The following is a 288,358-nucleotide window of genomic DNA, read 5'->3' on the forward strand; positions in this document are numbered from 1 at the left end:
CACTATCAGTCATGGATTGGCCTCCCCAGACCCCAGATCATTAAAGCAGTTTGGGATCATCTTGACAGAAAACAGAACAAAAGGCAGAAACATCGAAAGAAGAGCTTTGAATGTCCTTCAAGAAGCCTGGAGAAATATTCCTGAAGACTATTTAAAGAAATGACATGAAAGCTGAGTAAGAGATTTGAGACTGTATTGGACAATAAAGGTGGTCATACCAAATATTGACTTTCAAGCTTGCTGGAATTGTAAGAGCTTTGTTTTTGATTTATATACCATATCTCCAGTTATGTTTCTACACATTTCAACTAATAAACTATTTCGAATTTTCCTAGCAAATATTTAAAAAATGAAGGAAGACTAAAGAATTCTGCACAGCACTGTCCATCCATCCATCCATCCATCCACTTTCTTCTACTTATCTGGGGCCAGGTAACAATGGCACCAGCCTAAGAAGAGAAACCCAGACCTCTTTCTCCTCAACCAGTTCGTCCACATCTGGGGGAACACCAAGGCATTTCAAAGGCACAATACTATGCATTATATTATTAGGTTATAATTAACAATTCATTAATGGGTATTGTGTAAATAACACAACATGTAATAATATAGCATAATATATTTCTATAGCTTTAAAAATCAGCAAAATAATAATGAATCTCTTCAGTTTCCTCAGCCTATGTAGAGAGAGGGCTGTATGTTCTTGATTTCATGTGTTCAGATTTGTGTGATGTGGGTGAAAGGAATTGAGCTACACCAGATGTGAAGTCCTTGAAGGCAGCTAAATAGATATAAAACTCCAGTGGGATATTTGGTTTAAATACATCCAATTATTTATTTAGCTTGTACGAGAATGAAAGGGGATGAAACAATGAAAGAGAATGAAAGAATGAAAAACAGTGGTATAAAGAAAATGACATTAGCCCAAAAGGTGAGCCCTGGGGCGCACCATGCCAGAAAAAAGGTGTCATTAATTGAAAGTGAAAACGTTATATATGACAGTTAAAATGAGATGTTCAGGGAAACGACACCAAACAAAAAGAAGCTCTCGCGCTCTCGTGCCCAGAGGGAGAAATGCTCATGATTAATATGTCATGGATTACTCATACCAGTGGGGGGAGCTGTTCCATGTGTCTGAGTGAAAGACTGTCTGGATGATACAGCAGTGTTGGGATGCCATCGGTTTCCAAAGAGGGCACCCTTCCTTTTTTGTTCCTCCCTAAAGCATAGTCACAAGCTGAAGGAGAATACAGCACTTGTTTTTGATTTCATAATTCTGCTCCATTTACTGCAAACAAGCAGTCACTTTTTATGCAGAGAAGAGCCTTCCTCAAAAAGGAAAGCGGTGTAAATGTCAGACTTTTCACCTTGATATAATACTCTTTTAATTCCCCATCTTTTTTTTAAAGCAAGGACGTGCACTTTCCCCGCTTCCTTGTCCTCTAACGATGCATACAGTCACAGAGTTTATTTTAAGCAACTTGATTTAGGGCTTTAATCCTATCTTCTGATTCCCGGCCACAAAGTGACATCATCTGTCCGTATCAGGTTACAGATGTTGGGCTCTGAGAGTGCTTGGATTTTAGCAGACGTTATTCCAAACAGGAAAAAATGTTACAGAGACAGCTTCAATAGGCATGGATATAACACTGCTACTTGCTCTCTGCAACCTGAAAGTACAGGATTAAGAAAGAGGTAAAAATATCAAAATATCACCTATGATTTGGAAAATGTATGGCTAACAAATCCACAACTGATGTGAATTATAATTAGGGTGTTCTTCTTCTCACTGTCGCCAAAGTGCTTGCTCATGGGAGGTCATATGACTGTTTTGATTTGATTGTAGGGTCTACCTTACAATATTAAGCGGACTGCTGTTGTGATTTGACGCTTTATAAATAATTGAATTGATTGAATAGATTAATCTACCCCCCCCCCCCCACACACACACACACACATGAAAACTCTATAAAACTCTCTCTCTCCCTTTAGTCATATATATGTATATGCCTAAAGCTGTTTAATGGGCTAAAATGTGATTTTAACCTGTAAAGTTTAGTGAGTTGAGGATTGTTTAATTATTCTCTTTGCTTGTCACATACTACTACTCAATATACACTCATTACCAGTTTGATTAACTTTAGTGAGTGTATATATCTGCAGCTTCCGGTGGCCATCCTTATTGTATGGAAATTAGCCTAGCCACCTCTGCTAAACAACAACAACAACAACAAAAAACTGTTATTCTGAAGTCTTCCATATCTGTCCTTGCAGTTTTGTTGAACAGTATATTGAGGATTTGAAAATGAGGCGTAAGTATGGCCAACAGAGATGGGCAGTAACGCGTTATTTGTAACGCGTTACTGTAATCCGATTTTTTTCAAGTAACGAGTAAAGTAAGGGATTACTATTGCAAAAACGGTAATTAGATTACCTTTACTTTCCCGTAGGAACGCTGCGTTACTGCGTTACTAAAACCGTGAATCTTTTGCGAGAATGTCTCACGACAGTGACGTAAGCGAGTGCGCCGTTGGTGACAACAGCTGTGTGCAGATCAACAATGGATCACATATCGAGTGCAGCGTTTAAAGTGTGGAAGTACTGACCTTACTTTGAGTTTGATTCCATAAAAAGTGACAAAAACATTAGTGTCCGCTGTGCGTGGGAAGAAAACTTCTTTTTACAGCGAAAAAAACCCTAAACTTCCAAGGAAGCACCGAGTAGCTACGACGTAATGGGAAACTCACAGAGCTGCCATATCCTTCCACTGACCGCAGCACACCTGCACCAGGGTAAACCTCCGCCTACCCAACTCCTGCTTTACAGGTGAAAATAGAGCAACAGGACCGCTGAGTCTTTGACTTTATTTATTTTCTGCTGTGTTTTACTTGCATCTATTTGAAAGACTGAGTGTAAACACACAAAATATTTTATTTTATGTGGTGGAATGTGCAGAAAATAGGTTTAAATGTTAAACTAATTTCTTCCAGTCAGAGAATGTTGCATATAATTAAATTTTTGCTTGATGCATAAAGTTAAAAGATTAAAACTAATAAAACAAGTTAAAAAGAGACTTTTCCATTTGATTACATTTTGTATGATGGATTATGCAGAAAAAGTAGAATTGGGCTGAAAGATCTATCGCTTTATCACCTCTTCAGGTTGTAAATCGTGTTTTTAAAAAGTAACTAAGTAACTAAGTAATTAATTACTTTTGAAAATAAGTAATCAGTAAAGTAACGGGATTACTTTTTGGGGGAGGTAATCAGTAATTAGTTACTGATTACTTTTTTCAAGTAACTTGACCAACACTGATGGCCAAACTATTTAAAATGCTTTTCGGTTTGCCTTTTTATTTATATTTCATGAAGTTATTGGCTTTTCAAGTTTTTTCCAAGATGGCGCCTGTCTAATGGGAGTCTGTTGCTAATTAGCCACCAGTGCAAACCTCATAGATAAAAATAGGATGTTGTGAGGGGCACAGATTAATGAGCTGCGAGTCTCATGTATTATATCTTTATGTGATAGTGGGTCGTGATATTTAACAGCTTGTGTGTGGTGCTAATTAGTGAGACAGAGTAACACAACTGAATATTGATGTGAAGTATATCACTAAAATCTTAAGGAGATGAAGACTTCATTGATGATGTGAATTTGCTCAATATTTTTGGCAGATATTAGAGGAGGGTGGATCGATCCAGATATCGGTAGTACTAGTGCGGACTGATACTTTGCTTCTATTCTGGAAGTTCAGTATGTATCCCACTGAATTTCGTGAAATGCCTACATTTGAAAAATATATACTTCCAACATTAAAAACATCATGATCCTCTGTGTTGACTGTCAGGTCTATTTTATTTATTGCCTATAAAACATTTAAACAACAGAAGTTGTGCTTTTAGGAACAGAAACCTTAACACTCCTGGTCTCCAAAAGTTTTAAAATGCATGAAAAACGGAAAGGTGTGTTAACTAGTCAGTGTGGAAAGTAAAAACACAGTGATTTAATGGTATTTAAAATGTGTTCAGCATTAATTATATTTGCAAATCGATGATGATTTGTGTCATAAATCATGGCACACTGCTCTCCTTCTAACTTTATAGATTAAAAGTATCAGTAAGGGTCAATACTGGCGCTGCGTTTACTTGGTATGGCACACCACTAGCGGAAATGAGGTGCTGTCGCTGCTTTGCACTCCCACTCCATATTTTAGCTTTCGCCTGAGCGCAAAGAAGCGGCCCATGATCCAAACCTCTGTGAGACTCCACGCCCTGTTTTCCGGGGAGCCCGTGGAGATCCAGCCCTACAACACGCTGCTCCTCTTACGTCCCGTCCGCGATCAGTGAGCTGGCCGCGGCAGAGATTTCTCCTTCGGCTTGGATCTTATCGTTTACTCCAACGGAGCTCTTTCTAGTCTTTTGCGCGCTCGGCAAATGTCGGGAGCGGTATAGTGGACGCGTCTGTGCCGAGTCGTGCGCAAATCTTTCTGAGACTGCGCCTCCGTGGCAATGGATTGATTTCAGTGGTTTTTTCCCTTCCCCAACCTCTGCCTCGATCAAGTTGAGAAAACAGTGTGTAACCTGCGGCTCTCTCCTTCCAGCTACATGTTTCATCCGGCCAGTTTTAAAAGTAGCCTACCTGGCTCCGGATGTTCCTGCACATTTTAGGACGTTGAACTTTTTTTTCCTTCTTCTCTTTGTGCATTCACAGGAGGTGGACGGGGATTTTAAGGATTTATATATATTTATTTATTTAAAAAACAAAAACAGCTTCTCCGGGGTTCTTAAAGCCTGCAAAGATTTATTCGTGAAAAGTGATGGCCGAGCGGGGAGCTCTGTCGCTCCTCTCTCTCCTCTGTCTCACCTTTCTCTACACGGAGACCACCGCTGCAAAGCATGTTGACAAAGGTAAATGCCCGCAACCCACTAATAGTTGTGCTGTGTGTCTGCTTCTTCGTGCCTCGGTTGGAGGAACTTGCCTGGGTTGTCTTAGAGGAGTTGGAATGGAAAAACGCACGGAATGTCTCGGGAAGGGGGGAAATCAGACAGGGGGTTAGGTAGCTAATTCTGCGGCGTTCGGGTCAGACACACTTCCATATTTAGATAACTTTAAAAGTCGGCTACTTTCCACTACAGGCACACTGTTTAATCCGAGACCAGCCCCTCTTCCGAGCAGCAAAAGCAACACGCTTTCACACTCCGTCCTTTTGTCTGCGTGGAGGCTGTTGAGGCAGAACTGCTGATAGGTTTCTCCGGTTGTCTTTCAAGCCATTGCCAGACATGCGGTGTAGTTGTGTTCATGAGCGTGTCTCTGAATTATGTGCAATAAACCTGCAAAGGCCAAGCAACAGATTCTGCTTGGTGTGTTGGAGTCTATCCATCAATCTGTGTGAGACAAGGTGTGTGTGTGTGTGTGGTCATGGAATTTCCGGGGGGGGGGGGCGCACACTTACACTATGCAAAGGGTCATTAGTGTTCACTGTCAGGTAATAAGCTGGCATCATCAGTCCAGCAGACATCTCATTACTGGGCGTCAATACATGTTTTGCTGATGGATAAACAGACCCGATTCATTTGCTTCTGTTAATTGTTTTGAAGTGCGGCCACTGCACTGCAGTGTGTGCGTGTCGGTAATATATGTTCTTTCAACTAGTAGTATTGTCTCACACACACAATTTCACCGATACTGGGCGTGATTTCTTGTTCTTAGAATAATGAGAGTGAGTGTGTGTGTAAGGGGGTGGGGGGTTCAGAAAAACCCAGCACACAGTCTGTTATTGGCACTTGGAGCCAGCGGTGCCTGAGATAAATTGGAGAGTCATGAGGAAAAATGTTTTTCCAGCAGTCATTGGAGTGCACAGCTCCAGCCCTTATCGCATACCCCATCGTGACAAAGTCATATCTTTATCATTTAAGATGGCAGACCTTATCAAACACAGCAGCATGAGGTCTGGACCAAAAGAAAATGTGGCAGTAACTGACTCTTGTGCAACATGGCCCAATTTTCTCCGTTAATTCTCAGGATATGCAAATAAAAATACTTTTGTGTGTCAAAACAGAAGGTCCGTGCACCTTGTTTTTTTCTTTTTTTTGAAAGCACGCTGTGTGGTTTGTCACTTAAAAAGAATGAATGTGCAAAGAAAGAGAGAAGAGACGGGCCTCTGCTAGCTGTTGGGCTCTCTTGCGTGTGGAGCCTGATGAAAGACCCTTTCCTGCATGAAAAGAGCTCTGCAGTAGTGGAAGGGGAGATAGAGAGGGGAAAAAAGCCCCTCCTTGGCTTTGCTGGAGATCAGTACAAAAGAGAAATGGGGGTAGGGTGAAACAGGCCGACTGTCTGGAAAGTAATAAAACCAGGAGATTAAGGGGTCCAGGGAGTTCCTTTGGGAGCTTTGATTGATTCCAGAGAATTGGACTGGGACCCACACGCAGGGAGAGTTTCAAATTACTAATTGTGGGGTCCCCTTCTCCGAAAATATCTGTTTATCCAAAACACATTTCTTTGAGGTCCTGAATGTGGCCACAACTTTTATCTTTATCAAGGATGGCGGAGTTGTGGTCTTAACTTAAAAAAAAAAAAAGAGTTTTGAGTCTGTCTCGTTGGGTTTCGGGACTCGCTGTGTAACGTTGGAAAAACCTGTAAAGGTTCAGACAAACTGCTGCTATTGTTAGCCCTTTCTCCTCTGAAGCTCTTATGATGGAACTTTGAAAATGTCTCAAGAAGTTTTAAGGGATTTTTTTGGTAAACAAGTCCCAGTTAGAGGAGATCCATTTAGGCTCTTCTTTATCTCGGGGTTATCTCTGTAATCCTGCTGGGAGGGAGCTGAGTGCTGATTGTCTCCCACAGGACAAGGCAAATAACTTGCTGAAATGTGTAAACATTTGGCAACCCTCTGCGCTCGCATTGCTCTCTCCAGGGTTTTATCCTCACATACCATCTTACCTGCAACGCTGCTCAAGCCTTCTAAACAACCTTTCTTTTCTTTTGCGCGTTTAAGTTCTTCTCTCTGGACTCTGCTGCTAAGAACATAATTTACCACCTTTGTTTTGTTGTTTGGGAACGCCCTGGTGGTCCTAAATGACATTTTAGGGAGTGGGGGGGAGAGAAGGAAGGCTTAAAGGTGGATCATCATCCATGAATTTTCAAGAATAATTCAAGCATGACCCTCCGTCTGCTCTTTAATCTGTTCACAAAATGTGCAAAAATGTCCTCTTTTATCCATTTACACAAACTTCACCTCAAAAATGGACTGAGTCTTTTCCACAGGTCCACATGCTATTGTGATGATTTGAGAGGGGCCATGATGCAGAGTCATCTGCTGTCTCTGCTGCATAGAGTGTGCTGTTTACTGATCATTTATTTATGGGCTCCAATAGCTCATACTAAGTCCTAATGACCTCCATCCGCAGAGATACGGATAATTGCACATTTGGCCAAGTATTTGATTCATCTGCTTCACTAATGAAACCACCCCATTAGGCTATGCTACTGATCTGCAATTGCCACTGATGTGAGGGCTCAGTTTGTTGCTGCTCTTATGGCATAGTTGAAAACATCAGGCAGGTTGTGCCTTATTCCTTTTGTTCAAGGTTTGCAGGGGCAATAAAACAAAAAGCTGTTAATGAAATGATTTTTGCTAAGAACGGCGACAGCAGTTTATCACATGTAATTGGCAGCGTGAACGGGTGGATCAATATTCTCTGAATGCATGGCTTAACAGCTGCTGTTGCTTCTTTTAGGTAGTTGGGCTAAGTGTAATCACCCCCTTTCAGCTGTCCGGAGGCCGATTTATGATCCAGTGTTGGTATTTGTTTGCGTTTCTTTGCTCCTTTGCAGAGAGAAGCATTACGTGAAAAGTTTTGGAAGGGTTAGGGAGGCAGAATTTCACGCAGCCCTCTGAGCTAACAGTGCCCGCTCATAAGCGATGGGTGTGTTTAAATCAAATGCCGATTGGTTGAATGGGTTGAAGCTGGAGAGGACAATCTAAATTTTAAACACCCAACCCGGCTACCACAGAAGTCCTCATTTCTCTCTCTAGAGAGAAACTACAAGGATCAGTCAAAGCTGAAATACCAACAAAAGTAGTCGTCGTTTCTAGCAAACCGTATAAATGATGGGTGTAGTCACTGTAATGTCACCATAGCTAGTGAAGTACCATCATAACACATCTATAACAGGATTTTCTCCGTTGAAAATGTGGTGTTTCGTGAAACAAAAGAGCCCTCATTGACTAACGCCTTATAAATCACAAATATTACTTAAATATTACAAATATTATAAAATTATTATTTACAAGACAAACTTGATGCCCTTTTCATGAACCTGTGTACTGAGGTCACAAAGCAAGTGGATGTTTTCCAAATAAACTTCTGTACGAACACAAGCTGTCGCCCCCTGCTGGCCTTCGAAATTAATGCAGGTCAAATATACACACTTTACTTTTCAGGTCACGAACCTGCAACAATCTTTTATACTGTCTATACTCTATAGTTGTTCCACAGGCAGGCATACACATGCTCAAGCCTTCTGTGGCTAACCAATAGTTATTGTCTTTTATATCATCACATACGGTTCCCAAGTTTGTTAATTAGCTCATAAATTGCTCATATTTAAACACTGCCTACAGCGTAGACCGAAGTTACAAGATTGAGAATCAGAAGAATGTAGAATAAGTAGAGCATCCTTATCACATTTGATCCAGTTTCTTGCCATATAAAACTCGGTGTCAGTTGTGAGTTTGAAAGATTTCTCCATCAGACTAAGACTCTATTAAATTTGAAAATTTCCCCCTCCTTGTTAATTGTTCATAAGAGCTGTTGCTCTGGCATTGTTGGTCTCCGTTTGGGGCATAGACTAGACTGACTTGCTGGTTGCTGTGTTGCTGAAGCAGAGCTGCTTTGAGCGAAGCGAATCCAAACTTGCATCATGGTCTAAAACCCCGAGCAGATCATAGGCAAGCATATAGCTGTAGCTGCCCCCCTGCTAAGATGAAATGCTGCTTGTGTTGATGTGTTGCAGAGAAACACTAGTTTCTCCTACTCCTAGACATTCAGTGGCCTGTATCAGGGTTCTGAGTTTTCCTCTATACTACGTTACATGTAGTGTATGTAGTTTCTTGTTTTTTGAGTTTAGTAGGCAGATAAAAATGAGGTTTTACCTTGAGGAGTGCAGAAATAAACATTAGCATTTTGGGGGGGAAGTGATGTGTAGCAATGTTGAAGGTATTAAAAGCCAATTTTTCTATCAATATGAGGCATAGCAGCTGTCGTTCAAGTTAACTTTATTCGTCATGCTGTTTGAATGTTAAAGAGACCCATGTTCATAGAAGCTGGTTGAATGATGATGTTAATGCTGTCACTGTACTCTAGAGTCGTTTCATATATAAAGGGCTTAAAATGAAGATTTTCCTTTTCTTTATAAAGTCTCTGGTGCTGTCTTCAACCATCATGTTTCTCAGTTCTTTGAAAGCCAGTCTATTGTGTATTACGATTGGTCAGTTCACAGAAAGGCGCTCACATCAAGTGCGTCCTTCTTAGAGCTGAACTTCTCAGCTCAAGAGATGCTCCTGCTGTGCCTAAAAATATGTCAGACGGTGCACCTTTCCACTTCGACTACCGTCTGCCGTCTTTGTGTCTGCTCACCCTTTCATGTCAAAACAAAGAAAGCTGGGGGAAAAAAATGCTTGGACTTTAAAGAGGCTGACGAGTGTCTAGAGACCATAAAGCTGTCCATACTGCCCTGTGTGAAGACTCTTTTGAGACTTGGTAACCTGAGGGACATTACATCAACAGCATTTATATCCTTTACTGGAGACTTCCTGGAAACATATTTGCCTCACTCATTTTCATGCTTCCTTTTACGTCTATTTTAAAAATAGAACAGAATGCAAAATTTCTACTTCACTGTGCTGCAGCCAGGCTCTCCAGGCTTCCCCGTTCCTCTGTGATTGAGTGATGCTCCGGCTTAATGACCTTTGGGAGAGTGGAGGGTTTTTGTTTTTTTTTTCATTTTCCTCAGGCTGCCTCAAATAGCAGCAGTATGAGCGAAGCATACGAAGAGGAGACTGAAATTATGGCTATGTGTCAATAAGAGCCCGGTTTCCCATCTTGGTCAGTGTGCTTCAGTGCACTTAAGGCAACTGTGTGTGCTGTGGGGTTTGTGCAAGCGAGTATCACTGGCTCAAGACCAAAAGCTGGAAAGAGCTGCGTTGTTGCGATGGGCCACGATCTTGACGATGTTTTCAGCTCAGCAGGACGTCTGTTTTTGGAGAGTTGCAGATTGTGTTTAGCCTACCTTGAAAATAATCTAATAAATAAGAATCAAAGAAAAATCATCATAGCGATCTTAAAGGCGTCTTTTCAGAAGATCCTGCAGAAATTAACCTTTTGATAGAATTTACCACCCCCTTTTTTTTTCTTTACCCTGTGATCATTTATTTTTCTTGTTTGACTGCAGATATTTAGAATATTATTGTTGTGTGTAAAGAGTTTATGTTCATTCAAAAAATAAACTGCATACAAATAAGAATCATTTTGGCCCTTTTTATATATTGAAGTGTTTATCCGAGCAGCACTTAGGCCTGTAAGTGAAAGTTGTCTCACTAACGTGCTGTAGTCTTGCGTTTGGATGTTTTGTAATATTTATGACCTGCTCGACTGCAGTTCCAGCCGGTTGTGTTCTTCGGGACAGAGTGGCATTGTCCAGTCGTTCACTGCATGCAGTAAAATCACAGGAGCCAAGCTCTTGCGATGCAGTGCACGTCTTTTATAACTGCAGCGTGACAGCAGCAAATGGAAGGACGTGTGTACTGATGTTAGATTTAAGTAGTGAACGGCAAGCAAAGGAGTAGTTTCCCCTGGTTTGGTGTTCAGGCAAAACCTTGAAGGATTCCGGGGGAATCTTTTTACAAGCACAGCAGGCCAGCGAGAAGTTTTCTTTTTTAACCTAAAAATTTTTCCTCCAACTTTTGCTATTTTGGTTCCCCTGAGCTCCTGTCGTGGTGTCTCCTGTCGGTAGTGGCAGCTGCATAGGATTATGACACATGCAAGCTGTGCTTGTCAGATGAGCCTCAGCTAATGAGTGCAAGGCTCTTATACACAAAACTGTTTTTACAGCCCCGGGGAGCATATTACAGGCATTTCCTATTAAAATAAGATCTCTTAAACCTTTTTTTTTTTCTTTTTTTTTTCTTTTTTACAGTGCTTAAATTTCCCTGTCCCTAAAACTTTTGTAAATCCTTTAAGGTTGTATTTATTGTATTTTTATGTAAATACTGGAAAAATGTAATAAAGCTGAAAGAACTGGAATAGCAGTTGTGGTTTAAATCTTTAAAAGCAGATCTGAGTGTTCCTGTCCAGGCTTTTCTAGTCACTGTTAGAAGAGTTTGCGAGAACTATGGCAAGATGTCTCTGTATTCAGAGACTTTCACTTGAAGCAGTCTCACGGTTGCATCTCTTAACAACTACATGTGAAGGACATTTAAAAAAATAGTCTTTTCAGAAGGAAGCACATAGGATGGAAAAATAGCAGATATCTGAAGTATAAGTGGAACGCAAAACAAGCAGACGAGACTCGAACATCCACGTGGGTTGTGCTTATTACTACATAGGGTTAAATGTTAGATGGCATCACCTTCTTGCAGAGGTTGGATTAACCCACTCTCGTACTGTCAGTCGTTGTTTCTAAGAATCTTGAATTTGATTTGGTGTCATTTATATTTTTAATCTAACTGTGTGGTGTCGAGTTTCATTCTTGGCAGCAGTCCTGGTTGTAAATTAAGAGAGACTAATACTCTTTCTTGAAAGATGGATTAATAACCTTCATTTGGGTGCACTCTACCTGCTGGAGTCCCAACATCCCGCAGTCCTCAGACATGAATTTATTCTCTGCTGTCCTTTTGGAGGACATCCAGGGTGTGATGAATTAACCTGAAAGTCTTCTCGGTGGTGTAGTTCATGGTGTAGTGCAGTAGTTAAGTAGCTCGTGCTTCAGAGCGACTACAGGCAAACAAGAATCGATGCAGCTCCTCCAATATAATGATTTTTGTTCATCATAAACGTGCAGTATGGCTGATGCAATTTGAATCATTAATCCCAACATGAGATTGCTCTAATGGATTGTGTTTGATTGGGGCTGAACTACAGTGTTGTGTTTAACATAATCAATGTTCCTCTGCTCATATCACTGGTGCCCAGTTCAGCAGATCTTGTATGTTGGAGAGGTTTCATATACCCTTATAAGGTATCAGTCACCCATGTACACAGAGAGGCTCTCAGCCTTCATTCAGTCAAAGGAACATTGACTGAATGAAGGCATTTGTTGAAAGGGTGTGGGGGCAGTCAGTCACAGAGAGAGGATTGTGAGCTGTGCTCAGTGGAGCTTTCTGCCTTCGTCTTGTGCACGGCCGTGGTTCTTGGCAGCTTTAGACTTGGTGGGATGTGTGTGTATGTTTTGGTGGGTATTTGTATATAGGCGTATGCCACCCATCTGGGGTTGAACAGCTGTTTTATCAACAAGCTTCAGAGAGCTTTCCCGGCTTGACAAAAACTAGCAGATATTTGCATCTACTTTCACAGAGAATGAATAAATGGGACTGCTTTCACATAACTTTGCCACTGTGGCGTCACTGATCGGTGAGATTGACACTTAATTCGAGAAACATAATCATGGACGGATGCATTGATCGCCACACTCTTTTTATTTTTTCTTTATTGTGAAAGTTTAGTTTAGAACAAAATTACAGATTTGCTCGTGGCGGTGAATTGTAAAGACATTGGTAGATGTGTGGTTTGGTTTGTGAGAGAACATTGATTTCTAAAAATGAGTTTGGGAAAAGATTTATTTTTAGTCTTTTTTTTTTTTTTTTTTTTTGAAGATTGAAAATGTTGCGCTATTCTGGAAAACCAGATTACTGTCACATTGTGATTGAGTCGATTATTATTATGTTAGCTCTTGTAATCCAGTTCAGTATTGGTGCACAGCTCCCGCTGAAAGTTTTTCTTCTGTCGTTAATGAGCTGTGCCAAATATAGTAAATATGTGCCAGAACAATTCTGTTTGAAGTTGTATTTTCTCCTTCCTGGTGGGTTTTTTGCAAGCAGGGAACTGGTTTGTCTTCTTTCTCTCTAAGAAATCTATTGAAACCACTTAAGTTTGAAGCGGAGTTGGTGTGTTAGTGTGCTACTGCTTCTGCGAGAACAGAAGACGGTGTCATTTTTCCTTTTTTTTTTTTTTTCCCCTTTTGTCCTGCACTGTACTTTTCCATGGAACTGTCTTGGCATGTAAAGCACATCAGCTTCCTGGATTGTTGAGTCTCAGTCATTAAGTTTAAACAGTTTAGGCTTTAGAGGTAGATCCAGGAGAGGGTTATGTACTTGTCGTGTATGTATCAACCAGTGTCCCTCTTCTTCTTGAAATCCCTCCAGTCAACCTCCCTGGTTTTATTTTGATTTTTACCTGCTGCTATGGTGATCCCTGAAAAAATTCTGGTGGTATGAACCAATGTTTCTGCTGCCAGAGTGAGCTGAAACGATTCTTTGAACAGTTCAGCATTAGATAGAGGCTCCTTTGTGCCACTGGGAGCTCCCCTTTGGCGTGGAGCTCTACCGACTGCAGTGGCTTCTCACCATGTTATTGGAGCCAGTTCCTTCTCAACTCTGAGCTCATCTGAAGCTAACAGAGGTCAAGAGTGACAGCTGAAATGGTGAAATTGCTGCTTTAAGCCTTTTTAATACGCTGCCATGATGTAATGGAATTGGCTGTCTCTTTTCTGCTTTTTTGGCCTTTCACAGTTGAATAAATGTGTCTCTCTGCGGCACTTATTTGAAACATGATGGCATTTCTACTGTATGTTAGAAACGCAGAGCTCTAAGTAACACAGAGCTTGAGCTTTCCAATCAAAATGCTAATTACATCCTGAAATTTGATTTAGAGTACAGGGGAGATGAATACATTTGATCAAAATGTCTGCCCCAAAATGTGACGTGCTCCTTTTAAAAAAAAAAATAGAGAACAGGAACTCTTAAAAAGGTATTCATTATTTGTGATTTTTGTAGCAAGACAAATTTGAGTAATTATAAGGGAATTTTTAAAATAAATGACTGGTTGTGATATAAAAGATGGAGTATGTTATTTTACTGAGAGGAAATGAAGTAACTGCACATTTCTACAGAAGCATTTTTTCCACTGCAGGAACTGGAGGCAGACTTGTGGTGCTGTGTCACTGCTATAGCAACGCCATTTGTTTACCTTCTCTAGAGCTCAAGAGACGAGCCCAGGCATGTCTGAGAGGAAGAGCCCTGTCAGCCTCCAATAAAAATCAATAATGATTTTAGTAAAAGTTGGAAACCGCAAATGTCTTTAACCCTTTAAAGCCGGTCGGAGCGGGCACGCCGGAGGACTTGTACTTACATCTTATGCCATCAGCTTGTCCTAGGTCACAGTTTCCTTCCACATATAGCTTTGCAAAAACTGCATAAAAAGCACTTGCAGCAACAAAAACATAATATTCCAGAAACACGCTTTGCCAATCCGATCAGCTGTTTGTAACTCTTAAATTTCTCTAACTAGAAATATATGTTAAAAAAACAAAATGATTTTCAAATTTTTTTGTAGTTTATTGCACTTTTTTGCAATTTATGTAATTACTATGCACTTAATGCATACATATTATTAAAATTTGGGCTATAATGGTTGTATTGATGTATATAAACTTGAAATGCTCACAGAAATGGCACTACAGTATGTAAAAATATAATATAAGCTCTGGCGGACTTGGTTCTACAGTAGGTCTTAAAGGGTTAATGACTTCAAGCAAAAGCTCACCTTTCAGTACAGCCAGCCGACTAAAAAGGAGATGCTAGCAGCATGTGTTGCTGGAGTACTTGCTAGTTGTGCTCCATATGACGGGAAGACCAAATAGTGGATGGAAATTACTCGCGTGTCTTTCATCCTTTCTTCCTCCCCTCAACCCCAACCGGTCATGGGAGATGGCTCCCCCTCCCTGAGCCTGGTTCTGCAACAGGTTTCTTCCAGTTAAAAGGGAGTTTCTCCTCCTCACCGTCACCAAATGCTTGCTCATAGGGAGTTGTATAACTGTTGGGGTTTTCTCCATATTATTGTAGGTTCTTTATCTTAACATATAAAGTGCCTTGAGGCGGCTGTTGTTGTAATTTATTTTATTTTATTTATTTATTTTTTTCAGTTTTATTGCGTAACATTGTTAATTTAGAAGGTTAAATTACTTTGGTTAATGTTAAATTATGGTGTTAAGCATTTATTTAAAATTTCCAGGGAAATTTCTTGAAATATCACTGTATAATTTTGAGGCTATATCGCCCACATCTAACTCCTATGGTCAGAGCATTTAGCCTCTATTTGGCCTAATGCTAGAATGACTCCGCTCATCCTCACATACAGCACAACAGGGCTTCATTCACTGTTGGATTAAGCCATGTAGAACCTGAGAGCAGCATCTGGGGCGACACAGTCTCTTGAGCTGTCTAAATACAGATGTGACCTTCCTCTGTCTGAAATGGTGGAGAAGGAGGAGGATGAGCTTTGTCAGGACGAGCGGGGAGGTGAGGATTTCTGCCCAGCTTCAAGTGTACCCAAAGAGCAGTGATGGAAAGCAGCTGCATCAGTTTTTCCTTAAACACTGTCCCTTGAACTTTGAACCCACCCCATACCCCCCCCCCCCCCCTTTTTTTTATTCTTCAGCCTGTGGCAGGTCACAGCACGCAGCACCAGTGTGGCTGCATAGTGGAGAGCAGCCAGCAGGGAGCACCTGCAGAGGAATAGCAGGCGAGCAGCATTCCATCACAGGACCCCGAGACACAGATGTCATACGAGACACGAGGGAGGTGGTTGGAGTGGGGGGATGAGCGGAAGGGCCGATGGCAGAGGTTTTGGCATGGTGGGGCAGTAATGGGGTGGGATAGCAAGCCAGATGCTACCAACAGATTCTTAATGAGGTTTCCCATCAAGAACACAGGGAGATGAACATTAATGACTACGGTTAAACTTGTCTGTTCATTTACTCCCCCCTTTTCAATCATGCTAGGATGAGGTGCCCGACATGTTTTGGGCGCATGATAATTGTTTTTTCCCCCCCTCTTTCAACCCATATTCAACTGTTTTTGGGCTACAAAGAGTGCAGCAGTTATTGGGATGAAATTTAAAAAAAGGATACTTTTTTTTTTTTCTTTTAGGGCAATAATGTGAATTGTCAGTATGGTGTAGAGTGGATGCATAAAGATGCAGTTTTAATAGTAATGAGGTGGTGTTAATGCAGAGAATTATATTTGACTGTTATGAACAAATACAGGCACTGCATTGATGAGTGAAGTCACAGCCAGCAAAACACGAAGCTCCCTTTGTTAGTCATTGTCTTTACACAACAAAAGGATTCAAAGTATGTAACAACCTTAATTAAGGGCGGAGATGTTTGTATTTCTCCTGTGAAGGACAGCATGTTCTTGTATAACCTTTCCCTAGCTACCAACAACCCAAGTGCTTGAATTGATTATTAGTCGCTTGGGAGAAAGCAGAAATGCTTTTTCTGCTTGCATACTTCATTTACCTGGAGTAGTCTAAATTAGTCCTGAGTGCATAAGCATGTCACTCAAGCTTTCTGGACACCTGCTCAACAAATTTGCTCAAAGAGCACACATACACACAAATGCACTCGGAGCAAGATCCTAAAATATGTCCTGCAGTCTGTTTCTGCCATATGGCTTATAATATTGTAGTGAAGTGTAGCAAGTCTAAATGAAAATTCACCCAAGATTATCTAATTAAGCAGGTGTGAAAGGAGCTTAATTCAAGATGGCTTTGGCATCTCTCACCAGTCTACAGTGGGGCAAAAAAGTATTTAGTCAGCCACCGATTGTGCAAGTTTCCCCACTTAAAATGATGACAGAGGTCAGTAATTTGCACCAGAGGTACACTTCAACTGTGAGAGACAGAATGTGAAAAAAAAATCCATGAATCCACATGGTAGGATTTGTAAAGAATTTATTCGTAAATCAGGGTGGAAAATAAGTATTTGGTCAATAACAAAAATACAACTCAATACTTTGTAACATAACCTTTGTTGGCAATAACAGAGGTCAAATGTTTACTATAGGTCTTTACCAGGTTTGCACACACAGTAGCTGGTATTTTGGCCCATTCCTCCATGCAGATCTTCTCGAGAGCAGTGATGTTTTGGGGCTGTCGCCGAGCAACACGGACTTTCAACTCCCGCCACAGATTTTCTATGGGGTTGAGGTCTGGAGACTGGCTAGGCCACTCCAGGACTTTCAAATGCTTCTTACGGAGCCACTCCTTTGTTGCCCGGGCGGTGTGTTTTGGATCATTGTCATGTTGGAAGACCCAGCCTCGTTTCATCTTCAAAGTTCTCACTGATGGAAGGAGGTTTTGGCTCAAAATCTCACGATACATGGCCCCATTCATTCTGTCCTTAACACGGATCAGTCGTCCTGTCCCCTTGGCAGAAAAACAGCCCCATAGCATGATGTTTCCACCCCCATGCTTCACAGTAGGTATGGTGTTCTTGGCATGCAACTCAGTATTCTTCTTCCTCCAAACACAACGAGTTGAGTTTATACCAAAAAGTTCTACTTTGGTTTCATCTGACCACATGACATTCTCCCAATCCTCTGCTGTATCATCCATGTGCTCTCTGGCAAACTTCAGACGGGCCTGGACATGCACTGGCTTCAGCAGCGGTACACGTCTGGCACTGTGGGATTTGATTCCCTGCCGTTGTAGTGTGTTACTGATGGTGACCTTTGTTACTTTGGTCCCAGCTCTCTGCAGGTCATTCACCAGGTCCCCCCGTGTGGTTCTGGGATCTTTGCTCACCGTTCTCATGATCATTTTGACCCCACGGGATGAGATCTTGCGTGGAGCCCCAGATTGAGGGAGATTATCAGTGGTCTTGTATGTCTTCCATTTTCTGATGATTGCTCCCACAGTTGATTTTTTTCACACCAAGCTGCTTGCCTATTATAGATTCACTCTTCCCAGTCTGGTGCAGGTCTACAATACTTTTCCTGGTGTCCTTCGAAAGCTCTTTGGTCTTGGCCATGGCGGAGTTTGGAGTCTGACTGTTTGAGGCTGTGGACAGGTGTCTTTTATACAGATGATGAGTTCAAACAGGTGCCATTCATACAGGTAACGAGTGGGGGACAGAAAAGCTTCTTACAGAAGACGTTACAGGTCTGTGGGAGCCAGAGATTTTCCATGTTTGAGGTGACCAAATACTTATTTTCCACCCTAATTTACGAATAAATTCTTTACAAATCCTACCATGTGAATTCATGGATTTTTTTTTCACATTCTGTCTCTCACAGTTGAAGTGTACCTCTGGTGCAAATTACTGACCTCTGTCATCATTTTAAGTGGGGGAACTTGCACAATCGGTGGCTGACTAAATACTTTTTTGCCCCACTGTATGTTCAGTGCTATGAAGCCAACAGTTCATTCAGCTGGAAGATGTGAATTTTTTTTTATTTTTTTTTTAAGCTGGGGACAAAGTGGCACGTTTCCATTTCTCTTCAAAAGAAGATGTCAGAAGTGGTCTCGAGTTATAAAAGGTAGTGGTTTTATTAGCCACTGCTAGCCTGTGGGGAGCTTTTTGTTGCAGAGTGACAGGGGACTTAATAATGAAGCTCTCTAACCCAATCAACCCTGAATCAATGGAGGCCCTCTTTCCCTTCTTTGTCCCTCTCCTGTTCCCCCTACAGTGCCACTGCATTCCCAGCCTGGCGGGGCAGTGTCTCCGGGCCAGGGCCATGTCACGCACCCCTTCTGGCCCCAAACTGGCTGCATGCCAAATATCCTTGGGCAAGATACTAACCCCATGTTTGCCTACTGGTGGTGGTCAGAGGGCCCGGTGGCGCCAGTGTCCGGCAGCCTCGCCTCTGTCAGTGCGCCCCAAGGCAGCTGTGGCTACAATGTAGCTTGCCATCGCCAGTGTGTGAATGTGTGTGTGAATGGGTGAATGACTGAATGTAGTGTGAAGCGCTTTGGGGTCCTTAGGGACTAGAAAAGCGCTATACAAATGCAGGCCATTTACCATTTACCATTTCAAACAACCATGGTGGGGGGGTCAGGGGTTCAAGTGCTCCCCATGGGGCAGTGCATTGGATGCCTAGTGACTCTCGGCCCCAACCACTGTCAACACTGGCAATTAATATCTAATGAGAACAAAAGTAGCTCACCTCATATCTAGTCGTTTGGTTCACTGTTACTGCCCCATTCCCATTTTCCCGTTCTTCCACATCGGCTTTAAAGCAGGGGCGAGGATAGTCTCTGTTGGCTCAGCGCTGATAGTGAAGCGCTCAGAGAACATTCCTTGCGTGCTGCACAGAGGTTGAGTGTAGATTTTATGGGCTGTGTTTCTGCTAGTTCCACAAATACCTGTGGTTCATGTGCATGCTGTAGAAGCTTAACCCCTTCTCATGTGTGACATCTGAAATACAGCTGCTGGTTATATGATGGTATTACAAAGGCCTCTCTGCTACTGTATATCCCAATAACTGGGAAATCTTGAACAAATCTGCAGCTGGGTCTTCTTTTGTTTTCGTCTTGCGCTTGTGTTTCATCAAATTAGCTAGGTATTTAATTTGCCTTTAAAAGCACATACTGACATTTTGGAAAATTCATTTATTGGTTTCTATCAAGAGTTCAAGTTAGCAGATCGATGTAAATTTCATTTGTATGCACCTAATATGGAAATAAGACTTGGATGGATTTTCCATAGGTTATCACTGAGGCTAGAAACGGAGGGAACAGCTAGTCTCGCTGAAAAGTAAAATGATTAGCTACATGGTACAATTTATCACGTGACTAATTTGTCTTACTAAGCAGCACAGATTGCATATTTTTGGCTAGAAAGATCATTTCCTTCAGGATTTTTCTTTTTAAAACTGCCTTACTTTATATATACTTACAACTTGGTATATAACACCTTCCGAGTCTACTAACAGGCACCTGTTAGTAGACTGTGCGGGATTTATTTCAGGACTTGGGTTTGCTGGTCTAGATGCATATTTCCTAACATCATGTAAGAAATAAGCATCTGTGTTTATAATGCTTTAAAACAGCGGTCCCCAATCCCTGGGCCTTGGACCGGTACCGGTCCGTGAGTCGTTTGGTACCGGGCCGCGAGAGTAGAGGCTCAGGTGTGAAATGTATGGTTTTCAGGGTTTTTTGTTATCGTTTTTATCGTTAACTCTGTTTTCCTGGGTCTTTTCATGTGTGTTATGAATAAATCTTCTTTTTTTCGGTACCGGTACTAGTTTTATTTTGTTGTATCTATCCGCGACACCTTAAAGGCCGGTCCGTGAAAATATTGTCGGGCATAAACCGGTCCGTGGCGCAAAAAAGGTTGGGGACCGCTGCTTTAAAACACCCATTTTCTATACTTTTATATTGAGGATATGCTATGAGTGTTGTGCTTTTGTTGCCATCCTGCAAAATGTATTTATTTAAACATAACAGAAGACTTGTGCTTTTGCATGCCTTTAATGCTTACTCTCTTCACAGAGCTGTTTTAAAGTTAAATTCATATAGATTCTTTAACATGTTGTAGTTAAAGGAAACCAAACAGTCGTCCTACCCATTCAAAGGTACTTAAAGCGCAGTATCCATGTGTTGTGGTTGTGGCTGGTCAGTGCATCTGCGATCTGTATTGATAAGATTTCCTGAGGGGAAACAATTGTGTGAAATGCAGGAAGCCATTAGGAAGCCAGGGACTCATGACTCTCCCTGCTGAGTAAATAGTGCCTGGGCCTCCCCGATTTCATCCACTTTTGAATGAGCCCAGCACTTGTAACAATAAAGGCAGGAAATGAACTGTACTCACACAGAAGCGTGCAGGATGCTCATTGTGTTCCTAATTGACCAAACTAGGTTGGGTGATGAAAGCAGACTTCCCCCCCCCCCCCCCCCCCCCCCCCCCCCTTTGTTGGACAAAAATAACTCAAAGGTAGCATACAGTAGGTGTGGTCGAACAAGCAGCTAATGAGGCGGTATTTCATTTCAGCATAGTTTCATTTATTTATTTATTATCTTTAGATCATTTTGGGCTGTTGTGGTCACGTCCTAACTGACCCAGTTTGTGTGAAATGGGACCTCACAGCTCGGACCCATGACTGCCTAATGTTGCCTGGTATTGCTTACATGTGCACATACACGAGCAATGGAGAAAAAATAATAAAAAGTAGTGCATAGGAGAGAGCAGACGTGTCAGCACTTGGTACCTCATGTGCTGTGTGAAAACAATCACTCCCCACTTTCAGCTTGCTTATGATTTCCTAAGCTCATCTGGCTGCAACATCCTTGTTTTTTCTCTGTGGAAGGCAGCCATGACTCTCACCCAGACAGCATTACTTAAGTTGTCACCTGAGAAGCCCTCCTGGGGAAAGTTGTTTTGTCCTTGAGTGTAGACCATAAGCGTATTTAGGCTGATCTGTATTCAGGGGAGATTGGTAATGTAGTAGGGATTGAGGTTATGCCTCCTACCAGTCCTGCCGCTCAAGAGACAAAATTCAGCGTGTGTGTGTCTGTGTTGTGTGTGTGTCAGCACGCGCACTTTTAGCCATTAGCCTTTTCTTTCCGTGAACATTGGCTATGCACTAAGGTAATTGTAAACCAAGAATCAAATAAACCAGTTTCTAAATGGCCATTTTGGTTTCATTGTTGGGTAAAGAATGTGCGGCTCTCTGGCCCACTTTTTGTGCTCGGCATAATTGATATTTGCTTTACCCCTAGATTAAGTGACAGCTAAGCAGGTTAGTATTGAGGATTTTCCCCGATTAATTCCAAGAGTCCAATCTGAGCAGGCTGGCCACGCTCCCTGTATCATCCCGAACGTCTGCCTTACCTGGGATTTACTAGCATATGAAAGGGAAATGAGATCAGAGGTGATAAATCCTGCAGCAAAGCCTCCCTCAGTGAAAATGAGATGCCCACATGGTATTGTCTGTCAGCAGGTGCCCCTGCTCTCATTTCTGATAAATAGATTTTGAACATTCAGGTGATGGGAAGTGGGGTAGCCCTACTGAGTGCAGGCTTTTTTTCCCCTTTGTATTGTGCCTTGTAAAGCTATATGCTCCGGTCTGGCTGTCTTCCTTTTGTTGCAGTAGAGCCCCATTGTAGTGGTTACTCATTCACACCATGTCCACACACTGTTAGGTTCCCCCTATCCCAGCAGATTTGCAAGCAAGTAATTTAGGGGTTGTTAAGTGATTTTAGCATCTGTCTTTGATAGGACCCTAGTGAGCCACAACTGCCACCCCCCTTTCCGCCCATCGCTGTCTGTGCCTGTGGTGTCAAGGCCTGCGTTTGAATTTCAATCAGCCCTGGATACATTGTTGTGTTTATTTGAGGGGGATGGGTTGGATGGGGTGTCAGTAGTAGTAGTAACTGACTGTGTGTGTGTGTGTCAATCAAATATTCAGCGTGACCAATGGGCAGCTCAATGGAGGCTAGTCGGTGTGTTCTCTGGGGGGCACACGTCTTTAACCGATGCCCGTAGGGCGAACTCTGCCCCTCACTTCTTTAGTTGACTGGCGCCACCCTCCCTTCCTCGTCATCCTCCTTCCACAACACAAACGCAGGCGGTGCAATCAATAACGGCCTCACCCTCCTCCTCCTTCTAGCACCCTACCTCCCCCCTGCTCCAACCTCTCTTCTCTGCTTTCTATCTATCAGCACAGTGTTTGATGTTGCTTCATCATTCTCTGTCATCCCCCCCGACACCTTGATGTGTGTAATTGTGTTAGATTTGTCATGGTGGCATAGTTATTTGGCCCAGCTGGTATTAAGCCAGAGGGCGTTATTCCACGTACCTGCAACCCAGGCATTAGTTGTAAAATATCCGTGGCGTCTCATTTTATTTCAATGTGGCATTTTGCAGTTGTGGTTCACTTGGTTCTCCCAGTACCCCAAGGTACGTTCCGTCCTTTATTAAGGACCATTTTGCATTTTCTGATTTCCATTGTTCCCAACTCGCTCTGCTTCTTCCCTCTCACCAGGCAGTGAGGCATAAGCGATCTCGCATTAAAAATCAAACCCCACAGCAGATTGGTTGTAGGAAATGAGAGGAATTGATGGGGGGGGGTGGAGAGAAAGAAGTCTCACACATAAACAGTCAGACAGATGCCAGCATCATAGTAAGGCTGTGAAAAATTGCTTGGAAAAAATGTATCATTGGACATTTCTGGCACTGATTTTTCATTAGCACCTTATTTCTTAAAGACTGCGCTCAGTGTGAAAATATTTGACAGTAACCGTTCTTATTTCCCCCCCAGAGGAAAACTGGCATTGCTTTCCAAATATCTGTTTGGAAAGGAATGCAGTTTCATTTGTGTCGGATGTAAAGATCACTGTGTTAATGTGGAGGCTGCGTGAGTAGACGCACAATGGAATCAGATGTTTATTTGAAAAAAATGGGGGTTTTTTTTATTGGAAACCTTACCAGTGACGCTCCCAATTCATTATCTTCATCTTCGTTTCATCAAATCGCTTCATCAAACAATCCTCGTCTCCTAATGTAACACTGGCTAATTTCGTTTTGCGAGGCTTTTCTGTGCAACCTGTTGTGCGAGGAAAATCTAATCAATACATTTGTTTCGTGAGAAACAGTGGGAGGATGTAGTGCGAGAGGGGGAAAGATGGTGCGCACAGGAGACTGTGCAATGAGGAAGACGTAAGAGGCACTCTGAGAGAATCCGTCCTTGTCGATTATGCACGCGCTACAACCTTGACAGCCACATTAGATCTCTTTCTCCGTACACCAAACTACCATTAATAATGGATACATCTTTCTAGTTCTTTTTGCTTTCTTCTTCCCCTCCCCCCAGTATTGGCCCTTAAGGCGTCTACCCCTCTTTCCCTACCTCCATCCTGTCCTACTCTCCCCTTCCCCCCTGTCCCCCCACCGTTTCGGCTGCAAGCCCGCTACCCAGGAGCCACGGCAGGTGTGCACACATCTTACATGGTGCTGGCCACACAGCCTGCAGCACCCAAACAGTCATAATCAGACAGGCACACCCACCTGCTTGAGAAAGACCACTGTTGAATAGTTGCGTGTCTTTGCTTTCCCCTTTTTGTAGCGGTTCATGTTATTGGGGTTTAGATGAGGACATTAGCCTGGTTTTGTTTCTCCTGACAGAAGCCCACAGACGGTGACAAATGAATATCACACAAATTCTGCAAAGACACTGAGGATGAAACGGCACATACAAGCTATTGTTAACACTCATCTGCAAGCACAGTGGTAAAAGGCGTGTTTTATTAATATTATTTGCTGTTTGATTGTCACTTTTCGCATCGCACTTATCATCCGATCCAAGATAACAGCCTCTAAAACACAAGCCTGATGCTTATCATCAGTTTTATCTGAATCTAGAATTGTAGGAGTCGCACAAAAGAGGAAAAAAAAAGGAAAAAACAGCACACAATAGCCCAAACCGTAATACACAATCAGTAGATGATCAGCAGTCAGCAGCCTGGAGTGAATCAGGATCTGCTTCATTGTCAGGTATGTTTAATAGTGTGTCAATCAGCTCATTTATTTGTCCTCTTCATTGTTAGGCCAAAACTGACATCTCACCAAATAATCATTCATTGTGTTTCCCCATTTTACCAGGTATTACAGAAGCTTTTCTAAAACATTTATTATGCATACTACATTTTATTCTGATGGGATTTGTTTTTTAAATTTAGACTATAGAGTCAGCAAGTTCTTTTTTTTTTTTTTTTTCTTTTTTTTTTTTTTTTTAATGGTTGTTTTTTTAAAAAACAGAGCCACGGTAGGGGATGGTTAAGATTTATGGGTTAAATAATAAATAAATTGTTAGCTACAGGAGTATTTGTGTGTGTAATTCAACTTTTCACAGTTTGCGAACCACCATTAAAAAAAAAAAAAAAAAAACTAAACTAGAAGAACCAATGTTGCTAACTACCTTGTGTTGAATTGGTAAAATGTTTATGGCACAGTGAGATTAGATGCTGCTGTACAACTGCAGCTTTCATTTTGGCTGCATTCCCTCTAATAAATGGACAATAATTAAACTTAAGGGCAAAGTGTATACCAGCTTAACCGATGTATGTGCAGAGTGGGTTGAGAGCGGGTAGGGTGTGTATTGCTTCTGCTAGAAACGCCGCTCATTACACACTAGAGTTTTGTGCAAGCTAATCTGGCTGAATCTTAGTTTTTTAGCATGAGCTGATGGCGCATATGAACCCTAAGACTTGTCAATGCATTTAATTCAGTGTGTGATGTGCATGGCTGCCACATTGCATAGATCTCTCATGCACATAACTCCTCATGTAATTGCTTTCATGGGATGATAGGGGATAATAACATGCATTCAATGCATTTTTGCATTTAAAAGGCACTAATGCAAAAACAAATCCTCCCACCGTGAAAAAATAAGAAAATGGGACTTGTGTGTTTAGTGCAGTAGCTTTATGTCGTAACATTAATTCCTGTGGAGGCAGTACTGGCCTCCCAAAAACTCTTCTCTAGTGGTTATCTCAATTTGTTTGGCATATTGAAGAGGATAAACCTGTCCATACCTAAGCTAAAAGAGGCATGAGAAGAGATGATGCTGCGCAAGGAATGTAAATCTCTTTTAGCTTAAAATTTTATTGTTATGGCCCAACAGTAAACGGATAACGTGGTATTGGTGTTTCCTTGGTTTACGCATGCTCTGATGGGCTCTATCCTTGCGATGACTGGTGAATGGTCTGCTATTTAGCGTACTGTGACAGCAGCATCCCCGCATTTAGTGGCTGCATTTATGGGTTTCTGAAATTGTCACTCAGACATGATGTGTATTGAGTGTCTCTGTTGACAGGTGCTATATTTCCTTTCAAAGATGTAACCAAACACAACACCATAAACTGGGCTTGTTTGGATCCTATTGTCATGGATTGTCACGGTCAAACCACAATACAATAATAAAAAAAATCAATGAAAAAGTTGAGCGGAGGGTGGCGTTACACCCACTTGACAGATTAAGGGCAGGTTTACAATCCTCACATGGCAGGAATCCTCTTCCCTTCCCACTTCTCTGGGATTATCCTCTTCTTCTTTAACTCTGTATGTCTTCTACTGTATTTGGGAAGCCATTTGTGTAGTTTAAGCACTGTAGGCTGTTATGTTGCTGAGTAGGATAGTAAGAGTTCCCACTGAAGTGGTGACTTATGGCCTTATTGGTTTAGGTTTACTCAGAGGTCTCACACTCTGCTAACCATATGATCAACCCTCACTGTGTCTGTGAGAAACGCTGTCAGTCGAGCCTTCTACGAAGAAACAGCTTCTCAATTGCCGCTGAATAATTGGTGACCTTTTTCTCTACTGAGGTTCACAGCAGCACACTGTGGAGACCAATCTGTGTGTGTCTGTCAGATTAACACAGTTGTGTATGTGCCTTTGTGCTGAAGCGAGAGGATGCCATAAAGACGGCCGTTGAGGGTTTTGGTCTAGAAGCTGGGAGTGTTGTCTGTTGGAATTTGCTTTCCTTTTCCTCATGGGAGCATCTTCCACTTCCCACCCGAGGTGATCTGTCTTCCTGTCATCTTATTGATCCCCTCCAATCCTCATTAATATGGGGAAAAGGCCACCGAGCCTGAGATGTGGGGCTAGTAGCTTCTGTTTGACATTGAGAAGGTGCATGAGTGAAATGGAAGAAATGATTCATCTAGCAAAGAATTATATTCTTTGAGCCAGACTACCTTCCATCTCTCCTCTTGCAAAAATGTCTGCCTCCCAGGGAAGGCTTTTACGAAAAGCCCTGCACTTAGGCACGGTGTAAATAAAACTGCAATATCATGTCAGCACAGCCAGCCACGCAGGTGTGCTGGAGATTTTTGACCTTGTGAGCATGGATGACAAAACCCTTTTGAAGCAAAGGGTTCGCAGAAACAAGGGATTTTAATCTTTTAGCATCAGGTGGCCTTGCTGAGCTCAAGTCTGCTCAGAATCACTCCAGTGAATGTCAGCTCTGTATCTAGCTGCATACACTCTCCCTCTGTAATTTGTTTAGAAAACGGGGATCGGGAAGCAGTTTCAGGTGCATTTTGATTTGTTGAGCTGGCTGAAAATTGAACATATTTCAAATCCACTCAAGATGCTGCATGTGGTTTTTCTTTTCTTTTTTTCTCCCCCGTCCGTCATTTTATTTTAATTTGCACTTCATTTACATTCATATTGAATTTGTTGTGTGCCATATGCTCCCTGACGTTGTCATGGGATACAAGCCAGACTGATCATTTCCTTTTCGGAGGCAGCTGAGCACATTCATTTGTATTTGTTTAAAGTGATGAGATAAGGAGAGGAAAAGTCTCCCCTCAAGCAATGGGTAAATGTTGGCTAGAATTAAAATGTTAACATTGTGCACTATTACATTTCTGCTTGACACATGCGGGCTGCCAACAGGTATCCTTCAATATAATATCATGCCAACATGCAAAAGATTGTAGTCTGTGGAGAAGGAATGGACAGTTTGCTTGGATCCCATGTCAAACGAGCAGCTGGAGCTTTTGCAGTGTTCCTCTGGCTCGATCCAGGCTTGTTTGAAAATCTCTGCATGTGTTCACTGTAAACCAGAAGTGAAAATGATTGTTTTTGATACACAATAAAATGCCCTTGGAGGCCATGTCCAAAACACTTGCCAGGCAGCGCTGGCACAATCAAGAGACTTCTGCTCAGTAATTTACAGCAAAGCTTTTTTCCTTCAACCTGGGACGGCCTGGCAACATTTCTTTATTCATCCCCCTCCTGAACTTGTTAGTAAATCATGGCCATTGTGAGGTGCCAGAGAAATTGTCCATTAATAAGCACTATGCCTAGTCAAGTGGCACAAGAAGCGCAAGGGTCAGGCCCGCCTTCCAATCATTATACCTCATCCACTTCCTAGTAAAAGGCCCTTAGCTGCTCAGCTACAGGTCGCCATGGAGACCCAGGACGGGGAGTGGAGTGTGGGGTGGGGGTTGCTGGGTTGGAGAGCACCGCAGACGACCATTAGCAGCCCATTCTATGGTAATTAATGATCATCCCACTGGCTCCAAATCAGGGCCTGCAGAAAAACAGACAAGTCTGCTCTCTGAGAGCAAATGTCACAGTGGAAAGAACTGTGTCAGTGGACTGGAGAGGGCAGCCGAGGGTTTTTTTTTTCTCTCTTTTTAAAATAAATTGATGGAAAATGGTGACATGATGATGACTGCACAAGTGGAATGGAAAAGTAATGGATGTGTAAGTGACTTATATGTTAGATGGTTGGGTGGGTCGGGGGGGGGGGGGGGGGGCGTGGCTGTGGAAAGATATAATCATTCGGTTTTACATAAGCATCCTTCAAAACATCCCATTTCACAAGAACAGAAGAATTAACAAGAAGATTGCCGTTTCCACTCTTTCACTTACTTGACACATTTGACTGGTGTCTATCCCCTTCTGCTAAAATAATCACTTGTCTAATCGAATTATGAGCACTGTTAACATTGCAAATATGAAGCCCACGTTATTGGTTTTCTAATCAAATCTGAGGTCTGCTTGCCCTTAGGGGATTCTCAGTCAGCAGACAAGCAAGGTAGCCAATCAACCAGGCGCAGCGGCTTTGAAGTGCCGGCAGACCAAAACTACCCATCTCCCCCTCGTCCTTTCCTCGAGTAAATAGCCCCTCTCCACAACTGAATTCGCATATACTCAGACACAAAAGCAATTCTGTGGGCGACTGGAAATGCAAAACAAATGCCACACAGATGCCCATGTTTGACGATGCTGCTGGAAGTGGACAAGAACATGGGGGAGCACGCTTAACACACAGCGCACACAACAGAACAATTGGTGGCACGCAAGCAAACACCGGCGCCACATTCACGGGCCAGTGCTGCTCTCCCTGACAAGCGTGATGTGTGTGTGCTCAGAAAGTCTGGGCACATAACCCACGCTGACACTACACCTTTATCACACAGACACACTGGGCGGATTAAAAGACGTTGTGCCAGATTCATATGCAGGTCGAAGGCAGGAGTGTGATTGCATCAGTGCATAATTTCCTGGTGTTTCTGAAGTACACTGATTCTTACAAGACAAGCATTCAGCAACTTAAGGTGACAGGTTTATCCTTCTCTTACAAGTTTTAAGGACGAGAAGGGAAAAAAAAAAGTTCTGACAGCTTTGTGGTGCATTTAGTGTGGGGCTTGTGAGCTGGCCTGCTCACATGCCAACTGTGTTCTCACACATGCTTGATGTTTGCAGACATGTCCGTGTGTTCCATGCAAATGATGGGTGACCAAAGTAGACACACGGAGGTTTTTTGGGGCAGCTGCCATGTATGTTTTTGCGACCAACATAGCAACGATCAGCAGCCTGTAGCAACCAATTGCCATCTGTTGGGAGCTGGCGGTTGCCATGGGGTTGCCGACTTGTCTTTGGGCCTTTGTGAGTGAAGCCTAACAATTATTGCCTTCCCCAAGTGGAACTGCATGTGAAAATGCAGTTGTCTGACATGCATTAAACGGTCTTTACCCTGCCTGTTCCTCAGTATAAAGTTCATGCGATGTTTAATTGCACCCATGTAAAAGTTGTGCGGGTAACCAATGACCCCCCCCCCCCCCCCCCCAAAAAAAAATTAAATAAATAAATAAAATTAAAGCGTATTTTTAGCTGTAAGTGTGTGTGAAGGAAACTGCCTCCTGTTTCGTGTGTGTGCACTGACTCCATATAAGGAAGGGCAACTGTGGACAGTATCCTGGTGTAATTCACTGATTCCACGCTGTCTTGCAGTTCCTTATGGCCTCATACAGGAAGTCCAGTTAATGTCACAAGCTTTGGTTGTTGTTATTCTAGACATTCCTTCTAAGGGATGCTGCATCCTCGTCTGTGCCATGGCAGCGAATTCTAGCATGTCTGTCACCCACCGACTCATCCCAGGGGCGCTATCAGTGCTCAGCCTCTCACAGGCATGCATGTACACACTGCGTCCCACTCTCCTAATCCTTCTTTCTCCCCTCGCTCTCTCTCTCTCCCCCTCCTCCTCTTCTGCCTGCAATTCCTGTTTATCTCCCTTGCTCTGCCTTTGCTTTACCTTCCCTGTCCTCACTCCTCTCTTCTCCGCCTTCTTTGCTATCAAAGGCGGTGGAGAGTATTATCACCTCGAACCATCCTCTCTGTCGCTGGGCTAATGCAGTCCAAACCACACACGCGCAAAGGCACAGAAATGGAAATAAAGTATATACAGAGGAAAAAGAGAGAAGCCTTATCAGCACCCACTGGCTTCAGACCCTCAATTAATTTTGCCATTAACCGAATCCCATTACTCCCACTGCTATTACACAGCCATGACGTCTCACCCTCACTGGTGGAAGACGCTGCCAACACACATGTATTATGCTCTGCCTTACACACCGATGCCAGTTCTGTCTTTTCCAACTGACATCCATTTACATCCTAATGATGGAAGCAAATCCCAGTGCGGTCATGTGACCTGTCGCCCTTCCTTGCGAGTCACTGAGCATGTACAGCTCTGCACAGCCCCATCTGCCACCAAATATGAGAGCAGAGGTGTGATGGATAGGGATGCAGACAGGGAACGGCGGTGAAGTACAGGTGAGCAATAAGAAAAGGAAAGCAACGGGGTTATTAAGTGATAAGAGAGTGCATACCGCAGAGATGACGTGAAAGAAACGGAGAATTGGGATTCTACCCACATTTCTACTTTTCTTTTTTTGACCCGCTCACAATCTGATGTGTTACTGTGGCCCCTGGGCTACACAGGGACCAGTGGTGAAGCTGTTTACTAGACTCAACGGCTCATTTCCTTTTGAGGGAATCGCTTGTAGCCCAGCCCCTCACATGCCTGATACCGATTTCTCTCCTGCCGTTCACCCTTGCCTGTGTCTGCAGCTCTCTCCCCATCTCACCACAATGTTCTCTGCCACAGCAGGCTGTGGTGCAGAGTAACTCGACTCCATTTTGAAACCCAAGTGCTCTTGTTTTGACTTTCTGACTCGCGGAGAAAGTGATCTTGGCTGCAGGGCAGAGAGGGACGGAGTCGCTTTCAGAGGGAATTTAAACTTCCTGGGTTTGAATTTCAAATACTGCTGATTTTGTTATTGTTTCTGAGTTACTAATTTATCTTCTGTGCCTTTCTGTTTGGCTTTTTTTCCCACCCATCTGGTATAAAAATTTCTTTTCTGTATTTGCAGATAAACCTGCTTGCAAAGCACTCTGCGGTTTTCAGTGAGCTGCGTGCGTTGCTGTGTACTCGTAGCTTACGGGTTCGAGTCTGGTTCAGAGCTTACACTGCGCAGTAGATCATCCCCGCATCACACTGGAAATAGTACAAAGCCAGGGTGCCCTGATGGTGCATTTGGCTCAGCTGTGTCCATATTTTTCTGAGACCTCTGGTGATTGAATCCAACCCAGGATGTTGGCTTTTAGACATGTGTAATTATAGTGAAATTGGTGTTTTGATGTTTGTATTACAACAAGAATGAATATTTATATTTAAAAAAACAAAACAAAACTGAATAAAGCTTTTAAGGAAGCATTGCAGATAAAAGCTGCCTTCAGACCAAACAGTTGTGGGGACTACCTGGGGGTAAGTACCCCCTGAGGAGGATCCCTGGGAACCGTATAGCTTCCAAGCCTTTTGTTTTCCCACTGATAATAGAAACTCTAAAGTGATGTAATAGGAAGCCAGTGGTAATGCAATGTCACCTCTTTATATTCTCTTTTGTTTTCCTGTAATCCTACTTCAACTTCTTGATTTTCTACATTGCTTAGCGACGGGTTTCCTGCTTAACAGCAAAAAAACCAGAACAGCTAGCGAGAGATGTGCATATGTCGCTCTCATGAGTCAATATTGAGTTCAATTTCCTCCCTTTTACTGGCTAACATTAAGACATGTTGGCATGCTTCTGCTGTACCAGGTGCTGATTCTGTATTCAAGTGTTTGACCAGTCGATGTTAACTTCATTTTGGACACAGCTGATCTACGTCGCTTTAGCCTTGCTCTAAAAACAGAGTTCCCGGCAACAAAAGCAAACGTCAGCAGCTGCTTTAACTGTGGAAAAACCTCCTAAATATGTAGCACTCTGCTCAATCTGACAAAGTTGGGAAAACACACAAATCTCTAATCCATCCTGCTAATATCATATCCCACTCTATCGTACCATCCCATTGCCTCTGTTCTCCTCAGTCACGTACGCTATGTAGTACACGCTGTATATATACATGTGTGTTTTTTAGTACCTTCACCCCTCCTTCCCCTACCCTGACCCCTAATTCTGTGTCTCTCTGTCCTCCCCACCCTTGCCCAGGGGGCTCCATAAATATCATTTCATCCTGTGGAGCCGCTGACACGCTGCAAAGGGCCTACGATAAATAATTCACTCCCTCGGTGCAGCGCAGGCAGACTCCCCCTGCTTAGGAATTAAGCATGAGCGTGTGTACATTAGGGTGGAAGGGCTTGTGTTGGTGGTGATAGTACACACAGCTATACCGGGTCAACGTATGCTACATACTAACACAGAGCTATATAAAGGATTCAGATGATTTAGCATAGGGTGCAGACTACATTAGTCCTTCACATTGATCTTCTCTCACTGACTGCTGGTCAAGCACACCAAAATGTCTTGCCTCATTGAAATGCCGATGTTTCCTATACATGTGGTATTTTTTTCTAACCAGCATCAGGCCAGCACACTTTTTTCTTCCTCTGTGGTTCACAGCATGCTGAATTAGGTTGATCTAGACCTGCCCTCTTTTAGTACTAGCGCACTGATTTATTGATGATGCTCAGGATTATTAATGCCAGTAGCCTGCTCTTTGCTTACTGAGCTGGCATGAGAGTTAGTACGTTCTTGTCCACAGCCCATTCGCTTTGAACTTAAAAGGCTTTGGTTCAGTTCAAGTCTTTTCAAATATTTCCGAGTCGTGTCTGTCTTGAGATCTGTGCGTCTTTATCGACTGAACTGCAGGTAAGCTCGGTTGCTGGTACTTCCACCTAGATAGATTTTTTGTTTTTTGTAACTACTGTACATAATCTGAGTCTTATTAGTGTGTTTCAGCAGCCCCCGTTTGCTCAAGCTCTTCGCCACTCTCTGGTGTAGCTCTTTGCGCTAACAACAGTGTTTTCTTGTTTGTCAGAAGCTTGAATGAACGCTACTCCAATAACACATAAACACACACTTTACTGGCCCACTCGAGCTCCTAATAAACGTGGCAACAAGAAGAAGTGACGAGCACAGTGGCTGGAGGAGGGCAGAGGGCACTATTGTTTGTCTCCTCCTCACCCTCCAACCCTCCACCCGTTCTAATGGATGCCAAGGAAGGAGAGAGAGGCTGGGATTTGATTAGCCTCAAGCTGGAGCGTCTAATTGCCCCTTCCACCAAAGCTCTTCCATATTGAAATGATTTATTCATCATCAAGCTCCAAACGGTCCCTTGAAATGGGCTGCCAGAAAGCAGGATGCTCGATCCTTTGCTCCCCTGCCTTACACTATTGTCTCTGTCATCGGAGAGCATAATGGGCGGGATGTTGCCATTGCTAGTAGGATGTAGGTTGGATGTTTACGGCTATGGTAATGGCAGGCAGTACCATTGTTAAACATTCATTATGTGAAGACTGTCTTGGCAAAGTGGAGAAATAATGCCCCGTGTGCTGCTGCTGTGCCTGCCCTATGCCGCTGTATCATCTGTAGTAGTCGTGGCAGTCCCCCGGACCATAATGGAACAACTGTTTAAAACACAAGTGTGTTTTCTCTGTATTTAATTTACATGGCAAATGTGCTTTTTGTCAACCCCAAGGGTTTATTTAAAGAAACCATACATCTTCAGCTTTAATAGACTGCTGGAGCTGTTCCCCCTTTCATCCCTAAGCTAAGCAAGTTTGTTAAAATACTTGCATCTAAAAATGCTCGGGGAAACTTTTAATCTTAGTGCTTTGCATCTACAAATCAGCCTGCTCTTATCCCTTATCCAAGAACACATTTCAGCACCAGTGGGGCTAAAATCACTGTCAATCCCGAGCCGAAGAGCCTCTTACATAGTTAAATATGCTCTTTAAGGAAGCCTTTCAGCTTAGCTTTTGATATTTAAGCACAAGCAGGCAGTTGCATCGATTCTGAGTTATGAGCGGTGGACATTAGTTGGTTTCACTGGGCGGCCTGAGAGAAATGCGCTAAGGTTCTTACACACAGTTCATGTTTAACTGTTTTTATTTAACCCTCTTCCAACCACCCTGAACATCAGTATCCAACCTTAATGTCACTCCGAATGAGCAGCCCCTCAGAGGATCACTTTAACACCTAAGCAAATTGGCTTTCAACAGAGTTATATTAATATGTTATTGGCCACCGGCGAGCAGTAGGTTAAATATAGGATGCTGGTGGTGTGGGCCTATCGAGGTGACCCTGTTACTATTCAAAGGGAAACAAGAACCCTGAGTACTTTGGCCCCGTAGACTTGCTCTTCTGGCTTGCATGTAGGCCAGTTGTGCTTCTGTGGTGCACAAAGACTGACCATATGTAGTGTCAAAGTTCTGCCTGCCGTGCAGTTTTTTTTTCTCATCCCGATTGCAGCATAACCTAAAGTCTGGGTCAGCCAACAGGCGCAAGTGTGGAATGAAGGAAAAGCATGTGTTTGTCCCTTGTATTTTCATCAAGTGTTGTTTCTCTCTGACCCGCTCGGTCCCTCGGCTGTGTGTAGCCCTGCTCCCGTTGACCAGATTAATGCTATTCCACAGGCATTGACTTAATCTCCAAACAGGATTGCTCTAAGCCTTGACGAGGTAATATGGGCTAAACAGATTGCACCGGTGCACAATCAGAGTTACTGTAATGTGACGCTACAAATCTGGGTGCTGTCGCATTAGCACGTTATACCGTAACCTTCGCAGGTTTACAGATTGCGCTATGCTGTTCAGACGAATTTACTTGTTTACTTTTAATTCATAGGAAATTATTATCTGCCGTTGTTTTTTAATCATGCTACGTGTCCCGTGCCATTCAGTGAATGCGATGAGAAGGAGCTGAGAGTATCGGAGAGATGATAAATGCTCATCAAATTGGAATTGTCTCCCACCATCACATTACTGCCTGGAGAGGCTCCATCATCGCAGCCGTAGCTGCCAAGTGGTCACAGAGGATGGAGTGGAGGCTGGAGGGTGGTATTAGGAGGTAGACTGTCCTTTACCTTGAAGTAATGAATTGTGTTACCTTTGAGTTTCTCAGTAAACCCTGTGTGTGATTTAAGTGCAATAACATGTGACCAGCCTCCTGGTTTAAACGGCCTGTGACAGCAGTAATATTGTTATAAATACTTTTGGAAAATTCTCTGAAATCACAGAAAAACCGATAACTGGGACATTCAGGGTCTGTGCAGGCTTGTTCTTGTGAGTGTTGTGATTTTTTTTTTTTACCTTAACTACCTAACTTAACTACTGTCTTATATGTAAAACTTTTGTTTCACCATCAGGCTTTTTCTGACAGAACTAATTACCGTCACCTGCCAGTGACAACTACAGCTTCTTGCCTAAAGTTGGCTTGCAGACTTGAGGCCGAGAAGGCCGACTGGAAAATGGGAAACTGAATGGCTATGTGTGCAATTTATTTATGTGTGATTAGTGTCAGCTTTTTTTTTCTTTCCTTTTTTTACATGCTGGTTTACTTGGCTTGAAACAGGCACAGAGAGATGAGGGCTAAATTGATTCTGAACGAGACATAGTGGCTGGCTAATGAATCTGGTTAATTGACTGTGTAAGGGGCTGCCGTAACAGTCAGACAGTTAAGAGCAGCAGCAGCAGCAGCCTGCAGAATCCAGCCAGCTCATCTGTGGTTGCGTCACTCTGCCCGTATTGATTTTGGTCTTGAAGTCATGACACCTTTGAAATTATTGTAAGCAGAAAAGTATTATTACTGTGATCATGGCAATTATTACTGCTCCATCAGAGGCTGTTGGGTGTCTTGACACTCTTGTAAAGTGATTAGCCTCTTCCCTGAGAATGTAGAAGGGTCCCGCTGGGGATTGCAGACCCCCTTCTCCCTCTTGGGACTTGAACTGACAGTCTTGTGTGATGGCTGGAGACAAAGACCCCCCCCCCCCCCCCCCCAAAAAGAAATTTACAGGCAGCATTACCTAGCGGGCTCTTCCGTTTTGTAGCTACACCCTTGTTCCCCTTCTTTCAGGTGAGACTAGAAGAGTATTTAAAGAGATTGCAGCTTTCATTTCACAGGAAATGAAATGTAGAGCTTCCGACTGCGCAATGACAAAGAAATCCATGGTCCCTGTTCTTAAGCACATGGACGCCCACTCATGCACAGACAGCTTGTACAAACACTGTCTGAGGCATCTCCCTTGGTACTGGCAGGGCTCTCCAGGAGCTGCCGCCTCCTCACAGCTCCTCTTCAGATCATCAACACCTCACAGTGGAGATTTTATTACTCTCTCGATTGTCTGGATCTCAAGCTAGCCTCTGAGTTGCAAAGCACCCCTCCCTGGACTCTCCCAAATCCTCTTTGTTCTTTGTTTGTCAGTTACTACATTTATTCACTTAAGATGTGATACTCCTCGGCTACTGCCCCGTTTCTTGTTTTTTGGGTTTTTTTGTTTGTTTTTTTAAATTCCCCCCCCCCCTCCCCCCATGCTTTCCTTCTTCTTGCTCCCGTTCACACGTTTCCTCCCACCTTGCTTGCTCAAGTTCAATAAGCAAACAATCCCATTTCCTCTCAACACCCAGCTTCGTCGCGGTGATTTGCCGTGCTTGTCAGGTCGAATATTGAGCGACACTATGGCCCCTGTCAACAAAAGGAAGGCCCCGGAAGCCAGAGGGCCGGCGTTATTTGTGTGTAGGGTGGATTATCTCCCCCACACGCCATTCTGCCTTTTCTCATTGTCTGGCGTGTAACGGGCATGCAGCATGCCGATGCCAGGATGGCTCCCTTGTGGAATACACAAGGCCCGGTGCCTGCCATGCTTTGGTAAAACTCACTTTGGCAAAACAGAATAATTCATGGGGTATTTTTGCACAGACAGCCGAGTTCTACACAGATTCACTGGCATCCTTGTCCACTGACCCTCTGGACAGTGTCCAGCACCATTTTCTTGATTAAACTCTGGGTGAGGAGGGAGAATAGCAAGCGGTGTATGTCACTGTGAGTGTTTCATAAGATGACCTTGTTGGGAGTGCTGTCAGTGATGTTAAACCATTGAACATATGTTCCGAGTTTTCGAGCCCCCTTTTATATCCAGCTCTCATTACTCCATGATGCGCGTCTGTAGCTGCCCGTGTTTTGAATTCAGCACACGCCGTTTATTGTGTCTGATTGTCTGCGTGTCTGCGTTTGTATGCGTAGGGCTCTCTCTCAATCGGACCTACAGTTTTCAAAGAGTGCGTTCCAGCTGTGCAGAGACAAAGAACACTCAGATAAAAGGCAGATTTCAAAATGAAGGAGGGCTTTTGGCTAAAAGCAAGCGGCGACCACCGGCATACCCGTCCTCCCAACGCCGTGATTGCGCCATGCTGAGCTGCAGTTGGCCATTGTAATCAATGGCGCAGCAGGTGTCTCGGCCCTCATTGACACAGGTAGTGACGCCTGTACACACATTGCTATATGCAATTTGTCTCAGACGTAACACCTTTGGACACAGAAATTAGGCGTGCGCACCATACACACTGTTTGTTTTACCCTTGGTAATGAGATGCAAATCATCATGCATGGGGAATTGGGGACCTCAGGAGAGGGCAGAGAGGGAGGGGCTGCAACACATGTGTTTTGGCGGTGGGGTATTCTTAGCCAGTAAACCCAGCGCACAAACTGATTTCACGGCAGGGAGTCACATGAGGTGTCAAAGGTGTCATGCTAAAATGGGATATCACACCGGCCTGCTGCTGGAAAAATGGGGAGGCATGGCACGGTACTTCCGACACCTCCCGGTATTGGACTGGGGATAGCTGGGGTCCTGCTTTCTTTGGTGGTAGTGCACTGGCCTTGTCAGCTTCTTTGCTTTTAAGACAGTAACTGAAAGCTAACAGGCTGCTTCAGATAGGATAATGAGTTGTTTCTGTGCCAGTTTCCTCATATTAAGACATGAGTGATGGATGACAAGAGCGAAAAGGGCTGCGAGGTGGGGGGAAACCCACAGAATATCAAAATGCCAGTTGCGGATGTAAAGTGTTTGAGTACTGATTCCCACAAATGCAGTTTTGAATGTGTAGACCTTGTATTTGCATGTGTAGCATATTCATGCAAACACGGATAACAGTCTAAGCCAGGGAGGATTTTCATCCCTCCTGAGGGAGTGAAAACCAACATGACTCCATCACAGTGGAAAGGTTTCAAACCAAACCAGTGAAGTTCCTTTTATCATTTCATACATTTGTTTTAATAGCTCCTCTACTTCTTCCTTCACATGTGTAGTCTTCTGTTTCAGCAGTCACTGTGACAAAGGCCTGAGCGCTGACATGTAGAAAGCCCTCTTTGTTGTTGTTGTCTTTTTCTGGGTCCCCCCCCCCCCAGTTTATACAATGTGACAGTGTCAGTTGTGTGGATTCAAAAGTTAACTAATCTCCCAGACAGTAGCTGTAAATGGTGTGACAGGGCCTCCCTTCTTTCAGTGTCACCCATCTTCCTGCATGCGTAGAAACTGGCATCTTGGTGCTTTGGGACCAACTGCAGTGGCAGACGGTGCATTCAAGGGATGGACTGTGGCATGCTGTTTCTACCATAATCCTGTAAAGGACTCCAAAATACCCCCCACCAGCTCAGCAGATATGCGCCATAATTTTGCATCCAAACCAGTGAACAGCTTGTCTGATATCTTGACTACAGTATCAGAGGATCTGATTAAAAAGGCTGCTGATTTTTTTTCATACTTTGCTCACTAACAGTTTACACTTACACCCTCAGAAGAAACGCTTAATAATATAAAAATGATAAAACTGGATTTCTTTTGCTATTTGGATGATGATTTCGGTGCACATTATTTTTATAGTATTGCACAGCAATTTGGAAATTAAGCAAATGTGCTTCAGGTACTAACCCCAAAGGAGTTCTGTAAAGTTGGGTCAGTTTATCATTCAGTCCCCTTCTCACACAAGCCTCATGAAATTCATGTTCTCCTTTCCTATTAAAACCGCTTTTCCATATTGACCTTAATATCAGCCCGATTTATGCGCAGAAGATGTCACGGGACACGTGTAATAGAGGAAATTGTTAAACCACACCGGGGAGTCCAAGGAAATTGGAAATCTTCAGTGTCACTTTATTGCGCAACCATCAGTTGTCGAAACATAAACCCTGCACCATATGGCTATTGTTATTCATTTTGCAGCCTTATTTGATGAAGGGCAGAGCACACAGGGACACGTGAGGAAAATGTTACACAGGGGTCTGGACATTTGTCTTGACTCTCAGTTGGATGTTGTGTTTTTGCTACTACAAGAGTTTGCGCTTTAATTAATGATGATGATGGGTACATGTAGTCGTGTGGGTGGGCGAAGGCTTGAAGTAAGCAGTGGACGATGCATACTGGTTTTGTAGCCAGTGCAGCTCTCATGTTCGCATTCTGCCATATCCTGTTACGTTCCGTGTGTTCTTTGCATTTACGAGTCACCGTGTTTCAAGCCACCGTGTATGTCTGCATGCTTTGGCTTGTTGCATGTTTGTGAGGTGAAAAGTGAAAGAGACTCGAAGACTGGGAAAAGAGTTGCTCAGTCTCCATTCCAACCACCTCCCTCCAATTTATAGCTCTTGGAGGGAGATCTGTCTGACAAGAGGCCTGTAATTAAAGTTGAGAAAAAAAGCCATGTCCAAATGCCCTACAGAGTTTTTTTTTTCCTTCTAGTTTTTTTTTGAAGACTTAAGGGAAGAAAAAGCTTTTCCATCATCGTATTGAAATCTTTCTCTCCCGCTGTAACTCTTACAACTCGAAACTTTACCTCCAGGGACCATTGTCAGTGCATAATATATCACAATGAGCTTGAAAAGTTATTACTTGTTGGTGACATGTTGTTTACCAAAAGACAATTTTACTATTTGACTGCATTACCAACTGCAGCCTTAAACATTGCACATTCTTACATTGCAATTTTATGACCTACTGTGTTGGCCGCATACCATTACACATTACGGACCGACGCTGACCTTGTTGATTACTTTGAAAATATAGTCCAAGTGCCTTTTACGTTTAAATTTGACAGCTAGTCAATTAGATTCTGTATAAAAACCCAGAGGCTACAGCTACAGCTCACAGGTCTTTGGGTTCAAGACTAAATCAATGATAAATTCCTTAGACGCCCATTTATATTTATCAAAAATTTTTTTTTTTTTTAGTTTATTTATTATCCGTGATTGATGTCAACAAGCATTTGTGCACACTTTCAAATTCCGCATTTGCACTTTTAAAAATTAGATTCTGCATAAGGTATAAATACAGTATGTATGTAGTAAAAGTTTATCAAAACTATTCAATGAAATATTAAATGTCTTTTTGACTTTAACAATAATAGATGTTTTTGCTAAAAACTGATTTCAGATTTGAACTTTTAGTTCAAATCTTGAATCTTAAAAAGCATTCATAGGGCTCTTTTCTAGCTGTTAGAGTAGCTTTGCATGATTCACAGCTCAAAGTAATCCTTATGTGCCGTGTGGTGGGCTGTCTTGGTGCAAGCCATAGTTGCTGTGGAAACCAAAGTAGCCATGTCCTCGGTGAACCCATACGATCACATGAAGGTCTGCATCATTTGCTGTGCCTCTGCTATGCTAATGTTATCTTATACAATCCTCTCTTATTCTTATCCCGCATGCTGTTTGCAAAAATTGTGCTCCGCTATTTATCGAAATGGGTCAATCAGTCGTATGTTTTCTTTCTTTTTCTATTTCAAAAGCGCCTTGTATCGTATATTTGAAACAGTAGCTAGCTGGCACATGGTAATGGGTTAATTAGTGACCTTTTTTTATTAACACCCCTGCACCCCCGTTGGCATTTTTGTTGTTGTTTTTTTTACACTGACTGACATTGCCACAAAGGAACAAAGGGCACTGAATATACTTTTCACAGAGTTCTTTCTACAGTCGGTAGAACTCCTTTGGAAGCATGAAGGGCTGCCCAGGAAACCGTTGGGAGCACAGTTTTGGGCAGAGGAGGGGACAAAGAAAACCAGTTGCAGAATTTATTTAGATTTAGATTTGTCATTACTTTAAGAAATGCGTAGAAGACACTGTTTCTTTCCAACATGGACTTGTTTTTCCTTTCCTAACTCTGACCTGGGTGCAGGTATTCAAGTTGAGCTTTAAGGTGGTTTCCTGCGAAGCACTGATGGATATGAAATGGTTAAAAGCTGCTTATGGAGTGAGCATTTAGTTTGCCATGGTGGACCTGCAGAGCCAGTCGACTGAAGCAGGACTAGCCCAGCGCCTGAGCTGATCTGGCCAGCTGCCAGGAGCGCCCCATGCTGCAGACAATACCCACCTGTGTTAGGAAGGGGAGGGGGTTGGTGGGGAGAGTGTGAGAGTCAATGTACACACACACAGACACACACACACACACAGACGGCAAGGTTTTTTTCTCTCTTTCAAACAGAGTGGTGCTCCTCCTCCCTTTCTGTTCTGTAGCTCTCCAAATGTCTATCAACAGGCTCCAGCTCTGATTTTGGCTCATTGTGTTGGACGCTGACGTTTGAAAGCAAACTCGGAGATGAAAATCAAAAGTGGGTTTTGAGATGACGAGAACATATAAGTGGGCAGAGGAACCGTTGGTCGCTTTTGCTCAACGGTTACCCCCTTCATCCGTGCCAGACACCCCCAATCGGATCCCTGCAACCCCTCCACAAACGTGCCTGGGGCTAGAAGGTTGAGGGGAAGGAGGGGAGGGCGGTGAGGGGTTCCCTAGGGGTCTCTACTCTCTGGTTACAGCAAAGAGGCTGCCACTGCCAGAGGGTTGCCATGGCAACGCTATTTGATTCCTACAACAATGCCAGAGCACCACTTCCCTCCCCATCCTCCTCCTCATCTCCTGAGCTACACTGAACACACACACTTGCGCGCACACACACACTTGCACACGAGCCCTGTGTGATTGGACGATTATGTCGGGGATCATGACACAGTCGCCACTTTGGGGGCTGACAATGCCCACGCGGATTAAAAGCTGGTTCTTTTGAAAATAAATTGCTGCCTGCAAATTAATTTAAATCTAATAATTAGCATTGTTCCAAATCTGGAATATCACATTGGAAATAATCTGATAACATTAGCAACAAAACAACCCAGACAGATCTCAGCCTGACTGAATACTGGCTGTTCCAGAAAGAAGTTTGGTAATCAGAAGTGCACTGACAGTTTTTAAAAATGTATTCATTTATTTATTTATTTTTGTCACCGAATGAAACTTAATGAGCCACAAGTAACTGAGACCAGACTGGGACAAGTCTGATCTCTCAGACGAGAGGGTGACTATGGTGAACAAGAATCTTTTTTGCAGTGTTACATTTACAACACATGTAAATGTGACATCTGACATCTAACAGAAGCTGACCATAGCTGGTACGCTCCCAGTATTTTGTACTTGTCAGTTTTATTGCATAGCAATGGGGCAAATCCCCAGGCACGTTTTTAGCTAAATTAGAGCCATAAAATAAAGCTTACAATGAGTTTATGGGCAACCGACTAAATAATAATGTCATAAATAATTAAATCTGCTCTGTAGTTGTGGTAGATAAATACTCCTGTCTCCTAGTAATATTAAATCTTGGTCGTTTCAGATAGAACAGAAGGGATATTTTTAGCAGCTCTGCTCTGATGCTGATTGGAGTGTAAAGCTAGATTCTTGTTTCTACACCAACCCCTTGAACAGTAAGAAAACATAGTAACATATTAGCCTACATGGGATCTGAGAGAGGGAGAGAGACGGAGAGAGTAAGCTCTTGGGTCTATTACACCAGACTCTGACAGTGATTCAGCTGACAATATAAATGTTTATTGGTGTATAGTGCAGCTTGGAGAAAGATGTCAGGGCAAGAAGTCTGTACTTTTAGGAAGGCTGTAATGTGTCTCACAGTAAAGAACATTGAGGAAAAGCAGAGTCTGTTGCTTGATGGTCTTGGACAGCATGTTTATGTGGTTTGGAGCAATAACTCTTCACTGTAAGAGTGCATTGTGTGGTAGTTTATGTCGGTGTGTAGTTATAATTTACATCCTTTGCTGTTGGGGGGGCATGCTGGGACGCTGAGGGATTAATACTGCTGGACCTGAGACCTCTACAGTAGTATTCCTCATATACATGCACACAACAGTTTATGCATCCTGTTTTTTTTTTCAGCATTTTCGTTTCTTCACAGGTATTTGGTTATGTTTCTAAATAGCTCCGTCTCTAAATGGCTGACAAAGCATTGTTTGCAATGTCTAAATCCCTACCAGGTGTTCAAATGTATTCACGTGACATGTCTGCTAACTACTTGAATCAATTCTTTTCGATGTTTGGCTCTCTTGTGAGCTGATGAAACATAATTGCAAGTGGTAATTTGGTCTTGGAAAATGGGATGAACCACTAATTTGAAAAGAAAAATGCTGCTGTGAAAATCAATAGGAAAATCCTTAGCATGCTAAAGAGAGAGCGCTGCTGCCATATGCCCATAACACGTCCTATGGTGTGCCCAGTGCTTAGCACCAGGGTGCCGGCAGGAAATGCCATATTGGCCTCCCAGGCCAGTGAGATCATTGGCTAAGCCCCCAGGGTGTGGACACATGGTCCCAGGCTGTCTCATTCTCTCGTCTCTGTCCTTCGTCCCCCTGCTGACATGACAAGCTGTATGCTCTAAGAACTCGTTTAAGCCTTTTCATCAAGGCTTTCACCTTTGATGGGCTTTTCGTGTTTGAGTACAAAGACAAATGCTGGAAAGGTGACGCTGAGATGATGTCATGCATGAATATAGGGACACCTGTGGGTAATTTAGATATTAAAAGTAAACAAGAGCTAGAATAGAGAGTAATTTTCTTAATCACCGCTATTTGAAAGGACAGCATGTTGCTTTTTACTGCGTGTTCAGATTAACGGCAAAAGACATTACCTATATCTTAGCTATAGCTAGATGGCCCTTGCTGGCTAAGCAGGGTCCCCTTAATATGATTAAGACGGATTATGGCGTTGTCTTCACATCAAAAGAGCCAAGACCAATTATCACCCCTGCCTTTCAGCATGACAGCCCTCCTGCTCTCTTCCCGCAATTGCAGAAAGGAAAGGAGAAAACAGAACCCGGGCTCTTGTAACACTCCAGAAGCCTCACGCTAATGGATGGATTCATCATTCATTCAGGCCTTTCATGTACAGTGTTAGGCTGTGATGGTGCACAGTTGCCAGTGCTTTGGCTAGACCCTAAAATAGATTGAGCGTCAAAGCCTATTATCCCGCTCCCAGAGGCATGTACAAACAGGTTCATGTGACAGAAAATGTGTTCTAAGGCAGTTAAAGAGTGAGGAACTGAAAACAAGCTTTTCATGCCTTCAGGTGTTTGTGAATATTTGTAGGGGGTTTTTTTAGCAAGTTTTTAATTATTTGTGCATATTTTCGTAACAAGTTGTGCGTTCAGTGCAACAGGGACGACAGCTTTGCTTCGTTTTGCTTTGGTGCCCATTACCATAATCCCCCGTCAGGACGGGTCTTCCATTACCCCTTTGTGCTGTCTGTGGTCATGACAGGAAATCAAATGGATATGGATAAAAGTAGTCCCCGTGCCTCAACCCTTCCCAGCTTATAACACTTGCACACAACACACACGCTGCTCTGCTAAATTACTCTCATAGTTTCACTTTTCTCTAAAGTGCCAGAGCCTACGAGCTTGAACAAAGGTGCCCCCTGCATCCGTACCACCCATCAAAAGTGGAGCTGGAGTCGGCCCAGAGTGCTGTCAGGAGTTAAATAAAGTCATTAAAATCCTCTTTTTTTCCCCCCTAGTGGCCCAGTGTTCACTTCTTTATGAACATGGAGCTCTTGGCTTCACACAGAAGGTGACACATAGCTATAACCTTGTTTTTCTTTGTAAAAATTGTGTGCCTTTGCCTTCACTGGAACACAGATATTTCTAAGCTTTTCATTTCTCCACAGTAATTTTGTGAAGTCAGTTACTCTTTTTGCTTTCATATGCGCGTCACCTTTTATGGGAATTCAGCAAGAAAAGAATAACAAGAGAAGCTAAAGGTAAAGGTTCTTCTGAGTGTCGTCATCAGAACCTAGATGTTAACAAAGCTCTTTGACAGCTTTTTAAATTTTGGTCTGAGTAACCAGCAGCACAAAGCAGAGCCTGTTACATGTGCAGGAAGATAATTAGGGTCTATGTTGTGAGCTAATACCAAGGGGCAGACCAGCTCCTCGTATCGCTTGACCACAGCCACTCTCGGCATGTGCACTTCCAGCTTTCCCGCTGTGCTCGTTTTTCATCACAGAACCTGTGCCTTAAATTTCACATCCTCCGCGTGTGGATTTACACCTCTATTGTGTCCACATTACAGGACACGCATGTATATTAAATGCCCTGGGTACACAAGTAAATCCACAGCCACCGTGTCAGCACAGCTGGCATCACTGGGCGATTAGCAGGTGAACACTCAATCACAATCCCCACAAGCATGTAAACGAGGTCTGAAGTGGCCCCGGCGCACTACATCCTACCGCCCTACCTATTTTTTTTCTTTCTTTCTTGCTAACCTGCAGCCTGTAAGGCCAGCATTAATAATTTAAGCAAACACCCAGGCATGATAGAGCAGACAAGGGAACGTGTCGAGAAGCACTCTGGTCGAGGGAAGCTATTAAATATGAAAACTATTTGTGCTGGCTAATAGTGTCTTTGTTTTCTTAGCGCTTAGAGTCTCGTGCGTCGTCCCAGCTGACGATCGAGGTAAATTGTTTGATGAGGAATGGTTACGTTGGACGTGACTGCGTTCGGCCCATTTGTTACTAATGGCCAATCTGCATGGCTGAAACAACTCTTTCCCAGCAGATGTGTTGTCCTAACCTCAGTCAGCCTGCCTTCCATATACTCGTGCACACATACGCAGAGCTGATCGGCTACAGCAACTACTTGTATATTTATAAATTCATGGGGTGCTGCTATGCGCTTCTTGAAAAAACACACGCTCTCACACGCCCACACACACTCTCATAGGGGCCCTAGTCTTGTGTTGAGGATTAGATGGGTTCAGGGCCAGAGATTGCCCCATCTGGTTGCAGCTCCTGCTTCAGTGTGGTGTTTGGGTGGGTTTGCTGGGGGTGGTGTGCATGAAGCCCTCCGGGGGAAAGATTGCACTGCACACAAATCATTACTGCTCATCAGTTACTGCCACTCAGCCACTTATTTACTCAGCAGCTTTGCTTAACAGAGACATGGATATGCAGCCAGACCTCAGCGCTCGCCGGAGCGTAGTGGCTCGTTATGCGCCGGGATCTTAAGGATGAAATCATTGAGAAACGCTGTTGTTTGGGTAGCAATGCAGCACGATGCAGTTTGTGAGCACAGAGTGGGTCAATACCTTTAAAGCTCGATGCACTCAATTCATCATAACTTTAAAGTCCGTTCCCAATAAGAATTTCACAGTTGATGTTGTGTGCAGGTCGCGTTTGACAGAAGGCCGTCAACTGAGCCTCAACATGAGGAAAAGTGTTGCTTCAGCGATATACAGGACACTATCTAGACAGTGAATTATTTATGGCTGCAATACCACGTAAGCTATATGTAGCATATTAAATACATAATCCTCTCATCTTTTATTGATGGTCCTTTGATACCAGCCTCCCTGGTAAGATTGATAAGAGAGCTTAAGGTGCAAGCAGTTTTGACTGCCACATTTGAGCCAGTAGTGAGGAAACTTCACCCAAGCCTTATTGGGAATGTTTTTGTTTTGTTTTTTTCCTTTTTTGCTTCTTTAATGAGGACTGGTGGTGGAGGTGGGCGGTAACTCAAACCCAGATTGCTCAGGGAGAGATTACGTCTGCTTATGATATAGTGTAAACAGTTGGGCACAAGCTGGTTATGCTCGGTGGCTGACTGTTTACACACCGTTACTGACAGATAAGAGGGAATTTCAGCTGTACTCTGATCAGATCTGCAACAGGACAAGCCTGTGTCAAGTGTTCACGGTCTCCACTTCCTGTGTTTTTTTTTTATTGTGAGAGCTACCTGATAGATGCAGAAAGAAAGGTGGGTGGGCGGTGGGAGGGGTCTCTCTTTGATGGGTTAAATGTGTTGCTTTGTAGGCAGTACAATCGTGCACTCACGTTATCACGTCACACAATAGAGGCGAGATGCAGTCCGTCAGTGTGCAGGAAATGGGATTCATTTATCTAACCTGATGACGGAGACGCACCAGCAGCTGCACAGATAGGACTCTTTTACGGCTCGAGCGGTGCCGTAGTTGATTTGGGAATTAGATGGCGTAATTGGCACAGACAAACGAGCCATCGCTACGGAAACGAGTTCCGTCTTTTTGTTGTTTTCAATCAGAAGTATTCAAACACGCATCGACATCTGTTACGTGTGGTTTGGTGAAGCCGGGTTCCTTTTGGTTTAACTGTGGCAAAACTGCTATGCACACCATGCCCGTGGATATTTTTGCACAGGGAAACAAAAACTGCTAGTAAATCTGTTTGGCCTTTACTAAGATACACAGTCAGCTTTTGTTAGATCAAGCCAACCGAGTGACATTTTCCCGTCTAAATTCAGCTACTGTTTCATCTTTTCATATCATGGTAACGCAAGCATTCGTGTTTCAGGAATAAACCACATAGTTTGCACCGTGATACTGTCGTGGAAGGGATTGGATAGTGAGGAATGATAGCCACTGAGATTGAATCACAGTCCTTTTTGTGGCTGCTGGGACACGAGCACCTTTCTCATTCAGCTCTTATCTAAACCAGACCGATTGAGGCCATGTAGCCATAATTCTTTTTGTAAACAAATGAGTGCGCCCTACCCCCCTCCCCTCGCCTTTTCTGTCTGAGATGTTCGCACAAATGCGCCATGAGTGACATTCACCTTGCTGTGTCCTCCCGTTTTTATTTTATTTTTTTCCCCTCCCTTGAAGTCTTGACTCCCCAACAAAAAGACCCATTACTCTGTCTTGTTGTCACATCAGTTTGCCTCTTCCTCACCTGCAATATGATCCACATTAGCATCCACATCAAGCCTGGGAAGCTCCCGCTGTCTGAGCCGACAGGACTGAGAGCAGAGATAAGCTCACTCGGTAATGAGCGATCAGCCTCCGGTGGGCAGGAGAAAGAAAGAAGGGCCCTTCAGAGCTGCGGTATGGAATGGGCAGCAATGCAGGTCACATGCATGTGTTATTGAGAAACTCAGTCTCCGTGACCAGGAATGCAGTTTTTTTTGTCAGCATGTGTGGTGATGCGATGCCTTGTTTATGATATTCATGCTATACTTCACCTCCCATTCGTGCCACTGGTGCCACATCCTCCAACTGCTTTTGTTGTACTTACATCCTTAGAGACTGGCACGGGCTTCACACTCGGCGGCAGAGCATAAAGGAGAGGAAAGCTGGTTACAGTGGAACAAAGGTGCAAACAATAAAGTGTAATGGTTGAACAGAAGTGGGCAAGTTGTATGGAAATGAATGCATGAAAAGCCAGTCCTGCCGACTGAAAGAAACAGCAGGTGGTCCCTAAGGAATGAGAGGATCAACAGATAGCTTCATTCCGCCCACTAAGCCTGACTTTTACACACTTACCAAGCACCAGTCTCCTCCGATTTGCCTGTCTGCTAAAGAGCATGGAATAAAACGATTCACTTTCAAAAGTTTCTTTCTGAACATGCTGCTATTATTGCTCTTGATGCAGTGATTAGAATATATATTGAATTCTAATATCTATTTTGCTGTGGACATTGACAAGAACTATGAGCAGAAAACCCATTTTGCGAGGATTAAACCTGAAGTGGAGGAGTTTTATATGTCAGGGGTGGGCGTGGACTTTGTTCATGAGTGAGGGGAGAGTGACTGATGGGTTGGAGCGGCTGATTTATCCTACCTTCAACCACGGCATCAAGCTCTGGGTAGTGACCCAAAGAATGAGATCAGGGATACGAGTGGTGAAAAGTCTCCTCTGAAGGGTGGCTGGACTTTTTCTTATTCATAGGATGAGGAGTTTGGTTATTTGGGAGGGACTTAGAGTAGAGCCACTACTACTCCACCATATTATGGTGGTTTGGACTTCTGAATAGGATGCCTCCTGGGGGTCTCCTAGGGGAGGTATTCTACCAGGAGTAGACCCTGCGGTAGGTCCAGGACATGCTGGACAGATTATATTTCTAGTTATCTTTCATCTCAATCCTTGGCCCACTGGCATTGTCTGGCTCAGTAGTTACTGTGGTCGGTGGTTCAGTTCCCAGTTTCTTTGGGCAAAATATTGAACCCCAATCCACTAGATTGTGATTGCATGTGTAATAGAAAGCAGCACAGAATACACTGCTGTATGAATGGGTGTAAAGCACTATAATAAGTTCTGGCCCATTTACACTAGTCACCTGTAAAGTAGAAATTCCACTGAAAAAGACTCATAGCTGCTGATGATAGATTTAGTAAGTAAATGTGAGTAAAGCACATCCCATCCCTTTATTCTATGTCCCCTGAAAGGCAGCATGTTAATCCCAGTAAATAAGGGTCAGATCAGTAATGTGTGTCGTGGTTCAGATTGGCTATAGGATGATATCTGCAGTGACTGGGGAGTTGTCCTAAATATATCTGTATTTGACACATGAACTGCATGTGAGAAGGCAGATGTCTGAATCGGTCAGGCAGGACGTTAGACCGGCTTCATCGGTTTGAATAAAGCCCAGCACATCTGACAGAAAATCTCCTGTCGTCTGCTGCACGTCTTTCAGGGCAACTTCGAACAATATCTCAGGCTGTTGTCTGGAGTTCATGTGTGAAAATGGTTTATGATTGCAGGCCAGAAGTGTAAGGTGAAAAAAAATTGCTACTCTCCCAAAAGGGGGAAAAAGGTGCTTTCATCATTTAAAAGGCAGCTTTGCTATCTCGTACACGACAGTAATAATATCTAGGAGACCTTCATGCCTCACGCAGCATCTTCATTTTGTAATCTAACTATGCCCCTGGTGCAAACACTTAACCCCTGTAACCGCACTTAACTCCAACGTTATTACAGCACTGTCTTCAGATAGCATTCCCTCCCGAGTCCCCACTTCTCCGAGCTGCCATGGATATTTTTTTCCAGAGTTATTTTAAGGGTCTCTTCCAGAGGGGTAGCATCCGGTTTCAAGTAAAATAGTAATTGAGTCTCCCTCCCAGTGTTGGCTCGAAGGCTTTGATCTTTCCCGTACTCCAGTGTTAAATGGTTTCCTCCAAATCGCTGTGAACACGCAGCGACTGGCTTCCCTTTTATCAACAGCCCACTAACTGCACCTCTCTGTCAACTACTTTGAAGCCAGTCTGAAAAGAACAAAAAAAAGAGTCGTCCCGCATATATGCACACTCCTCATAAATGCATGTTTTTAGTTGTAAGGATCTTGTTCTATGTTAAAGGCAGAGCTGTGGGATTATTGCATAGAAGAAAAACTTCAAGTTCTTTTGTGAGAAGAAACTGACAACCATGTTAATGCTAGTGTCCCCCCCCCCCCCCTTTCTTATGGGAAAATAATTCTTATCTTTTATCTATATGTGACAGCAATAGGCCAGTGTAATAAGTCTCAAAGGGAGCTTTGAAAGTGGGGGGGACTATGACTCAGCTCCGTTGTAATTAGCAGAATTTGCATGCTGATGCTTATCTCGACAAGAGGAGAAACTGGGGTAGTTTGAAATGTTTTTGTGTCTGGGCTGGTAATTGGCATCTGACTTATCAGAGGAAGATTAGCCACACTTGACCACTCAAAGGAGCCAGATCCAAACACTGTGATCAAGTGAATTGCTGGATGTGACCTCTGGCAGAGTTGTTCAGTGTGCCCTGCACTTTTATCTCTAGCTCTTTGTACCAACCGCTCTACTTAACTGTAGAGTGTGTGGAAATTGTACTGTAAGCAAGCCCCCCCCCCTACACCTCCCAAACACCCCCCCACACCCCTACACACCCCGTCTCCTTCTCTACTTCTTCCTGTTGTGCTCAAGAAAAAATAAGAGCAAATAAATGACAGGAGTCAAGGACGAAATAGGCAAAGACCCAGACTTTGAAATCCAATGCTGATAAATTGCCGGGTGTTTGACTGTGCAAGGCATAGAGGATTATATCGATTTTCTTCTCTGTGTGTATATGTTTGTGTGAGTGAGTGTGATAGCTGAGGAAAGAGAAAAAACAGGCACAAGAGAATATAATATTGTGTTTCATTAAAAAATCTCTAGGATATCTCATTACGGCCACATGATTTTCTTCAGTATGGGGGTTGGTGGGGACAGGGTGGAGCTAGCTGGTGGCAAAATGAATGTGCTTTCCTGTCTCAGATGACTATCTCATGTGTTGCTGCTCAGAACTTGGCCCCAATCTGCCTGGTGTGTCGACTACTTCCTGGCTACGTTTTGCCCAGTGCTTGCTGGTTTTACAGCCTCATCAGATAACTTATCGCCACAAGGCATCTGGAAGACATTTCCACTTTTTTTCTTTCTTCCCCCCCCTATGTATTATTGTTACTCCAGCTTTATTACTGTACAATGCTATCTCACATGAGATCTTCACAATTCTTTCTTTGTCGCGCTCACAGCAGCACTCGACAATGTTGTCAGATTTTGAGTCACTTGTCTCATGCTACCAGATTATTTGAATGACATCGCGATGTTTTATGGGTCAAAAGACGATATGGATTTCCCCTCCTGTTCGTCTTTTCTGACTACAGTTCAACGGTTCATACTGATTGGTACTATGTGCTGATTTCTGGTGGTATTTTAAGCGCGTCGTTTGTCTCTGCAGTTGTTAGTTTGTTTGAGAGTGCAATTTAAAGGGCATTTTACTTAAAAAATAGCAGATAATGGCATCTGCTGCCATGGTGAGTTTTTTTTTTTCTTTTTTTTTTTTTCTCTCAAAGCACTTTTTTTTCAGCAGCTAGAAAAGGTTAGTCCAATTCTCAAACGCAAACATTAAGTGATGGTTGTAACCTTTAGTCCAACTGCTCTGTGGGTGTCCATCTAGCCTGAGAAACATGCTCGTTCTTGCCATTTTGCGTTCCAATTACTTTGCGTGAGGCAAAGTGGGTTTTTTCATCATTGTCTTGCACTATCTCAAGACCAGCTCTCAAAGAATGCCTGTCTGGGCTGCTCTCGTCTCTGTGGGCCAATCCTTCATTGTGAGCCCACGGGGGAGGTTGATAAGCGAGGGAATTTGAGCCTCAATCAGTACTGGTTAATTATCGCTACCAGATGAGGTGAGGGGGTTCCCCATCCAACCAATCCCTCCTGGGTCTCCCTCATCACACTCGGCTGTTGAAAGCTCTGTCCAGCATTTCATTTAAATGTCTTTTTTCCCCTCCTATTTTCAGTATTTGTGTCCAGTTTTACTGAAAGAAATATACCTGCCTCTATCATTTTGCCAAAGAAGAGTTTTATTAATTGTTTAAACCATTTATTTGTACCAGAGTTCATAATACAGTCTACAGCGGTGGATATATAATTCAATAACCAGTAAGTTTAATATAAAATTATGTATGTAATGTAGCCGAATGCACAGTCAAGAACATATTTTGTTTACAGGCATGCCACAGGGATATAAATATGCATATTTTGGAAACACAGGTTCCAAATGTAATTGTTGTAAACATCTATGAAAAATGTATGCTACACTAATGAGTGCAAAACATGAATTAGTGTGCATTTAAGAGATTTTCCCCTGCAGACTATTTCTCCTGATCACCACTTGGCATTTTCATTGAACTGTGACATAAAAGGTGTGTATTTGTAGGACTAATGAGAAAAGAAAAAAAGCCAGATACTGCCTCAAAACCTAATTTCCAGCATTCTCTTTTGATGTTTGGAAAATACACAAACACACTTTTTTTTCTCTCTTTTTTTTTTTTTATAGGCCACTGCATGGATACTAAGACGTTTAGGCTTCAGATGTTGGCGCTTACTTTAAATCAAATGCTCCTGCAAACAGCTGCTCTTAAAATGCTTTATTAAATGATGAAAAATCAGTTTCAAATGTTCTAATTCTTTAAATCACTCAGTCCATATAATCTGTGAACCAAAGAGTAATGTTTACCACTGACTTTCAGAATGGTAAATGTTGGTCTAAGCGTCGCTCGATATGGCCTCCTCGTAGCTTGTACATTATCCAGTTTCTTGCTAACACTTGGTGTTGAGCCTGGTTTTAAGGCCTCTCATTAGGCAGTGCATTGAAATAAGGCTCCAAGGTGGTCTTGGACTGAGCTCCTTTGCTACTAAGCAGGAAGTTGGGGTCAGTTGTGCCTGTGTGGGATTAGGTAGTCATTAATCACTGGTATACTATACCCTGACACCATTACATTCAGTACTGTAAAGAGTAAAAAGGTCTGAATAAAAATCCTTCACTTAATGTCTTCACGTTGGCCGTGGCGGTCCACATTTGAAGTTTTGCCGGCGTCTTGCACTCAGACTATTTGCTAATCCTATTAAGCAGTGAATCATTTCACTAAGATCTTTTTTTTCTCTCCACCTGATTAAAAAAGAGACTGACGTTTTTTTTTAGAATACCATTTTCTGGCAGTTTGCAGCGCAACCAGAGCTGATGCCGTTGCGGTGACCCTCCTTCACTGGTGACCCTGTCATGTTGCCTCCGGGCCTCTGGAGCTTTACCATGGCAGCCAGTATACAGGATGATGGAGAACTCTGAGCTGAAGAAATTGGATCCTTTTCTCTTTTAATCTGCCAGTTGAGTTGGTGCCAGCGCAGGACAGCCAGTGTGTGAGCTAGGCACCCCAGTCATTTTGTCCATCCCTGTATGGCTTGGCCTTAACTCCTCATTTCATGAAGTGCTGCGGGGAATGCTTTGAATACCAGAATCAGTGGGTTGTGGTATCCGTGATCAGGCTCATCAGGCATTGTTGAGTGCTTGGGTTGTAACACCAACTCTCTTTTCCTTTAGCTTGACATTGTAAAAGATAGTAGAAGATGGTAAAAGTCATATAGTCAGATTATTTGGGCTAATCTCTAGAAAGCACGAACACAGAGTCTCTACATAAATCTTAATTTCTTTAATTTAATATAAGTAAAGCCCAGCACATTAATTCGAGCGGGAGGCTGTGTTTTCTTAATTTGAAAAGGACACCTTTTCCACTAAATAGATACATGCCTCAAATAAGCTTTTTCTCCATTTCTACATTGCAGACACCTAGTCCCACCACGCTCGATCTTAGGTTCATGGTTATTTCCCAGAGGTCCTCGACGGTGACAGATGGGCTTTAGAGCAAAGTTTTGGGAGAAGGCTGGATGAAAGACTGCACAGAAAGAGACACGGACTCAGGGTGCAAAAATGAAGGAAAAGCACAGGAGAGTGTGGGAGGGAAGAAGAGACAACCATTTCCATTAGTGTCATTTAAGCAGCCTGATGTTCTGCCTGGAAGAACAAACGGTGAAGATATGGAAATAGCACAGAGACAGGAGCCTGAAGTGCTCAGGTAAATTACAAAAGGCCCTCATCCTGTATCTATCTTTACCTGCACTGAAGGCCTCCATTTATCTCCGATGCGCTACTAACGATTTTCCTGGCTTGTTTTCTTACAAAGGGCTTACAGCTCAGAGATCCAGTGACATATTATAAAGATCAGGCCACAGAAGAGCCTCGGTTGTTGAAAACGCGACTGGCTTCCAGAGTGCTCTGTTCTGTCTCAAGAGTGGCTCAATAAGGAAGGCAGTCACTATGACTGCTGTCAGGCGGTGGGTCAATGAGGGAGGAGGCTTCCTGCTGGGCCAAGTGCAGAATAGGAGAGAACAGGGGGTCTTTGTGCAGAGAGCAGACCCTCGCCAACCCACTCTTTACTGCCTTCAGTGGGATTTCTTTTTTTTAACACACCCAATGTTGCCGAAATTGTTAACCAGTATCTGGGGTCAGTGCAGATGACCTCGCACAGTTGATGCAGACACCTTTTTCTACTTTTCTAAACTCTCACGGGAAGAGAGCTAGAAGTTGTGGCTTACTAGTTATCACACACACACACACCCCTCACCTAGATAGTAATCTCCGTAATGTCTGAAATCGTGCTTTTAACATTGTCAGGACGTGGGGGAAATCCATCACTAGCCCCACATCTCCATTCTGTCTTCCTCATATCCGAGTGGGGGGGAGCACTGCAGCATATCGCAGCACCACCTTAAGCTGGGCTCCCAAACCTTTTATAACTGCGGAGAAAAGTGGATTTGGGACAGAGGTAACAGCCCATGCTTATCAAGCAGACAAGCCCATTTTCTAGCCCCTTGCTCTCCGCTCGACTTATTCTCACTGGTTGCCTGGTGTGGAGGTTTCTATTTATCAAACACAAACGGATGGGGGCCCGAATAGATTAGACTCCTCACACTGTAATGTGGTTTCTGACCCCTCTCTCCTCCTCTAACTCTACAGCTGTGCTGTTAAAAGCCCGCTGTGTTTCAGTGCTATTGTAAGAAACATTTAAAGGTGCACTTTGCATTTCTCTGGGAAACATATAGCCATCATCTGGCTGTGTGAGCGAAAGACAAAAAACAAATGTATACAAGAGACAGAAATTCCTGTCATTGCAAATTTAACTGATCTCCCTTCTTCTCATTATGTTCTGTTTCAGCAGGTTTTGGTTTTTCTGCACTTTGATGTATGAGAACATGAGTTCTGTTGAGTTTTCTGTCAGCGAGCACTTCACAGTGCATCGGCACGCCACTGCTCGTTCTATTTGTGTTCATTACAATTTTTTTTTCCAGGCTTATAACTCGGAACCTTGTTAGCTGCCAAAAGTAAACTTTTTTCCCTCAGCTCTGGCATAAAGGTTGAAGCTTGTCTTTACTCTAAGATACTGATGTTTGTGCATTTTCTTCTGTTTTTTTTAATCACATGTTGCAGATAGAGATCCTTGCTTCCTGCTGAGGTGCTGGCTGCTTGTCCTCTCTTTTTAACAAGGAGCGACAATTCAGGCTAGTGAACCTTTAAATATCGGTCACGGGTGTGGTTTTTCCAGCTTCTCCTTACGTCACTGGAATTGCTTTAGGTTAGCGTTCAGAAGCCTGTTTATTGATACGGGGACTTTGTTGTTATTCCTAAGGGACCCATTAAATTGGTGAAATATGGATTTTGCTCTGTGTGCTTTCATACATTTTCCCTCATTTTCTATAAATAATCTGAGGGAGTTTGAAAGAGATAAATTTGCCTTGAGTTGGTTATTTTTAGTTGCTTTCTAGAGGAGAGAAATTATACGCTGGCTACACTGCGCTTTATGTGAAACTTCTTTTATGATTGTGTTTCTCTACATGCTACAAAGACGGAAACATGAAATATAGTCATCGGTTTGGAATGCTGCTTTCGCCTTTTGTCAAAATATTTGTTCAGTCTGCAGATGAGTCCAGGGTGTTCGGCATTGATTTACACAATCCCACCTTTACGTGAAACGCACGCGTTTGAACTTTGGCCACTAACGTTGGCATCCTTGTTTTGGAATCTGTTTGCAGTTTTATTGGATTTAGTTTTGTTTATATAGCACCAAATGACAAAAATAGTTGCCTCAAGGTGCTTTGTATTATTAGGTAAAGACACTACAATAATAGAATGAAACCCCAACAATCAGACGACTTCAAATGAGCAAGCACTTGGCGATAGATAAGGAACTACTCGCTTCAAACAGGAAGAAACCTTCAGTAGAACCAGGCTCAGGGAGGGGCAGCCATCTGCCAGGAGCGGTTGAAGGTAATGTGAGGGAGAAATTGAGATTAGTAGCAGAAATGGTGTTAATGAGTCGAAGATTCTAACAGAAGATTAGTTAGATGCTGCCAAAAAGCCGATTGCCTGCCATCAAACTCCTTACACCCCTGGTTCATCCCAGTGCACAGACGTTGGTTGTTGTGTCTGCAGCTGAATGCAGATGGTTTGCCATTTTCTCAAAAGTAGAGCCGAAGCTAAGCCCTCCCCTACTGTTTCTGCGATTGGGATGAAAAGCTGCTAAAGCCAGCTGCTTTGACTCTGATAGGATGCTTGTAGGACCTTCAAGCCCATTCAGTTTTTTCCCTCAGATAGAGAGCAGCTGAAGATGGTCTTTTGACTGGAGGGGAGCCAAACCTGGGCACAGACGAGCTGCCCAGCCCCACACACCCAACTGTTCCAGCAGTGTAATGCAGAGATGATTAAGCATGTCATGGTGCTTTTGGTCCGCTGGAGTGACGAATTCCTCCCTCAAGTCTCTCTCCATCTGTCCTATACACCATGAGTCAAACACATTTGCTAGTGTTGTCACATTCTGCCCAATATGTAAGCAGGCTCGCTGTGAATTTATTGATTTCCTGAAATTAGCTACTTGCTTCAGTCTAATTAGAAGCCACTCACTTGCCTCCTAAGAGCTGCAGTTAGAAATGTTTTGGGCTAGTTTAGAACATTGTATATTTTATTCATTACTGCTGTTTATTCACTTGAATTTCACTTCCACTTCTGCCTGGAGGGATTTTCAAAATGTTTTGAGCTCTTGCGCACTCTGTGCATTACCCAGCCTAATAAAGTTTTCTTTGCTTGAATTTACTCCGCAACTGCAGTGAAATGGCGCCAGAGCAGTCATAGGAGGATATCTGTAAAGTAACTGCTAACACAGATCTTTCTAAAGGGACTGTGCTCGTATATCAGGCCTCAATTCAGTTGTTCAAGGTCCCTGCTGTACACTGAGACAGAATGCAGGCACACTTCCTCTTCAGTATTCTGGTCCACTCATCAGTGAATTAGTGTGGGGTCTGACTGCTCAGTTTAGTGGGAAAACGGCTTACATTTATTTGCATCTGTTTCTATTTAGTTCAGTCACTTTCCAACAGTATTTTCTCTGTAATTGTTTGTGCTTTCAAGACAACTAAGTGCACAGAGGGCAAGCATTCATATTGCCACCATAATGGACCATGCATTATATTACTTCAATCTTGGATCTCTCGCTAGGGCGCCACAAGGTAGAGAAATTATCTTCTAGTAGTTAAATAGCTGAACTATTGGCACAGGATCCCTCGTTCGCTCTCACACTACTCTCTCATTTTCTGTCTTCATCTCTTTTTATCGCATTCTGCTCTCCCCTCTCCCCCGGAGACATGCCATTTCCTTGGAAGAGAGCAGGCATATTTTAAACTGCATTTAACACTCAGCCACTTATTTCACTCCATTCGTTGAATTATTAAAATACCTTCATACCCCTGTAATTATTTTTCAAGCTCTGCCCCATCCCTGCAGAACTGATAATTGGTGTTATTTATCTAAACAATACCACAGTGTGACTCTTACAGTGGGAGTGCTTGAATAATGGATGAGGTGAATGCAAAGCAATTTTACTTACTCTCACTTTGGCACTGTTCATGTCAATGTGATGTTACCATTTCTGCTCGAGGAAAGGAAATGGCAGCCGCGTTCCTGCGTGTTTACTCCTTCCCCGCACGCTGTACTTATGATAACGCAAGACGTGATATTAACTTGCCAGGGAGGCTAGACTTGGTTAAATTTGTCAGTTCCTCTTGCCCAATTCCAGCGAGGCTTGTGGTTTCATAATAAAAAGCCTCTTTGAGGCTCTGGAATAAGGCCGAGGCACTTTGGCTGAAAGATAGAATGAACAAAAAGATGTTTTGGTTCGGGAACACTTCATTCAGTGTTTGGGGCACTTGGAGTCCTGCAGTGTTCTGTCATTTTTAGAGTGAGCATTGAAACACGCCATTGATGTCAGCGACTTCTTAGGATATGCTGTGACCGAACTGAAAAAGCAGATAGTAGTGTTGTGCAATTTAGAGTGATTGCAAGCATTTCGCACCTTTCATCAACCCTCTGCTGCAGCCTAACCGCAAGCATGTTTCTTTACTGATCTTTGATAGTAGTTACACTCGATTACTGATTAGTAATCCGATAAAGAAGCTGAAGCTTACGGAAAGAAGATCCATGCTGGAATCAGTGAAATCAAAACGGATACACTGGTATGATCTGACCGTGTTAAATTGTGATTGGTTTTTACCACCTGCTACATACAGGTGCTTTATTTTGAAGAGACTGGACTTTCAGAATAAAATTCTTAGAGTAACTTGTATAGAAATATCAGCACTGTTCACATTTCAACTAACAAGAAGTGTGAATAGCTGTGGCGTAGTTTGGTGGATAAAGAATGGAGGCGACCTGGCAACCAGCCAGAAGAAGCATCAGTGTTATATCAGTGTTATATATTACCACTTCCTGCAGGAACTTTCAGAATAAAATCAATGTAAAAACGAGAAATAGAGCACTAACTCAAATTGTCAGACTTTTTAATCCACTGTATACACAGCTAATCAGGTGTTTAGAATGATAGAGAATGATCATCTGGGGAAACTTGAGCAATGCATCCTTGATAATGAATCTGCCCCCATAATTGTGGTGTGATCTTCAAGCCACATCGCCCACTGATAAGCTGCTGGAGAACAGCAAGAATTTCGCTAATTTTCATTAGCGCTCAGAGAAAAGTGGACCTGACGTAACTTTCTGTGTTGACATCTCACTTCTCCCCTCTGTTGCTCCTCAGCTTCAGCAGTGCAGCCCTTCAGCCCCTTCTGGTTCACCGTGGAGCCCCAGGACACGCTGGCCATCCGGGGGAACTCCGCTTTCCTCAACTGTTCTGCACACAGCGACGCAGCCACGCCGGCACACATCGAATGGAAGAAAGACGGCACCTTCATGAGCCTGGTTTCAGACGAGAGGAGAAAAATACTGCCCGACGGCACGCTGTTCTTCAGCCATGTGGTCCACTCTAAACATAACAAGCCAGACGAAGGAACCTATCAGTGTGTTGCCACCATTGAGAACCTGGGATCCATTTCCAGCCGCACGGCACGCCTCTCTGTAGCAGGTAAGGACTGCGAGATTAATCAGCATAGCCAGCATGTGATACAGTCCAAACTCAACTCTGGTTTATGCTTTCAAATGTGTTGTAGTTACTGTTGAGCTGTTGATCACTCAAAAGCCACTGTGAGATTATGGATGGAGCCGAAAAGCATTGACTAGACTACGTGTTTACCAGCAAGTGCTTTATAGACCTGCTGAACTCCCAACACGTGTTTGCACTTGTGCTGGCTGTCACATCAGAGTGAGTGTGCACATTCAAAAGCTGATTGACAAATGAGGCGATAAGGTTTAGATAATCCCAGCTTTAACTTTTTGTCAGGGCTAATGAGACGTCATAAGAAACAAAAGCTGTTTGTGCAGTGACTTAAAACCTGTCAGTCTTTGCTATGCTCCCCCCTTCACCACTGCATGCTATATGTGCACAGACATGTGGCGTCCGTATACATGAAAGGGTTTTGTGGTTTATTTTTCTTATTCTGTTGGGGGTTTTTTGTCCTTCAGGTGCTCGGCCATTTGTGCTTTCTTTTCTTTAAATTTCTTCACCTCGCCGGAGCCTGAATGCATTTGGATAAATGCTTGTAAAAAGGGTCTTTTTTTCATTACTCGCTGTACAGTGTGACCTTGTTCAGCTCGGGAACAGCAAGTGACGTGGGATTATTAGGTGTTTTGAGTCAAGTCATGCCCCAAAATTCAATTTGCAGCTGCAGGAGCCACAGAATGCATTTACTGTGTGCTTTCTGCTCAGCCGTGGTCCGCCACATTTTAAAGACACTCGACAGAGACCTCTTGTTGACAATGGTATAGCGAGCCTCTCAGACAGCGAGCGCCTGTGTAAAGTTACTGTCCGCCTGCCGTTCTGTTACTTTTCATTGGTTTTTGAATTGCAAAGTAATGAAGCAGTATGTTAGCATTGCAGAGATCGAAAAGATTTTTTTTCTCCTTCACTCAAAAAGCTCGCGGTCTAACTGTGTGTGAGACGAGATCTCGCAGATACGACTTCCCTTGGGAAAAGGATATAATACTATTAGAGTGCAGCAGGGTTTAAAATAAAACATCGGATGGTCAAATAAAAGATATCAGCATTAAAATGATTCTGTGGAGTTTCCTTGTGAACAGACAAATTAGATCTATATTTATTTTCATGAAGACAAATGTGCTGAATGCACTTTGTCCTCCAATTTCATCTACACTGTGTGCACATTTACTAGGATACAGTCTTTGCTGGCACATTACAGTGTTTCCACGCGAATTATCACCCGTCCCTGTTGCATGCACGCCCGTCTTTGTGTTTTGAAAACAGGGATTTGTGCTACTATAAGTCAAAAACTCCACGGGGTAGCTTTAACTATGCAATGTTTGGCATCAGTGGCACAGATTTGATGAAACTTTGGAAGATGACATATTTACAGAAATGTCATTTTAATTGGAATCATTTTTACAGCTGCCATTTACTTCTACTCCAGCAGCGACAGGGGTGGGAGACAGGTGCTCCTGGAGTACAAATAATATCTCCCCCTGCGCTCGCCTATAATGCAAAAGGGACGTGTTTAGTTCTTGTTCCAAGATGTGTTTCCGCTTTGAGACAGCATCACAGCCAGTGGGATCTGTCTGGGTCAAACATGATGGGATGTTAGATTCAATCAATTTCTATTTGACGAGAGTAGCAGGTGAAATCTGTCAGCTTTTATAGGCCCACGTGCACATGCGTGCTCTGGGGCTCGCTGCTCACATGGTAATTTATAGACTTAAAAGCTTCAGCCACTGTGCATGTGCATATAAACACAGACGCATTTATGGTCGCGCTTACATAAGCCCATACGCGCGCGCACACTGCTGTATCTCCAGCTGTCTGGCAGGTGGCCAATAAAAAGGTTAATTGCAGTGTAGAGAGAGCAGGCCATTAGGCCGCCATCAGACCCTGGAACGATGGCGCAGGCAGGGGTGGAGTGGGCGTGACGTCTCCGATGTAATGACGGAATGAGTCACGGATGGCTGGCGTGGCAGGGAGCATATCTGACAAATACCGGGGTAATATCTGGGATTGATTGCAAGGGGACGTGCTGCTCATTCTTCTCGAGCAAACGCGTCTACTTCCACACAGCGACGCAATCACGACAGCGCCGCGCTCTCCCGCTTTACCTCTTTGCCCTGATGGGCTCCGCTACCTGACTTTTTTCAGTTCTGTTTGTTTATATGCACAAAGTGAAGGTGGAAACAGTATTTAGATTCAGTGAAAGACAAAACACGGTTAGAAGAACACACGGGAATGTAACCAATCTGAAGGAAATCACTGTTTAAAATGCAGTGAAGTAATTCAGACTGTTTCGTATCATTCAGCTGACGTGGGAATTATTTAAAAATGACTGTATGTAAAGAAATAAAACAATTAAAAGTCCTGTTTCATATATTTATATAGAGAGATGTTTAAAGGATTTTTTTCAGTTTCAACATTTGTTATTTTTCATAGCCTAGCTCTGAGCTCTCATTCATGTACACACGGTAAGATCTCTCTGCCTTGTGTTCCCTCTTTGCTCTCGCTTTGTCATCCAGTCTGTCTGTGTGTGTTTTAGCCTCTGTGTGTGCACAGTCAGATAGTGTGGAAACACAAGCAGGGCTCAGATGAAAGAGAAGGGGAATGTGGCCTAGTGGGGCGCAATCTTATGCATTCAGTTTGAGTCTATGCGAGAGAGAAAAGGAGGGGGGGGGGAGTGAGAGAAATTATAGGGCAGAGAAGGAGTGAGCGGTATACAGCAGTGTTAGCCAGGACACAGAGCGAGACGCGCGTAATGAGAAATCCCATCTTAACTGTCTGCTGTTCTCCCACGCAGCCGTCTCTCCTCCCACCGGCACGCTTTGAACTCAGCCCTCTTTAAGAATCGCTTGAGGTGAGCCCCACCTCACTGCCGCTTAACAGGGAAACCCCCAAATGAGAAAATGGAGAATTTATTTTGCCCTCTCACTGTCTTGGAGCCTATTTGGTTTGTTTTTCCTATCTGACGTCTGTGTATGTACATGAGGCAGCCAAATCAAGTGCTTCACCTCTGTTCTGCTGTGCACTCTCTCTCTTTCTGTCACCTATAGGTTACTCCGGCATATAAAGATGGCAAAAGCCACTTATTGCTTTGCTTTGATATCATGCTTCACTGAAATCTCATTTTTCCCCTCCCCACAGTGGCAGAAATTATAAACTGAACACCGGCACCCTTCACGTGTCACATGTGTCGCCTCATATTTAATAGTACTCATCCTTTGATAGAGTCGGACGCCTTTTGAAGGATTTAGGAGTGTCGGCAGATTCTTTAATCCCCTTTTTTTGATGTATTTTAATCTGTTTTTTGACGAGGGGGGTAGGGGAGGGGGTGCGTCACACCCCCGGAGAAATGACGGCTTGAAAATGTGGAAAAGGATGATTGCATCACCGTTGCAGGGGGAGCGCTTTGTGCTGTTGTCGGAGGCACTTTGTTGTACTTGCAGTTAAGTTGACATCTTTACATATTGTGAATAATCACAAGTCAGCTGTGTTTTCACAACATAAAATGGATGTCAGCCAAACACGGATCAAGACGTTCAATTGGGATGAAACATAATAGGGCACTGAGGTTGCCATGGTTCGCAAGATTTCCTTTGAATGACTCTTTTGTGTGTAGTACATTTTCTTCGTTCAGTGGCTCGGGTAAATAAAATGGTAAAAGGTTGCAAGGGAATGAATGGATACATGGTTTTATATGCCCGCTTTGAAAAGGATTTTATCTGAGTTGAGTGATTTTGTTTTGTTTCTGTTTTTTTATAAGCGGCATATCATTACTTTTCACTTAAGGACAGGCAGACATTTTTTTTTTAGCCTTTTAAGGCGCGATTGCGTCAAGTTTTGACAAACTCGCACATTCACCAGGTGGCTCGAGTAATATGCTTTGGCAGCTCGGTTTAATCTTTGTTAAAACTACCTTGGTGCATTCAGCTCATCACATAAAGCCTTTCCTCCAGCCATGACAGGGACCGCTGCAGTTCAAGTTTCTGTTGAAATATTAAACTCAACACGGATTGTATTTATAAAATGTTCGTCAGAGATGGACGTGGCTGCTTTAAGGCAAGAGTACCTAGAAATACATGTATCAGGATGGTTTTATTGGCCTCTTAAAGCTTAAGAATGACCATTTTTAGGTTTACATGCAGCTTGGATACATACCCATCTGCACTCACCTGATTTCTGGAACACTGTATAAATGATTTCTACTTTCTATGTGTTTTATTTTGCTGTGAAAGCTACTTTTGGCTGGTCCCTTATTCACAAGTTGGTCACCACAGTGAGTGGCTCTGCATGTTTGATTTAGCAGATTTCTTTAGGTAACTCCGGCTGCCTCTGGGACTCAACCACAAAGGGATTTGTCTTTCCTCCGGGGGATCAGACTTACTTGTGCTCTCTGCTTGTTAGGTGAATGTATAAACCACTACGCTATAATTGTGTTCATTCTGTGAAACATTAATTATACTTAATGTGAGAATTAAAAAAGATATTTTCTTACCAATTGTGTGTCTCTGTTGGCTAAAGTCTAATTAGGTCACTGGAGAGCATGCGAGTCCTCCTTAGATATTCTGAACTTTGTTTTCTCCCCTTTTTAGGATCAATATATAAACCTCACCCTGTTTATAATAAACACACAAAGCAAATAAAATCAAGGACAAACAAACACCGGTCTTTTCCCTGCTATGTGCGCCGATACAGCCCAATCAGCTCACGTCTAACCACTCACGCCCACGAGCTTCTCAGCTGTTCGCTGAGGGTTATGTGTTCACTTCATTCATTCATCCTCTACTTCCCTTTCTTTCCTTTACCTCTCTCACCTTTGTCTTGCTTTCTTTGTCAGTTCTCTGAGTCACTAAATCACCCTCCCGTCCTTTCTTTTTACTCCCTTTACTACCCCTCACAGTCTTCCATTTTCTCTTTATTATCCTTTCAGTCCTCCACCTTTCAACTGCTTCTACACACTCACCGGTATTCACAGGCTCTAGCACTCACCCATTTTGCAGGCCCACAGTGGCCACGGCAGTTACATAGCTCCATCTAAAATATAGAATAATAAATCTCCAAAACAAAAAATCTCAGAGGAGCTCCAAAAAAGAAACAAACCATCCACATCTGTTTTTCCTCATGAATTTTTTATTGTTTTTGAGAGTGTCTACATTGCAAATCTTGAGTATGTCAACACTAAAATGAATTTTTTTAAAAAATACTGAGTTGGAATTCAAAGACACCAATGCCTGAAAGCAGTTGGTTCGGTCCCACCAATTAAATTCCTGCAGTCTCTACGTATTGCATATATTAAATGATTGTGGACTGATATGAATCAAAACTTGACTGGTTGACAGAGACGTGCAACCCCAGGGTGGTGATTTTTACTCATGTCCTGTTTACACTTGACACCTACAACAGTTGCAGATGGATCCAGGCTTTAATCTGCACCCTGCAGTCAATTTGTTGTGATTTGGAGCGACTGTTTTTAAAAATTCATGTCTCTTCAAACGCAGTTAAGTGCTGCGTAGGAATAATATTACCTCAAATATGCAGTAGTGTATTTTAAATTTCTATATAGCTTGTCAGGCATTACAGTTACCTTTGATCTGCATGCTGACAGATGTCTTCACAGGCATGAGCTTGCTCACTGCAAGAACCATAAGCAGGCTAACAAGTCCCTGTCCTCAGATGAATGAATCATTACCCCACACGTTTTCAGATGCATGACAAGCGAAACAACTGTAATGCACAGTTTGCGTGACTGTGGAAAGCGGGATAAGATCGACTTGGCTTTCCTTTATAATTTTGGCATTCCAGTGTAAGCCGATAAAGTTGGATGACCATCCAGACACCCATCTTCATTCGCTTATCCAATTCAGGGTTGCCATTGGGCTGGAGACTATCCCAGCAACCTCTGTGTGAGAGGCAGGGTACGCCCTGGGTGGGTCGCCAGTCTGTCGAGTTGTAAATTTGATTGATGGAATTTTGTTCTTCTTTTGGATGGACAGAAGAATCCAAAAATCCAAGCATAGATTCTGGTTGCTCCCAATGCAAAAAGGCGTTTCCCACTGATACCCAATTATGTGCCTCTTTCCTGCTGAGTTGAGGGTTGTTGCAGTGATGAATTGTTCTGTCCCGGAAGCAGTGTCAGGATCACAGTGGATTCCATTACCCTGATTTTCATCTCTCTCTGGCACATGTCAGGAAGGAGTGAAGTCAGCTCGAGATAAAGGCGAAGAAAGAGACACTTAGGCGCTTTCATCATATGTTAAGATGAAATTGAAAACATGTAGCTATCTTTGGGACAAAAGTCATGAAATTTGGAAATACAAAGACAATAAAAAACAAAACAGAAATTGGTATATGAGTAGTTGGATCTAACTGTAAAGATGAGACTAAACAGGACAAAGAGAAAGAGGACGGAGAAACTCGGCAGCTGAGAAAATATGATGCATGATGTAGGATATCTTGGTTGAGGATGGAGCTTTTGGGAAAGATCCATCTTTTTTTTTGCTCTCTAGAGGCTGGCAGTGGGAGAAAAGTGTCGGCGGGGAGTCTGTTGGGCTGGAGGTAGATGACAGCCTCCATTTTACGTGTATTCACTGACTGATTAGGTCCTCTGGGTAGGTGGAGAGGCTGATGGAGACAGCCCTATCTCTACTCTCCAGACACCGCAGTGTCTAGTGTGTGGTTTTGTGTGTGTGCATAGAAATTTACACCTACGCACTTAATTGTCTTTATGCTTTCAGAATTTTTCCAGTTGAACACCGGTGCAACAGAAGTTTGTTGCTACACACGTTAGCTGCTTCAACACAGGCTTGTTTCAAGCTTTTTCTGTTTTTGCAACGACTTAATCTTGCTCCTATAAATTGTCTCCCAAAAAAGTCCTCATCACACAAGTCACTGCTAAATCAAGTTTTTTGTATAAAGAGTTTTTTGTGTTTGTTTCTTTGAAGAGGATCGTCTTCTCAGTCACATATGCTGCTCAAATGTTAGATTAAATATGGCATAAAATTGTAATTGTAAAGGTAATAGCTGTAAGTCAGAAGCTCAGGCTTCACAATGTTCGCTTTCCCACATTTTTGTATCCTCAGGCACACAGCTCTCTCTGTGAGCATGTAAGCCCGCCCACCTGCACTTCCAACCTCCTGTTACAGAGGGGCAGCCAATCAAAAGAAAACTCAAAGAAGCGTGGCCTTAAAGGAGGGAACTCTAAAACAGATTGATTCAAACAGAGGATGGACTCAGGAGTTATGTTATATAAGACGAATGGACTGTGATTTCTGAGAGATTTTATAATCTCCCTTTCTACATGAAACGATGATGTGCTATGATCCTGTCCCATTATCTTTATTTCCTTTTGAGTTCATCACCTTAAACACCACAAATACTCAGTGTTCGCTGGATGTGCACAACCAGCAACTGGGCAATTAAAAATTACTGGCACTGTTTTTACTTCGGATTCTATTTCTCATGTAACCCTGTCCATTTATCTGGGCTTGGGACCAGCACTGGGAGGAGACTAGCTTGCACCTGCCTGAGGCTGTGGTCTGTGACTCCTCCCCGTCTTGAACCCAGGATCATTCCTGTGTACTGTGACTGTAGGGTGAGCACTAGACCATAAAAATTAAATGTTTAAGTATGAGTTAGAGCTCAAATATGACCATTTATACTAGTTACTGGTTGACTTTTTTTCTTTCTAAACCCCATATAAGACCTGGCGCTGCAGACTTACTTGTGGGTACATGGATATATAGAGAAAACACACCAACTCCTCTGTGAAATAAATTCCACAACAGTGCTAAAAGTAGCACAAACATACCCTCAGAGATAATTTCGGTGTCTGTGCCAGATTATACCCTACTACACGGAGAGTGTTTGAAAAAACAAAATACCTGGGGACATTTTCTTCGCTACAATGAAGCCGCAGTTAGAATTTCAAATTAAAGTGAAGTGTCCAATTGAGCTGAGAACATTTCCAGCCTGTTTCTACACTACGCTGGTACAATTACGATGTTCTAATGACAGTGATAATTGACTGCTGCCGTCAGCGGGTGAAGATAAACTCTTAATGACTTCCCAAACTCGCTCTCTTCTCCTCTGTGTTTTTCGGGGCCTCTGCTCCCCACCGTGCACCTCGACTCCCCTGCCAGCTGAACTTCAATTCACAACTGTACATAGTGCATCTCCCAGTATGTGGGAGGCATCTGCACATCAGTGAAGAAACTTCACTGCTCAAGGCTTTCCACACAACCTTAGAGATTTCCCTTAAATGTTCTCATTTTGTCTTTGGACCCAAAGGATAAAATCCCAGCATTGGTTACAATTTGGCTGGTTGCACATCATGTTAATCAGCTTGAGTGTTTTTGTCTTTTATAGACATCTTGCTACCATCTGCCCTAATATATCTACTAGTACTTGAACAGCATCATTTCAGGATCTCATGCAATTTTGAATTGGGCATCAGCGGCTATAGTTGTATGTGGGATTTCCTTGAAATGTGTTAACACCCTCGTAGGATGAATTTAACACATTTACCACATTTCACTAAAGCGATACACTAAATAAGACTATTCAAAATCTGAATTTGTCACATTAAAAGGAACATCACAGGATATGCTTTTACACCAAAAAGCATATTGGATAAACAACCAGAAATTAACATTAATGCTGCAAGATGTTGGGGAGATAAGTGAATTTAAAATATCAAAATTGAGCTGTGGTGTCTGGCACCAAAATGTTAACAGCAGATCCTAAAATCCCTGTAAGTTGTGAGGTGGGACCTCTGTGGATCTCACAGATGCTGGATTGTATTGAGATCTGGGGAATCCAGAGGCCAGGTCAACACCTCAAACTCGTTTTGCACCTGAATCCTATTGCTTTGTGTCAATGTTTCCATAAAAGGGTGCAGGTAACTCAACAGACCAGGCCACTTTCGTTGATCCGTGGTCCAGTTCTGATGCTCACGTGTGCATTGTGGGTGTTTTTAGCAGTGGACAGGGGTCAGCATGGACACTCTAACTAGTCTGCAGCTATGCAGGCACATACACCACAAACTACGATGCATTGTATATTCTGACACCTTTCTTTCAGAAATAGCATTACATTTTTGGGCTATTTGATCTACAGCAGCTTGTCTATTGCATCAGACCACACGGGTCAGCCTTCCATGTGCATCAGTGAGCCTTGGCCTGTCGCTGGTTTACCACTGTTCCTTCCTTGGGCCACAGTTAATAGACACCGATCATTGCAGACAGGGAACACCGCACAAGAGCTGCAGTTTTGGAGACGCTCTGACTCTGTCGTCCAACCATCACAACATAGCCCTCGTCAGACTCGCCCAGATCTTTACACTTGCCTGTTTTTCCTGCTGCTAACACGTCAGCTTCGAGGGCAAAGTGTTCACTTTGGGCCTAACACATCCCACCCTGTAACAGGTACCATGATGAAGAGATAATCGCTGTTATTCACTTCACCTGTCAGTGCTCATAGTGTTATGCCTGATCGGTGTAGTTGTGTATAGAGGTTAGAGACTGATTTAGAATAAATTCTTCACTTCTCTCACCTACCTGGATTCTTGTTGAGCAAAACCGACTGCAAAGAATCTTTCATCAAGTATTTAAAAAGACAACTTCAATCTAAAATTGTTAGTTTGTGTAGTTACTTTTGAACCTTTGAAAATGGTAGACTGTGTAAAAAAAAAGGCTGTAATTGATGAAAGTCTGCACTCACATCTTCATTGTGTCTTTTCAAAACCACTGTGAAGGTGTACATAAGCATAATTACAAAAATGATGTCGTTGCCATTACAAATATTGTGTTCTGAGTGGAACTGTGTTAAAATACGAAGCTCAGAGTTAATGGAGAGTGACGTCTGTGGTAGGAGGCAGATCTTACCAACCAAGTTACTTACAAATGACTTCAAATGACAAATTTGACTTTTAACTGTGGTTTGGCAGGATGATGGAATGGTCGCGTTGACAGGTCTCACAGTATGAAGGGACACGTAGACCTCCTCAGGTGACTGCACAGCAGGGTTCACTCCTAAATCTAAAAAAGAAAAGGTTGCCCGAGGAGAGCGTTATTTAAAGCTTCTCTGAATCCACATTAAAAAAAAGAAGAAGACACCTGGCTACACTTGAGAGCATTTTGTTTATCCTTCCCTCCCTCATTGACATTCACTGGTTATGTCTCCTACCTTGTGGTTCTTCAGATAGAGACACGTACGCTGTTAGGGACCAGTGTGCTCATCCACGTTTCCCTTTCATCTCGCAATCCCCGTCCAAGTGAGCATACATGAGGCAGTTTTGGGTTTTCATACTAAAGCGTCCCCATGTTTCAAAGCCAAATTGGTCTTCATAAGGCTTTTGAACCCTGAAAGAGAGTTCACTCTCAGTTTTTTTTTTTTTGATGGCTCCCCACGCCTCTAGGAAGTCTTTTGAAATACACCTCGGCATTCATCAGGCAGCTGCGGTGGACAGCAAAAGTGAGATTGGGGGGGAGAAGTTTTTATGCCACGTTGATGGGGACCAGCCAGCCTGGAGTTTTCATATTCAAGGTCACTTGTTTTGACAGCTGTTCATTTAGTTTATAGGGAGTAGTTTCATAAAAACTCATCCCAATATCAATGCTTTTATGAGCCTCTTCACTCAGTCACTCCTGTCTTGGCAGAAATCGGACTAAATAATGACAGCATATATCTTTTATCTTTTATAGGACAGCTTATGTATGATGGTCTATTGTGAGTAAATGTGCAGTTCCAGGGTGACGGAGATGGGATTTGATTTTGTTGCTCTAGATGTAAATAAAATATGGTTGAAATGCATATTTTAACCCGGCTTATGCTGAAGATGCAAAAAGAAAAAGAAAAAAGCCTGTGTGTGTGTGTGTGTGTGTGTGTGTGTGTGTGTGTGTGTGTGTGTGTGTGTGTGTGCGTGTGCGTGCGTGCGTGCGTGCGTGCGTGCGCAGTTGTGTTTCATTGCTTATTTTAAACTGAAAACCTCCTCGCTTTGGGCATAGATGGAATATAGTGAAGAAACTAAAGTGTGAAGTACCCAGAGCATCTCTGCTTTCTGTGCTTCAGAGATCAACATTATTTATGGGTTTCCATGAGCACTTATGGATATTACGACGGCAGTAGGAGAGGTGGGGCTTGCATGGAGAGTGCTACGTTTAAGGTGTGAGAGGTGACGCCTTGAAAACGTATTTCTCTCCACTTCCGCTCAGTTCACATCCCACGCTTTCCCTTCCAGCTGACTGGATTTAATCTTCTCCAAAAATGCCTTTTTAGTCCTCGGTTCTCCTGCCTCACTTAAGGTACATTCATTGATATTTTTTTTCCCTTCAGTGACAAAGAGGCTTTGTCTCTCCCCAAAATGGCCACATTCTGCTTGACGACCCTTAATGGAAACTTCATTTGCATTTATTTAGTTGCTTTTACGCAAAACGCACACATTCCTCTCTTGGTGTCACTCAGAGCTAACACAAGGGATGGGGGAAGAAGGGCGTTTTGAAGGTAGCAGGCTGGATGGGTGGTACTCATCACGTATTCTCATGTGTTCTACAGAGCGACGGTGACAAACATAAAGGGCTGAATGACAAACCGTACGTGCTCTTCATCTAGAATAAGGACTGTTTGGGGAGCCTTTGGAGCCTGTTCAGACCTGCTTGAACACTGGAGTCTGTCTTAATGCACAGGGGCATGGCATGTGGGATGCAGGCAAGAGCTGTGTGAGCGAGAGCGACGTGTGAAAAAGGAGAGTGCGATAAACAAGGGGAGATGGAAAGCAAGGGAGTGATGAGCTGTTTCGTTGAGCGCTTCGGCTACGTGACGGAAAGTGTTTGAGTGCGTATGTGTAGATCCTCCTTTCACCGAGTTGCCCTGAACTCTGTGTGTGAGGGCCCAGGGGAGGGTGTTCAGGCTTTCCCCACCGTCCCCACACCATGCTGTCACTTCATGACTTTTTGATTAGTGGATGGTGAACTGTGGAGGTGTTGAATTAAGGAAGGTGTGTGTGTGTGTGTGTGTGTGTGTGTGTGTGTGTGTGTGTGTGTGTGTGTGTGTGTGTGTGTGTGTGCACCCGAGCATGATTGCAGGGCAGCATGGAGGCGTTTGACTCGCTGAGTTGAGTCTGATGAGACTTGATTGATGATTTTTAAAAAAAATAAAAGTAGAGGCTTCCTGCTGTTAGTGTTGAACTGTGTTGTTACGGGATTGTGTCATACAACTGTTTGCGTGCTTTCTTGAAGATTGTGGAATATCTTGTGCTCCAAGGTCAATATCACGTCTTTTTGCTTTCTTTCTCTCACACGTTGACAGGTCAGATGAGGCAAAACAGCACCACAACAGCACGCCTTCCATTCTACACGTCTATCCATCTCACCTTTTAGATGTCTTGCGCGTTTAATGCTTACCTATCAATACCTTTTACATTTACAGCCAGGTAACGGAAAACTAGCCTGCATGTAGCGGTTTCATATGAGCACATGGCTTTCATTGCTGTGGATACGTGCGGTCGTGTGGTTAAAGGACAGTAATGCTTTCAGCTTGTATCATTGTAATGTGACATTTAGTTTGCTGGACAACACAATGTGCCGGCAAACAAATCGTCAAATCTATATAGTTAACACTGATCGGCACAGCATCTGCTGCGTTTGAAGGCAATGCGCTACAGATGGACTAAAGTAATTGCTATTAATGCCAAACTGTCAGGCCGACCAGGTGTTCTACAGATCTGTTGCGTCCTTTTCCATTAGGCATCAGCGACTGATTAGACTGCCTTCATGTTGCTTTGCATTATTCCTGATATGATTATTTTTTTCAATCAGAGTGCATTGTTTTCTTCTATGTATGAAAAGGCACAGCTGCACATTTGCCCTCAGTAAATAATATATCCGTTTCATATTTCCACATTTAATTAACAATAATAAAGCCGGCGAGTGAAGAGACGTACTCTGGGGCTATGGATGCTTCACACTCTGTGATCCTCATTCAAATACTAATCTTGTCCTCCTGCAGCCTTTTCAATATGTGCATTATGCTTTTGCAATGTTTGATGTCTGTGTTTGCGTTAGTTTGTTTAGTCGGCGCTTACGCGTGGCATCTGCAGCTCACCAGACGTGGCTAATGAACTTTGAAAGTGTGTTGTGTTTTATGCATGTCTACATGGAGAGATTGGTCTTCTCCGTTTGTCAGATTCCTTGTCGAAATATGAGCGGCTGTGCTCGGGCTGTTATTGACGCTCACTGGAGCATTTCGGAAAGATGTTTACATGAATGCGGAAAAGAGAGGAAAAACAATCATAACTGTTTTCTGATCTCTCAGCACTTGACAGGCACAAGCAGCCGGCTCCTTTCACTAATAATAAATTCATGGCTGTAAACTTTGACTGGAAAATCCCAAACTAATATAGTTACTAGTTGAATAAATTTTGCTTAAGACTTGAGATTTAGACAATCTCTAATGGCCTGTCACTTGGCAATGAGAGGTGTTGAAAATTTGCACTAAAACCCTTTTTTATCCGAACATAAAGTAACGCAATGTTCTGATTTGAAATTCAAAATGATGCTAGAGTTATTTATAGGATGGATCCAGTATTTGGATCAGATATCAGTCCAGAGCTAGCTCAGGAAGTGTGATCGGGTGGAGGTGATGATGTTCTGTCTCTTATACAACAATACAGAAAAGAATACAGTACTATGAGTTTGTGTTAGTAGTTTTGCGTACAAAGTAGTACTTTTGTAATGTTATTTACATTACATTAGCTCAATCATTCATTTATTAGCCATTTTAGCCTATGATAAATAGTTGATTTCCCATTGGCAACGGCAGCTCAAGCGAAATAGTAATGCGTCCCAAACTAAATGGCAATGTGTATTTAAGGATGATACAAGAAGGGAACATGATTTGAAACTCACTCACTTTTGAGTCTTTTGAGGTGCTTCACTAAACAGGAGGTATTTCCTCCACTGGTCTTACAAACCACGATGGTACTACTTGCATATTACCTTTTGTGGCTCACTCATCACCCCTTGGCTGTCTAAAGTACTTCCAGAGCTTACTTAACTGTCTTTGTTATGAACAACTTAGGTTAGCGCTGTCGCGGCAGCTGCTCTAGTCACCAAGTCATCGTCTTCCATTTGTAGTTTTTGCTGCGTGTGGGAGCAGCTGGGTGAGGGCCCCCTCTTCAGCTGTAGAAGATCTGTAGTGTCCCTGTACTTATGGTACTTAAAAAAGAAAGAAAGAAAAGAAAATGGTGTATGGCATGTATATCTATAGTACCTTGCCACATCCTCACAATATAAAGCATACGTGGCTATGGGAAGGTTTGCTCAAACTTGCAACGTACACCTGGTAGTTTGTTCGGATCAACCATAAACAAACCGCTCTGGGACTCATTTGGAGCCACACTATGACCACCTCTTCCAAAAGGTCTTGGCGCGGTTGTTTTGGTCCACACCGACCGAGTGAGGTCATTGTATTCACACTTGCACCAAGGGGGAAAAGAGCCAGATTTCACTTAAATGGACTAAACAGCGCAGGTGTGCAAACACCTTAAGAATGATAATTGACAATTTGCCACTGCATCACACCTCTTGACCAAGTAAAGGATGATGAATGCTCCTGGTCATGTGCAGCGACATCATCACCTTGCATCCGTGCGAGCCTGCATCTGTGTGTTTGCAAACATCTGCTGCTTAAACAGTGCCAGCCCCATACTCGCAGGCATATAGTCACACAAATGCATGCATAGCCACTACTGTTTCTTCCAGTGATAAAAACTAAACAAGTGGCGCTTCAAAAATTGTCAGCGGCCACTCTGTCTGTCTGTGTACCCTACACTTTGAAAGGCAATTCCCTTTAAGTTAAGGAGTGAAGCTGTCTGCAGCACGTTTCGTGCTGTAATAGCAACTCACTTCTAATCCTAGTTATGCAGGAAACATTTTTTGTTCTACCTTAGCTTCATTGGGGTATAATTTGAAGCAGACACCCACACATGGATTTTTAAATGAGTACTAAATCATGCTGAAGAATAAGTTAGCTGTGTGCTTGTATGTGGTGGTTGGCACATTTACATTTACTTCCCTCAGATCAGTGGAAATGATGAGAGCTTTGTAGAAAATTGTCATCATTTCTTGAACATAAACTACAAGCTAACAAAAAGCCATGTCATTAGTAACTGTAGTGATGCTTGATTGCACAAAAATGACTACTGCACTACTAAAGTCCTAGTTTTTCTTGTGTTTACAATGGCCTTCCTTTGCTCCATTGCCCCCCAAAACAAACACACACACACACTCCATCATTTCTACTGAGCAAGACGCTCAATTTTCACCCGACCCCATCCTCCATCCATCTCATTTCCCTGCTAGCTGCACTTGCAGAGCTGGAGCATAAACAGAGCAACAGGGCTGCTGATAGCATCTGCAGATGTGCCGGCAACATCCCCAGATAAGAACCAGCAGCAGCATGCCCCCTCTCTAGCAAACAATAGAGCTCCTACTGAAATGTGTGGTAGGAGAATGGAGAGGAAAAAGAGGAGGGGTGATAGGAGTGGGTGGAGGTGAATCTGAGTGTAATGGAGGGAGTGGGAAAGAGACAGCGCAGTGGCAGAGAAGAGTCTGAAGGAGAGAGCTGAATGTGGAGAAGCTCTCCGTGTGCCCATCGAGAGCCGGACAAGGGTGTGTTTACTCGGTTTATCTGGATGGCCTGTCAAGCTACGGGAGGGTGGAGGGGCTCTTCATTCCAGTGGAGGGGTTGGGCGTTGCTCGAGGCCTTAAGGAAATAAGCACTTGAAGAAAGATGTGAGGGCAGGCCAGCGGTAGCCGCTCTTTGTTCCTCACGTGTTGGGCTTGATTGACAACTCCTTTATAATCCCACAGGTGACTCCTCTGACATTGGAGGCCGCTCTGTGGAGCTTCTCTCTGCAGCCTGTCTTACCTGCCACCCCCCTCCACCCGCTTTCCCCTGATAAGGAAGCCAGGGGAAAGCAGGGAGGTTAGACGGGAAGCGCAAAGGGATTTATGGTTGTAGTGCCAACACATTTATCTGTGCTTGGGTAATGGGAGCATCCGCTCCTATGGCAACGACCTCTGCAGAAGGTCAACCCCAAAATGGGCTGACAATGAGCTAAACTCCCAGTAAAAAAGCAAGACACCTTAACATGATTAAAGGGCCTAATGCAATCTGTATTGTTTTGGCTACAACTCAATTATCTTTAATGAAAGAGAGCTTTTCCACTAGAAACAACATTCAGAAGCTCTGTTTAAGAAACCCCCTCCCCCACATGTTTCTGTAGTTGGCTAGGGGGAGTTTGTGCCCTACCAGATAGCAGATAGTGGCATCCCCCTGAAAGCCCCAACCATTGTCCCCAGAGGGTAAGTCATCAGACGAGCCACGCTTGAGAGACCATACCTGAACACGAGGAAATTGCGCACAGGAAGGTGACCGTTCACACACACGTACAACTCATCCAGCAGCACAGAAAATAGTGTTAAATATGATCTTTCAAATTATAATCAGCAGGCATTTGCATGAGTCAGCCATTCTCAATCCAAAAAATACAAGCGTGAACCCGGTCCCATTATCTTACGTGGTGTAATTTGCTGCTTTTGATTGCCCGTGTCACAGAAAACAGATCATAAGAGGGTTTCACTGTTGGTCAGACACAATAAGCAATTTAATAACAATGTACTGAACAAAGGAAAAATGTCTCTGAATTTAGAGTTATTCTGCAGATTAATCAGTAATGAAAATAATCATTAGTCACTGCACTGGGTTATAGTTACTCATTAACTTTAAAAAAACAAACAAAAAAAACAACCTTTTTGTAGATGAGACGGTGTTTTGCAGACCTGCAACAAAAACTGACAAATGACCCCTGCTGGCTGGGGTGCAGTTAATGGTTGAATGGCTCCTGTGAAGAGTGGAGAGGCTCACATTAGAGGTATGATGAAGCCAGCCGGGTTAACATTTATGTGTTTAGCTGTTTAATATTTCAAGGTTGTTGAAACGGGAGCTTTACCCACCTCTCGAAATTCCTCCTGAAGTGTTCCACCTAAACATCAGCCACTCCAGCTGCCAGTGAGGGGAGGGTTGTGTGCCTGCCCGTCTGCAGGTGCTGTGGGAAGCTGTGAGTCAACTGGAGGAGGACAGAATGGCACAGTTAGTATTGATACTGCTGCAAATAAGTATTTAGTCTTTTTCTTGTTTCTCTTTTTATTGTGACAACCCTCGTTCACTCAGAGGCTTATACTGTGAACACGTCCTTTTGAAAACAGGGGATTGGGTAGATATTTCAGTATGTGTTATGCTGTTACATTATGTAAACAGCACTGATAAAACTAACTGCTTTGCGAGATTTGACATACATGCACATACAAATGGGTTTAATTTTAAAGCAACAGTCTTGAATTTAACTCTACTTTTTTTTTTCTTCAAGTACATCTCATCCCTCTAACTAATGTATTGTTCCTATGGCAACTGACCTAGCCCTGTCATGCCGTCTCCATCCATCACCATCAGGGAGGCTCCTCGTAGCCCCGCTGTCTCTTCCCCACATCAGGCTATCAGAAGCTGTCAGAGTGCCAACTGTACCAGCAGCCTCATCCCGATGTGTCATTATTCATGTAGACACAATTGAGTGTGTGTATTTTCATTGTAGGCAGGTCTTTTATGTTTTTTTTCCTCCCTCTGTCTTTCACAAGCATGCGCAAGTAGAAATGAAAGCCGGAAATCAAACTTGTCACAGTGGTAGCAAGCATCCTGATCGAGACAGAGAGACGGGTTACTGACATTTATTTTGCAGCGACTGTCCTCTAAAGTGCATGCTATATTGTGTGTTACCAAGAGCGTAGTAGTAAAAAAAAAGAAAGAAAAGAAATAGTCCCCGTTACGAGTGAGAGTTGTCACAACTAGGTTCTGCAGCTGCGCCGCGGGGCCAATCTGCTGCTTGTCATAAATGTTTAGAAAGCTGTTCTTTACTCAAAATCTGGTCTTCATCCAGCGCGGTACCAGTTCCAAATGCCCCTCCCCTAGCTAAGAGCTGTTTAGCCTTGCTGAGTTAGCTTAACATACATAAGGAAGTTGGGAGGATCAGTGTCCCGAATACACCAGCACTACACATATAGGCGTCTGTTTTCATTCTTGTTCGCAACAATAAAACTATGCATCTATTTCGCGACTGCCTTCTGCTGTGCCATATTTCAAATATAACAACAGGCTGATGCGTCTTTCCTGGGTACCACCTGCCTAATGTTTTCACTGTACTACTCTGTTCAAGCTGTGGCTGGATGCAAGGTCAGGAAATGCTTGTTCTGTCATCTTTACACAGCTCAAAAGATAAAATAAGGACCCCAGTCTGAGGCTGACTTTTGTGGCACACCACCCACACACCCGTCTTCTGTCTGCTCCTCTGATGTGTGTACACAACACAAGCTTTTCTCTGTGTATGCACTTGCGGTTACCATTGTACTGCACACATTATGTAGTGTAGAAGTACTGATTTATTGTTAGGTTTTTTCCACTGATGAGCTCATTGTTTGTTACATGTTTCCAACTGTCTCATTGGAGTAAGCAGTTTGAATTTTTGTTTTAGTTCAGTTGTTAACCAATGTCATCATTAGCCATGTGTTCTAACTGGTAGCTGTTTGGATGAAAATTTAACAAAGATTAAAAAAATAAAAAAGCCAGTCTATTTATTGCACTGTATCACATCATTGTCACTCCACCCTGTTGATGAAAAAGATGAGCATGTTGCGATGACACAGCCAGACGTTCACGTTTCATCATTTCCTCAGCATGCCATGCTCGTGTCTGGCTTTATACGCGATGGATAATCCCAGTAACTTTTGTGTTAGCTTCCAGTACACGTTCGTTAATTAATTCTGTTTGCATTCTTGTCAATCTCGCCGAGGCCTCCCACCTCTCACCCCCTGATGGGATGAAAGTTGTTGTTACCTTTTACTGCCTAGCGGGTAAAGAGCGCGAGCAAACATCTCCCAGAATTTGTGATTCCAAAACGTCTATTTGCTTAAATGTACAAGTTTGCATGCATTTTTAAGAAGGACAACCGCAGTGGCTGTGCAGCCGTAATATCTTCCCCTATGTGGGCCATGCAAACTTTGTAATTAAACATCAAGGTTTTCTTTGAAAAACCAGCTTGATTCTTGACCACTTCTGATATTAAATCTAAAAAAGCCCAAACTAACTCCCTCTTGGCACGGCATTATAAAGAATTCATGTTGTGCTTTTCATGCATGCAGAGCCACTTAAGGACACAGGCAAAGCACCACCCCTCAACGTTTAATTTCATCACAATCTAGGCTGCATTAGTGCGAGAAAGAAATATTTTTCTTGTACAATAAATGCTGAAGTGCCTTTATGAAGAGTGATGGTGGGTGGGCGGGAGAGGGTGGTGGGGGTAGCGTTGTGGTTTTATTGTTTGGAGGGAATGTCTTTGAGTGTTTGAGTGGGTTCTGCAATACAATCCAATTAAAGTTTGATAACAGATAGAGCAAAGAAGAAATATAAACGCCTCTCTCTAAGAGCAGTTATCCTTGTTATTGTTTGCTTATGGGCGTCCATGGTGCTGTCTGAGCTTATTCATATACAGAATACATTAATGTATTAATGCACTATTATTAGGGGGTGGAAGGATTTTGTGTGCTAGATCCTGTGGAGAATCTTGGGGAAAGTGTTGTTTTTTTTACTTCTTATTTTGTTTGTTCAGGGTTTTTTTTCTTTTCTGTTTTTAAGAAACCCAGAAGGAGTTGGTCCACTGGTAGGTTAAATATAAACCCTAAAATTAGATGCATGACACTTTGATCGGATGTAGAATATTATAATGGGACTCGTGGCTGCTAAAAAAATAAGTCTAGTTTTTAAGGTTTTTAGAGTTTTAGTAGCATACGAGACAGTCTTGATTAAAATAGCATCTACAACAAATGAACAATATCTGAAAGTCATGTTCTTAAGAAATGGGGGGGGGGGAAAAATCCAGCAAAGACCTGACCTGAGAAATGCCTCTGCCTCTTCAGTTGATCCCGTTGAGCTACTGAACACTCGGTCTTAGTGGATACCTTTCCACTGAGATCATTTCTCATTTGAAGGTTGGTTGTTAAGAAGCTATTCTTAAGGAAAGGAAACGGGGAGAAAAAATGGAGGAATGCCAAAGTAAACAAAGAACAAGACTGAAAGTCAGTGGCTATAGTTCTTATGGCGTGAACAATCCAAATTTGAAGTTTTTGATTTAAATTGGCATCAAAATGTACAGAGGAGGTCAGCAGAGAAGTACAAAAGTGAGTGTCTGCAGCCATCTGTAAAAAATGGTCAAGGTTGCAAAAGAAGAGCTCTGAACGTCCTTCAAAAATCCTGGAGAACTATTCCTGAAGGCTGTTTAGAGAAATTACAAGAAAGCTGAGTAAGAGAGTTCAGGCTGTGTTGAACTATAAAGGTGAACATGCCAAATAGTGGCTTTTAAGCTTGCTGGAATTGTTCAGACTCTACTTTTGCATCATATACTGCATTTCCATCTATGTGCTGCAAATGTTTCCCACTCTCCTAGAAAAAGATAAAGAAATGTGGGGGCGTTCAAGACCTTTGCACAGAATTGCACTAAAGAGCTCAGGTCTGCATGATAAACCAGTGATTTACAAATCCTCTGAATATATATTGAGTTTGACTTTGTGTTTGACAGATATATATATATATAGTGCACAGTGTGAATTAATTCTGCTCTTAAGACTGTATGTGGGCTAAATGGCTTGATTTGATGTAATGGAGGAAGCCCTTAGTAAAATATTCTTGCCTGAAGCTTGGAAACCTTTAATTAGAAAAATTAATTATCACTTACGCTGCAGCTTTAAAGGGAGCATGAGCAGAAAGAGACGCTGAACTGAACAAAGCAAACCTGATATTGTTCATGGAGATTTAATACCAAGGAATTACATTCAGACCTTCTCCTCACAGTCACTCGCAGCAGAAATGACTGTGTTTTTTGGACTACTTGATTACCCTGCCACTCCTGCATTCACCTGACATCTTCGATTTACGTTTCCATTAATTGGATGTCTTCACATTCTGTCTAATTTACTCTTCAGCTGGCGTCAGATCTGTCGCTTCACTGAAAGCGGTGGGGGTTTTGTTTTTGTTTTTATTTTTTTTTAGGCTCTGCAAATTTGATTTGGGCCCGTCTCATCTTTTGAATTTCATAAAAAAACACCAAGAATAGAAATTGCGGTTGTTTGTGTACTTGGGTTGCAAAACCGAAAGAGACATGTTGATAATGGAGGACAAAAAGGATGTTATTATTGCGCCCTTTGCATGGTCAGACACACTCACGCACATTTGTAACAGTCGGTGCATTCTAGGAATTATTCTGACACAACGGGTTTTAATTTACGTCTCTAGTGTATCCACTTTCCTAAAGCCTGACTTGTGGGCCTCAGTTTCACGTATTGATTTCTCCACATTTCCCAGAATGACTTTCAGCAGTCTCCAACGAATGGCAGTGAACTTGTTGAATTCAGAAAGGGAGAAAGAAGTAGTGGAATGATGCCGTAGTCTACTCTTTGCTGTGATGAGAAGATGAGTTGTGTCTCTTTTGTTATATATTTCTTCCTCCTGTTCGTGGTTGCTACATTTAGAGAATTTCCTCTTTGCTTTTAAACTTTTTAAAGGTTTAGCTCATGGATGTGTACATTTAATATTACCTCTGGCTGCTGTCAATAATAGTACTATCCGAAACATTAAACAACAGCGTAGAATTTATATTAGGTTATATTTCAAAAACTGCATGCTCTTGGCTAGTGAGCTTGATCCAGTGTAGGATTGTCATTAAAAATCCTACTCTGACACTAATCAGTGCTAAAAATTGCTATTGGATTAGATCATCATCTGCTACAGTATCAATACCAACGTGCCTTCTTTGCACACTCCATCTGACACAACTTCACACAGCACATAGCCTCTCCCATCACTAACACATGAACATGATGTTAACATTATTGAACAACTCTTTGTAGGTAATTTTGAGAGGCCAGCAAAGCTCCCTTTTAAACAACATTAAAGCCATACACATTAATGTTACCTGTTTTACTCATAGACAGCATAAAAGCTGGACAGAGCTGCCGGGACGTCACCCATTGGTTTGACAACTTGTCATTCACGAGTTGTTAGCCAATGAGCATAGCACTGATATTCCTCTGTTTTGAAACATACGTCCTACTTTGCAAATCTTGTTCATAATATGACCAAGATTTGCAAAATTCAGTATGATCTGGAATGAGTCACAGAGCCCATAAACTTAACAGGAAAGTGTTTAAAGAGGTCAAGTATGAAAACAGTTTTCTTATAGATTTCTATGGGACTGGAAGTCTTTTAGCAACCACAGCTATCGACATCCAGTGGCCTTCTGATAGAATGTGGCTTTTAGCATGGTCTTCATATTTCTATCCTGGAAGTTATGTCAACCTTTCAGATCGTCTCTGATTTAATTATTAGTGAGTATCTGATATTAGCCATCTGTTAGGGTCTTATTGGGGATATGGCTAGTGGACCAATAACATAAATTTTAGAGTTAGGTAGCAGACAATATCATACTACTATTCTAATCTTAATTTTCTTGTTTTATTTTTTGGCTGTGCTGGTATCATTCATATAAAAAATGGAGTATTTTCCTGGATTTGAAAGTTTGAAATTCTAGTATTATGCCCACCCCACACTGGTGTCTCAGAGTTGAGCTGATTGCAACATGAAGCTAGTTAAGCTTGTAAGCGTAACTTGTCTGGCGTAGCTATCATATCTTTGTGTTTGTGTCCTGAGTCTTACTGTCCTGGTCTTATGTTTAGCCGTAGCAAGTGGAGAAATTGTTGTTATATGTATCAATAAATTACATCGTGTTAGAATATATTGTTGTTTTATTGCCCTGTCATTAGTCTAATGACATCATTATTATGCTAATTGAAAGTGAAGAAGTAAAGGTTGCACTGTGAAAAATCCCTCTGCTAGTTACCCGTTTAGACTATGTAATTATGCTAGATCCTGTCTTTTCGGTAACCTTTGGTGTTTCTGTGGGCTTAAAAATATGAGCTCCCTCCAAAGCATAAACCATGTGACTTGATTTTTTTACATTCCATATTTTCTCCATGGAAAATTAGGTATTTCATGTTAGCAATCCAAACTCAGCATCTGGCCACGACGCATAGGGAGACATTTCCCCCCGGGCCCTGGCACAAAATGTAAGCCAGTTTCAGTTTTCGCCAATTACTGTAACTGACACTGCTTGAAAATATGTAACATCAAACACAGTTGTGTTTTTGATCCAAGGTGAAAGACAGCCATTCTGCAGTCAGTCACTAATTCGCTTGAATCTCAAGGGAGATCCTTAAAGCCTTCTGTGAATTCTATTAAGCTGCTCATTATTATTCTATACCTTATTTTAATTAAGAATAGTGAGAACCCAACAGTGTGATTTAAGGGTACGCCTGTGTATGCGTGTACATAATTGCGCTTGGTTTTTCTCTGAGGTGGGGCAGGCAGTCGTTATGCTCATTTGTTGTGGCGCACTAGTTTTCGGCTAATCTCCATCCAGTGAGGGACGTGTTCTTTCATTAGCATTCTGATTATTATCAGCTCTACTGGTAGAGCCGAGCAGATAATGCAGGGTTTGATGAATCTAGCTAACCACCTTCCACAAAGGAGGCATTTGGTGCAAGTGCTGGGTGTATGAAAATGTTTTTGGGAGGATCAATGAGATCAGACGAGGCACATTTTGCTCCGTTTAAAATGAAGAATGAAACCGCTTTCTGTTAGAATAAACCCTCCAGTCTTTGGATTTTGGCCGCTGAAATACCATTGCTCTCCTGGACTCATTTGGCTCCATCACACTCCAATAATAAGTGCAGATTGGCAGCCCAGCACTTCAGTTCAATAGATGGTGCTGAGCAAGGCTCTGGAAAATGAAGCGTCCACCAAGTTGATTTAAATGGAGAATTGTGATTAATTAGAATCGATAGTGTTAGCATCGACACTCACCGCTTCCCATCTACAATGCCCCTTGCCTTGACCCACACTTAATGTGCTTATGTACACTTTAGCACCTAACACGCAAGCATAAGCACGCGCATACATATTCATGTCATCGTAAGCAGTCCACTTCATTATAACTGGCTGTTACACAACGGCTGTCATGCTCTTGTGAGTTAGGCTCCCCACATACACCCACTCTCACACGAACACACACCCAGAAACGCACTCCCTGAAGACACGGCAAGCTGATGAACAGCCTGCGGAGATGTGATGAGGCAAGAGGAACAAAGGATTAGTCGATTGAGAGCTGGAGACTGACTAACTGCAGACCGAGTCAGAAAGTGCTCACTACAGTCTGAACTGAAGTTGTACAGACACAATGTTCTCCCCCTGCCCTGCATGTCTGCAGATGACTTGTGGAGCCCTCTGCCGTGTCTTCCTTGGCCCACAGTGTAAAGGCTTAAGCTTTTCCACTAAGTCTCTAGTCACTTTTTAGACCTCAGATGCATTAAGTGAGGGTCATTTTCATCTTTAGAAATGTCATGGGCTAAAGGATTTACTTACTATCTGGAGAGCACTGTATAAAGTTAAAGGCTGTCTGGTATTTCTATTAATTAATAAATTTTTTGGTCTTTATCAGATAAGCACATTGAGGCCACAGCACACGGTTTGGCCTGATGTCATTGTGCACATGTCCATTTGCAGAAAGTAAGATTAGAATTATTAGGGGTGTAAATGTGTCTTAAATATATTTTAAGACACACACTAACTCATAAACCATTGCTTTTCTCCTCACTATTATATATAATTTTTATCCCTTTAATCTATCAGTCCAGTGTTTTGTTTTGTTTTTCAATGAGTGTAACCCATGATTATCAATCATCATGCAGTTAATGAGCTTATTTTTTCCCTCTTAATACATTTTAGTTTCTGTTTACCTCTACTTAACATTTTTTTTGAAAGAACAACAAAAAAAATGTGGAGGAGACTAGGGCTGCCACGATTAGTCGACTAGTCACGATTATGTCGATTATTAAAATCGTCGACGACTAATTTAATAGTCGACGCATCGTTTGAAGCTTTGTAAGATCACAAAGGACGCAGGAATGAGTAGTAGCATTTAAGAGTGTAATAACGGACTGAAACAGAAGATGGCAGCACTGCATGTACAAGGATGCCAGCTGCCATTAAACCCCGAAGAAGAAGAAGCTGTGTCCCAGAATTCATAGCGCAGCTGTCAACAATGGCGGCAGCTAGTTAGTTTTAACTTTACTCTTATTATTCTTTCTGGGTCACAAAATAAACCTTTAACATATTTTCAGGCGAGAATGTAGCTGTGTAAACCTCAAATATCTGCTCAGTTTATCAAGACACCACGTATTTTCAAAAGCGCTCCGACGTTTTCGGAGACGTCTGTTACCCACTAGCTCGTTAGCTAGGCGGGGGCAAGGCTAACTAGAGCCGTGAGAACACCGGACTCCCGGCAAATCGTTTTCAAACCCACCGCCGTCTTTCGCTAGTCAGGTTAAACATATATATATATAAGTCACTTAGATAACTTAAAAATGTTATTGTTTGGCTTTCTTTAGTATTTTATTTGTTCCTGAGTAAATCGGTTTGGCTGAGATTAAAGTTATAGTTTTTGCACAGCTAAAACTGTCAAGCAGACAGCTGATTATCAGAAGCTGGAGAATATACTCCGGTGTCCTGTTATATTTTAGAAAGCAAGGAGTTTATTAAACTTCACCGAAACAATCTGCAAATTTCATTAAAAATTAATAAACTACCATCTTGTCTTTATTTTTAGTTAGCACAAACACTTCAAGCTGTAAGCTAATGATAGTTATATAAGACCAGATGCTGCTGGTGCAATAAGCTGTACGCTGTACCTCCAATGGATGATGATCTGATTAGTCGACTAATCGCAAAAATAATCGGTGACTAGTCGACTATCAAAATAATCGTTTGTGGCAGCCCTAGAGGAGACATCGTTAGGCCCCGACTGAGGGGTCATTTTTGACCTCTAGATAGATATCTGATGATTGAAGGCGCTCTTTCAGTTGTGGCTTGTCTTGAGCAGCACCAAGCAGTGAGTAAGTCTGAGCTTGTAGGGAGGGGCGAAAGTATCTTTTAATCCCTCAATAAGTCAGCTCATTATTTTTTTCCTACCCTGCCATGATTATATATTAAGTGATTGGCAGCTCAGTTACAAAAATATCAGCTAAGCCAATATTAACCGAACTGTGCTGAGATATACTCAGAGAAGCTGTGCACGTTGGCCCAGGCCGGGAGGGGAGTCTGTCACTGTTGGGCCCTTATCTTAAAGTGTGATTTACCCTGGAGCCATTCCTGGCAGGGGATTTGAAGAGATGTCTGTAGGTGAGGACGGGGCGGACGCCAAGTCATCGCTTAGCAAGTCTTCAGCGGAGTTACAGCAGCTAAACTTGCTCTCATAAACAGAAAAACAGACACTCAAACAAGACTCTTTGTTTCATCTGCACAAATTTCCAAGGAGACGATCACAGTTGGCCCAAAACCTCGAGAGGCCCTCCATGATAATAACACAGCATGTTGCACTTTTCATTGGAGATGGAGTGGCCTTCTTACTTTGGAAAACAACAAACTCTTCCCTCTGCCTCACTAATAAACCCAAGAATAACATTTGCAGTTTACACATTGTAAGTTCTTTTTAATTGAAGTCATTGTGCGCGATTGTTTCGGAAGCGGCCCGGGAGTGTTGGTTTCAGATCAATGACTACAAACCCAGGAAATAATTATTTTGCATCAAGATGAAAGTCGGGCTACAGCAGCGCAAACAGCCTGTGGATCCAGCTTTTTTTTTTTTTTAATTAGTGCCGTGTGTCTCCTGCTCTGCGTGGCAAATTAACATCCACCATCAAGGATAAACGATTGTACGACACGGGTGTGCAGGAGAAGGGTGGTGTTTTGTTTGTCTGTTTGCAAGAGGTCGGGACAGGTGGGTGCTGAAGATTTTGGCCTGTTTCGCTCCTAAGAATATAACCAGAAATTGGATGGATGTGCAAGAGAACGCTTCCAATATTTTTCAGTTCTAAAGATGAGACGAAATATGCAGCTTCAAAGTCAAAGTTCAAAACCGATATACCACATTCTTTTTTATAGCTTCATTAGCTGCTGTGGTAATCAATTTGCCTTTCCAATCTGCCTTAGCAAAAATTTACATCCAATTGCAGCTTAAAGTTAAATTTAATGAAATGAAACAGTCAAATTTGTCAGCATGCCTTTGCTTTCAAGTTTACTAAAAACCTGAAGCCCTGCTTTTTTCATTCAGGTTTCATAAACCCCTTAAACTGCTACCATAAAATTTTGCTATGAGTGTTCCTCATCTGCCTTATCGCTGTCTTGCAGGGATGCCCAGGTTTGCCAACCAACCGTTGCCAGCCACTGCGCGACTTGGGGACAGTCAGGTGATGGCATGTGAGGTCAACTCGGATCTGGTGGCCTTCATCCGGTGGGAGAAAGACCGACAGCCCCTGGAGCTGAGTACCAGGTTGATCCAGCTACCGAGTGGAGCCCTGGTTATAAGCAATGCCTCGGAGACGGACGCTGGCACGTACCGCTGCCTTGTGGAAAACGTTGGCTCTTCCAAGTTGAGTGATGAGGCCGAGCTCCAAACTGTACCAGGTAATTTGAGAGAACACCAGGTGAAATGTTGTCCATTATGAATCTACATCTGTTACTATAGGAACTTCTCGCTGTAAACTCAGTTATGCAATATAATGAATACACTAGTATTGTTTTCTAATATTAAAATATTTTACCCTGCTTGTCATCAGTTGTCACCTGTTAAAACGTCACCACATCTTTAGAGCTTTTAGACCCTCATAGGTCCTCTTGTGAGGTAAATTGAAATTTGTATATAGTCCAGTGCATCATTTAATTACAGCAGTACATTGAGTTCTCTCTCGGTTGCTCATTACCTTTAGTGTGAAGAGACCCGGCTACCTGTGGTGAGAGATTTTTGAATGCTAGCAGGAGCGGTAAAATTCCCACTGGGGTTATCAGTGACGCAACAGTAACTCAGCTGCAGCTCAAAAGGAACCCGAATTCCATTGTGGCAGGGTCTTGTCTCACCCCCCTGGAAGTTTTATTTACTAAGTTGTTAAGCACCAGGCTCCTGCCAGCACAGGGAAGATATTAGAGGCTGTAAATCAGACTTCAACAAGGCCCCAGTGGGGGTCTTCATCTCTGTTTGCCTCCTTTACAGATGTGTGGTAGAGTGGCAGGAAGTTGGAGCCACACAAAGGGGAAGATTTTAAAGCTTTGTGACGAAATGGAAATACATTTTTGCGTGGACACCATCAGATATTGGAGGGACATGAATAAATGTATTAGGTGTAGTTATTATCATGTGTAGTTGTGTCTTTTTTTTGTTTTCTTGTGAAGGCACAACCAAATACAGCTCTGGTATTTTCGCCGTGAATTGCTGAGTGGGAGTTTCACACATTCCTGTGAACTCGCAGCAGTTCATTATTAAAAAAATAAGAAGTCTGGCTGACCATGACCCTCGTGGTTATTACTCGATGCTATTCCAGCATTAAGTTGCAGCTGGAATCATACACAGCAGTTTGAACTCATACACAGCTTTATCTGTGCTAGATATCATTATCATTATTCAGTCTGACTCTTTGTGGCTTGAGTGTCAGGCTGTCAGTCAGTCTTAAGTGTAAGATGGATGGACATGGAGGTTAGCTTACTCAACCTCAGCCTTAACGGTCACCCCCCTCCCGGTCAATTAAGAAACTGCAGGGGAAGCTGGAATTCCTGTTGCAGGCTGCAATTTACTGTTTGTTTGTCCTTTTTTTCTGATCAATAAAACAAATAATACACTTGATAAGAGTTCAAGATGAAAGCGGCTTTGGAAAATAAAGACAATACCCACTCTTGAGTTTTTAATTCTTCCCAGAAATTCTTTGCTTAACCTCAGTCTTAACCCTGACCCCCTTTTTTTCCCCCTTCACATCTAAGAAACTGGCGAGGAGAGGAAGCTGGAATTCCTGGTGCAGCCTGTGTCTGTGACCAAGACGACTGATGCCAGCGTGCTGCTGCCCTGTGTGGCCACGGGTTACCCTGCACCACGCATCAGCTGGATGTTTGGAGACAAGCTGCTGGAAGAGAGGTACGTGTAGGGCAGCTCTGTGATCTATTGTTTGATGCATTTATCTATTCTGATCGAAAAAGCAGAGATTGTTAAACAAAAAAGAAAAAACAACAGGTTTGGATTATCACCTGAAAGTTGCCAGTAATTGGCGATAGTTACAGTAAAGCCACAAGCAGTTGTGCTCAGCTTCCCTGGGCTCTCGCACATTCCTAGGTTTATAAAAGCAGCAGAGTACTGTAATGTACTGCTCCTTTGTACCCGGTGCCTCTGGCCTCCAGAAGCTAAACTGTTAGTCCTGGCGCCTGCTCCCCAAGGTGTTAATGCCGTTCTGCCACAGCTACCCAGAGAGCCCCGGGGGGAGACCTGGACGTGCCAACGGAGCCACTTCATCTGGGAGAGCAGGCTGTGGGGTTGCCAGCTGAGGGGAAGTTCACAAATTAAGAGCCAAGACAGAGTGTCACAGTGCCTGTGCTCTCACTTCTCTGGCTCTCATTAGCTCAGGCAGTGCAGCTCAAATCCCTCAGAGAGAATTGCATTGGACATGTGAAGTTTGGTTCTCACCAATTAAGAAAGCACTTTGTTTACCTAACCCCTGTGTGCTGCTCCTGTGGAATAATAACTCTTCAACTCAACGTGGCTAAAATGTGGCTCATTCATCTAAATCTAGCTCAGAATGGATTTGGGCGTTCAGTGAAATTAAATGTAAGGTCGTCACATTGGTAATCGCGAGGCCCCGGTGCGGTGTGAACGAGAATATCATTAGACCTTCCAACCTCTGGTTCCAAGCATAGCTCCACACCTCAAGTTTTTAATGCCTGTGGAATTGTCTGAATGTTCTGACCTCCAAAGGGAGCTGGGTAAAAAGGTACTTATTAATCTACCTTCTATTAAATACAAGACAATATCCAGCTCGCATAGCCACCCCCCTAGGGTGTCTCCGTTGGTAATTAGCAAGCATAGTGAAAAAGCAGGGATGTCTGGGTCATATAGAAGAAGACCCCGATGCTCCTGCCTTCAGCGCAAAAAAAAATTGAGCGGTGAATACATCTCCAAGGTTGTTCCTTTGATTTTTTTTTCTTTTCATTAACGACGACATTGACAATTAAAAAGAATAGCAGTGGAATTTTCCCCTTTTTTCCTGTTGAGAGTCTCTTGTTCCTTCCAGGCATTACATGAAAGATAGAGGAGCTCCTGTCAATTAAAAATTGGTGTGGCATGTAGTGTAAGGGAGAGAGTAAGGGGAATCTGTATCTAATTGGTCTTTGGTGCGCAACACAAACAGGGCCTTGAAAGCAGCGACGCTGGAGCTGTAGACATGAGATGAGAGTTGATGAAGACGTGTCAAAGCTACCAATCGAAAGCGGAGCAGCTCAGCGATGGTGGGGAGTATCGCTGCCGATCCTTCAGCTCGGTCACATCTCTTGTTTTCTTTTTCTCTACGTCTGAATTCACAATGGCTTACAGCCACTATTATCCCGAGCAACAAATAACAAAGATAACGCGATAAGAGTGCAAGATGAAAGAGGCTTTGGACAATGCAGACTCTTGAATTTCTAATTCTTCCCTGTAATTCTTTGCTAGTCCTTCCACTTTCTGCCCGACTTCACTGAAGTTCTTTAAGATACTTTGAAAGACGCAGAGGAAATCTTCAAAAGTCTTTTCACAATGTGCTGCATAAAGGATTTCTGCCTTAGGTCTTTGAAGAGTCTCATTAGCATGTTATTCATAACCTGTCAGGAGACATTTCATTGGGATCACTTGCCCGTATTGGCATGTAGGCCTTACTGGCTGTTTAAAAATGTCTCTATGTTGACAGACAAGGACAGAGCAGAGGGCTGAAACTAAACAGGTGGTTGCCCCACTCTCAGTCGATCAGTAGCTGATTTCTCTTTGTTGTGTCCGGCTCACGGGGCCACTGTGTCAGATCTGGGAATAATATTCATAGATTCTTCTTGTGACCAAGAAAAAGCGTGTTGGATCTCGGTCAGTCACAGTCTGCAGTCTTTTACAAATCTGTAAGCGATAGAAGAGAATGACCTAACCTAACTACCGACACCACCACCACCCTTTTGTCATGAGTGAAAATTAAGTCCTGGACCTGTTGATTGTGGCTCACCTGGGACAGAAACTTGTCCTCTCCTGCATGTGTCTGAGTGTGATTATAAAGAATCATGCGGTGAGATGCTGCCTCACTTCACACAGGACAAAATGATCCGTTTTTACGTGTGAAGCTCTTGTTTGTTTGATCAACTCATTAAATGATTTATGTTGTTTTTTGCAACCCACCAACTTTTATTGGTAGACATATTTTTCTCTACTTGCAAAGTAATTTTTGGATAATATCTCCTTTGTTATATATAAACATACACTTACTGGACACTTGATTAGGTATGTCTTGCTTGTACTCCCTTTGATCCTCAGAGCTATCTTAATTCTTCATGGCACAGATTCAACAAAGAGCTGGAAACACTCCTCAGAGGAAGACGGGACAAAGACATGCTGTGGATGAGAGCCAGAGATTAATAATAACTAATAATTTTACACAGAGAGGTGTATAAACACAGAGTCACATAGTGTACGGCAAATTCTGACCCTACCATCTTAAAGTATTCTTTTGGATGGAGATCTGGTGACTTAAGTACAGGGAAGTCTCTGTCATGTTTGATATTATGTGAGCGTTGTAACAATGATGAGTTATCTTACTGGAAGCAGGAAATGGTACACTGTGGTCATGGTGAGCAACAATATTGAGGTAGTGCTCGGGGCTTTAAACAGTGCTCAGTTTGTGCTAATGGGCCCAACATCATTACACCAGCAGCAGCCTGAATTCTTAATACAGGGCTGCAAGGATGGATCCAAACTTTCATGTTGTTCACACCAAATTCTGACCCAACCATCTGAATGTGGCAGCAGAAATCGAGACTCAGCGGACCAGCCAATGTTTCCAATCTTCTGTTGTTCAGTTTTGGTGAGCTAATATTAATCGTACTTTGTTTTCAGCTGACAGTAGTGGCTCACCATGTGATCTTCTAAACTGCTATAGCCCATCTGCTTCAAGATGCACTGTGCATGGTTCTTCTGCATACCTTGGTCATAACGAGAAGTTATTTCAGTTACTATTGTCTTCCTGTCAATTTGTAAGCATTCTGGCCGTTTCCCTCTGACCGCTAGAGACAGTTGTGTAGGAGAGCCCCAGTAGTTCAGCAGTTTCTCAAATACTCAGGCGAGCCCATCTAGCACCAACAACCTTGCCATGTTCAAAATCACTTAAATGATCTTTCTTTCCCATTCTGATGCTCATCTTGAACTTCAGCACGACTAAATGCATTAAGGTGCCGATTAGATGATCAGAAATGTGCACTTTCAAGATGCTGAACAGGTGTACATAACAAAGTGACCGCAAGTGTAGTTGTCTGTAGAAAAGCAGGGCCTATCTGTTCCGATGCTACGTTTTCCAATGCACTCAGTATCGATCATACGATGGATTATTCTGCTGTAACGCGCTGTGTGTGTGTATTCGCCGGCGTCCTGAATGTTGCCTCAATTCAATTTAGGCTCTGAGCAATTCTATTGCCAAGGACACCGGGCTCAACATTTATTTTGATTAATATCAGCAACACTGCGACAGCATATGTAGCACTTTAAGCTGTTCCTTCAACACACTGAAAATGCAGTCTTTGTAAATATGCCTTGTGTCATCCGTTATACAGAGAAACAGGCCTTTGGATCTCTCAGACATACTGGTCCTGATGACACTTATGAAAAGGACAGTCATCTTTTGTTCTCGGGAGTATCTCTGTCACCTAACAGAATTCCTCAGCAGTCAATAAAATGGATGAATTATGCATGTCGGCCAGCAACAGGGAATTGACTGAATATGTAAATCACCGCCCCCCTTTCCAAAGCCTCAAAGTCATCTGTCTCCTCGCCTCCTTGTGCTCCTGTGTTTGCTTAAATATTACTCTGTGTATTGCGTTTAGTTGTGCATGAAGACGGGAATTTAGCTCAGCATATTTGTTAGCTATCATATCGTTTCATGTATTTATAGCTGTCGCGTAAGACACCGTGTCACTGTTGTGCCCGCTTTTCAGCAGAATGACTTGTAGCGATGTGGAATCCAAACCACTAGTACCTTAATAATAATTTGAAGATTCACACCAAAGAATTGATTCCACGGCTCTTGAAAAGACGGCATGACCGAGCAAATGCCACTGCCATTTAAATCCCCACTCTTTCAGATGCAATCATAGATAATTGCCTCTTTTTTTCCTTTTTTTTTAAAGTGAAGTCATAGTGAAACTCAAAATTTGAACCTTCTTTGTTCATCACATCTTTTTTTAATGTGTTTGCAGCGTTAAAACTCACACATTCAACCATTGTCGTTGTTTTGGGGTTTTTTTGTGAATTCCCACACCAATTTTCCATGTGCCATCATGAGCTTTGCAGGTTTTCAAACATTAAAGAGAAAAGACATTAAAATAAAAAACACAGGCAGTGAAACTGAACCAAAAAATTAGCCTAGCCTGATTTTCACTTGTTTCTTTCGTCACACCGGCAATTAGCGTGTCGTCCACCTAGCACTGAGGTCCTCCTCTTGCAGCGAATGATAGAGGTGTCAGTGATGTTTCGTGTGCATCTGGCTGACAGATATGATTACACAGACCACAGAACACAGTTTCTGCAGCCTAAGGAGGAAAAATGGAGAAACCTCTGTTGTCATCCGAGTGTCAGAATGTGAGTAATCTAATCATACGTAACTCTGTACAGCCCCTCCACCACAAAACCGTCTTCATAAAAGGGCTTTTACTGTGTTCATTACCGAGGTCATAGGTAAACGTTTCTGTTGTTTTCATCCCCCTCGAATATAAATGTAAATGTAGTTGCAAAACATCACTGCTAGCTACAGTACAGCAATGCAATACAGCAAATATGTACCTGATAAAGTGCATACATTAAAGCAGCATTCAAGATTCTTCTGGGTTTTCTCTTAGTCAGAAAACAAAACACATTAAGGAATTAAGATCAGTGTGAGTGTGAATGGAAAGTGTTCTGCTCCACATGTTTTCCCTCATTCAGAGAGGTTGGCATGCACGGTGGATATCCAGCACACCACGTACTCCCAGAGAGGCAGGAGGGTCCGTGTGCTTAGAATTCTGCATAGGAACTCAGATTTCTCCAGCATTGGTAAAATGATAGATGGCAGCAGCGGAGAGTGGGGTTAAGGTAATGGAGGGATTTTGCTGGCATGTGCAGGCTGAGAAAACAAGACAAACAACACAGGCTTTCTCTGAGTGGAGCAAGAGAAGTCTCTCTTTAGGCTGTCTCTCTCTGTCTCCAGCACATCAGTGTCTGTAGCTCTCCTAAAAGCATGCTTCCTGTCATAGCATTCATTTTTTTCTTTGCATCCTCATCACAATGTTGTTTTTCTTGCCAAGTAAAGATCCGTCAGTTGTTGGGCAGGGGCAGGATCCACAATCGGCTGCGTTTTTAGTCCTAAAAGGAATCTGCTTTTTTTGCGCACTGTGTAATTTACCTCATTAGTCAATGTAGGACTGAGAATATGGGGATTTATTCACTGATAGTGGAAACAGCTCACTTCCTCTCATTTGCTTTGCCTCTTCACCAGGTGTTATGTGGATATATGTCCCCCTGAGGCAGTACTGTGGCTTTGTAAATGTGACACAGCAAGGACCACACAGAGTTCAGGTGGCCTTGAGCACCTGGAGGCACACCAGCCATCCAAAAGTCTATTATGCGAGGCTTCATTGCAGTATGCACTAATCAAACCATCAGTTTATTCTTGGGGACCTTTTGTAGGGGGGGAAAGCAAATAAGGTAAGGAATGTGGGAGTTTTTTATTTTTTCCTCTCGAGGGTCCCGCAGCTTTCCGTTATGAACCAGAGGAAAACAAAAATGTTTTCATGACTGAGTCAGTTGAGAAACTTGAGCCTGTGCTGCTGGCACTAGGTTGTTTCTCATTAATCTTGCACATTAATTTTTAGTTATTTCTCCTTCAGTTTGTTTCTAAGGCCGGTCGGGCTTCCTTCTTTATCTTGTTTGTCTCTCCTGGTAGTTTCTTTAGCGTCATGTCTCATATTGGAGCAGGTATACATTAAAAAAACAGGGCGGTGGAGGGAGAAACCATTCCAACCCGCTGCCTGCCCTTTTCTCTAAGACGAGATCTGTTTTTGGCACACCTAGAACATGATTCAAATTCATGGAACTGTTATGATTTTGTTCTGGTCAAAATGGGAGAAGTTCAATTTGCGTTCACTTTGAACCACAAAGCCTAGAAGAGCAGAGTGGTTTGGATTCATAGTGCACCACAGTGCAGAGAGCCAGAGAGTGAAAAGAACATGAGATCAAACTGAGAAAAACTTAGGAGTTTCCACTCTATCCATTAATAATGAATCCCCCCTTTTTTTCTATTCTTTGTTGTTGTTGTGACAGTTGTGACAAGATTCCACCCGTTTTCCCCTCATGCTGCAGATAGCATGACCCGTGCCCAACTACTGTCACAACACCACTGATTGCTCTGTGACAGCGGTACTGCTCTGCCTCCACCTGCACAGCTCTTCAGTGATGTGCAGCTTCCCCTCACCCAGGTGTACTGACCTTGCTGCCGGTGTGTGATACGGAAGGCTGAGCCACCAGTCACACATACCAAATGTGTCCACGTCCTTCTCTGAAGCCTCTGTGGCTGTCGCTGCCGTCAAAGCTGAATAGCAGAACGGGGGACAAGTTTATGTTAGAGGCCCATACGCATTGACGGACGTACTCAACAAGTTTTCTGGATGTTGGAACTGTTGGAAAGGAGCTGAGGGACGAAAGGGTTGTTGTGCTTTCCAGTAGTTTGAAACTGAAATAGGGTCTTGGGGTTGTGGTTACTCAGGAGGTCGAGCAGGTCATCTACTAATTGGAACGTTGGTGATTCGATCACAGTCTCCTCCAGTGTGCATGCCAAATATTCCAAGATATTAACCCCAAGTTGCTCTCCAGTGCATCCTTCGGCATATGATTGTTAGATAGAAAGCACTCACGTGTTGCACAAATTTTAGCCATATATGATGTCTTTGTATATGGTGTTGTTTCTGCTGGGACAAACAATGTGGAAAGTTGTAGTTGTCAGAAGGGGAGCTACTGTAGCATGAACGCTGGCACGAAATCTGAGAAGACAGCAAGCCTAATTAGCATCGCCGTTCAGAACACCGCCCTGTAGCCTTCGCTTTGCTTGGATTGTATGCATGCGTGCATCTGCCGTTTTTGTAACAAGAAGAAAAGTGACGGTGGGAAAACAGCGAGCCAGTTTAACATCTCTTTGTAGGTAAATCCAGTTTTAATTAGAGTCTCACTTACCGCCGAGGACCTTCAGCTTACTGCACGAGACATCCTTCACATTCTTCCAGCAGGCACCGCGTCTTAATTTAAACGACCACAAGTGGAGCGAGCTCCCTCACAACAGTTTGAGGTGTCTCCGGCTCATTCAGCTCAAGCCAATTTACTTTGTCTCCCTCCCTCATGGTCTCAGTAATGCATTCCTTGTTCAGCGGAGCACTTTAGCCACTGCAGTTAGAGCCGAGATTGACTCGCTCTAAACGGAATGAGAAATTGCGCGGTGGTTTGACGTGTACTGTATGTTCCTCTTTCAACTACAAGAGGAAGCTTTCAATGCCTTTTACGGAGCATGCGGCATTAAAGGCCAAGAGTCTGAAAAGCTGTCCTGGTGAGACTCGGAGCACAACCAGCCACATTCGCCCTCACGCGCAGAGAGGTAATCAATGTACAGCAGGACGTTTGGCATTTTCTGTTTTCCTTACTGCAGTCTCGGGACTAAAAGGAGAGGCAGCCGCCTTCTTTGTGTTTCCCCCACTTTCCCACCTTGAACACTGAGGCCATCCTCTGTCAAGCCTTCTGCTGAGTGTACTATTTTTGCACCTGTTTCTTTTTTATACAATCTGGCCCCGTGTGTTGTTTGTTCTTCTCCGATTGCAGCACTCTTGAGTTTCAGTATGGCTCTTTTGACCTGAGTACATATACCTGCTCCTGGATTGGATTAAAGAGCAAGCCTTACACTGCTCACATATCTAATGAGAGGTTGGTTACAGGAACTGTTAATGTGATTCCTCTAGAATTTTTTCCTAGAATATGTCAGCTAGTGTTGCCAACTCTGTGATAGGATAGCTGTGTAGGAAACTATGGCTGATGAAACTGCTTAAAGTTAGCTCTTGACATAAACATGACATTTGACAACCTTCCCTGTACCCTTAATGATGACTTCTGACACCTCACGATATATCAATAAAGGTTGATGACCATTAGAATATGCTCTGGGTTTTGGCAAGAGTAACCTTATGCCCCTTTTCCATTAGTAGCTACTTGGGTCACCATGGTTTAGTGAACTCTGTACAGGTAGAGATCAATTGCTGATGCACCTCAAATATGACTGCTCTGTTCAAAAAAGAGAAACCAGGGTTACCCTTGCAGGCGTACAAGGGGGAAAGAGTTTAAGCTAACAATCTACAGAGGAGTAAATGTAGAGGCTATTTGTCGAATTCAGAGATTTGTAGCAATGACAGGCCAAGTGGGTAGATGCAAGTTAAACTCACTGAAATGCTTTAGGGTTTAAGAACCTTTGAGGAATTCCATTGGAAGTAAAGGATAACACTGATTTACACATGAGCTTCGAAAGTCCATTTTCTCGACCAGCTGTCAACTACAAAATGATGAGATCAAACTATTTTTTTTTCTCTGGATGAGGCTTGATGAAGTAGAAATGAAACGGCAAAGTCTTTTTGGTGACAGCAGGTTGAGTGCCACTTGAATGCTTCTCTCCAGCACAGACAGATGGCCTCAACGGCCAGCACTGCTGAACCCAGGTGCAGTCGAGAAAGGAGGTGCGGGAGCTTACGTGGAGTATCTTTGCCACTCAGCAGTTGGTTTAAAACAAAACCAGCTTTCAGCATATAGTTGTTTTCTTCAGTATCCTCCTCTTTTCTGCAGATATCCACTGTGCAGAAACCATTATGCGCTGATCTACTGTTCCTCAGTTGCATCTCGCTTGCTGTGGCTGTCTTTTGGATTTTTATCTTCTTCTGCCGACCCGCTGATCCCGCTTTTCTCCCTGCATCCCATTTTCTCTCTCTCTCTCTCGCTGTCTGAATGCAGAGTTCTCTCTGCGAGCTATTGATTACCATTTTTCTTTCCTCTCAGCATCCTCCTCCTCTCATGCTCCAGTGCTTGTTGAATCAAGCCGGAGCTTGGCCACAGACTGCATCCCCCGTGGGCTTGTTGGGGAAATCAAAGTTGGGACTGTTTAAAACGGAGAGGGGTCACTGGTTCAAAACGAGGCTGTACAAATACTTGTGTTTGGATCTTTGGGTTAGGCATAGATTCTTTAGGATAATAAGCAGCTGAATGAAACAGGTTTTCAGTCTGCTAGTCGGGCCCGCTTCACAGCACTCCAGTTAATTAACGGCTAATGAAAGAAAAGGAAAACGTTTGTTAAGGTGGAGAAAGGGCTGCAGTAGCGTGGCTGTGCAAACTGTAAATCCCAGCTGCTCTGGTAAAAGCTGGACTAATCTCAAGGCATTGCTAGAGGCCAGGGGTGTCCTGATATACTGCTATTGACAATCTCCATAATAATTAAAACTGAAAAAAATCCTATATATATTATAGGACAATAACATATGATAATATTACAAACACATTATTACAGTCACACTTATTGTTTATTGCGCCTTTAGTACTACTACTCTGCAGGCTCAGCTTATCTACGCACTTTATGGCTTTCAGCTTTTCTTCGCTGTCACACCAGGAGAGGCTCGCTTCCCACAGCAAGCCTGCTAAGTTAGACTGACTTGCTCACACAGGCGCAATTATGCTGTTAGGTTGCTGAGCGAAGAATCGGAGACGGGAGAATTGCTGAAAACTCAACTTGGAGTTTAATTGCTGATCCTCCTGCTTTCTGATCATTTGCGCTACAACTTTGCCCCGTGCTTTGACTCAAAGGTGTGCCTGCAATTTGTAGCTTTTAGTCACTGTTTGGTGCTGGTTTCAGCTGTACAGAGGACTGTGTATATCAGTGACATTTGTTCAAGCTGGTTTATCAGTGATTTTTTTTCTTTCTTTTTTTTTGGCAGGAGATTATGGTGAATACACCAGTCTTTTTTCCATCCTAGTATTTTTACATCGAGAATCCTGTTTCTATCCCACTCTAGTTATAGTTCCAGGTTTCCAAATCCAGTAAACTGTTGGGAAGAAATGCAAATTGCTTTTCTTTCTTGGGGCGGTTGACTCTGCTTTTAGCATCTTTTATTTATTCAGAGAGTTGATATGAGGTGACAGAGCAAAAAGAAACGAGGATGAGATGTGGAGTCAAACCCAGGTCAGCAGAGGAGCTCGGGGCTCCGGAGGATGCATCCATTACCGTTCAGCGAATACATTTCATGTAAATGGGCTGCCATGACTTTCTACATATTTTACAAGTCTGTTTTAAAAAAAGATGTCGCTGCTGATGTTCAGCTGTGTCCACATGCTGTTTAGAGGGTCAGCAGCCTGATGGCTCCCGAGTGTGACGCCGACTGTGTTACATGTAGCAAGGGCCCAAGTAAAGGTCATTAATGTATGGCTATGATAAAAGAAAATACTGCTTACATGTTTAGGTGGAGCTAATTTTCTTTTTTGCTTTTCCACAACCTTCCTACTTTCTCTCCTCAGTGATGGTCGGGTGGAGGTGCTGGGAGGGGGCAGTCTACAAATTTCCAACCTCACGGAGGCAGACGCTGGGCTCTACACCTGTGTTGCAGACAATTCCAACACCACCATTGAAGCCCAGGCCCAACTCACAGTACAAGGTACCTTTATCAGCCTGTATTGTCCGCTTCCTGGTTTAAAACCAAAGGTCCGAACTGGATATCAAACCATACGGGAATATCACAAATGACCCATTTATTCTGAATGTCACTACAAGGATTAAAACATCCTAGTGTGGTTACAAGTCAAAGCGGCAACACAAGCTAAATTAATTCACAGATTAGAAATTAGTGTGAAGCAGCAGCACGCGAGGTTGCTTTAGTTACTAAGGAGAGTGCAGTGGAGAGAAGCTGAGCCTCTCCAGCTTCGACTGAACTCTCAGACCATCCTTCATCACCGAAAACAGCCTCATCTCATCTGATTATGTTTGGGAATGAGCTTATTAAAAGCTCTTCGGACTCATATCCCAGAAGCGAAACAAAGCCACTGAGAGCTCAGGATGAAATGAAATGAAACAAAGTGGATTTCTTGCATGCAAGCTATGCAGAGGTAGCGGTTTCCCAAGCACGTGGCTCAGTCCTGTTGAAAAAGGATATGCTCTTGCAGACACACATAGGCAGTGTTGGCAGTGAATATTTGCCACGGAAGCGTTCGTATCCGTCGATATCTGCTGTGTTTTTTTCTTTCTCCTCATGTCATTCATCTCGTCAGAGGAATAACAGAAGTATTTGAGGTGCGTACCAGACACTAGAATTAGGAAGGACTAGCTGGAATAGAACACAGAAGCAGTATGTAATACAATTTATCTTTATCTGTGTCTTTATGTTATTATTTTTCAGAGGATCGCATCCGTTGTTGAAACTACCCGAGAATCCGCTCTGTAATCAGAGTTTATGTTGGTTAGAATAATGCACGTGAATCCCACATAGCCCATGTGTATTTGTATGCTTTTCCCCGACGAGGCGAGTCAACAGGATTTGGTGTGAAATAACTTTAAAATGGGGGAAACAGCCCGAGGCTCGTTCTGAAGGTTCATTGCATTTCACACACAGCCCCAATCGTGCCACGACTCCCAACCCTTTCTTCCCCAAATCCCTTCATCTCTTCATCACCCCCACCATCCACCACTCTTTCATCACTTCCCGTCGCTTACTGTGATTAAAGGAGACAGTAATGGAAAATCGGATCAGGTCACAGGAGGACATCTGACTTCACTCGTTTTTCTGTCCTCAAGTCTGTCCAGCGAATTCCCTCTGAAATCCTTCATGTTTTCAGCTCAACTCCCGCCCCCCCCCACCGCTGGCCTCCACTTCCACGGTGACAGGACTGGAGAAGATTGATCAGCCGGCTTGAAATATTGTTGAAAAACATGCGTCACTATAATAGAATAAAGCAGTTGGATTAGTTCCAGTGCTGTTGACTCACGGGGCTAATTGCGTTTGCTTCGTCCAGATTCATAAAGAAACCAGATTGTGGCATTGATTTGCTTCCTTGACAACAGAAGTGACCCCGGAAAGGTCAATTGTTTCCCTCAATAAGTAGTCGCGCTTGTAAAAGACACTCGGATCAATGTGCTATGAATCTATACTAACAACAAAACAATTTTTCCTATGACTGACTCCTTCTAAATTACCTTAGGGCCTCTTCAGCTGCAGTAACAAGAGGAAATTGTGTGTTTACGCGGCCAGTGGCTTTTCATAAACACTGGACAGTTTGTGCTGGAGAGGGGATCCAGACAGCCAGACGGGGATTTGATATGGTAAAGGACTGTTGGGTTTCGCCTGCAGAATGCTTCAGGGTTTGCAGTGCAGCTGGCACTCATCTGTGAAACTAGAGATGCATACAGATTCATGCACAACATTTTTTTGCATAGTGGTGCCAAAGAAAAGATTAGGTATGCACTTGCTCCACACACCTGTGTGCATTGTCTAGCTAATGCATAGCAGGTTCAGAAATTATTTGAGAGTCGGGGACTGTTAAATTTAATTTAACCCTCTTTGAATGTGATTGCCCATCCAGTATTTTTAGTCCTTAGATGTTTATTTTCTGCAGTGTTCAGCGAGGTTATCGTTAACACTAATTCACTGGGCCATATGAATATGCTTTCATGTGAGACTCTCCTATACACAGTGGATGCAATTTGAAATGGGGCACAAGCTTTATTTCGTAGTTTGGAGGAAACAGAAATGGCACAATTTAAATTCAGCTTTATATGACAATTAAAAGGAGCATGAGGTTAAAAAAAACTAAGCAAAACTGTGGGATCTGCTGGTAAAATATACTGCAAATGAAAGTCACTGCGTGGATTTAAATAAGCAATTACTGCAGTGGTTAATATGTTTTGGCTGGTAACTGGTTATTTAATCTTTGCTGATGCAGTGAGTAGCTTTTCATTTTTTTCTAAACAACCACATTGGAAGACACATCCAGTGTTCATGGAAAAGATGCCATTTCACCAAATTCTCTGCCTACATCAAGCAAACAGAGCAACTAAGAAGAATGCTGAAGCTGCTAAAATTAGGTGAAGAACTGTCTAATGCATTACTAAGACCTGGAACAGTGGATGGTGGTCAGCCGTCATTTCTGAGGAAGAAATGTGATTCTAAAAAAAACATTTGATTGGATAGCACTTAAGTATGCTGGAAACAAATCATACAAAATCTATAGCAGAACTCAGAGCTATGTTATAACAATAAAAGTGAGACTATTTACATACTTGCAATGTGAAGATGAGTGTAGCCTATGTAGCCTTATCAGTGAGGTAATCTGGGAAAGAAAGGAGCAGACAGATTGGACTTTGCAATGGAAGGATAATCTGGTCATGTGATGTGATGACTCCACAGTTCCCCTGTTTCAGAGTGGTGGGCGTATCAGGTAAGAAGAAAGGTGGATGGACTGATGCAGCCATCATGCCTCATATCTACTGTACAAGCCTGTAGGGGCAGTGTTATAATCTGGAGTTGCTGCAGGTTTACTTTCTGCAAGAGTAAGTGCCCAAAAAATGAAGTCAGCTGACTACCTGAATAAACTCAATAGTTTTTCTGTCAATGGATTCTTTTTCCTCCCTGATGGCTATATTCCAACACCATAATGCCAGGATTCACTGGGCTCAGACTGTGAAAGAGCAGTTAAGGGAGCACGTGTACTGGCCACCACAGAATCCAAACCGTGTCCCCACTGAGAATCTTTGAGTGCTGGAGAAGACTTTATGTTGTTAGTGTTAATTGATTTTTAGGTTTTGATTGCACTTTGGAAAGATATGGTTTTCCCATCGGTTGTTAGTGAAGAATATATGGGTTGCAAAAAGGCCCATAAACACTTACTTGGTTTGAGCATGCCATTACGCAGAAATGATATTGTATTTACATGCTGCCTCGTCTGGCCTCATTCTGTTTCTAGTTAATCCAAGTACTGTCTGTGTAGCCAAAGCCTGTAATAGCTTATACCTCTGTGCCATAAAGCTCCAATGTTCACTGTTAACACCATGTAACTGAGAGACATCGGTGGCTGGATGATATCTGGGTTTCACTGTAATTTTACACTGTATTTCACTCCATCCTGCTGCGGGTAAAGCTCATCAGTGTACCAAAGGAGTGTGTGAAAAAAGTGTTTTCATGTAGTGTTTTGTTTCTAATACATGTATGTGTACGTCTCAGCATGGGATTACACTGAGAAATAGTAGCCTCTACCTGCGATACTTTTACAGTAGAGGTCCAACAAATGTAAAAAGTGTACATTGCACTGTGCGCTGTTTGCTTCTTGAGACAAAATTTCACCAGCTTGTACCAAGCAGTAGTCCATTTATGATTCAACAGACGGTACTCTATACTAAGAAAACTGTAAAAAAAAAAAACACTATCTATTGCATATCCTGCAAATCTTACAGCTGTGGACAAAGCAAGGAAATAAACAAATATATGTCTTTTCAATTTGTCACCACATACAAAAAGAAGCTTTCAAAGCGATACTGTCAGCAGCCGTCACACATAAGCAATGGCTGTCTGAGAGCAGTGTGCTCCCTATCTGTCTTTTTATGAAATATAATCAAAGTGTCAGTGAGTTAAAGGGGATTCGAGTTAGAGAACTTTTACAGCAGTACAACTCCCAGCAAGACAGGAAGTTTTAAAAAATGCGAGCCTCTAAACAAGTGTTTACAGTAACGTTTAGCTCAGCTTTCCACTTGAATCACATCATTGGACCCTTCACAGAAACAAGTGTCAGCACCCTTGTATGTGTTTGTGGGATAACTGCGAGTTTGTTTGAGTGTGTGCTCTGCTCAGTATGATTTTGTTTGACATCTCAGCCTCTGTTAGAACTGGCAAGAGGATAAATGAAGCCAAAGGAGGCAGTAGCTTTTCATTATGGTCTTGCATTGCAGGGGGCACCACCCAGACCTGGACTTTCTATATGGGTGTGTGTTTTGTGCAGGACAAAAATAGTTTCCCCACAAACGTACAGTATATGTTACCAGTTTTATGAGGCTTCTTGTCAGTGGCCCTTATTTATGGTATCATCATGCTATCAAGTTAATTGGTCTGGCCTGTAAAAGACTCTTTCCCAAAGGCTGAGCACTCTGGAATGTTTTTACCATGTTACAGAAATGGATAAAAATAGCAACGAACATACAGACGTGCTCAATTTACTCCTTTTATTATAAAAAGGAATTTTTTTTTTTTTTAAGTAAGTCACTGAAGGTAATGTGAAAAAAGCTTCACAAGACTTAATTTTTATGGGCAGGGCTAAATAAAGAGGTTTGTAGCAGCCAGATCTGCTAATCAAATACATGTGATTAATTCATTGTCTGCAGTTGTGAGCACCTTTATAAAAGCAGAAGTCTGGGCAGGTTGGATCATTCAGGTGTGTTTACACAGTGCCACAATCTTCCCAGAACTGGATGTCCCAGGAAATTCACCCCAAGGTAAGACTGTGCAGGAAAAAAAAGAGAGCAAGAGAGTGAAAGAGAGACAGCTCCATCTCAGACTCTACAGGCCTCAGTTAGAATGTTAAATATTAAATTTCCTGAGACTACTGTTAGAGTTGTTAGCAGAAAGCCTTTTCTCTCCAAAAAGAGTATAGTTACATGTGAACAAACCACAAGACTTCTGTAATAATGTTTTTTGAACAGATGAGACCAAAGTGAAGATGTTATGCACAGTGCCGTGTTCATCTCGGCACAAATGCCTCCTATAAACCGTCAGCACGGTGGGGGAGGGGTGATGATTTGGGCTTCTTTTGCAGCAACAGGGCCTGGGTACCTTGCAGTCAATGAGTCAACCATGACCTCTGTATACCAAAGTATTCAAACGTGAGGCCAGCTGTAAAACTTCCACCCAAATCGGGTCATGCAAAAGCACGATGATCCCAAACACAGCAGTAAATCTGCGACAGAATTGCTGAAAAAGAAAGAGTGGAGATGTTGCAATGGCCCAGAGTTCAGCATGCTGTGATGCAATCTGTGCATAAACAAATTACCTCAACCCTCAATGAGCTGAAGCAGCCTTGTAACGGTGAGCGAGCCAAAATTCCTCCACGATGATGTGAAAGTCTGATAAAGTCATACGTACAGAAACCGTTAGGGGACATAGTGAATCATGGAGTGGACTTGGTTATGAAAACTTTAATGTTCATATGACTGTATGTCACAACTGTAAATGCTCGGCAGAAAACACAGTTCCATTGAGCCCTTCTACTCCCCACCAGCAAAGGCAACGTATGCTCAAAGTATTTTTTTTTTTTTTCAAGGAATAGCTTTCTCTAAATGATGCATTGAACGTTATAAATGTGATCAAATCTGCTGGGTGCTTTGGCACACAGTCATCCTGCTGCCCCTGCAGCCACTTGCAGTTACAACTCGTCCAAAATAAAACAGAAACTTTCCATTTAGCTATTTAAAGAATGCTAATCTAATAAAGGGAAACACCCCTAACACAAACGCGTTTTCCTTTTTTCTTTTTTTCATAGCAGCTGTTATCTTATCCTCTTTCTGACTCCATTGTACGCCTTCCAGTTTAACCATTGTGTTAGCTTCTCATGTGTGGATACAGGAGCCACTTCTCTGACCCTTGGAGGGCGTATGGAGGAAGCATAGCCATAGCTAGGTGTGGCTTTTGTAGTCTAACTTGTTGCTTATTTGGCTCTTAAAATAGAAATGTATTAACCAGCTTAAAAAAATGCATCTATTCAAGTCGTCCCAACCAAAAATGTAGTCATATTGACCTCCCTTCATTGAGAAATGAGCTCGACACAAATATTTTCCGTAATAAATTTGTTTCCTTTTGCTCTTCTACTGAGATCATTGCCATGACAGTAATGAAATTTACATAAAACATAGCAGACCAAGGTTGATGCACCCAATTGCCAGAGATTCTCCTGTAACAGCTGACAACAATAGCCCAGTTTAAAGCAAAGCGTGCATATGCATTGCGAGTAAATCATCAAATTAGTTCTCTATTTTGTTTTCCATGCGCTCGGAGCACTTCCAATTGAAGGTTGAGTAGCAACAGCAATCTGTTTGAGCTCTACTGAGAATTGCTCTGAAATGAAGGCAGAGCAGACTCCTTCCTCTATGCACCACGTTTGCAAGCCCCGCTTTAGCATTTCATTGACGCACTCGTACCTGCGCTTTCGCTCAGTTGTTGTTATATCAGAAAAATCCACAGATTGAAGTCCTACTCTATGACTCTTCCTCTAACAAGACATTATTATCTGCTCGCTGACTTGGAATGCAAGCACCAAGCATCCCTCTTTCAGCCTTATTGCTGAAGCTGTTTGTTTTGGCCAGGATTAAGAGTAAAGCTGTTATCTTTGGAAGAGCAAGAGGGGTAATTAGTGCAGTCCAAGCTTGACTTGCCCTCAGAGTAAACCCAGACTGCCCAACACTGTTTTTTCACTTCAGGAAGCTAACTGGACTCTGGCCAAGGTATCAGAGTGGTAAAGTGTCTTGAATTTTTGTATCCTTTCGCTTTAAGACATAATATATTTACTGCTGTGGCTTACATTTTATGGGATATATGCTGAAAAGTGATTTATTTCACCTTTTGCGTCATCTCGGGAAGCAGCTACAGTACTTTCTTTAGTTCTTTGTGTTTGATATATGTATCAGTACAAATAGGTTTTTCTCCCTCTCTATGACTCAGTTCAGTTTACTGAAGCTTTAAGTAAAGCTATCTCCCCAGAATCCCTTCAGGAATCCTGTGGGGTTTTGTTTTAACAAGCTCATAGCAAGACACGCACATGACCTTTTTGTGGCCCTCTTTTAGTAGTTCACTGGAGTTGGTGCAAGTCTGCATTAAAGCTTCTTTTACTAAGCTACCGGCTCGAGAGATAATACCAGCCCCGAAGAGCTCGTATCGCACTTCCTCTGGCTGGTTTCCCTCCTTTTACATTTGTCTAGCTGTTTATTTCCTCTCCCATTTGTTTCCAGTGTCTGCATTCCCTTTAGTTGTTTTTTCTGTTTCTGTTGGGTTTCTCTTTCATTACAGAGTGGTATTTATGCTCCAAAACAGGGCAGCCTGTTTAGAGATATTCCAGCTGGTGGAATTTAGCATTTGTGTGTGTTTGTATATGCGTGTGTCTGTGAGCCATAGACTGCGGGAAAACGTGTTTATGAACCACTCTGGATTTGGACCGATCGCATGGATCTTTTGTCAGCTCCTCTAACCAAAAAATCCAGCTTTGGTTGAGAGTGTCATTTATGAGAAATGGGTGAGCTGCAAAATCGTTGCACAGCCACCTGTTAAACAAAGAAAACGCACCCAAAACACACACCCTTTGCTCCACACAGGCACCGCGGGGAATTTTCCATATAGACATTGTACCACTGTAAAAACAGGCTGCCAATTAAAGGTCATCAGGCCTGCTGTTGGACTGACACACATTTCCCTTACCCAGCCCTTAGCTATATTGGTGTATTTAGACATTTATAGTCTTTCCTCAGTCCAAAAGGTTCCAAATGTCAGAACACCATTTAGAGAAAATGGTGCATGTCTGCTCAGATGGAGGGGAGTTGGGGGGTAAAGATGGAGAGATAGGGAAGGAAGATTAAGAATCAGGAAACAATTGGAGACAAAGTGTAACAGAGAGAGAGGGAGAGATAAAGAGAGCTGCAGGGCACCAGCCACCATCAAAACCTGTCTCACCAGCAAATCTTTATAGGAGGCTCTGCTACACACACTGATACAGACATTCCAATATGAACCAAACACCCATATGAATGTGGGGAGTGTGCACAGGCTGAGACAGCGTTGGATGTACAGAAACATATGTTTGCATGCATAAGCAAGTGCTTAGACACACACACCCACACCCACACAAGAAAGAAAGCAAAATCGACCCACTCACACATCGCCAGCGGGGGAGGACACAAACCCAGTTATGTACAGCATATAGCAGAAGTAATAAGGAGACAAAACAAGTATCCTGGCATGTTTAAAAATTCCTATCCAAACATTATTCAGCCTTCCACGCAAACACAGACTCACACTGACTCGGTGGTGTCTCAGCCTCGTGTGTCCCCGACACACCAAAGCAAACCAAGGATTCCACCTGACTGTGCTGCGCGCATACTAGAGGCAAATATCCAGGGGACACCACACTGTGAAGCACATTATTCACAGCTCACACGCCTCCCTGCAGGGAACACACGCAAACACACACACACACACAGGTGGATACACTCTTGTGCACACGCAGACACACACAGATCGGGATGATGTGGCTGTCTTGCCAGTCAAAAACTGATCGAGTCTAGAAGCATCACCGTCCTCATTTCTATTCTCGTGTCAGTCGTCAATAATAACCTCAGAGGCCTGCGGAAAACCGAGATGCTCATTAAGAAAGCAGAAGGAAGGTTTCAGTATTCTGTGGCTCTGTGTGCCTGTTTTGTGTTTGACCCGAGCTCATACTGCACCAGACTACAGCAGAGCACTTTTTTTGTGTTTGCTTTTAAAATAATTTTCAGCATCAACCTGGAAAAGAAACTCCACACCGTGCTTTATTGGTGAACTTGAGATAATACTGCACATCTTAAACTGGAGGGTTTATTCTCCAAGTGTCACGCGTGAACTTGTTGCAGTTGAAAAACCGTTTGAGGCCATGAGCATTTTAAAGGCCACGTGATGCGAGCATTGAACAGAGTTTGTTACCAAAGTAGCATTTAGCTCGATTTTTGTTTTGACCTTAGAAGTATACGCTCCTTACATAAATGAGAGGGATGCGGAAATGTGTTTGAAAAAAAAGAAAATCAATGAAACTTCAAATGTTTGGCAGATGTAATAATTCCGCATCAGTTTATGTAGTTGTAGTTGCAGCATTGTACCAGACAAGGTAAGGAGGCAGGAAAGGCGGACCTGCGCGTCTTTTGGCTCTGTGTTTTTAGATAGCCGTGGCTTTGTGTGCAGCTTCTGTCGAGTTGTGTCTCTCCCCGCCTTTGCTCCATGTGCTGTGTGTAGAGCATGGAAATAGCAAACAGATGGGCAAAGTGCATTTCAAGGTCAGGGAAATACAAAGTCGACACAGAACCCAATGTGTCCCGTAGCTCCAGCGCTCCAATAAGGCCGTTATTGTTAAAGAAATGTGTGGTTTTCTTTTTCTTTTTTCCTTTCTGGTTTTAATTACAAAGAGTCTTGAACGCCTTTCTAGCGCTAAATGCTTTCCCCAGCAGTATGAAGGCTAATCTGTTAACTTGTGTGTTACAGTAAATTAGCCCGTGTTACATCAAGCAGATGAAGATTTGACCTCACAGCCTGCTGCTGACTAAAGTCCAAAAAGAAGAACAAAAAGAAAGGACCTTATCCGCCCACTGCAACTAATATCCAATCAGCTCCTGTGAATAGTCGCAAAGTAGATGCTAATAACCAGCCATCACCGCGCCCAGGAGGCTGATGGCAAATCATGACACGCAGCCACACAATAACAATACAGTCATTTAAATTGTGGTCAACGAGGTCGATGCTTATCAGAGGACGCACGGGTGTAGCTGCAGCGTATACGCATGTGCACACATAGTCCGTCTTGCCCTCTTCTCACAACACGTACAGTCCAATTATAGAGAGGGGACGGGGCCCGGGCCCTGCGCTCCTGGTGACCTTGTTCCAGGACAGATTGATGAGGCACTGTATCGCCCCAGCAGATCAAATAACTCCTCTCTGGCCCTCATTAGCAGGACTAGGGGAGTTCGGCTTAGCCGGTGTAGTGTGCTGACAGTACTGCGCTAGTACCAAAGTAGCTGCCTTTCAACCATTCCTGAATAAATTAGAAAAAAAACAACAACTCTTAAGTGTTGCCATCTGGTAAAATTGTGTGAACCGTGCAGAAAATAATTAGCTTGTTGCTGGATGACACTGTTTACTGTTTCTACTCTCTCTTGGCTGAGAGTTTAAGGGGAAGCATGAAATAATTTCATCTTGTTCCTTTTCCAGCAAAGGCCATTTTCAGCGACGTTTAACGTTCCTTGTTACTTTTGACAGATTTCACAAAGAAAAGGTTCAATCATTAAATTTAAGTTTTCCTTTTTTCGTGTGGACTCCACAGTTTCCCCGCAGTTCGTGAAGCGGCCGGCCAACATTTATGCCCACGAGTCCATGGACATCATCTTTGAGTGCGACGTGTCGGGGTCACCGGCTCCCACGGTCAAATGGGTCAAGAATGGAGACGCTGTCATTCCCAGCGATTACTTCAAAATAATTGTAAGTTCATTCAGTGCTGATGTGCTGCCTTTTTTATTTTTTTCTTCCAACCTTTCCTTCACCAGAAGTCATTGCGAGAGTTTACATCATCGGAGCGTCACGAGAAAGAGTAGGAAATTGATTAGAACTGCTGCTTGCATTGATACCTGTGTATGTTTGTTATTCCAATTCACTCTTTTTTTTCTTTTTTTTTCCCTTCCTGCTTTGTAGGAGGACCACAACCTGCAGATTTTGGGTCTGGTCAAGTCAGACGAGGGCTTCTACCAGTGTCTGGCAGAAAACGATGCGGGCAACATCCAGTCCAGCGCCCAGCTTATCATCCTGGATCCAGGTATGCCAGACCTGCTGCTAGTGTGCAAATAAGATATTTTCCTCAAGCAGATAAAATCAATTGGTACTTGAGGAAATAAACACAAAAGCTGTGAATTGATGAGATTTTTTTAACAACAAAACAATCAAAGGCAGCAATGACTCAAAGCAATGAAATTCACCGTGTCTGATCGGTTTTGCTCTGGCAGGCTAGATTTGGAAACATCAGTGGCATTCGGACACAGTGATTCTTGTGTTTATTTCTTAGCCTTTAACAGCTAAACCTCCATATGAATCATAGCCGCTGGAGCTGGACTTGTTTTCCCTGAAACTGCTTTAGTATCCCTAATGAAGTACAGCAGTAGGTACATGCAGTTTATTAAAGTTCCAGTCTCATGTCTGGATTTTTTATTTTTTTTTTAGAGAGAGCAATGAAAGAAATAATCTCTTCAAAAACACTCTTTCAGCAAAGGCTTGAAAAACGTGAGCTGTAAAGTTGGGGTTTTCTGTTGTCTGTACAGTTTTCCCTGTTTGCGAACGTCTGAATTCTCACAGCTGTGCACATCTGTGAAAGTGTGAAGAGTGACGGAAACAGAAATAATACCACTGGGAACTTGTTATACCAGAGGTGGCTCAAAGGGAACAGAAGTATATCTGACGGTTGCTTTGCACAAAGTCCATTCCACATCTAGCGTCACAGAAATGCCTCGCTGCTTGACCCGAGCCCTTTACAAGGCTGTGGATATTTTGTCTTTGGACATGTAAGGTGCTTTAGGTAAACATAAGCTCCACATGCTGTATAAAGTGAGAAGCTGCAACATAGCCAAAGACGAGCTTCAAACATGAAGTCCCGTGAGCTTTAGAGTGCAAGGCAGCAACTAAAGCAGACACTTAAGGACAGTGGCTACAGTTGCTGAAAAGTACAAAATAGAAGCTAATGCAGAGGGAAAAAACGTTAACATCCCAGTTCTTGAGGTAGTTTTGTTTCATTACCTCTGATCTTTAGAGAAAATGTAATACAGCTTAAATTTGCCGTCATTTGCACGGTCATAATAATCATAGTCTAACCCACGGGGCTAGTGAAAACCTCGCCACAGTCCTCGAAAACAACGACAACTTCAAGACCATAAACGAGGCGCATTTTCTCTGAGCGGCGTAATCTAAATAAAACGAGGTGGAAAATGAGAGACAATAAAGCGACGGGGGCAGTGAAGGCGAAAACAAACCCTAATACAGCAGAGATCAGAAGTTGTTCGCGTAGCCTTTACATTGTAATCGTTGCTTTACTGCTGACTCGTAGCGTCCCTTTCTCTCGAGGAAGATGGCGAAAATTTAATCAAGCGTGAACCCCCCCCCCCACTTACTCGAAGCAGGTGGCTAATGAATTAGCATAGCAGTGTCCAACCGGTGGCACCTCCAGCTGTGTCATCCCCGCCGACTGGAGGACATTAAGTCAGAAATAATGATGACCTGCAGCTCATTGTGTATTTGTGTTTGACACCATTGATAAGGGTCTGCCTACTTTACATGGCCTCAAGTCTTTTTATCTTTTCTTTCTTTTCTTTGACTTGAAGATAAATGGGATGAATTACAGAGGCAGCTGGCCTTGTACATGAGGTCCGCCCTGAGCACGGCTTTGAAGAAATTAATCTCTGTTTAATCCATAAATATCACAGGGAGTCTTTTCCTTTTGTTACCGTTCTGATTGCGTACATCTGTCTTGGTCACAGTAATGCTAATCCAGACACACTTACCCCAAGAAAGCTTTCCAGCTCCCTGATTATTCATCAGGTTATTATCCCGACTCTCATCTGATGTATGTAGGAAATAACAGAGTCTCCATGGTACTGTTCATTTTTATTCTGCAAATCGTTGACATTTTGCGCATGTATAGACGCATCCACAAACACTGTATCAAAGTAATTTCCCCTCTCAAAGGTGCAATCTGTGCCTGCAAATGGTTAATCAATGGCAACGTGTTTAAAATCATCTCATTTTCTGCACCTATTTGTGTTTCGCGGTGACGGCTCTGATGAATGAATCTCAGTAGACTCTAGTAAAGTCGTATCTTTCTCCTCGGTGTCTCCTCTCTCTCCTCCTGAGCTGCGGCGTGTGCAGGCCTACTCTTCCACACCCATCTGTCACCTTTTTCTCGAGGCCTTCCTCTCACTGTCTTTCACAGCCACCTGCTCTCTGTGATAATCCAACACAGTGAGCTTTGTGGTAATTGTGCTGTACTCAATATAGTCCCCTTATATGGCTGCCCCTTCACAGCTGGACATCTCCTTCTGCTCCGTGCTGCCCCTTTGTGTTTACCGCAGTCAGGTATTCCCGCTCGCACCTGCCAGGCTTGAATCATCCTGAAACGCGGCCAGGAAAACACCCCGTCTGCCGGCTGCCTTGCAGTCGGCGAGATAAGCCAGGGACTTGCCACAGGGATAAAGTTGTCTTCACCCAACAGGGAAATCAATGGGGTGAACTGCATCTAAATACCCAGCGGCTGCAAGTTGGCTAATATTCATTAGTGGCCATAATCTTTGCGTCTTGACACTGCCAGCTGCAGTTAAATCTAGCTCCACTGATGGCTGCCACTCGTGGGTGTTTGGAATGGAAAAATGTCAGCTGTTAGCATATGTATAGCATTTTGGCAGTTATTTATAGTGATTCGTCCTCCACATCGATACAGCTGGCTCTAGTAGTTTACAGCGAGCGGGTTTGTGTGCATGCTGCATAAACAAAGAGAAGCTTTTTAAACAGATTTTCACCTTGCTAGGTAAAAGCTTTGAAAGTTGCAGAGGTTTGGTCAAAAATCGGGACCTCAGCCTGCAGTCCTAAACCAATTTTGTGCACATTCCACAGTCGTGTGCAATATAGGTCAACTAGTTGCAAACAGATGTGGTTCAACTGGAGCTGAAATACCAAAAATGGAACTCGAGGGGACCTAATTGCACGGAGTAATGCAGTCTGAGTAAGTGGCTCTTAATGTCCCTTGTAAAGCTGCCACATTCAGACTTGTTGTTTTCTGGAGGCGCTGGAAGCTCTAAGTAGCTGTGCTCGTCAGAGTCATTACGCACTGTCAGCGAAAATAAAGCTACGGCGAAATTGTTTGCCTCCTCACAAACTACATCCTCACAAAATAATTAACAAGTCTGCATATGTGTACCAGTGTTGTTTGTTTTCTCCCACCCCCTCCTAATTGTAAGTTTCCTGAGGTTTATTACATTAAATCCAGATCACAGTACAGTAACTAGATAAGAAATGACTGATCTAATCACAAAATGTTCTCACTAAGTGTGTGAGTCAACAAGTGCTGAGGGTTTTATCAAATTCCCGGCAGACTGGCCCGTGCTTTCCTCACAAATTATAAAAATACATCCACTAATGATTGCGTGATGACTCTATCCTGGCATTTTTGATATTTGCCGTCCACAATTATATCTTACTGTCGCATGGGGAGCGACTGGTCCGCTGCAGAGGATGTGCCCTTTGAGGAATTATCATCTCAAACCATCTATTGACAGTTTCCAGCCCTTTTCAAACACATTATTAGTTTATGAGTTGAGTGTTGATGTGCGATAACTGCAGTGGGTGGCACTTAGAGCTGGGAGGGGAAATGGCTCATGTTTTTTTGCTGTTTTTAACTTTGAAGTAGAATTCCTAGACAAAGCAGTTGTTTATGCGATTGCCATCTTTGCGCGTACCATACAAAAAGACTGTGATTGAAGTTTAAACTAGTCCAAGTTTCACAATGTAGTTGCTTTTTGTGTAGTTTTCGCCGATGCAGGGAGGACCGTATATTTTATTTTCAAGTTTTGAATTAGATTTGTGGATGAAAGAGACATTTAGGGTTTTTTGTTTGTTTGCTTTTTGCAGATTGGGATCTTTAGCTTGTCTAAGTAGATCCCCACTTGTCAAAAATTGCAACTTCATGTGTAAAATGCAGAGAGATCTACACTCAGCGCTAGCAAACAAAAGAAGTAGATGTTCTCCTCTGCTGTTTGCCCTTCAGTTCATATCTTTAGCTTGTTTTGAAGTTTGCATAAATTCGAGCTGCGCCCCCATTTGCATGCGAATACTCACATTTGATCCTTCCACATGCCCTGCCGGCTTCAATCTCGAAATACTCTTTCATGACTTTTCTCTGTCCCTCTGTCTCTTCTCTGTTCCCCTCAGCTCACATGAATAATGTTTTGACATTTTGCCTCCTAGTGACCAAATCAAGTACTTCACTGGAGAGCCTGAAAGCTTGTTTGGATGCACCAAGCTCTGAGAGCTCATCTTGTTTGAGGTGCAACTGTTACAAGTGAATTTCATACAAATGAATGGGGGAGGAGGGGGTTACACAGTCACACACTTCAGGTTACACAGTTTAAAAACATCAGTCGCTGTGCAGTGCTGTGCAAGACGGCTCCATGAATTTTACATCCTTTCTCCTGTAGGCTAGCACTCCTAGCCGTGTTTCAGGTCGTGTTATGATGAAAGGAGGATGACACTCTATTCCTGATGCAAATGTGTTTATTCAAGCTTTTGTTAAATTCAGAGCTTAAACAGGCCTTGGTTCCTTTCAGCGTTTCCTTCACCTTCATCCTTTATCTGACACTGCAGCCATTAGTCTCCCCTCCCCCTGCCGTAGACCTGTGGCAGCCAACAGAAGAGTCCTGCCTCCCCTCTGATCAGGGGTAGCAGACCCCCATTGAGAGATGGCGATGCGTCATCGATGCCTGAGTGCTCGCTGTGTCCCCTGAGCTTCCTCTCCCTCCATCACTCTGTACTTATGAGTGCAGGCAACAGACTTGTTGTCATGCTACGCTGACATGTGGGGGTGTCCCCTAAGTTGCAGTGATGATGGCTACATGAAGGGCCCAATGAGATACCTGAGCAGATATAGAGTCATTCTCACTGCAGCTTCATTAGTAAATATCAGTTAGGGAGGAGGGTTCACAGTAAAGAGACATTTGTAGAGCTGTTGGTGAGTCTCATCCTTTTTTAATGAGGCAAGGATGCTTAGTCCTTTAAAAAAAAAGTCAGTTTGCATCATTTGGAAGGAAGTGGAAGTTTAACGCTGCTTCTGAACAAATTGGGACTAACGTGAGACTTTCTGTCTAACTAAACCTGCAGGCTAGCTCAGGCAGGGAGCTGGAGCTGCACTATGGCGTCATGGAGGCTCGCGCCATGCCTCACTCTCCTCATGTCAAATACCGAAAATGCAGTCTGAATTAAAGGTGCAGAATTTCCAAAATCTCCCTCTGACATGTCAGCGCTACTGCGCCAGATGTGCACAGCTCCCAGCTGTTTCAGCTCATCCGCCACCCCAGGATGCATCTGTAGACTCCACGGGAGATGTTTACCCATCTCTCCCCAATTTTATACAGCGATGAACTGAATGTGTAAGAGTGGAGAACAGAAAATGCCTCCAACACCTTCTCCCTTTGGAAAACAAAACAAACCATAAATCAAACTTTAATTGTTTTAATGTTAATAAGAACATCGTTGACATTAAACAACTGCAGCACAAAAAAAACTATCCATAAAGCAAAGTTGTTAGACTCTGCTGAGTGTATACTAAGCACAGAATAGTCCAAGAAAGCTGTTTAGGACAGACTTAGTAGCCAGAGGCAATGCTGTTTACTGTGCGAACAACACAAAGCAGAGAATGCCCCAAATTCTTCCACCTCATGTTCTAAAGAGCTCTGAGAGAAGTTGATTTTTACAGCAGTTTGTAACACAAGCAGACTCTCGTGTTATTGAGGCTGTACCGCTTTAGCATAAGGAGTCATTGTTTCCTCACAGAGCACTGATGCACATGAGAGATGGAGAGGAACACAGCAGCCTAGATCCGTTGTTGTACAGATGTGCACACAGGAAGGGTTTTATGCACAAATCTCTTGATGCTGAAGCTGCATTGTTGTTTAATACAAATCGAGAGGTACTTGAATTTATATTGAATTAAAGGCAGAGAGAAAGATGACAAGCAATACATAAAAAAAAAAAAGGAGGTCCCTAATGTACCAATACTGCTGGCAGTGTAGTGCACTGCAGTAACAGCTCGCGCTAGTAGCAAAGGAAGAAAACTAATGTGATATAGAACGTAAACATATTATGATTACACTACAAATGTCGAGTTTGAGGAGGCACAGCAGGGGAGGGGAAAAAACCCTCCCCTTAAACACATTTGTAACACCGAAGCCACAGGCGGACGATCCTTCCACTACATCGGCACCGGAGCACCACCCTTATTCCCTGTTCAAATCAAGGAATGAGAATAGGCTGCTAAAAGACCCTTCCCTCCAGCCAGACTCCAGCAGCACTGAATAAAAGCTCGGGCCTACTTCAGGGAATACGGTGTGCTCCATCATCTGCTAGCAGGGTCACGGCCAGGCCAGCAGGAGCGAACGTGCAACACTGTGAGCATGTGAATGTGTCAGCTCGGCGCAGAGCGATGCGCTGTGTTTTCAGTTGGCACGGCCTGCATCGTAAGTGCAGCCTGAACACCAGGCACCGGTGTGAAAGTGTGACTGCTGAGCATATCATGTAATGCCGGGATGTACATGCATGTACACAAACGGTCGGCCCCGGCCTCACCGTATGGCCACAGGCGCAAACTAAATATGTTTCACCGACTGATCAACATAGACTCCTTCATAGCAGTTTGTTAAACCTAGCCTCTGATCACTACTCCAACTTGCTTTTCCTCGACTTCCTTTTGTTCCTACAAGACGCACAAGCGACTTCGTTTGTTGGCGCTTTATGAAATTTGGACTGTTGTTGCCACAAAGCATAAGCTAATAAAGTGTATCTGGAGGATGAAATTGCCTAGGGAAAAGAGGGGGGAGGGGAAAGAAAACTAGTTCTTTTCCCACATGAAAACATCAGTAAACACCAAATTTACCTGTTTTCCACCAGCCGAATTTCACATGCAGCACACGTAGCTGCTGCTTAGACGCTGCATGTGCTTTAGAACTACCTTATCGTTACACACAGTGTTACTGGTCGATTAAGCAAATATGATAATATTGTTGTTTTATTAACGGTGTTGTAGTTTTATTTATAAATTCTTGCGATTATAGAAAAGCAATCTCAAAACAAATTAAGGGACAGAGAATATTAATATTATGTAAATTTCTAAATTCTGCCTCATAGCGAGGTGCATTGAAATTCAAATTTGGGGATAAAGTCTTTAAATGTGCACACAGTGTCCTAAACTGAAAAACACGCAGATAAACACACACATACACGAGCGCACAAAATCTGTTTTGGCACACACAGACGCACACCACGTTAGTGATAGTGATTAGTGAATGCGTTTCCCCACCGGATGCTGTAGGAAGCTGATCAGAGGGATTGTTACCTAAATTGATTGTGAAGAGCTGAAATCAGCCTCCACCAAATTGCTGTTTGTGCGGGTGCTGATGGCAAAGTAAGTGTTTGTGTTGTGGTTGTGTCTCTCAGGGATGGCGTTTGGCACGTGTGTGTGTGTATTTACAGGCTGGGGCGCTCTCAGCACAGGCTGAACTTTTCTATGGGTTGTATTTACTCAAGCGTGGTGAAAGCTTTGCCTCATTTATAAATGCTCTGACGCCTCAGTGCTAACTGCAGAATGTTATGGGTGCCTATTTTCCTCTTGTTTTGCACGAGAAAGTAAAAAAAAGGGATTAAAATAGCTTTCGTGTACTTGCGTCAGCTCAGGTTTTGTTTGGGGTTTTTTTGAAGGTCAGTCTTGTTATCGAAGCCAGCTTGAGGCTCGACTGCCCGCGTGAGGGCTGGTTTTCACCAACACCTGCCCTTATCTACGATATAACACCGTCCACCTCCAACACACACACTCATCCAGGATGTCGATCTGATGTTTTTGGACGTGGACAGTCCTCTGGGTGCAGTAATTGAAAGTACCGAATGAGACGAAAACATCACTTTCCCTTCACACCCTTCCTTTAGCGGCAGGCGGCTGACCTCTGTGAGCGGCGCCACCAAAGCCGGAGCTCGTATTTTTCCTGTTAGCCTCCACAGCCCCCCCAACCTCCTCACTCAGCTGAGCCTCCCAGTTTCCATAAGCTAAAAGTAGAATAGTGAGTAACGTCACAGTGGGTTATGGACACCCCACTGCTCACTAGCGTAAGTGCATAGCTGCTTCTTGCTGGGCCTGTCCGAGGGAGGCGTCTTTATTGGTGGGAGTCTAATTAGCGGGCCTGTTTGTTAGTGAATCTCCAAAGACAGGGGGGTGCAGCTGCTCTCACTTCTCCCAACATCCCATTTGACCTTTTCAGGCCTTTCTTTGGTTGTTCAGCTCTACTCGCTTTATACATGAAATGCTGCTGCTGCTGTGTATACACACACACAAACGAGCCATAACGTAGAGCTTTCCTGGAAATCAATTACTTTATTCCAGGGCTCTCTCTGTTCCCTCGGAGAGGTTGTATTGTGTTTGTGTACCTCAGAGGTAATAAAAAACAAAGGCGCGCAGTGCAGAAAGAAAGCCCGTTTCCCGTCGTGGGCATCGGTGGTAAAATGCTCTGGAGATCCGCGGCAGCATCCCTGGCTGTTTTTGATCTGCTTGAAAGGCGAGCCCAGGAGACCTCTCGTCCCCGCTCTCATCCAGCATGTGGCGCACGCGATACATGTGACGCAGATTTGAAGCGTGGAAGGTGGAGTGTTGTGCTGTATACCATAGCTGCACGTCTTCATTTGCATGCGGAGTCTGGGCGAGCAGATTTTAGCCTCATGTTCCTTCGTGTTTCTGTGAGTGTGTGCTAAAGCGAGGTGTTCAGGGGAACAAAGCAATCACACCCAGATTAACTCACCAGTGACTCAATGAACGTGTGTTGCATGCACACAGCGAGTGACTACTCATCGATATACCTGCCCCCAGTCAATTACAGCCATCATTTCCAAATAGCGGCGTTTGCTTTCTTTGACGTTGTAGGACCCTCTGGGTGTGTCTGTCTCTGTAGGGTGGAGAGTATTTAGCCTTCCACACTCTCGAGCGGGGATTGTCACTCTACTTTGTTTAAAATCTAAATTGTTAGTGCACCAGAAGGCCAAGAGGGGATGCAAACACAGGCATACCATCCAAAAGCGTGCCTCATAGGATATCTCCTACATGTTTGCGAAAAACCTGCAGGGACTCTGCACAATGTTGACTCGGGACGAGAAAAGTGAGATAAATGCAAAATTGAACAAACGTTGCCATTTAAAAAGGAAATCTCTGCAGGGATTCAAAGAGGCAGATTTTCCAGTGGATAAACTGGAAACACACAGAGGCCCTTCCAAGATTTCAGCCGCCTGATAAAGAGACCGAACGCCTCTGTCCTATTAAAGCATTTAGTACATCACCACAGGGCATCCAGGTGTCCCATGGATCTGTCAGATGGGTCCTGTCGCATCCCACTCTGTCTCCTGCACCACAGGAGCGTTTGGGAAGAGAGCAGAGACGTAAATACATCTGCGACCCACTGCAAATGCTTCAAAACAGCACTCATGGTCTGTGTTCTCTCCACTTATCGAGGCTATTTTTTAAGGGGGGGGGTTCATAATTTTGGGCCTCGAACTTCTCTCTGTTAGCGTCATGGCTTTCTTATTTGCCTGACTTTGATGTGTCCCCTCTGTACACATGTGCATATGTTTTTTGAGATTGGTATATGTGTCTTTTAATTGGTGAGACTTCTTTATTTCCTGGGAAAAGTGCTGGATGGGAGTGAACATGCCCTAGAAAGCGGTGGAGGAAAAGGGAGAGGAATGTGGAGGCGATGCTGTTTGAGATTTTTTTTTTAACAGAATAAGTTTGAGACTTTTTCCTTTCTGAATTATGTCAGTGAGTCAGTCTTTTTCCTGAGATTCGAGCTACGCTTTAATCTCGACTGTTTCTGATTAGAGGGAATGCGTGCAGTTACCAATACACTCCACCCTTCAGCAATCCAATACTGAATCTCTGTCACGTCCCCCTTGGCTAGTGATAAGGTGTCAGGATACAAGTGCAAGAAAGGTCCCAAGACAAAGATTATATTCCTAACTACGGGTGTCCCTGTAGTGGGCAGGCTGGCTTGTTATTATTTTCTCTCTTTTATTCTTTTCTTCGCTGATGAGTGTCTCGTATTTTTATTGTTTGTGTCATTGGTTTTCATTTATTGCTGTATTGCTTGTAAAGCAAGAAAATCTTTTTTAAAAATGGAGTTTGTTATTGTTGTCGACAGGGTAATTGAAAGGAACCGAGGGGACTCCAAAAAAAAGAATGCTTGGTCAGACTTTTCCTCGCTCTCGCTCATTTCCCTCCTCCCCTCTCACGTCTCTCTTGAAACATTTGTCTTCTCCTTCTGACTCTTTCCTTTGTCGGTGCGTTAAGGAGCTGCTCAAATGTCATGAGCTGTCAGGCTTGCTCATCTTTCCTGTCTTTTCTTTAAAGAGAGTGAAGGGAGAGCAGAATTTATTTAAAACAAAAAACAGCCACAGTTGTCACCAGGAAAGAAAAACGATTCTTCTTCTTCTTTTTTTTTGTGGCTACATTTACTAGAGAACCAATAAGAGTGATCCAGTTTGCAGTTGCTCTGTTCTTACTTACAGTTCCTTTTACATTTCAGAGAATTAATGTCTCCACGGATTGTTTTTGTCTTTGTTCAGCGGAAATTTCTTCTAGTTCTTTGTAATAACCTTCGGGCCTACAGATAGGCTGTTCGGTTTTATCATAATGCGACTACTCCGTGTTTGCATAAAACATGACAAAGGCTGTCATTTTTATTTACTTTGGCTTTCATTTCTTTATTGAAAATGGCAGTGTAGTGTAGATAGGGACGGGACATGAAGGGAGAGAGAGAGAGAGAAGGGGGGTGGAGGGTGATGTGGAACTGATGACTGGCAGTTTTAATTGACTGTCTTCTTTGTGATGCTGTTCTGAAGACTCTCGACTATGCTTTTTGAGTACATTGTTCTTCTTCTTTTCTTGGCCAGATGAAAGTAGTGACTCAGTAATGGACCATTAGCACTGTGCTACATCAGTGTCTTACGCCGTCGTCATTACCGAACTACATTAGACATGGAAACCAGGCCTGAGAAAATCCATTTTGCAAGAGCCTGGTGTGGCTTGCTGAATTCCTTCTGAAAAGGCTATCTGTAGTTACAGTGCTGTGTGTGCTTCCTGCAGACATTCATTAGGTTTCCGTTCTCTCGGTAGAGGTGTGTAAGGCTGAGCCGGTGAGTTAGGCTGGCTCTCTTATCGGTGAACTCGGACCAGTTTGATGGAAATGCAGCTTTGCCCAGCGACGCTCACAGGGATTATGATGTTGGCAGCACAAGATAAAAGTTATGAGCCTTTAGTCAGAACTTTCACACCGCTCCATTTCTTTATTTCTGAAACGTGTTTTGCTTCCATTGAACGCTAAGACGACCCGTTAAGCATGTCTTTGTCCCAGTTGGGTTTTTTTGCCTGGGTTACCCAGATTATTATGCAGATCTAAAGTAACCTTCCTCGTTAAGCCTTAATGCCAGTAATTCATTACCTCTGGCACGGAGACTAATGACACTATTAATCAGCTATGAATAGAGCTCGGCAATAGCAGTGGGAGGCTGACACCTTCTTACTGTAACAATCCCAGGCACACATGTACAAGAGAGATTGTCAGAAGGACACCGAAAACTGCCCAGCATGTCAATTACCTACGGCGGACACGGTGTATGAAGATGGAAGCCGCTCGTAATGATTTTATTTCCTCGCCCTTGTCTGATCTGTGAGGTGGTCTTGATTCTGTTTGTGCTTCAAACTGAGATAACCTCGAAGTCCACACTGGGCAAGAGTACTGATGGACAAATTCGCTCGCTAAAAGAATTATGGCGTTGAGCAGAGTGCAAAGGCAGTGACCTGTTTCCTGTGTCATCTTAGGAGACAATCTTAGACCTATTAAAAGCCCGTTTTCCTCATTTTCTGCAGACATCAACAACCAGCCAACAACTAGTTAAGGTTAATAAAGTTGAGTTAAAAAAAAAAAAAGGAAAAGAAATAAAACAAGGTCCAGATATGCATTTCTTAAAGCTGAACTCATATTCTCTTGTGACTTATTCTTCTGTTTTAATCAAGAAGTTGTGGCTCAACAGGGTTCAAAGCAAAACTGACTAATGTGAAGCAAATGTTGCTATCCGACTTTGCTTTTGAAGTTCTTTCAAACAGTTATCATTTGAGGGAAAGGAGAAGGCCTTTAAAGGCATATTTCATTGCTATATAACCATATGTGTGTTGGAATAATAGTAATATTTCATATTTAATATGTGAGCTGGAGCACAGCGTGAGGTTATCAAGCAGGGCCCTTCTGGTTACTATGAAAGAGTAGCATATCTTTTGCTTTCCAAGCTTTTAATCCTTCTTTCCTGAAGATATGGCAAAATTAGTATGCACATTAAAATCTCTAAATTGTTAATTCCATTGTATTCATCTCAATAAATTAATTCTACAGACTCAAGGGACTCATAGATTATTGCCTGCAGGACTTTACTTTTATACAACCTGAATCTGGAAGCAGAATTACTAATTTCCTGTGGATGTTGTCTTTATCTCATCTTCCAGCTGAATTGTATCTTGTTCATAGAATATTCTGAGGTTAAAACTTTTTGAAATATGTCAACAATGAGTCGTTCCATTCACAGTATTTGCCGGGAGTTCCTACTTGCGCTGTGTTTCTGGGTTGTACTCTACTGCGTTCAGATTTTTGGAATTCAGGAAGCGCTTCCCTATTAAGAAACTGAGCCTTTGGTGATTCGGTGAACCTGGTTCGAGTTAGGTGGCGGTAATTCTGATGCTTGTGCGTGTGCAAGACCCTTTATAAATGGGGATAATTATTCAGCATCTGGTCATTTACACTGCAGTCAGAAAGTATTAGGATGATAATGTGTTTTTCATTGTTGCTGGCACTACTCCAGCAAACAGGATTTGAAATGAAACCGTGGCGTTGAGGCTGAAGTGCTGACTTTCAGCTTTAAGCTTGTTTGAGGCTGTCATTACCTTTGCTTGGTGAAGATTGAGAGACGGCTGGGTTGTTTTTTGGGGGGTTTTCTTCACCACTTTTAGAACAAGAACCCTAATCGCAGGGAAAAGGCAGCCAGTGTTTTTCTAAATGGTGTAAAATAGTTTTGGCTGGCCACTGGAGTTCAAACAATACTGGATTTTTGTAGGGTAAGGCAAGGCCTCATCACTCAGCTGACCTAAATCCATCTTTTCAGATGAGAATGAATAAAAAAAAAAACATTCCTGAAATGTGCAAGAAGCGGCCCTCCACATATCCTACACAAGGTGTCGTGCTGATGTCTGTGACTTTAACGAGAGTTTGGATTTCATAGACAGATATCCAAATTTGGGCAACAGTACCTTTTTTTTTTTTTCTTTTTTTTTTTATTGAGTGTAGATGTAAACAAGCTAAAATTGAGCCTGACAATCTGTTTATTTCCCATCCAAAGTACTGGAGCATGCTACAAATTCAACAGCAGTTCTTTAGAGCATTACTCGGTATACACAGAGCCCATAAATACGGAGTTGAAGCTAAAGTTTCTTGAGTGTTTATATACAGAAAGTGTATACAAACAGTGTCATTTTTCTTTGGGGGTGGGTCAGAATCTTCTATATCATATGTTGGCTTTTATATGATCACAGAAGTCGGTGAACTCTTTGATACGTAAACAAATTCTGAAAGCCAAATTAGCGGTTAGTCCACATGCTGTGACAGATAAATATGCCAGCAGCCGCTTTCCATTCCATCGCAATTTCTCCGGTAATAACACACCGTTTGAGCACAGCACTTGCCATGCGCCTTTCCTATATTTTCAGCCTTGCCGTCCAGTCCGTTTCCCCCCGACCTGCAAACAAATGGAAATGTCATACGGACTAACATTCTTTCCGTATGGTTTTGTTTCGCCTGCTTGCCAGGCAAATGGAAAGCAGATCTCACGAGGTCCGACCGCAGATTGTTCCTCCGAAAAGGAGGAGGAAAAAAGAAAAACACACACACGCACTCGAAATGAAATCACAAACATTTCTGTGGCTTGGCTGTGGAATGCGACGACAGAAGTGCTTCAGCAGCATCGTTAGTTATGAGAAGCTAAAGTGAGAGGGGGGGTTGGGTTAGTCCGAAGCTGTTTTACTGTAAAATAAAAGTCAGATGGCCACGAGACGACTTTGTCCCTGTCACGACAAAGTGTCTCTCCTTGCAGAAATGCAGTCCAATCATTCATTTTAATGCCAATGATTGGCAGGAAAGCCACTGATGGTGAACGTTAAGTGTGTGACACTATGTTCTGCTCCCACTGCCCTTGCATTAGACAGGTGTGTGTAGATCTGCATGTGTAGTCCCTCCCTCTTTGTCAGCTTTGTGAGTGTAGTAGAAGTGTTGTATTGTGGTTCCTTGTCACACCAAGAGTCTTTTTTTTTTTTTTGTTACGTTGTTGTTATTTTGTTTTTTCTTTTTTTTGTTTCCTCCCTTTCTTTCGTTCCACTTTCATTTCCATTTCAACTCCTCTCCTCAACCTGCTCCTTTTGGGCACCTCTGCACAATATTTCTCCCACCCGACCCCGACATGCTACGGCTGTCTCCCTCCCGGTCTCCCTTGCTCTCATCCCACCATCCCTCCCTCCCTACCCCCTCCCAACCCAAAGTCGTAGCCCTGCCCTCTTTCCCTCCCCCTTCACTGACTCCTAACACTACTGACCATGTAACACCAGGCTCCAGAGGTGTAGGCAGTCCAGCAGGGCCTACCTCCTCGGCCCCCCGAGACGTCGTGGCTTCGCTGGTGTCCACTCGCTTCATCAAGCTGACCTGGCGTCAACCAGCCGAGCCGCATGGGGACGAGTTGACCTACTCCATTTTCTACAGCCAGGAGGGCACGAGCAGGTAGAACGCACACTTTCCTGGAGGGGGTACTAATACACGCACACGACTGCTGGCATCAGCACATTGCTCAAGTACACACACTCAGACCACTGAAATATCTGATTCAAGAAGTTCAGTCACTTAAAGCAAAACCTCCTTCTTAAACAAATATAAACCCCAAAAAACCCCAAAAACAAATGTTCAAATACCATGCTCGCTTCCCCCCCCAAATAGTTCTGTGGTAAATTTCTCCCAGCTTCACAGGCTGAGGATTTACTGACTGAAAATAAAATTTAAGAAGCTGAGAGGATTTTCCACAAGTCTTCTTTTTTATGTCTTCTCTGTAACATGACGGTAAGCAAAAGCAAACCTTTAATATACAGAATCTGCAAATACGTGGAGCGTACCGATAACTCAGCGAGGTTGTAAACTAGGTCTCCCGGTCCTGCTGCCAACAGGTGAGCTGGTTAGTTTATAGACCAGTGCCAGCATTAATTTAGCAATCATGCCAGTTTCTGCTCTAGTTTCTTTCTCTCCTCTGCTCTCTGTTTTTGTGTGTGGAGCAGTGATACAGACGTGCATATGGAGCAGAGTAAAGGAGTTGCATGAAGATAAAGTTAGTGCAATGAATACCTCCGAATGTTAATCCATCAAGATGTTTTGTTTTATTTTAAAGCTGCTCCCGTTACTGCGGATTTTATATTTTCCATTCCCACTTAAAAAAAAAATAAAAAACTAAACAAAAGAATGATGTGGCAGTGTGGAAAGGCCACTGGGACTCCTTCCACATAGAGAGCATGTGATGAAGAGGGACGTGCAGATGCAGAGGGAGAGTAGCTGTGGGTAAGTGGCATCTCAGCCACTCTAAGGTACAAAAAGGATTATTTTGATGGAAAACGCATTTAAATTGAAAGTTTTCAGAATGGAGGGTTTGGGTTTTTTTGGGAAGTTAATGGATGCCAACTAATGGATTAAAAAAAATAATGAGGCTTACTAATAATGACACTTATTTTTAAGACTAGGAAGTCCTGTATTAATCAACTTCATTATCAAAGCCAATGTTACAAAGTGCCTCCAAGAAATACAGGAAAAGAAAATTTAAAGTCTCAGCCAAAAGATAATATACATATAAAATCTAATTGAGCCTTTTACACATTAAAAGAAAGACACTGATGTGACCTCCCTGTGTTGGATCAGGTGGATCGCAAGATCCTGAATGCCAAAATTACAACTAAAGAAATTACTAAATCTATTGTGTATTATAAAATGGTAAAGATGGTAAGAGTCCAGGCCCAGATGGGTTAGGGAATGAATTTTACAAACAGCTCAAGATCAAACTTGCTCCATATCTATTTAAACTGTACAACCATGCATACAATGTGGGCACCTTACCACCAACATTGAATAAAGCAGTTATTACTGTACTCCCAAAAAAACGGTAGTCTTGGAGGAAGTGGGATCATATAGACCTATCTCTTTATTAAATTCGGATCAAAAAAATCCTGGCTAAAATACTAGCGAGTAGACTCGGTATGGTAATAGATAAACTGGTACATTCAGATCAAACAGGCTTTATACCAGATAGGAGCTCCTTTAACAATCTAAGACGTCTATTTAATATAATTTACTCCTCTAAGGCGCAACAGGACCTACTTATACTTAGCTTAGATGCCGAAAAGGCATTTGATCATGTTGAGTGGCCCCATCTCTTTGCTGTCTTAGAGAAATTTCAATTAGGACAAGAATCCTTACAAACCAAACATTATCCACTCAGTTTAAGCTCAGCAGAGGGACACGACAGGGATGTGTTCTTAGTCCATTACTGTTCACTCTTGCTCTGGAACCCCTGGCACGGACAATTCGCACTCACGCTGATATACATGGTTATGACACAGCATATACCTCTAATACTATATTGCTCTATGCTGATGACATTTTACTATACATAACAAAACCCCAAACCTCCATCCCAGCAACTCTCTCCGTTATTGACTAATTTTGGCACCTTTGGCGGTTAAGGGATCAACTGGGGAAAAAGTAAGTATTGCCCATCAAATTTGAAAGCAGTGAGTGGCTTGCATCTCTACCATTTAAAATAACTTATGTGAAAATTACATATCTGGGCATCTCAATAACAAGAAAATATACAGGAATATATAAAATATACAAGAAAAAAACACCATTCAGTTTTGGAGGACACTCCCTATCTCATTGATAGGAAGAGTGAACTCAATAAGGATTTCTTCAAAAAGTTGGATGCCATTATTATGCACATGTGTTTGGCACCAAGATATTAGGTGCTCTAAATGCCACTTCACTTTGTTTCTTGCAAACCAGCATTAAACAAAACCTTCTGGGTAATTTAAGGTCAGAATGATTAACTGTTCTGTTACCTGTCTGCGTGCGACCCACCCCCACCCCCCCCTATCAGGGAGCGAGTCGTGAATACCAGTCGTCCAGGGGAGATGCAGGTCACCATCCAGAACCTCATGCCAGACACCAAATATCGCTTCAGGGTTGTGGCCCACAATAGCAACGGCCAGGGCGAGAGCTCTGCAGCGCTCAAAGTGGCCACCCAAGCTGAAGGTAACACTCTTGCTCACTTACTCCACACACACACACACACACACGTTTATATATGCTTGGTAAACAGGACACATAAACACAAAGCCACACTCTAGCCAGTTTGTCGGAAGCGTGCTCACACTGCTCACACTGATGCAAACAGGATGCACTCAAAGGAAGCACACAAGAGGCAAATAAACATTCGCACAAACAAATATTCACTCATATGCAGTATACACTCAATTCAAACAGAGACATCCCATATTCCCCGCACACATGGGCACACACAGAGAAGGCTGTTTAGTGCTGTTCGTTAAGGCAGACCACCCAAGAGCAGACCAGAGAAGCGCTGCATTTTCTTCTTTTAAGCCGCTTCTTGTTTACTTTTGTTTACATTTACTTGAATCTTCCGTGTGTTTGGCTCAAAACATGCCTACTTGAGTGAGGAATGCTGGAAATTAGTATTCCAGATTCCAACACTCTCCTCTTCCAGTCTACTGAGAAACTTATTAGGATGTTTTGAATAGAGGACACATAAGCCCGACTGTAGGAAGGAGTAGCAAAGTGGTTCCCTTCCTCTCCTCTCTCTCTTTGTGTTTGAGTGTGTAAACCTCTCTGTGGCTGCTGCTCCAAAATCACTTGAAAGTGCTGTGAAGGGGATTTCCCAGCACACTGTCAGACTGTGGACAACCCTCTCCTCTCGACCAAGCTACAGCTCAGTCACTGTCACTTTGTAGGTCAGCTGCTGTTTCTCTACTTGTGTCCTTGGTTGGAGGGCAGACGAATCAACACACAAAAGCACACACGCTACATCTTAATGCCCGGCAGCAGGAGCACAGCCACCCAGGGGGATAGCAGTGAGGGCGGGCTGTAGCTGTGCCGTATGTCTCTGTCGCGTGTGCGCGCCTTTAATGTAAGAACATGCTACGAACTGGAGCTTAAACTGTTGACCTGCATCCGAGTGCCAAGCATGTGCAAACCACACTCCCTCTGTATCACTTCTCTTTAGAGACGGGCTTTACACACCTGCACACACACACACACAGTCTCTCACCCTTCTAACATCTGTGCACGCTAACAAATGGGAGCTTCTTTCTTCTGGCAGGAACACCTGCAGCTAATGTCTACAAGATGTATCCAGAGCAGACATATAGCATGTCTGACAGCTGGCACTTGAACCTCAGAGTCACTGCTTGATTTTAAATCCGATGGGCCACAGTACAGACACAACAAGTAACATGTACATATACGTAGACACAGTGTAGTCACAGATTATTAGAACGGTGATACACATTTTGTTACGATAGCTGCGTCTTTGAGCACGCTGCATATTACATGAAATATTTAGTTTGAGGTTCCTGTCTGCTTTCATTTACGTTTGCACCAGATAACCAGTGCAGTTCTGTTTCTCCATAGCCTCCTGCACCAGAGTTATGTAGCAGATCAGCTCCCGCTGCAAAAATAACTCAGCGCTAATTGTAAAAGTGGACTACATCCCATATTCATCTAGTATACCAGCATATTATGAAGCCAGGATAAGACACATATAAATATACATTCTGTTTCTGCTGCCTTAATTTACTAATCAAGTGCAATACAATAAACAGGCTACCACATTCAAAGGTAGCAGGATCTCAGCGGTGATGGGATATTAGATGCATACTGATGTTTTTGTTGAAACTTCCGCTTTTGTTCTGGGAATAGGAAGAAAATCAGCACGCTGGCAGCCCAGTCCAGAGGGGGACAATTTGGCGTCAGTGTTAGGGCTGGGAAATGTGACTGTGAGGTAGCCAAGAATATGTCTTAGGTGGTAAGAACTAGGAATTGGTAAATTAGTTTCTTTCTCCCAGATGAGACACAATAAAAATGAAGAACGGTTCAAGATAAGAGAACAAAATGGTCACACTTGCTGCTTTTCTAATTTCTGTCCACCTGTGATATTTCGTCACCAGTCCAAGTACCCGGCCCGGCTCCTAACCTGCAGGGGGTGTCCAACACGCCGACCTCCGTTTCTCTCAGCTGGGACAAACCCCTCACTGGCAATGGAGAGATCCTCTCGTACAAGTTGTACTACACGGACAAGAGCGTCGGCAAAGAGCAGGTAGGGCGTGAACCACACTCCAGGGACAAACTCACGCTGCTCGAGCGCCTAGCGAAGACTTTTTTGAATTCAAAGGTTTGCAGGTAGCAAAGACATAAACAGGTGTCCAAAACCTTTTGCCTTAAATTGCAGCTCATCTCTTAAAATGAAGCTACAAAGTGCTTCACAATAGATTTTAAAAACCAATGAATTAAAAACACATTAATCGGAGAAATAAGTCGAAAATTAAAGTAAAATTGAAGATTTGCATGATTGTTTTTTTTATTATTGAATTCTAAACAAGATTGTCCTGAAACATATGTCACACCGCTTGCTTTGCTACGTCGTCTTTGTGTTTTGCTTTTCTTTTATCGGTGATAAATTGCTTAAATCACCTGAAATAAGCGCAGACTTTAAACAGATGCAGCGTGTGCTCACTGCTCACAGTTTACCCTGTGAGCGAGGCATAGTGTGTGAAGCTGATGCCTGATTTCGCAGGGCCCATTAGATAAAATGCGTACAACTGATTGGTTTCTCATACAAATTGTGATGAGGTAAGAATCCCTAATCATTTGCCAAGACCCTTTGTGCTGATTTTTGGCGGCGTTCTTAATGATTCATCGTCTCACAGAAACAGCAGGAAATTGTGCTAAAAGAAAGCAGATATGATTCACTTGGTGCTTCTCTGCAGGACTAACTCTGTCACAAGAGTGGAATCGAGCTGCTTAGATATTGAGTCAACCCCAGCAGTAGCAGTGTGCAAGCCAGTGAGGCATTAAAAAGCCTTTAATATGATAATGGATGAAACGTCAGCCGGTGCACTGAGTAATGATGCCTCAGCTCCTTGGAGGAGAGAGCCAGAGATGAGGTGAAAAACGGGGAGAGATGAAGTGGTAGTAAAGGAGAGGTGAAGGAAGCGGACTGAGAGAGAGAGACACACAGTGCTGAACCGATATTAAATATTGAAAGGGCAGAGGGAAGACGGGGACAACATATGATGCAAATTCAAGGGTGACGTGGCCAGAGGTAATCAGCTGACCCAAGTTCAGAGGTCAAGGAATGGACCGCTCTGGAAGCAAGATTAGAGTTTCCTCCAAGTGCCTTTTTTTTCTCCAAATGTCACAACCAAAGAGCTGCATGCAAATAGGCTTGAAGTAATTGGACATGTGTCAGCGTGCCCAATTTGTAAAGCAAAGCAAGTCAAAATCACAGAAGGCACAAATTGCGTCTCTGCGGAAGATGACATTTTCACACCGAATTACAAACACAAATGTTAGCGTGATGAAACGATGAAGGCTGGCGTCACATTGTGAAGCTACTGGAACGGTCCTAAATGTCTGCGTTTATCAGACTGCTGTTGGCTGTGAAATACTATAAAAATGCTGCACTGTAGTGCTATCAGTGTTTTTGTCTTTTTCTGCAGGTAATCATAAATGTTTCCTTTTCGTACAAGCTTCACGTATTCGGTTTTTGTTTTTCCCGTTGTTCGTAAACATCGAGATGTCGGTGAGCAGCCGTGAAAGTAGAGGCGTGTTTGCTTTTTAAGCAAGGGAAGTCGCACGATTCTCAATTCACTGACAAGTTCCTCTCCTTCCCTCCTTTTCTCATTCAGGATATTGACGTAGACGGCCAGTCGTACAGCATGGCGGGGCTGAAGAAGAACACAGAGTACAGTTTCCGTGTGGTGGCCAACAACAGGCACGGTCCTGGCGTCTCCACTGAGGACGTTGTCGTTCGCACCCTGTCTGACGGTTAGTGGACTGATGAAGTGTTAATGTACCAACACTAATTTGACTTTTATTGTAACACCACTGAAATGGTAACTGGAAATGTTCCTATATAGTGCTTTTCTGCTCTTCTTGAGCACTCAAAGCTTTTTGCTTAACATGTCTCACTTAACAGTTTTGGGGGGTTTTTAAGTACTTTTCTGCCTTAAATTCACACACATTCACACTCAAACTCTTTGGGAACAACTCAAGGTTCAGTACATTGCCCGAGGATATTTGGCACGCAGACTGGAGCAGCCAGTAATCAAACATCACTGCTCTACCTCCTGAGCTACAGCCACCACAAAAGCATTTGAAAAGTTGGGGTATAAAGAGTATTGAAACTATAAAATACATCTGGTGAGGTAAATGTGTCATCACACACCGTTTCCTTGCTGTATTAAAGGAGCTAATGTGGATTTAGCAAAGGAGGACAAAGGAGGGTTGATGTGAAACAGGATTCTAACAATAAGGTGACTTGAAGGCAGAAAAGGAAGCGGCTGAAAGAAGGAAGACAACCCCGGCTTCCACATCATGTCCAATCAGCAGTCCAAAACTTGAGGTTCTCAGTTAATGGGGCTCTGTTTACAACGTTGTTCTGTCCAGTTAATTAATAACTTGATTGTTTGAGCTCTGCCAAAATGTAGATTTCTATGTTTTCTTTAGTTTTACACTAACAAATTGTTGGTGTTTTCATTTTTCCACAGTACCAAGTGCCCCGCCTCAAAACCTGACCATCGAGGTCCATAACTCAAAGGTGAGGTTTATTTGTCTCGACTGAAGGGAGCGTCGACGGACCTTTTTAACTTGTTTAGGTTTCTCTGTTGCCTTGTTGAGGACTTAAGCTACAGGTACACCTAAACTGCCTGCAGACTGTTTGTTGTACAGCAATTGTGTTTATGTGTTTGCTTGAGCAAATCCGCCTTCACCCGCCCGCTCGTTCGCTTACTCGCGCACACAAACAGTTGAACAGATACATAGCCCGCAGGCCAGTGCACCGTTGTTGCTGTGTTATTAGTTGCGTCAGATCCTTGTAGCCCCAGCTGGTTAAGAGGGCGTGTGAACCCTCATCGATCTTCTCGTCGGCAGGAGACTCGCCTGTCAGAAGGTTTTATCCTCAGTATCACTCCATCCGTACAGAAACTGGCACGGGAGCCTACAGCTCAAATCTGACAGGATACAGGAAGATGCGGGCTAACTAAAACTGATACTCAGGTAGAATTTATAGGTCGAATGAAGTTAGACATCTAGTTGAAACCCAACATAACACAACTCATAATGAATGTAAGTTGGAAAAGTTAACTTTTCAACCAATATCGGTTCATTAAGTGCAAACGGTTAGAAGTGTGATGACTTACCAGTTTCCAATTCACCCTCTGTAACAGAGATCTCACTTTCTCACTCACCTTTTGTTTTTTTTTGTTAGCAGGCTTATAGGCAACGTGATAAAAAGATTTACTTGTTTAAAAGTGAGATCTCATTTTATCTGGATTCAATTTTCTCTTTGGAGCAGAGATAACTGGATCAATTTCTTTTTTTTCCCCCACAGCTCAGCCAACAAGTCCTGGCATCCTCTCAGTCTTTTTAAGTTTCATTGTTAAATCCTGTTTATTTCAGCCGAGACATGCCGCAGTTCTCGCGTGACGCGCTTTATTTGATAAGGCTGCTGAGGTGGCTGCTGGCTGCACAACACGCCCCTGATTAAAACAGGAAACGGGCCTCGGCTGCCCATCATCTCAGCCATTTGATCTTCAAACAGAGAGCTGTAGGCCTGTTTATTGTACTTTCCCACCCGAGTGAGGGATTAATTTTTACAAAAGATGTTTCTCACTCATGACATGTGAGACAGCAATTGCAAAAAGAAAAAAAGAAGAGATAGGGAAAACCTCGGGGTGTGTGCACTGACTACAAAAACGGCAACCAGCACTTTTGGCCCTTTGCGGGTCGATGCTTAGCACAAGTGAGGGAAAACACTGACAGACAATCCTATCACACACTCCCAGCCTGAGTTAGAGCTAGCCACCCATGCTGAGGGATCCTCTGCTGAGATTTGTAGAGAGAAAATGCTCTCATGCTAATTTTAAGAGTAAAATGAAGCGGGCTCAGTCTGTGGAAGGGACATGAATAGTTTTCTGAGAGGATAGTGTGCGTGAGGCCAGCTGTCCCTCCTCACTTTGGCCCGGACCAAGCGGTTTAAAGCTGTGAAACAAACATCTGACAGATTTCTTCTTTTTTTCCCCCTTTAAGTGTCATTCAGTAATTCATCTCATTTTCTCTTTTTGTTGTCGTTGTCTTTCACTTTGAGCGTAAACAAGCCATTAAAAGAATAATTACAGTACAATTATTTAGATACAAACCATTTATGCAATTAGTTCGGTACACCCAACCAAAGTGGAAAAGAGCTAATTAACATTCATTTCATGTGTGGTCTCCTCTTTGGGTCCTGTCAAGCAGAAAGGTGCATCTTTCACCTACAAGGCAACCTGATCATCGTGTTTTCTTACTTCTCTGGGTTTTTTGTTGTTGTTGTATTTTTTTGCTTTTGGCATCAGCCTCTTCACCTTCCCCTGTGAGTTTACAAAAGTCAATTAAACTGTTTTTTGTGATTAGCGCCAGGAAGGTAGAAACGCAACAGACATGACGAGCCGGGGCCGATAGTGTAATAAGAAAAATGGAAATAATTGAACACACTTCACACAAATTTAATTTGTGCAATTCCCTCGACTCTGCTGGGGAGGAGCGCACGCGTGCCCTGTGCGTGTACTCGGGCTTTTGTGCATCAGTGTGACAGTGGGGAAGCGTTAATTAACTCTTCTCCCACGCTGAGCCACCCCCCACCTATCTCTTTAAACACACATGGGCACACAAAAACTCAGCAGCGCGCATCCCAAAAGAGTGCAGCGTGGGCCCGCCAGCAGAGCGTCTTGCCTTCATCTCTCTGCCTCGGTGTCTCTGCAGGTTTAACCTGACCACACACCTCGCTTATCATCGCAACTTTTATTATTCATAGTCATCTCTTCCTAATGCATCTGTTTGCGCTGCATCTCTCGCGCTCACGGGGGTGTTTGCTCGATGTGGGTCTCCCTCTTGTTTGGACCGCGGTGACACTGTTAACACAAAGGTCCACGCCAAGGTGCGTGGGAAGGTGCGATGCCGCCTGCTAAACTGTGAGGTCACCTTTACAGCTACAGGCCCCAAAAGTACTTGCTAAACATGACATTCTGTTTCATTTACACCTTTCCCCGTCTCAGAGCATCATGCTTCGGTGGCAGCCTCCGCCCCTGAGCGGCCAGAACGGGAAGATCACCGGCTACAAGATACGATACCGGAAAGGATCCCGCAGGAGCGAATCTGAAACCACTGAAGGCACCCAGCTTTACAAGCTCATGGATGGTAATGAATAAAAAAAATTGTGACTAATGACTTTTTGAATAAATCCGTCCTCTTCCCTCAGACCAGTGGAAGTGCTTATGAATGTATTGCATTTATTACCATGTGTACAGGAAGAGTTTAGCTATAAAATTTACCTCCAGTTACATTCAGTGGGTGTTCAGGTGTGGGAAGAGAGCCACCATAGTTCACATCTGCTAGTAAAATGTTTCTTGTATGTGCTTGGCCTTTTAACCCAGTTTGAAAACAAAGTCTCCAAACCACCCTGGATACGCAGGTTCAGAACCGGGTTTGAAAGACGGATCATTTAGAGCTATACACGCCCTGCAGCTACGAAAAGTCATCCCATCACCAGATAAAAAAGTGCAAAGACAAGTTGGAGAGGAGACATGAACAGTTTTCTTAACAGGCAGTGCTGTGAGCAAAAGACTTTGCTGTACAGTTATGGACACATGCATCCCTGTGCACGTCTGCAGGGTGTTTTTAGAGCTGTACACAAAAACAATGACATCACTGTGATGGTTTTATGCCCTCGTCTAAAAGCCCAAAAGTGATACAGATGCATAGATTTACATATCGAATCAGATTTTAAAATGATGGATCCACAAAGAATTCCCCTTTTTGACGTTTTCACTGAGCCCTAAGCTCAAACTTTTATGCTATCAGACTCCATGTCATCTCTATATTTTAGTATCTTTATCTGATGCGTCTTGGAAAGTGTGAGCTGTGTCTGATGGGGTGCAGGATTTTCTTTAAAAAAATTTTTTTATAAATCTCTTATCTTGAGCCTGAAGATGCGTATCGGATGATTCATGGGATTAGTCAGACTAACTGCGGGCCTGTTTATTTACTCAACATCCACACATCAGTTTCTAAACCCATTGCAATTGAGTTACATGTCCTATTGTACCCTAACATTACCCACCGCTATCAGCAAAATATGCACAATATCGCAAGAGAGGCACGGCAGCGGTGATTAATATTAGATGTCGTCTCAGCAACTTTCAAGTGGCCCGGCTTCACGCTGTGTGCTGCATCAAAGAGAATATACACTTAAAAGTTGATTTTTGTAGAACATTCTGTGGGGGGGGGGGGGGGGACACAGGGGTGTTTGTTGGTTCAGAAGCGTTTAGAAGAAGATGTTGTAGCCTCGGAGGCACGGATGGTTAGGCAGTCTTCAGAAGCTACCCCCAAGGGCGGCCCAGAATAGTGGGTACAGAGCGAAGAGAGTACAGGATTAGCATGTAGCGTGCAAATGGGACAATACGGCGATGATGAAAAATTTTGTAGCAAATTAATACAGCAACACATCATTTGTCAGCAGGCGTTCCCCTCTTCTCTGAATACCAAAGCTGGCACCCAGCGGTGTTGCAGCTCACTCTAAGGGAGATATAGCTTTAAAATATGAATTAATCCAGACTACCATTTTTTTTAAACTTCTGCTCTTAGTGTCTCTCCTTTTGTGCTACTTTTTATCAGACACTCTCTTTTTAACTTGTTTTAAAGGCTAGTGTTGTGTTTTTCTTTAAATCCCATTGAATCGTACTCATCAGATGTGAAAATAAAATGTAATCAACTTTAATATAGATTAGGCGAGTTATGGATTTTCTCCTTAAGCCGTGGAGAGACGTATCAGGTATCTGCTTTAAAATATTTGTGTTATTGAAAGCCCAACTGACCCAGCCAATCAGAGCGCACCAGTAGTAAAACCAGGACTGAGAGAGGTTTTAATGGAGGAGTTGACTTGGCGGATCATTTTGGCCAAAGCTCTATTTAAATACTCCAGTTTTGAATCTCAGGCTGATGTGTTGGTGTTGCCCGTCCAGGTCTCGAGCATGGAACGGAGTACTCCTTCCGAGTGTCAGCCATGACGGTAAATGGCACGGGACCGGCCACCGAGTGGATGACGGCAGAGACGTTTGAGAGCGACTTGGATGGTAACGTCAGCTGTTTTACTAAACCGGAAGCTGTCACTTGGTTTTGAGCAATTATTTATTTTAGCATTTATTTTTCCTCCTCATCTGAAGTTTTTCCTGCTTCTCCCCCATCAGAGTCCCGTGTTCCGGACCAGCCTAGCTCGCTGCACGTCCGGCCGCTGGTCAACAGCATCGTGGTGAGCTGGACGCCGCCGGAGAACCAGGACATTATGGTGCGCGGTTACGCGATTGGCTACGGCATCGGCAGTCCACACGCGCAGACCATCAAAGTGGACTACAAGCAGCGCTACTTCACTATCGAGAACCTCGGTAAGAACGGTCGCTCCCTTTTTGTTCTTCACATGTGTTTCTTTCAGCTTTTTGTATCGATGTGTGCACATTCTTGTCCCCAAAATAGTTACACATAAGGATCAAATACTAATGATCCACGTGTCAAATCATTATCAGACAAAATGTTAATGTGATCTATTTGATGTGATACTTTATACGCTAAGTTTAATTAATGGTTTGTGTATTATAAGCAAACACACAGGCAGACGCACAAGCACTGAATTAATTCATCTGTACCCCACAGTGAGTGTTTAGAGAATTAATAAGATCCTCTCCACCACACGCCTGAGCTGCTAATTATACAGATTGGCCTAATGGGCACACAATAATTAAAGGTCATGATATTTGAATAAAATATTTGGTGGTTTTAGCACTCGCTGTCATCAAACCAGTTTTACCTCATTAAAATGTTCTGCTTCTTCTTTTGCATGAGGGCCATTTCTCCGCATGTGATCAATGCAGCCTTTGGGAAGCTCACACAAACTGTATTTGACTCTAAAACCTACATGATGAAATTAAAGTTAATTCCTTTTAAACCTCAGGAAGCTCTGCTCTGATAGAACCACCGTTCAAGAAACATTTGATTTTTTTTTGTTCTTCTAAGTATATAATGCGCATCACACTCTATCATCACACTCTACTGCCACAGCTGATCACTGTCTAAATGCTGTAGTAAGGGGGCCTAGAAGATGGATAGAAAAAAGAGACACAGGGAGGAATTTTTCAACCATTTCTTCATATTTTTCTTCCAATGAGGCTTTCTGAAGGCCTTTCACAGTTTTTATTTGGACATCAATTTATTTTCAGTCATTTTTAGTCCAATCCCTTGAACCTGACCATTTTCAGAGTTTCGTCTCTTTAGCCACTTAACACTGACTTATGAATCATTCAAGCATACAAAAGACACCTAACTAAAGGAATGGATCAGCGTTGTGTCTACACATAGCAGATGACTTGGTGAAGAACAAATTTTACATTGTATCTTTAGGCACTTTGCTACTTAGCAGCCTGTCACAAAAACACAGAATTTGTTCCTGTTTCTTTAGTAGAATCTGTGAAAAATGCCAAAGATAACACAGTTTGACATACTTGAAATGGTATTGTTGACCCAACAATGTGAATCCCAAAGGGCTATTAGCTGAATATTAGCTGGTGTGAAGTGTGTCCCTAAAACAGAAAACATTTGAAAAAAACTGGACTAGTTGGGTCAAAAGAAGCGGCAGACGCAGTCTAAGGAGCTTGGAAAGAAAAGTGTCTTCAAGACTTTTCACCTCGATGAGAGGCGAAAAGTCCAGACGCTTTTCTTAGACTTCAGCAGATGAACTGCATCTGAATCATGTTTTAAGAGATCAAATCCGCCAAAGACCCACCAAACATACACCTGGCCTTTCAGCTGATCCATCTGATAGAAGAAGAAACATGTAAAGAGATGAGGGTTGGCTCAAGACTTTTACACAGTACTGTATATGTGCATAATTGAGGTCTCTATTATAATGGCTGTAATAGGACTGATTGTATTGAAATACTCGCTCTGCTAATATTGCAATCTCAAGCTGAGCGTCTCAAGAGTTTTGGTTGATGAGGTGGCTGCATCAATTTATTCCCCCCATCCTTCTCTTTCTCTCACAGACCCCAGCTCCCACTACGTGATCACACTAAAAGCCTTCAATAACGTGGGTGAAGGCATTCCCGTGTACGAGAGCGCCGTCACCAGAGCACAGTCGGGTAGGAACCAGACACATCCACATGTCGAATGGCTTTTCTTATTTGAAGCGATAGTGGATTTCTTACACCTTGAAGCGCTCAGACGCAACATTTGAAGTGGTCACATTTAGTCTCTTCATCTTGTTGTTCTTCAGATCACATGTAATGTGAGCAGTGCTCCTTGCACCGTGTGGCTGTAAAAAAAAAAAAATTCTGAGTTACAGTTATTCGCTCTCTCTAATCCGCCGTCATTATCAGAAAAAATGTGTCTCGACTTCAAATTACCAGACAGATAATGGGTCATCGGGGAGTCTCACTGCTCTAATTAACTCTCTTCATCATGGCCCCCGGAATACTTGAGTCTCTTTTTAATCAAGTGAGCAAACCCCTTAATTTTTTTATCCCAGACTATCAGTCCTGATGTGAGAGTGATTATGGATATTTTAACCAGGATGAACGGCAGAAGCTTTACTTGAGGTTTTTTTTTTAAGTAAAGAAGGAAAAAAACCTTCATCAGGCAAAAGAAGAATATTTTATGCAGCGACAAGTTTGTATGAAGTCTTTCATAACCGACTTCAAAAGAGCCTCATCACAAATGTTCATTATGCAATGTTAGCGTAATGGGATTTTGGCAGACATCAGCACTGACCTGAAATATCCAGCATCAGTCGAACTCTGAGACGCAGTTTTCTCTGTGCTGCAGACTAAAAACAGCCGCAGAATATGGACAGTCCTGTTAGGCTGCCAGCCACACAATTAAAAGTAGGACTTAAGTCCCAATCCTGGGTGCTTGACAAATGATCTTAAAGCGTGAGGCACTGCCAGTTAGACTGCATGTTCGTGGAGTTCACACAGATTATGTGACAGTGTCAGAAGACAGCCAGCCCATGCACTCTGGGGTGTCCCAGAATGTGGGCTGCACCCGCCTCTTTTTCCCATCCAGCCTCCCACCTCTCCGCTCAGCCTTGATCACTCTCAGTTTGTCTCTGCTGCAGCACTATTGCACCAACCAATTGAGGAGGGGTTGGATGCTGGATGACATGAATCACGTCAACATGCGTCGAGGGGGGGTGGCAGCCGGAGTGCGCGCACACACTCGCACGCTGTCATACTGTACCCTTCTCTCTATGACGCTTCCTCACATCCTCTCACATACACACTCACATACAGAGCTGTGCACACGCAGACCCCCTGTGGTGGCTTTGGCAACCCTTCGTCAGATCCAAACGTTTCCTCTCAAAGCAGAACCAAAGCCCACCACCATCGTCTGCTGCTGAATCCTCAGGGGCGCGTTCCCTTCCTGCCAGTTTGTTCAAGTCGGGATTAAAAAGACAAGCTGACCTACATAGTACTTTTACTTTTGAAAAAAACTGAGGAAAACTTGGTGAACTTTGGTTGAGAAAGTGCTAGGCTGAATACTTTATAATACGACGCTTAACTGAAAAGCAGGAAATGAAATATTTCACCTCTATTTCAAAAAGGTGTTTTTTTCCACAAGGGCAAGTCAGCCTTTTCTCCTTCACAATATTGAACGCTGTATTCTTCCAGCCTGGGTAAAGAAATGTAGCTTGCATGCCACTCCAAAACCTCAGTGCCTCTCCACAGCCGCATGAATGCTTGGCGCTTCATCACGCACACACAAACTCTGTGACTCAGTCTTGGGCGTATAATGAGGGCAGCTATGTACAGAGGCATCAAATGGAGCGAGGCAGAGAGTAGAGGGCCAACAAGTAGGCTGAGGAGGAGTGTCATCACGGGTGACGGACCAGAGCTTTTCTCCAGTCACAGCTAAACCAAGGACAGAGCTGTGAGCAGTGAATTCACCGGCCACGAGGTCATCTTAAAGTGTTTATCATTCAGCATGATGGCCAGCAGCTGCCTGTTGGACCCTTAGTTTGAACCCCACTCAACATTTAAAAAGATATTAATATTACACTATGGAAGCTTTTACTTAATTACCTCTGGTTGAGTACTGCTGAGAATTGTGCAAACTGGAGAGACAGTAGTATTATGATATTGTTAGTATTCAAGTATTTGTGTTTTTTTACTGAATTATCTATGCATTTCTCCAAAATGCACCACACATACACTCACCGGACACTCATTTGGTACATCACACTTGTAATGGTTAGACCCTCTTTCCCTTCAAAACTGCTCTAATTCTGTTGACACGCATTTGGAAAGGTGCCGGAACGACCATAGTCCTGTATGCTGTTAAGATGACTTCATCACACAGCCAATCTGCTGTTCCCCCACCTTTATGACAAATTCTGACCCATCCGTCTGAATGTCGCATCAGCCGCCGAGGCTCATAAACCTCATAACGTTTTTTCCAGTGTCCTACTGTCCAAATTTGGTGAGGCTGTGAGAACCATGGCCTCAGTTTCCTGTTCTTAGTGGGAGAAGTGTGTGGTCCTCACCGCTGTAGCCCATCTGCTTCAATACGTTGTGTGTTCAGAGATGCTCTTCTACACACCCTGGTTGTAATCAGTGCTAGGAGTACTGTTACTGCTGCCTTTCTATCAGCTCTGGGCAATCGGCTCACTCTCCTCTGATCTCTGTAAACTCAGCAGTTTCTGAAATACTCAGGATGAGCATCACGTTTTTTTTTTTGTTTTGTTTTTTTTGTTTTTTTTTTGGGGTGGGGGCTCTTTATCTTGTTTACATGCCTAAAAGCATTGAGTTGCTGTCATGTGATTGCCTGTTTAGATATTTGCATTAGCAGTTGAGCAGGTGTACCTATTGAAGTGGCTGGTGAGTGTATATCCTAGTATAAAATTACCCATATTAAGTAAAGGCACTAAGCACAAAGCTGACTGTCTGAATCTAACACTTTTAAAGATGTTTGGTCGCATATATTTTCAGTTGTATATTTTTAAAAGAGTATACAAGTCATTGTCTAGCATTGATTCTAAGAGGGACTGCAACTGGAAGTAGGGAGCAACCAACCTCGCCCTCTCGCAGCAAGCTTTCCACCTTTGAGCCGCACAACAAAAGCAGCAATATGACACAAGCCCTCAACCGCAGGACCATTTGTTAGTGTCTCTCCCCTCTTCTGTGCCTCCAGGCTTCTTCCTTAAATCCTCAGTTTTCCTTCTTCAGTTTTCAAGAACATAATGCGCCTTCTCGGCAGCTCTCTGGGAAGATATTCCTGGGCACTCAGTGTCCCGTCTGTTCATCCACTTTGCTTTAAAATGTTGTAAAAGCTCCATGATGTAAACATCTGTAAATGCGTTTTGACTCTTTCTTTGAAATGACTGGGTTGACATTAATATGTAACTTTTGGCAGCGGGATTACGGGTGTCTTCTTTCACTCCGGTTTTCCATTTACTGTAATCTTTTCTTAATGAATAGAGTATCTCTTCCTCTCTTTCCGTAGTGCTACAGTTGATAGAGCAGCACATACTGTACTGTAGCTTCTGTAGATTGGTCTTATTGTAGAGGTCAGTGTCTGTTTTTCTAATAGAATCTTCTCTCTCCTTCTTTTCACCCTTCCCAATCCCATCCCTGTTGCACTTAACCATCCACCTCCCCCTCCTCCCTCACCATCGTCCTGCATTTTTAACGCATTAACCTTATTTCTTCCTCTGCGTCCCTCCCCACGTCCTGTTTTGGCTCCACTGTCTGATCCACCACGCTTCACATTCCGTTTTAATTTGCTCATTTTAATTTTTGTGCGCATGCATGTTGGGTTTTATGGCCTGATGTCCTGACCCTGTAGACCCCGATGTTGACCTGTACGACCTCTTACATGCTCCATACACCCCAGTACCAGACCCTCTCCCCATGATGCCGCCGGTGGGCGTTCAGGCGTCGGTGCTGAGCCACGACACCATCAAGGTGACCTGGGCCGACAACTCGCTGCCCAAGAGCCAAAAGGTTACAGATAACCGCTACTACACAGTGCGATGGAAGACCAACATCCCTGCCAACACTAAAGTGAAGGTAAGAGATTCTTCTTTCGCATGATTGCATTCAGTTTATCAGATTTACAATTCGACATCAGTTCTTTAACCAAAGCAGGTTTAGTTAGACTTTTATTGTTTTTGGGTTTTTTTAATCTTTGGAGCTCATTCAACTGTTTCTGGTTCAGTTCAACGCTTTCAAATAAGCAACACATTTAGCACGGAGAACAAGTCAAATCAGATCGCTGTGTCCAAACATTAGTGATGCAGCAATATAGTACGATTTCAGTTTATTTCTGTGCATCCCTTCATATTCGTATTGATGCGCTGAAAATAAAAAGTGATGTCATATGAGGGCATATATAATTAAGTATTCCCACAGCAGCTCCCAAGCTCGGGGGCAGCATGGTATTTGTACAAGTGTGATGATCTGTTTTCATTCAACCTTTGAAGGGCTATAAAGAGGAACTGATCCTCTGCTCTGCACTTTTATGATCATCAGAACTCAGAACTTGCTCTTACATGATTGGTCGTCCTGTTCGTTAGGCTCGTTACTCTTACATGAAGTTAGCTTTTTTTTAAAACAGCTGGATTCTGAGTAGAAGTCTTTGTGTTATCAATGGCTGGAGTAAACAGTCCTTTAGCAGCTACTTTGTCAAGCAGAAGTGTCACGTTTCGGCTGTGTGGCAGGCAGGAGAGGACCCAAACGCAAACTCACAGAGACAAAAGGTAAACTCAAAAAACACAGCTTTATTGCTGGCGTGGAGTGGGACACGAAAAACAATACAAAATAAACTAAACTGGGAAAACTAAAGCACAGGGAAAAATCACACAGCTATGATGGAGACTACGACACTGACAAAGAGAAACACAAGGCTTAAATACACAGAGGGATAACGAGGGAATGAGACACAGAAGGGGAGCAATCAGGCTGGACGAGACAGAGACGCAAAACTAGAAACACTCACATGAGGCATGGACCTACAAAGTAAAACAGGAAACACACTGACTGAATTCTAAACATGCAAACTTAACAGCAACAGGGGAGACATAACATGGAACACAGGGAAGCCATATGACAAAGCCAAAGAGCAAAACCTAAGATAACCATAACAGATCTAGGGAAACACGAAACAGTACCACAAAGGACTCAAAACATAATCCATAATATAAAAACACGAGATCTCTCCAAAATGAAACAGGAAACATGAGAGGCAGACATGACAACATAAGACAACAGACATGAAACACACGAAGGGCAAGGGAGACTTCACAGGGGTTGAAAACACAAGAGGGAACTAATAAGCAAATGAACATAGGAGACCTGATGAGCTTAACATACTATAAACATCAAAATGAACTAAAACTCAAAACACTGGGTCCTAAGACCCAGGATTGTGACAGAGCCCCCCCTTCAAGGGCGGATTCCAGACGCCCAAAACCACGAAAAACAAAACCAAAAACAACCCACCCAGGGCGGGCGGCGGGGGTCCAGGACGGAGGGCCAGAAACAAAGCCACAAAAACACAATGTCCATCAAAAACACAGGAGCGCAGGGAACAGTTCACAACTCCTCAGGGGGCCGACCCGGAGGGTGACGGTCCAGAAGTCCATAGTTCATTTGATCAGGGGGCCGGCCCGGAGGCCGACGGCACAGGAGTTCATGGTCGAATAGTTCCGGGGGCCGTCCGTGCGGACGGCAACGGCAGCGACATGGAAACAGTTCAGGGGGCCGACCGTGCGGATGGCAACGGTGTGGAAACAGTTCAGGGGGCCGACCCGGAGGTCGAGAGCACCACAGGTGGAACAGTTCAGGCGGCCGACCCCGATGGCAACGATGTCCAGCTGATGGCCCGGAAAGCGGCTGGCGATTCCGAAGGGCAAAACGTGGCGTGGGCGGCAGCAACACAGCCGCAGGACCAGGCGAGGCCGACACAGAAGCAGAGGCTGAAGCTGGACCAGACGAGGCAGACGCCGGACCAGGCGACGGCAAAGCAGGAGCCGAGGCCGGACCAGGCGTAGCAGCAGCACAGGCAGAGGCCGGACCAGGCGTAGCAGCAGCACAGGCAGAGGCCGGACCAGGCGTAGACGATGAGGCAGAGGCCGGACCAGGCGTAGACGATGAGGCAGAGGCCGGACCAGGCGTAGCACAGGCAGAGGCCGGACCAGGCGTAGCACAGGCAGAGGCCGGACCAGGCGTAGCACAGGCAGAGGCCGGACCAGGCGTAGACGATGAAGCAGAGGCCGGACCAGGCGTAGACGATGAAGCAGAGGCCGGACCAGGCGTAGACGATGAAGCAGAGGCGGCCACAGGTGGCGGCTGAACGGGCTCCTCGGGCCCTCCAGCGGAGACGGGTGGCCGAACGGGCTCCTCGGGCCCTCCAGCGGAGACGGGTGGCCGAACGGGCTCCTCGGGCCCTCCAGCGGAGACGGGTGGCCGAACGGGCTCCTCGGGCCCTCCAGCTGACGTGGCATGAGGCCGAACGGGCTCCTCGGGCCCTCCAGCTGACGTGGCATGAGGCCGGACGGGCTCCTCGGGCCCTCCAGCTGACGTGGCATGAGGCCGGACGGGCTCCTCGGGCCCTCCAGCTGACGTGGCATGAGGCGGCGTGGGAGCCGCGGAGTGCTGAGCAGACTGTTGAGCGGTTGGTTGTTCAAATGATTGGGCCAAAGAAAGGGGTATGGGCGACAAAACTGAAGCCTGACCTGGAGACAAAACTGAAGCCTGACCTGGAGACAAAACTGAAGCCTGAACACACGACTGAGCTAACTGAGCAACAGACTGAACTATGGAAAAAATGAGAGGTTGTAGTGATTGTGGTAGTTGTTGCTGACATATCTCCGAGCCTACAGAACACAAGGACAGGGGCTGGATAGGCTCGTCTGAGACTTCAGCGGACACAGGAATGGGTGCAGGCACCCGCCGGACACGAGCCGCTCCCACCCGAGGAGTAGGTACGGGTGCGGAGGTAGGCTGTGCCCTGGCTGGCCTCACCCTGGGAGCCGAGACAGGTGGTGGAGAGCGGAGCTCAGGAGCGGTCACAGGCGTAGGTAGGTTTGCAAAGGCAGTTTCTGAATAAGCTGACTGGTGAGCAGCAAAGTCCAGGGGTGAGGCCACACCCAAAACAGTCACTTGAGGTGCAGGTTGAACTTGGTCTGACTCTAAAACATGGTGAGTGTGTTTGAACATGGCTGGCTGTGGAACACAAAATTCAACTTGATTCATGAGCTCAGTGGCATCAAGTCCAAGTCTTCTAGCCAGTTTAACTATGGTGGGAGGCACTCTGTTACTGTTTACACCTCCCAGCTGAGGCACAGAAAAAATAACTGCCTGAGATACTGGAAGAGCGTCACGTAGAGTCCCAGACACAGGATTGGAATCATGAAGGTTCGGAGGAGCTGGTTGAAAAACTAAAGTGTTCATAGGAGCAGCATGACTAACAGTGGATGAAATGGCAGAAGGTTTGGAGTCAGAATGTGGCAAACAGTCACTTTTACTCACAAAAACGGTCTGCTCAGCTGCTGTGGAGCGATGGCGGCGTGAATGCCGCTTTCTCCTGGAAGAGGGAGGAGACGAGTCGGCCCGCAAATCCTCAAGCGGACTCGTCTGAAAAGCCTCTGGCTCTTCACACAGGAGTGGCTGCTCAGTGCAGACACGCACAGTAGAAACAAGGAAGTCCTGGATTAAAGGGTGGAGCATGCCAAATAACCAGGGGAGTCCAGAGATCATCCGTTGTAAGCGGAGAGCTAGTTCCTCCTGGTATTCCTTAAATGGCAGCGCAAACCACTCCTGGCAGAGAAATTCTACCGTGTAGATCATGTCCTCCTGGAGCTCAGCAGAGGGATTGTGAGCTGCTGGGTCCATTGTCTGGTCGTAGTCTTCTGTCATGTTTCGGCTGTGTGGCAGGCAGGAGAGGACCCAAACGCAAACTCACAGAGACAAAAGGTAAACTCAAAAAACACAGCTTTATTGCTGGCGTGGAGTGGGACACGAAAAACAATACAAAATAAACTAAACTGGGAAAACTAAAGCACAGGGAAAAATCACACAGCTATGATGGAGACTACGACACTGACAAAGAGAAACACAAGGCTTAAATACACAGAGGGATAACGAGGGAATGAGACACAGAAGGGGAGCAATCAGGCTGGACGAGACAGAGACGCAAAACTAGAAACACTCACATGAGGCATGGACCTACAAAGTAAAACAGGAAACACACTGACTGAATTCTAAACATGCAAACTTAACAGCAACAGGGGAGACATAACATGGAACACAGGGAAGCCATATGACAAAGCCAAAGAGCAAAACCTAAGATAACCATAACAGATCTAGGGAAACACGAAACAGTACCACAAAGGACTCAAAACATAATCCATAATATAAAAACACGAGATCTCTCCAAAATGAAACAGGAAACATGAGAGGCAGACATGACAACATAAGACAACAGACATGAAACACACGAAGGGCAAGGGAGACTTCACAGGGGTTGAAAACACAAGAGGGAACTAATAAGCAAATGAACATAGGAGACCTGATGAGCTTAACATACTATAAACATCAAAATGAACTAAAACTCAAAACACTGGGTCCTAAGACCCAGGATTGTGACAAGAAGAGCAGCTGGTGCGTTTGTTTACAGTGCAGCCTCACACACTCATGTTCCTTTCATAAAGAAGCCTGTCAGCAACTGGTTTTCCCCCCATCTTTCCACAAGCAGCTACAGTCTGATTCCTTTCTGCGCTGGATGAAAATACAAAAAGTTGGTCAGTTACGTCCATAGGAAGTCAGACGTGTGCAGCTCCATCGCTCCTTTCAGTTTTAAAAAAGCTGATTCATTGAGATATTAGTTTGAGTTAGCAATAGCTTAACTTAGAATGACTCAGAAGAGCGATCAGCAAAGGGCGAGGGTGAAAGCAAACACTGGATCATATGATGCTGCATTTCCTGTAAAATTTAAATCAAGCAGGTGGTTAAGGCAGATCCCGAAACTAACAGACATTGGCACAGAATTGGATTAATCAATTAATCGCTTGAACAGCACCCTTTGAGTTGAAGCAGTTCAAGGACTGGCAGGATTGCAAACGTAAGTGGCCAAACAAATAGTCATGAACATGAGAAATGAAAATGAGGGAGTAACAATGTCAAGAGATGTATACAAAGATAGTGAGTGATTGTACTTGAACAGCTCAGCTAAACTAAACTTCATTTGAGGAATTTAAACAAGCAGATTTTCCTGTGTTAAAAAAAAAATTTGTTTTGGTTTGTTACAAAATCCTAACAATAGTTCTTCATCAGTGAAGAACACCACATGAGAATCGTACATTTATTTACTGGGATTAGTGTCCAACAGATGCAAATCAAGAGGCACTCTCTCTGAAGAGTTAAAATATTTGTAGTGACTGTGAGCCAAGCCTTGAACAGGCTGTTTGAGATTCCGATTCCAATTCCTGAGCTGCAGCTCAATTATGATGATTACTTATCTCCAAATAATAGAGCACAGCGGATGTGTGTGTGTGTGTGTGTGTGTGTGTGGTCCTTGTATCATGCATGTGTGCAAACCTGTGACCGAGCAGAGCTCAGATAAAGGCCGGCGTTTCCCGATAAATTATTCAACAAGGACGAGGCGAACTGAGAACTAGAAAAAGAGAGCGTAGATCTGATGGTGCATTCTCCATACCGCCACCTTGAAAGGTGTATGCACAAACGTACGGAGACTCAGTATCCAGGTCTTGCACCGGATGCTGGCACCCAGTGTTTTTTGTTTGAGGCTTCCATTGAACTGCAAAGGTTTGTTGTCACTCAAAGTGAAATGGAGGGAGAATTTGAGCGATGCCTTGTTACACAGCAGATTCATTAACACAATGTAAATCCACAACAGTACAGATATATGGAGTACTGCTCAGCTTGCTGCCATGAATGGATGCTTAAAACGTTTTGTGTCACTGAGGCTCATCACCAATCTAATATATTATGATGTCTATTAGAGAGGCTCTGAAACTTTACAGTACATCGTGTATGTAAACATAGCTGTACTCAAGAGGTATACCAGCAGTAAAGCCTTCACCTTAATGCCTCCCTTAGTGCAAGTCCACAGACACGCTTGTACATTATTGAAGGGATGACTGCTCTCTAACAGGCTGCATGGTTCTAAAGAACAGGGTGTTTTCATTTCCTATCCTACTGCCCTCTGTTTGACAGCCCCCAATGGAGAGCTGCACTTCTGCCATAGCACGCAACATTATAGACAGGACACTGGAGAACCTGACTCTGTGCTGCTACGACTACTTTTTTTCTCATGCTGGTTCATCCCAGTGGAGCTCGAGATAAATGTTGCGTAACTTCAGATTCTAAATAGTTCACTAGCGCTTAATAACGTATACAGATGTTTTGTAAATGATGCACTTTCTTTGTGGCACTGTGCACTCAGTCCATTGCAAAAGTCTTGCAATAAAACCCCACTTCATGAAGGTTTTAATGTTCAGGATATTAGTTGGTGGTTAAAAATGTAATTTATTTTTAAATTGACAGGTTTTGTTTTTTTTTGCTTTTGTTGTTTACCTGCCATATTTACTCTCAATGATGTAAATAGGCCCTGTTTTGGCTGTAACTGTGAGGTTGAATTAATACCTCTTCGGAACAGCTGCAACAAAAACCCAAGCATTATAAACACGGAAATTATTGCGGGACTGTTTCATCAGACCTTACTCATTTTAGCAAGGCATACCTAATAAAGTGAAAACTGAGTATTTCGTATAAACATGATTGAAACCATCAAAAGATGGAAAGGATGTGGTTCCAAACACTGGATAGTGCACATAATGCCTCGTGAATGTGAATGCTTCACACTGGTAATTTATTTTAGAACTAAAACAGGTCTTACTGATCTGTGGAGCTGGTTTTATACTTGAAGGAGCATTTAAATGATTCTGAAACGCCGCCTTGCTTCAGCTTCTCAGTCGTGAATGTTTTTGTTCTCTCTGAGATTGAAACTTGACGTGTTTAGTGTTTGGATTGTTAGTCTGGAAAAGCAAGACATCTGCAGGTGTTATTCAGTTAGTAAAAATCACACAGCTCTATTCTTTTCTCTGCCGGAAAACAGTTTCCAGGGTTGTTCGGCGGCTCTGCCGTCTCACAAACTGATTTCTTGTTTGCCGCTTTTGCTCGTTTTTCCCCAGATGGTCAACACCACCAACCTGAGCTACACGGTGCCAGATCTGAAGCCCAACACGCTGTACGAATTCTCCGTCATGGTGACCAAAGGCCGCCGTGTCAGCACATGGAGCATGACAGCCCAGGGCACCACCTTTGAGACCAGTAGGAGCACTGCAGACACGCAGACACAAACAACCGCGCATAAACACACACAGCACATACATGAGTACAAAGACACGAACACGACACCTACGGTGTAACGAGCCCCCCTGGCTGGCTCAGGAGTGACATTGTACTTCTTGCCGACCAAGGAAGGAGGAGGGGCAATGCTTGAAGATTATCAAGCAAGCTGTGACTCCACAGTGTAGTCCAGTAAAAACCAAAGACTGCCATTAACCCAAACAGTGAAAAGTAACTAAAATAGAAATTAAGGAAAACTGCAGCAAAGTTGGGGATTAATTGCAGGTGATAATTTAAGGAGAGTAGGTAGGGACTAACCATTCTTCCAAAATGTAATAATATTAATAGAAATACAGTTTATATTAAACTCTGGACCAGGTGTCTCAGCCTGAAGAGCAGTAAAAAATTCATGGATACAGTCATTCTCCCTTAGACTACTTTTGGCTGGTCTTTCATTCAGGAGGGGTAGCCTGTTTGAAAAGCCATAAACTCCCTTTGTGTGTGTGGGTTTGTTTGTTTTTTTTAAAAAAGCTGGCTGCATAACTAACAGGTAATCAACCAACAAGCAAACTCTCAGTACCTGTACGACTTTAGCTCTGTGGGTGAGCAGGCAACCATATGGCCAGAAGCCAGTGGCCCAGGTTCGAATCCAACCTGGGGCCCTTTGCAGCGTCTCCTACCCCCTCTCTCTGCTTTCCTGTCTGTCTCCACTATCGCTATCAAATAAAGGCAAAATGCCAAAAAAAAGATAATATTTAAAAAAATAATAACCTGCTTTGAGATTACTAAAAGAAAAACAATTTCTTTTAATCTCTTGCATAAATATTTTTGAGTTTTCTAAAGGAAAGGTGAACAGCGTTTTTATTTCAGCCCACCCGGGGTTTGTCTCACAGCTGAGGAAATGGATGCTATTGTGTGCGTGTGCATCATCAACACACCCACACACACACACACAAGTATAGTATATAAAAACTGTAGCTTTTTAGTCCAGGGGGAATACTATCAGCATAAAACTTTCCACATTTTATTTATATCCTGAAATGAAAGTTAGTAGTAGGAACATGTGCATGTGTGTTATTTAACCTTCTCATCAGCTCGAACAATGTCTCGTCTCCATCCCTGTCACAGCTCCCAGCTCCGCCCCGAAGGATGTGACTGTGGTGAGCAAAGAGAACAAACCACGCACCATAATTGTCAACTGGCAGCCTCCCTCTGAGGCCAATGGAAAAATCACTGGTGAGCCCCAAAGCCTCTCTTGTCCTTCACACAGATTTCTCACTACTTATTATTTTGACCATTTTGTAGCATCTCTGCACTGCAATGGACTCACATTTAGGTGAAGAATTGATGTGCAGATTGTGAATATGTCTGGGAGCTGTCTGATCACCCAGCTGCAGACTGATATTTTTTCTGTAAAAGTAGATATCTTTCAGAAAAGTATGTAAATGCATCACTCATGCTCTCCTGTTGGGGCTCTTAAGAATAAAAACAATATCCGTGATCTTACTTTAAAACTACATTTTAAACAATTGCTCGTTGTTCTTGGCGTCTTCTTTTGTAGGCTATATCATCTACTACAGTACAGATGTAAACGCCGTGGTCCACGACTGGGTTATCGAACCAGTGGTGGGCAATCGTCTGACTCACCAGATCCAGGAGCTAACGCTGGACACCACCTACTACTTCAAGATTCAGGCCCGAAACTCAAAAGGCATGGGCCCCATGTCTGAGCCCGTGCAGTTCCGCACTCCAAAAAGTAAGTTTATGTGACGCACGTTTTTCACATGGCAGCATTTACAGACTGTTAAACAAAGTCAAAGGTCCATCGGTTAAATAGACGTTTAAGCTCTCTAACAAAAAGAAATGAGGACTGTGAGATGTTTAGTCATCACGTAGCTTTATGCATGTGTAAATAGGCAGCTCTTGGCTAACATATACACAGTACACAGCTTCCATAGCTGCCGTTATGTCAGGGCTTTGGGTTAATCGTGGTGTTACTCTGCCCTCAGCTGTCTAAAAATCAACAAATGGGCCTTCAAGATTTTTGTTTTCTCAGACACAGTGACCGTCCTCGGATTGCACCGGCGTATTTATGTGATGTGATTTAAATTACAGATGGATTTTTTCCATAGAACATTCAACACATCATATAAGCTTAAATACATTTTATTCCAAACACCTTTGAGCACTTTTTCTATTGCTGCGTGAAACTCGTGAGCTATAACAAGGATGCTTTTCAAACCTTCTTGATTAATTTGGCTTGGGCTGCTAACTGATGAGTCTGCTAAGCAAATGTTGTAAAGAATATTGTAGGTTCAGTTTGTTTCTGCTTCTTACGGCTGATTTAGGTTTTAGCTGAATATATTTCATAAGCATCCACTCTTTTTAGAGAATGCTAATATTTAGGGCATAAAGTCAGTGTGTGTTGACTGTAGGAAGGTATTATATATATCAGTGTGTGTTTTAACTTCTGTATATGTTTTTCAATATACTTTCCTCTAATGTCAGTCTGGTTGTTTCTAGCATACTCTGTTTGGCTGCTGTCTGGTTTTCCTACTGGTTTTCCTTCCTATAGTTTTGCCCCTCTCTTCCTCCTCCTCACAATCCCCATCTCTCACTTTATTTCTGTCTCCCTCGCTGCTGTTTTCAGCTAACCACTTTTTTGCTTTTTATTGTCTCTCCCTCTCTGCTCTCCCTTGGCCTGTTAAGCTGAGTCCTCTGACAAAATGGCTAATGACCAAGGTAAACTTGCTCTCCACACTTTATCACTGCTGGACCGCACCCCCTAATGTTTCTCTTTTTCCAAGGACCATCTTCTACGCCAATTTAAAAAAAAAAAAGAAAGAAGGAAAGAAAAACTTAGTCCGTGTGACTGTGCTTGTGTAGTTTTTAAGATAATAAACATTTGACAGGCTCTATGTGGTGATAGAAAAGACCATTAGAATGACTTTTTGTTTTTCACCTATCTTGATTCAGCCTCAAATCTCACACCAAAGATGGGACCTTCAGGAAACCAACCTCCACGGGACCCTGTTCCACCAAGTAAGATTATAATTCCTCCTGCCTTATTTAGTGCTCATGCTCAGTTGTCATGTTGTCAGACACTACAGTCGTGCTGTAACCTGGACAAAGTTTCCCAAAAGTGTCCCCACGACTGAACAATGTAACTCAACCAACTCTTAGAAATGATCATAGACTAATAATTTATCACTTAGACGTGACTTATAAGTAACTATAGCCTCATATTTGTTTCAGTACAAATTTAAAACTATTTATTCTGATCTTGCATTTAATTTTTTTTTCTGTTGAAGTTCATACAGACATTAATGCGTAAAAGTTTGCACTCTAACTTTGATTTTCTCTTGCCGAGGAATTAAAGATGGGGAAAATCATATCCTGGTCATTGTCATAATCATCTCAGTGGGAGCCTTCACCATCATAGTGGTGGTAGTGGGGGCTTTCCTGTGCACGCGGCGCACCACATCCCACCAGAAAAAGTAAGACGCACTGTCCCGCTTTTACATTGCATGCTCTCTTTCTGTCTCTTTGTAATATAGATCTTCTCACTCTGTTTTATTAACCTACAGATCAGCTCCCTCCAGTATCTTTGACTGTTTTGCTGCTGTCGCTAACAGCTCTGTGTTCTCTCTGATAGAAAGCGGGCTGCCTCAAAATCTTCCAACGGCTCTCACAAATACAAGGGGAACTCCAAAGACCTGAAGCCACCCGATCTTTGGATTCACCACGAGAGGCTGGAGCTTAAACCCATGGACAAGTCGCCAGACCCCAACCCAGTCATGACTGAAACCCCCATTCCCCGCACCTCACAGGACATCACCCCTGCTGACAGCGGATTGGAGAGCAACCCCCACCTGCAGCAGAGGCGCAACTCCTACCGTGGTCAGTCTTCCTCAAGGCGGAGACTTAAAATGTGATGTTTTGGGAAAAGGGATGAAAGCGAAATGCCACCCTTGCTGCCTGAGCTTACATGCATAATAACATTGAGTAGACCTCTCTAGTTTGGCTGCAGACAGAAAACTACATTTTAAGAGTGTGACTTAAAAAAAACGATGATTTTCAGGTAGGAATGAGGTAATATCCTCAGGTTTGCTTTCAGGAGGTTGCTGGAGGAGTCCTGAAGAGGTTTTTGTGTCATGAGTCAACACCTGTTCAATTTCTGTTGTTTTCCCGTGATTATCATGCAAAACATTTCATGCTTTTCATACATGCTGCCCATTACTCGTCATGATGCAGGTTTCTGCAAGTACAGTAAAGCTACTCAATGTAACTGTGACATTTAAAGATACAATCAAAACCCAATTAGTGCATTGATTAAGGATCCTGAGATCAGACGGATCGTTAATAAAAGGGGGGAAAAAAACGACAATCAATAGGGTAGCAGCTCTTTCTGATTGGCTGGTGTCCACCGTACCTTTTAGGCCACGAATCAGAGGACAGCATGTCTACACTAGCAGGCCGACGAGGGATGAGGCCTAAAATGATGATGCCTTTTGATGCGCAGCCGCCTCAGCGTAAGTGTGTGCGTGTGTGTGTGTGTGTTTGTGCAGTCGATTTGGAAACTCCTCACAAAACAATATGAAACTAGAGCACACAAAGTCTTAAGTTAACAACTTCCAAATGTTCCTTGTGGTTGTCTAATTAGAAAACATTTCATGCTTCTCGTGACATGTTAATGTTTCTGGGGATTTTTTGGTTTAGTGACTAAGCTGACAGAGAATATTGAAGTGTGTGTGTGTCACAGAAAACTGCATGTGTACATCTCATCGTCATCATCCTCATCACCAGTTGGTTAAACATCTTGTTGTGTTTGTGTGTCCGTGTATTCATGTCCATTTCCATTCACAGCCGTGATTAGCGCTCACCCCATCCATTCCCTCGATAACCATCACCACTATTATCACATGGGCAGCCTGTCGTCGGCGACACGCAGCTACCTCTACCACCAGGGCAGCGGGTACCCACGCCCGCACACCTGCACCCCCATCTCTCATCTAGACAGGGTGGACTCCACAGGTGAGACACTGCCCCCTGCTGGACAGCACGAGGAATAACAAAGAGGACAAGGGCACTCTTACCTTATGTCATAACCACTCACAGATTTGTCATTTGCTTATTCATTCCCATGCCGCTACCACCTTATGTTCATATTTGAGTTCTCCATAGTGTTACTAACCACTGTTGCTTTCCTTCCTAACATACTGGCTGTGCTCTTTACCAAGATAAACAAGGGAATGCAGTCGGATACACTATATTGCCAAAAGTATTCACACGTCTGCCTTCACATGGATATGAGCTTCTTAATGCATAGGATTTAATATATTGTTGCTCCACCCTATTGCAGCTTCAACTCTTCTGGGAAGGCTTTCGAAAAGGTTTAGGAGTGTTTCTTCTTCCAGAAGATCATTTGTGAGGTCGGACACTGTTATATGAGAAGACCTGACTTGCAGTCTCCGCTCTAATTCATCCTAAAGGTGTTCTGTGGGGTTGAGGTCAGGACTCTGTGCAGGGCAGTCAAGTTCTCATCCATGTCTTTTTGGGCTTTATGCGCTGGTGCGCAGTCATGTTGCAGGAAGGGAACAGGAACAGGAAGGGGCCGTCCCCAAACTGTTCCAAAAAAGTCAGGAGTATGAAATGGTACAAAATAGCTTTGTATGTCGAAGTATTAAGAGTTCCTTTCACTGGAACTGAGGGGCTGAGCCCAACTCCTAAAAAATACAACCGCACACCATAATCCCCACTCCACCAAACTTTACACTTGGCACAATGCAGTTAGACAAGTACCGTTCTCCTGGCCATGGAAACCCATTCCACGAAGCTCTCTACACACTGTTTTCGAGCTTTGGAGGTCTGTACCATGTCTAATCATTTCCATATTTTTATAGTAGCACAGTTGACTGTAGAATATTTCGCAGCGATGAAATTTCACGATTGGACTTGCACAGGTGGCACCCTATCACAGTACCTACGACTGAGCTCCTGAGAGCTGCCCACTCTTTCACAAATGTGTGTAGAAGAAGTCTTCATGTATAGGTGCTTGATTTTATACACCTGTGACCACAGAAGTGATTGGAACACCTGAACTGATCTGGATGTGTGAGTGAATACTTTTGGCAGTATAATGCACAAATAACTAGTTATAGTGAAAGAAAAATAGAAGGCTGAACTGGTGTTCAACTGACCTGAAGTCATTTATAAAGGTAGACCACAAGTTGCAGCTTCAGAAATGTTAAGATGTTTGCTTTTTATTGCTACTGAGCTTTTGAAATTATTTTCCTAGTTTCTTTTTATTTTATTTTTTTAACACTTAAGATGTTTGCATGCTCTTATTCATGTTTTGAGGAACCTGGATATTGCTATAGAACTGGGATACTGTGAGATGTAAACGCAAAGAAAAGACCACTGGGATAGGATGAACTGAAACCTGAGTTCATATGTATATTTACAGGATTCTAAATAAGACAGGTTTCTCAGCTTCTCCTGTACAGACTCACAAATAGAAAGTTCCATGACAGATATTTAGATTGGCGACAGCAAACCCAAAAATGAAAGCCTAAAATTCCAGCTTTAATTATTAATTATGACATTTTCTTGGTAACTTTCTACAAGCCGGTTGGCAGGCACTGGCATGCCGAAAAATGTTTTAATCCTGCAAACCCGTATTCTGACTGTCCCCACCTGCTGCCTCCTCTCCAGAGTCTGTGAGGAATACTCCCAGCTCTGAGCCCGCCCCTCCTGCCACCGCCTCCTCCCAAGCCTCCTGCCCCTCAGAGATCCTGGCTGACCCAGAGGGCAGCTACCACGGCTCCACCACCACAGAGGAGGAGCCTAGCTACTCCAGCAACCTGCCCCCACTCCGCTCAGCTCACCCGCATGCCCACGCCCACCCTCTCAAGAGCTTCGCTGTACCTGCAATCCCAGCCTCCAGCCACCCATCCTATGAGTCTCCCGCCCTGCCCAGCACTCCCCTGCTCGCTCAGACCGGTGAGCCCTCATATCACTGACACCCACCAAGCTAAACAGAGTTGAATCAGAATTTTTCTAACTAGCTCTTAAAAAGTCTTTGCGAGCTGAAAAAAAAATTTTTTTAAAGCACTGGTGTGTGTTGCGTTCACTGAGTGTAGTATTTTCGTGTGACCTTTCTTCACTCAGGGCCTCCCACTCACCCGCATGTTGTGAAAACAGCCTCCATCGGAACACTAGGAAGGACACGAACACCGATGGTGGTCACCGTGCCCAACGCCCCCGATGTACCAGAGACCAGCAAGATGCTAGAAGATGTAGACAGCGTGAGTACAGCGCCCCACACTGGCTGCTTGTAGTAAGGCAGTCTGATTTTTTTTTTTTTTTTTTTTTTTTTTTTTTGGTAGGCCTGATGATGGTGGTGAATATTTGATATTATTTTTGCTGCTTCTTTTGGGTTGTTTTTTTAAATGATACCAATCACATTCCTTCCAAATCCATGTCAGGTTTACTTTGGGCACTGGATGATACAGTTACTTTCAGCTGAACATTGGTTTTAACCACATTTTCTGTTTGTTCTCTCTCTCTCTGTTTTTCTTTTTTTGTATTCTTTCCAAATTCAATCTCACCATGTTTTTACTTTCTCTTTTTTTTGTGGCGTTGTCGGCTCTCCTTTGGTCATTTCATTTAACCGTTAACTACCGATCTTAACAAAAAAAACAAACAAACAAACCCATAACTGGAATGATTTTTAATTTTTTGCCATTGAACCTTCTCTCTGCCTTGATTGGCTGTTGACCGTATGTTGGTGTTGGCTTCTCTTGGTTTTTTTCCTCGACGTCATGCTTTTGTCTGCTGCCTCTTTCTGTTTTTGTCCTTTTCCGACCCTTCAGTTTCATTGATCCACCCAGCCCCCCCCCCCCCCCCCCCCCCCCCCCCTCCAGCTCACCTCACCCCACCCATGCGCCCCCTTTGCCAAACTCCTCCCTGTCCTCTGTGAAAGATCCCTGACTGATCCTCTCCTCTCCTTTCCTTTCCTCTGCTCTCTTCCTTCCCTCCTTCCAGGTGCTTGCCTCCCTCCCCCCCTGCCCCTCCCCCGCCCCCCGCAGTAACCCTGTTCCTCTCCCCCAGAGCTACGAGCCCGACGAGCTGACCGAGGAGATGGCCCACCTCGAGGGCCTGATGAAGGACCTGAACGCCATCACCACAGCGCCATGAGCATGCACTTGCACCAAAACACCACACACAGACAGACACACACACAACCACACACTCTCTGTCACCCCCCACACACACATACAGAAAGTCACACACCCTAAAGAAAAAAACACAACCAAACAATACAAAACAAATCAACAAAACCTTCGGAGCCAGAGGCTGCTGGACACAAAATGGCTTCTCATCCCCACGAAAAAGAAAAAAAAACTCTCGCGTCTCCCCCTGCAGAGAAAAACAAAACTTCCAGACTGAAACGTAGGAATTACTTTTTCCTTTTTTCCCCGGCTTACCTTGCTCAGTCTCAGGAAGGAGATTGCCATGTGAGGGAAGAAAAAGTGAGACAACTTCATCTTTATATGAAGAACCATTCTCAGAGACTATGAACTTTTAAAAAGGAAAAATAAAAACAAACAAACATTGGTCGCTTTCAACCGGAAGATTGTGAATTTTTTTTTTTTCCTCAGCAAAAATGGTAGTCATTTTTTTTTTGTTTGTTTGTTTGTTTTTCGGTGCCGAACACTCTCGCTTGAGACGGTTGATTCAGTGTCAAGTCCAAAAAATATGCTGGTTTTTGATGTATGGTGCTCATGCGGCACAGTCTACACACAGTGTTTGTTTGATTAGTGTTTTCTTTGTGCATTTTGTATATCTATTGGACAGTTTCAGTGAAGTGAACGTTGGATTTCAGCCTCCTCCTCCTCTTTACCAAGCCTACATTATTCATCAACTTGTCTTTTGTCTTTTACCCACGTGTCATATGACTTTTCATTGGGTTTTTTTATGTTATTGTATTATTTTTTACATAAATATCCTTATAAACATGTACATATGTTTTTTTGTTTGTTTGTTGATGTTTTTAATGTTTCCCATCATTTCATTATTTTTATTATTATTATTATTATTATTATTATTATTATTATTATTATTATTATTATTATTTGGGATGGAAGTGGGATAATGAATGAGTCCTGAAGCTCAGTTTTTCATATCAGCAGAGGAGAGAGAGACCTGGTGCGTTTCTACAGTACATTCTTCTCTGAGGTCGCGTTGCCACCCTTTGTACATGAAAGTGTTTTCCAGTTTTTGGTTTGTCACGGGAGCTCCGTTTAAAAAAACAAAAAAACAAAAACAAAAACAAACAAAAAAAACCCTTACCAACGCGCAGGTATGTCGGCGCCGTGGAGACGACTCTGCTCTGCGTGGATGGTGTCACTCAGCTGTCACCATCGGCAGCTGCTTCTTCATCGTTCAGTGGGACTTGACAGGATCTCCTCGCAGGTCAGGGGTACCGAGGACTCAGGGCGCTGGTCCCCCACCCCACCTAAATGACAAAAAAAACATCTACAGCAACAGTCGAGTTGTGTTTTATACCAGAAGTTAAGTCGAATGTGTGTTGTTTTTCCAAAAAAACAATATTTGGTTTCAAGCATCTGTACTGCTGAACCACGTGTGTGTGCGTGCATCCCCGATCCCCGGCAGCGCAGGAGTGTGTTTGCTGTTTTTCCATCACCGTGGTTCTTCTACAGATGTTATCAGATGCAAAGATGTTGGCCTTTTTGAAGGGGACTCCCAATTTGTTTTGTTTTTTTTACATGGTTTTGTATGAAGAAAAAAACGAAGCTTGTTCTATACACAAATCCAATATTTAAAAAAAAGGAGAAAAAAAAAAGAAACTAGTTTTTCATTACTCTCTTACCCAAAGAAACTTGTCATTTGCGATCATAGTAATTTGCTCTACTTTTGTGAATACCATGTTTCTCATACATGTACATCGTCATGAATGTCAATATAACTGTAAGAGATTTTAACTATGGATACAAACAAGGAACAAGTTTTTGTGGGGCGGCACGTCGGGAGGGACCAGGGTGGGGGTTGACGGACAAAAGTGGGAGAAAGAGGAGCGGACTCCATTTGGGAAATAATCTATTGAGTTGTAAACAGTTGAACCTGTATTGCACTTTTTCACAATTTTTGGAAAGTACATTTCTTACATATCTTGTGTTTTAAATATCGAAAGCTGTTTGTGTAACGTAGTGTCCTAGGTAAGCAGCAGGCAGCTGGTCTTTTTTTTTTCTTTTTTTTTTTAATGTTTATTATTATTATTATTATTTTTGTTTTTTGCTTCAGAGATGATATGGATTGAGCGGCCAGGCGGTTTATACTCTGCAGCTCACGATGAGGAATTCTGTTGTTGCTTGTTCATGTACAGAGCTTTCTTTGCTTTCTGTAGAAATGGAGAAAAAAAATCTGTGGCTTTTTAAAAAATGTCGGAAAAAATGTTTGGACAAAAAAAAGAGGAAAAAAAAGATGTTTTTTTTATTGGTGCTCCTATACATTGTGTATACAAACAATTATGAATACTAACAAAGTAACCGTGTCTGCTCGTCTTCTTTTCATCAGACATGACGCCCGACAGGCATCATTGGTATACATACATACTCCAGAGATGAGCGAACACCGAAGAGTCTCTAACCTTGGGCTTTACATATCTTTCGGTAAACGACAGGTCAAAGATTGCTATTCAGGCTTGATTTACAATATTGAAATCCTTCATTAAAAAAGCAGGGCAGCTGTCATTTCACCTCATAAATTTAACAATCCATAGAAAAGGACTGCCTATGTCAGTTTGTACTCTATCATGTGTTTATTATGAGATGGATTCACCTCACATGATAGGGAAAAACATTTGGGTTTTATTCAGTGTGAACCTGAATCTATGTACACGTGACAAAAATTCTTCCATCTATAGACGTGACAACATCCTGTATGTGAGGTCAGCTGACGGAAAGTCATTTTTTCCACAGTCAGTGCAGTTATGATGAAATTTCTCTATTTTTGCATTTTTAAAGCTGTGGATTTTACTTAAAAAAAACATGTCTATTAGTCATGCTTTTTGCTGTTTTCTGCAGCATTCGCAGCAAAACAAAAAAAGCAAAGTAAAACTACTTGTTTTGATCTCCACTGAGAGGACAGTCCAAGCGTGCAAAGCCAGTATAAAACGCATTTGTAAGAGTGTGCATAAACTAGGTATTGGGAAATATTACGATCTGGCAAAGACATGTAGAAAAATGACCCACTAAAAAGAAAATATATAGGCTAAAAATACTTTACTCAAAGAGTTGTAAACTGTGATATCTTGTCTACAGGATATGCCCATAGGGTGCGAAAAGCCGACATTTGAGTTTGTCTATGTTCATCTCAGACCAGATAAATATTATATAGTCTAGATCAAGATGTCAAACATGAGGGTGGGGGCCAAAATCGGCCCAACAAAGGCTCGGGTTCAGCCCACTGTATAGCTTTGGAACAAGTGAAGGACGCCGAGGTTTTAGACTTTTAACTGTATTTTAATAGTTTTTTATAGCATTGCTGCGAATGAAGACCTCACTCATGAGTATTCATAAGGTAAAAGAAAAAAACAGGTTATTTCCTGTAAATTAACAAAAGCTTTGTTTTATAATTACAGAAAAGTCTGTGCAATGAGCTGTCTGTACAGTAACTTTTCTATATCATGTATAAAAACTGAGATATATTGTTGAAATTGCACGCTGACACAAAGGTGAGTTTAACATGTCCAGCCCACTTAACATCAAAGTGGGTTGCATGTGGCCCGTAATGTAAAATGAGTTTTACATCCCTGTTCTAGACATTTAAGAAACAAAGTGCCCTGAATTGCAGAACACCACCATCTGCCTGACAGTCTCCTGCTACTGCTTCACTACTACTAAAACAGTCTAATGCAACAGTTCAGTACAAACACCCAACCTTCAGGTTAATAAGTTCAGTTTTTGCCCTCTGATCTAGCCACATAACACTGACATTTGATCATCAGCGGTCACGTGGTAAGTGCACTCCTATGGGAATTACACCTTTGAACAGGTAAAATCATGTCACCTGAATGTAGACCAGGAGTGTCAAACTAATTTTACATTGCGGGCCACATACAGCCCACTTGGATCTTAAGCGGCAGGACCAGTGAAACTGCCCTTTCTGTCAATGTAAAGAAGTCACACATTTAACTGTTTTTCTACATGTTAAAGAAAGAGCTTCTGTGACAAAGAAAGAACTCTGTCAGCATGACTCTTTGGACTTAAATTGTAAGATATAAATGTGTACAATTACAAGAGACTTTCTGGTAGCTTATTGCCCAGACTCTCCTTGTTGTGTGGTTGTTGTTGTTTTAAAACTGTAGTCATAAAAAAACAGATTTCTATAGTAGAAAGTGGAAAAACAAACTTCCGTTTTTCACAACGTTACAGAGGTTTTATTACAGACATAGCTAAGCGTTTCGCAATTTGGTATAAATTTTGAAAGTTGAAATTTCTTTGGTGCTGAACTGTAGAAATTAGGCTTTCTTGTCAGATATAATTTGTGTGTGTGTGTGTGTGTGTGTGTGTGTGTGTGTGTGTGTGTGTGTGTGTGTGTGTGTGTGTGGGGCGGTGGTGAGGGCAGCGACCGACAACACTGTATACAACGGAAGATTGGTGCGTAATAAGCAAGCAAATAAGGCAGAAAATAGAGAATTTTCTTGGGAAACTATGGTCTTGAAGCACACTGAGAGATGGTGCTGTGAAGGAAGTGCGAATTTATGGGTGGAAACAAGGCAGGCAAAGTAAGTGGAAATTCATTACAGTGTTTTTCAAACGTGAAGTGTAGTGGTCTTGTTTTGCTGCTGGTTCAGTGAGTTTTGGTTGGAGGGTGACAAAACCTGCCGTTTCGGAATCTGTGGGATGTCAGCTTTTCACACCCTATGGGCATATCCTGTATAGGTGAGATCCGGGCTTTGTGTTTACATCTTTTTGCGGAATCTGTTTAGCTGCTTGTTAATCGTTAAGCCGTTTTTGCTTTTTTGGTGGTCTTTGGTCTTTGACGTTTCTGTGGATACCACACATGTCTATAATCAAATAACAGATCTGGCGGTACCTCATGTCCCTCTAGCTCCTGGTACCATGGGCATTGAGGTTCAAACAATCGAAATGCATTGTGGGAGATGTAGTTTACGGTCAGCATGCGCTTTTAAGCCGCATACAGTAAACTTTAAGTAAACTTTAACGGTCATGCACAAACTTTTGCGAGGAACATAAAATTACATATTTTGACATATGCGCTCTAGACATTGTTCACGGTGCCAAATAAGCAAACAGTTTGGAAATTTTGTTTGTTTGTTTGTTTTGGGGGGGGGGGTGTTTTTAGATATTTGTCTAAGAAGCACACTCTCAGCAAAAATCTGCAATCTGAAATCAAAGACACTGTTTCTCTTGGGTTACAACGTGCAGTGGTTTCCGAGGCTGTAATGTGACCAAGTGACCGGCAGGTGTCGCTGCAGCCGCTCAACCGCCGGCCCCCCCTTCACTTCCGGGACGCCAGTTGCGCTCACAACAGGGAATATGGCGGCCAGCTCGGATCGGAACCCACCTCCTTTCCCCACAGCAGAGGAGTCAGAGCCGGGATTGTGTGACATGGCAGACGCGGACAGCGACGAGGGCGAGGACATCTTCGTTAGTAACGTAGGTTCCCGCTTCGGTGACACCAGTAACAAATTGACGTGTGTTTTTAGGTTTGCATTAAGTCAGCGTCAGAAAGCCTGCATTTTCTTTTATATCTCAACTGACCTGCATTCAGGGCATCCCAAAACGCTGAGGCTTTGACGGACAGTCGCGAAATACGGGCAGGTTTTCTTTGGAAGCAGCGAAAGTGATTTGTAAAGGTGTCCGGAGTTGGCTGAGAGTTAAAATTGGCCTCTCTTTATTACCAAGTAATAGGTTTTATCACTGCTTTTGTCTTGTTCGGCCTGTTCCCGTTGGTTAATTGTTAATTAAAACGCTGGCTTCGTTCACAGTCAAGCCCCTCTTACTTATCGTTTTAGCAGAATTAATAAATCAAAATTTGGTGAGCTCCGTTAGTCACATGACTCCACCCTGCTTATCAGCCCCTGTCCTAACGGGCTGCAAACTGTAATGACAGCTCGTCTCTGTGGTGGTTGTCTGCAGAGTAACCCCGTGTCTGTGAGCCGGGGAGTTTCTCAGCCCGACCGCGTCAGCGAGGAGCCTTCAGATCTGTTCAGCGAGGAGGCGGCCAGCAGCACAGCGGCCAAGGCCAACGGAGTTCACTCCGACGATGACAACGATCTGTTTGCTGGTGAGGACACACTTCCCCCTAACAACATCTGCCAGTTCACTCGTGACTCTGCAGCATCCACAGCTTCTTGCTCTTGACTGTATCATTTTTCATGGCGATCTTGCACAAACAACAACAAACAAGCATGGTGACAGCTTGCTTTACTCAACTCAAGATTATGCAAACATGTTGATGATTTAAGTTTATGTGGCATAGTAGTTGGTGCCAGAAAGTTCAGAGTATTTCAAAAACTGCAGATCCGACCGGATCAGAGGAAAATTACCCTGCTGCATATTGATAGGAAGGCAATAACAAGTCAACTCATTACAGCCAAGGTGTGCAGAAGAGCATCTCTGCATGCACAACACATAAGACCTCGAAGCAGATGGACTACAGCAGTAGATACTAGTGTTAGAAAAGATGTACCGATTCAACTTCTTTACTCAAGTAGAAGTGAAAAAGTAATAAAGTACAGGGTATGAAATGTACTCAAAGTAAGAGAATAAAAGTAGCTCAATGAAGAGAAGGGGAAAGTATAGAGGATGGCTTTGACTCTAAACAGGAAAATGAGTAGGGAAGAGTCCGATGCATGCTCAATCATCCAGGTAAGGAAATCCCAAAAAGTTGATTCTGTTCATCTGTACGTAGCGTTTTTAGGGGGAGAAAAGTTTTGTCACTTGTCCAAGTGACTTCTTCAGTCTCAGCTGACTGCAGGTCACTTGGATGAGTGAGGAAACGTTTCTCATACTGAAAATGCTACATCTAGATGAACAGAAATTTTTGGGAGTAGGGAAGAGGTTAAAGTGGATTCAGCAGGAGCTCTAAAATCAGTTGTAATGACTTAATATGGGAAAAGAAACACAACTCAAAATAATTTCTATTGAGAGCTCCAGTAGATGTTCTTAATATGCAGACTGTGATCAGGTGAACTGTATAACTCCTGCTGCTGAGCTGCTCTTTGTGGATTTACACACCTGAATTTAACAGTTGTTTAAGTTTGAGTTGTTCTGGCTCATTTCCATCCTCTACACTGACAATACACTGTTTATGCTGTCGTCATATTAGACACTATACAGGGGAATGAAGGTGGAATTCGATGACCGAAGCATCATCAGTTTAACTTCAGATTCTTCCCTGCTACCCTTGATGTACCTAACTCTGACCACTGTCACACACTGTTCTTTACTTTAAATTATCACAGTACAACAAACTAACCTGTTTATAATACACTAACCTGCAAATGATTTTTATGCAACTTTTCTTTCATCTCTGAGTGAAGTTAGCTCTTTCTTTTCTCTCCCTTTGAAATACAGCAGCTGGACCTTCAGCTAGCAATACACTGTGCGCCAAACCTTTTGTCTTCAGTAGGGCCAGCTAGATGTTGAAGTACTGCAATTGCAACTCACTGACACCCGCAGTCGTTCCGGTGTTGTGGCAAAAAAAAAAACCCACTGGCCCACTTTAATCCCAGACTATAGCACAGTTTTGCCTCTTTTGTCTATTTCTATGCAACATCCGCTGGTGATGAATAAATGAACAGGGTTGTCTTCCACGTGTTTCTATTTAGGGTCAAATCAGTTTGATGTTTGGAGCTTCGCAGTGACGAAATAATAACTCTACCCAAATGAGTCTGTTTTGAAAATGTAAGGCGTAAAGGTAAAAAAGTAGTCAGGAAAAAACTACTCAAGTAAAGTCGAGAAACCTGAAAATTCTACTTAATTACAGTAATGAAGTATTTGTACTTCGTTACTTCCCACCTCTGCAATTGAGCACTGTTTAAACACCACAGCTTACTAGCTGACCATTTTTATGCATCTGTGACCCCAGTTTGGGAGATGTCTGCCTTTTTCCTGAATATTTTTCCCAGAAATCAAGATTCCCTCACAAAATTCACAAAGCTTGTTCTGGTTAGTTTCATATAGTATCTGTTACCTTTCCTCCAAACCACACTGCACAAAAAATTGAAATGAAAATCCAGTTATGAGTAGACATAAGCTGTCAGTCATCAGAAGAGGCTTAAGGCTGGATGTAGATGCTGCTGGTCACCAAAAGCTACCACAATAAATCTGAATTTGAATTTATGAAACTTTTTGCAGCAAGAAATGACAGCCAGTCTGTAAAAGTCTGGAACATGAATGAAAAGGCTTTCTTTCTCCAGATACAAACGTAGAACTGAGCACAGACAAGTCCAGCAGCTCCGCTCGGAAGGAGCCCTCTGGTCCTCGACATGCCTCCACATTCACTCCGAGCCCCGCAGCCATGCAGCCCACCTCCTTGGAGCAGGTACAGGCCACGGCTGAGCCCTCTAAGAACTTGTGAGAATCTCAGTAGCGTGAATGCTTTTCTAATGCTTGCGCTGCAAAGGCTTAGGTGTGTTCAAGGTATGAGTTGTGTTGCTGTCTTCTTATTGGTTGTAGCTGGAAGAGGAAGAAGCCAAGGACAGTTTTGATGTGGATGTTGCTGTCACAAACCCAGAGAAAATCGGTCAGTCTCTTTTTTTTTTTCTTTTTTTTTTCATCATACAACCTTCTACATTTTGTAGATTAAACTAATGTTATTAATTGTAAAGTAGCTAATTGTGTGATGTTTTTGTCCTCTTTAGGGGATGGCATGAATGCATATGTGGCCTACAAAGTATCCACCAGGGTATATAATCCAGCTTGTGTTAATTCGTGGCTTTCACTAGCTTTTGCTGTTGTGCCTTTCTCATGTCCTGTCACTGATCTTCCACCAGACTTCCTTGCCCATGTTCAGGAGTAAGGTCTTCTCTGTGAGGAGGCGCTTTAGTGACTTCTTGGGCCTTTATGAAAAGCTGTCAGTCAAGCAGTCACTCCATGGATGCATCATTCCACTACCACCAGAGAAAAGTGTTGTAGGTGAGTGCCAGGCATTTGTTTTTTTCTTTGGTTCTGCACTTTTTTTTTCTCTCCCTGCTGTGTGACACGTGTCATTTGGTTCAACAGGAATGACCAAAGTGAAGGTGGGAATGGATGATCCATCATCAGTAGAGTTTGTGGAGAGGAGAAGAGCAGCTCTGGAGAGGTGTGGATCCATATATGATTTACACAGTGACATTATTAACGTCATGTCTAGTTTCTTTGTTGTTGTTTTTTTTATTACATTTTCTGCTTCACACACTTCATCCCTGATGCCACTGTGCTTTATGTAGGTATCTTCAGAGAGTAGTGTCTCACCCATCTTTACTACAGGATCCTGATGTGCGTGAGTTCTTGGAAAGAGAAGACGTGAGTATTTCAAGATATAAAAAGTAGGAATGGGACAAATACTTGACTGGTCACTGCTGAATTTTAAATGTATAATTCTTGGAATGCTTTATGTTCAGTTGCCCAGAGCCGTGAACACCCAAGCACTGAGTGGAGCAGGTTTCCTCAAAATGATCAATAAGGCATCAGATGCTGTCAACAAGATGACCATCAAGATGAATGAGTCTGACACTGTAAGGGCTGAAAAGAGGGCTGAAGTGTTTAGTTTTTACATACCGTTCCACATGTGGCCTCCAAATGTAAATTTGCATAAGGATGAGTAGGAACAGACCCTGATAGATCTGTGGAGCCAGCAGAAGGCATCAAACAGATCTGCCATTCTAAACACAATGAAGAGGTTGCTGATGTTTATTCTGTGTCTCTCAGTGGTTCGAGGACAAGTTCCAGGAGGTGGAGAATGAGGAGCAACAGCTCAGGAAGCTTCATGTCGTGGTTGACTCCCTTGTCATTCACAGGAAAGGTGAGCTTCACCTGCTTTTTATTGACTTGAGCTTTTCTTTGCATCGTTTATCAAATTAATTTAGGGAAAGAAAACATTTCAGCCCAACTGTCTTTCAGTTCTTTCAGGGTGAAACAAGTAGTCTGAATATATTTTCTGCTTCCGCCTTTAATACCAGAGCTATGTGGGAACACAGCAGTGTTTGCCAAAAGTTTGGCCATGCTTGGGAACTCTGAGGACAATACAGCTCTGTCACGGGCCCTTTCGCAGCTGGCAGAGGTGGAGGACAAGATGGAGCAGCTGCATCAGGAGCAGGCAGCCAGTGACTTCTTCATCTTTGCAGAACTGCTTGGTGACTACATCCGCCTGCTGGGTGCTGTGCGGGTAAGCCTTCTACTTGTACTGTTAGGATGGTGGATAGGATAGGGTAGATGGGAAGAAATATATTTCTTGAGGGAAATGAGGGCGACATCCCAGAGAAAGTAAGATTTGAGAATTTCCTGATGTTGGTAATTTTTGAGTATTTTATGTTGCATTTCTCTCGTAAAACTAAATAAACTGAATGAAGTTATTTACATAAAAATCTTAAAAAAAAAGAAAAGAAGGCAGTATCATTAGTGCAGAAGAACCTATACATGTACGATCAAGTGTCTGAATAGGGCCATTTAATGTTGTGCAAGTGAGCGATGCGATATGCACAGCTTTATGTTCGAATCGCACCACTTGAGGAAGTAACGACAACAATAAGGGCTCTCCTTAGATCTGTAACCAACCTTTAACGTGGTGCAAGGTCACAGTTTTACTGCAGACAAGCTGTCTGTTGTGTTTCGTGGAAAGATCAGGTGTTGCTACTACCACTGTCTGATCTAAAAATGGATGTCCACAGGGCTGCTTTGACCAGCGCATGCGGGCGTGGCAGAGGTGGCAGGAGGCTCAGAGTACACTCCAAAAGAAGAGAGAGGCCGAGGCCAAGCTCTTGTGGGCCAACAAACCCGACAAACTGCAGCAGGCCAAAGAAGAGATCACTGAGGTAACAGTGGCAGTGAGCACACAGTTAATGCAGCACTCAAAGTCTTTAGTTTACACCAAAATGAACTTCAAAGGTTTTTCTTTTCTTTTTAAATTTCTCCTGCAGCAGATTGTTGATCAGGCCAGTTTGACAAACAGGTTACAGGAACCCAAACAAAAAAGTTTCATTTAAAATACTTTGACATCTTGTTCTGATTTCGGAGACACTCCCATTACCAACATGTCAGCTTCTTCAAATATATAAACATTTAGTTTTTTTTCTTTGCTTTTATTAAATTATCAGCTTCTTATCAAAGTGGAGATGTAAGAGTAATTTTGTTCATTTATTTAGTTCTTTTTGTCAGCAAGATTGCAAAAAAAAGCTGCAAACCGAAAATCCATGTAACAAGTTGCTGTATGGTTGTGGATTATTTTGTAAGATGGCACTGTGAAGCTGCTTTTTCACCAATTTCTGACATTGGTTAATATTGAACTGCTCCAACACTAATATAGTTTGGTATCTGTTAGAGTGTTGTCATTAGTGGAATTGATTTCACATCAGTACGACACTGAAGGAATTTAATTTGAAGTGTGGGTTGTCAGCTACACTTGGGTTTAACAAGTTGTTGCATTGACCTGTTAGAAAATACATCTGTTTTTTTGGCTTGTTTCATTTTGTGGGTTTTTTTGTTCGATTCTTCCATTACAGTGTTGTTTGCTGGCTCAATGTTGTGAAGCAGTTTAGTGTGTAAATTCACTTTGTGTGTCATATTCTTTTGGTGCTGGTAGCTCACCAGGGCCCTATTTCAGGAAGCCGGTTTAGTGCAAACTCTGAGTAAGTATACCCTGAGTTAACGAAAACTCTGGGTTTTCGGTTTCACAAAGCGAGTTTAGATTAATTCTGAGTGAGTTACTATGACGACACACTCCGTGAAGCTAACCTGCCCCCTAGCAGGTTTACTTCAACTAACCCTGACCTTCTCCGCCTCTTTGTCAGAAACCTGACTGTAGGAAGTGTCAGACATGGCGTGCCCCTTCCTTGAAGAGCCAGTAGATGTTGAAGCCCAAATTCTCCGCAGAGCTCTCCGCCGGGAGAGAGTGATTAGAGCGCGTTTGGACATTTTATCATTTCCTGATGATTTTCTGTGTGAACGTTACCGTTTTTCAGCACAATCTACAATTTATTTGAATAACATCCTCAGGCCTAATATTGCTCATGTGACACATCGTGGACATCCTCTCAGTTCTGTACATATTATTTGTATTGCACTTCGGTTTTTTGCAAACGGGAGCTTTCTGTATAATATTGGTGACGCTGAGCACGTTTCCAAGGCTACCGTCTGTCGGGCAGTCAGGAATGTTACAGTTGCACTGAAACGTCTCCTGTACTCGTTTGTGGTGTTCCCCGGTCATAGACCCACACGATTTATCAAAGAGGGATGCCACAAAATTGCAGGTATCAGGATGAACAAAACTTAATCCATGATGTGGTGATACTTGAACTACTACTTAAATTTTACATTTATTCTCACGGTTCCCAGGCGTGATTGGCTGTACAGATGGCACTCACATTCCAATCATTGCTCCTTCAGTAAATGAAGGAGACTATGTGAACAGGAAGTCTTTCCACAGCATTAATGTGCAGGTACATGGTTCCCTGTAGCATTTCAAACTAACAAATTATTTCATTATTAGTAATGGATGCTAATTTGTGTTCTCTGCACTGTGAAGATCATATGTGATGCTGCCAACATTATCACAAATGTGGAAGCCAACTGCTCAGCCTCTGTGAGTGGTGGTGGTGGAGGACCCCCACCTGTTTTTCGGGCCTCCGCTTTTTTTTCTGTTGGCTATAACGGGTCGCATATGAGCATACAGACTAAGCAAATATGTACTTGTAATGTGCTCAGATAATTTCAATAAGTGCTTACAGAGGGGAAATTAATGTAGCCTCTAACTGCAATTGATTTACATCGGACAAACAGACCAAGCACTATGGCTCATAATACAATTACACCTTACCTGTTTGGACTATATTTTTATATTTCATTTTTACTTGCTGCCAGGAACGTTTGGGGCCTGTTGGGTTGCACCTGCGCTCACATCACATCACAAAATCAAATGTATAAAATACAAAATAAAATAAAATATAATAAAATAACGTGTTAAATGGGTGGAAATCCCTAGATCAATGTTTAAATTAACACTCACGCATCGACTCTGTCGGCTATGTTTTGCCATGCATGCTCTCTTTCTTTTGCAGCTGAGGCTGTGTTACTTTTTTTCCGCAAAATTTGCATGTTATCGGCATATGCTGCCATCAGAATTTCGGCCTCAAGCGCTGTAAAATACATTGACCGCGCCTTCTTTCCCTCCGTCTCCATGGTGACTCGCTTAATCTGTGCTCCACTAATCAGGGCTTTATGTATCCTCGTGCGAACGCTTAACTTGGGGTTAAAGCAACTCCGCGTTGACTGAACTACTTGTTATCAGCCTTTCTGAAACCGAATATTCCGAGTTGGACAGTTCGGGGTTACTCAACCCTGAGTATCGTTTTTCACTCTGAGTTTTCTAAACCGACTTCCTGAAATAGGGCCCAGGTTATTCATTCTGTTTTGGAAAGTACTGAATTGGTTATTTTTCCACTCCTACAGTTACCATCCCACTAAGCTGTTGTTGACGGCATCCTTCACTCGCATCATCACCACTGATATCAAATTCCTGACCTTTCCTCAATTTTTCATGAACTCAAACTCACGAAGGAAACCAGCAACTGCTTTTGAGCCAGTATAAACTCTTACGACAATATTATTGTATAATACCTTGAATTAAAGCTGAAAGTCTACACTTCAATCACCTCTTTGATTTCACTACGAGGAGTGGATTTCACCCTTTTCCGTCAATGTCGACAGTCATCTGTAGTCTCTCTGTATTTATTAGCTTGTGTTTTGTCATCTTTTGCAAGTTGTGGTGATTTGTTTCTTTTTCTCCCTTTGTGTCGTCAGTGGGAGGCGAGGGTTACTCAGTACGAGAGAGATTTTGACAGAATTGGCATGACTGTACGCAAGGAGGTTCTCAGGTTTGAGGTATGTTGGGAAGGGTTTCTTTTAATGTGTCACCAAAAGTTAGTATCAAAGTAGAATGATTGTGTCTCATTTTGTCACTGCTGGAATGTTAAGAGTGCTACTGTATCTATTTGACCTGGTGAACACTTACGGTTTTTCCAGTAGCACAAGCAACTTCATTGTGAACTCAAGATAGTTGATTTCAAACATGCACTTCATCCCTGCACTTTTCTTGACATTCTTCAGATTCAGTGCTTCAGATTGCACTGATTCATATGAATGTGAGAACAGAGCAGGTAATAATAAATGATGTTAGGGGACTGTGAAAGCTGATGAAAGCCAAAAGCTACAGTGGGTTGTTCTTCACAATAAAGTTGCTGGATTTCAGCTCCTTTTGACCTCAGAAACAAGGGAAGTTCTGCCAGAAATTCCTACAGCCGGCTTGAACCTTAGATGTGACAACTCTTGTGTTTTCAGAAAGAGAAAGCCAAGGACTTCAAGAGCCAGATAATCAAATACCTGGAAGCAATGCTGCAGTCCCAACAGCGGGTAATCACTTAACTATATTAAGCATCATATCCAACATGTACAAGTATTTGTGAGGATAACGAACATGGCTATTAAACTTCGGTAACGATTAACATCTTACTGTTAAAAAAATGTTTTAATAGTCTTTTTGTCTTCTTCTCACTCTGATTGTTTTCCAGCTCATAAAGTTTTGGGAGGCATTCCTGCCTGAGGCGAAAGCGATAGCTTGATGAAGAGGGAGACTCTTTAAAGACCCCGACTGCCTTTTTGAACACTTTACCTCTATAAGCAGGAACTGAGAGGACAATTTTGAAACACACAAGAAACTTCCGTCCGTTTTTTTTCTTTTGTCTTTTTAATGACATCGTCTTCTCTTATCTTGTACAGTACTTCAGTATGATAAGCGCCACATTTCCACAGCATTTCTCTGGTATATTGCCTTGTTTATGTTTCTGATTTAAGATGGTATAAAGCAAGAATCCAGCAGAGATTAACAGGGACACGAGTGTCTGTAAAACTCACCGTCCTGTCAGTGGGATATATATTTATGTCTCTTGTTTATTTTAACATGGAGGTACTGTCCCAAGGTAGCATTGCCTACAGTTTACATTAGAAGATAGGCATATGTGAGTCATTCCACACTAACAGATTGATGCATGTCAGATAATGTTTTGATGCACTAAAATGAATTGTTCTATTTCAAGAGGTTTTTTTGATATTATCAAACAAACACTATTGATAACTGGGGCCATGTACCAGGAGTATTAGCACATTCAAACAGTATATCATAGATTACGTATTAGATGATAGAGGCAGATTTGACAAGGTTACAAGCTTGTCAGAGGCGTTACAAAATGATATAAGTTGTTACAGTGAGCGCAGGGTGTGAAAATGTAACCTCTGCTTTGGTAGTATTTTCTACAGTGACACATATGATAGTTATGTTTATGTCAGTTTCTTCAAGAGTATATATTTGGTCCTATTTTGTCAGACGTGGAGGCCTAAAGGAAACCACTGGGAACTGCTCCAGAGATTTGTCTAGAACCATGAAAGTGACTGACATGTACAAGTGTGCACATATAAAGCACTGAACAGAACTTGTGCAGATTGCTAACCATTCTTTTTTGTTTTGAGAAACTTGTCTAACAATGACAGAAAGACGTTCAAGTGAGATGGTCCCTTATTTTCTTAATCAGCATTTGTAAGTGTAGTTTTTCTGTCATGTCATATTTACGTAAGAATGTGCTTTATTTTTGTAACCACTTTGCATTAGTACACACGTTTTCCTGAAAATGCTGTACATGTAGATGTACAAAATAAATCATTAGTTCAGCTTTGGGACACTTGTTTTTGTTTATGTGAGGGTTTTTTATGTGTTTGGTGGGATTTTCCATTTCACTGGGGAACTGAGATAAATTGTGATCTTCTAGACTTATACTGTACATGTAACATTGACCACTGGTTAGCACTGTCCTCTTTACAAAGATTTTGAAGGTTGGTTTTGACTTCTGCAAAAAACAAAATGCACATCCCTATACGCTGAAGTTTTTATCAAGTTAAATTTACCCTTTAAAAAGGTTGCTCTTACTTGAATAAGATTAACTTAATCAACTTATTCATTTTCTAGCTCATGCTGTCTATGCTACACCTAGACTATCTTCCTTTATCCATGCGCAGTCATAAAGAGATTGTGATACAGAGATTTCTTGAGTAGTGACTTCAAATTTCTAGATTATGGAAATTGAGATTAACTGATGTTTTCCTATTGCTGAAGTGTGATGGAACAACTGTCTAAAAATCATTTCTATCTAACCTGATACCTGCAAAAGCACTAAAGAATCTGTCGTGGAAGAAGGCTGGACGTGAACACAAGTGCAGAATACAGGCAAAAAGTTCAGTATGTTTATTGCATGTTTTGGCAGATGTAGCCCGTCTTTTGTGAGTGAAGCTGCAGAGTTTAATATGGTGGGATTGGTGAGTAGTATCTGGTATGCAGCTTAAAGGACTACTGTGTGCTAGGTCATGATAGAGACTAGTTATAGTGGCTTATTTTCAGGGGCCCTAGTTACAGGGGGTGTAGTCCAGTGCAGAGCTGTTTCTATTTGGTTTAGGATTGTCTTTAAGACTTGGAGATGTGTAATTTTGGCATTGATTTCTTAAATTATTCTTGAATGAAGACATTGATTTGATGCATGTAAGAAAAAAAAGATTCATTTGTCTTTATTTTTTCCTCCTATCTCCCTACCCTGTGTTCTCAATGAAAAAAAATGAAAAACACAAATAAAAAGAAGGAAAGAGATAGGAGAGAAAAGCCCAACAATTCCCCCTGAGCAAGCACTAGGTGACAGTGGGGAGGAAAACCTCCCTTTAAATAGGAAGAAACCTCTGACAGAACCAGGCTCAGGAAGGGACAGTCAACTGCCGTGACTGGTTGGGGTGTGAGGGTGAAAAATGATGAAGAGGGAGGGGAGACCAACGGAGAGATGATCGGAGAGGAAGGGGAGAGAAAAGGTGGAGGAAGACGAGACTACGCCTCCTCATGATCAAGTGAGAAAGCAGGAGAATCCTTCCTTTTGAAAAAGCAGAAGCGTTTTTTTTCTTCTTTTTCAGTCACTGTTCCTGGAGCGCTGAGGTTTTTTATGTCATCGATTGCTTCTGCGTTTCCCCTCTCAACTTTCTTGCATCTTTTCTACAGTTCTTCTAATTTTGCTTGTTTTTCTTCAAGCTTTTCTTTCAGTTCTTTTTTTATTTTGCCTCCTGTACTAGCTTTGCCTCGTGTCTGTATTCCTCCGTTGTACTTGGTTGTACATGTCTTCTAACTCCTGATTTCTCCAGTGCATTTTTTGAAGCGTACACTGTAGGTCTTTATGTGTTTTATCTTGTTCTTATTTCTTGTTCTCAGGTCTATAATCTGCTGCCGTACTTATCCAAATATTATTTCCCAGCCTTCATTTATAATCTAAATGTTGGGCTGTTATTGTGTATTGTTAATTTGTTGGTCTTGTCAGTTCATGAGAAATTCATTGTGCGTTTCTTCCAAGTGTTTATTTTGGGGTTCCATTTGTCTGCACTTCTCCTCTAGTTAAATGTTCTCTGCTTGCATTTGTTGAACCCTGTTCTCTAGATTGTGGTTTTCTTACTTTCAGCTAATGCCCTTCAGATGGATAATACGTCTTCTGGGGAATTTAACTGGTCACCTCAGAGAGGAGAGTCAGGGGAAACTTTTTTTTGTGGTGTTTTCTCTGAGACATGTTGGAGTCTTGATACAGTGACTGTAGAAGATCCAATTATGGATGGATGGATAGATAGGTTGCAAAGATGACCCCCTCTCCTGCCCCGCTCACACTCTGTTTCTCTCTCACACACATAACATCTTCCTGCCCTATTCAGCAATTTAACAAGTTAAACTGTATATGGACATCTTCAACTTTCCGCACTTCTTCCTGGCTGAAGAATTACAAAATATTAATAATTTTTTTAGTTGAATAAATATCTACTATGTTACCAAAATTATTTATTATTAACCGAAAACGACTAGTGTTTTGGTAACTTTTCAAATCATTCCTTTAAGAAATGATGCAATAAACCACAATGAAAAAACCTCAGTAGACATAGAATTGCATTATTGGAAAATTTTCCATAAGATATCAAAAGTGAAAGTAATTATTCTGCAGAAATACATTCCCAATCGATGTTAAAGTAATTAATATTACTGCTTCATATGTTTCAGATTGAGCTCATTTTAAGTACTCCATATTTTGTTTAATGTCCAGCATCATTTTCTATAAAACATATGCTCAACATATGCTTTAATATGCTCTTTTAGCTTTTCAGCTCCACCTTTTTGCTTTTGTTTCCATCTTTATCAGCCATATCTTCCACACTAAAACAAATTCTACAGGGTGCACAAGCGAGGTAAGGGAGGGTTGTGTTAAGAGACTTGATTGGGCAATACAGTGTAATAAAAATTACCAATGGGCTGGTGTCAGAGTGGGGCTAGTCTGTATAATAAGTTTGCGCTAGGCTCCAGTCTTGGCTTGTAAAGCTTGATTTAGACTTCTGCTGGAAAGCTACGTCCTAACCATGTCATTCAAGTCGTTGTGGTATGCATCAATCTGACATGTAGTTACATTGCTTGAGAGGTGCATATCAGGTTACGTAGAAGGTTATGGCACAGGGTTAAAATGAGTTAGAGTGTAAAATACACAGAAATTACATATAAGCAGTGCCACAATATTTTGACACCACCCTCTTTAGCATCCTTGTAATAAGACAACTTACATCCTTTTTTATTTATTCCTTCAAGGAATAAAACAACCCTGAGTTCCCTGATTGACAAAAGTACCAACACAATTTTTTTATGCTGGATTTGTTTAGACTCACAAAAATAATGGAACTGTCAATCTTATTAATCTCTGGGTCTTTTTCACAACATGACTTTTGTCCCGTCTTCCTCCCCTCAACCCTAACCTGTCACAGCAGAAGGCCGCCCCTCCCTGAGCCGGGTTCTGCCAGAGGTTTCTTCCCACTGTTACCAAGTGCTTTCTCATTGGGGACCGTCTGATTGTTTTTGTGTGTGTGTGTGTGTGTGTGTGTGTGTGTGTGTGTGTGTGTGTGTGTGTGTGTGTGTGTGTGTGTGTGTGTGTGTGTGTGTATTATTGTAGTGTTTTTACTTTGGGGTGACTGTTATTATGATTTGGTGCTATTTAAATGAAAGTTAATCAAATCGAATTTAATTGAAATTGCTCTATATTTCACATATTGTGGAAGTTCAAGCACCAGAATTTGTGCAAGTCCATCGCTAAAAACAGTAATGCATTACACAATGACTGTATAAAATAATCAAAATACTTTATTAATCCATGATAACAAAGTAATGTGGTCACAGCTGGTCCCAGACAGTAATAACTGTAACTGACTAAATTTAATTAAATATTACTAAGTTACAAAATCTAATAAAATACTTCTAATATACGTAAATAGGTTAATTATAAATATCCCAGTATATAGCACAAATTATATATATGGTTGATATTGAGATGCCCCTATTTTCAAACTATAAAACTTTCTTTTCTCTGTAGAGCATGTGTATAAGGGTACACAACTATAGAAGTATGTATTTGTGCATTAGATAAAGATGACCAATGACTGATTTTACAGTCAATGGTCTCATCGCTAATTAGCCAATCTCAGTGTGACCTGGAAGTGTGCGTGGTGAAGCGGGCGGTGCCGTCTTTCTACATCCGGTATGCTCGAACCTCTCACGAGCAGCGAAGGCAGACGAAGAATGGAGAGAGCCGCTCGGCTGTTCTAGCTTGAGACAACAGCAACAACGGGCAGCACAGAAAACCTCCCCATCACAGGCGGCGTTTTTTGTTGCGAAAAACGACAAGCTGTGCCCCGACTGTCTGGATTTCCCACAGCGAAGGTGAGCCTGAGGTGTTTGCTAGCCAAGCAGCATTTAGTTGCAGGCTTTTGGTTCTTGGCTAATGTTTTCGCTGCTAACGGAGCTAATTTCCTTGTTGCACTCGGTCCAGCTGTCACCTAGCCATCAGTAGGTGCTAGTTAAGGCGTTGACACCAGGCAGAGAGAGGGGCTGCTACATTTGCTGCCCTTTAAAACTACTCTGTTTTCATAATTAACATGAAAATGTCCATCCTGTGATTTTTCTCACACTATATTTTGAGCCAGTCCAACCATTGTGGCTAAGTAATGTTTGCTAACGTTAGCTTTATGGCTGATCAGTCTGGTTTGACGGTGGCGTGAAGGTAATTTTATTAAGCTGATGGTTCGTTTACCTACTACTCGACGTGACCGACACTAATGATACGGCTGGCTTTGAAACGCTGACGTGCAGCTGCCACCTCTCTTCCTTGTTTTGATTTAACCTTAGGCCTGCTGGTAAAGGATCGATCAGCCTCAGCTGCCTCTAACCAGCACTTCCTCACATAGAAAACCTAGTGCCTTGACTGCTTACTACAAGGTGAGGGATGCTCACAATAGGAAAGGTTGAACCCAGGGCCCCTGTCAGCCTGCTCGTCGTCGGCACAGTTGTAAATGTTGGACTGGATCTGGTCTGGTCGTCCCAGATGCGCACGCTCGGGATTAAAGTCAGTTTAAATTTTACTTCTGTGTGTACCTCCAGTGTACATTTTCTTTGCTACTAGTCATATTTTAATACACGTGGACCGTCTTAAAGTAAAGTGTCTTGCTACTGAATCAATATGGGATGACTTGTGATCGGTATTTTGCAGTAAAATAACGGCGTGTCATGCTCCGTAAAGCAGCTCTGAAGGTCACATTTTATTGATATATTAGTAGTTGAACAATTGTCTAGTATAAGTCATCGTGAGAACATAATAAATGATGTGAAATAGTTTGTGTAGAGCTCAGGCTCACTGTTTGCACATCTTAGGAAGATCCACGTTTAGGCAAAGTGCAAATAGATTAGGTTTTTTTTAAAAACTTGTTTTCGCATCTGGAACATGTTTGTTCAAACTGGTGAATTTACAATTGCATGATACACTCTTGATGATCTTGCAGTATTTGCACAATCATTAGTTCAAACCTAAGGAAAAAAATCACATTGCCATGCTTACAATTTATTTTTATGTGTTTATTTATTGTTGTTATTACTGTGTGAATTCTCAGAGGAGGAAGAGCATGGACTATAAAAATTCAATTCAGTTCTAGTTCATTAGAGCTGCTGCCTTTAAGGAGAGAGGCAGCAGCCTTTAGCTGGCACGGCCACAGTAGGAGTCTGCACTGTTGGCAGGCCCCCCTCTCAAGCTGATCTTTCTACTGAAGGTTAATTACTGCACTGAGAGCCTTTATGTTTCCATAAAAAATGGTTTAAAAAAAAAAAAAGTCAACAGATTAGTAATTTTTAATAGATGCTAATCAGCTTGAAGCATCTTTCGGTTTCTCGTAGTATTTTGACAGGCACATTTGTGCACTGTAATCAAGGTTTTTCAAATATATTTTCAGTGCCTCCTGACTGTGATACTGAAGGAAAAGTACTCTTGAATAGTTCTGAGTGTTAAAGCTGCCTATTAACCAATTGCATGAAGTTTCCTAAGCTTTTGATTGCCAGTAAATGGTAATCCAATAAAATCTTGTGCTTCTGATTTGACTGCAGACAAATTAGTTTTTGATTCTCTCCACATTTCTATATTTCAGCGGCTCTGAAAACATGCCGTCATAATACATTACTTAGATATTTCTGCAAATGCCACATTCCTCCTTCATCATTTCTGGATTAGAACTAGAAAATAAAATGCCTCGATGCACATTTTCAGCTGAGAGAATATCAGTGATGTGACAGATATGTGAGATCAGCAACAACAACTCAACTCTGAAAGCATCTCCAGTAATATGACACATTTCCTCTTCATGCACAGTGAGCGTCATTCAGAGTTGTAAAGATTTAGGATATCCCCATTGTGGAGACAGTCTGCCCTACCTGAACAGAGTAGCATTTAAGTATTCAAAATATGCAAAGGTTTAAGTACATTAAATGGATCGTTTGTAAGTCTCGCATCCTGAGATTTAGTTTAGTGGTTACAAAGTGACTGCAGTTATTTATTTTCAGCTAAAAAGGAAGTGGCAAATCTAATTTGTACATTGGTGTTTAAGAATCCAAAATATTTATGAGGTTTTTTAAATTTTCTTATTGAACCCAATAATTAGAGCAGAATAATTACAATATTGACAGCTTTAATGCAGTCTAATGAAATGCCATTGTGCAAATGAGCACATCATAAAACATAGGCTGTGCCATGACAAAGTCAATACCCTCATAAGGAGGGAGGCTGCATTTACTGCTAATCTGTTCTAGTGCAGGATAAAACTAAATATAGCATCCGCTGGAGTTTGGCCATCTGGTCAAAAAATAGTACTGATTGATGATCAATCAAAATCATAATTTTCTCAATATATGTAGTTGAACTCATATCATATGATTAGCATCAAGTGTCCTCTCAGATGTTCAGACTACATCTTGAGCTTCTTTTGACATGTTACATTAGACCTTTCGCCACTATTCTGTTTACGAAAGAAGTTGTACATTAGGTCCAGAGGGACATTGAGTCCACTGTTAATGTGTTTCTCCAAGCTTATCAAGTCAGTCAGTCAGGGTGTTGGGATGATCCATGTACCCAAGCAGCAAGACAGGCCACTACATGACTGTTTCAGCTGTGTGGTGTCAGGTATAACTCTCTATCCATTGTGGTAGTAAATATTTAGCATAGTGTGCTGTTTTTCCTTTTCTTGGCTTACTCTCGCCATAATGTGAATTAGTGTGACATTGCCTCAGTGCGTCATGCTATCTACAGAGATGTTGCAAGTGTATGGGTTTATGTTTTTATTAAGGATTTTACTTATGATTATAGACATGTGAATGCCCCATCTCAATAACTATGGAAATTAAGGCTCATTTCATTAGGTAGGTGGTTCAAAGTAACCACCTGATTTGTTTCAAGATGGATGCTGAGTTCCTAAATTTGCTTATTGATTTAAATAAAATAATTAAAAAGTATTTTTAGCATCCAATAACTGAGAACAAAATATTTGGGGTAATTGATTACTTATTTTGCATTCATTTATGATAAGGAGCTGTTTTTGTTTTACTCTTTTGTGCTACAAATCAATTGCACCCCCCTTCCTTTTTTTCAGTGGTTTGCTGACTAAAAGCTCATGCTCCCTAATTTAGCTCTAGCTGAAATTACTGAAAGAGAGCCGCCTGTTAACCAGCTCCAGCTACAGGAAGAAAACCTTACAGGGTTTTTAGAGCTAAACCTGTGTGTTGAAGGCTGCCGCCTACCTTGGTCTCAGGATCAGTCAGGGCCTAACAACCTGGCAGGTGACGGTACTATGATGCAACATTAGTGGCTTAGTGATACAGCTTTTGGGTTTACCCTGGTTTTTCACTGTTTGCCTCCTAGCCTGATCTTTTACTTGAGATAAGCGATTAACAGCTAAGAAGTCTCAGTTCTCCAGAACATGGTGTCACCACAAATTGATGATATCACAGACCACCTCCTTGCGCAGATAGAAAGGTTTTTGATAAGTCTTTGTCTTCAGTAGCGCTTCAGTAAGAAATATAGATTCTTAGGAGTGACCTGCTTTTTTTCTTTTAGGCCTAAAACATTTAAATAATTTTGTACTGTATGCCTTAAATTAATGACCCTAATGCCGGACACCGATCTGTACTTATTAACCTTATATTAAATTCTCATGTAGACTAAGCTTACATTTGAATTATAACTATTCTTGAATTGCTCTTAGACTGTTAAACACCATGAAGGCTGCAGATGAAAGAGTGAGGCTAAAGATTAATTGAATGGAATAACAATTGTAATCCGACTGCTTCTTCTATAATAATTAAAGAGATCTAATGTTGATAAGTGTGATAACTTACAGTCTTTATTTTTGCCAGGTTTCCTTCCTGGTTTCAGATAGTCCAAATTTATTGATGTCGTAGATGTTTTCAATTCAGAGCAAAGCTTAACGCCCCCATGTTCATACATTGCCTTTAATGTTAAACTACTCCTTTCATGTGCACTTGGTCCCCTGCTTTGGGGCAATAGTTGTATTGTTTTCAAATGGTTCTCTGCCCAGAACCATGTGTTTAAGTTCTTAATTATTATTGTTTTAATTATAGAATTTTATTTTCCTGTGTAAAATTATTTGCTTCTTTTCATTAGAATTATCAATGTTTCTGATTGGTCATACTCAGCAATACCACTTTAAAAGAATGTGTTTCATATTAGACTTGGAACCTCTGTGTTTACTTATCCAGTTTTGCGTTTGTGTGATCACAAGGCCTGACTGTTGATGTTGGGGTAAAGCTACGTAGAGTGAATGATTTTTGGTTATTTGCTTGCTAGCTACTTTAGGGCAAGACCCTATGGTCTACACCCTAGACAAGTCGCCAGTATTTATTATTTGAATGATATCTTACATTTAAAAAATCTATTGCAACAAGACACATTTATGCTAAAATAGAGAAGCAAAATGCTGATGTGAAAGTCATGACAGGGAAGCTTTTATACACCTTGGTTTTGTTCTTCTCTCTTCATCTTAAGAGATTTTTAAAAAGCAATGAAAAACCCCCCAGTAGCTTTGTCATTGAAAACTCCTTTAGGCCTACTTTTTACTGTACAAAGATCAGGAATCAACAAGGTCATTGATGAAGAACCTAACCTGTAAACAGAATTGATAATGGCCCTGCTACCAATAAAAGCTTATCAATACCTGTAACAAAAGGTCTGACTTTCCCACACAGGCTGCCCCGCATCGGCTAACCAAACAACTGAGTGCTAATTGTTAGCAATATCAGATCTTCACATACAGTAGCCCATCTCTACTAGCCACTGTGAAACTGTAGTATGTTTATTATGGATGTAATTAGAGCTGGGCGATAGAACGATAACGATATGTATCGCGATATAACTTTTACTCGATAGAGAAATTAAGCTATCGCGATAGACCTCGCCGCTCTTGTCCTCTTTAAAAAAAAAAAAAAAAAAAAAAAAAAAAAAAAAAGGTCAGCCGATCCAAATTCAGTAGCGCAGAGCTGAACCAATCACAGCCGCAGCGTCACGTCGCGTGACTTGCTACGCACAGCACAAGTGCCAAGCCGCACGTGTGTTTGTTTGGGAAGCAGCCAGCGGGTAATGGAGCCAGCGCATAATGGAGGAAATGAGTGTGCCGACTAGAAAAATCAACCGAGCGTGACCGAAGAGAAAACAGATGATGGTTCCAATGCCGGAGAGATTGTCGAACGGAAGAGCCAAAGAAGTTCCGTAGTGTGAAGGTATTTCGGCTATTTCAAGTCTGACAAAAAACAGAGTAGCGTGCACTGTAAATTGTGCTGAAAGCAAGTCTGGAAATACAATAAACTGGTGCATGCGTCACACTGTGCGCCGCGTTATTGTTTCGGTGAAATGAATTTCTACAATACTGTTACTGTTAATTCTACTCTGCAGTGTTTAAATGCTTACATATACACACAGTTACTGTCCCTCCACACATACGACTCGGTTCTGCTTCTATGCCGCAGCTTTGTTTACTTTTTCCCCACCGAGGCTTCTAGACTTCTGATTGGCCAACATTTCTGCACGGTTAGGAATCTAGCGCCACCTGCTGCTTTGGCATGTTCATAGCAGCGTTTTCCTTCATTTCTGCCTTTATGTGTGGACGGGATTATTTTTTTAAAACGAAAACAGAAAATCCCAGTTTTCAAAAATACCCGTGTACGTGTGGACGTAGCCTCAGTCTCTGACTGGAAGCGCTAATTCGTCATTCGGCTTTTGTCAGACTAAAGTAACTGTTAAAACTGTTTGAAAAGCTCAGCTATACAACAAGGAGAGATTGAGAATTTCCTTTTAGTTCTCAGTTTATTTGATATTGACAAAAGTTAGTCAGTTTTGTCTGTTCTTCTGTAAAACAAACTAAGATTTATTTTTAGAATTAATATTTTGTTTCTAAGTGGAATTGACAATTTAGTCTGTTTCATTTGTTCTATTTTGAAACTTAAACGCTTTAGCGGCTGCCTTTTGTGTAGTTTGCAATATTTGCCTTTATTTATCTGAAAAAGTCTCATGTTCCTTAAGTACATCTACCCTGTTGAACTTATTATGGGAAATAAATATTTAAATAAAAACAAGCTGCTGATTATTTCACATTTTACTTGTGAGCAACGGCACATTTAAATCTTACAAATATAGTTATTTGGCTTATATCGTGATAGATATTGTTATCGCCTGAAATGAAAAAAACATATCGTGATATGAAAAAATCTCATATCGCCCAGCTCTAGATGTAATATATACATCCATAATATTACATGTACACTGTAGTTCAGTAGTTCTCTCATCTTGCCAGAAATGTTGCGTTTGGGAAACAAGAATCAGTTCTCATTAAGAGTGTTTCAGATTTGACTGGTGTCTGTTAGTCACCTAGGTCTGAAAATATCTGTTCCTTTTATTGATCTCTGCCAAGAACCATGAGGCACGAGACAGTAACTATTGTAGACAGGAGATTTCTTTTTCATTCATTCATTTATGTATTTATTTAGAAGAATACATTTGAAGAAGCACCAGCAACCTATACTTTTTTTGTTTATTTTCAATACATGACATCTTTGACTGCTACAGTTCAATCAGTAATCTGGGATTTGATGTTATAAACTCCTTTCCTTTCATCTATTTCTAAGAAGTACATTTACTTTTATAGGATGCCAGAAGGTGTGTATCCTCAAACATAGCTTCATTTATCAGTAGACACTGTGCCTCCAGCGGGATAAAGGTAGGGGATTCCCATCCTTACATCACAACTAAAGACTCCGTTTATTCAGACCGCAGGTCTTCACAGTGGTTGATTCTCCACAGTATCCCACAATCCAGTAGATTCCCTAAATTTGTTCTCGTCTTTATTAATTAGGGATTGACTAAAATTCATCTACACAGATTGAATGTGTCCAGTGTAATAAAAAGATTTATTTTGTATGTCCTTTTAGACCCATAAGAGATACCTTTGTAATAATGTGACCTATTCCTCTTCAGCTATTTTTTCCTTTAATCAGGAAAAACACATGCAGTACAGTTAATAAACCAAACTAAATGCTAATTATTACAGTATTTAGTGCTGTGCATCTTTGCTGTTAAAGATTGAATGTCTTTTTTGCAGCGTGAATTATTTTTGTGCCTTTGATGTTTCTACATGGTAATCCTCAGGTTAGGCATGCCAGGGCATGTTTATAGCATAGATGATTTATGGTAGTCTAGTGCACCTGGCTAAAATAAATTATACATTTATAAAACAGACCACATTTATGTTTTATCTCCAAAAAAATGAAACAAAAGGAAAGAAAAAAACTAACAAACTTACTCAGTTAGGATCAAATTATGTTCAAGTTTCATACAGAGCGCTGTCCTCTTGACTGACAGACTGATGAGATCAGCTCAAGTTGGTTTCATCAGTGTAACGTGTATTATTGTATCACCAGTGTGTGAATGTGTGTGTGAATGGGTGGATGACTGGATATGTAAAGCGCTTTGGGGTCCGTAGGGACTAGTAAAGTGCTATATAAATACAGGCCATTTACCATTTATTCACATAGCCACCCATGTCTTTGAATTCAAATGTTGTTATGTGGTTAATTTTTGTAGATGTTATATTTTCTGGAAATTTAGTTTTGAAACCTTCATATAAACTGACTAAAAATAAGCGAAAATATGGCTCTCTTACTTGGACAGCATGCTATACTTGAATACAGTTTAGCTTACTGTAATTGAAGCTTGGTATAAAAGGTTTGAATGGTCAAAGGTCAGTTTAGCTCAGGCTAGTTTTGTAGTTATCTGTGATTTTACGTAAAGTAGTAAAGTGCAGCTATTGTTCATGGAGCCAGAAGTGGCCATATGCGGATGCAAAATGGATTGACAGACACCAGCGAATTAGTGATAATTATAGACAGAAATTAAATACTACAGTTTAGTTCAACTAAACTGGAGTTACAAACATTTTGTGCAGTTAACAATAAAGGAAAATGTATTATCTGTTAGATCATTTCATTACAAACACTGTAAAAGTGAGCAACATAACAGATGCAGTTGAGAGGTACAGCTAAGTAGCTCGAATTAGCTTAGCTGGTGTAAACCCTGGTGCATGCTGGGTTAGTGAGGCCTAAAAATGCTTATTTGCACAATGGAAGCTGCTCACCATTGGGCCTTGCTGCAAGCTTGTTTTATAGCTATGTTGCGCCGTTCCTGGTTTTATGTAATAGTAACACTGCACAGTTGCCCTTGAGAGCAAACTAGCTGTCTTTGATGCTGAGATCTGTGCAGGCAACACTGAGCGTGAGTCATCCAGAAGCCCACACACAAATACTTTCAGCAGCAGTTTTTCCATGCTCAGGAATTACAGCATTGTCATGAAAACAGTAGTAGCTGATGTTTTTCCTCAAAACACGAAAAGTTTTTTTCAGTATTGAAGAGGTATTTTGAGTAAATAATTAGCAGAATAGTCAATCGGCCTAATTAACAGGCAACGTTTTGTCGTGCTTCAGCAGTGTTATAATTTGTTGAGAATGGTTAACAGGATTTTCCCAAGAGGCCTGCAGTTGATAAAAAGCATATGCCATAAGTAATTGTTCAATGCATATTAACTGCTTTTTTTTCTTCTGAATTCTCATAATTTAATGTAATCATGTAAGGAAAGAAGTTAAAACCAAAAAGGATTCTACTGAGTGCTCAAAACAATCGGATCAGTGTCCATAAAATTGAGCTTCGGTGCCCTTGCAAGCCAACATGGCTTTATATAATTGTTTACATAATATTCTCCTCTGACTTTGTCTGGCGGGGTTTAGCTGTGGGTAGTGAGATGCCTTCAGAAACACAAACTATGACTTAAGGTTTTTGTGTTGATGCTCAAACTACCTGCTGTGTTTTCTATGACCACTGTGACCTGATTACTATCTCTTCACCCAGCAGCCTGTTAGAGTGAGCCATTTGTCCTTGTTTAGCACTGTGTACTTGTAAACACAGTTTGTTTGTTTTTTTGTTTTTTGTTTTTTCCTTTTCTCTTTTTTAACAGCCTGTAAACGACTTTCAAAGAGAGTTAAACCTGGTCTCTTATGGGGAAGTTAGATTATGTGTTGTTGTTGTTGTTGTTGAGGAATCACTATCAGTGAAATTTTATGACCTAACATGTAGTCTGGATTTTTCATTTTGTCATTAAAAAACCTTTTGTATTATAACCCCATGAAGTAAAGTGTGATTTTTTTTTTTCTCTTTTTTTTTTTTTCTTTTTTAGATTTTTCATCTAATAATAGCAGTAGAGAAAACATAAAAAATTAATATCTAACACCTAAACATTTGAGTTTGATTTTCTGGTTCATTTTAATCTGTGATCATCTGTATTCTTTTTGATGCAATGAGGTTTTTAAGAGTTTAATCAGGGTAAAATGTTCTTTATTAAAGGGTAATATCTTAAGTATTGCCATATGTTGTTTGTTACAGGTCTTTCACCTTCTCCTTCCTGTGACAAATGTTGAGGCCTAACATCTCTTAGAGGTGAGGGTGAGGACAGGTCGGAGTGTCGGTCAGCTGCATCAAGTTTTGTCCCATGAGAGTGACTGTACCATCCAGGCACCTCCAGTGACCAGGGCTGTGGCTGTGGTGGGCCCGGCCCAGGAGGCCTTTTTGTACATCACTCCAGGCTCCTGCTGACCTGTGCTGCTCTCACCATGGATCAGCAAAGAGACAAGTATGGCGACCGACAAAGGAGCGCTAAAGTGTCCCAGGGAGGCCGCAGCGGACACCCGTCGCGGCCATCTGGCTCCTCCAGCTCCTCTGGGGTTCTCATGGTGGGGCCAAATTTTCGTGTGGGCAAGAAGATCGGTTGTGGAAACTTTGGCGAATTGAAGCTTGGTAAGCTGAATCTCAATCAGATGTTAAAATATTTATGCAGGACATGATTTGCTAGCAGACATAGCAGACATGGATGCTGCAAAGGTTGCTGGAAGTATGTCATCTAATCTATTACAGAGTTATCTTTTCTCTAAAATAGTGTAATTTATTTTTAAAACATCTGAACCATGCTTTTGCTCTCCTGTCTTATTCCAGGAAAAAATCTCTACACAAATGAGTATGTAGCTATTAAACTGGTAAGTGCACTCTTGCTTTTATTGCTTGACTTCTCACATCTGCAGATGATTTTTAGAATCAATTTTAATGCTAAAGTCATTACTTTTAAAGCGCTTCATTATGTGAAAAAGGTCCAATACGGAAATTAGTAATAGTAGGATCAGAAATGTTGGTACAGAAAACATTGAAAGCATGGTTTGCTTTATTGTAATTGCTTGAATATAACAGTCAGCGATAATGAGAATCTGAACTAGATGATTAGCACATTGAAAACAGAATAAAACAGATGCTTACTGTTAGTCTTTCCTCCGTGTTCAGTATTAGGTGTTGATATTAAAGTGATTTTCAGATGGGCTATTTTGACTGCAATTTGCAGTGGTGCAATCGTAGTGTTGTAACTGTTCTTGAGGAGAAATGTGAGTGAGGTGTAGATGCTCAGCTAGGCGTGTCTCTCCAGCGGCTGCTGGACTGGAAATCATGGCTCCTGACTCATGCCCTTATTATTGCTCACCAGAGAGTTGTAATTTGCTACAGAATCAACGTATTAAGCTTACCAACCAAATGGCTTTTAGCTACTCGCTCTATTGTATGGTGTGCTGACACTTGAGCTGGGAAAAAAAAAAAAAAAAGAAGTTTCAATTTAAAGTGTGTTGAGTTTGAAAGTTCAGAACAGTTAACTGGAAATAAAGTTTAGAATTTGGGGGCACAGCAAAGTGACTGTTTTAGGTATATTTTTAAGTATATTCAAACTATTTTTCTTTAGCTCAAATGTGATGTTTTGTTGAAGTGTTGCTCTGAATATTGACCCATACACAAACATTTGCAAGGTGAAATTCATAGCATTAAAACTGCATTTATTCCAGTGTTTATGTCCGATTTATTGAACACTGGTCTGATGTGTTTACCATTCAGGAACCAGTGAAGTCGAGGGCACCACAGCTGCATTTAGAGTACCGGTTCTACAAAACACTTGGAACTGCAGGTAAGGTCACAGATTTGTTTTCTACTCCCGTCTGGTGGTTTTATGTGACTTCATGATAGTGATTTGACTGTTTTGGAAGATCGGCCTAAAGATTGCATCATTTCCACAACAAGTGATTACTCTTCTCAGGTTACATATTGAAATTAAGCTGACTTTAATCTCCGGGAGTGTGTATATGACTGGATGAATGCCTACGTGCATAGAAAGCATGTTGAACAGTGACCTTGGGTGAAAATAGTATTGCCAGAGGTGCAGTTCACTATGAAAGGTGGTTTCTATTTTCACTTCCATTGGGCTGCTTTGCTTCTGTTTTGGCAGTGAGTGCCAGAGTCTGTGCTGTGCTTTGGACCTATAATGCTTCATTAGGTGGCAAGAACTTGTTTAGAGATTCAGGTTGAAACAGAAAAATAATTTTTGTATTTTGCTGTGATCAGTTCAGGCACATGAGCCTGAACGAACCTTGCTTCTGAAGTCGCAAAACTCAACTCTATATGGACGTCTTCAGGTTTTGGGCAAGTTGTTGAAGCACAGAGAGTGTAACACAATGTTTCCCACTCAGGATTACTGTAGCCCTTTCAACTGGCTCAAGGGCTTGGCTCAGTTCATTAGTCAGGTTCTACTGTTTAGGCTTCAGATCAAGATAGTGTTGTTTTCCTCGTGGAACCACTGCTGGGTCAGACAGTGCAGTAGTCACAAGCCATCTTTGTTCCAGAAGCCTGGGTAACCTGATAATTACTATTCTAGTGAATACTTACATCTTGAAGCATGTGCTGTGGTGTGCTCATTTGCAGCTGCTTATCCTTTAGCTCAGTGAATGCCGTCTAATTGCTGATGCCCGTCCATGCTTTTCTACCAAAATCTTTACAGCTGCTACAACATTAGCACCATTGTCATGGACAACAGCTTTTTCTTTCTGTGGTGGAATGTCGAAGTTGACAAGACCGTCCTCAAGCCATTCTCCAATAGGGCTGTTCGATATAACGATATATATCGGATGACGGTATAAAAACGTCTATCGTTTCCTATGACGCTACCGTTTGTTTCATGGTGTCGTAAAATAAACTGTTTACGGCAATATTTTTTTCATTGTTTTGATGGTCACTGTAGCGGCTATATATAATTAATATAATATAATAATATATATATTATATTTAATATAACCACTCTACGGACCGACAAGCGCGTGTTGTTAGCAACAACGACGGTAAAACCATCGCGTGGCTCCGCTGTCCGCTTGTTTGTTTTCCCACATAAACCTTTCACAATAAAGCTCAAGATCCTGTTGAGACTTTGCATACTCTTTCACGTGATTCTTTATTTTGAAGAGAGTTTATGGATGAGAAGCAAAAAAGAGCCGTCAGGTGCTAAAAAATAAACCTTAGACTCAAACTTTGAAAGAAAATGGTGGCCGTTACAACTTATGTCTAAAAATGTATCATTTCATGCATGGGTTAAAACACTGGACTCCATGTAAAGGACGCCCAGCTGGAAACACTTCACGCAAGTTGCCCGAGATTCACAGAATTTACATAAAATGTTACATTTTTGTGATTTATATCGTTGCCAGGACGATAAATGTCTTATATCGGGATATGAGATTTTGGTCATATCACACAGCCCTAATCTCCAATATATGCAGCGTGTGTTCTCGTCAGAAGCATTGTTATCAGTCTGCGGGTCTCTATTCACCAATCCTTACGAATAATGTGAAACATCACCCCTCGATACGCCTCTGTAGCGAGGCTCAAGCTAGGGAGTGCAAGGCTCAGTCTCCTGCAAGCTTAAATTATGGTCTCACAGAAGTGTCAGTTAGGGGTTAACACCCACCACAAACGTATTCTAGTGCAGTCCTCCAAAATCTCTGCTGCATGTCCTAATCAATCAGGATTTGACTGACCTAATCGTCAGACGAGTTGGCTCAAATAGGGAATGGAGTGACAGTGGGAGAAGCTTGGGGGAAAAAATAAATCAAAGATCAGAAATACGTTGTTTTAAAGCTCTTTGTATGTTGTAACTTTGCTCTTCTCTGTGGCTGGCTGATGGACCATCAACAGCATGAGTAAGAGTAGCCCACAGACTGGCTGTATGACAACAAACCCTCTGTGCTGGTGGACTGTCAGTCCATAATTGCCTGCGAATTGCCTTTGCCCTACCCCTGCTCAAGTGTGAAACAAGCATAAAGGGCAGTTTTTTTTGTTTTTTGACCTCTTCATAGTTTACTTTCAGGAAGTAAGTTCTTGAAGTAACTGTGTACCTGGGAATGAAAGTGGAAATTATATTCAGAAGCCCTTTGTCTTCCACCATTGAGTGTTCAAAATGCAAGTCAGCAGCATGCTCAGCTGAACATGGTGCAGCTGTCTGAACAAAGTTTTTTGCATACAACTCTGTGACTTACTGAAAAGGACAGTAACAAATAATTCATTGTCCAACAGTGGCTTAGTTTTACTGGTATAGTATATTTTTACTGGCATCAGAAGAAGTTTAGCTTTTTCTTTTGTTTGAAATGGTCTCAAACTAGTCTTCATCTTTGTCTTGTTCCACTATTTTATTCTTTCTCCATCACACCATTAATCATGATATAATTTTGAGGCTATATTTTTTTAATATATTTATATATATTATCAAGTCTTATATATTTCGTTTTTTTTTTTTTTTCCTTTTTTCTAAGTAGCTTGTGCAGTTGAAAACTGAAAACGCTTGCATTGTTTGATTAAGCTGACATGGTGAATTTTTAGCAATAAGTTGGTTATTTACATATTTGGCAAAGCAGCATAACATTCATTCAGACCTGTACTTTCAAAAATCTGGCCAGTCTAAGTCTCAATCTTTGCACTTGCTTTTTGGCCTGTCTTGATGTTTCATAGGGAAATGTGAATCTTAAGGTTGTAAATGTTCTCCTATTGTAACCAGTTAGACCAGTTAGTCATGGACTTAACTTAAAAAAAAACTTCAAGGAACTAAAAAAAAACCCAATTACCCCGCAGCCCAAAACACAACAATATTATTATTATTATTATTATTATTATTGTTATTCACTCATAATGCCTACAATTTGTCCCTTGCACCGTTTGATTTGTAGTGTGAAACAGTGATTTTAGTTTTAATGGTACCCACACTGCCAGCCATTTTTATTTTTCCAGATTATCCAGATGCCCAACAAATCTTATTATCTAGCTTTCAGAATGAAATGCAAAGCAATAACTGACAACTTCTCGGTTTGTCATAAAAGATTAGTCAGGATTTGCTGACGCATCACTGTTACAGCAACCACTAGCAAGAATGTTGGCAGGATCAAATGAGCACCACAGAGAATGAAATTAAGTCATTTTTTAAGTGTTGGTACTAAAGGAAATGGGTGTGAAGGCTAGAAACAATGGAACTATGGAAAAATCTTTTTTTTTTTAAAACAGTATCCACGGTTGTCTTGGTAAAATGGGTACAATAATAATGGATACATATCAGATATATTGACCCAAACGAGCTTTTGAGGTCATTTTGTTTTTGTTTGGTTTTAATTTGTTACCTAATGTGCTCTTTAAAACATAGGGATGTTACAGTGTTTAGGGATGACCCCAGTAACAGTTTGTCATGGAAAATAAAAGCCTTTTTTTTGTGTCGTGGGTGATCTTTGATGTGCTTTTTTGGAGCTCTACATGCATATGTGATAACCCGACAGGGAGTATAATGGCTATTGTTTTGCAAAGGCAAGGGCTGGAAAAGGCCAACTGTGCGGAAACTCATTAAATATTTAGAGAGTGGGTCTGCCTCTCTTAGTACTAACCTGCCTCTGTCCTCTTCTTCCAGATGGGATAACGTGACCTCATTTCTTCTTGGCTGTGTACTGTGCTACATTCCTCTCAGCCAATGTGGTTATCACAATGTCTGCATGATGGGGTCTTTATGAATTAATGTGGTTTGACTCAGCTGCTCTGTCAGGTGTTGTTATCTGATGCATAAACAACTATCGCTGGATATTAATGAGGATGATTCAATTAAAAATCAAGCATCATCTTGCAGTTAATATTTGCCATCGCAATCAGGGGTGCATCATCGCTTTGGTTTTACAGGCCAGTGAGATTATGACACAGCATTGTGAGGAGGGCAAAAATGTTTCTAAGAGCGTGAGGGTTTGTTCAGGGGTGGGTGGAGATTGAGCTGTTAAAGGTATTGGCAGGCAGACCTCGTCATGAAACACTACACCATCTCTGTAAGCACTGCAGGGCACAACGAGTAAACATGTCCAATGGTGACACAGTTTAATAGATGTTACCGACATGTAAAGAAAAGGCCAAAGGTTTTATCGTGTGTGTGTGTGTGTGTCCACTTATGGGGAAATCATAGATATATGTTGAAGAAAATTGAGCTTCTTTCATTACACAGTTAGATTTGAGTGAAAATAATTAGAGAAAATGAGGGATTAGAGAAACCATAAAGTGGTGTTTTTGTGTGCTTTTAGAAATTAAAGAGCCCAATGTTCTTGAGTGTGTTTAAAGGGAGACTTAAAGATCGAAAAGAACCACAGGATTTTCCTGCAGCTTTTATTTTTGCATAGAATGATAGAGTATAATGTTTGTTTTTAACACCATAGTTGCTGTATAATTACAGATGTTGATTTCTTGTCACTTAAAGGAAGCACAGCATTTTCAAGGGGATTCATTATGCTCATTTAAACTCCTAGAGTGGCTTTGCACAATTCTCAGTTCAAAATTACCCTTGTTTATCTTGTACTGGACCTGAGTGCAGACCGTTACTTCATTCTGACTGAAACAAACCATTTTAGTTCCTTCATCTTTAAGACCACCCTCCCTGTTTTCCATTCTTATGACTGGCTGCCTCTCTGTGTGCCTGAGAGATCTGGCTCTTTACTCTTTATGACATCAGACAGAGCTAAGAGCAGAAAAAAAAATGGCCTTGAGAGAGTTAACAGAGTTCAAGCATTACTCGCATATATGCGAGTAATGCTTGAACTCTGTTACTCGCATATATGCGAGTAATGCTTGAACTCTGTTACTCGCATATATGCGAGTAATGCTTGAACTCTGTTACTCGCATATATGCGAGTAATGCTTGAACTCTGTTACTCGCATATATGCGAGTAATGCTTGAACTCTGTTAACTCTCTCAAGAAGGCCATTTTTTTCTGCTCTTAGCTCTGCATTATTGCTTTGCATTTCATACTGCATTATTGGTAAATATGTCCACATCCATTTATAACAGTATGTAGACTGAAAATATGGAAAAGCATGTTAGTGTTGTTGTTTGTTTTTTGTTAACAATGATATTTATGTCACGAAACCGTTAAAAGAATTCAGATTTTATTTCAAATTAATTAATAAAACAGCAAAAACGATATGCTGGTTGTTGAGCTTTTACAGGTGAAATGCAAATATGTGTAACAAAATGCCACAGTAGTCAAATAATTGGTCCAACAAAGGAGCACATTGACAGCCATCTGCACAGGTTTAGGGAAAGCAGCCACTGAACAACAGAAGCAAGCCAGCAAATACGTCTGTTAGAAATTGAAAGGGGCCAGCTTGATGTTGATTTGAGGGTAGAGCTGAGCAACCAATCGCAGGCTATATCAGTAGTGCAGGCAGCCAATCAAAGATGGATCTGCACGATGTGCAAAATCTTGCATCAGGCAGGAGCTGGCTGTATTCCAGGAGTTTGGTGTGGAGCTGCTGTAGAACCATCACGAGGAGCCTGCTCACAATTTTCTCAGTAAAACCCACCCATTAGTAATATACAGTGGAAAAATCTGTCCACCAGTCTTTGATTTACTTATCCTGTTATGGCGGGCTGGAGTCTCTCCTAGCTTACAGTGGTTGACGCGTAGCGCAGTACAGTCTTGGACAAATAAAGTCTCTCACAACACTGACAAACACACACACACACAGAGCATAGTGAGAAAAGGGAGTTCACGCCTACAGTCAATTTAGAGTCACGAATTCACCAAACCTGCGTTATATTAGACTGTGGGAGGAAACCCACGCATGCATAAGGAGAACATGCGATCTTCACAGAGAAAGCGTCACACACTAATCCAAAATTAATTTCTGTAAGATATTCATTTTCTTCTAACCTGATTACAAATGGTAAATGCCCTGTATTTATATAGCGCTTTACTAGTCCCTAAGGACCCCAAAGCGCTTTACATATCCAGTCATCCACCCATTCACACACACATTCACACACAGTCTTTCTGTGATGCGTTTCAGCACTCTTGTTGTGCAATCTGGTCCACAACGCATGTCTACCAAAGAAATGACAGTTATGTGGCATTTTGGGCCTGTGGAAGACTTGATCCTTGACTTTGGGTTGAAAAATTGCACATACAGATTTCAGTGTCACAACCTGTGAATAAATGGGGGAGTGTGTCTTGGCTAGGATGAGCTGTCTTCATTTATCATGCATTCACGAGCAATGTGTAGATTTGTGCAGGTTTTAGGTGCATATTTCCTTCAAAATATTGCTCTAATAAAGGCAATCCCTCAGTGCTGTTCTCCGTATTCAGTCACTTTTGCATCCCGTCCACTTTGTTGAAAATGCAGACTTTGTCTATGCTCTGTGCAAATACTGAAGAAACTCTTACAGTCCAGGTGAGCACACAGAGCAGTCATTGCAATCTTTATGTTTACAAAAATTGAAAGAGAGAAGTGGTACCTGCAAAATTAGTAGCTTCCAACAGCGTTTGAGTTTTCCTGTGGAATTGCTGTGTGTGGTTGTGGACAAAAAGGTTCAGTCTTTAATGTTTGTTTGACTTTTGTGCTGTAGACAACAGTGGTTTGACCATCCCCATTGCTAGTTAAAAGCTAGATCCATATTGTTTTAAACTGTTTATCAACTTATTTACCGCACATCTCCAATCTGACACATTTTTAGGCCTCCCACAGGCACACAGGGTTTCAAGCCACTCATTCCTATGGTACAATTAGCAACCCACAGAACTACATAATGGTGTCCAGAAGCACAGGATGGAGCGCAGCATGACTCCTACATGCCCATATGCTTGCTGACAGCATTTATGCCACCTTTCATACTGCAGTGCATTTCCCATTACCCAGCTGGCAAGCCAAATGTCTCCAGCAACATGTTTAATATAAATACATCAGTGCACAAAATTTGGGAGTATTATTTGTATTTAGCTTTTTGTCGGTTTGTTTTGCCATTATTTTGAAAAACAAACAAACAGTGTCGTCACACCTTCATATGGCATATAATAATAATAATAATAATAATAATAATAATAATAATAATAATAATAAACCAAACCATTACAATGGGGACTGACATCCTGTCCATAACTTTTTCTTTTCTTTTCTATTCAAGCTTGTCCATTGAAAGAGAGATGCAAATTTACATTTCAGTGTTGTGTTTAAAGGGACTATTAGAGCTTTGTTAGATTTCACTATAAAACTATTTGCTTAGGGGTTGTTTGGATGAGAGGAGTTTTAATGATGGATGCATTTTAAATCTACATATGTATCTAATCTACATGTATACTTGCATTGCAACACACACACACACACAAGAAAGAAGACGGTTACTTTCAAAGTCTGATGCAAAAGATGATTGATGATTGAAAGACTGACTTTAGGATCTTTTTTTTTTTTTTTTTAACTTTGCAATTATACTGTTATGTCCAAGGACTGAGTATAACTTTATTATTCTGTTATAGCAAGGTCCTTATGATTGGATCTCCCTTTGAAGTTTCTTGAGAGGACCTTTTTAATAGGAGTCTGACTAGAAGTAAGCACAGCCAAACTTTGAGTCATGCTTCCCTGAAGGCAGTTAACAGTTTGACCTGATTTCCTGTTCTTTGAAACTAAAGTTCAGGCGGTGGTCAGGATAACAACAAAGAATACAAATGTTACCACCAATTACGATTGCATGTGCATATAACTGTAAATCCTGCAGATGGAATATATATTTAGATTCTGTGACGTGCCTATAATTGAAATTAAAACTGCAGGAGGAAATCAGTGCACATGTTGCGCTCCCCCCCCCCCCCAAAGTTTAACTGTTAGAAGGAGCTTTCATTCCCAGATTACACATACAAAGAATTAAAAGAGCACTAGCCTTTATGCAAGTTCCAGTGGCATCGGACTGATCACCCAAGACTAAATTACACTGTGGCAAGAGGTAAAATAAGAGCCGGGTTGACAGATGGACAGGATTTTTGAGCAGTGAGAGTGAGTAGAGCAGACAGATCATAATTCAGTTGGGAGGTTGTGATATGAGCCAGAGAAAAGATTAGTTTTCAGCTTGCAGAGGCAGAATGACACAGTATTTCACCTCAGGGTTAATGTTTACCTAGCAGCGCTCTGTCCTCAACGACCTCGTAGTGCTCCTCCTCCTATCGGTCCATTTGAGGGCCTCTTATGGTTGACCTTGGACCCAAGTTGGAAACGTCATTAGTCAAGGGAGACAGGAATAATAAACAGATTTTAAATACTGTATACAAATGAAAAACACTGAGCTTTTTCTGTATGTCGTGTTTAGTACCCCAGCTTTTGAGAGTTGTCTTGGATTACTTTTAGATACTTTAAAATAAATAACATATATAAAGGCAACTACTGGGTTTGTGTCTCCTTGTAATTTTTATTTCTTTCCTCCTCGTATTTTAGCAGAAGGTGTGCCTCAGGTGTTTTACTTTGGGCCCTGTGGGAAGTACAATGCCATGGTACTGGAGCTGCTTGGCCCAAGTCTAGAAGACCTCTTTGACCTGTGCGACCGGACCTTTTCACTGAAGACCGTGTTAATGATAGCAATTCAGCTGGTGGGTTTGGAGCTTTGTATGACACCATCACAAAAACTTCTACTCACTTACTATGACTGATGAAATCAAATACATTGAACATAAAAACTCTGTGAAATTTCTATGAAATGGTTCAAATCACCATCAGCCTATATGCAGAAATGGCACAAAACTATTTGCTACTTAATATAGTAGCTGGAGTTAGACTAACAAGTTCATAATCAAAAAATAAAATGTTTACTGTAGTTTAACAATTTGCATGGCAAGTTCAGCACAATTTACATTTCCAGTTAATGACATATTTTCAGTAAAATCCATTTTCATACAATAGGAATGAACCCTTGTTTCAAAAACTATCCTGGCTGGATATTTCAGAGGCTTAATCCACCAAGCCTTTACATTTTATAGTATGCTCCAGAATTCCCAGTACAAAATGATTCTTATTGAGTAAACTGTCCATATAGCTGATTTTACAAGTCTTGCCTGAATACCTGAGGTTCTTGGAGCTTGTGGAGAGTGACTCTCCTATTACCTAGTATGCAAATTAGCAATCTGTTAGTATATGCATTCTTCTGGGCAGATTTGGGTAGACTGGAAGCTGTCGTGAAGCGCAAAGTCTGAGCAGCTCAGAGGGTGTAATAACCCAGTCTTTGAGGCGCCTTATGCACATCAAAATTTCTGACGTTTCATTTTGTCAGCACAAAAACTGCAGTGCTCTTGTAATATAGATATCCTCTGAAAAAAATGTAAAGACCTCCATAGAAGCTCAGCACAGAGGTTTCCTAAAGACTGCATCGCAGCCACCTCACATTATGAATTTATTATGTTGCTCACCTTTAATTTTTTTCCTAAAAAAAGACAGTGATTCCACTGTAAGTGCAACAAGTTAACCTTAAGTGTTAAAAAGTTGTCGTGCTTTTTTTTTTTTTTTTTTTTTTTTTTTTTTTTTTTAAATAAACCATAATGCTGAAATTCATTATAACTGAGAAAATAATGTCAACTTGGTTCAGCAGAAAAACCCATTTTCAATAACTGTGACTCTGATTTAGTGGCCAATCATTTACCATGACTGATGTGTTCTTCATCACCAGATTTCACGAATGGAGTATGTGCACTCTAAAAATCTCATCTATAGAGATGTAAAGCCCGAAAACTTTCTCATTGGACGGCAAGGAAATAAAAAGGAACACATCATTCACATCATTGACTTTGGCCTGGCCAAAGAGTACATCGACCCCGAGACCAAAAAACACATTCCCTACCGGGAGCACAAGAGCTTAACTGGTACTGCGCGATATATGTCCATCAATACACACTTAGGCAAAGGTAAGAATGATTTTATTGTTGTTGTTCTGGGACGTCTGTTTGTAAAACGGATGCTTTGGGACATAGTTGTTGAATTGTGTCAGTGAGATGTTATATCTATTGATACAGAGCAAAGTCGGCGAGATGACCTGGAGGCTCTGGGCCACATGTTCATGTATTTTCTTCGTGGGAGTCTACCTTGGCAAGGGCTAAAGGTATGTAAAGTATATTGACAGTTTCCGAGATTCTTTCATCAGGACTCTAGTCATTGTATAACCTTAAATTCTAACACACTCTGAGTTGCTGTGTAATTTATATTATTTACCCATCAGTAGCTGCGGCATGTGCTGAAAGTCTGTTCAATATGACTGAGAAAATGTACTTCCGAAGACTTCAGCTTTCATTGTGTTTATCTCTCCATTGGCACATTTAAGTCTTTCTTAATGAATATTAAAAAAAAAAAGACTAAACAAAGGTTACAGTTGAAAATGAACCAGCTGTTATTTTGTGCTCACAGTTCAAAATTCATAATCTTTAGAAGCTTTTCTTCAGGCTAATGTGTACAGAGTGGTACAGTTGGTTGTTAATTGAAGCAGTAAGCTTCCTATTCCTCTTTGCTTACTACTCTGAATCCTTTCTGCTTAACCACCTGAAAATCTCCCAGAAAGTTGATTCTGTTCATCACTTGACAAAACGTTTCTCCCACTGAAAACGCTACGTCCAGATGAACAGAATCAGCTTTCTGAGATTTCCTTACTTTGATTGAACATGCAACAAGAAACCTCAAATCAGTGGTTCCCAAACTTTTTTTGCTAGGCCCCCCTTTGTTTTACAAGAAAAATGCCCCGCCCCCCCGCAAGCATGCACGCACACGCACAAACACATCCTCCAACCACACACACCCTTATTTTGCTCCATTGCGGTTTATTTCACACCTCAAACATTAAGTAAACAATTAAAAATTACAGGTAGTAATAAAATAAACTACTAACTCTTTTACGCTGCGTCCACACCTACACGGGTATTTTTGAAAACGCAGCTGTTTCGTCCACATGTAAACGGCGTTTCGAATCACCGAAAACTGTATTCCTCGTCCACACGTAAACACAAAAAAGGAGTTTTAAAAATCTCAGAGTTGGTCACGCAACGTCAAAGGTCTGTGCCTTTTTTCACATCACGCTGTGCGCCACGTTATTGTTTAAATGAGATGAATTGCAGAATGGCAGATAGTCAGATTAACAGTATTTTGTCTCTATCTGCAGGTTTTACACGCTTACATATACACACGCAGTTACTGTCCCTCCATTTACAAAGGCAAAGGCATAACGGTGTGATTATTTTACGTGTAGTTGTTTTTTTCCCTGTGTAATAATATTCAACATTGCTGTCAATCAATTTTTCAAAAAATGCCTCTCTGTGCAAAATGGGTTTAAAAACATAAACAACTGTGGGATACTGTTAGTCCGTGATTTGAACCGAGGGAACAAATCGTGGCAGGATCAGTCTGATGTTATTTGTATCCCGCTGTAACTTTACTGTATAAAAATCTAACATCTCCAAAATGTCAGGAGTAGTTAGTCATTACAACAAGTGTGTGTGTGTGACCTAAAAATCAAGAATGTGGGATACTGTTTGTCCGTGATTTGAAGAGCCCAGCGCGTGCTCCCGACGAAGGGAAAAGCAATTCTGCAGGGGACCTACCTTGGCACTTGTGCAGGTGAAGCCAAAGGGAAGATATGCTTCACCATATTTTCTAGTCTTTGGCTCAGAATGAAGTTGGTTTGGAAACATATTCAGCGATGCTTCATCTCCTGCTTTGCGTTTGTGTGGGCGCCCCGTGCTAGCAGTGTCCAAGCATTTTCCCCCCTGCTTTTCATACCGTGCCCCCCCCTGCAATGGCTCTGCGCCCCCCCTCAGGGGGCGGGCCCCACACTTTGGGAAGGTCTGCCTTAAATGGTCTTGATGGCAATAAAGTGATCAGTAGTATCATGCTGTGTCTCCAGTCATGGAAGCTCAGTTGATTTTTCAGAGAGAGCGTTTACTTCAGACACATTAAACAAGAAAAAACACTTTGCTTTGAATCTTTTTCAGGCTGACACACTGAAAGAACGATACCAGAAGATTGGAGACACAAAACGAAACACTCCCATCGAGGTCCTCTGTGAGAACTTTCCAGGTATGCTATTGATGGCTGTAATCTCACTTTTGGATCAGCTTGTGAGCCTTGATAGTGTGAATACTGGCTGTGATGTAACGTGATTTTTCAGATAAAATGATCTAAATGTCGTCCCACTACACAATTTGTACGGATTTATCCTCATGAAAGGTGAGAACATTCTTGTTGGTTCTGTGTAATACAGAGGAGATGGCCACCTACTTGCGATATGTGAGGCGGTTGGACTTCTTTGAAAAGCCAGACTATGAATATTTGAGGACTTTGTTCACGGAACTGTTTGAGAGAAAAGGATACACCTTTGACTACACCTACGACTGGGTTGGCAGGCAGATTGTGAGTAACGGATCACATTTTACATGTCAGTAATTTCACCTGTTTGACTGCAGAGCTGAATTCATTGTTATTCCCCTCAGCCCACACCGGTGGGGTCTGTCCATATAGACTCTGGAGCATCTGCAGTCACGAGAGAGAGCCATCCTCATAGAGACCGACCCTCACAGCACCCACCAATCAGAAACCAGGTACGTCCGGTTGAGCAATGGGGACCAGACTGCTTCTTGCCATGCTGTGGTCCAGTGGATGGACCCATGGTGCATTACAGCCTGAAACTCCCTTTACTCTCTGTATGATGATCTCTTTGCCAAGCAAAGCTTATGTGCATGCAGTGACAATAGGATGTGCTATGCAAGTATTCTTTTGAACATCTCTGTATATTTAAATGCTGGAAAATTAGTTTTAAGGCATCAGGGCAAATTTATCCCAGTCATCTTTGCCTTCGTGTTTTTGGATTTACTGTGCGCTTTAGATATTGTAGATAAACTTTTGGCAAGTGTTTAAGACCATAAATTAAATGAAACTAAATTCTGGTAATTAAAAGCAGCCCACAAAGATGAAGGCTGACTGAAATAAAGCTTTGTAATCATTCACATATTCTACAGTGTAGAATAGAGGCACTTAGGGAGAACTTTTTTGGGTATATATGGGTTTTGTGCCCATGTTGTCAGTGCACCTGCTTTTCGATGCTATTTGGGTGCTTTAAATGCAAATTTCAGAGCCAGGGTTGAATTGTCGCAGTCTATGCTACAAATGAAGGACTTGAATAGCTGTTAGTTAGTCTGGTTGAATTTGATCTACAGTTTTGCGTGTGTAAACACATTTGCTTTGAATCCAATTTAATTCATTGCTGGTATGAAGATGAGCTGGAAAATAAATTGCTGGCTTTATAAAGCTCTGAGCATTTAAATAGGTTACTTGTTAGTGGTTCATGCTTATTTTTTTGTTATTCAGGTGTAATGAGATTGAGGCCAAAGTTTGAGACCTGTGAGCTTAACTCCAATAGGCTTCAGGCTCATTAGTTTCTGATTCAGTTTTATGGCTGAAGCCTTGCTATGATTTTGATTTACTTTTTTTTTTTTTTTCAATTTTGTTCATTTATTTATTTTTTCTTCTCCATATCTCATGCTGCTTTGCATGGTTACCTTGCCTCGCACACCCATATATCCATCTTTCCTTCACCCCCCTCCCCTTCCCATTGCACTTTCAAACCCACTTCCCTTCACATCACCGACGCCACCCCCGATTCCTAAGCAGACAGCAGCCTCAGATCGACGAGGAGCATGGGAGGTGCAGCCCGCACGCCAAGCAAACTCCTCCTATCTGACCTCCCACCTGACAGCGGACAGGCACGGGGGCTCAGTGCAGGTATACACCCCTCACCTGATCAACCGGCAGCCCCCACCCAATCTCCATGGAGTCAGATCTGTCTCAAATAATCCAAACAAAGATAAATACACTCATAATATGGCTTGTAAATGGAAGGGAAAGACGCAAAGGCATTTTTGTGACACAATTTGTTTTCCCCCCCCCGCTTGGGGAAACGATATATTTTCAAGGGATTAGTCTTATTTTGAGACAAATATTTTATTTGCGAGTTAAACAACTATGAATACTTAGGAAACTCGTGTTTAGCAAAGTACTCAAGCATTTAATTCATATTATTTTGCAAATAATTTTGCTACTGAACTGGCATTTTTATTCATCTTCATTATCTAAAAGCTCATAATAATCACAAAACACTGATATAGTTACTAATGCTTTATGCCAGACATGAATTGCATTTATTAAGTGTTTTAGCTTCATGTGTGAGACAGATCTACAACCATATACCCCCCCCCCCTCCCCCCCTCCAACCCTTTTGCCCCTGGCTGGGAAATGTTAATTTTCTGCTCCACCATATGCATGTCATCTGGTGCTACCCACCCCAGATGGTGAAAGTGTGATTTAGCTTTATAAACAGCAGCCCTTCTTGGGGCATTTTGATCTCCGGTCCTACAACTCTTCATGATGCTTGGACATTCTTTGCAAGATCAAGAAGCCTTCTGCATGGCAGAACGACCTGGCATAGCTAGCTAATTGCATGCTTCTAAACCATTATAGGCCTTTATGCTTAAAGGAACATATTTTAGTAATTTTGTCTCCTAGCCCATTCCAAAGACTGTCTCGGTCTTCAACAGGGTTTGTTTTGCTTCTGGGGATTCCTTTTACTAAATGGCATTCACTTAAAAATAGTTTGGAAATGTAAACATTTTTATACATATATTGTGAAACTAGATCATTCCCTGGAGTGCCATTGGTAGAAGCATGGCACTCTGTGAACACAGTGTGGAGAAAAGGGTGCTGTGACCAACGCAGTGGTCATCAGACTTGGCTTTTTCAGGCTTTATTATATTACACATCAGAATCAGTTATTTAACTCGTTTAAGTATAGATCATTAAAGACTGAAATCTCTCTTGTCCTTTAATGCAAACGCAACTTATTTCCTTTAAGATAACTGCTACACTGTTACAGAAAGATTTTTTATTTATTTATTTTTTTAAATGTTCTTTTTTCCAACATTTCGTACACAATCAGGTATATTATCCTGATCTACTGATGCGTACATATTCAATCAGGTGAAAGTGTAAGGGGAAGTTGTTGGCTTTTTTTCATATATTTGGGCAAGTAAACCTGGAAGTTTACAGATAAACACAATTCTTTTCTTTTTTTGTGTTGGGGGGAAAAAAGTCAGCATATCAGCAAGACAGGCTTGGCTTTTAAAGAGGCAGGCAGGGACTTTCTGTTGTGTTTTTTTTCTTTTCTTTTTTTTTCTTTCTTCCTGTATCATGAAAAAACAAAAGGAAGCCAAGTTAATATCTTTTTTAGCACAAAATGTTTCCTTAAAAGTCATTATACAGCTCAGGAATTCTCTCTCAGTTCAGTGAAGGTAAAAAAAAAAAAAAAGACTGAATAGGTGTGCTCGTAATTAGACACTCGTTCAGGCATCTGGGATGTGCCTTTCTGGGAAACAGAGACACACTGAGTGGAATTCAAGTTGAGATTTGATTTTACTCGTCTCTATGGTGCCTTGGCTCACATGTGTGAGCAATACTGCTGACTGATTGCGCATGATAAAGTGAGTCCACAACAAGTGCGTGATGTGAAATGAAATTAAATGTGTGAGTAGACGTACAGTCACATTTAATTTTTTACAGTCTGGCTACACTTTACTACCCCACCATCTGCACTGCTAGTTTGTCTTATCCTATCTGTCCTGTCCTATCCTTTGCATATTCTCCTGTCAGGATTCTTATAAATTCAAACATTTGGGGAAAAAAGGATGCCTGAATGAGGTGTCTTTTTGTGCCTACTAGGCCCTGGGCCAATCAAAGACAGTAGGAGTAGATGTGTTTGGCACAGACCAAAGAGCTTTTCAGGAGAAGACCCACACACACAGTGTGAAGCATGTCGGTAGATATGGTTTGGGGTTTCTTCCCCAGGGACTAGAAAGCTAATCGATTGAACTATTAATCCTGGAGGTCACCTTTTAACAGTGTAATGATTGTAAGCACACAGCAAATCCACCAAGGCCGAGCAAGAACACATGGAGGGTTATGAGATTGGCTACAATAGTCACATTTCATATATGAAATATGTCTGGACAGTTGCATTCAAGAATGCATACAAGAAATTATTATTTATGCTTAACATCGCAATACTAGCTTGAAACCAAGTGTTTACTTCTCCTCGACAGGAATATTGAGAATTTTCATTGTGGTAGATCAAAGAAGATATGTTTGCTTTCCTAAATATGTCCAAAAAGCCAACAAATCCACTTCACTCCACTTTTCACGATCTATATGTACTCATGAGTGCATGTGGGCGCACACAAACCCATTTTTGTGACAAATAAAAGCATTGCTTCTTTTTACAGGCTCATAAGTTCAAGAATAAATGGCTGCTACTGGCATCTTGATTTTATGATTTGTCCTTCATCTAAACATGGTTTTTTACAGAGCAGGATTACAGTCACAAGGGGTGTGACTTTTTTGTTTTTTTCCTCCCCAGAATTCCTGCTTTATTTTTATTAACTAAGAATTTTGACTTTCATCTCAGAATCCTGATTAGTTCTTCACAGAGCTAAAGAAAACGCCAGAGTTCTGAGGCTGAAAAGTAAAAATTCTGATTCTTTTTAGAATTCCGAAAAGGGTGGAAGAGTCATCACCCACGAATACTTATAATAAAAATAATGGTTTTTTTTTCTTCAGTGGCCCCAATCCTCTTATGTATGTTTAAGAAGTCATTTTACTCATTTAGTTTTATTTTTAAGTAATGAGTCTATAGGTTTGCTGAATGGATTCCACAAGCAACAGAAAGATGTTGGTGCAGTTTCGCTTTATACCAGGGGTGGGCAATTGATTTTCCCAAGGGGTCACATGATAAACAAAGACTGTTGAGGACTGCACCAATAAGCTGAACTCAGTTCTGCTCAATATTAACTATTTCTTTGTTAGCTTACCAGTGCAGCCCTTCTCAGTAGTCCCAGTTTCTCATGGGCCCTTTGGGGAAAATCAGTTGCCCTCCCCTGTTCTATACAAATCTATTAAAATGAGTTTTCTACATGTAGTTGTAATTGCCCATGTTTGGTGAAGTCTTTACTTTAGTTTCAGGTGTGGTCACTGGTGAGACCTTGCCCTTGTATACTGTAGGGACACAGCTTGTTTGTTGATGGAAAGCTACAGCCCTGTATTTACGTGATATTGTAATTACTGCAATCTGAAATTTGCTTGCCTCCCTCCCAACCTGTGCTGTCTTTTGGGATTAAGTTTTGACTCTTGAAAGTCTTTTATTTTTTCTCTCTGGAGCATTTCAACATTCTAACTTTGGTGACTCGTTGCTGTTTTGGGGCAAATATCGATACACACTGATAACAAACAAGACTATGTTTGTATGACTTGAAGCTACAAAATAGTAAAAAAAAAAAAAAAAAAATAGCAGAACCATTCACAGACTGCAAGCCAGGTTTTTCTTCATGTTGTGGTGTTTTTTTTGTTTTGTTTTTTTTGCTGCCACGAAACCAGTTTCTCCCAATACAAGCAAAACTAAATGAACTAGAGTATTTGTGTTAACTTGTTCTTTGTTAACCAGGTAAACTTTCTGTCACAGCAGTATCTGGTTTTTCCATACGTATCTGTTGTGTGGACAAACATAAGTGGTTTAACTGAACTTAACACCAGTCTGTGTCACAGGTGGTCAGTTCAACCAACGGGGAGCTGAATGCAGACGATCCGCTGGCTGTTCATTCCAACGCCCCAATTACAGCTCCGCCAGAGGAGCATCCGCCCGACGAGGCCAAGTATGTGTCATATAGCCACCACGACTCTCTTCCATGTCCATCTGTCGCTTCCTCTCTTTCCCTCTTTACCTCCCTCTGTCTCCTTTTGCTATTGTCTGGAATTGTGACAGCTCCAGCCACCAGCTGTCATCTTCCACCTGCCCCTCTTATCTGTCTGGGTGTGTGGGTTTACGATCTGCAACCAGTCTCTATATCCCTCAGTGAATTTTCCTTTTCTGTAAAAATAAAAAAAGCCATTGTACAGTACTGTGCAAAAGTAAAAGCCAGCCCTCATTTCTTTAATAGCTCTTTGGAAATCACCCTGGTGGAGGAAAAAATACAAAACTATTTTATATCTATCAAACTATGTTATCTTTAAGATTTTTCCTAGATTCAACTTAAAATGGAAACAAGTTTTGTTTTTACGATGGGCTGCTAGTAACAATATGCCTAAAGTTCTTTGCAAAGTTGTTTATGTGTAGACACAACACTAGTTCATCCTTTGAGTTAGGTGCCATTTTATCCTTGAGTGATTCATAGGTCAGTGTTAAGTGGTTTAACATACTGAAGAAAAAAAGCAGCCACTGGCCGACAGAATGCCTGGAGAACTATTGCTCAAGAGCTCTTAAAAAATTACAGGAAAGCCTGGCTCCATGGCAGCAAAAAATAAAGAAATGAAGGGTTGCCTCAAGACTTCTGCACAGTACTGTAGATTAACTAATGCACCCCCTCATGCCTGTGCCCAGCCAATCAACCATTAACATAGACTACAATCTCTACAGCACACAAGTACAGTGGGGCAAAAAAGTATTTAGTCAGCCACCGATTCTGCAAGTTCCCCACCTAAAATGATGACAGAGGTCAGTAATTTGCACCAGAGGTACACTTCAACTGTGAGAGACAGAATGTGAAAAAAAAAAAAAAATCCATGAATCCACATGGTAGGATTTGTAAAGAATTTATTCGGAAATTAGGGTGGAAAATAAGTATTTGGTCACCTCAAACAAGGAAAATCTCTGGCTCTCACAGACCTGTAACGTCTTCTGTAAGAAGCTTTTCTGTCCCCCACTCGTTACCTGTATGAATGGCACCTGTTTGAACTCATCATCTGTATAAAAGACACCTGTCCACAGCCTCAAACAGTCAGACTCCAAACTCCGCCATGGCCAAGACCAAAGAGCTTTCGAAGGACACCAGGAAAAGTATTGTAGACCTGCACCAGACTGGGAAGAGTGAATCTACAATAGGCAAGCAGCTTGGTGTGAAAAAAATCAACTGTGGGAGCAATCATCAGAAAATGGAAGACATACAAGACCACTGATAATCTCCCTCGATCTGGGGCTCCACGCAAGATCTCATCCCGTGGGGTCAAAATGATCATGAGAACGGTGAGCAAAGATCCCAGAACCACACGGGGGGACCTGGTGAATGACCTGCAGAGAGCTGGGACCAAAGTAACAAAGGTCACCATCAGTAACACACTACAACGGCAGGGAATCAAATCCCGCAGTGCCAGACGTGTTCCGCTGCTGAAGCCAGTGCATGTCCAGGCCTGTCTGAAGTTTGCCAGAGAGCACATGGATGATACAGCAGAGGATTGGGAGAATGTCATGTGGTCAGATGAAACCAAAGTAGAACTTTTTGGTATAAACTCAACTCGTCGTGTTTGGAGGAAGACGAATACTGAGTTGCATCCCAAGAACACCATACCTACTGTGAAGCATGGGGGTGGAAACATCATGCTATGGGGCTGTTTTTCTGCCAAGGGGACAGGACGACTGATCCGTGTTAAGGACAGAATGAATGGGGCCATGTATCGTGAGATTTTGAGCCAAAACCTCCTTCCATCAGTGAGAACTTTGAAGATGAAACGAGGCTGGGTCTTCCAACATGACAATGATCCAAAACACACCGCCCGGGCAACAAAGGAGTGGCTCCGTAAGAAGCATTTGAAAGTCCTGGAGTGGCCTAGCCAGTCTCCAGACCTCAACCCCATAGAAAATCTGTGGCGGGAGTTGAAAGTCCGTGTTGCTCGGCGACAGCCCCAAAACATCACTGCTCTCGAGAAGATCTGCATGGAGGAATGGGCCAAAATACCAGCTACTGTGTGTGCAAACCTGGTAAAGACCTATAGTAAACGTTTGACCTCTGTTATTGCCAACAAAGGTTATGTTACAAAGTATTGAGTTGTATTTTTGTTATTGACCAAATACTTATTTTCCACCCTGATTTACGAATAAATTCTTTACAAATCCTACCATGTGGATTCATGGATTTTTTTTTTCACATTCTGTCTCTCACAGTTGAAGTGTACCTCTGGTGCAAATTACTGACCTCTGTCATCATTTTAGGTGGGGGAACTTGCATAATCGGTCGCTGACTAAATACTTTTTTGCCCCACTGTAGTGTAAAAATCATTGAAATTAGTGTTGGCACTGGTTTGAGCTGGTAGCAGGAACTAACCGGTAAATGGTGCCAGTCTTAAGCATCAGCAGCTGGAATGGTGCCACGCTGCATGGCTGGCCAGTCACTGAAAAAACTGCTGTGCAAGCTGAAGATCACACGGTTCGTCTGACTGACAAGAAGTGAGGGCAGCTCTTAGGATTCACACAGCTCTCAGACTAAACAGTATATAATAATGAGGAGATGCATAGTTTGAAACGGAAGTAATAACAGAAATGTAGGAATCAACTTTAAACACATTTTCTTTCTCCACCATGCTTTATGATATTGATTGAGGGAGGCAGCCATTCCAATTTAACTTCAGCACTGGACCACTTGACTGGTCTAGATTCAAGTCTGCGGTGGAAAGATTTATGATGCTGGGCCTATTTCATACAGCGCTTTCAGCTCCAAGTGCTTTACATTAAAGTCCAGACATCAAACAAAGTCAAATAAGACCAATAAAAATAGAGGAGTTTAAAAAAAGAAAAGAAATATAAGTAAACAAATTAGATTGTGCGTAACTTTTAATTTTACATGCAAATAAACAAAATTTGAGCAGAGGATATTTACTTTTTACTTTTTTAATTTCAATTATTCACAAATTTCTTCAATTAAAATCAATTTTTAATAACCGGCCCACTGAGTAAGTAACCTCAGAATCAGCAACAGCCCAACTGAGCCTTAAAAAAAAAAAAATGAAGTAGTTAACCCAAAAACAAAATTGTTTTGATGATTTTAAGACATTTCTGGCCGCAGCCTTCGGGCAGCTGCTCGACCGCTAAAACGTCGTGAGGACTGAACTTCATAGCACGTCCCTGACAAACTGTAACAGTGTGTATATATAAATAAATAGTAAGTGTTTAACAGAACACCTTGCTGAATTGCTGGTCCATTTTATGCTCTTACTTCATGTAGTTTATGTATACACTGGTGTTCTAGTAACACATCAAAATGAGAGCGAGCACACTATTGAACCCCTTAACACCCCAGGAAAAAAATCACTCATTGTGTACTGCGTTTTAATATGCTTTACATATAATTACCTATGAACATGTTTTAGATAAGTTCAGTTCAGCTGTCTGGGAAAGTTTAATGCTGAAGCGATTAACCATGAACCAGCTTTAACAACAGTGTTTATAAAGTGTCGCCTCCTGAATCTCCGAGCTGCGTGTTCTGTTTTTAATGTGCATTCATTTCTGTCTCTGCCCAGATGGCCGGCCTTGCTGCTGTTGTCTCCTTTCACACGATTGCGTGATATTATGATTGGTGTGTTTTGTGCCCATCTCCTCTTTGATGCCCCATCAAACAAAAAAATTATTTTTATTTTTTTAATGCCATAATGATGGCAAATTGATTTAAAATTGGCCTTATAGGAAATATTTGGTGTAGTTAAGCTGAAATAATACGACATTTTTATTCACAATCATGGACTCAATCTAAAAAAGACAAAAGGCTGTCTTCATAGGACCAGTTTAAAATGTTAAGCCTCAGTTGCACAGCCCTAGAGACTGGTTGGTGATCATCTGGCAAACACAGGTTGCTAGGGAAAAATGTCTATTCTCCCCAACTTTATTGGCAAGTAGTTGCTGGCTGTTGCCGGCTTTTTCCATGTGAAAGTAGTCACAAAGAGTGCGTCGCAGTGAAAACCTCGGTTTGGGCGCTAATGATACTGATACGGTCGTTTGTAGTTTGCATGAAACTAACTTGTCTGCAAACATTGAGCTGTAGTGGAACTAGGCCTGTGGGCCTAGAAACTGGTCCATTAGACTCTACAGCATCCTGTGTCCAAAATAGGAGACAAGTTAAAGTCACATGATTAGTGGTCATGTGACTGAATACCCACATGTTCGGGGTTTTTTTGCATTAATATTTTCACCTATTTATGGGATAGAACAAATCTAGTTAATTGTTTTACTAAACAAAAATAGTTGCACTACATTATGTTAGTACTTGTTGTAGCATTAAAAAGTCTAGCCACCCACAGTGCACATTTGCCCAGTTTAAGTGAGCACGTAAATGTCAACTCTTGTGGTTCATTGTGTTTAACATAGAAAATGAAGTAAGTATAAGGACACAATGATCTACACACCAAGCAGCTTTTATTAAAGGATTTAACATTTTAGAAACATGCTCAAAACGTGATGCCGTATCACTCCCGTTCCCGGGAATTCTAGGAGACATAATAAGCTGCAGGGATGTTCTGTGACCTTCTCTGTGACCTTCTCTCTTTTAACCTCTCTTAACTTTCTGTCTCTGTGTCCACCTGTGTCCTGTTGGTGCGTGTGTGTGCATGTTTGTGTGGCATGTTCCCAGCCCCATCATCTCGGTCTCGCTGTATTAATCTATCTTTCTTTTCTCTTTACTCTCCTCCTGCTCCTCCTCCTTCTCCTCCTTCTGTAGCTGCGTGAAAATGCTCAACCTGTGGTGAGTCCCTCTCTGCTCGTCCACATCAGACTCATGGGACAGGGAGTGGACCAGCCTAGGCTGGGCCCAGTGGAGTTATTTACAAAATGTAACCAGACTCTCACTGGTGCATATTATATAGTGCCCACAAACATTGTCAGCTGTGTTTACTGCCAAGTTTCTGCCCGTTTTCTGCATTTAGTAAACCTTGCTGCCTGACAAACATTAATAAATAATATCAGGCCAGAAAGAAAAACTGTCTTTTTAATTATGGCTCCTTTATAACTAAACATTTGACTTTAGGTTACAGCCTTTTTGCATGGAACACCACTATTTGTTAAATATTAAATGAATCTGAGGGTACCCAGTCACTGTCCTATGTCCTAATCTGCTTTTTTCTTGTCTTTGTATGTTCTTATTAACCGTTCAGGCTCACCATGTCCTGTGACTTTTGTGTTCACTGCTTCCTTTTTAATTTATTTTTAAAGATTTTACCTAGAAGTATTGCCTTCAGAGTCAGTTTGTAGTTTTTGTTCCTCTGCCATTTGTCTGTTAAAATGGTGGGAGGTGAATACGCAAACGCTTGGTGGATGGGAACACATCCATCGTGTCCATGTTAAGGTGTTACTGAGTTCTTACTGTTCTGGTTTAAAAGACAAAGAAATAAGACTCAGATGAGGCTCCTGTGATATTTAACACACTGCCGTGTTTGTTCTTTCTCGTGCTTCTCTCATCCACGCGCTCATTTAACGTCCACGTCTTTCTGCAGGTGTTGCTGTTTCTTCAAGCGGAAACGGAAGAAGAACACGCCACGGCAAAAATGATCACGCAGCACCAGCCTGAAACGTTCCAGCTGTTTGGCTCAGTCGATTGGGATTTTATTCGAAATCAGTAAGGTCCCGTTCAGAATAGAAGAGGGAGTCATCTGAGAGATCTTGATTGAATTGTTCTCCGTTTTTTGGACAAGTTTAAAAACGGTTTGCTGAGATGTACAAGATGCTTGTGTCTTCTTGTGGGATTTTTTTTTTTGTTGTTGTCTTTTTTCTTCTTCTTCGCCCTCCACCCCTCTGTCAAGCTGTGCCGGGTTGTGTTGCAGGTCAGTCAGCCAAATGGGGGAAAAAACCTTTCTGATGGAATTTTGCAGAGGATAATCCTTTTTCCTTCCTCCCCCAAGACTCCCAACATCAGTATTTTTTTTTTTTTTTTTTCTCCTGAAGAGGAAGAGATGGCACCTCCTGTGGAAACTTGCTTCACTACGATTCCTGCTTGACTCATAAAATCATCATCTTCAGTTCCTTTCTAATCTCCTAAATGCATCCTGCCCTCAGTTTGCAAACTCATTATGACACAAAGCCCTTTATGATGATTCCTGATGTAGGAACTGAATGTAACACAAGAAGAGCCAAGAGTGTAACCGCCTATCGTCACATACAGGCACAAAGAGCATCAGTCTGCCATTTGGCCTCTGCACGTTATATTTTTTGTTGTTGTTGTTTTCTTTTTCCCCCCGTCCTCCAAAGAGGTCAACTCTGGCACTGGGACCGGGGCCTGAGACATCAGAAAACAGAGACGCCTCATGTACAGTGTTCTCTGCTCATGCTGCTTGGTTAAAGCGCTCCCTTAACCTCGCTGCTGTCAAAACACACTACAGTCTCTTTGGACTCTCCTGCAGTTTTTGCTCCTACCCTTCGCTGAGCAGCAACATGACACTTGTAGATGCAGGGGGGTGGGAAAACAAATGCTATTTATGCTATTTATCTCTCGGTTTCCACCAGTTTTTCCTACTAATTCTTAAACATACGCACTGAATGTATGGACAGTAAAATAAATGACTTTAAAGCATTTATATAATCTGTCACGTGCACGGGAATGAAATTGCAGTTGGGGAGCTGAGACCAATGTTTTAAAAAAAAAAAAAAAAAAAAAGAAGAAGAAGAAAAAAAAAGGTGACCAAAACTAGGTGGGAGGGTCTTAAATGTTGTTGATCTTGTAGACATTGGGGGATGCTTTGGAATAACATGAGGAAAAAGTGATGTGAGGCACTTTTGGAGAATCACAGCCTCTGAAACGCTTCTGTCCAATGCCTTAACCCCCCGACCAACCTACTGACCGACCAACCGACCGCAGTCACATCACCACTTGGATGACACGTTGGCGGCATAGTTAATGTGAGATTTCAGTGTCTTTTTTTTTTCCTTTTCTTTTCTTTTTCCCGTCCCCTCCCCTTTTGGGTATCCTGTGTAATAAAGAGTACCAGACTGTTCCCAGCTAGTGTGAGAGCAGTTAACGACTTCCCCTTTGTTGACACACTGAAGATGTATTCCCAAGAAAGTGATGCCAAATGGAACGTTTTGGTGTAATGATGTGTAACGGTGTTCCAGATGTCCCCCAGATGTCCCCCGTCCCCCAGTTACCCTTGTGCGTACCAGTGTGAAGACCCCACGTGCTGCAAAGTGGTGACGTTTGGACGACTGCTGAACCCCCTTCTCCTTGTCAGCACCGGGAGAGGAGAAAAGAGAGGGCGGAGAAGTGAACGTGTCTGTACCATTCTCACTCTTTATTTAGTGTCACGGAGGACTGCCTTGAAACAAAATCCTCAGTACGTCACCTTGCCTATCCTCCTAACAGAATGAATTACCATATGTGTGTTCTTTTTCTTTTAAATTTTACATCTTATGCTAATGTGAATTTGTTGAATGCAATTTTTTTTTTCATTCCAAATAGCCATGGTTTTATGGGGAAAGAGAGGTTAAACAAACAAACAAAAAAAAGCTTGAGACCACGACTGCACTACATTTGTTGACCCCGGCTTTCCCTGACGAGACCCTGCCTTCTTAATACTGTACTTTAAATGTGCTTATTACTTTAATTGTAGCTGCCTCGTGTGCTAGGCCTTCCCTATAGGGTGCAGGGAATGCACGCACACACACACACACACACACTCTTCTGTTTTTTTTGCCCCACCCACTTTTTTTGTTTGTGTGTGTGCCATGACGGCTTCCCTTCACTCCATTTCCCTCTGTCCACACACACACTCATTCATCCAAGACCAAGATGAGTGGAGTTTCAGGTTTGTCTCCATCATCTTTAGAAATATGATGTTGTAGATGTTGCAGATATTTCTCAATGAATCAGTATGTAAACCTGCTTGTTATATGTATTTACACTGTATAGCTTCCAGTTTATTATTATTTTTTTAACCCCTGACATGTTGGTTACTCTGGGGTCTAAGTTATTGTGTTATTGAAAGTACTTGAATTTGAAAATCTACGGGACCTTTTCTTCTTTTCTTTTTTTTACCCCTTTTCTTTTCTTGGGCGTTACCATAGTAATTCCACACATAGGATTTGAGGGGAACGGTGGGAAAACCAGGCTATCTGAATGACAGGTATTCATGTCTCTGATATGTCTTAATGCCTCTTAAAGTTTATTTTTTCCCAGACAAACACGGCTCGGCCATTTCATTCCAGCTGCCTGAGGAAAAAACTCAAAGTATTCTGATATGGATATCCAGACTGTAGCCTTCAGTCTTTCCCCCCATGGATTTCCCTGAGTGCCATTTCCTGAGACTACTACTAGCCCATGCCTTTTACCTGTGCCAGGAAAATATGAAGTTGAATGTTTTATTATTTTAGCTTTTTCTGTCTTTGGATGATTGCATTCCACCATGTGTCCTTGAAGGGGTCCGCTGTCATTTTTGGGAAGAATCCTCGAGCAAACGTGGCTCAGCGCAGCAAAGCGTTGCAGTGAAAGTGTTTCACGAGTCGTTCCTGTTGGTTTCTTTCATTCACAATGTCACTGGAGAGAAACCGGACACCAGGTTTATTATTCCCGAGTCGGATGTTGTGACTGATCATCTTTGCGACATTTTCTTCTTCCGTTAAAGCTTGCAGGCTGTCCAGCTCTTCAGCTCCCGGCTGAAATGCTCGATATGTTACTCTGATGTATCCGCTTTTCTTACTGTTGGCCTCATGCAGAGTGGTATAGGAGTGCTCTGCGTGACTTGTATCTGCATGGCTTACCTGGAGACTATCTTTCTCTCTCTGTCTCCAGCGAATTTCCTCACCTGTAGGGCTCGTATACTGTTGGGTCAGTGAGTCAGTTTTGGCTTCCAGGCCTCATGTAAAATACATCAAACATTTTCATGTCTTCATTCCTTTTCAGCGGCCATTATTTCTTACACAGTTCACTTCAGTCAGACTTTGGATGTGTGGAACTTAGTCAAAGCAGAGGACGGTGTGAAGTGTGAATGAACGGCTTCGGTCTCTTTGGGTTCTCTGGCACTTTTTCCTCGTTGCTGTACTGTAGACTTACTGTGTGTTGGATTTACTGTATTTTTTTTTTTGTTTTGTTTTGTTTTTGAGGGAGAGGTGACATTTGCTACAATATTGTGATGATTATTTGAACTGTAAATTGTACAGAGTTCACAATTGTAGTCCGTTTTCTGTTGGGAATCCATATAAAATCGTATTCTCTGATCATTTTTTCCTTTTTCTGGTTTTTTTTTTTGTGTTTTTTTTTTTTTCCCCTGACTGTGGAAAATCAAATTGTACAGCTCCAGAGTTTATCCTCCTCCCTCGGCATTGTTTGTTTTTATTTTTTAGAGCCTATGATTAAGAGGAATCTTAAAACTGTAAATAAATATTATTGTGCTGAAATATGAATGTCACTTCAAAAATGTATTTGAATGAGTTAGTCAAGGGCTTCAAGAATGAAGGACCCACATTTCTTTTTATGGTTTCATATTTTTGATTTGCAGAAAGGTAAAGGTCCTTTTTATCTGAGATGCCTATATTTTATTTTGTGTTTTGTTTTTTGTTTTTCTCTTTGGATTCATATAATACAATGTGTCACACATGAACCTTATAAAAATCACTTTTTATTCCCTCCACACCTAAAGGGAAAACTCCAATTTGCACCCTTTTTTATGTAAAATAAAAGATCTCTCCACCTTGTAGGCATGTCTCTTGTGACGTGATTTTTGTAAAGTCTGCTTCAGGAAATGTTTTGACTTTGATCAATTTTTTTTAATGTGTGTGACTTATAAACCCAGCAGATTTGGACCTTCATATTCAAAAACCAGAAATGCTGTTTTCAGCTCAGTGTCTGTATAGGGATCTTTGAAGTTTTCTATCAGGTCAGCTGTTTGAAGACAAGTTTTACTTTGTTTTAGAGTTTGACTGATAGAGGAGACCAAAATATTAGAGATATCAGCCAATATTTTTTTCCTTATGTGGAAGTTTTATACTGCCCTCTGGTGGACAAACAGTGCATCACCACCTCCTACAAGGTTGAAGGGTGTTTCTCCCATCTTTTTCTTAATTGTATTGGTTTGATATTAATGCTGATACCTATAGACTGGCAAATGTCTAATATTAGTCTTGCAAATAAGTTGGATGGGTTGATAAAAGATATACATTTGTGTCACAGCAGCCAAAACAAGAATGTGGCTCATAAAAATAAAGCTTTTACCATCAAATAGCTGAGGAAAGAAAATACACAAATTAGCTCACTTGAATTAAGATGTGGAAAGGTCAATCTGCAGGCTTTGAATTAGAATTGGAATTTCATAACAAACTCAGATTTTGCTCTTTAAAGGTTTTTAACACCATTATGGCCGGCCAATGTAAACGGACCATTTCAAAACAAACTGGTGCTGGAGGTATTTTGACAAAAGTTTCCTTTTTACATCTGTCACAATAAGGTATTGCACGTAGTTTTAGCTACATTATCATGTAAGTTGTGAAATGGTTTTAATAAAGACGGGTCACATTTCTTTTTTTAAATGTTTTTTATAAATCCCTTTACTCCTAAGATTTATATTTTGTTGCTAGACAGCTTGAAAACTGTCACTTAGCAAATTAAAAATATATTAAAATATATTTCACGCTCAAAAATCAAATTTCATCTTGGACTGAGACAGTCTTAGTCCCTTGGGGCTGCTTTGCACAGAAAATATTTGAAAATAAACAAAAAATTTCATTTTGTAGCAAAATGTTAAACCTCTGAGCAGTGCACTCCAGGTTTTAATTTACTGTATCAGTCTAATTAGTTAAAAACATGAAATGGTGACTAATTAAAAAAAATGTAACTGGTTATTTCTCAATTTTTTTTATTGCTGCAAAGTAATGTATGCATATGAACGAATGTTTGTGCTGTTAAAGCAACTTGTCATCTGTAAGACAAAATTACAAAATTTGGTTCAAATCTCAAAATGTTGATTTAATTTAATTTTCTTTTGCATCAGTTGGAATGATTTCCTCAGCATTTCAAGTTTTTTAAGGCTCAGCTCAACACTAACCGTGACCCTGACACTAATCCTAATTCTAATGTTGATTTATTAAATTGAAATTTTGAGATAGAAACCCAAATCTTGATTTATGTGCATAACAAAAAAATAGTTCACAGTAACGTGATGTTTTCTCCTCCCACCGCCAGGCGGCGACACTGCTCACTACGCTGTAGCAGCGCAGCCTCTAAACTATAAACTTCCGGTGTGAGCGTGCGTTAACCCTTTTCCACCGGTCCGAGTCAACATGGTGGGTCCACGGAAAGCATTTCATCTAGTCGTCCTCCACAATCCTTCACAATCCTCACTGGCTGTCCCGTCACCGAGCGGCTACTACCGTCAGTCTGCACACAGGCGACACGAAGATTTATAAAAGCGGGTTTTCGACGCACTTTGGTGGCGTTAACCATGTAAACACAGACTGACTGCTCCCGAAGTAACCGGGCACCAAGCCGCAGTTTCGCGGTGCACCTTTACGGGCAGTCGGCAACAGTTTGGCTCCGCTCGTGTTTGTATGCTTCTCATACCGAGTTAATGTCCGTTAGTTGTTGGAGGAAAATTTGTTCATAAGGACAACTTGACTTCCGTTTACCCGTCTTTACCGTGGCAATGTTTTGCACGGGGACTAGCTGCTCGGTGACTTGATGGTGATGAGTTTGTGTTCAATGTACTCAAAATATGTTTTAACGTTTATTGGCCATTAATGTCTAAATATGTAAGTTTCGTCTGTTAAATAAGTCGTTAAATGTGATTTATAGACGTTTAAACTCACTTTACATTCCGTCATATGATCTGTCACTACGTAATTTTAACCTGTGACACACTTTGCCACTAAAAGCTGTCATACCTTTTCTCTTATGCCAAAGTTTTTAAACTCCAGACCGTGTTTTTTGGGGGAATCAGTGAAGATATTTGAAATTCCTTCTTCAGCAATTCATACACACGAAATCTAAGTCTGTGTGCCTCCTCCTCCAGGGTCGAGTCAGGACCAAGACGGTCAAGAAGGCCGCCAGGGTGATCATCGAGAAGTACTACACACGACTGGGCAACGACTTCCACACCAACAAGAGGGTGTGCGAGGAGATCGCCATCATCCCTAGCAAACCTCTGCGTAACAAGATTGCAGGGTGAGTGGGGTTTCGGCTGTGTGCACTCCTGCTTTAGCCTCAGATCATGATTTGTTAAGCACAGATTTAAGGCAGAGGATTTCAGCTACAACATGCTGTTATTTCTTCAGCACAGCTTCACTATCCTGAGAGATCAAACATTATTTATGAACCTCTGTCCCTGTCCGAGCACACCGCACAGGAGAATGTCAGAGCAGCCCACATAGATGTATTTGAGGTCTGGTGGGGCCAAGCGTTTAGCTAGCTGACTTGTAGATGGTAGTAATTTTTTCCAAGTGTAGCTTTAAATCAAAATCTGGCTTGGTTTTCCCCTTGGTGTGGTTCCTTTGTCCTAAAGTGGCTCAAAACGGATGTAAAAAAACAAAAACTAGTGGTTAATTTATGTTGAACTTTATCCGACCTCAGTCTGACAGCAGGGGTAGGGTGTTTGCAGTTCGCTGGCAGTCCAGGGATGGCCCGTCTACCTGCAGTGAGCTTTGTTGTCAGATGGAGGCAGTGTACAAAGTATGTGGTATAACCGGTCTGTGGGCCACTCTTGCTTGTCTACTGTTGGCCCATTGGCCATGGAGAAGAGTGAAGTTGGAGCAAACAAAGAGCTGAAGTGAAGCAGATTGTTTAAAAACAGTGAAAAATGTACACTGTCTATGCTTTTCATGCCATATCTCTGAAGTTGTTTTTCATGGTGAAAACAAACTTCCCGAATCTGTGCCCCTTGTCAACCAATCAGCATTAGGCAAATGCTTATGTAATCAGTTTCCAGTGACGTAAAGTAAGGATTTTGAAGGACCGCAAAGCAGCACATGTGGAGCTGTTGGCATAAAAAAATGAAGTTTTCCAATCAGCTGTTGCATGTTTGGGGTGCAGAGATGGTGCACCCCAAGTCAGAACCTCTGAGAATTCCTCCCTCTGATTTCCTACAGCTCGTCATGTCAATGAAACATGAACACTGTTTTATTCTTGAATTCAGGCTTTGTCTTCATTTGTGCGTGTTTGTTTTTTGATATTGAATGAGATTGATATGTTGTGTTTTATACGAGTGGCATCTACTATTTTTAATTTTTTTTTCTTTTAATTTGGGGGGGGTTGCTTTTTGGGTTTTCTAATTTTTCTTTGAGAAAAAGGTGACACTCGCATGATTTAGCGCTGATATATCTTCTTTGTTACCTCTTGAATGAAGCCGGTGAAGAACCAGAGTGGCAATAAAGTTTAAATGTGATTCGGGTTGGGGACAGTGCATTTGCTTTACAGCGAGAAGGTCAGGTTCAAGTCTGCCATTAGGCAGTTTGCATGTTCTCTCCAGGTACTCCCGCTTCCTCTCACACTCAAAATGTAGTTAAGTGTGCATGTGAGTGGGAATGAGCCCTGACAGACTGCTGACCTGTCCAGCCTGCCTGTCAGCCTAATGTGATTCGGGGGGAGGTTGTTTTGGGGGTTTTTGGTTAGTTGGTTCATTAAAAAAAAAAAAAGACTGGTATGAGTTTCACACCACGTTTCTGCAGGTTAAACGACTTGATGAGCTTGGAAGACGAGTCATGTGAAGTGCTTGTTTTTAGCTGAAGTCATTTTTCTCGGATTGTTAGATTCTGTGTGTGTGATGTGCTTCTGTTATGAACTGGTGCACAGTAGCCACTCATTTAAACTCCACCATTGCTGTTTGGAATATTTTCTGTGTTTGGTCTGAATTAACTAAAACTTCAGACATGTTGAACAAAAGTTAAATCATAAAACTTCTAAAAAAACAAAGTTAAACTTAGAAACATTTGTATTTTGCTGCTGGAGGTTTGGAGTACGTAGAAATGTGAACTGCTTACAGTCAGAAAAAATGTGTACTAATCTGCTGTAGGTTTCTGATTGCATGTTTGTGCTCACTTGTGTCTCAGGTATGTGACACACCTGATGAAGCGTATCCAGCGCGGTCCAGTCAGAGGAATCTCAATCAAGCTGCAGGAGGAGGAGAGAGAGAGGAGGGACAACTACGTCCCAGAGGTCAGTTCACTGTCTTCTGTCCTACCTGTGATGGCTGACTGTAGTGCTCCCCGTGCCTTAGGTTGCGCACCTCGTGTCGGGCTACGTTGAGCTGCCGCTCGAGTGTCCACGGGCTTCCTTAAGCATCTTTGTTGTCACTGAGCATTTCTCTCCAGCTGTTGCTGGAGTAAACATGGAGGTGAAAGGACAGTTCAGGTGGCTCATTTGTGTCTCTCATCCTGTAGATTTCTGCTCTGGACCAGGAGATCATTGAGGTGGATCCAGACACAAAAGAAATGCTCAAGATGTTGGTGAGTCTCAGATGTTATTTGCTGATTTATTTGGTTGCCACATAATTGAAAGTCCTTCTGAATTTCCAGCAGAACCCTGACGTATGATTTCCGTTAGTAACACTTAATATTTTGATAGAGAACATAATGGGCACATTGCAAAGAAATTGCCAGGTGTAATTTATCAATAATGGCCATTTAAGTACCAGTGTGTTTAGTGGGGGTGGGAAGGAAGTAGTTCTACACACATTAAATGAGTGCATTAAAAGGGTGGAGCAATCACCTGTTTTTTTAACTGACATTTACATTTTTTTACATTTTTAACTGACTGAGTCTTTGCAGAGTTAAAGCATGCCCATATTTATACGTCATGCGTCCAATTTAGGCTGTGGTGTGTGGTTAGAGCAGGGTGAGCAAAATTAAGAATCCAATACATTAATAAGCAGAGAAAAGATAAATATAGAAACAGAAAACACTGGCATGTCTTCTTTTTCTGTGACTTCTGTAAACTTTTTTCTGAGTTTATGGACTCAGAATCACAATGGCTGCATCCACCTGTAATCCAGTCGGGGTAAAAATGAGAAATAGTCTGGGCAACAAAGTCACTTGTTTATCATTAGTTTTTATTTAGTCTGAGGTGTCATTGCTAGCTGAACTGTCATGTCACAGCTTTTAACTTGGTTGTTTAAATCACTAAAACTTTCTTCTTCTTCTTGTAGGACTTTGGTGGCCTTTCCAATCTTCAAGTCACTCAGCCGTCCATCGGGATGAACTTCAAGACGCCACGAGGACTTTAAAATCATGTTTGATGGCCTCTGAATAAAGACAGTTGTTAAAAATGTTCAATTTAAAGCTTTCTGGATCTTTCCTAAAACATACATGAACATTAAGGAGTGCACGTTCTCATCAGCCAAACTGCCCTTACTGAGAAAGTCAATAGAAGCGCTTTGGATAGGTAGTAGTGGTAAATGAGAAGAGGCTCATTGCATCATGGGAATCCACAGTATGGCCATGGTACTTTTAAGTGAATTTCAAGTACTCAAACACTATTCTGCTTCAATAGTTGGGCAGTGGTATTAACAGAATCAGGTGCTTCTAATGTCTTGTGCTTCTGGTAATGTAATTGCACTGGGCTGAGTCGAGTCACACAAAGTAGTTGGTGTAATTAACCCTCATAATGTCCTCCCGATTTCCATACACCTGTGGTCAAACATGTCCCCACTTCATTTGAGTGTTTTTTAAAATATAAAGTATAAATTGTCAATCAATTCAGTGTTACACCTTAGTTTTACTTAAGACCAACACATTAACACAAAATTTAGGCAACATTTTAGGGCCACCAGACCTTGTTTACATAAAGTTCACTGTGTTTTCAAGTGGAAATAAAACAAGAAAATAAAATATTTAATTGATTAGATAATTTTGACTGACTAACTACAGAGTGCTGTATGTTGAACTTTAGTGAGAAAGTTTTTTTTGTTTTTGTTTTTTGAAGCCTTTATAAATTTTAAATGGCAGCACATAATCCCACCTGTGGTCCTCAGGGGTCAAAAATGTCTCCATCTAGTTTGATTGATACTTAATTAATATGAAGTGGATTTTTTCCCCACTTTTAATTAAAACTCAATTCAAACATTTTGACACAATTTTTTTTTTTTTTTATTCCATTTCAAATTTAAGTGATAAAAACCTCAAAATGAATTTTTTCTTTGTTTTCGGGTAAAAAATAAATTAAATCATCAGTTATTGTGATTATCGTTTCACAACCAGAGTCGGTTGCTTTAACAGATGATCACAGATGGGTTTATGTCAAAGTTAATTTAGAAAGCTGTTTTTAAACTACTTCAAGTTTTTTACTGGCAGCAAATAATCACATCTGTTGTCCTCTGGGCTCAAAAATGACCCCGTTTGCTTTGACTGTTTATAAAGCCATGAGTATAAAATATCATCCATCTCTGTGTTTCAAGGTTTTATTCATCTTTATTCCAACTCATTACCCTTCAGTTTTCTATATTTTGGCATGGTAGGACACCAGGGCATGGGTCTGAGTGAAGGTAAACTTTCATGAGGACGAAGGTGTGTCCATATTTGACACAAGTGCAGGAGGAAGCTCAAGTTTATTCCTCTGCACTGGTCCCATCATGGACAGCTTTCTTTTCTGCAGTTGCAGGCCAACAAACAAGTTGTTACAGGTGATTGTTTTCTTTTTGAAACCTGCAATGTTAGGGACAATTCGCGTGTCCTGACTGCAGGCCAGATAATTTGACATTGTACTCTAGCATGTTCCATGTACAGTTGGACCTGGCATCACATACTCTAAATATATTGACAATATTTTCTATATCTTCTAACCCTGGATGTTCCTGAACAGTGATTCTCCCTCCTCATTATACTAGAGGACAATATGTGCTTTGTCCTACTGGTCATTGCTTTGCACAACATGGTAAAAAAAAAGTATGCTGATCAAAGTATGCAAATCTCTAGTGCAATGGAGGCTTGTGAGCATACTTTCTATGTATTATTGTAGGGTCTACCTTACAATATTTTCAGACCATTTGATGAACAAAAAACAGATTTTTGATAGCAAAAGATTTCTTTAGAGGACAAAAATGACCCAAGGACAACACAAGGGTTGAAGTGATCTGTACTGCAGATGCAATGCCAAGGTTTTAAAGGAGAGAAAAAAAGCATTCATGGCTGGTGTTTGAAGCCTGCCTGCATCAGGAAACCAGCCCCTAGCTTAGCCTTGTACTACAGTTATTCTCCATTGGTTTGGCTCATTTCTTGAAACAGAAATTACATTCTCAAAACTCTAAGATCATTTGGCAAAACACTCTTACAGTTTAGCACAACACTATAGCTCACCTGCAAAAGCTCATATCTCTTCCAAAACTGTTCACTCAGGCTTCAATCTAAATCCCTTTCGCATTTAAACAGTCAGTGTCTCCAAAATGGCAAAGATCCTTCTCAATAGCTTTGGCTCATTTCTCGACACAGATCGGACATTCCCATCATTCGTGATGCTTTTGTCAAAATAAACCTGGATGGTTGATCACAACAACATGATCCACCTGCAAAAGCTCATATCTCTCCTAAAACAGTTCACTCGTGTCAAAACTACATTTCTTTCTAATCTGAATAGTCAGTGCCCCCAAAATGCATCGTCCCCTTGGCATTGTGTGAGTGCTGCCATACAAAATGTTTAGATGTTTTGTCACTATGGCAGAGGACCAACAATATACAACAGAAATGAGTAGCCTCCATCACAGATTGCACTCACACTACCAAGGAAATTATAACCATTTTTTATTCACACACAAAGAAAGTTTCATACATATGTAAAAAGAAAATGTACATTACAGTAGTAAATTGTATGAACACAAAATCAAAAAACAAGGACTTATTCAGTGGTCGCTGTACTCATTCTCCCGCTCTTGTCCACTGTCTTCACCCTCCTGATTATTTACACGCTGTTGTCCGTCTGGCCACAGATTCTCGTCCACATCACAGCGGATACTTTCTCTTGCGATGCAACGAGGGAAGACACGGCGTGCATGCCGCAACCATCCCCTGCGTCCATAGCATGGAGCAGGGACGGCTGATCCTGAGCATGATGCTCATACACTCTCCACCTCCAAGCAGAGAAAGACTCCTCTATCGGATTGAGGAGAGTAAGGTGGTAGGAACCCCATGACCATCCTTGGATGCGTTGCAAACCAGCCCCTAATGAGTGGGCTATGGTGGAAATTGACATTGTCCCACACAATTACATAAATGGGTAGGTGAGGCCCTATGAGACCTCTCTCATTTTCAGGGATAAAATCGGTATAAAGGCGATCCAAGAAGATGAGGAGCTTGTGTGTGTTGTATGGGCCAAGACTGGGGATGTGAGTGGCCACACCATTCTCAGAAATGGCAGCACACATAGTTATATTGCCCCCTCGCTGACCTGGGACATCCACTGTGGCCAGGTGGCCAATAATATTATGGCCACGTCTTCGGCCCTTGGCCAGGTTGAAGCCAGCTTCATCCACGAACACCAGGATGTGAGGGGTCTCATGTCCTTCCAATGACATTATTCTCTAAAATAGAGTAAAGACCATAAAATCAGTCATACAGAAGAGTCATATACTACAGTTAGACAATTACATGTTCTCCCCCACAGGTTCAATATACTACAGGCCACTACTCCAGTGGTTCTAAACTATAATAGGCCTATGAGGAAGTACTGCAGGGATATTTGATAGAAAGGGGAGTGGGAAATACTGATGACTTACTGAGATGTTACAGTGAAACCTACAGTATTAGATAGATTTGATTGGGAGACAATAAAATAAGGATTGTAATGAGAATTGCATCATACAGTAAACTGCAGTTTTCTGTTGAAATTGTTGAAGTCAGATGAAGCAAATACTGATTCTGAAATCAGGTAAAGGAGGTATTGAAACCAAATAAGTGAACTGCTGCTTACTGTGATTACAGGTAAGGTTATAATGAGAGACAACCAGTAACTGACTTGCATTTACATACTGGTAGTGCAGCTCCTTCACTCTGTCAGAGTTCCTCTCATATGGTACCCTGTAGATTTGTTTCATTGTCATCTGATGCTTCTTCAAAACCCGGTTTATTGTGGAGATGCTTAATGTGTTTATATTCTGGAATATATGATTGTCCTGAAGGATGGCATCGCGGATCTGTCTCAATGTGATGGCATTATTTGCGGCCTCTTCCCCCTATTCCTCCACCACGCATTCTCAGTCTTCTTCTTCTTCCTCCTCCTCTTCCTTGAGGAGGAACTTCCCCTTGTCCGTTTGCTTGGCCTTGTCTATCCATGTTCAGAGATCAGACTGGCTCTGGTCAAGCTCTATATATCTGTGTTTGGCAGCACACAATCATGGAACACACCTGTGTGTGACACTACCCCTTCGTTAGTCTAGTTTCACCTGACTGTCAACGACTGTCATCAATTTATCAAATATTCAAAGAAATTCATATATGGTATTCATGGTATTATGTTCTTGACCAATTTTGACAATTGAACAGACAGTTGTGCGAGTACTTATACAATGAAATCATGCTGACATGTTTTGGAGGGAATGATCATTAGACTGAGAATCAACTAATCAGTTTAGGTCTACAAGATCTATTCATTTGGAAAATGTGCTAAATGTGGGCTAACTGTAGGCTACGTGTACTTAATCATTTGCAAAGATGCACTGAGACAATTGAGACATGTACTAAGGCATTTGCCATTTGATAAAATGAATGAGCCTAGCCCAGCTGTCAAAGGGCGAGAGGCAGGGTACACCCTGGAGAGGTCGCCAGTCTGTCACAGGGCTGACACAGTGAGACCATTGTACTCACATTCACACCTATGGCCAATTTAGGTTGATCAGTTAACCCAACCCCAATAATTGCATGTCTTTGAACTGTGGGAGGAAGCCAGAGTACCTACACAAACTCCACACAGAAAGACCCCACCCTGATGGTGGAATTGAACTTAGGACCTTCTTGCTGTGCAGCAACAGTACTAACCATGCTCTGGATACTTGCACAAAACTGCCAATTTAGATTTTAAGCACAACATTAAGGTAGATTTACATGAAATTAGTGTCAGGTTTAGAAGCAACTTGTAGGTAAGGTTTGACAAGTTATTAACTTGTATCAACCTTAGAGGGGCCTGTGATGTCCTATTTCACACCATTCCCAAGCGTTTGGATGGTTTAGTTGGGCTGGTATAGAAGCTGTGCGCGTGTCAATTTCAGCTTTAATTTTGACTACAGATGTAAAACACTGCTTTGTGACAGGGGGCGTCTTCTAAACATGTCAAACCTTGTAATTTGCCATTGGTTCCTTTCACCACAAACCATATAGCTCTGTGACATTCCACTACCCAGTTACCATCACGTTTCCTGGGCTTACAGTTTACCATCTCTTGCAGGTGTGATCACCTCCTTAATAAAAAAAAATAAAAATAAAAAAAAAAATAAAATAAATAAAATAAAAAAAAAATCAGTTTAGCAGCGACCTGCAGAGGCTGTTGACTGAGATTTCAAAGAAATGACAGCACAAACAATTAGGAGTCCAGACATGGCTAGTAATGCTTAAACACCTTTATTGTGCCCAATCTGAACATACTCCACAACTGTTAAGTAGCAGCAAACTTGGCAGACCACAATGAGGTAGACTTTCAAAACTCTAAAAAGCAGCTGGGCTAAGGGACAACAAGCTCAGCATGACAAACCTAATGGATAAAGAAAAGACACTTTGTCTTTGGCACACAGCTTATTATGCATTTATGTCCAACTGGAACAGGAAGGCAAAATGGGATAAGAAAGCATTGAATCATGTACTGGTCTACTCAAGCTCTGGGATAGATAATTTATCATCAGCTAAGTGGAAGTTCTTACATTCAACAGGAAACAAGCAGCTGTTCTAACATAGGCATGTCCCCCTGCCGATGTACAAAAAGTGATTAAAAACCACTGCCACCTCTCCACACGTGCAAATTAAAAAGTGCAAAAACAGAAATCAAACTATGTACAAATGATTTGCTCACTGTACTTTCATCAAGATCCATCAGTTGCTTGGAAAAAAGAAAAATGGATTACCAGTTGAGTTATCCAGTACTACAGTTACATTTAATATAACTGGACCAACAAAATCGAAGTAGTACATCCAACAATTTGTGCCCATTCAGTTGAAATTTTGGAGGGCAAATTAAAAAGAAAAAAACGCCAGGAAAAAAAAATAAAAGGGGGTTTTCCCATAAACAGCCACTGGGTATAATTGTTCAGAATTTTCATGTCATGACTTAAAACCGTTTGTGTACAAATTAGTAAAAAACTGCGTAAAAATGTCTGAAATGCGACTGGTTAAATGAAGCCCAACATTCAACTCCCAAAAGTAAGAAACACCAGTTGGCTTGCACAGGAAAAAACTGATGCCAACTGGGGGTAGGGGGAGGGGGGGAAATAAAAATTTAAAGGCACTGTATGGCGTTTGCCAATGAACGGCAATGAGACTTGCGTGATTGCTCTTCACTATGCAACACATGTAAACCAAAAAAAATAAATAAATTTTTTTTAAAGAAATGGTGTTTTCATCCACTTCTTAACCTTAGGCTGACTCCCATCTTTCCATCTGGCCACAAGTCTGGGAAAATGCATAAGAGTGAAGGGCCCCTTGTCTTTCCCAACAAGGTCACTGTGCATAGTGCCACTGTGAACAGCAAAAATGTAGCAAGTGCAAAAGTGAACATTTTCTATAGTGATATCCCCAGTGCCTGGTGGTGTGCCATGGTATCCTTGTACTGGAGGTCTGGCACACGTGCTCTCCTTGGCGGGCAGCCTTGCCCCGTGCAGACGGGCACCTCCTCTGGCCCTTCAGGGACTATGAATCCGTCTCCTCTAGCTGGAGTCTCTGTTCTTCTGGTTGCGCATGAGGGGTCGGTGGTTGCTTAAGATGTCCATTGAGTGCTGCCAATGCCAGCAGGAGCGGCAGTAGTACTTGAAGCAGGCCTAAGAGTGAGACGGGTCTTTATAGAGGCACATCTGATTTAAAACAAGTCTAACAATATCGTAACTTAAACTTGAATTAAACAAGACAAGTTCTAAACTTCTATAACAACATCACTCCCATATTTCAATAGAGAACTGTAAGTACAACTGTTCTCACAGAAGAGGAGATTGAACTACAGTTAAGACTCAAGCTGCTTAATTTCCCTTTTGTGTCCTCTCATATACAAACAAGCTTAAAGGATCATGATTTAATTACCAAACTTTACTATTCTGGTTCAGTATAAGACATGAAGTCTACTGGACAGAAAGCTTGACCCAGCCATGCTCACAAAAAAGGAGTACGAGATTCCACTGACCTGGTCTCTGCAGAAGAAAGGTCCAGGTTGGCGAAGGCAAACTTGACACATGGAGTCTTCCAGGTAGGGATCAATCTGAACCTGAAGGGGAAACGATGCGCAATTTACAGCAGACAAGTTTTGAAAATTGACACTTTACCAAAAGCAGCATAAAGCTGTTGAAAGACTTCTCTGCTGCTGTAGAGACCACATGCAGTAAACATGTCTTTACCTTCTTTGTAAACTTGGGTGTTTTAATCTCCACAAATGCTGCGCACACAGCCTTCAGGTAACTGCGCTGATTATTGAAAGTGACACGTCCAGAGCCTGTACAGAAGACAAACAATGTCACTCAAAGCAGCTCTTAAAGGTCAAACCACACCTACACACCAAGAACTGAACTGCAGTAGATGCTGACTGACAATTCGAGACTAGCAGTCTCACCTATTGGGTACTTGTGCTTGTCCGTGTCAATGCCAGCATACATGACTCCTCCAAAGAGATCGTTCATGATGCTGGCCAGCGCTTCAGCATTCAGCATGCCGTGCAGCGCGCCAACAAACACCGTCTTACTCGGGTCCAGACGTTGAGCAGGGCAACGCACGTAGTTGCTGTCAGAGATCACCCAGGGTATCACCTGCACCTGTAGCAGCCAAGAGCCACAGCGTTCAGGACAGACATCCTCGCTTCCCGTCCTTCACTAGGATCGCTCACTAAACAAAAGCCAACTGTCTCATAATAAGTGTTCTTAACAAGGTCTGATCAAAGAATCCATAGACGTAGAAGCTTTCTACAGGTTTCCATCTATATCGATGTGTGCTGGTGATCTCACTTGAATTAGTTATTGTTGAAATCTGACAAACAAGGTGTGTGAAATCAGATTCTACAGAATCTAATCCTGGACAATCCATTTCTTGGAGTTGCATCACAGACAGAATTCAAACTATACCTATATTTCTTAAACATACTGGAGTACAATATGACAACTATTTGATTATTCAGCATTTCATAAATTGTAAATGCAGTGAGTAAATAATGCCTTGCATGCTTCGTTTCCACCTACATCCTTGCATCGCATTCTGCGGCTGGACATCTTGAAGTAGTACTCTCTGTTGTCCTCAGGGTGAAACGGGTCCTGGGAGCAGGCGTGGAGCAAAGCCCGGACAGACTTCTCATTCTCAAACACCAGGTAAACGTACCCTACAGACAAACACCAAAACACTTTAAAGAGGCTTACTTGCTGCATCATTCTGCAGCGCAGACCGATACCATTGGTGCTACAGTGCATGTTGCCTCTTGAACTACAACAACCCAAGACTGAGTAGCACAGCAACTACAGTAAAACTTGATAGCATTTCATACAATTTCCAGAAGGTTCTGACAGATTACAACTTGTCTGTAGCTGATTTGCTGAAAGCTTTGAAAGGTGCCAAGTACTTGACACTGAGCCAGGTTTAATGCTTTTAATGCTGTAACTGCAGAAATTCAAAGTTCCAAGTCCAACCGAAAAAGTTGGGAGTGTGAAGTAATGTATAATTAGACTAATAAATCAGTGATGAAATGCTGACCAATTTTAGCCCAGGTCCATATGAAATGTAGATTTAAGAAAATTTGAGAAAAAAAAAAATAACTTAGAAAAACTGTCATAAAACCAGTTTACAACTTTATGGCCTGTGGGGGTACGTCACCGCTGGAAGTCGGCAAAACTCATTTATACAAACTAATTAGCAAAGTGTTACTGAGAGCATTAGCCCACCCCTGCTTCTAACACGCCATGTTTTAAGCTCCAGTAATGCCCAGAATCACCATCAGTTACTCACCACCTTACTACATGCTCACCACAGTGGCACCTTAAAACCAGAAGGGGAAAAAAAAAAAATAGCCTACCAGCTCTTTGTTACCTTTGGCGACATTACCTTTGGGAGGACAGCGAGGGTGCTTTCCATCCTTACCCGGCCACTCCACAGTCAGAGGACCATAACCACTGAAGGTGTTGATCAGGCCAGCTGAAATAAAGCATCAGTTTGTGAGGGTGGAATAACAATGCACACCTTCATTGTGTGACAGTGGGATGTCCCAAGATAGTGAGGTTTTAACCAATGCCTGTAATCGCTGCCAAAAAGACTACAGTAAATAAGGGTTTAAGTATAGTCATTTTTAAAACTGGAATGCATGTTTATTTCATGCTGCCATTAGTCCCAAGCTCTAGTTTTCAGTGGCTGCCATTTATAGCCACACATCTGCAGCTGTTGCCAAGATACTGGTTAGCAAACTAAACCATTCAGCATTAATCAATTCTGTAAAGCTACAATAAAAAGGTTGCATGTACCAAGTAAAACACACTATGGCTGACTGTTACACTGTTGGTGAACTGTTCAGAACCATCAGGGCCACATGTGTTGAAACATGAAAGTAGGGCCAAACCTGAAAAACCCAAAGGGAATAAAAGAGTCTGTGCTTCCACAGAAACAGATTTAAGCATGTCTGTATCTGGGATTTCAATAAACGATCTTTTCAAATCTTTAAAACAAAAACCAAACAACCTTCCCCCCATAATATCAGAAGAACGTGTTTGAAAATAAAGACCGTTCACAGCCACAGTTACCTTCTGTGATGTCCCAGGGTACACCACCAAGAAAGACCTTGCAGGAGTAAAGAGGATCTTTATTGTTACGGGGAGGCAGCTGTCCACTCCAGGTGAATGTCGCCTCATTCACAGCTGAGTTGAAAACAAGATAGACAAGGTTTGTGGATTGGTCATGCTTGAACAGTTTCATGATTAATGAGTAGTGGCTACCTGCAGCCTGTCTATGCAGGCGGGCCTCCCTCTCAATGCTGAAAGCATCCTCTGGCTGATCAAGCACATCTGCACCCGGCCATGAAGAGCCAGCACGCCAGCGACGGGAAATAGCCAAGGAGGAAGGGCTGGCACTGGATGGAGGGGTCAGAGGAGAGCTAGTGTCCTGAGGGTCCAGGCGAGAGCCCAGTCGCAGCAGGTCCTTCTGCACGTTTGACGTGAGATAAGGCAGGGGAGGGGAAATCCGCAAAGTGGACTGGAGAAGAAGATATGCGTTAGTGTAACGTGGCCTCATATTTTCCTCTATTCTGTGTATTAAAATAAAAAGTCAAAGGAAATTAAACTGACTGAAATTCACTGAAGGGTTTAGACTGGGTGCAGTATCTGACTTGATAATCAGAAGCTTTCACTCCACACTGTCTGCTGCCAAAACTCAAAGTTAATAAATGCCATCGTGGCACAAAAAATAAAAACCCTACAGCATGAAGCTCCACTTTGCCTGCCTTAATATAAATGATCAATTTCTGACATCCATCTCCAAAACTCATTTCTGATGTTTTACAAGAAAAGAAAAGCCAGAAAGTTAATACTGAAAATACCCTGTGATGGAAGCTTGAACAACAAAGCTGATGATTGCCGTGTCCAATAGAATAATGTCAAACCCTTTAAATCCTCAAAGTTAAAAAGCAGGCCAAAGGAAGATTAAGGTAGACTCCTGTTAGTTGAGAAAGTAAGAATCTTTAAAAAGTGTAAAATCTCACTGCTAGATATCAGTATACTGCAGACAACCAAATTCGATTTAGTGCCCCTCTAGATTTAAGTTCATAATCTTATCTACAGTGGCTGCTGGAGGACAAACAGCTCTGGCCACTATTCATCTGTAGTGTTGTTGGCCATCAGTCACTGTTCATCAGCTGTCAATATGCCGAGTGTCCATTTACTCTCGAAGTGGCTGTAAAACTTTGAAAGGCGTCCAATACGAGTTGGTGAGTCAGTAAAGCTCACTTCTGTCCAATGACAATATTGAGATGAGCTGAAGAGATCAGCATTTGTTGTAAACACTGCTTACAACCAGCTGCTGCCATTTGGCTGGGACAGTAGACTATTACACATAACCCAGATAGTTGACAACTGTGACAATATTGGGACTAAATAAGCATGTTTGTGTGTTAGAGCAGACTTCAGTTCAGGTAATGAGCTTTGAGGTGAAGAGGTTATAGTTTAAATGGCGATCTCTCTCAGCCACTGTATACAATATGGCAGGGCAACATGGTGGCTTCCCCAAACTGTCTAATCTTGTGCATTTCTAATAGATTCATTTTAGATTTATGAGAATGCATTAACTGTTGGAAGATGTAATTACACATTAATGTACATTTCTTAGAACAACAATTTTTTTACCCCCTTTAAATAGCCTTAAATTACTTTATCATACCTTTAAGTGCAAGACCCTTGCAGAGAAATGAAAGTGAAGTTCATGCACACAAATCACACTCTAAGCCCATCTTTTCAGCCACACCCTGTAGATTTGGATGCTACAGTAAAACAGTAAATGGGTTGATTGGGGTTTGAGATATTCACCTTCCACCAATCCAACACAAAGCTGGAGAATAAAAGTAATCTGCCTTACCAACATGTCACACAGGTGATCCGAGCCAGAGCTGAATCCACTGGTCTCCGAGTCTTCAGGACTGCTGGAGCGAGAGTCCAAAAAAGAGCACGAGTCTAGACGGTTTGCCATGCGAGCAACACCGGGAAACTTCTCCAGAAAGTCAGCCGTCATGCTCATGGAATCGGGGGGCAGGTAGCCTGGGGGCTTTCCAAGGAGGCCACTGAAGGGACTGTTCAGTAGACCCAACACTGAAAAACAATTACAATTAGTATAAAAAGAGCGCGATCTGTGCCAGTAGCCATGTAAGGTTACTCGATAGCTTGTTTGCCATTTCAGCTTTTCAAGTAAACTGAAGAAAATGGGATTTGTGCCCAAAGAGCTGCATTGATTTGTCAGGAATGAAGCGACACAGCAAACTCGAGTTTAAGGTGAATCTTCAAGGGCATCTTAAATTGAGTTTTGTGCTGAATCTACAGACAGACATTGATCAGAACTAAAAGGTAGCCATGTGAACTGAGGTTTCCAAAAATATTCTTGGTCAACATACCAGATGTGCAAGCTGGCTGCCAACAGACTTAAAGCGCAAGTTGTTGAGTCATTCAGTTTTATTTTCTAACCAGAATGCTGATGAAACAATTTCTCCCCTCAGATGCTAGATGCCTTTTTATAAGTCAAATCAATTGGAAGCCAGCGTTTCTAACACAAATCCAGTAAACGCCAAGCAACAATTCCTTAAGCATTAACAAGTCGCTTGCTCTTGATGCCCAAGTGAGTCAACTGGCAACAGTGACAGGCATGTACGGCATGGCCTGCAAGTCAACATGAGGCTCTGAAGGGGATTATTCAGCTGTAGGCCGCATTCAAAGCTTTGTCACACTTTATTGCAGGCCCAGTTTGGAAAGCTTTAAATTAAGTTACACTGGGTTGGTGTGGACATGCAGCAAAACTATTGTGCTACAAATGGGTCAGGACAAATGGGCCATCCTTATCAGTGCTGCCAAAATGGCAAAACAGTCTTAAACAAGACATGTCTGAAAAATGTCAAAATTTACATATACTTGGCGTACATCTGTCAATCAGCTTTGACTTGGGCTGAATATGTGGGTTTACTGCAGTTTTCTGACTGACATCCCTGACTCAAGTTTGATCAACAGGTAACAAATATTTAACTTGACTCTCAGGCAACATGATGAGAGTTTGAGAAAGAAAAGTAGCTTCACTGGCTGTTCGTGTGTTTGCTAGGGATGCAGTAAAGCAAAACTGCCACATCATCCTCCGTAGTGACGCTACAGGCTGTTCCCACACCGACTGCTGTTAACCAACCATTTTAATATTAACAAGAGCTACACAATAAAAACAATCTTACTATATTCATTCCACTTTTCTCTTTAAAAGTAAGAGCCAGAAAACTTTTAGGGAAACTGGTATCCCCAAATAAAACAGAATCCTATAACACAGTTCAAGGTCTGGCACTTACTGGAGGGTGAGCTGGTTTGAATGTGAGATGGGGAGGTGTGTGTATCTGCCTCCTGGCTGCTCCAAGGTTTGTCCCAGCCAGACAGACGGAGAGACTGAAGACCCAGGCCCAGGTCTGCGACACCCGACGGGTCCCTGGATAACGACATCTCCTGAGAGCCAGGCATGGCATCGCAGTTTGGGAAAAGCATCCTCCTGCTGCCCACTGCAGCCAGGTCCGACTCTGTGCCAAAATCCAGTTCACAGATTAAGCAAGAGCGAAAGGAGATAAGTGTTAGTCACAAAGAACGTTTTTCAGCCTCCCATCGGCATCATTATACAGAAAAGATCAAAGCAAGACTTGTCAAAACCCCTTCTGGTAAAGAAACCACAATAAACTCCCTCAATAAACACATCTCCCCTACCCTGGCTGACGGCGGAGCTAACCTGCTGCCTCTGTGCCCTGTGCAACTGCCATGCATCTCCGTCCGCATCACTGACCCACCTAGCAGCATGTGACATGGCTGCTGATGCACTCGCACACCCCTGCTAATGACATCAGCTTCCCCCACCTCCCCGCTTCCTTGCCTAACAACTAATGAAAAATTCCTGTTGGAGCTATTGGCTTGTTGATAGAAGTACTCCCCTCTGGTAGGCACAGCACGTCTCCGAGTCAGTGTGAAGACAGCTGCTGCCGTTACTGCTGCTTACTCTGTGTCTAGCCTCGTTTCCCCGAGCGAGCTGACAGAGGCAGGAGGGAGGGGGGGAGAGAGGGGCAGAGCTACAGAAGCATGGCGGGAGGCAGCATGGTAGCAAATGACTCAGCAGACTTCAACTAAAGTATTGTAGACTTGAGGATGCTCAGGGCATTTCAGTTTCAGACTGGCTTGTGAATTTATTTTAGCACACCAACACTGAACAAACGGGCAAGGAGTGTCTCGCTGTAGCTGAAGCAGCTGACTGATCAGATGTTGAGGACAGTGATTTGCACCACCAGCTCCTCCCTTCCTAGGCCTGGAAAGCTTCCAGCTGCTAGTTACACCCCTGATTCAGCAAGACTAAGCTGGAGTGGATGGGACAAAAAGAACTTCAGCTCATTGTGCATCAAGACCCAGCTTACCTTTGCTATGCAACATTTATGCTCTGCTCATGTCAAACTAAGGATTGTATTGTCATCTAAAAACAAGAGCAGAAGTCACAAGAGCAGACATGCTTTAAGCAAACTGAAAGGACTCCAGCACTGTCCTGAGCCAAAATCTTGGCAAATACCACCCCTGTGGTTTAAAAAAATAAAAAACCCACTTAGAACTACTGCAGTGCTGCAGACCAGCAATGCAGTATGAATCAGCTGCTGGCACCTGAATAAAAAGACAAGGTGAAGGAGGTTCAACAGCTTTAAAAAGTCGAAGGGGGATTTCCATTATAGGCAACGCAGGCTCTCATCTTACAGAGCACCACATTGGTTCTGCACACTGCATGCATGTTCCTTCATGATTTTGTGGTTTTAAGGAAAATGCAAACTACAGCAGCAGGAGAAGCTACCACTGAGGGCAGAGGTCATGTGACCTGCTTTCTCACACTTCACTGTACACGAAACTAAAAGCTTCAAAATTCACACAACTGAGAAAGACTGGGAATTTCCAAAGAGATTCAAGCACTTTGGGACTCAAATTGTTACAGTATTGCTTATGTAATATCCCTCAATACTACAGTACCTATATTACTAATATAAAATGAAAATAATTCTGTTGAATAGCTAAAACACTTCATTTTTATCAAACAGTGAAAACAGCTGTTGATACCATCTGGGGGCCCAAATCAAAACCTTCACGTTTCCCTGACTGCAAGTGACCACAATGAGCACTTGATGTGTAGGCAAATAAAGTTAGCAGAAAATGCAGTTTGACTATTAGACCTTAATAAAAAAGTACTACAGATTTGCGCGGACTTGCTAAATATTTAGCTATTTGAGCATTTCTAAAACGTTTTAAACCCTCATGGCTACAGCCTCGTTTTAAATAAGTTTAGGCTGCAGTAGTGTCGGATACTAATTGTTTTTCGCCTTTGCACTCAAGCCCACCCAAGTTTAACTCTTGCAGAGTGAGTGAGGAGTGAGGGTTTACCGGACATCAGGTTTGGTTTTCCCTTGGTGTTGGGTGTGGTGCACACACCGGTGAAATCCAGAGCGTTGCCCAGCATAGTGTTCATCCTGCGGAAGATGTCTGCGTTGCTGCAGGTGGACAGTGCCGGAGAATCGGTGTCTGGGCTCTCAGGCCTGCGGGCTTCGTTTCTCTGCAGAAGGAGGCCGTGAGAGGGACACAATTAACCCAGCACTCATGCTAAAAGCTAAAGGTCAAGCTTGTGCACCATGCTGCAAAGTGGATTTTTGTTTGTTTGTTTTGTTCCGGGGAGGAACTAATGGGCCAAATGAGGCGGACATACGGTCAAATAATAACGTTAGACGTGGCGCAAAACTGACTTATTTCACCCATTTAATGCCGTTTCAACTCACCAGGGAAAACGCCATGATGTGGACAGACAGCCTAAAAGAAATGTCACAACAACGACCGCTGGCTGCAATAAAAGGTCATATTTATGAGGCGTGCTAACAGCTAATTAGTCATAATTTAGTGAACGTGTGCCCAGCTAATGACGGCGCTCGAGGGCCTCGTTCCGTTCACGTGCTCCACATCAAAGAGCAGGCCGCTGAAGGGAAAATCACGTGTTACTGCGGCCAATAATTTAAAGAGAGGCTTATTTAAAAATTACAGGGATATTTATCAATATTATAGCAGACAGAATATGTTTTATACGTGCAAACGTGAATTATGTCATTAAAATAAAATAAAATACGCCAATATCTAAAACCACAGTGCTCTCAGTGCTTCTGCGATGGAATCACAGCATATAGGACAAAAAACAAAATAGTATATTACTATAATTTCAGATGGATGTGAACTACATTTTTTTCTTATAAATTAATGTAAAATTGTTTTTTTGTGCAAACTGAACTTAACTCAAATATGACTCTTCAGTTCAGAGGCATGCCTTTAAACTTTATTTATCAAGAAAGGCAAGACTTAAAAACAGTTGTGAAGACCTCTAGTAATAACCTGACTAATAATAACTACTACAAAAACAAATAAAAACAATGAAATAATTATTAAATATGTTCATAAAAACACCTTTATACAAATGTTAGACAATATAAAAACAATAACATTCCAGGGTTATTGGAGTTTTACTTTGAAAATATTCAAATCAATTGAAAGGAAACACATTGTGTGTCTCATTCTTTCTTACAAACAGCTTCATATGCTTTATCATTGTGACCCAAGTTTCATTAAAGCAGATCTTAAATTCTTTCCTCTGGTATTTTACATCGTGTTGTAATCGGCCTCCAAATGCGGCCTCAGGAGGATGCAGCCTATGAATCCGGACACACCACAAATAAATAAATATTAAACTTGGAGTCGCAGCCTCCCACTCTTTTCCTTTGTATAATTATAACAAATTACCACTTAGGGACTATGCTGCTGTACTCCTATTTATGAGATGACCTGACAAATCTATTGAATTTTGGTAGGGCATATGAACTGAGAGCTTTAACATTAAATCACCTGCTTAATATTGTGCTGCAAAACAGCTCTGTCATCAGTGGGATTGACATGGTATCTCTGGGGTTGTCTTTTGGTATTTTTGAATCACAAAGGTTGGGTCCTGTGGGTTGCCTCGGTAGATGGAGTTGTTCCCTGGGGTCTCGTGCAAGCTTGTTCAGCTTGAGATTTGAGATGTTTGGAAGCTGGGTCAGCACCTGGGTCTCCTTGCTGTGTTCCTTGTGTGGTAGATGCATTGTCCTGCTGGGGGAACCCCTGCTGGTGTTGCAATATTTAGGTGGGTGGTTCGTATCTCCTTAAATTCCAAGACCCGAGGTTTTGTAGCAGAGCGTTTTATTAAAACAAGATGATTAATTTTATACGCTTTACCTGCCAGTGGTTTTAATGCTATGGCTGGTGGGTTGTCATTTCATTAAAGAAACTCTGGAGGAAGTCATTTATTGGCATCTTGTCATTTTCAGTGAAGTGTTTCAGTATTTTTTGACACCTTTTTTCTTTTATAATTCTGGTTCCAGTGTTACATAAGTCTGTAAGAGGTTAAAAAGAGCTCAAAGATTAGTGCAGACCATCACAAACCCAGTTGCAGTTATGGGAATGAAGTGCACTTTCGCTAACCTCCGCCAGATTTCTGTAACCTTTACAACAACACAGCAACCTTGTACTCTGCACCTGCACGTTGATAATATCAGACATAAGCAAGATGCCAAAAACATCTGCTAAAATTGTTCCAAGGTCTTTTGTTTCAGTGGCCCACAGTTGGGCTTTGCTCCTTTGGCCTCTCCTCATCTGTATCAAGGTCATTTGTAGGTAGCTAAAACTAAAAAAGAAAGAAAGAACATTCTAGTTAAGTGAAATAAAACAAAATCCAGCAACAACTAGCTTTAAGAAGAAAAAGGTCTATATCACTGGGACTTAAAAATGTTTTGCTTGTAATACCTTCTATGAACTTGTTAAACCTCTTCTGTGAAAAATACCCATTTTATGTATAGAAGCTAATTAAACTTAAAGTACAAGTAAAAGTTCATCTGAAATGACAAGTTTGCCTCTGTACACTGTCAAAGTTGCTTTTAAATAAAACAAGATGCAACTGAAATTAAAAAATCAGCTTTTATTCAACATGTTCAGCAGAACTGTTCATAATTTTTTACACGTATCCGTTTAGAGGCTTGATTTGTACAGTCGACTCACAAGCGGTTTCAAGGCTGTGTTACTGTTATTCTAATGACAAATGAAGTTCTTTAACAAATGCAAATTAAGAATAAAAAAACTGCACTGGTGAGTAAATTTGAAATGGGACCTATTTCCCTCTTAAAACTAGTTGAATAGTTTTATTACCTGCCAGAGAACAGAGTACATTAACATTAAAAATATATGTATATTTCATCGCAAATATGATTTAAAAAAACACGAAACAGGATCAACTTGTGAACCTGCAGATTGTGGTTTATAAAGAGGCTTAGGTTATGATCCACTCTGTTGTGCAATGAACAGCAACTGGGTGTTTTTAGATTGAGGGATGCGACAAGTTTATATCGTACAACAATAAGAGAATAACAAAGAGTACACACGGCAGATGACCAAAATAGCATTGTAGGTAACCTGTGAAGGGATTTAAATTGTCCACTTAACTGACTCCGGCTGGCTTTTCTAATAAAATATGCTTTCTGAGACTGTAATCACAGACAAGGAACCACTACTTACTTGCACTTAAAGATGGATGATATATGCATGTATTGATTTGTGAGGGTGGAAAGTCTATGCAGCAGCAGACTTAGTCATGTGACAATATAAAAATAGAGCAAAGCACACTTAAAGTACATCAAACAGCAGTTAATACTGGTATAGAGCAGAATTATGTTTGCTGTATGTCAAACTCATGATGTGCACCTGGAAATTTAACATTATGTGGTTGAAAACTATAGGAAAGAGAGAGTGCACGGGAAAAATGAGTCATTCAAAGGCAAGTTCTAATGAGAACACTGCTGGCTGAAGACGCTGCTGTGTAGACACTCTTACTTCCACGAGAGGTCTCTGTAGCTGCTGCAGGTAAGCTGCTCATGTGGGAGCTGAGCCGGCAGAGGGCAGAACAGACCTGCAGTGAGAAACAACAGTTTTTTTTTTTTTTTTTAAAACACCACCACCAAACTGGAACAAGTTAGTTTTGTTATGAGCCACATGTGCTGTGAACACAAGAAAAACTTGTGTACTTTATGTCTTTCTACATGTTGCAGTACGTGAATACATTTCACAGAATTCTATCCGATACACAATTAGAAAAAAAAGTCTTAAATTTATTATTTATTTACTGTGTTTCAGTTAGTACCTGTTCTTTCTGCAATGCAGAGTAAGATCTGTGAAGAAACAACATTGAATCCTCTGGATGAAGGAGCAGATAGTTCAGGTTTACATTTGGCCCCAGCCGATGAAAACAGCAGAGAAAGAGAAACTGTTCCTTTCAATCTGTAGCATCCCCATCTTAGCACTCTATTGATTTTATGTCAATCCAAATACTCTGAGATAGTGATGTTAAGTGACCCATATTTCCATGAAGGGCAAATGGCTGATTCTTGGGAGAATATTGGCTTCTTGTGAGGCATTTGTTGCTCTTTTGGGTTTTTACGTGTTTTAGAGTCACTGTCACCGTCTCTGGTTTAATTTAATTAGGTTCAGAAAATTCACAGAAATACTCAATATGATAATAATATATACATGTTTTCCAAGGTGATTAAATGACTTGCTTGATCAAGTTTTCTTTTAAAAATTCAAGTTAGAGAATTTTTAATGATCCAAACAGATCAAACCCATTTTAACCCATTATAGTGATAGTATGAATTTATTTTAGCTTTAAATGATAATGTTCTAAAGTCACCAGAGGAATTAAACTAAATATCATGAAGGAATTAAACTAAATATTTAATTTATAAATCAATTTCTAAAATAAAATAAAAAAAAGACTTAAATATGAATGTGGACTACCAGTCATGTATTTACACAGGGAATTTAATGTTTTTGCATATTTTTCCACACTAACATGTTTCAGATTATCAAACAAATTTTAATATTGGACTAAAACTACTGATGTAAATACGAAATGCAGATTTGAAATCATTTGAGGGGAAAAGGTTTTCCAAACTTAGCTGGGCTTACATGAAAAACCCAACAAATGGTTCTTCCACCCTTGTCAGCAAGAACTGCAGGAAAACATTTGTGATAACTGGCGATGAGTCTTTGACATCACTTGGGGAATTTTGGCCCAATTTTCTTTAGAGAATTCATTCAGACACACTGGAGGGTTTTCTATCACAAACGGCATTTCATTAGGTTCAACTCCAGACTTTGACTACGCCACACCAAAAACTTACTTTTGAACCATCCACATGTGGACCGTATGTTTTGACTCGTTGTCCTGCTGCAAATCAAGTGTGCTTGAGCTTCAATGATTGAAGTGATGGCCAGATATTCTCCTTCAGGAAGCGGCAAAGCAGCCTCAGACCGTCACACTACCACGTTTTTGTGATGTTTTGTAAAATATGCTAATTTTATACCAGAGCAGAACTCAAACCTTTCAAAAAGTTCAGTTCGCCAGTTTTCTTTATCCGTTGATAATTGCCCTTACCGTGGCTCATTGAGTCCCAAAGCCTACAAACTGCTTTGTAACCCTTTACAGACTGACAGGCATCAATGACTACTGGTCATTCATTTAGATCGTAGCATAATGTGTTGGTTTGCTTTAACCTGCTTCACTTTATCAGACAGGTTCCAATTTAATTTGGTTCAGGTCTGGCAGTAATTTGACGTGGGTGTGGCCATTGAAAATAATAAAACAAAATCTTCATTTAACCATGGGAGTCGATCACATTTGACATGTCCAGGGAATGTTTGTAAAAGCTTTTTTCACTTAAAAATCATTTAGAACTGCACTTTGTATTTATTAGGGTCATATTTACCTGGTATTAAATTTTCCTTTGATTGTCTGAAACATTTAGTGTGACAAATGTGCCCCCCCAAACAAACAAAGGCCAAATACTTTTTCATGGCACTGTCGCTTAATTAGCACAATATTGTCAAACATAAATAGTTACCACCAGAACCACTTCAATTAGGCAGCTGGTCATATTGAGAAGAGTTGCTTAAGAGTCCCTGGAGGATCCATCACGGTAGGTTGAGCAGAGCATTTTAGCAGCTAATGAAGGCAGAGTGTGGAGGTCAGCTCCACATATGACGCAAACAGACATTAATGCAGTGGTGCATCACAAATGAAAAGTTGGTATGAATTATTGATGCCAACATCTGATGTTTCTTTGAGTTAGCATAGCGTTGGAGCGTTTAACTTTAGCGACCGACTTGACTCTGTGAGAAATGACAGATGTCCAGATATATGCATTCACTTTTTATTCATAAGATGGGATTATCATTTTTTACATCTTATGCACAGCAGATACAAAGACAAACAGGTTCTAAACCACAAACTAAATTCCTCCATCAGTCTAATCCTGCTTCCCATTTCAAAATGCCCCCACCCCCCCCAAAAAAGCAACCCTTTGTTTGTAGTCCAGTTTCACATTCTGACAGATCATTTTACAGCAATCTCATTTTAGCAGAATGGCACAAGCCACGTTCAGAATACTTCCATGTTTTGACAGATACCCACTTCCCCTTTAAACAAATTGCACTTTTTCTTCTTTAAAACTACTTCAACAGGATTATAGGCTCAAAAACACCAAAAACACAAGAGACGACTAAACATACAACTTATACAGGTTCATTATTTAGTTGCACAAAAATGCATAAATATACATTATGCAAAAAGTACAAAAATATTTGTACTTTCCTTTACTCAAATAATGACAAACATTGATATGATCATAAGGACTGGGATTGTCAGAACATAGGGATGCATTCACAAGGTCCATGCGAGATAAGCCATTTACACAACAGCCTAGCTTTCACAGAGGTAAGACCAAGGTTCTACAGATAAACAAAACATTTCGCTGTCTAGGCCAAGGAAAAGCGGCAACACATACACTAAGAAAATTAGGATACACAGAACTCTGCGTTCTAAATTCATGCCAAAAAGACTTTAACATGCAATGACTTATAACGCTTCTAAACCTCCCAGGAGCAGCGGTAACTCAGGGAAGGACTAGCTTAACAACAGTTGCTTCAATGCATCAATTTTCCTCAGCAATTATGAGCCATTGAGTTTGAAAAGGTTTTGCATGAGGTTTTTTTTTTTTGAAGTGCTAAGATGGTACCACAATAGTTGCCAAGGATAAGCTCAGATTGTCGACAGCAAACTGGTCTTAACTCAGGCTCCCCCAGAGACAATCGGAAGGAGATATAAATACTGTTTGCTTATAGTAATGCACATTTGTCCATTAAATAAACTGATTAAATTAATGCAGAGCTTGGCAAACCTCACTTCAGCTGGACAAAGGTGTGGCTTCCAGAGGCCTGAAGAAAAAAAGGGGAGGAGACAGACAAGACTATCAGTTTTAATGCCAGGTAGCTTCCCAGTTTAAAAAACCAAAATGATCTAAGACCGTGTGAGTGCTCAGACTTCCCTTTTCCATCTGTGGTGCTCAGCCCCAAAACAACTGGTTCAAATTTAAGTCAAACACCTTAACAGGACATTTAAAATAAAATAAAAAAAATGATCCAGTTACCCAAACTGCTAAACACACTGCTAGTATAGCCTGTATACTCAAACAGAGGCAACTGGTGCATTTGCTGGGGACATTTCAGCTGTGGACTAATGGACATTTGATGCATTAGTAAACATTTACAGCAGAATGCAGACTGACCCCAAAAGGAGGGGAAAACAAACCTTACAGTATCTGTTCATGGTAAAGTGTCAGCCAGTCAAGAGTCCTATAATAGAAAGACTACATCACTGGTCTAAAAGTTCAGTGTGATGATAATCACCTATTCTGCAACAACGATCATACCCCTCTGCTGGAAACACCCATTCATGCACCAAATATGTTAATCCTCAGCTCAAACCCCTGCAAAGCATCTTAAAACAGATGAAAACTGCTTCAAATGGGCAAAGAAATTCATTTAAATACACAAAAATATAAAAAAGAAACAAAAAGCATAAGAGTTGTGTTTTAGGAAGCCATTTTACATTATAAAAAGATCAAATTTGAAGCCTTTTTATAAAAATGTACATCTTTAATGAGAACAAATAATTTGGGGCCGAGTTACAGAAAGGCTCGGGAAGTCCTGGCTACATTAACGTCTTACTGGATTTTGGCAATAGAAATCAGAATGTTGCCAGCCCTGTCCTTTAACAGCTAGTCAGATATTCAGGGATATGTATTTGTGTTTTTTATTGTGCTGTGTTTACTTATAAATTTTAATGTGTCATTATGCAGGTTTCAGTATGTATGACATCAGGCTAGCAGCAATAAGTGGGACGGTGACAATTCTAAAAATACTGTTTGACCAAAGGTTACTCACTAAATATCTAACAAAACTGCCGGGACTTCCATCCAGGCTGGGAAGTCTCAGAGGGAGTAGGGTACCAGCGCATCTAAAGAAACAAACACAGTCATGTACACCAGACCAAAACCAGGCTTCAGTGCTTCAATCTACAATTCTGCAGATTAACAATTAATACTCGGAAACGATACTTTTATAGGCAGGTTTAGGAGGACCGAGTGTCCCTTTAAGCCCTAGTCACTGAAGCCATGGGAATGTGGGTCACGTAGCTGCTCATTCAGGACAAGTCCTGGCGTAATTAACAGGCATGGAAATGTGGAGAGGTGAACTTCTCCGTGTGTTAAACATTTCCACAGGGTAGGAGCTGGTATGTCTGTACCTTTCCTTACCTGTGACTAAACCTTAGAAAATGAGGCCTCCTGTTTCTACAAACTGTTATAGGCCACAACTGCACGGCCAGAATGCTCAACATAGTTCTGCAGTTATCAACACTTGTTTGGAGACATGTCGAGGATTTTTTGGTCGTGTCGTAGATAAAACAAAAAAAGCCAGGCAGTGGAAGAGCATTAGGATCAGCGGCATTTTAGGGGATCTTTCATCAGAATCCAATTAAAAGCTTTCCCTCCTTTATGTTTCTACCCACTCAGCTTCTCTTCCAGCAGGAACATAGACAGTAAGTTGGCACCTCCAGAAAAGGCCATAAGGTCCGACAATTTCTCCAAGCAAATGCCTTACATTCCTGAGCCCTCTGTGTGTGACAAGATGGCCAAAGTAATAGCTGCCTACTTTACAGTCTAGCACTCCCCTGCACTCCTATTGCACGACTGCATTAGCTGACAATGAACTTTAAATGACCCAACACGAGAAATATTTTCCATTGCTATTGTTACTAAAAGCCCTGTCTACTCCCTGGTAGCTGGCTGCACTATTGCTCTAGCAAATAGAGTGCAATTAGCTTACAGTGTAAACACTACCCATTTCTGTACAGATTCCTCATCCTCCATTCATCAGAAATAGAGTTGAGATTTAAAACCAGATTCCTTCCTTCCTCCCCCCCCAAACACCAGACTCCAGCTACAGTCTACTGTAAATACAAACTTGCATCAAACACACACTTTAGCCTCACATGGATGCGTTTAATATTACAGCGTTATTCCATGCTGAAAACCAAATCACAGGTTCTCATTAGTATGTGCATCTTTAACCCCCCAGCAAATACAGAATGCTATAAGTCACGTCCACAAAAATGTATCTCTCGTGATCAAAAACATAAGATTTAAAGCGAGTACTGTATTTAAAGGTTGCACTCAAAATGCACAAATCTCCACTGATGCATAACCATAGATGAGAACCTAAACCTTTAACAATTTAAAAATTGCCCTGTGGGGGATTATCAAATATGATCCTGATCCCAGAATTTCCAATTTGAAAACATCATCTTTTTATTATAAAAAAAATCTTGGCTCACCGTTTGACAGGACTACAAAGTTGCACCGACAACCTCAACTCAGACTCGATACCGTCATCCTTTTAAGCAACGCATGCCGATGCTGTAACTGCATTACCTCAGAGGACCACTAGGTTTGTTTCTAGAAACTGAACCTCTGCTTTCAGCAGCACAGTTCTGGATGCTGAATCTCAAGGTCTTACATTTTTGGATCACATTTAATTTTACAGATTAAATGGACAAACTGAAATTAACACTTGTGCAAGAATCATGAATTTTAGGTTATGATAATCAGCATTGTATCAGAGTGTGGGCATTAATCTAACAGAATTCACAGATGGGGATGTTTAAAAAGAAAAGGAAAGAAAGAAACACACCGGTTGGTCCCTCACCTGGGCGTGGAGAGCTGCGGCTGCAGCGGCGGCCGCTGGGTAAGTGAAGGCTGCGTGAGGGAGGCCTGGAGTCAGCTCAGTGGTATACAGAGGGTAAGGAGTCCACGCATCCGGTGACGCTGGGATCAGTGCTGCCCCAGTCAGATCATCTGAGGAAGCACAAGGTGGAAGGAAACAGAGCTGACTGACCTACCTCTAGTGGCTTTCATCATTGCTATAGCTAGCTCTATCTATCTATCTATAAACCCAATCGACCCAATTTTTAACAGTCATTGTTCTTTAAGTAATAAAGTTTTACCTTTTAAAAACAAAAAACAAACATTTTCTATGTGAATCAGACAAACTACAATTTGATTGCAAATTAGCTCACTTAACTTTAGTATTGGGTCAATTTGCAAAACTAATGGGAGCTCTAGTATAAAAGATCAGCATAAGATCCAGTCTGGATGCTGCAAGTGCAACAATGCAGTGTTACTGTGTAAAATGCTTGATAATGTTTTGTGAACTGATGTTTTTTTTTTTTTTAGCCCTGTTGCTTCCCCTTCTTGCCCTTTGTGAAGAAAAAAAAAAATCAGTGGGGAAAATATGATCTGAGAGGATCTAAAAAAAAAATTTAAAAAAAAAAAAAAAAATTGTCAAACCCTAAAGAATCACTGAGGTGTTCAGGCAAAGAGCGCAGAGACAACTGCTGACTAAAACCTGAGGGTGGAATTTCCCAGCTGGACAGAAGCAAAGCCGCTGTCAAAAGACTTGAGATGACGCATGCATGCAGAGGTGAGTTAGTCCTTCATTTGTTAGAAGTTTAACCTACAGGTATTTGCCTTAAAAAAAAAAAAAAAAATCCCACAATATCCAAAGTTTGTTTAAAGAAAAGGGCAACAAGGACAGCTATGTACTGGAATTGTCAGGGTGAGAGTGGATGAGAGCCTAGAGTGGTGCAGCGGTAAGACTTACATGGGTCCCGTGCAATGAAGTGTGCTCCTAGAGCAGGGTGGATATTTGTGGGGTTCGGTGTGGCCATCAGCTTACTCTTTGCCATCTTCGTGTTGGCTTTAGCAAACTCTAAGCGCAGGGTCTGGGGACTTTCAGGGTCAAAACGGATTCCCTGGGGGGAGAGACGGAGGGAGGGAGGGACACAGTATTGTAAGGGAGGTGGGCTTAGTTCGCGGGGCTGTAGCTCAGTCTCACATGGCGCCCTTTCCTTAAGCAGAGCTTAAATAGTCAGAACATATCCTTCAAGCTTCCCTTGAACCAACTACTCTCACTGGGATGCTAACACACCCGCTCCAACGTCACTAAACTAAAACTACTCACAAAAAGAGATGTCAAAATAAGGGCAGATTGAAGGACACTTCTGAAATATTTCAAACACGCTTGCATCTCTTTCTCCTCATGACAAAAAACGGAGAGCGCAGGCGACCGCAGGTGATCAGTCACGTGAGCTCAGAGGAGACGGGAATGAAGAAAAGGGCCAGTGGTGAGACGTTGAGTGTTTAAGTTTGTGGTTTGACCCTGCTTGTGTTCTTGTGCCCTAAGCGTTGTGCCCACATGCAGGTGAGTAGTATTTTGGTGTATGTGTGTGTTTGTGTGTGTGACTGCTGATGTGTCTAAGAGGTGATGCTCATAAGGAATGCTAGGCTATGAGAGAGAAGTGTTAGATACTGCCAATGTGGGCTACTGAGTGACAAAAATAAGAGTTACACTACAGAAGATGTGTCCATATAAACACTACACATGTGGCTATAGAACAAGTATTACAGTAAAAGCAGTGATATGCAAAATGAGGAAAGCTACACAGGACTAAGAAGGATGTGTATCAAGGTCAAAGTAAACTACCGTAAGGCTACGGGATTCTGGCCTCTTTCCAAAAATGGCCCTGCCATTGAATTATAAAAGACAAAATGGGTTGGCTTCGAGAAATTTTTAAGAAAGGGTCCAAAAGACTTAAGTCCCAATCACTCTCTTAGGTTAAAGCAAAGGTTAGAACAAATCTAATTCCATTTACGATTTGTTTTATTAAATAGAGGGAAAACAGAAGACTGTAAAAACAAGCCGTTGCTTACATTTAGTGCATTTTTTGCAGCTTCAGCTCCAGACCGACTGTCAAAGGTTACAAACCCGACAGGCTGGAAGAGAAGGGAGGAAACAAAGCTACAACTTGACACACACGAGCACCATCATTTTCTTCAAATATCACACTCATTATTTTGCCGTCACAATATAATGATCCTGATGAAGTAGGAATTTCTGTGTCTTGTCGAATTAAAAAGAAAACTAGTGCCAACACAGCCTGCAAGTTTATTTAATATGGCATTAAAGCAATGATGAAGGCATCTCACCTGTTTTGATGTTAACTTAATCAGTGACCCTTCATAACCCTGCGGGGAAGAAAGATAGCCAATTATCCACCCTGGAGTCACATGCAGGAAGTCAAGCATGAATGTCTCACTATATGAAGAGAAGTCTGCTTTTGTGCACCTTCACTTTGAGCTCCGCAGCAGACCATCCCACACTCTGTGACAGTTTCATTTACATTTGTCACAATCAAATTACATGCACATTTCCAACAGGTGAAGCCTTCTGCAGTTTGACTACATGTAGAATACTGAGTCAGATTTGTCTTCAAAGCTAATCAAAGGAAAACGAGGACTGTAATAGGCCAAGCATGTGCTATCAGATATGCAAGATTCTCTTTTGCATTAGTTTAATAACAGCTTGGGCATGACTTCCAAATAAAGCCAATTTAAGTAAAATAACAAAATAAAACAAAAACAGCACAAGGTTTAGGGATTTACTCCTGTTTTAACTAAGAAATGAAGGAATTTTGCCTGACTAAACTATTGATAAATGGGATCTTTCCTAAACCTGATTTACAGCTATGGAAAATTAAACAACTTTTAGTGGCTATGATAAATCTTTAGCACCAGTCCAAACCAGACTCAGTTTCAGTAATTCAGAGCAAGAAAAGAGGCAGAATAGGTGAAGTTACAGCACTTCTCTTTAGAAGCTCCAGTATAAGGACACAAAGTCTTTATTTAAATGTAGTCCTGAATGTAAGAACTGAGATCAGATTAACCCTATCAGTACACAATGAGCAGTGTTTGCCTACAGTAGATGTAAAAGGGGCCAAAACAAAGCAGTGTTACAAGTACAATCGCTATTTCACAATGCACAAATGTTAGAGGAAATAAAAAAATTTCCCTACACAGTGGGCGAGCTGGGTCATGGAGAGGATTGGTTGGCCAATCGCGAGAGCTACTCATTTACACATTCCACAAGACCATCCATGTGCGAGGGATACCACTTCCAATTTGGTTAGTTAGGACAAGGGTGGGAGGGGTGTTTATGGAACTTGAGTCCGGTCAGGGAAAAAAACAGCAATGGGTGAACAATAATGTGGCCTCATTTCCATATATGTAAATATCTGGACTAGAAAGAAAGGAATTGGGTGGGCTTAGTTACACTAAAAAAGAAGCACGGTACGGTCTGGCTGTTCATAGGCACTTGAAGAGATTCTTCACTTTTTCATGCAGGTAATCTTTATAGAAAGTGTCCACAGGTCTCTTCCAGAGCCTGGCACGCAGGAGCTACCCTTGATTTTTAAGTAGAGGGACAAATCCACATCCAATCAGCTGATATTACCCAAATGCACCAGTGCAGTTTCACGATGGGCAACACAAATTCCATCACATGTACCTAAAACTGCATTAGAAACGATAGAACTTACTTTAAAAGGTCTGAAGAGAAGGTAAAGTTCCCGTGGCTTGATATCGACCGGTAGGCCACTGACAAACAGTGTTCGTACCTGCAGACAAAAAAGAAAGGAGGGGGATCACATTAGCAAATTTTCTGTGTTTTATTAGACCACTTATCACTCAAAAGATTTAAAAAAAAAAAAACCTTGATAATTACCAAATACCAAAAGAAAGCTCAGACCGTGGAAATTTGAACTGACCTTTAAAACAATTATGGGTCTGCTGTTCCAGTAGCAAGAGCTTCACAGACCTTTCCTAAATTACTTCAGTGGCTAAAACGCTGAAATACTGCAGTGTAAAGTTGTACTACAAGAAAAACAACATTTCAGTAGATGTTACTTTAGGCCAATAGCCTCAACTTCTAGTTTATCTGGCCAACAAGAGGCCTCAATTCTTCCCGACACCATTACTTTTAAATGTCACAAAGACCTACAATTATCCACTGATGAATGTGAAAGTCATTTTTGTACTGCAGTTTTCCCCTTTTATGTTAGTCTTAATCATGCTGTGACCTCTGAAAATTAACAAGTGAACCCTTGGCTGGGTCTCGAACCTCAAGTCAGGAACCGCCAGAAACCCAAACAGAGCTCCGCTTTATTTAAGGGATTACAAAATGATGAATCAGGAATAATGAGTCATCGATGAGCGAAAACTGGGAGTACAGCGTTGTTTCAGCCGTACATTTCTCCAACGTGTTACACAGAAAATGGTGAACGTGAAGCTGTAGAGGATCTTAAAGGCCATGTCCCCCCCCCAAAAGAAAGAAGCCTTGAACCTGCCTTGATCAGATACTGAAAACTAGTGCTGTGTATAATCCAGTGTGGGCAGGAAAATGAACAGGGCGGTGTGAGGACCCATTAGTTCCCAGCCGGTGGGAAGGCCCACAGTACAATGGGGCTGCCAGAGGAACAGCACTGGACAACAGTGCACAGCGTGACACCATTTCCTTCCTCTGACCCGCGGCCCCAACCCTGTCGGCCCTCCGGCATTTTTCAGGTGCCGCACAGCAGCAATTCTCAGCTCTTTACAAGTCAGCATATACAGCGACTGAAAGCTGGCCCAGCTGGACACAACTCAGTGGAGATGTTTTAATTTATCCTCCAGCTTCTCACCAACAGTGCCTCCAAGATGACAAGCATATAGAGCTGGAGCTGCAAGGAAGCCCGTGCACCCTGTGTGGCTTCTGTAAAATTCACAATAATCAGTTTTACACAGATCGATTTCCAGAAACAAGCAGAATTGTTAATGACTGACAATGAAGCTTTTTCAGGATCAAAAAAAAAAAAAAAGAAAAAAAAAAAAAAAAAAAAAGAATTAGGAGGAAAAAATTTTAAATGTATTCTTTGCTCCTAATTATGAAGAAAAAAAATGTTAAAGGAAAATGGGCTGCAAACAAAAAAAAGAAAGAAAAAAAAAGTCAAGTGGCTACTCAAGGCTTTGTTGTAAGACAATGGGAACAAAGAAGGAGGAACAAAAGGCCTGGTGCTCCCCTCAGTGTCTCGCTATAAGGAGTCATTAAAGAGGAAATATAGCTGGCCACACAGACACAAGAGTGGCTGCTGAAAATAATTTAAATTAAAACAAATTAAAGAGGGCTTTGAAAATAAATACCACACTGCAACATTTTGTTTTAGGTTCCAGTTTTATGGTGACAAAAATGACAATGGCAGATTTTTGTAAGGGGGGGGTGCAAAAAAGAAAAACGCTACACTATTCACTATGAATATGAATTTTACTGGCATAAATACAAATAAATGAAATGATAACAAGTTAGTTGCGCTTTCAAAGAAAAAAAACGTCTACAGGATATTTCGAAGACAAATTTAATTTCCAAGCCTAATTTTTTAGACAAATTGTTAGATTTGACATGCTTGCATGTCTCACAAATTCACAGAATCTCAAAGGATATGAAGAGAAAAAAAACCCAAAACAGACGGGGTCATTTTTAAACAGTCTTTGCACGCTGCTGCTAACAATCTGCAAACAGAGGTAATATTAACGTGTAAAAAGTAGGATTAGTGAAAGTTGAAGCTCACAGCAGCACGCGTTTAAGTAACAATTTGGAAAATATTAACGTGTGCGCAACTTTGTGAGGCTCCTCAGGTGGCGCGGCAATGCCCCTTTAATTTTTGTTCATCATAAAGCGCTTCGGGACCGACTGGAAGAACGTAAAAGATAATTTGGGAGAAGTCTGAATGCGCGGCCGGAAACAAAGTTTTCATTAAACGTGAACGTGACCGGGTCACAGCCCTGCGCGCAGAAGAAATACAACTTTGGCTAAACTCACCTCCTCCTCGATGGAAACGTTGTTATTCGGCTCTGCGTCAGCTTTCAGACTCATGTTGACGGTCGCGTCGGCTGCTGCTGCTGCACAGAGTATCAAGTTTTTCCTCGTCGAGTGATATTTCCCCCAAGTGCGTCTGAAGCTGCAGTGAAAGTCCTGGTGGCGTTTGAACTTGAGCAGAGAAGATGTGCCGAGGTGAGTCTGTGCGGACGAGGACGGCGAAGTATCCGAGGATAGTTTAACAGCAACACTGCGAGAGAGAATCATTCATAAAAGGGAGGAGGAAAAGGAAAAAGGAAACACAGACACGCGCTAAACTAAAGGTGAGAAGGTGGATTTGTGCTCCATGTGTGAGGGTGAGAGATGGGGGAAGAAGTGCGCGTAAAAAAACTGAAAGCCTCTGCGCTCACATCAATGCCCGGGACTGTGCGGAGGAAGAACAAGTAAACTTTTTCCTCATTGGAGCGCGTCTTTCTCTCTCCCTCCTCCTGAGCTCCCCCCTCCACCCCGTCTCTCCTCCTCCTCCTGGTTTTCAATTAGGTCATCAATTATGTTGGAGTCTGCTGTGAGCCGTAATCAGGCTGCAGATCCGCCTCAGCTGTTGCAGGAAGACCCGGCCCCTGCGCCGCTACATCACCGTTTCTATGGGACCCCCTCGCAGCCAATGGTAACGACCGCAAACCCGTTAACTTTATCGAAAATGAAACTATTGTTGGTGTTGCTGGCATTAGCTATATGCTAAACTCATATGTTTGTTCTTTTTTCCTCTTTGGCCTGCAACTTCTACGACCTTTCCCAAAAAGAAAAGAAAAAAATCTCTTCAGCAAATATTAAGCGCCGATTTTTACTGTAATGTTGAATTTGTAGTTATATATTTACTTAACGTGTGTTTCACGATTAAGCGAAATTCTGGTCTTTACATAATTGGATGTATAATTTTGCTGCGCACTAATTTAGGAGATTATTGGCTTTTGCTCTTTTATTCACCGTTTTTTTGGTGAAGAGTAAAATACAGAACATTATACAGTAAAGTGTTTTATAAAGTGAAATTGTAATAAATATAATTCAGTGTGTACCGATGGTAGAGGCCATTTCAGATTTACTGTCAAGTATATCTTTATATGCCCTTTTTTATCTCTTGCTGACACTTTTGCTGAAGGATGAAGGTAAATGTGGTATTTCTGCTTTTCCCATTGAAAAAACATCTGAATACCCATTCCAGCACTGACTGCTGATTTTAGGAATATGACAGAATGAGGACATACAGTGAGATCTAACTCCTCTAATTTAGATCATTTTGAATATTTCTACTATATCAGAGTAAAATAACAAAACTGAACCGATGATTTATGGTTTACCTTAACCTTTAATAGCTGGTACACAAATACTCAGAAATGTAGAACTTAAAATGTCCTCTTAAAATATATCACAAGATGCAAGCATGATGCTGAATAGCCTAAAATATTTTTAAAATGTGCTAAAAAAAGAGAGAGATGTAATTTTGCTGATTTTGTGTGAATTTGGTTAATAAACTGCAAAATAAATGAGAAAACAGGGCCTTTTTAAAATGTGATATAAATGTGCATCATAGAAATGTTGTAACCTCTACTAATCTAAACAGAATCACGTAACGACGAAGAAATAATAACTGAGTGTTAATTGTTTGGGCTCAGGTTGATGTAAGAAGGGCGTGGGTGGAGGGACGGCTTGTGTTGTGTATCGAGGCTCAGCACTGGATGCGAGCCCAGCCTACAGCGTGTTTCCTCACAACAAGTCAGCTCTCAGAGGCCAACTGGTTTCCTGACTTTGTATAGGAACACAATCAAGCCCACGGGGCGAGGAGCAGGGGGGTGGACCGACGTATTCTCACTAAAAATAGTGAAGCTGCTTTTTTAGTGTGTTTCTGCACACACTTAACCCAAGTGCTTAATACATGTACACACATATTGAAGACAAAGAAGAGTCCAGTCGCTCAATGAGAGGTGAGACATTTCAACACAAGCAAGAAGGTATTCGTGCAAACCCTTAAACAACGAAAAACAATCTGTTTATCGCACTGTGATCGGTGTGCGACTGTATTTCAGTGGAGGCCTAATTTTATAGCTTGCAGATTCAGTCTGAACCTTTATCCTGCACTGTACATCAGCAGCAAAGTGATTTTCTGATCAAGACACTGGGAATCGTTTCCTGTTTCTCTTCTCCTAAAATATACACATTTGCTTCTTTTTCTTTGTTTTGCATGACTTTAAATGTTTAAATATTTTTGTATTTTTCAAAAAAAAAAATTGAAGACAATTTCAAATTTTGCATATTAGCTGAATATGAGAAAATAATAATTTGTTGCTGCCCTCCATAAATTTGTGCACAAATAGGCAAACTTTAATGCTTATAAAAACTGAGAAACTCTGAATAAAGCAGCCTATGACTGTTATTATCGTAATGGTTCTGACCAGTGAAATTAAGGATTATAATCTGCTCTATAAACTGAGATAAAGATAAGTCGGGTTTTAAGGTTCTGTTCTTAGTAAGTAAATTTATCCTTTAAGATACAACTCATGAGCTGCTTCACATCAATTAAAACCAACAAAACAAAAAAACATACCATCAGAAGTAAAATGACACCAGGATAAATGTAAAAAATGGAATTACAATAAAATGCTACCCAGTTAATATTCTTATAACTGGACAGGTACTGGACTTACACAATTTAATGGACGTTTACATTTTACTCAAATCTCCTTCCTAAAGGATATGTTTCTCATTTTGAGACGAAGCTCCTTGCCACAGGATGTAGTTCTACAGTTTATGGAAATGGTTTAGGGAGAAACTCCCCCAGTATACATTAGATAAGGGGAAGTGACTCTTCTCTACCAGAAGCTAGCAGCTAAATTTCCATTTAAAAAAAATGAAAAACATTAAAAAAAACATTTAAAAAAAAGAAGACGTGCATACGTAGATAATAGAACTGATCTGCATCACATTCAGTGATCATTTTCTGATGTTCCCTTTTACAAATATCATTCATTACATCAAATTCATGTATCAATTCCATCAGTTTGCCAAACCATTTTAAAGGAATAAAAATAAATTGCTTATAAATCCGAAGCAGATGAGATAACCATTCAAAAAGAAAAAAAGAAAAAAGTCATTGAGGCTCTAAACCTTTTATATACCTACATGTCACAGCCATCTTCACTGCTAAAGATAACTTTGTGCAGATGTACCAAACAAAATATGTCTTATTTATTATATGTCTCTTCGGCTGATTTTAAAAGAACACTTGATGTTGTTTGGAGGTGCACTCATAGACCTTTGTGCATGGAGGCTTTACATAATTGAGGGCTGAGCCATTTATGGTTGAAAAGAGATGTTTAGTTTTATTCTTTGTGGATTGCTTTCATACATTTGAGTATGTTTTTTCTGAGCTGAAGAAAAATGTGAAAATCAGTCTGCTCTTCTGGACTGGATGAGTGCCGCCTGCTTTTATTGATGAATGTATTTGTCAAAAAATGTTTCCTTTCAACTAAATCAGTAGTTTCAAAGTGGTCTTTTCTGTGTAGCATGATTTGTTTTTTATTATGTCTTTGGTTCCACTCCTTGGGCTACTGTCATTTTTGATAAGCATATAGTACAATATATGAATCCAAAATATTAGATCTTGCAAATGCAACATCCTGTCTAGTGATCTTCTCAGTTTAATCATATCATATCATATCATATCTATTTTATATTTCACATGTTAACAAATGTACCCTTATTTAAGCTATCTCCTGTGATATTTCAACACATTATTTAACCTCACAATCTGTCCTGATGGGGGTCCTGCATTACCATCAATAAAGTGTCTTGTTAAATTACCCTTCATTGTATCCACAAGATAATCCACACAGTTCAGGACCATTAAATCAGATTTTTCCACCCTCTCTTTCAAACCACAAACACCTGACAGAAGCAGAGCCTGTATAGTTCAGAGGCTCTGGATAAGCCTCATGTTTTATTTGCGAAAAGCGGCCCCATTGTCCCATAAGTCACCTCGCACAGCACTCTTCTGCTTCACGCCACACTGAGCCTGTCCTAGTGCGTTAGCGTCACCCGCTGCTAAAGCACTTAGCTTGTGTTCTCCGTGTCCTCTGTGGTACAGCCAAACATCCATTTTGAGGTCCTAGGAAACTTTGAAGCTTTTTCTCCCACTCACTAAGCGAGGGAGGCGCGGGATACATTTGTGACGTTTCATGAATACTTTGTCCAATAAATAACTCCCTTCATGAATACATTAAAACCAATCAAAGGCGTGGATGTTGCTAGGCTTTCATTCTAGATCCCATATAAACTGAATTTGCTTTTATTGAAAGAGCTTTATGCCACTAAAATGTGTAGGATGCTCTTCACCAGTGATAGCACCATTTATCCATTTGGTTGCCACATTTTTCTCCTGCCTTTTTTGCTAACACTTGTCAGACATTGTCACACCTGCTGTGAGAGCCAGAGAGGACAAGAGCGGGGTGACAAAGCAGCTTCTTGTGGTGGAAATCAATCAACCCGCATATACTGGACTGTGCAGATACATGCATCAGACATTCCCACACTTCTACGTAGATTCGTTGGGTATAACGTTTTACTTGTTAATTTCCATTTAAAGAGTAAGCAACATTTGTTGAGTAGTGGAAACAGCGGCCTCTGTGGCTGAAAGTGTTAACAACTGGATTTTGGTTCATTTAAATCTGCTGGTCTCAAGTTAAAGTGTTAAAAGGTCGACAGTCTATCAACAACTCATGGAACCAAAAAGAAATCCTTAATTAGCACAAGTAACAGTTAATGCTTTCATATGTCACATCTTTGTTGTTGCAATATTTATAACAAACAATGTGCAAACAAGGTGAATTATTATTATTATTATTATTGTTGTTATTATTATTATTATTATCATATGTATTAATGGTTGAAAGGATAGAACTAGCTACATTAGTTGTTGAATGATTTTTAGCAAAAAACAAACACACATACCCCCCCCCCCCCCAAAAACAAACAAACAAACAAACAAACAAACAAACAAACAAAACAAAACCAGGAGTAATGTTTTGAGTTTTCAAGATATTATTTTGTAAGTCAGGGAAATCTCAACCAGCACAGACTTTTAAAGTAGCCTTTTGAGCTACTATGAAGCTGTCACCAAAAATAAGTATTACTCACTTATCCAGATCACACAGACTAGTACTGATGCTCTTTTTGGCTTAATTTTGGTCTTCACGCAAAATAATGCTGTAAAGAGATCCATTTATTCATTAGTTTGCCACTACCTTTGTGAATAGGTTTTTTTTCTTTCTGTTGCTTAATGGTACAGTACTTATAGTTATTCAATTAAAAGTTGATAGGAGCAGATTTGTGATTTGTGGAAGCCAGTTTGTTCCCATACCATATTTAAATACAGTGGCTGGGAAGGACGTCTACGCTCTGACTAATGGCATTTTATCTATGTGGCTAGCGACCATCCAAATACATAGTATGCATAAGTCAAATGAGATGAAAAGTCATAGACATTCATGTGCCATGAAGAGACATTTAAATTTATCCCTGCACGTTTAGACCCTAGATATTAGGGAAGAAGGAAAAAGATAATGCTACCGGGATTTTAATAAAATGTCCTCCTCTTCCTCGCCTCATCTCCTGAACTGAAGTCAGGACTCTAAGACACAAAAATGTTCATAGACATGTTTATTCATTCCCAATATTGTTGCAATTACTTATTTTTCGCAGATTAGACATACAACCCTCCTTTCTCCAGACAGCTGACAATGAGCCAGTTAGACAACAACAACAGCTGGTTACAAGCTAATATTATGCCAGCTAACGTTAGGCTTAAAAGTTGTAAAATCAAACTTTGCCTCTGATAAACAGTTTTTGATTACATTCTCAGATAGTATATGAGAGTTTATTTATTAAGCATTATAGTCCAACAAAGTTACATCCACTTCAAAGAATGTTTCACTAACTGTGGTGAACGCTAACAGCTAACAGTAGCTAACAGCAGCAAAAACAGCAGCGCTTACTGAAAGAAAATCTCAGCAGATCCTCAGCAACTCATTTGTGGTTGTGATTTGATGCTTTATAAATAAATCCGAATTGAATTGAACTGAATTAAAAGGAAAACAAGGGATACAAATCGACTGAAGGGCCAGATGCATTTCTCAACTCCTGTGCCAGATCTTTTGGTAATTCATATTTCTTAATCAGAATCAGAATCAGAATCAGAATACTTTATTGATCCCTGGGGGAAATTATTTTTTGTTACAGTGCTCCATTTTAAACCAACATTAAGACAAGACAGACAATATGCTAACTAAGAATAGTACAATATATACATATATATACATACATACATACATAAGTCACTTATAAATAAATATTTGGAAAAGAAACATGTGTAGTTGTAGCAGCAAACAGTGTGTTAAGTGGATGCGTTGTACAGGGAGATGGCCACAGGCAGGAATGATTTCCTGTGTCGTTCAGTGGTGCTTTTCGGTAATCTCAGTCTCTCACTGAACGAGCTCCTGTGACTGACCAACATGTCATGGAGTGGGTGGGAGGTGTTATCCAACATTGTCTTTATCTTGGACAGCATCCGCCTCTCCGACACCACCTTGAGGGAGTCCAGCTCCATCCCCACAACATTGCTGGCCTTACGGATCAGTTTATTAAGTCTGTTGGCATCTGCGACCCTCAGCCTGCTCCCCCAGCATGCAACAGCATAGAGGATCGCACTGGCCACCACAGACTCATAGAAAATCCTCAGCATTTTCTGGCAGATGTTGAAGGACCTCAGTCGCCTCAAAAAATAGAGACGACTCTGGCCCTTCCTGTAAAGTGCTGTGGTGTTTTTAGCCCAGTCCAGTTTATTGTCAATGTGTACTCCAAGAACCCGACAGTCAGATCTCCTATAGATATGTTTTCTTTTGGTCTACCATCTCTTCTTTAAAAAGAAAAAAATATTCTAATTGAGAAAAAAGATAATGTTAAAGAATTAAAAGTAGGGATAAAGTTACTGAAATGGACACATATTGTGCGGGTTAGTCTACAGTGAGAGTTTGTAAAGTATTAAAATAATCAATGAAATTTTTGAAAAAATAGGATAATAAGCGTTTTTCCTCTGAGAAATGACATAACACCATCCATCCACCTTCTTCTGCTTTATCCAGGGCCGGGTCACGTCACTACCCACAGCTCGTGACCATAAGTGAGGGTAGAGACGTAGATCGACCAGTAAATTGAGAGCTTCGCTTTTACGCTCAGCTCACCACGATGGACCGGTGCAGCATCCGTATCACTGCGCTGCAGCACCAATCCGTCTGTTAATCTCCGGCTCCCTTCTCCCATCACTCACGAACAAGACCCCGAGATACTTGAACTCCACCCTTTTCCGGCTGAGGACCATGGCCTCAGATTTGGAGGTGCTGATCCTCATTCCCACTGCTTCACACTCTGCTGCGAACTGTTCCAGTTTGTTCCCGTTCCACCCAATTTCACATCATCCATGGAAAGATGAGATTCTGAGCCCACCTATGTGAAAGCCCTCCGCCACTTGGCTGCGCCTAGAAATCCTGTCCATAAAAATTATGAACAGAATCAGTGACAAAGGGCAGCCCTGGCGGAGTCCATCACCCACCGGGAACGAGTCCGACTTATTGCCGGCAATGCAAACCAAGCTCTTGCAACGGTTGTATAGGGTTCCAATGGCCCGTAGCAATGGGCCAGACACCCCATACTCCCGTAGCACCTCCCACAGGACACCCCGAGGGACACGGTTGAATGCCTTCTCCAAGTCCACAAAACACATGTAGGCTGGTTGGGCAAACTCCCATACACCCTCAAGTATCCTTGAGAGGATAAAGAGCTGGTCCAGTGTTCCGCGACCAGGACGAAAACCGCATTGTTCCTCCTGTATCTGAAGTTCAACTAGCGGACGAACTCTCCTTTCCAGCACCCTGGCATAGACTTTCCCAGGGAGGCTGAGGAGTGTGATCCCCCTGTAGTTGGAACACACCCTCCGGTCCCCCTTCTTAAAAATGTGGACCACCACCACAGTCTGCCAGTCCAGGGGTACTGGGGTCTGCCAGGGGTACTGCCCCTGATCGCAACATTGTAGAGGCATGTCAACCAGGACAGCACTACAACGTCCAGAGCCTTCAGGAACTCGGGGCGGACCTCATCCACACCAGGGGCTCTGCCACCAAGGAGTTGTTTAACTGCCTCAGTGACCTCCCCCCCGGAAATTGGCGGGTCATTCCCCTCATCCCCAGACTCTGCTTCCTCCTCGGAAGACATGTCAGTGGGATTAAGGAGGTCCTCGAAGTATTCCTTCCACCGCCTGACAATTTTCTCAGTTGAAGTCAGCAGCGCTCCACCAGCACTATACACAGTGCAGGTAGAGCACCGCTTTCCCCTCTTGAGACGCCTGACGGTTTGCCAGAATCTCTTCGAGGCAGTCTGAAAGTCTTTTTCCATGGCCTCTCTGAACTCCTCCCACACCCGAGTTTTTGCTTCAGCCACTACCCGAGCCGCATTCCACTTGGCCTTTCGGTACCTGTCAGCTTATAAACACATAAGAGTGTCACTTATGGACACTCTTATGTGTTTGTTATGGCCAAACTGTGATTTGCACAGAAGTCCAATAACAAAACACTACTCGGGTTCAGATGAGGGAGGCCATTCCTCCCAATCACGCCCCTCCAGGTCTCGCTGTCGTTACCCACGTGAGCACTGAAGTCTCCCAGCAGGACAACAGAGTCTCCAGGTGGAGCACCTTCCAGCACCCCACCCAGGGACTCTAAGAAGGCTGGGTACTTTGAACTGCCGCTCGGTGCATAAGCACAGATGACAGTCAGGACCCGTTCCCCGACCCTAAGGCGCAGGGAACAAACCCTCTCATCCACCGGGAAGAACCCCAACATACAGGTAGCAAGCCTTCTGCGGGTGGTGGGCCTGCGGGAGGATGAGCACATGTCCCCTTTTCGGGCTGTGACATAACACCCTTAAGACATTATGTCTCAGATGGCAAAGTAAGGCATAACATCAGTCACACTGGTCCACTATGGTGGGTTCAGTTTTTGATAAATGAGACTTTGAGAAGTGAACTCTGTTTAATACCTTAAATTGTATAAGTTACAACCTATTGTGTACCAAAGTGTACTTGAGCATGGCCTTATCCCACCATTAGCAGGAGAAGGTGGAGAAAGATTGAATCTAAAGTCTGCTACATAGTAATTCAGGCGAGTAATTCAGCCAATAAATCAAGTTATGAATATGCGAAAACCTCAGTTGCACAGGGGCAAGACTGCCACTGAATTTAAATTTTTGCAATGAAGATAAAGATTTGTCCTCCATTTATCCAGTTTGCTCACACCATCTTGAGATATACCAAGGGGTAATAGCTCTTTAGCCGTTGCCTTGTTGGTGCAAAAACACTATTTTATGTCTGTCGAACTTTGTCATGTCTGGTATTTTTGTATATTCCAGTAAAAAAATTGTAATAAACTTTCTGTTTTTGTGACAGGCTGCAAAGTGCCTAAAGATACAACTTAAAATTGTCTTTTTGTTAAGTTGTCTGTTATGTGTAGACACAACACTGCTTCATTCCTTGAGTTAGGGCCCATTTTTTTCTGATGAATGATTGATGATTGGTCAGTGAAGTGAGCTAAAAAAAGAAATAAAATGTACTGCTCTGCAAATGGTCAGGTACACGGACTCGACTAAAAACTAATGCAAAAGCAGATGTCCAAAAAAAAAAAAAACCTTTCGGAATGCTTGGTCAGGACCACTTTAAAAAGAAGAAAATAAATCCTGGCTCCTTGTAATCAATATATAAAGACATAGGGGTGGCTCAAGACTGTGGCACAGCTTTGTAGCTATGTGGATACCATGCCATGTTTACTGTTGGGTTTTACAACAGCACCTGTACTCCACACAACTTTTAGTTTACTGATAAGAACGGAGACATTATTGACTGAAAACTCTCCTGGATGACTCATCACTAAAATCAGTTTTATCGATCAGCCCACAAATCCCCCGAGAGAAAAGAAGAAGCCCACTTCTGCTGTCGCTTCAACAACATCATATTCAGCTTCTGAGAACTTCAGTTCTTAGAATCTCACTTTGGATGAATTTTAGGTTTCATGACAGAAATCAGTGCATGAAGTTTTTTGTTAGTTTGGGTCTCTAATTCTTCACATTAACACATGATAAAGGGGCACAGTGTCGTGTTAATTTTGTTTAGTAGACTCTTGTTCATGTAATAAAAACATTGTTTACAAGAGTATTTATTTATTTATTTATTTATTTTAGAAAGAGGGGCAATACATATTAATGAACATTTTAACAAATGTAAATATGCCAGATTATAGCCTTGGGCTAATTTCCATCTGCAGACCCTCTGGCAGGTTGGTGTTAAACACAAGTTAGTAAAAACATACAGAGACACTATTTACAGGTCATGTGACAAGGACAAAAACAGTGATTGATTATTGTTTAATTGATAGACCTCACTGTCTCTCCAAGGTGCAGCACGTCTTTGTTACACTGATTGTGGACAGTCACCTTATCATTTTCATGAAGTTTCCTTAAGCATTTCCAAAGTTGAAGGTTCGTTTATGCACACAGCCTTTGAAGATTATGCCTATCTATATATATAAGAAATGACGTACTACTGGCTTCTTGGATGAAATCAAGGTGGAAGAAGTCCCGTCCATCCTCCTGTCTGTCCATCCATCCAATTCAGAGTCGGGGGCCTGGCCCAGCTACCATAGGGTGTGAGGTCGAGTACAGCATGGCGGTGGGTGTTACTAGCCACTGTAGCACTGTGGGGTTAGGTTAATTGATGATTCTAAAGTCCTTTTTAAATTTTTAACCAGTCTTAACGCAATGGTCAACCAGCAAACCACTCAAACAGGAAGTGGGCAGTGATGCTACCAAACAGGAAGTGAGGTCATTTCTCAGCAACCATTTTAATGCATTGACACCAAATTAAATGCAAATTTTTGTTTGTCACAGACACGGTACAAAATGTAGCTTGTGTCAGAGCTCCGGACATAGCCACGCCATTCCAGGGCTTGGTTTTAGCATGGGTGGTCTAGCCAGGACCCTCAAACGTGTGACTCTCGCTCCAAAAGTGTGTAGTCTTACCACTACAGTATCCAGCTGCCCAAACTTGGTGTATGGACTTCCAAAAGGCCCTACAGCCATGGTTTAAGCATTTTCATATTGAGCTAACATAGCAACCAGGAGCTCTGCTAAGTTGCTTGGTCCCATCATTGCTGTTTGCAGCTATATTTAGTATCTGTTAAAAACATCTATTATAATTCATTGCAGTGGAGGAATGAAAGCAGACAAACACAAGACTTTTTGCATTGCTGGTTTCTTTTTCTTTATTATTTTTAGATGTCAAACCTTTCTTCATCTCTCCAGATGTACAGCACTGACCACTGTGGTAACATCCCTGTGTTCACAGCTTTACTGCAGGGGCCTTTGAATTTGTAAATTACTGAAGAGTCAGCATGAATCACCTTTTAAGAAAAATAAGGTCTCGGTTACATCAGGACTTCGTGGCACAACAAATATGATATTCTATCATTGCTACACACTGTAACCCCAGTTCATTGCCTCCACCACTCTTGGATCTCAGAATTGTTATGTTTTCCAAAACGACAACAAAGTTGGTGCCAGCAGTGACTATGTTTATTGTTTCATACAAAGCAGAAAACAAAACTGTGAGCTAAAAAATGTTCCGAAAGATTTGCCAGATCACGGGACTACTGCGAGACCGTGTGTTACATATTGTTTGCAGCTTTGAAATAAAAAACAAATTTTTTTTTCTTCTTCTGGCAGTCTGTTGGTCTCTGTTTTTCTCACACTCGTTTTTCAGTCTTGCAGAAATGACAGAGCAGAGATGATCATGTTCTTAATCTTATAAGGTATTTCCTATTATGCTGAAACACTCCCACTTTGAGCATTCCTAGCAAGAGGAAGTGCAGAAGAAATAACCCGCCGGGACCATTTAAATAGTAATTTTCTCATGAAGTCAAACTTGCAGATAAAGGGGGGGAAAAGTCCACTGAGATTTTCCTCATCATGGGAAAATGTGAATGAAATTGCTTTTCTGAATCATACTCCAAAATAAAAGTCAGCAAATTGAACACGGCAAACTGCCTGACTACTGCACTTTAGAGGTGGTGCTGTTGTGAAATGCAACGTTACTATGAACTTAGTGAAAAACAAACACTTTCACAACATCCTCCCACAGAATTAAGGCCTTAACTTCCTGTTTGTGTATGGAGTATGGGACATGGAGGGTTATGCTATTTAAACCAAAGGGCAGCAGATTCCCATCTAACAGGGGCTGGTGGAATCTGAAAGTCTGCTGCCAGCTTCTCAAGGGACTGAAAAACGGGTGGGAAAAGTTAAAATAAAGGAACTGAAGTAAAACATATGGAGCCCCCCCCCCCCCCCCCCAAAGTTCAGCTGGGAAGAGAAGAGCCATGTGGAAATTCACATTTATTTTACTTTTTGGCAAATGTGCAATTAAAAAAAAAGAAAACAAAACAAAACAGTTTCTTCACCAAGATGGTTACATTGTTTTTTCTGTGTTGGTCCAGATCTCCACTAAAACTCAAAATCATTTGTCTGCCTGTTACTGAATGAAGCATATAAATTTTTATAAATAATCCACTAAAGCTTAATATGTAAATAAAACAATCATGCTGGAAGCAGACAAGTGAATGAAAAGGGTTTCATGAAACAGGCTTCAGGGATGGACCTCCAAGCAGCGGAAAGACACATTAACTAAACTATGTTGTTGCTTCCTTAACCCAATCTCCAATCTGTAAATAAAGTGAATGCGCTCTTATTCAAAGTCTCTCCAGAGACCAAATAAGATGAATGCGTAGCGTGAATGACAGAGAAAATATGACGGAAAAACTGGCTGGGATCTCTTGCTTGATGTTTTATTGTGAGGATTTTCTGTTAAAATCTTTGCTGCATGTAATATTTAACGCTAGTAGGAGGATGGTAGAGGGTAGCTGCAGATAACTATTCCCTCATCACAGGGATTTCCAACACGGGAAGACCTTTAGATAACAATCAGACCCCCACCCTTCACCCTTTTCCTTCACTTGTGGGTACTTTTTGTAGCACCCAAAACAAGCAGACCATCTTGTGCCGCACATTTAGACTGTGTTTGAACTCTTTTTTTTTTTTTTCTCAGCTGTGAGACATGATAATGTTCTGTTTTTGGGCAGCGCCTCTGGAATGTAAACGACCCGCTGCCCACTCATAAACAGAAGACTTCATAACAGCTGTGTAGCAGTGTTAGGGGGCCTAATGAAATACGGTTAAATCTCAATTTTCACTTGTAAATCTCATCACATTTGCAGTCATTTATTGAACGATAACATTATTATTAGTGATTTCTCACAGGGAATTTCTTTAATAAACTCATTTCCACTTGTTAGACTAGCGGTGTGTGTGATTGTATGGGTTTGTGTAAACATTCTGTAGAATTTAGCCACTGAACTAAAACCGTTTGTGTTTTCTCAACACCCCTTCCCCTCTGTTTTAGTCACTTTCATATGATCCAGATGTTTTGTGAGTTAGCCAAACTAACCAACCTCAAAACACAAACTGAGTTATAATTCTGACAACTTTAAAGCTGACCTGTTCAAAGATGGAAAATCCAAATATGGTTGAACAAATGTAAACCCCTTGCAGCCCATATACTTTTTTCCCCCCACAATGTTACTTATACAGGCTCTAAGAGGCTTTCAGAGCGCTGTGACGACAGTTAAACGGGCCTCTGTCTACCGCCAGTGCAAGCCGAGAGCTGCGGTGTTCTATTTTTGTGGTGTGATGAATGAGTCAACTGTGGAGATGATATGAAAGTTTCCAGCAAATCACTGAGGCTATAACCTGTGATGTGCTGGTTTGTAACCGGCACAAATGGGTGAAATATGTGACGTTGAGCGTGGCAAGGTGCAGAAGCTCAAGCAAGTTTGTGACTCTAAAAAAAAGGAGTGAAATTCAAAACCACATTTCAGGTTTCCTGAAAACAGAGAAAATCTAATGCACTTTTTGACTTCATACCAATATACAAATACACATAATATTATCACAGAATGAAAAGCGACTCATTTTGTAAGACTTTATCCAGAGAGCTTGGATCAATGGATTTTATTTAGCCATCTTAAGTCCAACTTAAGTCCAGACTGAAATCTTGCAACACCCTCTGAGTGGATTGCCATTTATGTTTTTTACTTGTGTTTTTACTTATGGTGCCCAGATGTGCTCATGTTGTCAGTGAACTGAGCAAATAGCTCTTGCTACTAAAGAACATTCTAGCGATCAATGCACATGTATTGGACGGTAAAGAGTAATATGACCTGTTGTTGTAGCTACTGCTAAGAGCACTTCAGACAGATAGCACTGAAGACAGTCCAATGAAGGAGTTTTAAGAACAAAATCAGAAGACATCCTGACACAAAAAAGCTAACGTGCATGAGTCAGGATGTCACCCACACTGGCAGCCAGTCTGAAATGTCTCATTGAGTTGAGGCATTTGGCTACTCTTGGGAAATACACTAATGATTAAGTAGTGGACCACCTAAATATTACACCTGTAGGAGCTGCTCAGCCATGGAAACCCAATCCATAAAACTCCTGGTGCACAGTTTTTCTGCTGATGTTTTATGCCAGAGGACCTTTGGATCTCTGCAGTTATTGGGTTTAATGAATTCATTATGTAACTTTATGTGTTCAGACACTTCATGGCTGAGTTGCTGTGGTTCCTAAATCTTCCCACTCATCCAATAAGACCACTTATCTAAGAGCAAGAAATGTAAAAAAAAACCAAACCCTGACATGTTGCAATGGTGACGTCAGATTATGCTCTTTAGAACACCTCATCCTTTCACAAATGTTTGTAAAGGCAGGCTGCATGGCTAGGTGGCTGGCTTTATACACCTGTGGTAATGGGACAGAAAATGCCTGAATATAAAGATGAAGAGGTGTGACCTAATAGTTGTGTTTCTATAGTATAATTGCAAGCAACATGAATGCATGTGCATACTTCTCTTATGAAAGTATTCTGTCTATGATTCTTCAGTAGTTTGAAACAGCTCTTTTAGTTTGGGAATTGTCAGAGTCTGACGCGCGTTCTACTGAAAAGGAAAAACTCAGAGCAGCTCAGTTAAACAAATGCAGAAATAAACCATACTTTTGGTCAACCTAGTTGTAAATTCTAAACTGTGAACTATGAATATGAATTTGTTCCTTTTAAACAATATGAACTAAACTTGTCCTTGCAAAACTTGAACTTGTACAACACTGGCTAAATAGGGATGAAAAATCTTGAAAGCTCTTGGATAGCGTCACATTCATGTCACTTTTATAGATCAATAATAATAATACTAATAATAATAATACGTCTGGCAATCTCTGGAGTCTTCATTTTCTATAAAATTTGTAGGTTAAAAATAATTTTAACCTATCCAACATCCAACTGAAAATTGTTCACCTGTGAGAAACACTGCTAGCAAAGATTGATTTTTTTCTATTCAGCAGGCAGCAGGCAACTCCATTTATTATAAAGCTGTTGCCATTTCTCACCAGTCCGTTTCATAAATAGACTCACTTGGATTGCCTAACCTGATATATTAATGTTCATTCATGTAGATTTGCCATTTTTGTAGCACCAACTGCAACTGATCTACTACTAAGTTCAACTGCTGCTAACGTGCTGGTCATCAGCCCTATCAGCCTCATTTCCTGCCTTTTCCCATGACTAACCTGGTTCTCTCTCTTGTTCCACTGCCTTGGATTACAGCTGGTGATGCTAGTCCTTGTTGTTCTCCATGACTTAGAGGGACAAAACCTGCAGCAGGTGGACAACTGCCGTGGTGAGCTCAGCAAGACTGCAGAGTAGAAACTACGAAGTGCAGTCTGTGGAGTTGGAGTCCATCTGTAGCAGGAAAGACTGCCTGGAGAGGCAGCTGGTTATACTATCAGTGACAGTTTTCACAAAGTGTTTGCAAATGAACTACTTGGAGAGAAAGACCTTATATAAGGTAATTACTCTGTGTGCCTTCTTTGGGATGACAGAACATTTAACCCCCACTAAAACCTCCAGATCTGTGAGAAACACTTTTAGCAAACATTGTACTCTTTCCTAGATGCCAGCAGGGGTGATTGTTTACATGTCTATGAGAAAATTATCCTGATTTATTACATCAGAAAACATTTTCCTAGTTTTAAGTTTTAATTTATTTTAAAAATTGTATTGTGTATGTATGAAGTGTCTTCATTCCTCGGTCAGATCCACTTTCCAGACAGCAAGATGGTGACAGCCAAAAAGCCCAGTGAAGGCTACATGTAGCCACTGGCGGTTAGTTAATTTCAGTTTTCCATCTGTTATAAAGTGTGTGATTTCTACCAATGTTTAATTTGCAAATGTCAGCATGCTATCAATCTATACGTAGACATTATATATGCAAAAGTACTCGTCACTGTTAACATGCTAGCAAGATGCTGCTGCCAAGATGATCTCACAGTGTCTTAGCTGTTCAGTCAGATCTACTCCTCAATGCATTTTGAGATAAGTGGGGCCAAGCATAGATATGCCTGAGAGTTGTATTTCAGAGGTTTTCAGAATCAGACGCTCAGCAGTTAGAAAGTTAAAAAGGAAGTATCTCAAAAAACCCCAACATCATATGTTCTTTAACCATGTTTGCACATACTTCTTACTTCTTCTTTGTTGCCACATTTACTGTGTCCTCAGCCCAGGCTTGAGTACGGTGCAAGTCCTTTGGTAGCGATGGTGGGTAAATCTCAAAGAGCATCAATCACTGGACTCCAGTCCAAACACATGTTCAACGCACATTCTCCTGTTCCTTCTCCGTGCCACAGATCTCAGGCATGGCTCTCATCTAATGGACAATAACAAGGCAGTTAAGAGCAGCAGGACCGAGTTCAGTCCCACTCAGAGACACTAAATCAATCTGTCCCAAATAAACACCAGGCTTTTACGCCATTTGCTCATCCTGAAGCCTGAGCTTGGAAAGTAACATCTCTAATTTATTACAATCCAGCTACAAACGGATGAAGACTTTATGTTACCTAGAAGTAAGACTGTGCTGTCAGTGCACTCGTGAGTTGAAATATCTTTGCTCTTCCCCACATTTCTCCTGGTTATCATTTTTCTTTTCCGTGAAATCTAAACATGCCTTCCTGGAATTAGGAGAAGCTATTTTTAGGGATTCAGCATATTTCAGACAAAAAGGGAAATGTTTAAATTCAGACTTTTAAAAAAATCGTTTTTTGCACAAATTTTTGCACTTCTTAAAAACCGACTAATTTTGTAATTTTCTGATTAAGTTCAAACGTCTTCCAAGGTTCAGACACATTACAGGATAAAATGAACCCCTTTTCTTTTAAATGTGCTAGCTCATTTATTATATTAAGCTTAATTAATTACAGTTTAGCTGATATAGGTTTAGTGCAAAGAGAGTGAGAGCTGACAGTTTGGGGAGACTGAGTAGCAGGGCAATCGAGCCTATGTTATGAATTATAAAGATGTGGTATTAAAAAAAAATCATTTCACATTAGTGTACACTGTGGTTCAGTACTAGCAGTGAACTAAACGTGTTCACTCTGGACAAGAAAACAAGGAAATTACTTTTTAATGGCATTTAATTAGTCTTATGCACAAAAAAGGCACGCGCCAGTCAAAAAATCCTTGTGAGGAAACATCTGCTTTATGTGCACAAATGTGTTCCGGCAAGCACGGGGATATGTGGCCGTGCACAAATACTTTGGTTTCTAGGTTTAATGGGACAGACGTGGCAAGCACTTCTTGACTTTTTTATATTTCCTTTTGGAAAATTTGACAAGAAAAATCTATGTTAATAATTTTGTTAAAATTTCCATTCATAGTATCTATAAAATGAAAAAGTTTTTTTATAGGCAGTAACGGTGAGGCACATGTGTACACAGATTTATGACAAGTGTAATCACACAGAGACCTTTCAGAGGAGGAAACGTCCCCAAATTTCATCAGACAGAGTTTGAGTTTTGTTGAAGACGGTTACTGTAAGAACTATGCTTTTAACATATGACAGTCCCTTTTTCAGAATTTTCCATCTCTTCCGTGTTAGAGATGATGTAAACATAGACATCTACTATGCTCTAAAACATAATTTGTCACATGCAGTATATGTTTACAGTCTAGAGACTGGTTGTCACACATAAAGGTTAAGTTCTTGCTTAGTTGGTTTCTTCTAAATGGAGCTTTTTCTTTTCAAATAGCTTTAAATTGTCTCACATTAGGTGTGAAACGTCACAAACAATCAAAACCAAAAAGGAAAAATCAGGTTGCAGTTTGGGGCTGGAGTCACTCAGCAGAAGTAAGAGTGCAGAATCAGTGAGCAGAACTAATTTCATCAAATATTAAACTTGGTTTAGCGACTCGGCTGAGCATTGCAGAATTCCAGAGAGAGTTCTCCCCCAAGGCTGACTGCATGAGGAAAGCTGAAGGATCATGGGACATTTCATACAGGAAGGACTGAGGGTTGCCATTTTGAGAAGTAATTAATACAAAACATACATATATATATATATAAATTCTGTTTGGTATATTTATTGGCAATATTTAGTGACGAGGCAATAAAAAATAACAAGAAAAATGCTGAAAATTCTTGAATCAAATCCAGCTAAAAACATTTGAGTAAAAACATCATATCGTGGACATTATTTCATTTTTTGGCTTTGATTGATTGATAGAAATATTTTATGTCTTACTTTATTCATTTTTGGTCAACATTCTGGATCAGTTCCAAGAACACCTAAAATATATATGGATATATGATGAACTTTTAAGCACTAAGGTAGTTTGGCTTCGTTGATGCAAAGTTGTTAAAGTTATCTAAAAAACAGCTGTCTGAACATCCAACTCAATCCTAGAAAGTGCCGTTTGTTACAAGCTATTAGTCATCTTCCTGGCTGTTCTTGCACTAAGCAACTGCATGAATTTTATTTGGAGAAAGTGGCGATTCTGTTCTTCCGGTGAACATTTTAGGCTCAGAGCAGGTGATGTGTAGAAAAGTGGGCGGGTGGGTGGGTGGGGGGCTTTAATGGCTGAACAGAATCAGAGAAAATGTTTTTGGAGGTAAGATAAAGTGCATTACCCACAGGCAACCAATAGGTTGGCACTATCCCATCGCTTTCCATCACCCCCACTCAGCTCCGCCAGCTGAGGCATACTTAGCACCATTCATAATGCATACTCACCCTCCTCCCCACAACCCGGCCTGTCATGGCTCGTTCCCTTCGACAACTCAGCCCAGCTCTACTTTTGCCCCTAAGAGGATGCAAACAGTTGCATAATTTAGATGCTACCCGCTGTTTTCAGGGCTCATCTCTTATCAAAAATGTAACACACAGAGTTTCTGGGGGACTTTTATCTAAAGGGGGCAATGGAAGATGCTCTAGTTGAGACAATGGCCTGAGACATCAGCTAAAACTTCCCAAACTTTTTTTGTGCAACTTTTCCGAACTGTGATGATGTCATGTTTTGCTGCCTACATGTGTGCAGCTCATAAAGCCTGAAGGACGAGGAACAGAGACATACGCTGTACCTTGAAAACAAAAGCAGTGTAGATTAATTTGAATGACCAACAACAGAATTATATTTAAGACTAAGCTTGCACAGACTTATCTGTTGTACTTTATTAAAAAGCGAAGGTTTTTTGCTGCATTTGTGGTTTTCTGTACAATCTGAAATCATTACTTGACATAGTGAGTGCCATAAATTGTTGGAAAATACAATACCTCAGTTGATTTTTAAACAAACAATCAATATAAAAGCCATGGCAAGAACTTTACTGGTGTCCAAATCCACAATCTGGTTCATTCATATAAAGCATAAATGCACCAGCCAGCGCAGCAAAACTAAAAGGCTACAAAGACCACAGAAGACAACTGAAGTGTATGATGACAGAATTGCCAGTGGAGCCGAGTCACTAGTGTTTATTGATGATGTGACCTCTGATACAAGCACCAGGATGAATTGTGAAGTGTAAAGGGTTACACTCTCTGCTCAGATTCAGCCAGATCCTTCAAAACTGATCTAACAGAGCTTCACAGAGCAAACGGATAGTGACCCAAAGCAAACTGCAAAAGCAAACCAAGAGTTTCACAAAGCCAAAAATTAGGACATTTTTCAATGACCAAGTCAGGGACCTGATCTCATCACAACAGAGCTTGCTTTTCAGGCACTGAGGACAAAACTGGAAGCAGAGAGACCCACAAACAAGCAACAACTGAAGGTGGCAGCAACACCAAGCAGAGCATCTCAAGGCAGGCAATGCAGGATGTGGTGATGTCCATGCCATTTTATATTAATAGTCACTATGGTGGGGGACAGTGGATGAAGCAAAACTACAAAAAAAATCATCTTTGTCCAATAAATTGTGGACCTATGTAGAGTAATATTGTACACATGACATATTTTTAAATGACTAAGCATGAAACACTGTCTCATCATGAACGGGGGAATCAAAGTATACCACATTAAATAAATGAGAGTATTGTTTCAATGTATTTGATAAAGAGAAACAAAAGGGCCCATTGAGGAAACTCACACAGCCGGTGTGGCCATCTGCAGCCAGGGAAGGTCAAGGTGAGTGAGGCCACAAGGAGAGAAAGACAGAGGAATATTTAAGACAGGAGGAGAACACCTGCTGAATTTATCTGTCTTCATTCTGTTAAAGAAAAGATATGCTTGTGTGGGATGTGTAGATGGAAGTTTTTTTTGGTTTCACTTCATCGTCACTGTGGAATTCTAATAAAGGTTAAAATACAAAAAGCCATTTTATTCCATAAAAATCTTTTTATTTATCTATTAAATCAGAAACAGTGTTAATGCCACTAATATACGAGTGCCCTTCATTTACAAATGATTTTAAATCCAAGGACCCTCAGTAACGACCTCAGTAACTAGCTGGTGGCTGTAGCAGCTTTCATAAACAGATTGAGGATAGCAGAGTTGGTCTGATCCATGATCGGAACAACTGCGAATCACAAGCTTGACATTGTTACAAAGAACAAACTTGAAGCATTTAATGCACAAATTTTAAAGGTCTGATGTGAGGGGGGAAATAGCTTTAATGGGCAATGTGAACAATCAGGCAGATGGAAGTAAATACACATTTTCTCATGTACCTGGGTCTACTTTCTATAGGGAGAAGAGGACAGAAAGCAGGATGAGTTATACATCATGTTGGGCTTGTGATATGAAGTGAACCAGGAGTGATCATGGTGCTTTTATTCTCTCTCAGCACACATGCATTGCTGTAGATTTGCACGCAAGTGTAGCATGTAAGCTATGTTGTTTTAGTGGTTAATCAGAATCTAACCAAGAAGAAACACAATGGAAGACCCCTCCGCTGCCCAGCGCTCGGAGCTACTCACATTCTTTTGAGGTTTAGCTTAGTTTGGGTCTGTCAGTTTCTAAAAGCTGAAAAGCAGCCAGGCAATGCATCAAGTAGAGTTTACATAAAATCCGGTGAAAGTGTATCCTGGTCTTGATCATACTCAGGATATACTCTTTACATGAGAAAGCAGGTTTCAGATCATCTGAGTGCAGGTGTGTCTGCTTTAACTCCATATTCAGCCTGCGTTTGACATTTCCCCACTGAATGAGTTACTTCTGCGGTTAATAATGAACCCAGATTGGTGTCTGGGTTTTTGAACAGTGTTGTGGAAGAAAATGGCAACTAAAATGTACTGTTTAGTGGAGTTTCCTTTTTGCTTTTTTCATGGTTTGCTGATCATTGTTGTTGCTTCCAGTCAATTTTAATGTCACGTTTACGCAGATGATATTGTCATATATTGTGCAGCGCCCATTCCTGCTGAGGCCTTTGAGTATTTACAACTTTCATTTGATAGAATACAAGTATAACTTTGTCATCTACAAGTTGTCTTAAATGTAGACAAAGCAAAATGTAATTTGTTTACAGCTTCAAATCGGTATTGCCTGAGTTCAACAAAATTGAGCTTGTGTCTGTTTGCAATTATCTTGGATTTAAAAAGGATGATCTTTTGTCTTTAAAGGAGAATATTCAAGATGCTGTAAAACAAAACAAAAAAAGAAACTTTAATTAAGATTTTATCGGTGGAGACAACGTTTTTTTGCCCGTCGTTGATTATGGAGATGTGTTGTTTCTGAATGCTTCTGTTCATTGTCTTCACATGCTGGACTGAGTGTATCACAAGGCCTGCGATTCATCACCAACTGCAGTCCCCTTACTCACCAATGTGTACTTTATTCTAAAGTCAATTGGACATCTTCATGCATTAGAAGCCTCAGTCACTGGTATGAGGTTATTTCTAAAACTATTTTGGTTATTGTTCCGTCTTATTTCTCATTCTTGTTAACAAGGAAACATGGAAGTCATGATATCAGATCTACGGATGTTCTGCATTTTATAATCCACAGAATAAAAACTGAACTGGGGGAGAAAGCATTTTGAGTTTTGGCACCAAGTGCTGGGAGTAAATTACAATCTGAACTTAATTTTAAGACGTTGTTCTGATGAACAAAGTTCTGGTGGGATCATTAAAGTTAACCTTGTCTGTGTGCAAGTGTTCTAGTTGTTAAATTCATTTGATGTGTGTTCTGTGTATCTATGTTGCTGCCCTCTTGGCGTGGTCTCCCTGCTAAAAGAGATCTTGGTGGGACTGACCTGGTTATATAAGATTTCATTTGCTTTAGATTTTCTCTATATTTACTATAAACTTTAAAGTTTACATTTGTTGTATTTTTAATGAAGGCTGTGGCACAGAAATAGAGGGCAAATAATGAAAACTACATTCGTGCTTATTCTTGCTAAAACTTACAACCTTGACTACAGACTGAATATCTAAGGATTGTTTTCTCCAGGTGTGAATAAGGTGTAAAGTTTTCTTCTGTGTTGAAATAAGCACGTGACACGTTTGACAAAAGCAGAAATTGTTTTTTGCAGTAATAAAAACAGACGTCTCAGGAGCCTACCTTTGTAACTGGATCGCCTCGCTGAACAATAGGAGCTCATTCTCAGGACCTTATTAGGCAAACAGAGAAAAGTGGCTGGTGTTGGAAGCAGAAACAGAGGGGCACATGTGAATAATATCTAACTGTGGTGAAAAACAAGTGAAAATGAAAACAAGAGACCACCTAAACGCTTTAAAATAAATAAACTACTGTGGTGTTTGTCTGAGTGTAAACTGTGTGACATTGATATTTTTTTCAAAGATCACAAATTTATATAAGCTTGATTAGAATCGGCACATATTTTACAGACTTGACAATTGACTTGAAAGCCTCACTGAGGAGTCCTGAGTCTAGTCACTGAAATTAAAATAGAAAAATGACTAAAGTTTTGGTTTTTTAACCTTTTTTTTTCTTTTTCTTTTTTTTTTACATTAACCATGTATTATTATTTCAAGGCCATGTAAATGTTTTCCCCAAAATATCTGCCTATGCCAATATAGTATAATGCCCCACAAAGCCTGCTATTATGTGCCAGCAGCAACATAGCTTCATTTGCCTCTCCATAATAGGTCATATCAGGAGCTCGGCTTGTAATTATTGTTTACTGCTCCTCAACTCCATTTATGGTGAACTGTCTTGATCTGGTGGTGAGCGGCGAGCCTGTAATCTCCTGGATTTGCGGGCTGCTCGCAAAATTACTGTCACGGATGAGAAGATTATTTAATTCCTGAATCCCAGTAAGGTCAGAATTTCACACATCGCTGAGTGGCCTTGGCTTTAAATTGGAGCCTGCTGGTAAATGTCAGTAAAAGAGGTAATGTTGATTAAAGACATAGTTTCATAGTTTAAAGATGACGACTACCTGGTGTAAGCGCAGGTTTGTGATTACAGGAGTTACCTACAATACCTCAAATTGGATGCTGTGCTGAAGTTATTAACTTAAAGATGACAAAGCTATATGACACAGCCAGTGAGTCTTTTATAGCCACATGTTTCATCTTATCCAGAAAGAAGCAGCAGATCCAGTTCAGTAGCTGAATGAGTTTAATTTGCTGTGAAATGCTGAACTTTGAGCTTTACTTCATGCACCTGAAGCCAACCTCCTTCAGTTTCTAGATTAAGACTTAGGGCTGTAATAAAAATGGCTGTTAGAGATTTAACCCAACACTACAGAATAAATGATCCTTGGGTTCACACTGTGCTTATGTACTTGTGCTAAAAGTCTTGATCCTTCTTAGGTAAAAGTCAGACCTGGAACATCCTGGTGGTTTAGGGGTTAAGATGCTGGTGCCTTCCTCTGTCTTTGGCCTCTGACCTTTGTTGTGTGCTCCTCATTTCCCGTCATCTTGTTATTTCCTCCTATCTAAAAAAAAAAGGAACAAAAAGAACAAAAAGCTTACACTAAAAATAAAAGCACAAACCGCTTTGACTCAATTAAGGCAATAATAACATAAATGTGTCCTTATTTGTTTTGAATCTAGCCATCTAAGAAGAGCTGATCTTTGCATGGCTCAGGTTCAGAGATGAGCTGCATGGCATGACTGCAAACCATGCCTACCCCGTTCTGAGCCAGATCCAGGGGGGCCTAGAAGAAGCACTGAACTGATTTCGTCAGTCGTCAAACACGTGGTCCCAGCCCTGCACCAGTGCAAGTCCAAAGTCTGGATGGCTGGGGGTCTCCTGTGCTGTAAACCATCTTGGACTTTATGCCAGTGATAGGTGGCTTAGACTCTCAGGATCAGCGATGGGATCAAAGGCTTCAAAAAGGCAGCAAGTTTCATGTTATGTTTAGCCTTTTATGCTAACTGGTGTGGCCTCTCCTCTGGGACTGGGGGAGAGATGAGAAGACGATTATAGGGTCACTCCCCCTTGTTCTCATTCTCCTTCACCCCCCCTCCCCCCCCTCTTTGACTCTTCCTTCCTTCTCTATCATCTCCTCCTCCTGCTCCTGCCGCTCCTCCTCCAGCGCTAGCAGGATAACATACCGCCTGCCTCTTGTTTGGATAACTTAATGCTGAGATGTCAGCCTCGATTCTGATATATACCACCTGCCTTGGCCTCTGGCTGACCTCCTACTCCAGCTCCCACTGCAGAGACATTCCAGTGCTTTTCTGGTGCTTTGTTTACACTGCAGCAGATTGCCATGGTCTCCCTATCTGTGTCATCACAGTGGTTGGCTTCCACGAGAGTCATCCCAACATGCTCGGGTTGTTTTGGAGGATATGCAAGTTCAACGAAGCTTCGGTGACCCTTAAGATGAATTGCTCTCCGTAAAAGTGAAATTTTAAACTGAGAAGTTAAAATTCCTTTTTTCAAAACTTTAGATTTACAGAATTAGAAAAAGGGGGAGGTCACTGGACATGTTTGCTACACAATTTCTTTTGGCCTGGGCCCAGGAGGGGAAGTCCCCAAGCGGCCAACAGTCATTCAGATGCCAAGAACCCTCCCACTCAACACTGTGGCCACACCACGCCTGGCCTTTAAATGAATTAGTGCTGTTGACTTACATTTTAAGTCCATGTTAGATCCAACCTGAAAGACTGACGTCAAGCAAAAACAAGTTTTCAATTCAGTAGCCTTTATCGTGGATTTAGCTCAAGTGCATCAGTTTTAATGGGACACGCACAAACTCTGCTGTTAGAAAGCTGTCTTGAAGAAGAAGAAACATTGCGTTTTTGTGTGAGTGTGTTTTTCCATTCTTAGTTTACCTGAAGTTACCTTCTTAGTTATGTTCTGCCAGCAGCTGGCACTTGTGACCAGGCAGATATTTTCATCTACTCTCAGTTTATCTTCTGCATAATATTCACTTTGACATCTGGTTTAACAATCAAGATTAGCATAAACAAAGCAATGCAATTTTACTTATTTATTTATTTATTTATTCATTTATTTAATTATCTATTTTGCAAGACATTTAACCAGGCATCTAAAGTGTTTGGTTTACTCCTGCTTCTTTTCAGCTGAGGAACACAGCTGCGAGGAGACCCATTTGTGTCTCAGGGGCTGAGATGGAGACGAGTGCTGACAACCTTTGTAATTCACTACTCCCTCTGTCTTTGCAAATAATCTCTGAATCATTTACTGACAAGCCTTTCAAGGAGCTCTCAGGTATCCGCACTGCTGATCCATCCACTGAGGCTCCCCGTCAAATCCATAATTCATTCCAAGGGGTTAGAACCCTCCATCGTATCTATCTATCTATCTATCTATCTATCTATCTATCTATCTATCTATCTATCTATCTATCTATCTATCTATCTATCTATCTATCTATCTATCTATCTATCTATCTATCTATCTATCTATCTCAAAGAAATTTACAGTCCCAGCAAAAATGTATTATATCATTTTTCAAAGAAAATCCTTGTTGCCAGGCATCCTCTGCCGCCTTCAGTTTTGTCTACAGTCTTGACTGACTCATTCATTTCTGATCCTTTACTTTAATAAACTCATCATGATATGATTTGGGTCGTTATCCAACTGCACTACAAAGGGCCATCTGATCAGTTTTAGCAACAGGATGAATCTGAGCAAGGAGTACAACCCTGCACACTGACCATCCTGCTGCTTCTATTAACAGTCACATCATCGATAAACTCTAGTGACTCAGTTCCACTGGCAGCTGCCCATACCATAACATTGCCTCCACCATGTTTGACAGATGTTTGTAAGAAAGCTGTTCCTTTCCTTTCCATACTTCTCTATTTTCCCCATTCTGGTTAATCTGTCCTGAGAGTCCAGATTTGAACAGGCTTTTTTACATACCCTAATCTAACTTGACACTTCTTTTTCTGAGGGCCACCAGTGTGACACTAACCTTGCAGCCTGTTTTTTTTTAATTCCTTTGTATTTACATCCATGGAAGTGTCTCTTGTTTGGAGATGCTGACCATGATAACCCTGTCTGCTCAAGTGTTCTCGCTTTGGCCTAGGGAGGCCAAGGAAAGAGTTTCACCATTGTCTGCTTTAGTTTACTTTCATAGTCTTAAAGGCGTTTTTGTGTTGCTGAGCTGGCCCAGTGCATTACTTATTTATTTATTTATTTAGAAAATAGACCAAATTGTTGAGTGGTCACTCCAAATGTTTCTCATTTCAAATCAGTTCAATGTTATCTATATATTGCCTCAATGCACTTATTATTGTAAGGTAAAGACTGTACAATGATACAGAGAAAACCCAGCAATCAGATGACCCCCTATGAACAAGCACTTTGGTGACAGAGGGAAGGAAAAACTCCCTTTTAACACAAAGAAACCTCTGGCAGAACCAAGCTCAGGGAGGGACAGCCATCTGTCACAACTGGTTGGAGGTAAAGGGAGGAAGACAGGACAAAAGACATGCTCTGGAATATGATAAATAACTAATGATAAATGCAGAGTGGTGTATAAACACGTGAGTAAAAAAAGGTGATAGAAGGAGGAACATTTAATGCATCATGGGAAGGCTCCCAGTAGCCTAGGCCTATTGCAGCATAACTAAAGGAGGATTCCGGGTCACATGATCCAGCCCTGACTATATGCTTTATCAAAAAGTAACGCTTTAAGGCAAATCTGTAACATTACAGATTCATCAGAGCAAATAGGGGATAAAGATGATAATTATTAATGTTATTAATTTTAATATTAACATTTATTTAATCCTATCTTTTATTTGATCAGTGACGGGAATATAGTTAAACTTACTTGCACGGCAGTTATTTGTGCATTACACCGTCCCTTGTATTAAAATGATTGTTTTCTAGTTTCTGTTGTTCTTGCAAGTCCTCCATGTCCTTGTCATGGATATGTCTCATTTAATTGCTATCCTGTGTTGTTATCAAGAATAAAAAGATAGAAAAGAAAAAAGACAAAAAAACAAAAATAAAAAACCAACAGAAACCACGACAAACTTGAGAGACCCTCAGTAGCTCCGAGAGCTCTCCATGCAAGAAAAGGCAGAGCAATATCGACTTTGTTCTTGTCATTCCTCTTTGTCTGAGACCTTTATAACCAAAACATGAAAATCTGAAAGCCCTGGACAGCACTCTGCCATCTTGCTTTAACAATGCAGTTCAGGAGGCCATACTCGAGTCTCATTATGAACAAAGAGAAAGCCGACAGATTCAACGGGAGGGCAAATTTATGGGACAACCCCATTCTCTGTGAAGGATGCCGTCACTCCACTGTTTCTCTATTTATAGAAATCTTGCAGTATTTTTAAACCCAGTAAAATAAAGCTGCAAATCTGAACTAAACAGTGTTGATTGCTTCATTGCGCTGGTATGCAGACGCAAGGTTTCCTAAACTGTGCCACTGTCCAAACACTTGTGAATTTGAGCCTATATTATAAATAAAAATGTGCAAAAGCACTCGTGAACGAATTCTGTTGTGTACTGCTGACAGCACAATGCAATATACACAACCTTGCTTTAGCAAATATGATGGAAGAAACTGGCAATCAACAGCTGTATTAAAAACTAGGTTAGTGCAACATAATCTTTCCAGGTGATGTGAAAAGACTAAAAAGATACATATAAAATCTATCCATCTATCTATCCATCTATCTATATATATATATATCATAAATATCTATCTATCTATCTATCGATATATATATATATATATATATATATATATATATATATATATATATATATATATATATATATATATATAAAGTTCTATAGCAAAGAATGTAAAGAAAAATAGAAATGAACAGTCCAAAACACAAACACTGACCAGAAGATTTGCTTTATTGATTGGAGCTCTGCTGAGATATTTTCGGTCTATACAGGAAGTGATGGTGTCGGTCAGCTCAACCTTCTAGTGGATATGTTCTATAGTGTTAACAACAGCTGGTTTTAGTGATCACCTACATCGTTTGTAACAAAGTTCCCTTTACTGATCACACACCAGTGATACAGGCACGGAGTTGTGTTCATATTAACCACCTGCTCTTTATACCATGCTATCCAACATATCTGAGTGTTTGTGTACACAAAATTGATGGCATAATGACAACTATTGCCCGATCACTTAGGATTATGTGTGATTTATTTTAAACTTTTACATCTGTGAGTCTGGCTCCACTGCTCTGTATTCAGCACGTCTTGTTCGCTGACTGATGACTGTTAACCAAATTGTGGTGGTTATTTTTCATAGTTTATGGTGCAAACTGAGCAGTGTTTTGAGATAAAAATGATAGAGCCATGCTACGACTCTATGAGAAGAATTAAGTGCACATGTGTTCCCTAACACAGACCAGGACATTGGCTGGAGTATATTTGAAAGGTGAACACATTCACCATCAAGTGGTAAGCAGATCACATTACAGAGGAAGTGAGATGGAGCTGGCTGAAGGATGCGAGGCTCAATGGGCCAACAGTAAACAGAGGAAACTTTATTTTTAACGCTCAGTGTCATGGAAGAGAAGGTTATGCAAGACGTGGTAAATATTTATCTGCCTCTCTGGGAAAACAGAGCACATAACAACTTCTATTTCTTTGAATTAATAGTCAAACTGTGATCTCGATTTTGGTGACTAGATGCGTGCTTCAACATGCTGGATTTTTTTATTTTTGAAGTGACAGTTTCACAATTAATTGCGATACTACCAAAAGTAGTAGTGTTTTCTTAGCTTCTCTTATGTTGAATAAAAAGTGTTCATCCACAAGACCGATGGCTCCATCAAGTGGCAAAAAACAAAGGGAGCTTATGACAACACAGCCATACAGATGGCCTTTAATTAACTTCAAAATTCAGCATACTGCTTATTACATTGATATTGCTCTAAAGCGTGTTTTATTGTGTAAATAAAACACGGATCACGTGTATGACATGTACAAATAAACCAACATTTCTATCAGTTTCCAAATGTTTAATGTAAAAGACAAAACAAAACAGGTTTTGGTGACACGGGTGAAAAGAAAGTTATTATTTTGCTCATTTGTCCTTTTCCTTCTGCTCCTTCTCCTTTTTGTCTTTCTCAGCCTTCGCCTCTTCGGCCTCGTGGCGCTTGATGAGTTCCTCCACTTCTTTCTGTTTCAGCACTTTTATTTTCGTCTTCCCATCTTCCCGTGTCAGGGTGGCAATCTCCACTGAAACAGTCGGTGCGAAACAGGGTTTTATTATCGTATACTATTGGCAACAAGGCAGGACCCAATTTTGGTCTACTGATAGTAAATGGAAATAACAGTAAGAAAGTCCTTTTGCGCCTCACCTTTCTCTGCCGACAGCTTGCTGACATCCATTGTTTTGTTGAGGACTTTGACAGCCAAAGCCAGAGCAGAGGACAGAGTCATCTCTCCCTCTTTGTAGTCCTGCTTCAGCATGGATACGGCAGCCTGAAGCAAAAGAAGTGAACGTGTCAAACACCACAAGAACAGTGTATTAAAAAAAATATGTGTATACATGTGTCACTTAGGCCTCTAGAATTTCACTAGAAAAAACAAAAACATTTAGAATATCCATTACTATATGGGTTTAACCAAACCCAAGACAAAAAAAATAAAGAAATAAAATAAAAATCAAAGAAACTAAGGTAAATAAAGGATTATCACGAGCTTCTGAGATTTAAGACTACAATCTGGTTTGCTTCCCACTACCTGGTGTATGTAATGAGATCATTTCACAGATTTTCATTATCAGAGTATTTTCAGGCTTACAGCGCTGTTGTTTCCAATGCAGGTTGCCTTCCAGCCTCCATAGTTGCCACTGGGGTCGCTTTGGTACAACTGGAAGCCGTAATGCTTATCCCAGCCCATGTAGAGGAGAGAAACACCAAATGGCCTCTTACCTGTCAAGACAAACCACACAGCTATTAGAAAATGCTAAAATACATCTTTTGTGTTTTAAGCAGAGAGGAGAGCTTCACAGATATCAGGTTTGACAAAAAAAGTATAAAAGTCAGTGTTATGAAGAGACATTTAAAGCTACAGATGTTCCTGGCAACAAATTTACTAGTCACTTAAATGACAGAAAAAAAAATCTCACTAGTTGACTAGTCTCGAATACAAAACACACTGAGAAAACACTGAAAACTGCATGCACGTTAATGGACGTAGATAAATATTTGGTGTATTTTAGTAGCTAGAAGAAACTGTTAATCACGTTTCTTGTTAATCAAATCATGTTTTAAATGTTGCTGTTATGTGTCTCACTTTGTATCATGGATGTATAACACTGCAAAAACACAAAGTGTCAGATTAGTTTGAAGAATCTTGCTAAGCTTAGCAGTGCTAGCAGCAACAGCAACATGCTAGCCTCCACACCTTGCTGTGGATTGTGGTTACACCTGGCTTTGGTTGCTGTTTCCATACACAGCTGACATACACCTGCTAATTCTTTCTAAAATCAAAGTACTGCAGCATTACACGGGTTAGCATGGCTGTCCTCTTTTTACTCCCACCTCTTTCCCATTCAAAACTTCCCTTCATAGACAGACAGAGCGAGGGTGGTGCAGCTGTCTTTCAGGGGCTATAGCCATGGTTAGCAGTTGCTGGCACAGTAATGACTTTGAACCGGCAACTACAGTTGTACAATAATAAAATAAGAATATTATGTTTAACCGGTGGCATGGTGGTTAGCACTGCTGCCGCACAGCAAGAAGGTCCTGAGTTCAACTCCACCATTAAACTGGGGTCTTTCTGTATGGAGTTTGCATGTTCTCCCCATGTTTGCGTGGGTTCCCTCCAGGTACTCCGGCTTCCTCCCACAATCCAAAGACATGCACTTATTGGGGATAGGTTAACTGATTAATCTAAATTGCCCATAGTTGTGAATGTGAGTGCGAATGATTTTCTGTTTCTGTGTGTTAGCCCGCCTCTTGCCCTATGACAGCTGGGATAGGCTCCAGCACCCCCCGCAACCCTGAAAAGGATAAGCAGATGAATGGATGTTTAACTAACTAGTGTTTCTGGTGTTAAAGAGCAAGGGCAGCAGTGTTTAAATGTCTAGTTGACCAGTCAAGCACATCCCCATTTAAAACACTTTAAAAGTAAGGACTGACAATAAGTTGAGGAGATTTGCCATGGTGAGCAATGTAAAAGGCTGTGAGCATTAAAACAGACAGTGCATCTTACCTCCGAACTGTGTGTAAGCTTGCTTAATGTCACACAGAGCTGTGACCAGCTGCTCACAGGGTATTGGCTCCTGGTACTGCAATAAATACCTAAGAAGAATTCAAACTGGTTAGTGGTTGGTGTAAATGAGAGAAATGGTTAGAAACTACAGACACATGTTTAAGGCTGTAATCTCAAACTTCAGATCACCAACTATTTAACACATTTTGTGATAAAATAACTCAAGTAATAAGATTCATTTTGAAAGTGCACCAGTCTACACATATTTAGGCTTTTCTTTATTTATGGCTATGAAAACAACTGCTGGTGGTGGTTATATCAGCCTGCATTCACCATCATCCCTTTGTTTCTAATTACAGCCATAAATGTGTCTCCTTCTGAAACTCACCTCTGTGCAATTAGCCGCAGCTCATTTGTCAGTACATTAGCATCTGATGTGATCCCAGCAACGCTGCAGGCCATGTCTCTGAAAATGTGACCACAAACGCAATGTTAACCAAAAAACAAAATGAATGACTACATTTTGAAGGTAAGAATCTAGTGAAGCTTACTTACTCATTGAGTTTGTAGATCTTCTCAGAGAAGAAAACCTCATCAAGCAGTTTGTGGATGTTGCGTCTCTCTGCTGCCAACAGCACCCCGTCATTTGCTAGGATACCCAGACACGTTCCAGCGTGACCGATTGCTTCCATTGCGTACTCCACCTGATACAGGCGTCCTGTAAATTACAGTCGGGTTTTTAGGTGAACAATACTGAAAAAACAAACCCCTTTAAGACCAGTTTTTGGAAAACAGTGGCTATATAAAATACTAAAGACAAATACTTTTACAACAGTTTCACCATGGATACGAGCTCACAGGTAGCCCCTGAAGTAAAATACTAAACTCAAATTATTCATGCGTTGACCCAGAGTGTTTATTTCTTGGGGGTTGTACTAGGCTCATTAAACCACATGTTCCTGCTTTAAGTACTAGTCATGAGTTGGTGTATTTGGATAGTTTGTATTTGTTTTGAAGTTCATAGAGGGATAAAAATAACAAAAACTCAGAAGATTGTAATATTGTAATAATAGAATGATAGTATTGGGCCTCTTGTGTTGGATTATTTTGACCAGTATTTGGTTACAAAGTCTTAGATAAGAAATAAAACATACCCTCTGGAGAAAATATGGTTGTCCGGGAATCATATCTGCGAGACTAAAAAATAACAACAACACAAAATGAATGCCTATACTAGTTAAAAAAAAATAAACAAACAACATTTTGAGATTTTTAAAAAGTATAACAGCTACGTACCATTTTCTCAAGTCGCTGGCAATATCCTGGAAAAGGTAAAAAGAGCAGCAGTTACAGACAGGCGTAAGCTGCAGAAGACAAGACCCACACAACGATGCCTTTTTAAAATTGACACAAGACGTATCTGAATTCAGGGATAAAGAAAGTGAACATATATTTAGCTAAAGTCAGAAACCAAAATAGGTGCTAAAAGTTTCTGAGGCTGGTTTACAAAAACAACGCGTGCTTTAATAAGCCCATGGCAGCTAGTCGGCTAACTGGTGCAGCAGAATGAATCTGCAATATCTCAGCATGCTAGCTAGCATGCTAACGAGCTAGTTCATAACAAACGAAGTCGCCAAGCTGCTCCACGACAAAAGGAAGTAAAGATGTAAAATTATGCTAGAATAACAAGTACTGTAGTGACTATATAGTAATTGTGTATTATTTACCTCGGATGAACGAGTCTAAGTTGGCGTACTTCTGCCCAGGATGAGAGGTCCACTACTTTCAGTTTGGCGTTTCCTCACAAACACCGGCGTACCGCGTCAGTGAAGTAGCCGCTCAGCAGCGCCACCTCTCAGTGGGAGGACCGATCAGTCTGTAACACAGTGCACAGCTCACTGACTGCTGGTTAGTGATGTACTTGAACACCCCCTAATGGCACTTTTAAAAATGACAACTTTACTGAAGCAAAAGTACATCCTCCTCCTTCTTTCATCTGCTCCCTCTAGGGGTAGACACAGCGGATAAACTGCCTCCTCTGTCACACCAACCCTTTGCATATGGGTTGTATGTCCTCCTGTGAGGAATTTCTCTGTTTTTCCTGCCTGGCAGCTCTATTTTTAACAT

The 288,358-nt window shown here is 41.8% G+C and overlaps 8 protein-coding genes across 30 annotated transcripts; 4 read left to right on the forward strand and 4 right to left on the reverse strand.

The window, feature by feature from the left end:
• Positions 1–4,282: 4,282 nt before the first annotated feature.
• Positions 4,283–161,347, forward strand: neo1a (neogenin 1a). 11 transcript variants are annotated; one of them, XM_085406209.1, is made up of 29 exons: positions 4,283–4,907; positions 59,675–59,998; positions 87,422–87,697; positions 89,042–89,192; positions 99,891–100,027; positions 110,457–110,611; positions 110,822–110,942; positions 125,544–125,778; positions 128,189–128,343; positions 130,275–130,423; positions 132,015–132,153; positions 132,876–132,925; positions 135,420–135,561; positions 137,385–137,495; positions 137,610–137,804; positions 139,455–139,550; positions 143,251–143,474; positions 150,620–150,758; positions 151,905–152,012; positions 152,338–152,532; positions 153,486–153,518; positions 153,753–153,818; positions 154,147–154,273; positions 154,432–154,676; positions 155,216–155,308; positions 155,643–155,810; positions 157,491–157,778; positions 157,947–158,083; positions 158,823–161,347. In XM_085406209.1, the coding sequence occupies exons 1-29, from the start codon at positions 4,817–4,819 to the stop codon at positions 158,973–158,975; spliced, it is 4,503 nt and encodes a 1,500-aa protein (XP_085262335.1). In that variant the 5' UTR covers positions 4,283–4,816; the 3' UTR covers positions 158,976–161,347. The 11 variants fall into 11 exon arrangements, with proteins under 11 accessions (XP_085262335.1, XP_085262340.1, XP_085262384.1 ...); XM_085406214.1 differs by having other exon boundaries at positions 154,156–154,273; XM_085406258.1 differs by having other exon boundaries at positions 125,610–125,778.
• On the reverse strand, positions 145,052–146,104 carry LOC146679011 (uncharacterized). Its single transcript, XM_085412156.1, has one exon. It carries the CDS (start codon positions 146,033–146,035, stop codon positions 145,052–145,054), a length of 984 nt encoding a protein of 327 aa, XP_085268282.1. The 5' UTR covers positions 146,036–146,104.
• Positions 161,348–164,322: 2,975 nt separating the features above from the next.
• Positions 164,323–174,757, forward strand: LOC146679012 (sorting nexin-1-like). Its single transcript, XM_085406308.1, has 15 exons — positions 164,323–164,482; positions 164,966–165,113; positions 167,251–167,375; positions 167,510–167,576; positions 167,695–167,738; positions 167,827–167,968; positions 168,056–168,134; positions 168,262–168,337; positions 168,436–168,549; positions 168,743–168,836; positions 168,994–169,199; positions 169,702–169,845; positions 172,829–172,909; positions 173,366–173,437; positions 173,596–174,757. Exons 1-15 carry the CDS (start codon positions 164,363–164,365, stop codon positions 173,644–173,646), a joined length of 1,563 nt encoding a protein of 520 aa, XP_085262434.1. The 5' UTR covers positions 164,323–164,362; the 3' UTR covers positions 173,647–174,757.
• A 3,916-nt stretch (positions 174,758–178,673) lies between these two features.
• csnk1g1 (casein kinase 1, gamma 1) lies at positions 178,674–217,740 on the forward strand. Of its 6 annotated transcripts, none has more exons than XM_085406322.1 (13): positions 178,674–178,844; positions 188,437–188,847; positions 189,043–189,083; positions 189,976–190,045; positions 198,673–198,824; positions 199,895–200,129; positions 200,238–200,323; positions 202,200–202,284; positions 202,469–202,617; positions 202,698–202,805; positions 203,872–203,985; positions 207,850–207,956; positions 213,553–217,740. In XM_085406322.1, exons 2-13 carry the CDS (start codon positions 188,664–188,666, stop codon positions 213,605–213,607), a joined length of 1,386 nt encoding a protein of 461 aa, XP_085262448.1. In that variant the 5' UTR covers positions 178,674–178,844; positions 188,437–188,663; the 3' UTR covers positions 213,608–217,740. The 6 variants fall into 6 exon arrangements, with proteins under 6 accessions (XP_085262448.1, XP_085262457.1, XP_085262466.1 ...); XM_085406331.1 differs by having other exon boundaries at positions 203,875–203,985; XM_085406340.1 differs by having other exon boundaries at positions 198,676–198,824.
• Positions 217,741–219,695: 1,955 nt separating this feature from the next.
• Positions 219,696–223,300, forward strand: LOC146679014 (small ribosomal subunit protein eS17-like). 2 transcript variants are annotated; one of them, XM_085406391.1, is made up of 5 exons: positions 219,696–219,719; positions 220,048–220,199; positions 222,080–222,185; positions 222,410–222,475; positions 223,174–223,300. In XM_085406391.1, exons 1-5 carry the CDS (start codon positions 219,717–219,719, stop codon positions 223,249–223,251), a joined length of 405 nt encoding a protein of 134 aa, XP_085262517.1. In that variant the 5' UTR covers positions 219,696–219,716; the 3' UTR covers positions 223,252–223,300. The 2 variants fall into 2 exon arrangements, with proteins under 2 accessions (XP_085262517.1, XP_085262506.1); XM_085406380.1 differs by lacking the exon at positions 219,696–219,719 and adding an exon at positions 219,761–219,787.
• A 5,252-nt stretch (positions 223,301–228,552) lies between these two features.
• Positions 228,553–238,841, reverse strand: LOC146679015 (cytoplasmic polyadenylation element-binding protein 1-like). 2 transcript variants are annotated; one of them, XM_085411853.1, is made up of 12 exons: positions 238,686–238,841; positions 238,297–238,465; positions 236,196–236,417; positions 234,737–234,966; positions 233,107–233,362; positions 232,915–233,028; positions 232,226–232,315; positions 231,373–231,509; positions 230,754–230,952; positions 230,542–230,636; positions 230,331–230,411; positions 228,553–229,974 (listed from the first exon to the last, which is right to left on the reverse strand). In XM_085411853.1, the coding sequence occupies exons 1-12, from the start codon at positions 238,698–238,700 to the stop codon at positions 229,864–229,866; spliced, it is 1,719 nt and encodes a 572-aa protein (XP_085267979.1). In that variant the 5' UTR covers positions 238,701–238,841; the 3' UTR covers positions 228,553–229,863. The 2 variants fall into 2 exon arrangements, with proteins under 2 accessions (XP_085267979.1, XP_085267971.1); XM_085411845.1 differs by having other exon boundaries at positions 232,211–232,315.
• A 2,174-nt stretch (positions 238,842–241,015) lies between these two features.
• Positions 241,016–254,799, reverse strand: LOC146679016 (RNA-binding protein, mRNA-processing factor 2a). Of its 5 annotated transcripts, none has more exons than XM_085406413.1 (8): positions 254,116–254,594; positions 251,801–251,878; positions 250,413–250,451; positions 250,137–250,199; positions 249,028–249,178; positions 248,059–248,222; positions 246,253–246,325; positions 244,154–245,244 (listed from the first exon to the last, which is right to left on the reverse strand). In XM_085406413.1, the coding sequence occupies exons 1-7, from the start codon at positions 254,377–254,379 to the stop codon at positions 246,260–246,262; spliced, it is 825 nt and encodes a 274-aa protein (XP_085262539.1). In that variant the 5' UTR covers positions 254,380–254,594; the 3' UTR covers positions 244,154–245,244; positions 246,253–246,259. The 5 variants fall into 5 exon arrangements, with proteins under 5 accessions (XP_085262531.1, XP_085262539.1, XP_085262548.1 ...); XM_085406422.1 differs by having other exon boundaries at positions 248,074–248,222; positions 254,116–254,591; XM_085406405.1 differs by lacking the exons at positions 244,154–245,244; positions 246,253–246,325 and adding an exon at positions 241,016–241,882 and having other exon boundaries at positions 248,074–248,222; positions 254,116–254,799.
• Positions 254,800–283,863: 29,064 nt separating this feature from the next.
• On the reverse strand, positions 283,864–288,067 carry psma4 (proteasome 20S subunit alpha 4). 2 transcript variants are annotated; one of them, XM_085406461.1, is made up of 9 exons: positions 287,959–288,067; positions 287,528–287,553; positions 287,386–287,428; positions 286,787–286,949; positions 286,620–286,697; positions 286,232–286,320; positions 284,816–284,946; positions 284,371–284,494; positions 283,864–284,248 (listed from the first exon to the last, which is right to left on the reverse strand). In XM_085406461.1, exons 2-9 carry the CDS (start codon positions 287,528–287,530, stop codon positions 284,094–284,096), a joined length of 786 nt encoding a protein of 261 aa, XP_085262587.1. In that variant the 5' UTR covers positions 287,531–287,553; positions 287,959–288,067; the 3' UTR covers positions 283,864–284,093. The 2 variants fall into 2 exon arrangements, with proteins under 2 accessions (XP_085262587.1, XP_085262594.1); XM_085406468.1 differs by having other exon boundaries at positions 287,528–287,595; positions 287,959–288,025.
• Between the last annotated feature and the right edge of the window lie 291 nt (positions 288,068–288,358).

This window comes from Rhamphochromis longiceps, linkage group LG1 (assembly GCF_057381845.1).
Source record: "Rhamphochromis longiceps isolate RC_006_pf linkage group LG1, R_longiceps_female_GT1.1, whole genome shotgun sequence".
In the NCBI taxonomy this organism is placed as follows: Eukaryota; Metazoa; Chordata; class Actinopteri; order Cichliformes; family Cichlidae; genus Rhamphochromis; species Rhamphochromis longiceps.

Bases quoted from the DNA above. Each gene is read 5' to 3' on its own strand.
- neo1a (XM_085406209.1), top strand. From the start codon at position 4,817: ATGGCCGAGCGGGGAGCTCTGTCGCTCCTCTCTCTCCTCTGTCTCACC. The intron at 89,193-99,890 runs GTACGTGTAGGG...TTCTCTCCTCAG, and splicing joins GACAAGCTGCTGGAAGAGAG to TGATGGTCGGGTGGAGGTGC. The intron at 155,309-155,642 runs GTAAGTGTGTGC...TTCCATTCACAG, and splicing joins TGATGCGCAGCCGCCTCAGC to CCGTGATTAGCGCTCACCCC.
- LOC146679011 (XM_085412156.1), bottom strand. From the start codon at position 146,035: ATGCCACGTCAGCTGGAGGGCCCGAGGAGCCCGTCCGGCCTCATGCCA.
- LOC146679012 (XM_085406308.1), top strand. From the start codon at position 164,363: ATGGCGGCCAGCTCGGATCGGAACCCACCTCCTTTCCCCACAGCAGAG. The intron at 167,376-167,509 runs GTACAGGCCACG...TATTGGTTGTAG, and splicing joins AGCCCACCTCCTTGGAGCAG to CTGGAAGAGGAAGAAGCCAA. The intron at 167,577-167,694 runs GTCAGTCTCTTT...TGTCCTCTTTAG, and splicing joins CACAAACCCAGAGAAAATCG to GGGATGGCATGAATGCATAT.
- csnk1g1 (XM_085406322.1), top strand. From the start codon at position 188,664: ATGGATCAGCAAAGAGACAAGTATGGCGACCGACAAAGGAGCGCTAAA. The intron at 200,130-200,237 runs GTAAGAATGATT...CTATTGATACAG, and splicing joins CAATACACACTTAGGCAAAG to AGCAAAGTCGGCGAGATGAC. The intron at 200,324-202,199 runs GTATGTAAAGTA...AATCTTTTTCAG, and splicing joins TACCTTGGCAAGGGCTAAAG to GCTGACACACTGAAAGAACG.
- LOC146679014 (XM_085406380.1), top strand. The intron at 220,200-222,079 runs GTGAGTGGGGTT...CTTGTGTCTCAG, and splicing joins CTGCGTAACAAGATTGCAGG to GTATGTGACACACCTGATGA. The intron at 222,476-223,173 runs GTGAGTCTCAGA...TTCTTCTTGTAG, and splicing joins AAGAAATGCTCAAGATGTTG to GACTTTGGTGGCCTTTCCAA.
- LOC146679015 (XM_085411845.1), bottom strand. The intron at 230,637-230,753 runs GTGAGACTGCTA...TCTTCTGTACAG, and splicing joins CAAGCACAAGTACCCAATAG to GCTCTGGACGTGTCACTTTC. The intron at 230,412-230,541 runs GTAAAGACATGT...TTTCCCCTTCAG, and splicing joins CACCCAAGTTTACAAAGAAG to GTTCAGATTGATCCCTACCT.
- LOC146679016 (XM_085406405.1), bottom strand. From the start codon at position 254,379: ATGATTCTCTCTCGCAGTGTTGCTGTTAAACTATCCTCGGATACTTCG. The intron at 249,179-250,136 runs GTAAGCAACGGC...CTCTCCCCCCAG, and splicing joins CTGCAAAAAATGCACTAAAT to GGAATCCGTTTTGACCCTGA. The intron at 248,223-249,027 runs GTAAGTCTTACC...GTGCTTCCTCAG, and splicing joins CTTCATTGCACGGGACCCAT to ATGATCTGACTGGGGCAGCA.
- psma4 (XM_085406461.1), bottom strand. The intron at 286,321-286,619 runs GTGAGTTTCAGA...AATTCTTCTTAG, and splicing joins CTGCGGCTAATTGCACAGAG to GTATTTATTGCAGTACCAGG. The intron at 284,249-284,370 runs GTGAGGCGCAAA...CGACTGTTTCAG, and splicing joins CAAGCTGTCGGCAGAGAAAG to TGGAGATTGCCACCCTGACA.